Below are 277511 nucleotides of genomic sequence, written 5' to 3'. Positions count from 1 at the left end.
AGTGCAATGTAGACGCGCGCGGCTTTCTCGGAACATTTCCATCGCACAGGTATTGGCATTTGTGTTCGGGACGACACAGGAACTTTTGTGTTAGCTAAGGTGCATCAATTTAATCATATTTATCCAGTAGAAATCGGTAAAGTTTTGGGATTATATCATGCCCCCCAATGGATAACAGACATGCAATTCGATCATGTTGATTTTGAGATTGATTCCAAGATCACGAGAGATGCTTTTCATTCCCGCACGATGGATGTTACAGAGTTTGGAATATCATTGGTGCGTGCCGAGAATTGTTTTCTTCTTTCACAAACTCAAGGGTTGAGTTTATTAGGCGACAAGCGATTGCGGCGGTTCATGCGTTAGCAAGGGAAGCCACTTCTTTAGCTAGTCCTAACATTTATTACGTTATCCCACATTGTATTGAAATTATTATCATTAATGAAATGCTATAAACACATTTTCTTAAAAAAGAAAAACTAACTATAACTGCATAATTAACTAATACTCCCTCCGTCCCAAATTGTATGTCACTTAAAAAAAAATATTTGTCCCAAATTGTATGTCACTTTAGAATACTAATGAAACATTAATGTTATTTTTCCTATTATATCCTTAACTATTTATTGCTCTTTCTTTTTTCAATTCTTTCATTTATCTTTCCCATATCATTTATTAAGGATAATTTTGTAAAACAACTCATAATATCTCTTTCCCACACAATATTAATTACATTTCTTAATATGTGTGAAATGCCCAAAACATCATACAATTTGGGACGGAGGGAGTAAGCTATGGGCTATGGCTAACTACTTATCAGAATCTTCATGGCTTATCACAACAACTTGGGAAATATAGACAGCATTGGTGTTTGAGAAGAAAATAATGGATATATATTAGTTTTTTTTTTTTTTTTTTTAGGAAATTAGATTGTTGAAATGAAAACGTTTATGTGTAGACTGCTTGTGGGTTTTGGTTAAAAGCATTTGAGAATGTTGGTGGTTTCTGTTGTGAAAGTGACTCAAAATTGAGGCTTGAGAATTTGCTAAAATTGTAGCACGATTTTGGACCAGTTTTTGGACTTTTGATTCAGAAAAAATCGTAGCACGATCTTGCGCTGAAGGATAAAAATAAAATGTATTTTTCAGCGTGAGATTTGTTTTAAATTTTGAGGGTTTGATTTCTCTATAAATACAGACCTTGTATCAGATGTAAACCTTGAGAGAGAGGATAAAAACAAGGGTTTAGAAGCCAACACAAAAATAGGGTTTGTAGAGTTTGCTCTTGGCAACAAACACTAGGTTTGGGTTTGATTCACCTTCGGAAACACTATTAGGATTTAGTCTCTTGGTCACGAAAATAGATTGAGACTAGGGCTAGGTTTGATTCACCTTCGGAAACACTATTAGGATTTAGTCTCTTGGTCACGAGAAGAGATTGAGACTTTGTGTAGAATTAATTAAGTTTGAAGACTAATTCTTGTAACCTTTTGATTATATCTTTGTAAAGTTACTCATCGAACTGCTCTCTCCCCCAGACTAGGTCGAACTGGGTAAACAAATTTCGTGTGTCCTCTCTCTTTTTCTCCCGTTGTTTTCTACTTTTGTTTGTGTTTATAACTATCACCCATGTTGTTTTGATTGCTTGATTATTTTGCTCCACACATCAAGTATTTTATTGACGTGATGATGGTACATTTTTTTTAGGGATTGGTTAATTGATCGTACAATGTTTACACGATCTAATATTACACCAATTGCCCAAGCTGTCATGCTTCTAATTGTCATGTTTTTCTTTGTTTGAAGGATTGTTGTTTCGAGACTTTGTAGTCAAACCATGTCCATCTTTGGTTCAAGTTATGATGGGGATAACCGAAAAAAACCTAGATTGTAATTCTTCTAGTTGCTTTTTTATACCCTTAAACTGCTGCAATGATGTCTTACTATAGAACAAAGGAGTCATTCGAAATGAGGTGGTAATTTTCATTAAGATCATGGCGGTAAAAAAAGATTGGTTATAGGTTTCTTTGCAAAATGTCTCTATTGTATGTTGTATTTGTGTATGTTCTTTTTTGATGCTATTAAGACTGTGTAATGTGTTCTTGTCAAATCCTAAGCCATTAGTATAGAGTTTTGATTGTTGTAGAGTATGGATTGTATCCTACGCCATGCTTGTAGCCATTATATATGTAGCACTTATTCTATGCATAAGACTTTGTAATTTGTTCTTGTCCAATCCCTTTTTTTTTTTAAGAGTCTTGTATTGATGGGTAGAGTTTTTTACTATAATGTTGAGTTTGGACTATTGTTAATAAACTTCCAAATTATTGGAAGGAAAAAAAACAGATTTCTTACAATTATTAATTTGCCTTTACCCATTAACCCTAGGCATTCGAATAATTAAGAGCTTAACTTTCAATCTTAAGCACAATAACACTTAAAAACAACACTTAAGAAATATTCTTACAAACTTTCAATCTTAATTTTTTTTTAAGTGTTTAGAAATCAATCGAGCTTAACTTTTTTTACCACTCTTTGAGTCATAAGTAAAAACACAAATCAAATTTATTTGTGAACTCTGATTGTAGAAGTCCTTAAGAAGAGGTAAGAAATCTTTGACTTGTGTGTCTAAGTAACTGTAATCTTGTGTAATTATAGTGGAAAAATCTCTCAAATTCGAGGGATCCGAACGTAATCCCAGTTTGTGGAGTGAACCAAAATAAATATTTGTGTCATTTTCTTCTCTTTTTCCCTGTTTATCTTTTGCACACTCTTGATAAGTTTTTAACTTAAAAAGATTTCCAGAAAGCAAACACAATTCAACTCACTCTTCTTGTGTTTTTCTCACTTTCAGAGGTTACAGTACATGTAGATCAAAATTTCAAGTCAAGGGATGCAAATGATTAAAATTATAAAGATCAGAAGTAAGATTAGAAAGACTTCAGAAGGAGAAATTTAGAAAACACAAAAAGGAATGATGACAGAAACATGGTCAAAAGTGCACAAGAAGATCATACTTAAAGATGAAAAGTTCAGAAGAAAATCACAAGGAATAACAACTAGTTTCAAGAGTTACTTGGTCATTAAGGCAAAACACTAAATGACAAAAAAGGGATAGCTTCTAGCTTGTTCACCAAGACAAAGCTCTATTAAGTCACACCATCATTCAAATGAGAAGAACATATCTCTCACACTATAGAACTCTCAATTCAACAATAGAATCAGATCCAAAAAAGATCAGAAGCAGAAAATCAAGATTACTTGAAAAATATCAGAATCATCTTCAAACTTGAGATTCATTCTCAAACATTAGATAGAAATTATAAATTTAGATAAGTGTACACTATATCTTTCACAAATCTTTAAGTGTATTTGAAAAGTTTAGATTCACCTTAGTGTGATCTGATTCAACTTAGAGAGAAAGAGAGAAATGTGATTGTGGGATCAAAATTATTATTGTTAGATCAAGATCACAAACAATTGTTTAGTCAATTGCAAAAGCATCACTAATCTGTTTTAAGGTCTAAAAGGTGGATTGTGTGGTTGTTAAAGTCTGAAGAGGTTGTCCAAAACTTGTAAGATCAAATAAACCGAGAAAAGAAGAGAGAAGAGTGTAGTATTTGAGAGGGTATCTCAAGCACAATTATTGGATAGTCTCACAATTGTGTGGAATGGACTAACTCTAATAGGGTGAACCATAATAACATCATTGTGTCATCTTCTCTACCTTTTATCTCATTTATTTGATAGTTCAGAATCAAGTATATTAATCTAATCTCTTCAAGTATCAAATTCATTTTAATACTTACTACATATTATAATATCCGAATCTCTTCTCAAAATTTGAGACGCAGCCAAAATTTCAAAAGGCCAAAATTCAAACCCCTTTCCCGTGACTATTAATTTTACTTCAAAGACTTGTTTTCTCTTGTTTGATGCATTTCAGTCCCTTTAGGAAGATGATGGTACGCTCATCATGTTAAAGGATGTGGATATCCAAAAATTAAAGAATAATAATAATGATAATAATCAATTTTCATAATCTACGCATTGAAATGAAATCAAACAGAATAGTTACAATCTTACAAACAAGTTGATTTTAAGGATAAATCAACAAATTAATGACAATAGAGGTGTTTTATCGAACAACAAACAAAAGGATGCAAATAGATGGCACAAACATATATACATAGTGAAGCCCTAATACAAAACTTGATAAAGATCTTTCTTCTCCAACTCATTATACACAGCATTCCAACCGGCCTGTGTTGGGTGCAACTGATCCCAAAAGAAAGTTGATTCAGGATTTTCACAAACCAAATATTTCTTAACCTTATTTAAATTTTTATAATCTACACTTCCACACTTATACTCACTGCTTACTCCGACGCAACATGGTTTCAAACGTTCCTTAATGTTATGGCTAGAAGGGTGATTCAACACTGACTTGAAACTATCGAAAATGTCTAGAATTGTGAATGTGGTGTGATCATTGGTTTCTTGATTTAACTTTGTAACAGATTGGTTCAATAGGTTATTGTGGAGAGCTACGAGGTCGTTAAATGTACTATTGCAACTTTGGAATGAGGTTTCAGCAGTTGCTTGAGGAAGACAACCAAGGGGTTGTAAAGCACCCACAACAATTCTCTCAAATCCTAAGCTTTGAAGATGAATCAAATTGGTGGTTGTTTGTTCAATCACTGATTCAATGAAAGATGGGAAAGATGGGAAACCCTGCGTTTATTCAATGAAATTATTTTGTTAACATTCATTTATAAATATATAAAAAATGAGTGCAATTTTTTATTTTTAGAAACCCTTCTAAATTATGGATTTATGTTTTTTGGTATTTTTCTATTATCATATTACGTGGATTCATTTTGTCCTTGTTAGCTTAGCTCAGTTGATAAGAACAATGCATAATACATGCAAGGTTCGGAGTTCGAACCCTAGGCCACCACCAAAAAATACTTGGATTCGTTTTATTTTTCGTTTTGGTTTTCATCTTCAGATCTACAATTTTGAAAATGCAATTTTTTTTTTAAATTTTCAAAAATACATTTTTCCTAACTTGTATTTTATCTTCTATCTTCCATCTATCATAATTGTTACATAGTAGTGCTTTATCTTTATAACTTTGAAATATTGTGTTAATGTTATGCAATAATAATTGAAAAATTATTTGTTCCCCTCGTCCTTTTTATAAGATTATTTTACAAAAATAACGGATGTATAAATATATTTATTCCTAATTTTTAATAAATTTGTTGGAGTAATAAACTTGTCATAAATATATGTGACTATTACCAAATAGTCCTTTGTATATAGATATATTTATTTGTTAACTTTTAATATTCCATGATACATTGATAATATTAATAAGGGCTTCACTTGAAAAAAAAAGTGATAAATGCATCTAAAAATTTGTAAATAGTCTTATATCTAGAGACAATTTTTATTTTTATTTTTAAAAAATACAACTTTTTTTTTTGTTTTTGTATATGGTCTTACAATTAAAGACGGTAGGAATATATTTTAATTATCATTATCATCGTAATTTTTTAATTATTGAGTCTCATATTATACATCCAAGAAATATAAAAAATAAATATGATGATTAAATTAAATAATTTACCAGGAAAGCTCCTCCTGTTTTCAAATAATAATTGTAGTCATTTCCAGCAACAGAGACATAAGCTATAGATTTGGTGATATCTGAGGGAGTGTATACATTTTCTTGAATGAGTTTGATTAAGGAATTGATTTGTGTTGTCACATTTGGTCCTGTAGAAGATATTTCAAATACACCTGTACCACCATAGGCAAAGTTCATCCCATACTTCAAATCATGCTTAGGCACTGTATTAGTATTCCATAAATTGTGAGTGATTGGTGATTTCAATCCCAAATACTTGGCTGCACAATATAAAAGAGGAAGCATATATAAGTAAAAGAGAAAGCAAACACTAATAAAGGAAGACTAAAATATGCATTTAATAAATAGTAAGGAACACTAATAAAGCAAACACTAATAATGTGGTGATTTCAATGTTTTTTTTTAAAATAAAAATATATCTATTTCATTTACCATTGGAAAACAAAATTTATTTTCTATGTTTTATGATATCAATAAGGGAAATGTTAACAAGTGTCTTCGAAACACTTTGAGCGTAAATCGTAAGTTTTTTATAAAATTTCGTGTATATTTAAATTGCATTGAAAATTGTAATAGTTTAGTTTTTTAAAGAATAATTTTTAAATTTGAAATGTTTAAAACGTGCTCCGAGGATACTCGAACATTGGACCTTGCATATTTTTTTTTTTTAGAGGGAAGGGTGAATTCACATACCAAGGAAGTCGGTTAAAACTCTACCGTCGGAGAATCTCCCAACTGGTTTTCCGGGAAAGGTTATACCATAAGGTACTTTCCATGAATCAAATATGGTTTTTATGGAGTTGCCGGTATCAACATACGAATCTCCAAAAACAAACAATTTTTTTGAAGGATGATTGAGATGGCGAGTGGCCTCAACTTGCATCTCCATTTGTCCTATAACAATAAACCATAAGATGTACATTTAATTAGTTTATAAACTAATTAGAAAGTTGAATATATATATTGATTATTAATATTTATCGACAAAACAAGTGAATATTTCACACTATTAACATGGCTTCCTAAAATGTTTATGAAAAATTTTATGATCATAAATTCATAAACGTGTTTCCATAAAAAAATGAACAAATTCATAGTAATATATACCTGAGAGAAGTACAAGTAATAGGGAAAGACATGAGAGGATGAAAAGGTGCTTTTGTGAGTCCATGATGATGACTAGCAATGGGAATGATGAAGGTTTTGAGATTTTTGTTGGGAAGTTAGAAAGGAGAGAGTAAAATATAATTGAATGCACAATGGAAATAGATATGGATATTGAGAAAACTATATGAAAACATGATGAATTAATTTAGGGTTTTATAGTGAAAGGAGGAAGACGTGGCAAACAGTTGGAATGTGAGAATTATGTTACAAAAAGGATTTGAATGGTTGAATTTGTGAATAATTAAGATTTGATTTTGTCATTGGGCTGCTTAGTGAAAACACGGTGGGAGGCTGAAGACTTGAGTAAAATACACTAAAGTTGGAATGGCCAAGTCTATTTTATACCACTTGTGAGTATGATTAGGATTACAAATAAAATGTCCATAAGATAAAATTAACATATAAAATATTGTTTTGATAATTTGAATAATAAGAGAATATTTTATACCACTCATGTTTTGCTTAAGTGTTTCAGAGAGCAAATCATAAGAAGCAAATTCAAAATAGTAGATTGTCTGGTAGAGTGGTAGTTACTACTATATAGAAGTAACACATACGTTTTTGACTACTAATATATGTTAATAATATATATTTTGTGAACACTATATTATCAAAATCATTGTGTACTTGTTTCTCCATGTCTATCATCTACCCTATTACATATTCACTTAACTCAAGAACACTAACTATATGATTAAGGTATTTTTCATCAAAGAAAGGAAAGGGTCGATAAAGTTTTAATTTGTCAAAAACAATAAAACATATTCTTTAAGCTAGTGATGCTTTCGGCTACTGGACTTTGACCATCTAGGGTACAACATTCAACTTCTTCACCTAGCAGCACGAAGCTCGTATTGCTCTCCCACAACCCCGTTTTCACGGTTTAGGCATCTCCAGTTTCGGTCACTTTCTTGCTCATTGATAAGGTAGTTTTCTATCTATTTTTATGCCTTTATTTTATTAGAAACTCTAGTATTCTTGATGTCATTTTAGTGCTATTTTACTACCTTTAGTTTTATTTTGACTTCTAGATGAACACCAGGCCACGAAAATAAGGGGAGAAGAACCATTTTCTAGTCGCAAACTCATAGTTCTCATTAGTTTTATCTTAATTAGTTTATGTTCTTGCAACTTCAACTTTCAATAAAATCCAGTCTTTTATTCATTTTCTTCTGTTTTTATTTTATTTTGTTGCATCTACTATGAATGTGATTGAGTATTCTTTTGACTTGGGATTATGGGAGAAATGCAATGATAGATTTCCTATAATCTCATTTCTTTCTATTTATTATGAGTTTTTAATGTTTTAATTTTTATTTTTTTTAGGCTTTCGCACCGGTTTCCGACCCACCAATGGTGGACGACTAATCCGGCTCATGCGTAGAGGCATGCGCACTGACCAAGTGTTGTTCCCGCTGGGAATCGAACCCGATATTCCTCGGATACGTCCTTGAAAGGAGCTCCTTGCCACTGGAGCCCTAGCAACTTGGTTTAATGTTTTAATTTTAATCCAATCTTATTGTTCTTATTTCTTGCAAATATAAAAGCCATATATTTGCATGATATGAGACGTCAAATGAAGATCTTAAAGGTGAAATGAATCTACACACTAAATAACCATGTTAATCTGATCAAAAGATTGAAATTCAACTGTTGAAGTTTTAAATCTAAACCAATGCAATCAAAGCTCATCAAATAATTGGTTCACTGTATTTCACACTTGGAAATTCCGAAATCCTTTTTAGGGAGCGGTTAAGAACTAAATTGTATTTGCATGAGACTATATAGAATTGTGAAAGCTGAACAAAAAAATAACAAAAGGGTCTTGCACATACTTGTATGCAAATGATCAGAAAATATTTCAGAATTTAAATAAAAAAAGGGATATGCATTGTCGGTGTAAACTAGTTTTACACCGACAACCAATGACAATCAAGTATTTTTAAAACACATATTTAAAAGTGAAATATAGTTTTAGATTGACAATACACCTCTATTAAACTCATTTAAATAACTTTAAAGTGAACATGACAGAAGGATGTAAAGGGTTCAATACCATGCCACCAAAATTGAAATTCAATTTAAATCTAATCAATTCATCGAAGCTACTCAAATAGATAAATCATTATAATTCAGGCTTAGGGATTCAGAAACCCTTTTCAAGGACTGTATGGAAATTCCTTCTAATCAGTTGTACTCTTCACCAAAAGCCTCACCACAGGACGACAAAGGTATTTGTCTATACATCAAGATCTTCATTTTCTTCATGCAAATTCAATTTTGCACACCTATATAAAATAGGCTAAAATATGATTTTAGTCCATGCAAATATGCCTCGTTTTGGTTTTAGTCTCTGTAATTTTTTTTTGTTGTTTTTGGTCCCTGCAAATATGTCTCGTTTTGGTTTTCGTCCCTGACCCCACTTTTGTGATGATTTGCACACATGTCACATAATGACTGAGCCTATTTATTAGAAAAATAGCCCCTGCAAAATCTTTTGATTTTTAAAAAGGTCCCTGCAAAATATTTTAGTTTTGAAAATAGTCCCTGAGACTATTTTCAAAAACAAAATATTTTGCAAGGATCAAAAACAACAATTTTTTTTTACAGGGACTAAAACCAAAACGAGGCATATTTGCAGGGACCAAAATCATATTTTAGCCTATAAAATAACACCAATATTACATAACAAAGTCTAAGTTAACATACCTAAAATTGTAATAAGCAAGGGTCAGAATACCAATCAATACGAAAACAGACGTACTCTTCTTTGGAAGCCGGCTCTTCACCAAACTCTTCACCATCAGATAAGGAGGAAGATATATTTATCAAGTCACCATAAGATGATGAAAAGCATGAACTTTCAAGTCTCAAAAAATCTGTTGAGAGTTGAGACAGAGAAAGAACTTCCTTTTCTTCCCGCAATTTGAAATCACAACTCCGTTGAACATGACTTTCCGAAGGATTGAACGAAGCATCGATGTTGTAAATCTTAGTCCATGATTCTCCAGTGCCATATTCATTCATAACCCACATTGAAACATCAGATAAAAGGGTTGAAACATTTCTCCAGGACGGTGTTCCAAGTGTGTTCATCCCAAGGATCACACGCTCAAAAACCCATTGATTAGCACGTTTAGAAAAACATGTTATATAGTTGGTAATTTAAAAAAGAAAATCAAACCCTCCCCTCCCCTCCCTTCCCCTCCTAAACCCTCAATCCAAACACACCCTTGGTCTTTTTTAGCTTGATATTGTCATCATTTTCAACCAGTTTGCTTCCAACAACTATTTTAGCATTCAACAAAATTAGTATCATATCAACAACAAAAAATAATAATCGATTTCCACATTGCATCCTTTGAAAGGAAATGACATGTAATAATACAAAGAAGCCGAGTTTAAGGATAACTTAACAAATTCATGAATAGAATGGTGCTTTATTAGACAACAAACAAAATGATGCAAATAAATGACACAAAGATACATAGCTCTAGTACAAAATATTGTGAAGACCTTTCTTCTCCAACTCATTATATACAGCATTCCATCCAGCTTGTGTTGGGTGCAATCCATCCCAAAAGAAACTTGATTCTGGATTTTCACAAACCAAATATTTCTTAACATTATTCTCGTCTACACTTCCACAATTATACTGACTGCTTACTCCCGCGCAACATGGCTTCAAATGATCCTTGATATTATGGCTTGCAGGGTGGTTCAACACCGACGCAAAACTGTCAAAAATGTCTAGAATTGTAAAGGTGGTGTGATCCTTGGTTTCTTGGTTCAATTTGGCCACGGATTGGTTCAATAGGTTGTTATGGAGAGCTACGAGGTCGTTAAATGTACTATTGCAACGTTGGAACGAGGATTCAGCAGTGGTTTGAGGAAGACATCCAAGTGGTTGTAAAGCACCTACAACAATTCTCTTAAACCCTAAGCTTTGGAGATGAATCAAATCGGTGGTTGTTTGTTTAACCACTGAAGCAATGAAAGATGGAAAACCCTGCGTATATTAAATGAAATTATTTGTTAAAATTCATGTCGAGGTATGAAATTGACTAATAGAGATATGAAGTTTTCATCGCTGCTCATATCATAATGAACAAATTTACCGGAAGAGAGCCATTTGTGGCCAAGTAATGATTGTAGTCATTTCCAGCAACTGAGACATAAGCAATAGCTTTGCTGAGATCTGAAGGAGTATAGACATTTTCTTGAATGAGTTGGTTGAAGGAATCGATTTGGGCTGTCATATTTGGTCCTGAAGTAAATGTATCAAATACACCTGTGCCACCATATGCAAAGTTCATCCCATACTTCAAATAATGTTTAGACACAATGTTCCTGAATTTGTGAGGGATTGGTGATCTCAATCTCAAATACTTGGCTGCACCATATAAATGTAACGTTATTATTGGTTAAGTGTAAATATAAGAGGAAACAGTTTGATAATAACATGTGTTGCATCTTTGTACAAGTAAATAAATGAGTCTCGTTAACGAGTGTTTCTGTGGCACTCTTTAAGCTATTTAAAATAAGCAATTATTCTTAAAAAAAATCAAACATTTCGATTTCCAAGACATTGATTACATGCATTTTCATAATATACTTACTAATTATGATCCTTAAAGAGAGCTCCGAAGACACTCGTTAACATTTTCCAATAAATAAAAAATTTGATTTGCATACGCTAGTTTGATTTCGTTAAAGTCAAATGTTACAATGACATAGGTACAAATATAATCTAAAAGTAAAAATCAACTTACAAGAAAGGGAAGTTTAATAAGTCAAATGTTACAATGACATATATATACTTATTTTTCTATGACAAAAGAGCGTATATAATAGATTAATAAGGGAAGTTTATTAAAAAAAAAAATTAATAAGGGTAGTAGTTAGCGTAAATACGACAAACAATGGTTGATAATTGAATTAATTAATTTGTTTGCTAATCTCATGATGTCAATAAAAAATGACACATAGCTTTCAAACTACTTCATAATTAATATTCTATTCACTCCAATCCCTCAAAACTCTCAATCACATTTTTTTTTTTTTTTTTTTTGGTTTTTTCTAACAACTCTTGAAGTTAAGATAAACGTTAAGAGCATGTGGTTAAGCATATAGGCCAAAGTGAGGAATTCACGAAGAATTTAATTCAGGAATGAAACTACTAATTAAAAAGATAGTAGTCATAAGGAAAGACAAATTAAAAAACTATTCCATGTGATCAGATTCAAAACTAGGTGTCGTTCTTATCATGTGATGTGATTTTCTGTTTTTGAATTCCAAATTTGTACACAAAATACTTTTTTCCCTCCAAGAAAAACAAAGCAATAACGATCCCGTGAAGATAACAGTTTTTTTTTTTTTTTTTAGAATGGACGATAACTCATTGGAAGAGAAAGTGCATTGTAAAATGTAAGGGTTGAAGTTCGAACCCTGAACACCCAATTTATTCACTTTAAAAAATAAATTTTAACCACTAAACTAGTGTTTTTTATTATAACAAAAAGTAGCTTTCAATTAACTAATACAATTTTATTATTTCACCTAAGGCACCAAAAATCTTAGGACCGGCCCTGTATGTGTGTATAAGCATTTTCTCTCACTTACTTCCAATTAAGAAAGCTTTGTATTAATCTTTAATTTCTCTAATAAAGATAATAATTAAGCATAACTTACTTATATGAAGAAGAAAAAAAAACTTCCATAGAAGATGCTCTTAGTCAACACAAGCACCTCACAATGAGGCAGCATTTTACAGGTGAAAAAAACAACCAAATATAAAATATATTATGGATAAAAGCACAAGAAAGATAAAGTGGCAAGCCAACGAAGAAATAAACCCCACATCTCAAAAATTATAATAAATAGAGAAATATAATACGGTAATAGAGCTAAAGCATCTGAATTAATTCGAAACGCATAATTTTTCATGTGAAAGCTAGAAAAGTATATAAACAAAATAATTTAATTAAAAAGCATGTACTTTGCAATGTTTCATTTGATTATTATGATAATAGCATTAGAGAGAGATGGGTGAAATAGGTTACGTACCAATGAAGTCAGTTAAAACTCTACCGTCCGAGAATCTTCCTGCAGGTTTTCCGGGAAAGGTTATGCCATAAGGTTCTTTCCATGAACCAGGTTTACTTTTTTGGCTGTTGCCGGTATCAACATACGAGTCTCCGAAAACGAACAATTCTTTTGTTGGATATTTTAGGTGACGACTGGCCTCAGCTTGCAGTCCTAACAATCAACAAATGTAAGTTTTTGATTAACCAATATTAATTAAGGAAAATCAATGAGATCAAGAAGTTAAAATAAAACGGGAACGTATATATTGATTATAAGTTGATTAAAATTGTTGCATGCGGTAGTAGATATCCGATTCAAAAGCTCTAAATTCTAACTTCATTATAAAATTAACTCTAGAAACAAAAATCATTCTCAAACATGTCAAAATCAATTTTAAACCTTCAGGATGATAAATTCATGATCATACATACCTGAGAGAAGTACAAGTACTAGCGAAAGCCATAGAAGGATGAATAGTTGCTTGTGTGAATCCATAATGAACTGCTATATATGAAAATAACCAAGGTGCCAAGGCCCAAGAGTTCTGAAGGGAAGAGAAGAAAATGTAGTTGAACGAAAAATGGAAATAATATCTATAACTTGAGAGAAGAAAATATGTAGGATTATGAGGTTTTATATAGTGAAAGAAGAGAAACGTGGCCAAGACTTGGAATGTGAAAATTGTGCACAAAAAAAGATTGAGTTGTTGAATACGTGAATAATGTTTGATTTTGTCATTGGGCTGCTTAGTGAAAAACACGGTGGCAGAATGAAGACTTTAGTAAAATAAACAAAAGTTGGTATGGCCAGGTCTATTTTATTTTTTAGACCAATTTGGGAGTAAATGATTAAGGATTAACAATAAAACTTTCATTGTTAATCACGTGTTAAAGTACTCTTTTCAATCTCCTTAAAGAAATACTTTTTAATTTTTAGAATCAATATGATCTTATGGAGCGTGTTTTGATTTATAAATGTTCCAGTAAATATTCAAGGTCGTTTTCAACTTATGCAAACGATTGACTTTATCAAAATTAGTGATCATTCCTGGCTTTTCAAAATGTTAATCAAATTAGCTTCTACATTATTCTCTATTTAAAACAGTAATGATATATCAAGTGAAAAGCATTATGTGTCTTCCTCCTATTAAAACAACTGTCAATTTTTCAACTTTCGGATTTGGTGGAAAAAACAGCAGATAATGTGTTAAGTTTGAATTCAGAAAAAGTACCTTAAAAAAGGAAAAGTAAAACTCAGATTGCACCGAAGATTCTACCGGATTGAGTCACGACTACATCGCTTTCTTTAAGACGAATCACGACACTATCTAAAATTGTGCAAGGTAGACTAACAATTGTGCGCCTCCAGGATAAAACAGCACAACAGTTCACCTGTTCAATTAAATATTGCACTGTAAATAATATACGTTCGAGAAATAACACCCTCGAATATGGTTTAATCGGTCAAAACAAGTCTAAGGAGGGAGAAGAAAAGAAAATCACAGGAAGCATCAACTGTGTTTTTTGGTGTGAAGAATGCATTGTGTGAGCTCTTTATTTATAGAGAAAGTTCTCTACAAAAATATTTCAATTGAGTACCAAAATATGTTATATTGAAGAAAATAATATATTTTTCAGTACAGAAATATATTATTGACTACTAAAATATATTTTCAGATCATGCTCTAAAATATATTATATTGCCTACTAAAATATTTTAGATTGTGTTCCAAAATATTCTAGTCAAACTTGGAAATTAAGAAAGCACTTTCTAATAATGATTATATTAATTATTTAATTTATCATTTTCAAACAATAAAATATATATATCAATATATATATTTTTCTAATGCTTACTTCGTTAAGTGAATCACATCATCGTTAAATTTCGTATGTTTTTATCTCTTTAAATAGAAGAAAGGGTCATGAACTTTGTTAAGCAACAGAGTTAGCCTTGTTATGTGGACAAAGGTTAATGACCCATTTTATACTTTTAGTGGAGGTTATATATAGTCATTGCACTTACATGTCAACCTTTCTTACCATCTTTGAAACAAAAGAGAAACTTCTCCATCTATTTCCTCGATTCTTCTCTTCAACCTTTGATTTTCTTATATGTCAACCTTTAAATTATTAAATGGTTGAAAAAAGTTCCATAAACTCGTTGATGATCGATGCACTTGTTGATTAGTGAAGGTGGTTTGTACATAGGGAAGGATAGGTAGGTGGACAAGGGGAATAAAGTAATTTTTGTCAATATGAATTAAATTTTGATAGATTAATATATATATATATTACCCTCGCACATTGACAATCTAGTGTTAAGATATGGTGTGGCTATAGTGAAAAAATCGGTCACTAAATCACTTAGAGACTGAATTAGCGAGCAGTTCAAATCAGTTGGAAAACTTTTAGAATATGGAGAATTAATGACCAAATGTGTTGGATTATAAAGACCAAATTGGTCACTAATTCGGTATTTGTTCACTTTTTTTTTTTTTATAAAAATAGATAAATAAATTTAAAAAATAATAATTTTTATGGATGAATATACAAACAAACATTAACCATAACAATTTACTTTGTTATTAATATCAAATCATATTTTAGTATAACCAAATGATCGATTGAGTTCAAGTCTTCACTATAAAATAAAATTATAGAGTTCAAGTGGTTAATAAACTTCGTTAAAGAAAAAATTATTCGGAAGACTTGACTTACCTTCCAACTTTGTTAAAACTTGCTTACAAAGTTACATATAATTAATTAAGGGTGATTTAGTGGTAAGAGTTTGGACCTGCATTTCCAAGGGAGGAGTTTAAAAACAATTGTAAAATTATAATTAGTTTTACTATAAAATAATTTATTTTTAATTAGGGGTGGTTCACCTACAAAGTTGGGAAGACTTTTTTATTGGTGTAAACTTAAAAAATTAGAATTCCGAATGCTCCTTAATAGTATTCATATTTATATGCCAAAGATGCATGAGGTACACACGAGTTACTCTGGTCAAACCACGCATTCATAAGATACAAGAAAGCAACAGATGAATTATGAATATCACTTGCAATTTGCATAAATATCTATAAATTTTTGGACTAACATGTATATTAAGATCACCTTCTTACAAGAAAAATGTTATCAGGATCAGCTCTCAAAAGAACGTATATCAGGTTCAATCAAAGAAATTAAATTAATACGCTCTTTCTCAAAAAATAACTTACTTTATTTAACTATGTGTATTGGTACACCAAAAAAAAAAAACTATGTGTATTATTTACATGACATATTTTGATCATATTTTGCTAATAAGCAAATAAAGATGTTAAAGGTTAAAATTGTGCATTGACATATGTAAAATCAACTAGGTCAATTATTTTGGAAGAGAGTGGTAGAAAATTGCAATTCGGAATATGGCCACGGGTTGGGTGATTAAGTTCTTTTCTTTTTTAATTAACAAAGTTGATATGAGCAAAAAGGTGGTGCACAACACTGATGTATATGCTAATGCATGATCATGAAAATGAAGACTAAATTCCGCCACTTAAATGCCACAAAGCAATATGATATTAACCCGCCGCCACTAAGGCAAACACAGTAAAACAAAATACCCGCCACTTAGAAAAATATATGCAAATATTAACATTAACACACCATCATGCACATGAACCAAAAGTCAATATTTTCATAATACTCATCTCTTCATGTTTTTCATTTCTTTCTTTATTAAGAATCTAACATTTCTTTCCCAACATCACAAAGATATATAAAACATAATCACATAAAATATATCATTCTACATCACATTTTCATACACAAATATCATATAATACAAAATTAAGAATAACCACTTTTAGAAAAGATTAAATTTTACTCTCAAATACATTTTAACTATTTTTCTTCTTAAAAGACAAGAATTGCTACCACTATTTAATACCACAGCCCTAGCACTTATTATGGACGTTTGGGAAAAAGCCCTTACCTTATGGTGCTTTTCCGTTGAAAGACGTCCCTAAGATTGATTCTAAACCAAAAGCACGAGCACGTCCTAAGATTGATTCTGACCAAATGCACGAGCAAGTCTTTGAAGTGCTACGCGAATAAAGAAATACAATTGGAGAGGTTGATAATAGCACTTCCAGACAAGGCCAAATCTTCAAAGGAGAAAAGGACTTAATACTAGAATATGAACAAGAGAATGGAAAAAGGGACGACAATATGACTTACCTTAAGATTTTGTACACATGCAAAGTTGTTGAATGATCAAGAGTTAAGTGATGATGAGAAAGTGGTGTGACGGTTTCTTTGTGAAGGTTAGAAAATTATTGTCTCTTGACCTTACGATGAAATGGCTTGAGCAGTAAGTAAAAAGGGTTTTATTGTACTCAAATGAATTCATCAAGAGGCCACTAAATATGGGAGTAGTAGTATCACCGTGAAAGATAAAGAGATAGAGAGATCATGCACTTGATTTGGGTCAAAAGGAAACAAGAATTACTTTCCACGTATAAGAAAGGAGAGGAAAATCATTTAGGCACGTGGATCCTCATAGATAGGTATTAGTGGAATGATTCAAAGAAGCAACTAAGTGAAGGTCAATAGCAATAAAAATGAATGGAGAAATAATAGGAACTGATTTTAGTTTCCTTTGAATCCTATTCAACGTAATCCACATCTCACTACCAAAAAAATGTTTACCGTAGAAGGAAGAGTAATATTTTGATACTTAAAAGAGACAATAATGGGCAGTGTGTAGAGGAGGATGTGTCGCAGTTGCATGGTATGGTAAATGATCACCATTGTTATGAGTGGTTGATAGCGCAGAAAAACCAGAAACGGAAGCTTGTTTAGAAGCACTGTTCAGAAGTTAGTTCAGAAGCAGTTTTTAATTCTAAGGTTTATGTGAATTAGAGAGAGAAGAAAGTTATGATGAAATTGTAATTGATCTTTATTGATTCTGCATACAAAATATACAAAGGAAGTAGCTTATATACAATATCTAGCTAGGTTGCTTGAAGCACAAGCAATGTAACAAACTCTAGATCTTATCTACTAACCTCTAACAAACTTGTAACAAACTAAAACAGAATGTGATTAACCACTGATTGTGATTATCACTAAACTAAACTTGAATTAAAACAAACTAACATCCTCCCTTAATTCAAGTTTCCACTTCCTTCATTCCAATCAAGCTTCTGAGCTTGATGAATCTGTCAACCTTCAATGCCTTAGTGAATATGTCTGCAAGCTGCAGCTCAGTAGAACAATGAACAATCTGTAGTGCTCCCTTGTTCACTTAGAAAATGAAACTTTGCTTCTATATGCTTGCTTCTTCCATGCAGAACTGGATTTCTTGCTAAGCTTATAGCAGATTTGTTGTCTATGAGCAATTCTATGGGTCTGCTAACCTCTATCTCCATCTCCTTGAGTATATTTTCAAGCCATATTGCCTGACATGCTGCCATACACCCTGCAATATACTCAGATTCACAAGTTGACAATGCTACAACTGGTTGCTTCTTAGCACACCATGAAATTGGAGCATTCATAAACTTGAATAGGTACCCTGAAGTGCTCTTTCTATCTTGTTTGTCTCCACACCAATCAGCATCAGAATATGCTATCAGCTCAATAGAATTTTCATTTAAGCTCTTAGGAAATAAAATGTCATACTGCAGTGTTCCTTTGATGTATCTCATCACTCTTTTGGCTGCTAGCAGGTGAGATCTCTTGGTTCACTCATGAATCTACTGATTATGCCAACTGCATATGCAATATCAGGTCTACTATTGCATAGATACCTCAGTGAACCAACTATTTGCTTGAACAATGTAGGATTCACAGGTTCTTCATCTTCATTCATCACCAGTTTTACATTTGTCTCAGCTGGTGATGATGATGGATTGCAGCTCATCATATTGAACCTCTTCAATATGTCAGATGCATACTTCTTTTGGTGCATCACCAATCCCTCTGCAACTTCAGTAAATTCCATGCCTAGAAAGTATGTCAATTTTCCCAAATCTGACATTTCAAACTCACTCATCATCTGTGATTTGAATGCTTCTATCTCATTCATATCACTACCAGTCACTATCAAATCATCAACATAAAGACAGATGAGTAGTTGATTACCTTCACTTTCTTTCTTCACATATACACCATACTCAGACTTGCATTTAACAAATTCTTGCTGCACAAGAAAGTTGTCAATTCTCTTGTTCCAAGCTCTTGGTGCCTGTTTCAATCCATAGAGAGCTTTGTGTAATCTATACACCATATCCTCTTTCCCTTTGATTTTGAAACCTGGTGGCTGTGTCACATACACTTCTTCATCTAAAGGACCATTTAGAAAAGCAGATTTTACATCCAAATGATGCATTGGCCAGTTTCTTCCACAAGCTATAGCAACTATCAATCTCACAGTTTCCAATCTAGCAACTGGAGCATATACTTCAAAGTAATCCATACCAGCCTTCTGCATGAATCCCCTAGCCACTAATCTTGCTTTGTGCTTGGCTACTTCACCATTTGGCTTCAGTTTCAATTTGAACACCCACTTCACATCTATTGGTTTCTTACTAGCAGACAGTTCAGTCAAATTCCATGTGTTGTTTCTGTTGATTGAGTTCAACTCCTCAATCATAGCATTCTTCCACACATCTTCATTCAATGCTACTTCATAGTTGATTGGTTCTGCATCTGCTAATAGTGCAAAATGAACAAATTCCCCTTCTTCATTAACTATATTATCTGGAATGACTTCATGTCCAGCTAATCTAGTTGAAGTAAATCTTTGTCTCACTGAAGTTCTAGTGACTTGATTCTCTTCAACATGCTCTTCAGGTTGAACTTCAGTATCAAGTTTAACATCATCTTCAATTATTGTGGGAATTGTGTGACTGGAACTCTTCTCTTTCTTAGTCCAATCCCATGCTTCATTTTCACATATCTTTACATCTCCACTAATCACTATAGAGTGATTTAGAGGATGATACAATCTGTATGCACCTGTTTCATGATAGCCAACCAGTATCATAGGCTCACTCTTGTCCCCCAACTTTCTTCTCTTTGCATCAGGGATATGCATATAGCACAATGAACCAAAAACTCTCAAGTGTTTTGCTGACTGCTTGCATCCTAACCAAATTTCTTCAGGAATTTGATTAAGTTTCTTAGTGGGGCATCTATTTAAGATGTATGCTGCAGTTCTTACTGCTTCTTCCCAAAATGTATTAGGCATCTTCATCATCTTTAGCATGCTTCTGGTCATGTCAAGCAGGCTTCTATTCCTTCTTTCAGCCAAACCATTGTGTTGTGGAGTATAAGGAGCAGTGACTTCATGTACAATACCATTGTCTTCACAAAACTTCTCAAACATCTTTGAGGTATACTCACCACCACCATCAGTTCTTAAAATCTTAATGGATTTACCACTTTGTTTTCAACTAAGATTTTAAACTTCTGGAACACATCAAATGCTTCACTTTTGGCCTTAATCAAATATAACCAGAGTTTTCTGCTAAACTCATCAACAAAACTGATGAAATATTTGTTTCCTCCTAATGAAGAAACCTCTAAAGGACCACACACATCTGAATATACAACATTAAGCAGCTCCTTTGATCTACTTGCTGAACTTGAACTGAATGCACTTCTAGGTTGCTTTCCCAACAAGCAAGTATCACAGACTGTGTTAGGTATCTCAATTTTAGGCACTCCCAGAATCATTTCTTTATCAACCAATTGATTAAGACCTCTAAAATTGAGATGACCAAATCTATAGTGCCATAACCAACTATCTTCATCTTTTACCATAGCAGATAAACAGTTCAATTCTACAGCTTTCATATTGGTCTGAAAAGTTCTATTCTTTGCAAGAGGAGTTTTCAAAACTAACCTTTGATGATTATCAAACAACTTAAAGGTGTTGTCCTTCATAGTAACTGAGTATCCTTTCTGAATGAACTGACCTACACTCAGCAAATTGCACTGCATTCCGGGAACATAGAGAACTTCTTCAATTATTGCCACTTTCCCATTCTTTCCTTCAATAGCAATATTCCCCATTCCTTCTGCAATTAAGACTCTATGATCTGCAAGTTTCACCTTTGTATTTCTTCCAGGATCCACTTCTCTTAACCATGTCTTGTTTCCTGTCATGTGATTAGAACAACCAGTATCTAAGAACCAACTTTCTGAATTGCAGCTCTCATTACTAGTTGTTGTAACCATCATGAATAATGATTCAGAATCTGAATCATCTTGTGCAATTTTGGCTTCCTCTTCATCATTTTTTGATTGCTTTCCTTTACCAGACCAACATTCAGAGGCATAGTGTCCAAATTTCTCACATTTGAAACACTGAATCTTCTTCTTATCAACTTTCTTCTTTTGATTAGAATTTCCTTCCTTTGATGATTCACCTTTATCAGATCCATTGTTCTTGCCTTTAGACCAGTTTCCTCCCTTAGAGTTTTTCTTCCCTTTCTTGAAGTTCTTCCTATCATAATCATCCTTTTTGATAGTTTGAACTTGCAGGGCTTGTTGAATTGATCTTTCATTGCTTCTTTCTGAAACCATCAATTCATGAGCTTCTAATGAACTCTGCAGCTCCTCAATCTTCAATGTCTTAACATCTTTTGATTCCTGAATTGCCACCACAATGAAATCAAACCTTGAAGATAGGGTCCTCATAATCTTTTAAACTATCTGTTGATCAGTGATAGCTTCACTACAAGCCTTCATCTGATTCACAAGATTGATGAGTTTAGAGATGTACTCAGAAATCTTCTGATCATCTTCCATTTGCATCAGCTCAAATTTCCTTCTCAGAGATTGGAGCTTAATCAACTTCACTTTATCATCACCTTCATGATACTTTGAAAGAATGTCCCATGCTTCCTTTGAACTCAGTGATTTTGAGATTCTTTCAAAGTTTCCTTCATCAAGACTTTGTTGAATCAAGAACAGAGCCTTGCAATCTTTCTTCTTCAATTCCTTGTGTGTGTTCCTTTGCACTTCAGTGGCATTCGCAGCTAATTCACCTACACCATTCTGCACAATTTCAAGCAAATCTTGTGCTCCAAACAGATTCTTCATCACTACACTCCATCTTTCCCAATTGCGTGCTTCAAGAATTGGAATATGTGTGTTGAAACTGCTGTTACCATTCATGGTGTTTCCTTCAGCGTTTCTTTCTACAAATTGCGTGATTGAAGATCTTGATTACCCCTTAGAACAAAACCAAAGGCTCTTGATGCCAATTTGATAGCGCAGAAAAACCAGAAGCGGAAGCTTGTTCAGAAGCACTGTTCAGAAGCTAGTTCAGAAGCAGATTTTGATTCTAAGGTTTATGTGAATTAGAGAGAGAATTGAGAGAGAAGAAAGTTATGATGAAATTGTAATTGATCTTTATTGATTCTGCATACAAAATATACAAAGGAAGTAGCTTATATACAATATCTAGCTAGGTTGCTTGAAGCACAAGCAATGTAACAAACTCTAGATCTTATCTACTAACCTCTAACAAACTTGTAACAAACTAAAACAGAATGTGATTAACCACTGATTGTGATTATCACTAAACTAAACTTGAATTAAAACAAACTAACATCCTCCCTTAATTCAAGTTTCCACTTCCTTCATTCCAATCAAGCTTCTGAGCTTGATGAATCTGTCAACCTTCAATGCCTTAGTGAATATGTCTGCAAGCTGCAGCTCAGTAGAACAATGAACAATCTGTAGTGCTCCCTTGTTCACTTAGAAAATGAAACTTTGCTTCTATATGCTTGCTTCTTCCATGCAGAACTGGATTTCTTGCTAAGCTTATAGCAGATTTGTTGTCTATGAGCAATTCTATGGGTCTGCTAACCTCTATCTCCATCTCCTTGAGTATATTTTCAAGCCATATTGCCTGACATGCTGCCATACACCCTGCAATATACTCAGATTCACAAGTTGACAATGCTACAACTGGTTGCTTCTTAGCACACCATGAAATTGGAGCATTCATAAACTTGAATAGGTACCCTGAAGTGCTCTTTCTATCTTGTTTGTCTCCACACCAATCAGCATCAGAATATGCTATCAGCTCAATAGAATTTTCATTTAAGCTCTTAGGAAATAAAATGTCATACTGCAGTGTTCCTTTGATGTATCTCATCACTCTTTTGGCTGCTAGCAGGTGAGATCTCTTGGTTCACTCATGAATCTACTGATTATGCCAACTGCATATGCAATATCAGGTCTACTATTGCATAGATACCTCAGTGAACCAACTATTTGCTTGAACAATGTAGGATTCACAGGTTCTTCATCTTCATTCATCACCAGTTTTACATTTGTCTCAGCTGGTGATGATGATGGATTGCAGCTCATCATATTGAACCTCTTCAATATGTCAGATGCATACTTCTTTTGGTGCATCACCAATCCCTCTGCAACTTCAGTAAATTCCATGCCTAGAAAGTATGTCAATTTTCCCAAATCTGACATTTCAAACTCACTCATCATCTGTGATTTGAATGCTTCTATCTCATTCATATCACTACCAGTCACTATCAAATCATCAACATAAAGACAGATGAGTAGTTGATTACCTTCACTTTCTTTCTTCACATATACACCATACTCAGACTTGCATTTAACAAATTCTTGCTGCACAAGAAAGTTGTCAATTCTCTTGTTCCAAGCTCTTGGTGCCTGTTTCAATCCATAGAGAGCTTTGTGTAATCTATACACCATATCCTCTTTCCCTTTGATTTTGAAACCTGGTGGCTGTGTCACATACACTTCTTCATCTAAAGGACCATTTAGAAAAGCAGATTTTACATCCAAATGATGCATTGGCCAGTTTCTTCCACAAGCTATAGCAACTATCAATCTCACAGTTTCCAATCTAGCAACTGGAGCATATACTTCAAAGTAATCCATACCAGCCTTCTGCATGAATCCCCTAGCCACTAATCTTGCTTTGTGCTTGGCTACTTCACCATTTGGCTTCAGTTTCAATTTGAACACCCACTTCACATCTATTGGTTTCTTACTAGCAGACAGTTCAGTCAAATTCCATGTGTTGTTTCTGTTGATTGAGTTCAACTCCTCAATCATAGCATTCTTCCACACATCTTCATTCAATGCTACTTCATAGTTGATTGGTTCTGCATCTGCTAATAGTGCAAAATGAACAAATTCCCCTTCTTCATTAACTATATTATCTGGAATGACTTCATGTCCAGCTAATCTAGTTGAAGTAAATCTTTGTCTCACTGAAGTTCTAGTGACTTGATTCTCTTCAACATGCTCTTCAGGTTGAACTTCAGTATCAAGTTTAACATCATCTTCAATTATTGTGGGAATTGTGTGACTGGAACTCTTCTCTTTCTTAGTCCAATCCCATGCTTCATTTTCACATATCTTTACATCTCCACTAATCACTATAGAGTGATTTAGAGGATGATACAATCTGTATGCACCTGTTTCATGATAGCCAACCAGTATCATAGGCTCACTCTTGTCCCCCAACTTTCTTCTCTTTGCATCAGGGATATGCATATAGCACAATGAACCAAAAACTCTCAAGTGTTTTGCTGACTGCTTGCATCCTAACCAAATTTCTTCAGGAATTTGATTAAGTTTCTTAGTGGGGCATCTATTTAAGATGTATGCTGCAGTTCTTACTGCTTCTTCCCAAAATGTATTAGGCATCTTCATCATCTTTAGCATGCTTCTGGTCATGTCAAGCAGGCTTCTATTCCTTCTTTCAGCCAAACCATTGTGTTGTGGAGTATAAGGAGCAGTGACTTCATGTACAATACCATTGTCTTCACAAAACTTCTCAAACATCTTTGAGGTATACTCACCACCACCATCAGTTCTTAAAATCTTAATGGATTTACCACTTTGTTTTCAACTAAGATTTTAAACTTCTGGAACACATCAAATGCTTCACTTTTGGCCTTAATCAAATATAACCAGAGTTTTCTGCTAAACTCATCAACAAAACTGATGAAATATTTGTTTCCTCCTAATGAAGAAACCTCTAAAGGACCACACACATCTGAATATACAACATTAAGCAGCTCCTTTGATCTACTTGCTGAACTTGAACTGAATGCACTTCTAGGTTGCTTTCCCAACAAGCAAGTATCACAGACTGTGTTAGGTATCTCAATTTTAGGCACTCCCAGAATCATTTCTTTATCAACCAATTGATTAAGACCTCTAAAATTGAGATGACCAAATCTATAGTGCCATAACCAACTATCTTCATCTTTTACCATAGCAGATAAACAGTTCAATTCTACAGCTTTCATATTGGTCTGAAAAGTTCTATTCTTTGCAAGAGGAGTTTTCAAAACTAACCTTTGATGATTATCAAACAACTTAAAGGTGTTGTCCTTCATAGTAACTGAGTATCCTTTCTGAATGAACTGACCTACACTCAGCAAATTGCACTGCATTCCGGGAACATAGAGAACTTCTTCAATTATTGCCACTTTCCCATTCTTTCCTTCAATAGCAATATTCCCCATTCCTTCTGCAATTAAGACTCTATGATCTGCAAGTTTCACCTTTGTATTTCTTCCAGGATCCACTTCTCTTAACCATGTCTTGTTTCCTGTCATGTGATTAGAACAACCAGTATCTAAGAACCAACTTTCTGAATTGCAGCTCTCATTACTAGTTGTTGTAACCATCATGAATAATGATTCAGAATCTGAATCATCTTGTGCAATTTTGGCTTCCTCTTCATCATTTTTTGATTGCTTTCCTTTACCAGACCAACATTCAGAGGCATAGTGTCCAAATTTCTCACATTTGAAACACTGAATCTTCTTCTTATCAACTTTCTTCTTTTGATTAGAATTTCCTTCCTTTGATGATTCACCTTTATCAGATCCATTGTTCTTGCCTTTAGACCAGTTTCCTCCCTTAGAGTTTTTCTTCCCTTTCTTGAAGTTCTTCCTATCATAATCATCCTTTTTGATAGTTTGAACTTGCAGGGCTTGTTGAATTGATCTTTCATTGCTTCTTTCTGAAACCATCAATTCATGAGCTTCTAATGAACTCTGCAGCTCCTCAATCTTCAATGTCTTAACATCTTTTGATTCCTGAATTGCCACCACAATGAAATCAAACCTTGAAGATAGGGTCCTCATAATCTTTTAAACTATCTGTTGATCAGTGATAGCTTCACTACAAGCCTTCATCTGATTCACAAGATTGATGAGTTTAGAGATGTACTCAGAAATCTTCTGATCATCTTCCATTTGCATCAGCTCAAATTTCCTTCTCAGAGATTGGAGCTTAATCAACTTCACTTTATCATCACCTTCATGATACTTTGAAAGAATGTCCCATGCTTCCTTTGAACTCAGTGATTTTGAGATTCTTTCAAAGTTTCCTTCATCAAGACTTTGTTGAATCAAGAACAGAGCCTTGCAATCTTTCTTCTTCAATTCCTTGTGTGTGTTCCTTTGCACTTCAGTGGCATTCGCAGCTAATTCACCTACACCATTCTGCACAATTTCAAGCAAATCTTGTGCTCCAAACAGATTCTTCATCACTACACTCCATCTTTCCCAATTGCGTGCTTCAAGAATTGGAATATGTGTGTTGAAACTGCTGTTACCATTCATGGTGTTTCCTTCAGCGTTTCTTTCTACAAATTGCGTGATTGAAGATCTTGATTACCCCTTAGAACAAAACCAAAGGCTCTTGATGCCAATTTGATAGCGCAGAAAAACCAGAAGCGGAAGCTTGTTCAGAAGCACTGTTCAGAAGCTAGTTCAGAAGCAGATTTTGATTCTAAGGTTTATGTGAATTAGAGAGAGAATTGAGAGAGAAGAAAGTTATGATGAAATTGTAATTGATCTTTATTGATTCTGCATACAAAATATACAAAGGAAGTAGCTTATATACAATATCTAGCTAGGTTGCTTGAAGCACAAGCAATGTAACAAACTCTAGATCTTATCTACTAACCTCTAACAAACTTGTAACAAACTAAAACAGAATGTGATTAACCACTGATTGTGATTATCACTAAACTAAACTTGAATTAAAACAAACTAACATCCTCCCTTAATTCAAGTTTCCACTTCCTTCATTCCAATCAAGCTTCTGAGCTTGATGAATCTGTCAACCTTCAATGCCTTAGTGAATATGTCTGCAAGCTGCAGCTCAGTAGAACAATGAACAATCTGTAGTGCTCCCTTGTTCACTTAGAAAATGAAACTTTGCTTCTATATGCTTGCTTCTTCCATGCAGAACTGGATTTCTTGCTAAGCTTATAGCAGATTTGTTGTCTATGAGCAATTCTATGGGTCTGCTAACCTCTATCTCCATCTCCTTGAGTATATTTTCAAGCCATATTGCCTGACATGCTGCCATACACCCTGCAATATACTCAGATTCACAAGTTGACAATGCTACAACTGGTTGCTTCTTAGCACACCATGAAATTGGAGCATTCATAAACTTGAATAGGTACCCTGAAGTGCTCTTTCTATCTTGTTTGTCTCCACACCAATCAGCATCAGAATATGCTATCAGCTCAATAGAATTTTCATTTAAGCTCTTAGGAAATAAAATGTCATACTGCAGTGTTCCTTTGATGTATCTCATCACTCTTTTGGCTGCTAGCAGGTGAGATCTCTTGGTTCACTCATGAATCTACTGATTATGCCAACTGCATATGCAATATCAGGTCTACTATTGCATAGATACCTCAGTGAACCAACTATTTGCTTGAACAATGTAGGATTCACAGGTTCTTCATCTTCATTCATCACCAGTTTTACATTTGTCTCAGCTGGTGATGATGATGGATTGCAGCTCATCATATTGAACCTCTTCAATATGTCAGATGCATACTTCTTTTGGTGCATCACCAATCCCTCTGCAACTTCAGTAAATTCCATGCCTAGAAAGTATGTCAATTTTCCCAAATCTGACATTTCAAACTCACTCATCATCTGTGATTTGAATGCTTCTATCTCATTCATATCACTACCAGTCACTATCAAATCATCAACATAAAGACAGATGAGTAGTTGATTACCTTCACTTTCTTTCTTCACATATACACCATACTCAGACTTGCATTTAACAAATTCTTGCTGCACAAGAAAGTTGTCAATTCTCTTGTTCCAAGCTCTTGGTGCCTGTTTCAATCCATAGAGAGCTTTGTGTAATCTATACACCATATCCTCTTTCCCTTTGATTTTGAAACCTGGTGGCTGTGTCACATACACTTCTTCATCTAAAGGACCATTTAGAAAAGCAGATTTTACATCCAAATGATGCATTGGCCAGTTTCTTCCACAAGCTATAGCAACTATCAATCTCACAGTTTCCAATCTAGCAACTGGAGCATATACTTCAAAGTAATCCATACCAGCCTTCTGCATGAATCCCCTAGCCACTAATCTTGCTTTGTGCTTGGCTACTTCACCATTTGGCTTCAGTTTCAATTTGAACACCCACTTCACATCTATTGGTTTGTTACTAGCAGACAGTTCAGTCAAATTCCATGTGTTGTTTCTGTTGATTGAGTTCAACTCCTCAATCATAGCATTCTTCCACACATCTTCATTCAATGCTACTTCATAGTTGATTGGTTCTGCATCTGCTAATAGTGCAAAATGAACAAATTCCCCTTCTTCATTAACTATATTATCTGGAATGACTTCATGTCCAGCTAATCTAGTTGAAGTAAATCTTTGTCTCACTGAAGTTCTAGTGACTTGATTCTCTTCAACATGCTCTTCAGGTTGAACTTCAGTATCAAGTTTAACATCATCTTCAATTATTGTGGGAATTGTGTGACTGGAACTCTTCTCTTTCTTAGTCCAATCCCATGCTTCATTTTCACATATCTTTACATCTCCACTAATCACTATAGAGTGATTTAGAGGATGATACAATCTGTATGCACCTGTTTCATGATAGCCAACCAGTATCATAGGCTCACTCTTGTCCCCCAACTTTCTTCTCTTTGCATCAGGGATATGCATATAGCACAATGAACCAAAAACTCTCAAGTGTTTTGCTGACTGCTTGCATCCTAACCAAATTTCTTCAGGAATTTGATTAAGTTTCTTAGTGGGGCATCTATTTAAGATGTATGCTGCAGTTCTTACTGCTTCTTCCCAAAATGTATTAGGCATCTTCATCATCTTTAGCATGCTTCTGGTCATGTCAAGCAGGCTTCTATTCCTTCTTTCAGCCAAACCATTGTGTTGTGGAGTATAAGGAGCAGTGACTTCATGTACAATACCATTGTCTTCACAAAACTTCTCAAACATCTTTGAGGTATACTCACCACCACCATCAGTTCTTAAAATCTTAATGGATTTACCACTTTGTTTTCAACTAAGATTTTAAACTTCTGGAACACATCAAATGCTTCACTTTTGGCCTTAATCAAATATAACCAGAGTTTTCTGCTAAACTCATCAACAAAACTGATGAAATATTTGTTTCCTCCTAATGAAGAAACCTCTAAAGGACCACACACATCTGAATATACAACATTAAGCAGCTCCTTTGATCTACTTGCTGAACTTGAACTGAATGCACTTCTAGGTTGCTTTCCCAACAAGCAAGTATCACAGACTGTGTTAGGTATCTCAATTTTAGGCACTCCCAGAATCATTTCTTTATCAACCAATTGATTAAGACCTCTAAAATTGAGATGACCAAATCTATAGTGCCATAACCAACTATCTTCATCTTTTACCATAGCAGATAAACAGTTCAATTCTACAGCTTTCATATTGGTCTGAAAAGTTCTATTCTTTGCAAGAGGAGTTTTCAAAACTAACCTTTGATGATTATCAAACAACTTAAAGGTGTTGTCCTTCATAGTAACTGAGTATCCTTTCTGAATGAACTGACCTACACTCAGCAAATTGCACTGCATTCCGGGAACATAGAGAACTTCTTCAATTATTGCCACTTTCCCATTCTTTCCTTCAATAGCAATATTCCCCATTCCTTCTGCAATTAAGACTCTATGATCTGCAAGTTTCACCTTTGTATTTCTTCCAGGATCCACTTCTCTTAACCATGTCTTGTTTCCTGTCATGTGATTAGAACAACCAGTATCTAAGAACCAACTTTCTGAATTGCAGCTCTCATTACTAGTTGTTGTAACCATCATGAATAATGATTCAGAATCTGAATCATCTTGTGCAATTTTGGCTTCCTCTTCATCATTTTTTGATTGCTTTCCTTTACCAGACCAACATTCAGAGGCATAGTGTCCAAATTTCTCACATTTGAAACACTGAATCTTCTTCTTATCAACTTTCTTCTTTTGATTAGAATTTCCTTCCTTTGATGATTCACCTTTATCAGATCCATTGTTCTTGCCTTTAGACCAGTTTCCTCCCTTAGAGTTTTTCTTCCCTTTCTTGAAGTTCTTCCTATCATAATCATCCTTTTTGATAGTTTGAACTTGCAGGGCTTGTTGAATTGATCTTTCATTGCTTCTTTCTGAAACCATCAATTCATGAGCTTCTAATGAACTCTGCAGCTCCTCAATCTTCAATGTCTTAACATCTTTTGATTCCTGAATTGCCACCACAATGAAATCAAACCTTGAAGATAGGGTCCTCATAATCTTTTAAACTATCTGTTGATCAGTGATAGCTTCACTACAAGCCTTCATCTGATTCACAAGATTGATGAGTTTAGAGATGTACTCAGAAATCTTCTGATCATCTTCCATTTGCATCAGCTCAAATTTCCTTCTCAGAGATTGGAGCTTAATCAACTTCACTTTATCATCACCTTCATGATACTTTGAAAGAATGTCCCATGCTTCCTTTGAACTCAGTGATTTTGAGATTCTTTCAAAGTTTCCTTCATCAAGACTTTGTTGAATCAAGAACAGAGCCTTGCAATCTTTCTTCTTCAATTCCTTGTGTGTGTTCCTTTGCACTTCAGTGGCATTCGCAGCTAATTCACCTACACCATTCTGCACAATTTCAAGCAAATCTTGTGCTCCAAACAGATTCTTCATCACTACACTCCATCTTTCCCAATTGCGTGCTTCAAGAATTGGAATATGTGTGTTGAAACTGCTGTTACCATTCATGGTGTTTCCTTCAGCGTTTCTTTCTACAAATTGCGTGATTGAAGATCTTGATTACCCCTTAGAACAAAACCAAAGGCTCTTGATGCCAATTTGATAGCGCAGAAAAACCAGAAGCGGAAGCTTGTTCAGAAGCACTGTTCAGAAGCTAGTTCAGAAGCAGATTTTGATTCTAAGGTTTATGTGAATTAGAGAGAGAATTGAGAGAGAAGAAAGTTATGATGAAATTGTAATTGATCTTTATTGATTCTGCATACAAAATATACAAAGGAAGTAGCTTATATACAATATCTAGCTAGGTTGCTTGAAGCACAAGCAATGTAACAAACTCTAGATCTTATCTACTAACCTCTAACAAACTTGTAACAAACTAAAACAGAATGTGATTAACCACTGATTGTGATTATCACTAAACTAAACTTGAATTAAAACAAACTAACATCCTCCCTTAATTCAAGTTTCCACTTCCTTCATTCCAATCAAGCTTCTGAGCTTGATGAATCTGTCAACCTTCAATGCCTTAGTGAATATGTCTGCAAGCTGCAGCTCAGTAGAACAATGAACAATCTGTAGTGCTCCCTTGTTCACTTAGAAAATGAAACTTTGCTTCTATATGCTTGCTTCTTCCATGCAGAACTGGATTTCTTGCTAAGCTTATAGCAGATTTGTTGTCTATGAGCAATTCTATGGGTCTGCTAACCTCTATCTCCATCTCCTTGAGTATATTTTCAAGCCATATTGCCTGACATGCTGCCATACACCCTGCAATATACTCAGATTCACAAGTTGACAATGCTACAACTGGTTGCTTCTTAGCACACCATGAAATTGGAGCATTCATAAACTTGAATAGGTACCCTGAAGTGCTCTTTCTATCTTGTTTGTCTCCACACCAATCAGCATCAGAATATGCTATCAGCTCAATAGAATTTTCATTTAAGCTCTTAGGAAATAAAATGTCATACTGCAGTGTTCCTTTGATGTATCTCATCACTCTTTTGGCTGCTAGCAGGTGAGATCTCTTGGTTCACTCATGAATCTACTGATTATGCCAACTGCATATGCAATATCAGGTCTACTATTGCATAGATACCTCAGTGAACCAACTATTTGCTTGAACAATGTAGGATTCACAGGTTCTTCATCTTCATTCATCACCAGTTTTACATTTGTCTCAGCTGGTGATGATGATGGATTGCAGCTCATCATATTGAACCTCTTCAATATGTCAGATGCATACTTCTTTTGGTGCATCACCAATCCCTCTGCAACTTCAGTAAATTCCATGCCTAGAAAGTATGTCAATTTTCCCAAATCTGACATTTCAAACTCACTCATCATCTGTGATTTGAATGCTTCTATCTCATTCATATCACTACCAGTCACTATCAAATCATCAACATAAAGACAGATGAGTAGTTGATTACCTTCACTTTCTTTCTTCACATATACACCATACTCAGACTTGCATTTAACAAATTCTTGCTGCACAAGAAAGTTGTCAATTCTCTTGTTCCAAGCTCTTGGTGCCTGTTTCAATCCATAGAGAGCTTTGTGTAATCTATACACCATATCCTCTTTCCCTTTGATTTTGAAACCTGGTGGCTGTGTCACATACACTTCTTCATCTAAAGGACCATTTAGAAAAGCAGATTTTACATCCAAATGATGCATTGGCCAGTTTCTTCCACAAGCTATAGCAACTATCAATCTCACAGTTTCCAATCTAGCAACTGGAGCATATACTTCAAAGTAATCCATACCAGCCTTCTGCATGAATCCCCTAGCCACTAATCTTGCTTTGTGCTTGGCTACTTCACCATTTGGCTTCAGTTTCAATTTGAACACCCACTTCACATCTATTGGTTTCTTACTAGCAGACAGTTCAGTCAAATTCCATGTGTTGTTTCTGTTGATTGAGTTCAACTCCTCAATCATAGCATTCTTCCACACATCTTCATTCAATGCTACTTCATAGTTGATTGGTTCTGCATCTGCTAATAGTGCAAAATGAACAAATTCCCCTTCTTCATTAACTATATTATCTGGAATGACTTCATGTCCAGCTAATCTAGTTGAAGTAAATCTTTGTCTCACTGAAGTTCTAGTGACTTGATTCTCTTCAACATGCTCTTCAGGTTGAACTTCAGTATCAAGTTTAACATCATCTTCAATTATTGTGGGAATTGTGTGACTGGAACTCTTCTCTTTCTTAGTCCAATCCCATGCTTCATTTTCACATATCTTTACATCTCCACTAATCACTATAGAGTGATTTAGAGGATGATACAATCTGTATGCACCTGTTTCATGATAGCCAACCAGTATCATAGGCTCACTCTTGTCCCCCAACTTTCTTCTCTTTGCATCAGGGATATGCATATAGCACAATGAACCAAAAACTCTCAAGTGTTTTGCTGACTGCTTGCATCCTAACCAAATTTCTTCAGGAATTTGATTAAGTTTCTTAGTGGGGCATCTATTTAAGATGTATGCTGCAGTTCTTACTGCTTCTTCCCAAAATGTATTAGGCATCTTCATCATCTTTAGCATGCTTCTGGTCATGTCAAGCAGGCTTCTATTCCTTCTTTCAGCCAAACCATTGTGTTGTGGAGTATAAGGAGCAGTGACTTCATGTACAATACCATTGTCTTCACAAAACTTCTCAAACATCTTTGAGGTATACTCACCACCACCATCAGTTCTTAAAATCTTAATGGATTTACCACTTTGTTTTCAACTAAGATTTTAAACTTCTGGAACACATCAAATGCTTCACTTTTGGCCTTAATCAAATATAACCAGAGTTTTCTGCTAAACTCATCAACAAAACTGATGAAATATTTGTTTCCTCCTAATGAAGAAACCTCTAAAGGACCACACACATCTGAATATACAACATTAAGCAGCTCCTTTGATCTACTTGCTGAACTTGAACTGAATGCACTTCTAGGTTGCTTTCCCAACAAGCAAGTATCACAGACTGTGTTAGGTATCTCAATTTTAGGCACTCCCAGAATCATTTCTTTATCAACCAATTGATTAAGACCTCTAAAATTGAGATGACCAAATCTATAGTGCCATAACCAACTATCTTCATCTTTTACCATAGCAGATAAACAGTTCAATTCTACAGCTTTCATATTGGTCTGAAAAGTTCTATTCTTTGCAAGAGGAGTTTTCAAAACTAACCTTTGATGATTATCAAACAACTTAAAGGTGTTGTCCTTCATAGTAACTGAGTATCCTTTCTGAATGAACTGACCTACACTCAGCAAATTGCACTGCATTCCGGGAACATAGAGAACTTCTTCAATTATTGCCACTTTCCCATTCTTTCCTTCAATAGCAATATTCCCCATTCCTTCTGCAATTAAGACTCTATGATCTGCAAGTTTCACCTTTGTATTTCTTCCAGGATCCACTTCTCTTAACCATGTCTTGTTTCCTGTCATGTGATTAGAACAACCAGTATCTAAGAACCAACTTTCTGAATTGCAGCTCTCATTACTAGTTGTTGTAACCATCATGAATAATGATTCAGAATCTGAATCATCTTGTGCAATTTTGGCTTCCTCTTCATCATTTTTTGATTGCTTTCCTTTACCAGACCAACATTCAGAGGCATAGTGTCCAAATTTCTCACATTTGAAACACTGAATCTTCTTCTTATCAACTTTCTTCTTTTGATTAGAATTTCCTTCCTTTGATGATTCACCTTTATCAGATCCATTGTTCTTGCCTTTAGACCAGTTTCCTCCCTTAGAGTTTTTCTTCCCTTTCTTGAAGTTCTTCCTATCATAATCATCCTTTTTGATAGTTTGAACTTGCAGGGCTTGTTGAATTGATCTTTCATTGCTTCTTTCTGAAACCATCAATTCATGAGCTTCTAATGAACTCTGCAGCTCCTCAATCTTCAATGTCTTAACATCTTTTGATTCCTGAATTGCCACCACAATGAAATCAAACCTTGAAGATAGGGTCCTCATAATCTTTTAAACTATCTGTTGATCAGTGATAGCTTCACTACAAGCCTTCATCTGATTCACAAGATTGATGAGTTTAGAGATGTACTCAGAAATCTTCTGATCATCTTCCATTTGCATCAGCTCAAATTTCCTTCTCAGAGATTGGAGCTTAATCAACTTCACTTTATCATCACCTTCATGATACTTTGAAAGAATGTCCCATGCTTCCTTTGAACTCAGTGATTTTGAGATTCTTTCAAAGTTTCCTTCATCAAGACTTTGTTGAATCAAGAACAGAGCCTTGCAATCTTTCTTCTTCAATTCCTTGTGTGTGTTCCTTTGCACTTCAGTGGCATTCGCAGCTAATTCACCTACACCATTCTGCACAATTTCAAGCAAATCTTGTGCTCCAAACAGATTCTTCATCACTACACTCCATCTTTCCCAATTGCGTGCTTCAAGAATTGGAATATGTGTGTTGAAACTGCTGTTACCATTCATGGTGTTTCCTTCAGCGTTTCTTTCTACAAATTGCGTGATTGAAGATCTTGATTACCCCTTAGAACAAAACCAAAGGCTCTTGATGCCAATTTGATAGCGCAGAAAAACCAGAAGCGGAAGCTTGTTCAGAAGCACTGTTCAGAAGCTAGTTCAGAAGCAGATTTTGATTCTAAGGTTTATGTGAATTAGAGAGAGAAGAAAGTTATGATGAAATTGTAATTGATCTTTATTGATTCTGCATACAAAATATACAAAGGAAGTAGCTTATATACAATATCTAGCTAGGTTGCTTGAAGCACAAGCAATGTAACAAACTCTAGATCTTATCTACTAACCTCTAACAAACTTGTAACAAACTAAAACAGAATGTGATTAACCACTGATTGTGATTATCACTAAACTAAACTTGAATTAAAACAAACTAACATCCTCCCTTAATTCAAGTTTCCACTTCCTTCATTCCAATCAAGCTTCTGAGCTTGATGAATCTGTCAACCTTCAATGCCTTAGTGAATATGTCTGCAAGCTGCAGCTCAGTAGAACAATGAACAATCTGTAGTGCTCCCTTGTTCACTTAGAAAATGAAACTTTGCTTCTATATGCTTGCTTCTTCCATGCAGAACTGGATTTCTTGCTAAGCTTATAGCAGATTTGTTGTCTATGAGCAATTCTATGGGTCTGCTAACCTCTATCTCCATCTCCTTGAGTATATTTTCAAGCCATATTGCCTGACATGCTGCCATACACCCTGCAATATACTCAGATTCACAAGTTGACAATGCTACAACTGGTTGCTTCTTAGCACACCATGAAATTGGAGCATTCATAAACTTGAATAGGTACCCTGAAGTGCTCTTTCTATCTTGTTTGTCTCCACACCAATCAGCATCAGAATATGCTATCAGCTCAATAGAATTTTCATTTAAGCTCTTAGGAAATAAAATGTCATACTGCAGTGTTCCTTTGATGTATCTCATCACTCTTTTGGCTGCTAGCAGGTGAGATCTCTTGGTTCACTCATGAATCTACTGATTATGCCAACTGCATATGCAATATCAGGTCTACTATTGCATAGATACCTCAGTGAACCAACTATTTGCTTGAACAATGTAGGATTCACAGGTTCTTCATCTTCATTCATCACCAGTTTTACATTTGTCTCAGCTGGTGATGATGATGGATTGCAGCTCATCATATTGAACCTCTTCAATATGTCAGATGCATACTTCTTTTGGTGCATCACCAATCCCTCTGCAACTTCAGTAAATTCCATGCCTAGAAAGTATGTCAATTTTCCCAAATCTGACATTTCAAACTCACTCATCATCTGTGATTTGAATGCTTCTATCTCATTCATATCACTACCAGTCACTATCAAATCATCAACATAAAGACAGATGAGTAGTTGATTACCTTCACTTTCTTTCTTCACATATACACCATACTCAGACTTGCATTTAACAAATTCTTGCTGCACAAGAAAGTTGTCAATTCTCTTGTTCCAAGCTCTTGGTGCCTGTTTCAATCCATAGAGAGCTTTGTGTAATCTATACACCATATCCTCTTTCCCTTTGATTTTGAAACCTGGTGGCTGTGTCACATACACTTCTTCATCTAAAGGACCATTTAGAAAAGCAGATTTTACATCCAAATGATGCATTGGCCAGTTTCTTCCACAAGCTATAGCAACTATCAATCTCACAGTTTCCAATCTAGCAACTGGAGCATATACTTCAAAGTAATCCATACCAGCCTTCTGCATGAATCCCCTAGCCACTAATCTTGCTTTGTGCTTGGCTACTTCACCATTTGGCTTCAGTTTCAATTTGAACACCCACTTCACATCTATTGGTTTCTTACTAGCAGACAGTTCAGTCAAATTCCATGTGTTGTTTCTGTTGATTGAGTTCAACTCCTCAATCATAGCATTCTTCCACACATCTTCATTCAATGCTACTTCATAGTTGATTGGTTCTGCATCTGCTAATAGTGCAAAATGAACAAATTCCCCTTCTTCATTAACTATATTATCTGGAATGACTTCATGTCCAGCTAATCTAGTTGAAGTAAATCTTTGTCTCACTGAAGTTCTAGTGACTTGATTCTCTTCAACATGCTCTTCAGGTTGAACTTCAGTATCAAGTTTAACATCATCTTCAATTATTGTGGGAATTGTGTGACTGGAACTCTTCTCTTTCTTAGTCCAATCCCATGCTTCATTTTCACATATCTTTACATCTCCACTAATCACTATAGAGTGATTTAGAGGATGATACAATCTGTATGCACCTGTTTCATGATAGCCAACCAGTATCATAGGCTCACTCTTGTCCCCCAACTTTCTTCTCTTTGCATCAGGGATATGCATATAGCACAATGAACCAAAAACTCTCAAGTGTTTTGCTGACTGCTTGCATCCTAACCAAATTTCTTCAGGAATTTGATTAAGTTTCTTAGTGGGGCATCTATTTAAGATGTATGCTGCAGTTCTTACTGCTTCTTCCCAAAATGTATTAGGCATCTTCATCATCTTTAGCATGCTTCTGGTCATGTCAAGCAGGCTTCTATTCCTTCTTTCAGCCAAACCATTGTGTTGTGGAGTATAAGGAGCAGTGACTTCATGTACAATACCATTGTCTTCACAAAACTTCTCAAACATCTTTGAGGTATACTCACCACCACCATCAGTTCTTAAAATCTTAATGGATTTACCACTTTGTTTTCAACTAAGATTTTAAACTTCTGGAACACATCAAATGCTTCACTTTTGGCCTTAATCAAATATAACCAGAGTTTTCTGCTAAACTCATCAACAAAACTGATGAAATATTTGTTTCCTCCTAATGAAGAAACCTCTAAAGGACCACACACATCTGAATATACAACATTAAGCAGCTCCTTTGATCTACTTGCTGAACTTGAACTGAATGCACTTCTAGGTTGCTTTCCCAACAAGCAAGTATCACAGACTGTGTTAGGTATCTCAATTTTAGGCACTCCCAGAATCATTTCTTTATCAACCAATTGATTAAGACCTCTAAAATTGAGATGACCAAATCTATAGTGCCATAACCAACTATCTTCATCTTTTACCATAGCAGATAAACAGTTCAATTCTACAGCTTTCATATTGGTCTGAAAAGTTCTATTCTTTGCAAGAGGAGTTTTCAAAACTAACCTTTGATGATTATCAAACAACTTAAAGGTGTTGTCCTTCATAGTAACTGAGTATCCTTTCTGAATGAACTGACCTACACTCAGCAAATTGCACTGCATTCCGGGAACATAGAGAACTTCTTCAATTATTGCCACTTTCCCATTCTTTCCTTCAATAGCAATATTCCCCATTCCTTCTGCAATTAAGACTCTATGATCTGCAAGTTTCACCTTTGTATTTCTTCCAGGATCCACTTCTCTTAACCATGTCTTGTTTCCTGTCATGTGATTAGAACAACCAGTATCTAAGAACCAACTTTCTGAATTGCAGCTCTCATTACTAGTTGTTGTAACCATCATGAATAATGATTCAGAATCTGAATCATCTTGTGCAATTTTGGCTTCCTCTTCATCATTTTTTGATTGCTTTCCTTTACCAGACCAACATTCAGAGGCATAGTGTCCAAATTTCTCACATTTGAAACACTGAATCTTCTTCTTATCAACTTTCTTCTTTTGATTAGAATTTCCTTCCTTTGATGATTCACCTTTATCAGATCCATTGTTCTTGCCTTTAGACCAGTTTCCTCCCTTAGAGTTTTTCTTCCCTTTCTTGAAGTTCTTCCTATCATAATCATCCTTTTTGATAGTTTGAACTTGCAGGGCTTGTTGAATTGATCTTTCATTGCTTCTTTCTGAAACCATCAATTCATGAGCTTCTAATGAACTCTGCAGCTCCTCAATCTTCAATGTCTTAACATCTTTTGATTCCTGAATTGCCACCACAATGAAATCAAACCTTGAAGATAGGGTCCTCATAATCTTTTAAACTATCTGTTGATCAGTGATAGCTTCACTACAAGCCTTCATCTGATTCACAAGATTGATGAGTTTAGAGATGTACTCAGAAATCTTCTGATCATCTTCCATTTGCATCAGCTCAAATTTCCTTCTCAGAGATTGGAGCTTAATCAACTTCACTTTATCATCACCTTCATGATACTTTGAAAGAATGTCCCATGCTTCCTTTGAACTCAGTGATTTTGAGATTCTTTCAAAGTTTCCTTCATCAAGACTTTGTTGAATCAAGAACAGAGCCTTGCAATCTTTCTTCTTCAATTCCTTGTGTGTGTTCCTTTGCACTTCAGTGGCATTCGCAGCTAATTCACCTACACCATTCTGCACAATTTCAAGCAAATCTTGTGCTCCAAACAGATTCTTCATCACTACACTCCATCTTTCCCAATTGCGTGCTTCAAGAATTGGAATATGTGTGTTGAAACTGCTGTTACCATTCATGGTGTTTCCTTCAGCGTTTCTTTCTACAAATTGCGTGATTGAAGATCTTGATTACCCCTTAGAACAAAACCAAAGGCTCTTGATGCCAATTTGATGGCGCAGAAAAACCAGAAGCGGAAGCTTGTTCAGAAGCACTGTTCAGAAGCTAGTTCAGAAGCAGATTTTGATTCTAAGGTTTATGTGAATTAGAGAGAGAATTGAGAGAGAAGAAAGTTATGATGAAATTGTAATTGATCTTTATTGATTCTGCATACAAAATATACAAAGGAAGTAGCTTATATACAATATCTAGCTAGGTTGCTTGAAGCACAAGCAATGTAACAAACTCTAGATCTTATCTACTAACCTCTAACAAACTTGTAACAAACTAAAACAGAATGTGATTAACCACTGATTGTGATTATCACTAAACTAAACTTGAATTAAAACAAACTAACAGTGGTCTCTCAACTGAGACTATTTATGCTACTTTTCCAAAAAAAATATTGGGGTGCTAGAGCATGTGCGATTTTGTTTGAAGGGTTTGTAGTAATCCTAGTTCTACACCTCAATTTATGAGGTGTACCATAGAAGTCCCCTACAAAACTGAAAAAATAGACAATTATTATATATATGTTTTAAACATTTTCACTCACCATTTCAATTTGTTTGGTCATTACTCATTAGACAACAAAAAAAGGAGAAAGTATTACAATAACTATATTTTGAATGAGTCATAATATATGTATATGTGTAATTGCTAGTCCTCGAGAGTAGTAGAAATAGATTAAAAAAATTAATAATTTTGAATTAAATACATCAATTAAATTTCCGTAGTCCATTTTTATTTATAAGTAATAACTAGATGTAAATATTTATTTTAGATTTAAGTTGGTATGTGTTGTCTTAAAAGCTTAGAGTATATTCATCTTAGAGTTATTTGATTCTCTCATACACCAATTTTGATTAACTTTGACAAAAAAAAAAAAAAACTATTAACCACTGCCATCTTTTTCACTAATCAAAGAGTGCAATGAAGGTCAACGAGACAAGACCCGTAAGCAAACACATCATATCCAATATCCAATCTTCTTTGTGCCCTCTCTTTCTTCTTCTCCTCCGCCAACATCACCACCACACTACACAACGCCACCTCCTTCGCCGTCACTGTTTCTCGCAAACAGCAACTTCATCTCCCCACTCCGCTGCACCACCTCCACAGCCTTGCCACTCGACACGTTCATCACCCGTTGACTCACCGATCGATCAAAATCCAGCTCAGCCTCAACTCCTCCCCAAGGTTTTCATCACCACCAACCGGATATTTGATCACCCTTGTTATCTAGTGGTGATACATGAACCACACTATGAATCATTTTTCTTATTTTAGACATGGAAAGACAAATTGAAGAGAATTACGGTAACAAATAAATATCATTATAATAAAGTAAAATCAAGCACAAGAAACTTATCGAATTTGGTTGTTGACACAGCTCCATCAAAATCGTCACAAATCAATAATTCGGGTGGCAAAATACTCTTAAGCCTAGTGCATCGCAAGCCTCAGTCAATAATCGATAAGTTTATTTTATCTGTTTTTATATTATTATTACTTTATAATAATTCTATGTCATAATTTTTCCTACATCTAGTAGGTCAACAAGAAACGGGGAGCACCGGAACCAGCCGGTCACGGTTCCAGTTTCAACTACTTTCGAAAACACTAGACCCTTACAATGGAAAATATCAACGGCTGAGATTAAACTTAGGGTTTGATCAGGATTTCTTAAAGTTATATCCCTTTGATGATGAGAGGAGAAAGTCTGCAAAGAAAGAGCGGGAGCCATTAGGGAAGGTTGAGATTACTTGTTGAACACGTTCAGTGTTGGTGGATGGCTAGATGGAGTGGCACATGTTGGCCCATAGATGTTCATTGGAACAGAGAGAGAGTTGAGTTGGGAGCAGGTGCTTGCGGCGGAAGCGAGAGCGGCCCCGTCAAGGCGTGTGAGTATGTGAGCTTGGATTATGTCGTCGTGGACGGCGGAGAATGTCGTTGTTTCAGCCTCCTCTGATTCACCGGTAATGCAAATCATGATAGCGTATATAGTATAGCTATATTTTTGCATAAGTATAATATGGTGTTTCATTGTAAGATGAACTCTATCTTATTTTTTTCTTGTTATTGAAGGAACATGACTTTGCAATATGAGTTTCATAATTTAAGCTATGATACCAATTGAATAAAATTTATTTCATTTCATCAACTACAACCAAAAAAAAATAAGTAAAAAGAATGAGATAAACAAAGTGATGTAATAGATGTATTAATTATGTTGTTGATGTTATAGGAAGTTTGATAGAGAAAAAATAAGGTGTTGAAAAATATATAAAATTTAGGGGTCTTCAAGTGTAAGAGTTGAAGGAACAAAAACATTACCCGTCATAATAGAGTTCGTTGCTTTGAGAGTTCATAACTTTTTAGTAAAAAATACATGAGTTGCATAAGTATAAAATAATGTTGTAGATAAGGTTTGATAATATTGTATGAAACTTAAAATGGGTTACTTATAAAATGAACATAAGAGAGGGTCTAAGCTTACTTTTTCTTCACTCTACAATTTATAGCAGCTAATTGAAGGCCATGTCCCCCTTGCATCATGGTTGACGCACGACCTTGACCTGCTACCAAAATGTGTTGATCATTCGAGCAAGCTTTTATATATAAATCATGTTATCATTGTATTTTATGTAAGGCTTTTTTTGGATGAACATTTGATTTCATATAATGGTTTATTTTTTTACCAATATTTTGAATAATGGTGGCCAAGGTAACGGATAACTTAAGGGAAGTAAATGGTTTCCCTGCGGGGCCGGCCTAAAATTTTTTAAAAATAAGTGGGACCTAAAGCATGGTTGAATGTATGGGGCCTTTTTTTATTAGAATATGAAACCTCTTTACTTGTAAAATTTAATGAAAAATAATTTTTTTTTTGGGGGGCCTAAAGCGAGGGCTTTGGTGGCCTTACCCTTAGGCCGACTCTGTCCCTTCAACTCAACACCTCAAGGAAATTTTTTAATCGGGACTTATTACTCATCTAGTAATAAATCTATATTCTACTGTGACTTTCTTAAAGTGAGATGATTATGTGGCACCCACATCACTTAAAGTGAGATGCCACGTGCGACTTTCTATTTTTTTTAAGGGGCCAAAATTGCAAGATTGTGATATTTAGTGGTCAAACTGCAATTAAGCATAATAAATAAAGTGATATGGGTGCCACGCATGCATTGACTTAGTCAAAATTTGGCTACGAGGCCAAAAATGTAAAATGGGGTAAACTTAGGGGCCGATTTGTTATTGTTTTTTACAGGGCAAATTCTATCGTACACCCAACATATTTGAGTGTACCGGTACACCAAACTCTTAAATTTATAATTAAATGAGTTGTTTTTTGAATAAAAATATTTTTTTATCATTTATAATTAGAGTTTTTCTATTCACACCTATATATTTTTGGTTACACCCAGTTTCTTTAAAAAAAATTGATAACACCAAAATTGTCCTTTTATATAAATTTTCTTAAAATCTTGATTTCATTCATTGTCACTTTAAAATTCCACTTTCTTTCACCCACCAACGATCAAACAATCCTGATGTTCAATTAATCTCTATGGAAGATTAAAGAGTGAATCAAAACATCTTTCATTCATACTCGATTGCATATAAATAAGTGAATTTTTTCTTCTTTTTCAATAACGCTGGTTTCAATTTTCTTCTTCTTGTTCAACTGCACTGTACGACGGTTTCAGTTTTACATTGTTGAGGTTAACTTAAATTCAGTTTAAGTAGGTTCATGTAAACTTAGTTTACATAATCTACTTAAACTTAGTTTACATAACTTACTTAAACTGAGTTTAAGTATGTACACTTAAACTCAGTTTACATGACCTACTGAAACTAAATTTACATGACCTACTGAAACTAAATTTACATGACCTACTTAAACTGAAGATGGATTTTAGGGTGTAACCAAGAAAAAAGGAAGATGCTTTTTGAAAATTAAATTTTATGGAAGGATAATTTTGTCATTTTAAGGTGCAACCAAGATTAAACAGGGTGTAATTAGAAAAACTCTTATAATTATAATGATTAAATCTTATACACCAAAAGTGTCAACAAAATAAAATTGATTTTTATTTTTTTATTTTTATCACTCATAATAGAGAAATTTAATTATTTTATACGATAATATGTAAAAAATCTACTATGATTTTTATAAATAATGAATTATGTGTTTTTCTTATGAAATAATATTATCTAAAATATAAATATCGATAAATAACTATATATGTGGTACACCTTAATTCAATTCATGAGTGTACCGTTGGAAGTCCATGGCAGTCAAAATGCCAAAACTGCAATGAAAATGCTATTCACACGAAATTCATACAAAGAAGAAATTCTACCTTTATGTAGTATAGTGATGATAGTGATATTCACATCTATGCACTTTCCCGCTTTGCATATTCCCTCCTCCCACTTTGACAGTGCTGTGTAACGCGGGTGAGTGAGTTGGATTCTGTCTTCTTCGCAGGTAACTTCTCTACTCTTCATCTTCTTCGTTGCTCTCTGCGTTCGATTTCGCTTTGCGTATTAATCATCATTTTTCGCATTTTGTTTATATGTTATTATGCTGTTTGCTAGTAGCATCGTAATTTAGGCCAAATTGCAAAAGGTAGAGAAATTCATTTCCTACATTGTGACCTAATTTGATTGTTATGCTGCGCCATTTTCCTGCATGTTGGTTAATCATGTCCTATGAAGCACCAACACAGACGCGGAGACGACATTGACAGTGATTATTTGAGAAAATGACATAATTGAATGAAATCACATGTATATGTGCCGTGGCAAACACTGACACTTGTCAGACGTCGGATACGCCTTCAATCATAAGTGTCATGCTACAGCAAATTCATGTTTATAACATCATGTTCATGATGTTATTTGTTATGCTACTAGCCTACTAATACATGATATGGTAGTGCCTACCAACGCGACATCGACACATGTTAATGTTGCATTCATGTCTTTCCATGTCAATATGTCATTGTTGTGTTCGGCGTCTGTGTCAGTGCTTCATAGAGTAGTCATGTGTTCGGCGTCTGTGTTTGTGTCAGTGCTTCATAGAGTAGTGATGCGCTGGCTTAATTTAAGGAAAATAGATTAACTGATTGTTATGCTGCGGCATTTTTCTGCGTGAAAATGAATCATTTCTATAACACTGTTCATAATGCTATCTTTTATGCTACTAATGCATGATATGGTAGCTCATAAACACGACATCGGCACATGTTATATTCATGTATTTCCATTTTCTTAAATTATTATTGGTGTCTATGTGTTGTTGTCGTGTTTGGTGTCCAGAGCTGTGTAAGTGCTTAATAGAGTAGTGATGAATTGGCTTAATTTGCTTGTTCTGTGTCAATTTGGTAGAACACGTAGTGCTTCTTGTGGAATGTGAATAAATACGAGTACAAGGAGGTGTTTTCCTTGGGTGATATTGAAGAAACTGAGGTGATTTGATATTCAACATCAACTCACTAATGGAGTGCAACAAGGATGAGGCTGTAAGGGCTAAACAACTGGCGGAAACTAAAATGCAAAGGGGTGAATTCGTAGATGCACTGAAGTTTGCTAAAAAGGCCAAAAATCTGTATGCTGGTGTGGAAAACATTGCTCAGGTCCTTGCAGTTTGTGAGGTTCACATTGCTGCACTGAAGAAACTCTCTATGTTTGAAATGGACTATTATGAAATTCTTCAGACACATAGATTCTCCGAGGAAGCAATCATAAAGACGCAGTACAGAAAGCTCGCACTGCTACTTCATCCTGATAAAAATAAATTTTCTGGTGCTGAAGCTGCTTTCAAGTTGATTGGAGAAGCCAATAGGGTTTTGAGTGACCAAGCACAACGATCTTTATATGACAAAAAGGTCAAAGTTCATGTGAGATCTGCAGCAAATCAAGTTCCAAATACAACAAAATACTGGAAAAAAGTTTTTTCAAACTTCCCTTCTTGGAATCCCCATCTCAAAGCTGCAAAACAGACATTCTGGACAGTTTGCCAACATTGTAATAGCAGGTTCCAGTACTACACAAATATTATGATTACTGCCTGTCAAAAATGTATTAGTCAACTTGCTGCCCCATCATTTGTACGGTTTCGTGCCCGGAAAAATGCTCCCATGCAGGCTCCACCAAAAGCGGCCTCCAAAAGTAATGGTGGAAAACCCCTTGGTGGTAGATATGCAGATGCTTTTGTGCAGTCATATCCTTCATGTATGAAAACCTCTGCCGCTGGGGTTGGTAAGCAACTTAATGATGAAAAGAGTAAGTATGGCTATGTTCCCCTGTCCAAACCAATGGAGTCACAGGCCTCAAAAAGTGTTGGAAATAAGAGAGTGAGAGAACCTGAACCAGATTCAAAAGACAGATTCAACACTGGAATTGATGATGAAAAGAAAGATGTCAATGTTCGAGAAAGTTATGTTGATCCTTCAAGATTGAATGTTAGGTCGTCTTCCAGACAAAAGCAGCACGTTTCGTATGTGGAAACCAATGAAGATGACAATTATGATATTCATCCCAAAAAGCCACGACGAGATGAATCATTGAACATTGATGAAGTTGAGAAAAAGAACGTGTCTGAAGAAACATTTTTAAGGAATACAAGCAAAGATGGGCACTCTCATGTTCAAGGTGGTAAGGAATTGGAGTCAGATCTTGATCCTAGAATGTTAAATGAGGAAAACTGTTCTCCACCGAATTCAAATATCCCGTCTAGTCCAGAGATCATTCATTGTCCTGATCCAGATTTCAATAATTTTGAGAAGGACAAGGCAGATGATTGTTTTGCTGTTAATCAATTATGGGCAATTTATGATAACACTGATGATGTTATGCCAAGACTTTATGCTCTTGTCAAGAAAGTGACCTTCCCTTTCAAGTTGCAGATTACTTGGTTGGAAGCTTACCCAGATGAGGATGGCGAGGTTGATTGGTATAATGCAGATTTGCCTATTGCTTGTGGTAAATTCAAAATTGCTAACTCTCAGAAAACTACAGATCGTGATATTTTCTCTCATCAGATTCAGTATATCAAAGGAAATAACAGAGGCTCTTACCTAGTGTTTCCCAAGAAGGGAGAAACTTGGGCAATTTTCAGAAATTGGGATATCAAGTGGAGTTCTAATCCAGAATATTATCGGAAGCGTGAATTTGCTTTTGTTGAAATCCTATCAGATTTTGCTGAAAATTTTGGCATTGAAATAGCTTACTTAGGAAAGGTGAAAGGATTTACTAGCCTCTTTGAGAAAACTCAAAATAATGGAGAGAACATGTTTTGTATTCCACTGAATGAGCTATATAGGTTCTCACATCAAATCCCTTCATATAAGATGAGTGGTGATGAGAGGGAAGGTGTTCCGAGAGATTGTTTTGAACTTGACCCCGCTGCCCTGCCAACTTACATATTTGAAGCTGAAAAGGACTCATCAATCTTTGGAAGATCAAGGGAAGACGTGTCAATGGCATGTTAGAGCTTATGAGGGGTAAGAACACCAGTATTCTAAAAACTGGAGGAAAACAGAATTCCTCAAATTGTTTTCTTACTCATGTATATCTTTTCTTCGTACACAACCTGTGTAATCTAGAGTATATCCTAGTCTTGTGTTTTTTTTTACTAACTCCTAATTTGTATTGTGGCTTGGTGTTCCTTAATTGTGCTCATGTGCGATAATTTCTCGATTTGCCATCGTATGGAGGTTGCCTCCGTACCCAAGTTTATTTTCCCTGCTGCTACCATGATACTGTTACTATCATAAATCGTAATGACATTTGCATTGCAAGGTTAGTGAATGTGGGTAGAGAATAGTAAATGATTATTGGGCAAACTACCATTTTAGTCCCTAAAAGTGCAACGCGTCATCAATTTAGTCTATGACTCAAACAAAATCACAAATTAATCCTCCATTTTGCACTCAGTTAGTCATTTTAGTCTTTGACGTTAAAGTGGGACGTTAAGTCATTAAAATTGGTGGCGTGTCAGGTATGAAGGTCAACTAGCTTGTTGATGTGTCCTTAGGGACCAAAATGAAAGAAAATAAAATTCTTCTTCATTTCCCAACAGGTACCTTCCTCAACTCTCTCACTCTTTGCTCTGTTGTTTTTATATATCATCATAATGTTTTGCTAAGTTCCTTCCATTTTGAATCTCTGTTATGCTATGTCCTTTGATTCTCCACTACTTATATTGTTGAGTAACATGTCATCTATCTTTTTCTGATACTTTGTAATGATTAGAGCAAATGCTGAAAGGAAATAAAGTAAAGCCTAAAGTAAACTATAAAGGTCGGCTTAAAAATTTCAATGAAATTCAAAATAAACAATTTTCAAAAATGAAGTACTATAAAATTTTCATAAAAGATTACATAAATGTTTTTTTTAGCCAAACATGAACATTTTACACAAATATTCAAATTAGCCTGGATTGGTTACATACAGAGAACCTTCAATTTTAAAAACACATAGTCCTGATTAAATTGAAAGCTGAAACATATTTATGAACTAACAGAGAAAGGGTTAATTTTGATAACAAGGCCAGGGAAAACATCATCAGGATCATGAATATGTGGATTCTCTTCAACAATATAAGGATCACCACACTTTTCACTTATTGTTTGAAGTGTCTCTCCCTCGCCAACAACGTATATCTCATCACACACTTTGTTTTTGTTCACATGAGTATTACTAAAATCATTCTCTTGAAGCATATTCTGTATCTGAACATTCAACTCATCATCACTTGTGTTTGATTCGCAGAAGCTCAAAACCAACATCAATGCCACAAACAAAGCACAGTTCCATGAAATCTTCTCTGCCATTGCTGTTGATGAACATCCACAAGCCATTTCTGAATTGTATAAATCTCTTGCTCAATATGACAATGTTATATGTTTTTGTTTTTTGCTAGTACGATGTGATATGTTTGGTTTTAGAGGAATGAATTATAGTATATATAGATAAAATGAGAAAGGGGTTTATGTGGCTAGTTGTTGGAGTGGTTATAGTTCAATGTAGATGTTGAAATGGCTCATTCAGTAAAGTTGGTAACTGTCTAGTGAACAAAGATAATACACATGAAAATGGGAAAAAGTTGGTTTAACTACTTTGTTAATGAGAATGGTTTTTTGGGTTTGACTCACTTTTTTTGGTATTAGACTTTTCCTTAAAGTGTCCTTTAAGTTTTCTTCTACTATTTTTCAAGATAGGGGTTTCAAAGTGTTAGTAAATTAAGAAATCTGACATATTTGGAAAATGGAAATTAATGCATTCATAAGTAGTGGATAATTTTGAGTCAAAAAAGGAAAATTAGTGGATAGTTTGACTGTATTGATTAAAAGTTTTGAATAAGTAGCTCCGAAATTATTTTTTTCCAAATTTAAAAACGCAACTTAAGAGCCCTCGAGCATAGCTAAAATACCTTAAAAGGGGAATTAGGCCCCAACCAAAAAAAAAAAAAAAAAAAGGAAGGTTGTTTTAATTGGATTTTAGAGTGTATTGAAAATTAAGAAATCTCATATTGATGGAAAAAGAGCCAATTTGTTTAAAAGTGGTGGATATTTGAGTTTATTGATTCGAAATTTTGGATAATAAAGTATAATTTTTTCTGGTATCAATGAACTACAATTTTATTGGTACGATCATCGAATCATGCGTCTTGAAAACATGATTTGTTTTTTAAACTAATTCAGCCTAATTAACATCGAAAATAATCGATCCTGAAATCTTGAGTGAACCATAATCTAAAGTCCCGCCTTCACAACATGATTAATGTTTAGTTGAGTCTACCGAATTTGTTGATAATGGATGGCTGATCACAAATTATAATCAATCCAACAAAACTTACTTAAATAACACCAACAATTGTCACCCATAACATAAGAGTACATGGTCTTGACTTGAAAAACTGAGAAGTCCTAAACCTAATAGCAGTCAATATAATAGCTGAGGGAAAGGAAACTTTTTTTTTTTAAATTAGAAAAAGTATAGATGTTTCTAAAATTGGGAATAAGTGTGATTGACATAACATATGATCACTTCAATAAAAAGAAAATAGTAATATATTGTTTTTTTGAAAGGAGAAAATAGTAATATATGATCTCTAGTATATTATTCCTTCAATTTCTTTAAAATTTCAGTTATATACTTAAATATGCTCTTCAAAATTCTTCCATCCAAATATACCAGAAGTAGCTAAAATTACTTTTAGGATAAATTTATGATCTTTTGGTTTTTGTTCATTTTACATATTGCATTCTTAATCTTATGTTGTCATAAATTTTTAAGTAGTGGATGGTTGGTACGTTCTGCTATCACTTTCATAATTTCAGCTTAAAATTTGTTTGTTTTATAAAACAATCACTCTCAATACGGTTATCTCATAGAAGGTATTGATTTATTAAATAAATACTAATAGAGGATCCTATGCATAGTAAAATTAATCTTAAAAATAAGAAAAGCTGATGATTTAATGTGCAAATATAACCGTGACAATCTTACATAAATATCTACCAGATATAAAAATGAAGGGAAAACGGGAAGAAAAAAAAAACATGATTTAAATGAAGTATTCAGTAAATAATTACAAATAAATATGAGGGGTTAAATCATTTTCTAACAAGTCAAGACTCCAACAAACAATGAGGGTGTTACCATTGGAAAGGCCAGGCATAATGTAGCTAACGGTGGACATTGTGATTTAAAGATAAGATTATTATGTATGTACTGCTATTGCTTTCAAAGCAAGTTTTAAAAACTTGTGAAAGGTCTATTATTACTCCTAATTCTAATTATGATTAGGGATGTTTATGTAATCTCAAGACACAAATAAGGAAATTCTGGTGTCTTTTCATTTAAGATCACTTTGATGATAAGAATATTACATCCAAGGTATATGTCTCTAAAAATATACTCCCTTCATCTTAAAATGTAAGCAAAATTAATCAACTTATGTTGATCTGTTTTTGCTTGCATTTTGCGACAGAGAGAGTAACTCAGTTGTATGAGTTGAGACGTTGAAATAATTTTAAAGAGATATTCGTACTCCTAATTACATTGAATGTTGTAGAACTCTATATACTTTGTGTCTTTGTGCAAGGAATAGGATGAAAGTCATATTGATCCAATTTTGTGGTACCCATCACTCCAACTCCAATATCGTAATTTTTTTAGAAGAAAACTCCTACATCGTAAATGTTTAGTTAAGTATTTCATAACATCGGTTAGCTCCAATAATATCCCATATCAAACCTTACATAGATTGAGTTAAACTAACATGTTTGAAAGTTTAGCTAGAAACGGTCTATGACAATGGCTTTGATTTCACATAATAGGACTGGATAGCTGACATACCATAAAAAAAAGTATAAACAGAAAAATATGGAGAGAAATACTTTTTCTTAAAGCATGGAGAGAAAACTATAGTAGCAAGGAATTTATTGTTGTCTTTATTTTCCCTTTTGGCGTGTTGATGTCAATGACCAGAAACAGAAAAGGGATCTTCATTGTTGGTGGCATAGTTTTATCTTGTATGGTTTTTCTTGTTATCATCTAAACTTTACAGTCATCTTCGGTCACATTTTCAGATCTAATGAAAAAAAAAAAATTGATTAAAGAAATATTCTTCTAAATATTTTGTATTATATCAAGATGTAAGGTACATACTCAACACATCAAAATGCCTTCATGAAAAATTCTAATGAGATATGTACAAATAAATACCCTACAAAGTTTGTCAACACCTCGCCCAATGTGTAAACAAACACAGTGAAAGATCCTTTCGAAAAAAACAAGGCCACAAATTGCAAAGAGCCTGCTGATGATGTTGAAACTCAATGCTTAATTTACAGTAAAAGTATTTGTGAGTATATTTCAGGACTGTTTGCATCTAAATTAGTTTGCTCGATCAATGACTTTCATACAATTATGAATCCCAAAGAATTGAAATCATTGAGGCCAGAGCTTTTCCTTTGTCCCCTTCATTTGAATGTTGTTTCGCCCTTATCTGTCTGTCTTCTGCAGTGCTTCAAAATTTAGACTATTTCTCATGTTCTGCTACATGGAACGCTCAGAAGCAGCCTGAAGAAAAAAAAACCAGTTTGTCCTAAAAATAACACAGGCACAAAATCACCAACAATGCACATAAGAACAAATAGATAAAAACTTTAAAAGAAAATGCTGAGAAGTTGAATAACGTAAGTATTGAACTCCTAGTCATATGTCCTAACAATGCTCCGACATGGAACAGAACAGATTAGTCAAACAAGTCTGATAAGAAATATTAGGTTTCATCTGGGGTATGACTGCAAGAATTGGCATTAACAAAATAGTAAAAGAACAAGTCTACACAGTTACAACATTACAAAGTATGGGTCTTGGGCATCGAATGAGTACTATGTGGGAGGTTCTAAGATTCAATCTCCACAACTAACAAATTTTTCTTCCCCTACAAATTGCCTATAAAAAAAGGCTACAATTACAACATTATGAAAACATGACATACAACAACAACAGCAACCAAGTCTTATCCCACTAAGTGGGGTCGGCTACATGGATCAAATTACGCCATAGCAGTTGGACCCAACTCATTAACCTCTAAATCTTTCATAATAGTTTCTCTTATAGTTTTCCTAGGTTTTCCTCTACCTCTGGTAATCTGACTATCCTCCATATGTAAACATCACATGCAGATATAAATGTTGCCAGGAACATGTTTAGCTTTCTACTTAGAATTTCGACATAATTGAACTTCTACCACGTCGCTCGGGAATCAGGATCAAAAGAATTAAGACAACAGTCCATGCCAGTTTATGTGCCAGGTAAAAATGTGAAATCCTATAGTGCATTTCAAGGTTTGCAATTCATGTCACCAAACAAATAATGGATGTAGATATCATTGATGTTTACAATTCAATTGCAAACAAGACTACCTTTGCCAAAGCAATTCCTCCATTGCTGTATAAAAGCGCAAAAACAGCCATACATCTTATGGATTTTTAAGGTTGGGAGAGCCAAGGACATTGAAAGGTATCTTTGCCTGACTACCCTTTGCACTGCCAGAAGCCTGACCAGCAGAGCCCTTAGGATGTGCAGCCTCAGTTGCTATCATTGATTTCTTTATCTGCCAAAAATATAACCAAACCAAGATAAACAAATAATCACCACGTCAAATAAGAAAAATAAAACACATGCATACCAAACAATGTTTTAAATATTAACACAGACGTTTTAAATAATCACCATGTCAGTATTAGCAAGGGTAGCACACAATGTTTGCCGGTATGTGCTATGCTGGCAAGCCTAAAAGATATACTAAAACTAAATAAGACAAATAAAGGATACAGAAACTTACAGCCGCTAGGCGCTCTTTGTGAATATCAGTTGAAAGCTGCAAAACCATCACAAAGTACAAATGAAGAATATGAAATTCAAAACAAAATAAACCATTTAATTAAAATTCAACCATAAAGGTGCAACAAAGGTTGATAATTCTTACCGGTTTTCTGTAGTTTTTAATCTCATCACCACCAAATCCAGGAAGCGTAATATTCCAATTTTTCTCTAAAAAGATAAAATATAAAAATCTGTGAAATGGGCTGACAATGAAATCAGAACACAGACGGTTTTCTCAGCAACTAACCAAGATGTAAAAGTACGTCCTTGGCTTCCAAAGTTGTTGACTTCCGATGCTTGGCTAGTGAGCAACCTGACCTAATTATCTATTTAAAAGATAGATAAAAGAAAAGTCATTGTTGAAAACAATCTAATGTGAGTATACGAAGAAAAAAGAAAACAAAAAGGATCGGAGGATTATTTTCTGAAAAGAGGTCAATAATGATTGTGAGGTCATACGTTTCTATAAAAACTAAATATTACAAAAGAAAGTAGTTTATTGGAAAAAGGAAATCATAAAATAATTAAACAAACCAATACCAATTAACAAAAACCAATATGTTTAGCGATAGGGTCTTTACCATACTAATACTCTTTAGAATTGTTAAAACAAGCAAGGGAAATGCTAATGAGTGCCCTAGGGGCATTCTTTAAGGACTTTAGATAGTAAGTTTTTATAGAAACTTGTGCATTCTTCTATGCATCGGAAATTGAAATATTAAGCTTTTTCAATGAATAGTTTCATAATTGGGAATACTTAAAGAGTGCCCTTAGGCTTAGGGCACTCGTTAGCAAAACCCAAATTATATATTTATTCTGAGAATAAATGTGTCAATTTACAAGCTGGGGGGGGTCAATATCTTCTTCTCAACTATTAGATTCATTTTAAAAGATACAACATACAAAAACACATTACACATTGTTTTGCAGGGTGGTGCTTTAAAACAAAAACAAGTACAAAGCACTATGTTTAAATAATTATCTAGTAATAGTAACTAGTTTCAAAATAACAAAACAACAGAAAATTTCAACAAATTTTGAAAATTTCCAAAAAAAATGTAATCCCATCAGTCCATATAACACAATACAACGAAATGGAAAAACTCACAGACTCCAGAAAATTTTCTGCAATATCGCCAAGAATGTCTGCAACTTCAGGATCTAACTTCTCCAATGGATCAACCTAATAATAATAAAATATAAATGTCAACACAGGACGAAAACAAACCTATTTCATGAAATTAGAACTGCGTCAAGCTTGCAAATCGTAGTAAAATTATCAAATCTTGAATTTCTTATGACATGTTTCATTCAATAATAATTCACAAGCCAGAGACGAATTGTAACTCGTCCATGATGTTTAAAAGAAAGTAGGTCTGTCTTATACTATTTTTTCATAATGAAGTGTTTTAGGAATCATCATCCAGATTCCAGAAACAGTGGGGAAAGGCAATTGTAAGCACTGAAGCAGTTCTAGAGCAAGGCACTACAGTGAAGAATGTATGCTCATTTGGCATGCATTCAGTAAACACAAGTTTTCAGCAATGCATTTGAATAAGGAAATAAGTAAATATAACTACTCTCAATTAAAGAATTCTGATAGTTTGAACTGATATACTCAGTGAATCCTCCACACACAATTTGAATGAGTGCATATATAAACCTCAGTCAGTAACTCAGTATGCCTTCTGCAATTGGACACCTTCAACATCAATTTTATCCAAACTAGTCCTTAAACTGCAACCAATGTCACAATATTTTTATTTTTTTTAACTTCGATTTACTCCCTAACAAAGAACAACTCAGAACCCTTAGTATCTTCTTTTTTTCATCTTAACCCTGGGCGCTAATAATCCGGAGTTCGGCCGAGAGGTAAGTAAAGTATGACCAATGATTGTTCCAACCAGAATTCGAATTTGAATTCTCCTGAGCGATTCATCCTTAACTGGAGCTCATTAAGCACTTGAGTCTAATCACTTCTTATTTATAAGAGCAATTTTTTTATTTTTAAACTTAAATACAATAAGACAACCTTACAAAATTGTATTTTTCCTTCTCGAATTTAATAAATTAAATAATATACAATTTTAAAAAACAAAAGCCCAAAATTTTAAAATCATAACTATAATCAACGATTAAGATTTGTTCATTGTTAAGAACTTGATCTTACATGGACATAAGGACATTATAACAACTGCTGGAGTTTAAGGACTAATTAGGACGAAGTTGTAAGTGTCTATTTGCAGAAATACTACATTGTAGCTAGAAAAGGATAAAACCTACGTATGAATACGTTAATCCAGTAATCCATACCATTTAGTTAATTTTAGCTAGAAAATGTCAGTCAAATTTTGTCAAGTTGTAAACAGTGTTGTCGAATGGTTGCGCCATGGCAGAAATCGGTGGCGGAATTTCAACAGGGCACCATAGAATGGAAGTGGCATGGAAGATTTTGCATGGAGGCCGTCGCAAGGAATACGATCATGGTGGCGAATGGGTTTACGGTTTTTTTTTAGGAAACGCATGACCCAATTCAGGATCAAATGGGTTTAATTCTAGTAAACCCCATTAAATAGGTATTTTACCACTACCCACTTCTTTATACGCGACATCACTTTCTACTCTGTTCTCATTCTCTTCTTTAAACGTGTGTGCAACTGTGACCACCACTACCCAACTGCGACCACCACCACTACCCTACTGCGACCACCACGAAACTCTCTGATCTCTCTTCTCTGTGAGGCACAACCGCTCTCTCTTCATTCTTCTCCGCTTTCTATTTTTCTTATTGGTAAGTATTATTTTTCTTCTTTTATCTTATATTAATTTCTTTATTTGCTTTAATCTCTTCATTTTCAGTTCTATTTTGTTTAATTATTTATTCTCTTTGTTTAAACTTTTTTTTCTATTATTTAAATTCTTTATCTTCACTTTTCTTATGTTTAATTCTTTAAATTCTTCTTTTTCTACATTTTTTTCTTCTTATGTTTAATTCTTCATTTTTTTTGTCTAAACATCATTCCCTATTTTTTAAATTATCTTAAATATGTTTTTAATTGTTTGTGTTATAGACACCCAATTTTAAATTGTTATCTTAAATTAACTTAATTTAATTTTTAGTTGTTTTTAGATTGGTGCTTTACTTATTTCTGCTATTTTTGTGTGAATATAATAGGTTTCTCAGTTTGCCCGCCATGCTTCTGTCATTTGCCGTTACGCCATTCGCTATATGTTTATGGGGGATTTTTGGGTCACTACCGTAGACCGCCATTGACAACGCTGTCAATCAATTAAAAGTACCAAAAAAAATATTTTTATTTTAAGCGTGATCAAAGAGTAAGAGGTGTTGAAAGAAGCTGTCACAAGACGCTTTATTACCAAAAGATTCAAATTCAAACCGCTAACAAGAAACAAAAGCCCTATTCACCCAAAGCATGTACAAGGCTATAGCATAATAACATTAGGTTGTCACATTCATTTTATTATACTTTATCAGCTTATTGTGGATAAAAACTACCATAAATAAATAAATAAAAAAGTATAGTTGTGAGAAACATTTAACCCAGCTGAGAAACCCATGCAAATAAAAATCCATGACATTGTTTGTGAGAAACATATGACTCAGTCGTGTTTTTGACAAAGAAAATATAGAACCTTCATGAACCTTAAATAACCAGCTAAAACAACAGTTACACCCTTCCATAGATCTATTTATAGATTAATGCAAATTACGAGGCCGAGCCTAAAAGGTCCCAATACAGCCTCTACGACAAAGCCCAGAGCAAAAAAAAGCTAAATATAAGATTCTTAGTAACTTCAAGTGCTCATAAGCCATCATCCAATTACTTACATGTCTAATGGGGGACTTAAGGCATCACAACTTCATAAATAGACCTTGCGAGTAACATGATAATTCTTTTGAATTTTATCGGGTCAGTCTAATATGTGTTCGGATATCTAATAAATAGTGAAATGGAATAAAATGAGATGGAATAGAACAGAATGGAGCAAAATGAAATAAAATTATGATTCAATTAATTGGATATTCATACGATGGGGTGGAGAAAAAAGCTGGTTAAACCCTAAACCACTTAATTGGAAGGGAGCAGTGGGTTATTGAATGCAACTAGAAGGAATGCATTTTTTCAAGTTCAATTTCATTTTAACCTATTTTAAAACAATCCAGACAATGGACCTATTATGATAGCGTTTCATCTCACTCCATTAAACCCCATTCTATTAATCCAAACTTACAATTGGAACTGATCAAAATGATTGATGCAAGCCTTCATCTGTATTTTAAATTAAATCACTGACAACGTGGATAAAATTAGGAAGTTCCAACAGGAGACCTCTAGCATGCCTACTTGGACTATACAATGTCAAAATCTAGAGAATTCCACCTATGTTTTATTTAACAAAACGTGCTGGTAATAATTAGAATATGAACAATGAACCTAGAAAAACCTAATACAGAGCACAAATTGTGTAGCACACCTGATGGACTAGCTCATGGATGCTTCTTTTGCTGAGAACACTCTTGCCCGATTCTTCTATATCTGCATTTGGTAAAGTATTTGGTAATCTACTTTGACTCCCTGGTTGAACTGCACCGGACTGTCCAGCCACAAGTGATGAAGGTTTCTGATTTCCTGGCCCCTGTAGCCTTGTAACCTGCGCCTGGTGAGGCACATGAGGAGCCCTTGAAGACGGAACTTGTTGCCCAAAATGCTCCTGGGTTTGATTAGAAGGCAAAGGTTGCTGCTGCTGTGAAGCTGTTGGCATGGATTGCTGCTGCTGGGAAATATGTGTCCTTTGCTGCAAGGATTGTGGGTTTATTTGCTGCCTATAAGCTGGGGATGGCAAAGGAGGCTTCCCTGGCGGCCCAGACGACAACCATGGCTGATTAATTGACTGCATACCTTGTGATGCACTTGAAGATGGAGCGGAAGGTGGTCCCGCAGATGACGGTCTCATTAGTCCATGACCTTGGAAACTCTGAAGAAAATATAAACAAACTAGGAAATCACAAATAATAACAGTGTAACACAAAAAAAGTATGAAAAACCTCTTAATCACATAACAGTTGAAAATGCTCAATATATTCAGTTTCAGTCCCTGTTTGGATGAACAATTTAAGCGCCTATAACATAAACGCTTATCATAATTCCCTAGCCATGTATTCCAGGAATGTCATTTTTAAACTTGAAACAAACACCCCTAGGTGTTTTGCATAAGCTATTTCTATAACAAAAAGTAAAATAAAGTCAAATTGTTTTCATAAGCTATCCTGGAAAGTTTATGGACATCTCATAAGCTGTTTCCGTAGGTCCTTCCAAACAGTCTCACGAAGTAAATAACCTCAAATAAGTCAATCCTAACAGACCCTTACACACATAAAAACAGAACTCCACAAACAAAAAACACACAACCATACTCATAAGTAAAATTCAGCTTCAAATTCACAACAGAACATTACAGAGTGAACCAAAATACACTAACCTGTGAACCAGCAGGTTGATTATTTTGAGCAGACGGTGGCGGTGGTCTGAGAGACGATTGAACCGGTCTCTGTTGATGCGGAGGCATTCCACCTGGCCGCATTTGTGAATTTGAACCGAAAGATCCTAAAGTCCCCATTCCTTGCATTGGCGCTCTCACCTAAACATTACAAACAACAACTAGTAAAAAAAAGGTATAAACAGTACCATTCATTCAGAAACATTCAACATCAACATACTCATAAACAAAAACCTCAAGTTTAATTAGTATCTATACACAGACGATGTAAATTTATTTTACACATATATCCAATGATGTGTGGCAACAATACATTGTACAACGACAGTGCATACTAATTAAATTCCAATCACAATGCAAAACTATACCTGAGAGGTGTTAGAATTTGTGGTAGAATCAGAACGACCCATTCCACCAAAATGCTGACTAAAAGAAGAAGAAAACGGAGGCGAAGGGCTCTGGTGGTGGGCAGGTACACCGATTGCCATACCGCCTCTCGGCGCGGAAGCCGAGGAAATCGACGAAGCGGGATTGGACGGAAAAGATGAAGCCTGTGAAGGATTAGCGGAAGGTGGGATTGATGAGAAGTGAGAGTAATGTGACTGTGTCGGAGGAGGATTTCGGCTGAATGAAGACGGAGGAGGACGTGATTGGGGAGGAAGTGGAGTTGGGGGTTTAGGATTTGGAGTTTGGATTAGGTTAGGGTTAGGGTTAGGGATTGGGGAAGGATGTGATGGTGCTGAGATGGGAGGGGTTGAGGAGGTGGGTGGAGGGAGAGAGGGTGGTGGTTGGTGTTGTGGTTGAGATTGTGAGGGTTCGGTGGTGGTTCTAGCGGTGGTTCCGGTGGCCGGAGGTTGCGATTCCATGGAGGAGTTGTAGTTGCACTGGTTCCGAGAATTTTGGTCGAAAATTTGAAAGTTTAGTGGTATTTATGTGCGAGTGTAATTTTTTACGATTTTGAATTCTCTTATTTTCACAATTTTTTTACGATTTTGAATTTTCTTATTTTTATAAGAAGACACTCACAACGGAGGGTCGGTTGGTTTGGACATGCATAACATATGTAAGGTTTGGGTTCAAACTCCGACCACTACCAAAAAAATGACACTCATGACGAAATCCAACAAATAAGTCATAAATATAACAATAAGTTTTTATTTTAAAAAAATTGGGAAATGAAACTGTGTGACGTAGTTACAGCTATCAGTCATCCGATCAAAATAAACGTCTGAGATTGTTTTATCGTGTGAACCTAAGTTTGAAATTTGTATCGTACGATCACAAATCAACGGCCAAGATCTATTACAGCGTGAAACAATAGGAAAATTCTGCAGCAGGGAAACATGGTCCTGCTTCTCTCCTCCTACACCATAGTTTTCCATTCAGATTGTTTCACTACAGCTACTCGTCGTCGTCACCAATGCCTGACCCACCTCTTGTCAGTTGTCGTTGCCACCGTTGCCCGACACATCTCTTGTCGGTCGTCGTCATATTCTCCATCGTGCTTATCTCAACCAACATCAGGTATTTTTCTCTAAACAATTACATAAACAACACTCGCTTTACACTAAAGATTGAAATCAAAAATCTCAAATTATTTTATGAATTTGTCACCTTTATCATGTTACTAGGTTTCCCACTTCATATAAATTTCCAAACTTTTACAATTTTTGAGGCACTTTGTATCTTGAATTGGGTCATAGCATTGGAAAATAGATTTTATACAAGGTTTGTGGTTGATTGTATCTACGACTTCAAAGGCTCGTAGCTCTTAATTTTTTGCTGTTCAATTTTGTTTTGGATGGTGTTTGTTTGTTTCTTGTCTCAGATTTGTTGTATTGGTTGGGGGATGGGGTATTTTACCAAGATCATTCAGCTATGTATTGGGTGGTTGTTTTATGTGGAAGGGTGTTGTTATGAGGATTTTTCCTGCGTACTGGTTCATGTTGTTTAGGTCGGTTTGAATTTATTTGCTTTGTTTTAGTGCTCTTTGTCCATGGAGTTATTTTAGGCATTGGGAAAGGGATATCTTGGTTAGAGGTTGTTTTCTTGTGTCTTTTTCCCCTAACCCTTTAGGGTTTATCCTCAGTCTCATTTTCATTTCACCACACGCTATTCTCTTTCTCTCACAGTTCAACGCAATCTGTGAACTTAGTCAACCTACACGCTTGTAGAAGCATTCGTGTTATCGTCGCTTGCGACCCAAGAACAGGAAAAATCACTCTAATTTGTGCCTCATTCCCAAAGAACTTTGGATGGGATGTCGCTCGCGTATTGCAAATACTAAACATGAATGTGACAGTAAAGCAAGACCCTTTACGTCGTGGGGACACTAGCGACAACCATGTGATCGTCAACATTAAAGTTCTTAATCAACTACGGAAAACTAACACGGTTGTGCTCGCTTATGCATGTGATCGACCCATGACAGTTGAAAGTTTAAGTGCATTTTGGCTCCCTTGTCTTTGCCAGAACTTAGAGTTAGTTGTTTAGGTTATTGTGGTTGGTTGTAAGTTTGGCGTGCGAGATGAAAATCAACTTATGAACTTAGAACAATTGATGCAACCAATTATGCAACAATTCATTGAGATTAAAACTTGCATTGAATGTTCAGCATTTAGGAGGACCATGGTCTCGAAAGTTTTCAACAATGCATAAAATGTCATTATATAGGCTTGAATTGTTTGTGGTTTGTTATTAAGACGAACCAATAATCCTCAAACATTTTTTTTTATAATATGAATTTTAATCAAGAAACTATTCGACTTCTAAACTTGAACTTTTCAGCTAATTACCATTAAAAACAAAATCAATACTTACATATAACTTTATGTGGACGATAATCTTTTTTACTACTCCATAGAACTGTACACTTGCCGATTCGTATCAAGGAATAACACAAAGACCTCCACAAGTAGATTTTACAATAAAAGGTAGAATTTAAAACATCGTCAGTAGGAAGAAATGTTTTTAATCTCTTAAATTTAGCATATATGTATTATTTCAAAACAAGTTGTGCAAAAGAAGCCTAAAATATCAAGTTTAGATGTGCCGCCTATCAAATAATTTTCTTTAACCTTATATTTTTCTAGTAATTCAAATGATCATTGACATACCACGCATCATTGACAAATTTAACTATTTTTTATTATAGATGCTATTTTCAAACCAAATGTTATTACCTCAATACATAAAATTATTATCTTACCACAATAGTCAAGATTAATTTTATAAACCTTGTAAAGTTTAAATAAAGATAAAATAAAACGCCCCCAATAATGTTCTAGACGGTGTCTTGAAGTGGTTAAATTTAGAATTCAAAATGTCAAAGTGTAAAGATCAATTGTGGGATATAATTTGCTTAAGTAACTAACATACCTTTCCAAAATCAAGAAAATCAAACAAATAATTGGATAAATAACGTGAGAAATCTGACTCATTAAACACGACCTCTACATGTAGCTTACATAGATTATTTTAAATTATATCATGTAAACACAATAGTTTGTTAAAGAAGAACGATTAATTATGAAATGATGCTCAAAATCTTGGTAAAATTATTGCTGTTATGACATTTTATCATATCATATAACAATAATGTTTACATTGTATTGTTGTTATATGATGTTTCAATGTATAATTACGTCTATGCATAGTTGATATTAATATAATCCAATTTTGTAAAATTCATTATCAAAACAAGTTTATAAATAATCAAAACAAATAGTTAAATAAAAGATATTTTCTGAAAACAATACAAGTTCTTGGCATAATTTTTTCATCAAAAAATTACACAAAGCAATTTTGTTTCTAATCGTGATTGGTTGTTTATAAAATAACACAAAGACCTCTACAAGATGAATTTACAGCCATAAGGTAGATTTCAAATTTTATTGTTGTATGTCATTTTTATTGTTTCTACTATTATTATTTTCATTTAGAAATACTATTATTATTGTTGTATGACATTTTTGTTTAGTTAAAAGTAAACATATCATATAACCACAGTGTTTACATAATAAATTCTACAAAACAATTTTTTGTCTAATTGTGATTGGTTGTTTATAAAATAACACAAAGATTTCTACAAGATGAATTTACATCCATAAGGTATATTTCAAATCTTATTGTTGTATGACATTTTTATTGTTTCTACTATTATTATTTTTCATTTAGAAATATTGTTATTATTGTTGTATGACGTTTTTATATAGTTAAAAATAAATATATCATATAACCACAATGTTTATATCAATAAAGGGTAGTCATATAACCACAATGTTTACATCAATAAATTCCACAAAACATATCATATATCCTTGTGTTAATTTTTAGAGGTTGGATTTTTGTAAGACACTCTTTGCAGAGAATAATGAATAAGAGCGTTATGATATCTACGATTTATGTTCAAGTCGTGTCAAGTTTAGTTTCCATTGTGTTGGGGATCATTTTTGAAGATAACAATGTTTTGGTCACATTCATTTTCATTTCGGCGGATATTATTTGTGGTTGTATAGTCACTTTTATTACCAAATCATGTCTTTAAAGGCCTCAAAGAAGTTGCTTATTCAAGAACTGAAGGAAGAAGAAGAGATTTATGGTTCTATTTGAAGTTGAATGTCTTTAAAAGATTTTATGTTATTTTGGTTGTCTATCTGGTTTTTATTCATGTACTGTAATTTATATTAACAAGAATCACCAAATATAGCTTTAAGTGGGTTGTTGGTCTTACACATGAGATAATAACTATTATCTTCTACATGGTTATGTTCTATATGTTTATTTGAATGTTCTAGGCGATGTCTTGAAGTGGTTAGATTTAGAATTCAAAATTACAATGACTTCCATAAGAAAAAGTTACAACCATATGATAAAATTCAAAATTTCATGATGAAATGATGAAAATGTGTGTCAAGAAAAGATTCAAGAGAAGTAAGACAATAAAGTATTGAGGATGAGAAACCACAAAAATCTTCACATTCACAAACAAAAGATTCTTGAAAGAGAAAAAGAAAAAAGAGGTAGATTTTAGAAAGAAAATGGGCTTAATTGGACTTTTGGTCCTCTAACTAATTTGTTGTTTTCATTTTGGTCCCATAATTCGTAAAATCAACATTTTGGTCCCTCAACTTTTACTCCGTTAGTCAATTTGGTCCTCAACTTTTACTCCGTTAATTTTTTAATGTCTAAATTTTTTATTTGATTTTAACCATTTGATTGTATGTCCAATGTATTTTACCGTGAACTGTCAACATCTAATTTTTTTTTCCACTTTTCATCATTTCTTCTTCCTTGAATCTTCATTAACCTTTTCTAGAATTTAAAAAAAAAAAAAAAAAATCCAGAAACTAATTAAATCCATGAAAATACATAAACATCAACCATCATCAACAATAACAACATCATCGTCACAATCGATTTCTGTCAATAAAAACTAAGAAAAAAAACCGTTTATACATCAATTGTTTAGATTTGATTTCAACAGATAGAATCCATCGAAACTCAAAGAAGAAAGCAATGACATGCAATTCTTTTCAACTTCATCTACCAAATTAATAAAAGTGAAAGACAAAAATGTACTGCAAAACATATTGTACTGCAAAACAGGTTGAAGTGAAATAATAATAACAGTGGAGTGGGGAAGAGATTTGCGTATCCATTAAAATGGATTATTCAAATCCATTTCAAATAAAAAAAGCAATCCAAATTCAAATCCATTTCATAAAACCAATCCAGAAATAAAAAACACCACACAACAAAGAAAAAAGGACCGGCGAGGTGGAGTCATTTTCCGGCGCGGTGGTCGCCGGAGAAAATTCATCCGATCATTGTTTTTCTTTGTGGGTTTTGTAGAAAATATGAAGGAGAGTATGTTTATGGTGGTGGTTTGTCACGAAACAATTTGTGAGGGTTTGTACACTAAAAAAATGTCTCCGATCCAAAATTAAATTTTAGGATGAGATAGAGAACAAAGAGATGACGAATATTATGAATTTTGTTTGAGAAAAGATGGCCGGAAACACAATGGTAGGTGGCCGAAAAGTTTGGCCGGAAAAGAGGAGAGGGAGTGTATGGTTTTGTAAAGAGAAAGAAAGAAAAGTAAACGAAAGAAGAGTCATGAAGGGAGTAAATTTTGTAAAGAGAAGAAGAAATTATGAGGTTTTTTTCCTTCTGGATTTTTTATTATCAATGTTGGTGAAAATGATATGAACATGATGAAAAAGATTGAAGAAGATGAAGAAAGGGAGACATAATTAGGTTTTGTTGATTCACCGTACGATAAAATACACTTACGTAATCTAATGGTCATCCTTTTAAAAATATAATCAAACGGTTTAAATTAAAATAATTAATAGAGTCTATGGTGGATCACTTTAAAGGTGATCCACCATAAACATTTGGGGTTAAAGTTAACAGCCAGGGACCTTTTTGACTAACGGAGCAAACGTTGAGGGACCAATATGTTGATTTTACGAATTATGGGACCAAAATGAAAACGACAAATTAGTTAGGGGACCAAAAGTCCAATTAAGCCAAGAAAATGATATATGATAGGTAGAAGAGACAGTGAGAGAGGTGGTAAAATATTGTTTTATATAGGAGCATTGTTCCCTCTTTATCGTATTGTTTTTACTCATTTGTTGGATGAAATTTTCAGGACATTCAAAACAAGTTTAAAAATAATTAAAACAAATACTTAAATAGATCATAATTTCCAAAATAATATAAATTCTTGCCCTAACTACATTCAATAATAAATTTTAAAAAACAATTTTGTTCGTAATCAGAATTGGTGGTTTAGGAGATAAAACAAAGACTTCCACAGGAGAATCTTACTACCATAAGGTAGAATTCAAATACTCTTGAGAAGCAATAAATGGTTTTAATCTCTCCAACTTAGCTTTTGCACAATCAAGTGTTTAAAAAGATATTGTATAATAGAATCTTAAGATGTCAAGTTTAGATGTTTCATGCACCAAAGAATTTTCTTTAACCTTATATTTTATCAGCTAATTCATATGATTTTTGGCATACCACCCATAATTGACAAACTTAACTTTTTTTGTTATTGGTGATAATTTCAAATCAAATGTTACTAGCTCAACCCACAAGCTTATTATATTGCCATAAGAGTCAATATTAATTTTATTAATCCTTGTACAATTCAAATAAAATACAAATAAGGTAGAATTCAAAACTTCATAAGCATCATAAATGTTTTATATCAGAGCCAATTTAGCTTGTGTAAAACCAAGTGTTCCAGAAGAAGTTGTACTATAAGAGCCGATTTAGTGAGAAATGACCAATTTATCTTGTGGAGAGGTGAAATAGGAAAGAGCGATAAAAACATATTGACTCATACACATTTTCTTTTCTTCTCAAACATGGGAAGAAAGCATCCAAGAGAAGTGATATATATATATGACATATCAAGTGGGAGGCTCAATTGTCAGTTGTTGGATTAAAATCAACAGATGGTAGTAAATTAGTGATTAATGCACTCACACCCAATCTGTTCAATATCCTTCTGCTGAAAAAAGTGTTACGTTGTATCTCACCATTAGAAACAAAAATCCCATTTGGCTTACGATTCTTAATAGATTTTCAGTGAATTAATTTTAGTTTACATGGCTTACGATCGGAAAAAAAAATCCCATTTGGCTTTTCAATTTTATCACTATAATTGGCTTCCACTAAAAAATCAATTCAATTCATTTCATGCCCCTTTGTTGATAATCACTTTCCATTGTTGTTTTTATGAATTTTAATTTGATTGTTTGTGGCTTTGGAGGAGATTGACGAAAAGTATGCATGATAAATTGGGATGGTAGAACTTTCCTTATGTTAGTATGAGAGCAGTGGTTAAGAGGGTAGATGAAAGGAACACTAGAACGAGGAAGATGATCGAGGGCGTCAATTTTTCTATTTCTTTTTAAAACAAAATCAATTAACAAAATTGAACAAAGAAACTTCGACGACGTATACCTCGCATGAACGACGGTATCCATTTCAGCTGTTAAAATATGAGGCGACGACCACAAAAAACAAAGTGACATGATATTGTTATTATGCAGTTGGAAACAAAAAGGAAGGTTTATGTCACCAATTGTGAGAAATCGACAGCCTTGCCCAGAAAATCAAGTGAAGATGGAGAAATATTTGTTTGTTTTTTAAAGTAGAAAAGGAAAAGTCAGAGAGAAGTGGAGAGGATGAATGTTAAGTTGTAGTCATTAAAAATAATCTTCACATTAAAGATTAATCTAAGGGTTGTGATTTAACCCTCTCATCTCTCATAATAAAAGTGGTCTCACTCGATATGTCCTATATATATATATATATATGGTTTTGCAAGAAGACACCTTTCATGAAGGTGTCTTTTAGCAAAGTTATAACTAAAAAGTGAAAATCACACCTTGAGGTGTGGATTGTTAAAAGACATCTTCATGGGTGGCTTCTAGCAAAACCCATACATATATATATGGGTTCGCTAACTTAGATCAACCTAAAATCATGAAAGTTTAATGGGGTGGGGAGGTGTATTGAATTAGGTTTTTAAAAGACATTTTTTTTAAAAAAAAATCTTGTGCATTTTATAAGACTTTGCAAGATTTTAATTACTTTTAAGATTTTAAAAGACTATCAAAACTTATAATTTGGATTTCAAATGATTTATATCATGAGATTTTAAAAGATTTGGAATGACTTTATGGATTTATAAGATTTCAAATGATTATATGAAATTTAAGGAATTATCGAAGATAAATGATTATGTTACGGACTAAGTTTAAGCCCATGCCGCCGACCTAACACGCAATGATCTAATAACGAATAATCCTCATTTGCATAAGGACTACTGATAACTTTCGATGCCGCACTAAAGCAAGTCTCCATCGATCAAGATCGTTTATGTGATCTCCAACGAACCCGCGCATTTATCCCTGAGTTTGACGGAGACAACTACAAACGATCATGCCTATATAAAGGTGGCTACGCGCGAAAAACAGGGACATGTTGCACATTTTTCACCCATTACACCGACTCTTCTATCAAGATATCTATAATCTCACTATAACCTCGTTATAATTTCATTGGTGAACTACCTCTATTGTGAACTATAATAGCTCTGTCACATTAAAAACCTGGTATACTTTTTGTTGATTGGATATACCTCGATCGAGTATACACCAGATCATTGACGCCAGAAGGAGGGGAATCACTTCATTGATTCCTTTGGCTCTCCACAAATTCATCATCGTAACCGTTTTTCTATTGTTTTTTCGATGATCGGAACTCATTTTTGTCCTGGGAGCATCGTCGCAGGTGTAACCAGCTCCATCGTGAGACTTAATTTTGCAATCCAGGATTTCCAAGATTAAGCCGATCTTGTCCTTTATTCGGCGAAACCACGAAGCACATATCTTTCAACATTCGATAGGTTTACTCAGCTTGCCAAATTCGGACGAGTTCTCATGAACATTGTCAACCTACTCTAGGAACATAACGTGTGTCTTGCTCGAGTAAAATAAAATCAAGATAAATTTTTATAGTAATCGCAACTGAAATCAACTCATTTTAGTTTGATTTTAATGCTAAAAGCCCTCCAAACCACAAGAGAAAAAACAAGTGTTGCCTGTTCAAAAAAAGAAAAAACAAGTGTTTTAGTTTGGTTTGATTTGGTTGATTTTTTAACAAGAAAGTATGCAACTAAAAATACTACCATTATTTATGTGTTTTGCTCCCCCAAGGGAACAAATAAGTATAACAACCTATAACAAACCAACCTTGGTTCATATGAGTTCTTTGATTCACTTATGTTTAGAGACTCAGTAGCAAACCTTACCAACCTCTATATCAATTTTGAGCATATTGTATGTATATGGCCTCCAAATCCTTAATTTAAATATAACTTTATGATCATACCATAGTTACCCTTGCATGAAGTATAACAAATAACTATTCAACCAACTGTAAGCAAAATTAAATAACAAATAACATAGTAACATTACAGTACCAAAAGTATAAATACATGGTATTACATTACCGTACTAAATGTATAAATAGTCTAAAAGATTCCATTTCATAGAGATTGAGAGGTTGAATATTAGGTTAGAGAGTGAGAGATTGAGTTAAATGGGTTGGCTGACTAAGTATTAGGCTGATTTCAGTTTGAGTTAGGCTCCGATTAGGTGAGTCTCTTATGATGTGGTTTGGTTTGGTTTGATTCAGTTGATGAAGTAAACACTGGAATTGAACCGTGCGATTGAGTAAAAAATAGTCTGAACTCATCTGAACCAAATACAATTTTTTTTGTGGTTTGAGTTGATTCAGTTATGCGTTTTTCTATTAGGTTGATTCAATTTTAAGTGCCCTTACATTCTTTTGGTACACATCTAATCAGTTATTTTTTATTAACGTTATTACATATTTTTTTTAGAGAAACGCTATGTTGTCATTAAATTTATAATTAATTTATATAAAATATCAATAATAAAAAATGATTGTTAATATTTGTGGAGTTTCTCCGCTTCTTTCTTTTTATCCATCTTTACATCATTCCTGATGGTAATTCTTCCCTTCTAAGATTCCTTTTTATATCCCTTCCATTTCCCGTTTCTCTTCTCATCACATATGTACATTTTCATCTCCCTTATAATATCTTTACTTTAATTCAAATTTTCTTTTTATAAACTTTGTTACACCAACTAATTTTGGTTATTTAATTAAGACCATAATTTGTTAATTTAACTCATCTCAAAAAACGATACAGTTTTCACAATCTGTATTTTCTATTTTCCCTCTAAATTTTCTCGGAATTAACCAACTCATTTTCTATATCACTTTTCCTTTTAAATTCTTACAGATTTAGAGAATTCTCTGATTCTCATAAATTCATGTTTCCTTAAAATAAAAAGTGAAAGAAAATCAGCATATCTAGATTCATCCATGGCAGAAGAACAACCATGCCAAGCACCTGAAGGCCACCGTCTCTGCACAAACAACTGTGGCTTCCTCGGTAATCCAGCCACCATGAATCTCTGTTCAAAATGTTACGGGGATGCTTCCACCAAATCCACCATAGAAAACACTCTCTCATCATCTTCATCCGTCACCGCATCCCCCGCTTCACCGTCACATTCCACATCGGAGCCGATCGTTCAATTCATCAATCCAATGGTTACGTCAAGTGTTGTAATTACCAATTCTGTTTCTTTTTTGGTTCAATCGAACCGGTGCTTTACCTGTAGAAAGCGCGTGGGGCTGACCGGGTTTAAGTGTAGATGTGGGTCCACGTTTTGTGGGTCCCACAGGTACCCGGAGAGACATGGTTGTGGATTTGATTTTAAGATGGTGGGGAGAAAGGAAATAGCTCAAGCAAATCCTTTGATTAAAGCGGAAAAGTTGAGGAGGATTTGATTCAATCTTAATCGTTCGTTTATGGTATGAGATGTGGGGGCCTTTGTTTGTATTAGCTGATCTTGACCGTCCACATGGACGACCATTTGAGAAAGAGATCACATGCAATGTATGTTTTTTTTCCTTCTAATTATTTTAATATTAAGATAAAGACATGTTTGTCTTTGTCCAGAATTGTTGTATAAGTTATATTTACGTGGCTTTGAGTTTGTATGAGGAAAAAAATGGATTGAAAATTTTAAGTCTCATGCCTTTTAGTGATTGAGGAGTGGTTGAAATTGAAGTGGATTATGAAATTATTTAAGTTGCTTGATATATATATATAAAAGGAGTAAACCTTCAATTGAGTCCTTAAAAGTCACACTCGCTATCACACCGGTCCTTTCATCGATTTGATGGATCAAAAACTCCTCAATTGTTTGATTCGTTTGTCATAATAGTCCAAACGATTAACCAAATGTCAAGTGTGAAGATATGTCCATTATTTTTACCATGTTGGATGTTTATGTGTGACTTCCATGTTAGAGAGGGACCATAATGAATGTAATATCCCTTCCACCTTCATTAAAAAATTAACAAGCTCATATCTTCATATTCCTCCATACCCTCCCCCCTCAAAACATTCAAGAGACAAAAATAATGATCTATGTGATACCTTGAGTTGAACCTGAAAATTTGATCTACGCATTATCTGTTTCACCGTTCTTGAGACTGATCCCAATTGAATCCAAATCATGAACTTGACTCACAACAACACTTTCAAGATCACAAAACACTTATACAGGTTCCTTCCACAATCAGGAAGTAGTCCTACCCCCTTGCACTTCCAAGGAGAGTTCACTAAATCAATATCTGATTACAAATGTTCAAGCACAAAAGCAAGAGACTTCCAAATACTCAAGCACAAAAGCAAGAGATTTCTTATGCTCAAGCACAAACGCAAGAGACTTCATATGCTCAAGCACAAAAGCAAGAGACTTCTAGACAAACAAAATTACACAGAAAAATGTTTGAGGTTGAACACTTGATATACAATCAGAGGTGTTCACGATACAAATCTGATACAGACGACTCTAAAATTTCTAAAATACAAAAGTTGTTAAGAAATTCTAAGTGAACTTTGATGTGCAACAATTTCAGTAGAGTTTTTGCACTTGTAAATTGTTGGTGAGTCTCTTTTACAATCTTTAAGTCTTCACTCCTTTATTTTGAGGTGTGAGAGATACGTTGAGGATTGTCAGCACATCAAAAGAGTCGTTGTTGAAGCTTGATTATCACCAATGATATGTTGCTTGATTTGGTTAATGTCATAGAAGGGAACAATTTCAAATTCATTCCTTGTTTGGACAATTCACCAGCGTAGACACAACTATATCAATACTATTGCAGACATGAAGAGTGGAGTAACGGAGTAGTGGTTGTACAATTGTACTATGTCCTTTTCATGCACTCTTCAATGGATAAGCATCCAATGACTTCTAATTCATCTGAAATAGTCGTTGCTCCAGGCTTCTATTCCTTCTACAGTGATGTGTCTTCAAAATAACAAAATTTAACTAACTGTAGCTTCTAGTCTTCAGACTCTGATGAACTTCAGCTTCTGATGATCTTCAGACGCTTGATGACGTCAGCTTCTTATGGTCTCCAGACTCTGGCAGTCTTCATACCCTCTCTTGCAACATAAGCTTCCTTTAGTAACTCATTTGCTCTCTTTTGTTCTTTCAGAACCAATACTTGAAATTAAGGACTTATAAATTTTTGTCTATGGTCCTGCATACTTGAACAAATACTAGTAATTTTTTGAACAAATATTAGTAATTTCAATTGACTTTTTAATACCTTATTATCATCAAAATTTAAGATGGTAAAGTTAAACACATTTTGTTCCAGCAGTAACATCATAAAACATTTAAAAGACTTATGCGAGAGTCATCTTTACTCTTTATATTAAACTTGATAAATACTCATGAAACATTTGAAAAGTCGACGATACAATATAAAATCCTAAGTCTAGACTCTACTTGTGATCTGGCTTCACCTAAATGATTGACAAGTAGTTATAACCCTCAACCATTCAATGTGTATTGACATCTGAAAAAAATAATAATGTGGGATTAGATATACTTTCTCATTTCCCAAAAAGGGGTAGAACATAAAACACCATCAACGGAAAATCATCGCTTAAAACTCATATTAAGAAATCTTCTTATTATAAAACCATACATTCATAACTGTGTCATTTAGGCTTTATGACGAACTGTCCTTACTTTAGATTCATAAGCTAATAATAAGTAATGCACCTGATAGCTTCATGATATCACATATACATAAATATACACATAGTTCATAATATTTCAACAAGTTCCTCTGGACACTGCCTTAGAAAGAGAGATCCCTCTATTATTCGAGGTCTCCCTAAATTCTTCACATTTATCATGGTGTTTTCGTTATATTCACTACATTGTAACTAAAAAAATTAAATCCATTATATAGTGGCTTAATTATGCAGCTAGTAGCCATCATACTTTTATATATCATGACTATTGATAATACTAACGTACATGACACACACACAAATAGATACATGCATGCATGCATACATACATACATACATACATTCATGCTAACACCAATCCTATACATTTCATACTACGAGCAGCAAAGGTCGGGCTATGGGCTTCAAAGCCAACTGTATATCTGCCCCTTTGTATCAGGAAAATTGTTCTTCTAACTTTAGAATTGCATTAACACCCCAAAATTACCTAATTGAACTCAACGGCAGTTAACTATTGCTCACCCCAAACGACGGTTAATTGCCGCAGCGTTTTGGTTTATTCCAGAATAGCAACAGCCGTTAACTGATTCTTTCAAAACACTACTTCAATCAAAATTCTCCCTCCATACTCAAGCTAATCAAATTTCTTCAACTTCAAGCAAATCAAGTTCAACTTTAACCTCAACTACAAGTAAGTGTTCATGATCTTTTGCATAGAGTCGTTTTGTTTTAAATGTTAGATTTTTTTGTTTAAAGTTGTCATGTGTTAGTTTTTAGGGTTTATGAAATTGTCAGTTTGGCAGTTAATGATCAAATGCTTACATGTTTGAACTGTGACTGTTAATAAGAGTAAGATTAAGTGCAATGTGGTAGTTTAGAAATTGAAATAACAAAATAAACTCAATGTATATTTTGCATTCTAAATGTTTTGATGAAATGCCTCCATAAGATGTTCATTGAATTTTTTTTATTTTTTTTTATTGTTTTTTGTTGTGTAGATATTTCTGACAACCTAAACCCACATAGGTGTCAACTTAGCATCGTCGAATCGCAATCACTCTCTCCATGCGGGCGCTATTATTCAAGCAACATTTCTTTTTAACCTAAACCCACATAGGTAATTAGCTCTCGTTTGCTTTAAAATGGTAGTTAATTTCCGTTCAACTACTTTTTAAGTTGATTAAATTATTTTTTAAATCGGTGTAATTAGTTATAAAGTTTGTCAAACAATAATTAATTATTGTAGGAGGTATTTCGAATAGTTTGATGTGCATGTGTCATAAGTGTCTAAAGAACAATTAAATAACTATGTTTGCTATATTTGAACAAATCTTGTATGGTTACAAGATCAAACACATAGTGTTTGGATACACAAAGAAACTCTTATCCCTAAAATGTCAAATCAAATTTTTATCTATTTTATTTTATTATTATAAAAAGTTTTTTTTTTTTTTTAAGGAAGAAAAAGTCATTTAAATATATGTGCTTAAACATTGTATATTTGGTACGATATACAAGACTTACTCATTTGATAAAGTGAGGTTCACTCTGATTAAAGGAAAAACCCACACTTTTGATTGGATAATGGAAAAACAAGGGTTTCTTTGTGCGAAATGAATAAATAAATCGAAAAAGAAGGCTCTCTTTTTCTTCATAAACAGTGTCGCAAAGCATAAGAGAGAAAGATATTTTGGAATTGCAACATATGCTTAAAATATAGAGTTCATTAAAGAAACTCATACACTAAAGAATAAAAAGTGGTGACCCTAAATATCAAACGTTCTTACAATGTTTTACCATATGAGTTGCGTTGCGTGACTCTAACTTTTTAATTCTTGTAACTTTTTTAATTCTTCTAATGATGTTTGATTTATTTTACCCAACAATTAAATAATGGTGACAACTAGGGTACCCATGGAAGAATGGTGGGTAATTTATCCCAACCAATACACATTAGCCACATAAACAAATTTTTAAGTGGTATCCATGAACTATCTTGACCCCACCAACAAATTGTTCATTTTCATTGGTTGGTGGGTAAATTACCCACCATTCTTCAAAGGTAATCTAGAAAAAACCTTAAATATAAAATTTAATTTGCATTCAACATGTAAAACTTTATTGCACATGTAGTTGGAAAAAGTTTTACAATGTGAGTGAGTAGAAGAAATTAATCTCTTCAATATGAATAAATCAACTACAAACTAATAAATGAAGCTTCTATATCTTTTCTATATCTTAGAGCTCTTCATGAGAAATTTGTTGCCCTATGCTCTCCCAACATTCTTTTGTGTTGCTCAAACTCTTGATCCATATATCTTCAGCTACAAATGCTTCACTATCATTGTTACGATGCCATGACCAATTTGCATGTGTTTCGTTCACTATTCTCAACCTTCCATGACCAAAGCTTGCCTCTCTATACAATGAGAGTGGACTTGGAGGCTTCTTAAACCTATACAATCCAACAATTAACATGGACATGTGCATAAATATAAATATACAAATATAAGAAGAAAAAAAATTAAAAATATATGTAGGTTAACAATATTAGCTTAGATAGTAAAATAAACTTTTTGTCACTCACTTTAATGCAAGTCCTTCACGGTTTCCTCCATCACCAATTGTCACGTACAACGGACCACATGGATCAGCCTTATTGTCATAGATTCTAGTCTGCAAGGGATCAAAGTAATTAGAAAGATTTTAAAAAATATAATAAGAAAAATAAGGAAAAGTTGCAATTGTGACAAAAATTAGAGACAAACACCGAAACATGTATCTATAAATTTAGCGCCTCTAATATTTAGGGACGAAATTAGAGATAGATTTCATATTTTTGTGTTTCTAAATTTTCTCCGATGTCTCAATTTTTTTGGTAAAGAATCGTGGCATGATGAATATTAATATGACATACAAAGCGTTCGTATGCATGGACATGCCCTGAAAAAACCAAGTCAACACGAGCCTCATAAAGCAATTCTTCCATGGCCTGTCTCATTTCTTCACCTTCACCTTCATGTGCCTCATTAGTATTATACCAAGGTGCATGTACCAAGGCAATCACCCAAGGTGTTCTCTTCCTATCAATCTTAGCTAGGTCAGATTGAAGCCATTTATATTGTTCGGACTGTGCATCAAAATCAGTGTAAGAACCCAACATGATGATATGAGTGCTTGCAACTTCAAATGAGTAGTAGAGGTTTGAGGTAGAGCCACTCTCATTGTAGGGCATGAGCCAACGAGCATTGTAGGATCTGAAGGCATGTGGTTGGATAATAGGGATACTCTCAATCTCATGGTTGCCTTCGGTAACCATCCACGGCCTCTGGCTTGCGTAGGGTTCCACCAAACGACCGAATGAGTCCCAAAGTGGTTGATGGGTATCGGCATAAGATAGATCTCCGGGTAACAAAAATACGTCGTAGTCTTTGCTATCAATGTGTTTTAAGGTTGATTTTGTCCATTCCGTTTGTCCCAAGTCTCCTACATATAAGTAAGTAATTTATACAAGATTGTTTTGGTTAAAATCGTGATGCAAAATTAAATTAACAACTCACCCACAATCACAAATTCAATAGGCAACTTGAGTGGAGGTGTCTTGAAAGAAAACTCAGGACCTGATCCTCCACATCTGTAGAAGTAAGTAGTGCTTGGATTTAGAGGCCCAATTACCACATGATGGATCTTGCCTGATTTGTACAAGAAATAACGGTACGAGGTGTTTTCACCAATTGCTTTTTTGCTATATTCACCTCCTTTTATTCCATACTCTACCAAAGATTCTGAGTCTTTTTCTTCAGTTATCCATGATACTCTCATATGATCTTTCCCTACCAACGAAATGTGCACCTTTTAAACAAACAATGTTAATATGTTAGTAGTAATTGGTAGTTTGCTTTTAAACGTGTATTCGATTTGACGTGAGAAATCAGTCTAATCATTAACTCTCACACCCGACTACCAAACCAACCTTATTTCCTCTCACAATATTTACAAATTTGATGCAAGAGGATATAAGGAGTGGAATGTATAACGATTTTAAGTGTGTATTCGGTTTGAGGTGAGAAATCACTCAACTCTTAAGTCTCTCACCCGGCTACCAAACCAACCTTATATCCTCGCACGATGTAACTATTTAAAATTACATATTTTAAAAACGTTATAACAAAGTGTCATTATGAATTATACAAATATAAAATGAACCTGTTGAGGGTCAGAATCTGAGCGTTCATGATGAGTGAAGATGAATTTCCCAGAAGGTTGACGAGAAAAAGCATTTGCTTGTGATTGTAGGGACTGAGGGAACAACAAGAAGCATAGGATGTAAAGGAAGAGAGGAATCAACATTGGTTTTGGTTTGAACTTGTTAATGTTTATTGCTTCAATTCGTAACTGTAAGACTTTATGAATACGAATGACATTAAGCTATATATAAAGGTGTTTAATTTGGACAGAAATGATTAAATAAAATAATGCATTTCAATTTCAAAGAGTATTCCTAATTACAAATAATTAATTTTTTTTGGGAATAACTTCACGGAAAGTCTCACCATCCTTCCTTCTTCTTGGATTGCTTCCCCGTCTCTCTAGGACACGCACATTTTATGATGCTAACTTATGTTTATATATATTTATTTTTAGAGTAATGATACATAGACACCCTTTATTCCCATACACCCTTGTGCATCTCATGCATTAGGAAGAGAGAAGAGAGAAAAGAAAAAGTGTACTTGTGCAGGATCCACGTGACTATGTGTCAGATTTTTCTGTGGATGTCAAATGATGTATTGCCACATAAGGGTGTCTATGTATCATTATTCTTATTTTTATCATCATATAGTACATGCTTTGTATTAATTAACTAGTTCAAGTCTCTTAATTTTGTACATTAATTTATTTGTTAAGAAACAAATTAAAATGCACATTTATTTAGTATGGACTAGCATAGACGTTATGTAAACAAAAGACTTTAGAATTTCGAAGTTAATACTATATATTTGTGAGCACGTTATATTAGAATATCTTTGGAATATACTTGTAGAAGAAATTACAGAATAAAAGAAGGCCAGTGTTGAGACAACAAGTGTCATTTTTAATTAAAATATATGTATTTATATTGTTTATATATAATTGTAAAGTCCAACTATGTAGGTTGGATCTCATCAACAACAAAAGAAAAATTGTGGAAGTTGATAATTTAGTCTTAGGTAGAGAGATCCATGTGGATAATGCTGTTATCATAATGGTTAAGGTAATGGAAAGATATATGTACCAAAAATTAGGTACAATTACTAGCAAGGTTCCTACAAAAATAAAGTCAAATGTAATGAGGGATTGCTTCTCAAGATATTTTTTGATGTGCATGTTTAGTTGTCATGGGAGACACACAAAAATGATATTTATTTTTATTTTTGAGGGAATATAAATTGATATATTGATGAGTTAACATTAAATTATATAAAAAAAAAAAATGCGACACATTCTCGTGCACCCTTCAGCTTTAGACTAAAATACCTCACCACATGCGGTTCCACCATCCGACGACCCTGGACACTCGCCCGTACTTAATCGATACTTTCTTTATATATGGCCCAACCCAATAGCCAATTAACCAACTTAAAAAAAAAAATTAGGCAAATTCTGAAATTTCTCACACGCGCACAGCAGAAACACGTTCTTCTCCAACTCTCTGCCTCTCTCTCTCGTCTCAACTCTCTGTCTCTTCTCTTCTTCAATCTCTCTTATTATTTTGTTGCTAATCTCTCAGTTCTCACTCACTCTAAAGGAAAGTCAATTGATTCTCCAATTTCTCATTCCTTCTTTATTTTAGGGTTTTAGAATTGGGAATTGTGTTAATTGAAAAATTGGATGTGTAAATTATGCAATTTCTCCCCTCTTCCTTCCTTGTGTATATTATCATTTACATATAATTCTATTTTGCACATCTTTTTGTTATTTTGTACCTGCCTGCGTGAGGTGGAATTTCATGTGTTAATAGAACTTGTTATATTATATGAGATTACATGTGAAATTGTGAATCATCATAATATGTGTGATTATTGGTATCAACTATCAAGCCTGAACCTATTCTTTCCAACTATATTTAATGAAGTCGTTTCAATTTCTTCTACTGTCAGTTAAATTGCGCAACAAAATCAACGATGTGTTGTTCAATGATTTGATGATATGTTACATCGAGCAGGAGATATTCAAGTCACGTGATGATGTTAATATTATTCGAACATTCATCGCAAACAGGTCTCGGAAAGGGCAATTACCTACTAATTTTATTTAGCACACTATTGGCATGTTATATTTCATATCTCTTATTTCAAATTGTACTTTTGTTGACAAAAAGACGAACCTTTTTTATTTCGATTTATGACTATTTATATATCATGTCACATGTAAATTTGCGGTTAAAAATTTGCCCATGCACTATAAAATTCATGGCTCCGCCAGTGCTTCACCGTTCGAATTATATAACCCGAAAAAAAAAATTAATTAAGATATATAATTTAAAATATGTTTATATACAAGCAACAATCAAAATCTCATCCCAAGTAAAATAAATGGAAAAGAATCTAGTCACATCATTCAATTATTTTCTCTTTTAATTTTTTTTTCTATTTATGTATGTGTGCCTAATCATTTTTTATTTGTGTTTGTGTTCAAGCAAATATTTCTCTTGACGAAATGATCATTGTCTTTTTTATGTGTGGGATGTTGAACCTATGATTTATCTTATAAGGATATCAATTTTTAAAATTTTCCTTTTTCCATTCTATAAACTTCCCGCATGCCCTCCTCTAAAAGCTTAAAAAACATCTATATTTTTTAATTATATAATCTGGACCGTGTTTTTTTGTTCGGATTATATAATTCAGATGATACAAAATTAGTATTTCGAAAGAGCATGAAAAGCCTAAAGGGTGGGAAAAAAAATCTCCATTTTCTAATAGTTTTCGGGAGTCCTATTTTTTTTCCTTGTTTGATACCTCCTCGACTATGTTGAAGTGATTTTTTAAGCCCTTTATTTTAGAGCCCGTTTGTTATAGCTCTTTTAAGGAAAAAAAATCACTTATTTTAAAAATATAATCACTTTTAAGAGTTTTGCATCCGTTTGTTACAACTTTTAGCAAAAATCAGAATTTAAAAAAAATCTAAAAACAACTTCAATTGAGAAGCTATTAGGACCAGCTTCTCAAAAAATAGATTTTTTTAGAGGAGAGGAAAAATATGGTTTAAAAGATTGAACTAATTTTGTAATAAAAAAATCTCTTTTATATAGTTGTATTGAAACAAACTAAATTATTTGTTTACAAAAAATAATTTTTAGTACAGTAAACAAATTCAAAATAAATTATAATTTTACAAAAAATCTCTAAATTATTTTATGTCAAAATTGCTTTTATTTTAATCCGTAATAAAACAATTATGTTCTAAAAAGACCGTAACATTTCATTTCAAACGTGGTTTTATCTCTTTAAAAATAAAAAAAATTCAAACGTGGTTTTAATTTCTCCTTTTCGATTGTCCTTACTCCATTTTTTGTTGATAAATGTGCTTACTCTATTAATATGTTTTTTATTTGTTACTTCACTTTAATTTATACTTGTTTATGCTTATATTTATATAATTGTAAACCTACTTTTATACCTGATCATGTTCATAGCAATCTAACAGCTAAACTTGCTCTTCAAATTACTCTCCTTTCCGAGCCAAAAGAAGACAAATTACTCTTCTAATGTGCTTATCCTGTAATAGTTGCTCAGAAAACATTTTCCACCTTTTTTTTTTAATGTTCTTTTTTGTACTTCTTTTTCTTTTAATGAATTGTCTTAATACTCTTTTGCATCTTTTAAGAAAAAATAAAATTGTAAACCTACTTTTTAGTTTTATTTTTAAATTTTTCAGTTTGGTATTTATCAATTTTAAAAGCTATAGACAATGATAAAAATAAAAAGATCAAACTTAAATTAAAATAAGGGTTAATACCTCTTTTAGTCCCAGTAATATTAGCGAAATTCGGTTTTGGTCCCTGTAAAAAAAAACATTTAGATTCTGTCCCTATCATTTGAGATTCTTCTACAATTGATCCCTCACTTGAACTTGTCAGCAGAATCTGCTGACGTGTCATGCTGACTGGGAAATTATTTTTGTTTTCATTTTTTTTTAATTAAAAACACTTGCCACTTGGATAATTACTTTTCATTTTAATTTTTATTTCAAAATTCAATGAAAAGTTAATTATTTAATCCAATTAAAGTTCCATTTTTTTCTCATCCTTCTTCTTCTTCTCCCCATCGACATTCTTGTTCTTCATACTCCTTCTTCAACTAGATTCTTCAAAAACAAACTCGATTTTCCTTTCCTTCACCATTTCAATCGATTTCGTTTTTAAAGAAAAACTCGTTATCCAATTATTGTTTCTATATTTGTTAGGGTTAGCTTCAGATTCAAATGGGTGGGAGTGAGATCTCGAGCGTTGGCAACTCAAATGGAGGTAATCTTCCACTTCCAATTTGTGGGTGTGATGCTGTTATGAAGTTGTGGTTATCAAACACTGATGAGAACCCTAAGAGAAAATTCTGGAAATGTCGGTATTCGAACACGAATGTGCAAAGTTGCGAACTTTTCATATGGGATGATGAATTGGACAAGTTTTTTGCCAGAAACGGCTATCCCCAGAAGAAGATTGAGAATGGTTCCCAGAAGAAGATTGAAAGTGACTGCAATGGGTGTGAGATGACGACAGAGTTTTTGAAGAAATTTGGGAAGGATTTTGGGAAAGAATGCGGACAAGAAATAGGCCAAGTGCTTGAGTCCAAGAAGGTAATGAAGTTGAAGAAGAAATATGAGGCTGAGAAGATGAAGAACAACTGGTTGTTCATGGCATTGTTAATGTCCTGGGTTTTCTTTGCAGTTGCTTTCAAACTAGCTTAATATCTATATGTTGGTTCTAGTGTTTTGTTGTTCAGAAGTTGTATTTTGGTTCAATTGTTGGAACAAATTTGATGTCTAAGTAATGTCTACTGAATTATGTATCACTGATTATATATGAATGAGAGGAGTGTCATTGAATTGATTATGTATCACTTATTTTGGTTCAATTGTTCAATTATGAATGAACTGGTTATATATGAATTTTTGGTTCAATTGTTGGAATGAATTTGATGTCTACGCATAATAAAGCACATTATGTGCATATGTCTCATTACAAATTAAAGCACATCAAGTGCACGTAATGTAGCATAAAACAGAAATTAAAATGCAAGCATCTAGTTCCAAAACACAGTGCACATCAAGTGTATATGACAGACCAAAAAACAACTACATAATAGCACATCTAGTGCATAAGTCAGACCATAAAAGTACATCAAAAAGCAAATCACAGTCATCACAACTACTGTGTAGATCTTGTAGATATTTCTCCCCAAGACTTCATCAAGTTAAGGCAGCCACCAAGTCTGGCAACAACAGGTACTTTAGCAGGAACAGCAGCAACACTCTCTTGGGTCATAACACCAGCTACTTCCTCATTATCAATTGTCATAGGTTGATCAACAGAACATCCAGGTCCATCAATATTCTTAAGCCTCTTCACTGTCTTCAATCTCTGACTACATCTTTTCTTCAAGGGAGGAGATTTCACTCTTGTAGCAGGGTTTGGCTTTGGGTTAGGAACTGACATACCCTTTGACACATTTGGAACTGACATAGCAGCAGGCTTTGGCTTTGGAACTGACATAGCCTTTGGCTGCTTGGGATGCTTGGTTTGCTTTGCCTTTGGTTGTTTTGCCTTCTTTGACACACTGCTTGGTTGATACACATTGCTTGGCTGGGATACACTGCTTGACTGAGAAGCATTAGTTTTTTGGGACACAACATTGTTGACAACAACATCTAGTTGATCAGCATTGTTGGTAATTGCTTGATCAAAAAATGCATCATCATCAAATGTAGCATATGTAGCACCAATAACATTTTCTTTTGCAGCACCATTTTCATCTGCTTCAGAAACATCATCTTCAGTTGCAATAGCATTTTTAGCAGGTTTTCTCTAAACAAATCATGGACACAATTCATGAATACATAGTTAGTCAAATCAGAACATGTATAAGGTCAAGTTAAGTGAAATTGTAAAAATATGCATATACCTTTCTTTTCAGTGCAGCTGGGTTCTGATTTTCTTTACATCTCCTATCATTATGCCCAAATTTGTCACAAGTAGTGCATCTATAAGCTACTCCTGGCCTCCTAAATCTTCCACCACCTTCACCAAGTTCCCTGAACCTTAGTTTTTTAGGTCTACCCGGACCTTTTTTAAACACAGGAGGGAGCATGTCTTCAACTTCCACATGTGTTGGTAATATGTAGCCTTGGCAGCACCCATCATCAAGTCTCTAATCAATGTTCCTCCTCCAAACTTCTTCTTAAAATTAGCATACAAATGCCTTAAGCACAACCTATGGTCAATGGTTTGAGCTTTTTCTTCAAGAACTTGAATGAGTCCCTGTAATACACAAAGCATATGTAACAGATCTACTATTTTCAAGCATAGATCTATAATCAAAGTTATAATTTCTAATACCTTTTGTTGGTCTGAGATAAAGACATATCTTTTGTCTTGTCCTACATCCTCTAGCAGCAACTGAAGAAACCAACTCCAAGAATCCTTTGTTTCTGTCTCAACAACACCAAAAGCTAAAGGAAAGTATTGATCATTTGGATCTCTCCCTACAGCCACCAACAATTGACCTCCATATTTTGTCTTCAGGTGACACCCATCAACACCAATAAATAGTCTACATGCATTAGTGAATCCCTGTTTACACCCATCAAAGCAGAAGTAGAAACGATTAAACCTTGGCTGCAGTGTAGGGGCTGGCCTCTCCATGTTAATTTTGCAATTGTTTCCTGCACAAACTCTTTTCAGCTCTGCAGCATACCTCCACAACATAGAGTATTGTCTTGATGCATCACCTTCAACCACTGCTTTTGCAATTTGCTTTGCCTTCCATGCTCTGCCTTTAGTTATCTCCATTGCATGCTCTCTCCTCATATCTTTCATAATGGTAGGGATGTTTATCTTCTTATCAGATTGTAGTTTTTTAATGACATCTTTGGCTACCCACTTGGACGAGGCATACTTGTTAATAGTAACTCTTGCACACGTTTGACTTTTGTTGTATGTTTTAAGTTGGTAAGTGTGTCTGTCACTCACTTTACTACATAAAGCCAAATAGTCACATTTTTGCCTACACACTACCCTCACCCTTATAGAATCATTTTTAACAAACTTTATGTGGTGCCCATTTAATACATTCCATGACACAATGGCATCCTTAAAATCATCCAAAGAGTTAAACTCCATACCCAACCTGAACTCATAACTCTTGCCCAACTGCTCCTTCCTATATTTCACATACTTTGGACCCTTTTCATCATCTGAAGCATCAAGGTCAGAGCTGCCCAATTCATCAGACACATACTCATCTTCTGGATCAAGCACACTAGTACAACCACGTGCCATAGAAACTGGAACTTTCACTTTCAACTTCCCTTTCAACTTATCAGCACCACCTTTCTTGCTTGGAGACTTGTTAGCACCAACTTTCAGCTTCCCTTTCAACTTATCAGCACCACCTTTCTTGCCTGGAGACTTGTTAGCAACAGTCTTCAACCTAAAAGATTGGCCTCCTATGTCCACCCTATTGCTTCCATTTGCAGGTTGCTCAACTTCAAAAACACCAAAACCATCATCCAACCCCAATGCCCTTTCCTCTTCACTATCATCCAACCTTACCCCTCTAGCTTCATCCTCACTGCTATTATCCTCACCATCATCTTCATATCCCATCAGTTCAATGCACTTAGGTTCAGATACATACTCACAGTTACTTAACACGTTGTGCTCAACATACATATGTCCATCCATTCATGTGTTCATTGCTTGTATCCCAACAGCTTTAATATCACTATCAAGTAAGACATGCTTGAAACCTTCATCAAATCCATCTATCTTCCTCCACAACCTAAAGGTCGATTTATCATACTTCCATTCCTTCACCAAATCCACAGCTTCAAAATACGACCATGTGTCTGAGTCTTGCCCAATAATCACAGTTTCCATCCCACCCCTATAAAACACTGTGTCTTCTTTTACAAACTCACCACCATGATGAAAAACAACATTGAATAGTCCCATACCTGTAACGATGCATACATATACGTATATTAATGTTTGTTCAAAAACCAAAAAAAAAAAAAAACCAAAACAAGAATAAAAGCGTGGGAAGAAACGTACCTTCAATCGTCACCGTTCGTTTTCCCTTTCGAAGTGATTCTTGACCGTCAATTTAAGGATGGAAACGAATCTTGACCGTTGATTTCGAAACCAAGATCGAAAGTCTGAAACTTGATTTTCTTTCTTCAATCGAGTTCCAACCGTTGCCGCGCTTTCTTCTTTGATTCACGTTTCTGGGTTTTGCACTTTTTCGGAAGAACGGGAGAAAATGAGAAGAAGATGGAATTTGAAGGGACTAAAACTGAATCTAGGGTTTTGACATCCATTTTATAATTTCAAACTTTAATAAATAAAAATTAAAATGAAAAGTAATTATCCAAGTGGCAAGTGTTTTTAATTAAAAAAAATGAAAACAAAAATAATTTCCCAATCAACATGACACGTCAGCAGATTCTGCTGACAAGTTCAAGTGAGGGAACAATTGTGGAAGAATCTCAAATGATAGGGACAGAATCTAAATATTTTTTTTTACAGAGACAAAAACCGAATTTCGCTAATATTACAGGGACTAAAAGAGATATTAACGGTTAAAATAAAAGTGAAATTTGTAGAAAGAATGGATTATTTTTTTTCCATGCCAATGTTTGAAACTAAGCCCTGTCATTAACACCACCAATAATTTTATTTTATTTTGTTAAAATCGTTAAGCCCAAATATTAATATGTAAGTAGAATTTCTTTTATCACCCACTGTCTTTCTCGTGCACCCTCTGATTTGTATGTTTTATCCCTATTGGGAGGGATTTTATAATCCAAAGAGCATTGATGTTTCTCGAATTATAAAATCTGAGTTGTATTTAACCAGTTTTGTGCATATTCAAGTCGGTTTTTTAAAATGATATAATTTAAAATTGACAGCAAAATTTATTAATTCAACACAATTTATTAGTTGAACAAGATTTCGTAATACATTAACATCATCATCAAATAAAGATACATACATACATCAACGAAATTCTATAATATTATTACTACGGATAACTACTACAAACTTATTTGACGACAAAAAAATAGATGAGAATGGTAACAACTCTAGATCTGAACTGATAAAAAATTCTAGAATACAAGATGCTGGAGCGGACTCAAGGATTAAAGTATTTGGTTCAAAATTTATACTAAATACATCAACTTATGTTAACATATTTTTGCTTACATTTTGGAATGGAGAAAATATATATGAAAAATTTGATGTTCGAAGTTCAACCTCTACACATATTCTTGATAGCTATCAATTAAGTTACACGCACATAACAACATAACAAGTAAATGCTATTTTTACTTTCTTCAATCAATGCTTAAATTTTCATTATTTAATTCTTAATTTTACTAATTACTAATTATAACTCCTCATTTTTTTTAATATAGAAGCCAAATATGGTAGAACATGTGAACACAATAGGTCGAAGAAGTGTTTTTTCCTGCCTGTGGTCCCCCCACAAAGTCCCCCCCCCAACCTAAAAAAAACTATCAAAACCCCTATAAGCTCACGTGTAGGGTTCAATGCACTTACGGACCGTAATAATGTAAAAAATTCATCATTAGCACTGCAGGGATTGGTATTATGCGAAATCATTTTAATGACCTCAGAAAAAGAAGTAGTAATTGAAGGATAGACTTTGAAGACTTGCAATATTGATGAAGTCTTGCCATTTGCCTTTTGTCTCTTGCTAAAATGCCTACCTTCCCATCTTTCTTCCACTACTCATGATCATCGTTAATTAATATACTACAAACTAATCATACCCACATTTTTTTTATGTAAATACACAATTTTTTTTTAAAGAGTTTAAAATTAGAGAAATGTTAACTTATATCCTTAGCGCATAAGTTAATAAGGAAAATGTTGAAAGTTTTTCTTAGAACTTATACATTTAATGTCTTAAAAGTTATAAAAATTACACTTTTAATATAAAATTTATTTTTAATTTCCATTTTAAACTCCTTTACTTATGTCTTAAGAGCACAAGTTAACATGACCAATAAAACTATCATAACAAAAAGAAACAAATTGATATCTTTCATATGCACATATGCAAAACTATCTCCTTTGAGTCAAAAAGATAAAAAATATTATATAAACAAACATGTTTCAATCTTTTTCATCAACTAATAAAAAATGTCCCTTCAAAAAAAAACTAATAAAAAATGTCATTAGTTCATTTAAAAAAGTTTAATGTTGCTCAAGTGCTTACTCTATTTGGGTTCAATTACTTTAAATCGTTCATTTTGAAGGTGATATGGCCTTGAAAAAAATAATTAGATATTTTGTGACGTTTAATGTGGGTCAAATATTCTAATTTTGGTTTAGAAGTCTTAGTTCAATTGGACGTCATGTCCCAGATTCGAACCTGAAACCTCACAGTTGTGTGTGAGTTTAATTTCAATGTATTATCACTTCATCTAAGAAAAAAAATATTCTAATTTTCATAAGTTAATAAAAAAATCATTTATACTCTTTATAAATCATAAATTATTGTATTATTAAAAATATTACATAAAGATCCATGTTAGCATTTTTCTATTAAGATATCGAAATTTAGAATTTGGGTGGCTTAGTAGTATTGGCTTGGGATCTGAGAGTATGCTCCTTTCAGGTTCAATTCTCTTTGGTGTCAATTTGGATGGACTAATTTAGTTTCTTAAAAAATCTAAATTTAGATTTTGAAATATTTATTGAATTAATAATTTTTTTTAAGAAATTGGACACGCGACTTTTAGAACAATATTCTACTTTTAACATGGCAACATCCACAACGAGGTCGTCTGAAATGTAATGTTGATGCTTCATTTTCGAATCAGTTGAATAGAACAGGTATTGCAATATGTATCCGCGATGATGAAGGTACCTTTATGTTGGCTCAAACTATCCCGCTTTCTCTTGTGTATTCTATTGTCGTGGGAGAAACCTTGGGTTTATTCTACGCCTTACAATGGCTACGTGACATACAATTTGACAACGTCGATGTCGTCTTGGATTCAAAGATTACAATAGACGCCTTCCACCATCGTCAGGTTGATGTTATAGAATTTGGACAAGTAATTTCAGCATGTCGGAGTCTTTTCAACACACACTTCTCAAACTCTAAGGTCGAGTTCAACACACGACAAACAAATGAGGTAGTTCACACCTTTTCTTGGGTTGCCGCATTAACCACTAGTTCCGCTGTTTATTATCTTATACCTTATTGTATAAACTCTCTTATTATTAATGAAATGCTATAAGCATACTAATTTTCTTTAAAAAAAAAAATATTATGCTACTAATATTCAATCGTGCAAATATTTTTACACTAGCTATCTACTTTTGTTTTTTGTTTGTTTGTTTTTTTATCTCTAAAAAAAAAAATCTACTTTTTGTTTTTTGAAAAAGCTAACTGTTTACCATAATTAGACTTTGATGCTAATTATAGCAATTTTAATTTATCTATCTCATTCTCATCTTCCATGAAGTCTCATTCTCATGTTCCATAAAGTATAGTTTTATTCAATCCAAATTGAATTGTTTGCATGTTGAGTGAAATGGATCATCTCCTTCAATTGGAATAAGAGATAAAGAGACAATAATATTGAAGAGAGAAGAAGAATTTCATGCGAGATAGATAGAGGGTAGAGAATGGAGATGATTCAAATCCCATGTTTACTGTCTATAGGACTACTTTAATAAAGAGGATACTCTTCTAATATACTAAAATATATAACACGTGTGTTGTGTTAGATTATCATGTTTGGATATTTTGATTAGAAACATTTGAATTGTCTGGTCTCAAGAGAAATTATGAAGAGAAAATCGATAAGAGTGATAGGAGAAATAGAGAAGAAAAAAATATAATAAGTTTTTGAATTGACAAATAAGTTCCTTTGTAAAATTATATCTAATAAAAAATATACTTCAATTTACTAAGAACTAACGTTTTCTGATTAAAAAAAAATGTTTCCTACATAGAAGAAAAAGTATACTTCAATTATCATTTATTTTGTCAAATTTAATTACTTTTTGGTAAGTTCATTATATTATTATTATTTTGGCTTAAAAGTATGGATGTATATAAGTTGGGTCAACTCAAAAAACTTGGTCAAACTCACCCAAAAAACACAAGAAAATGGGTTGGGTCGAGTAATTGGACGTGTATGATTTTTAAGATAAAAAAATCAATAAAAATAAATAAGTTTCGGGTAAAACAAGATTCAAAAAATCCACTTACCCAATAATGTCAATATTTTTTATCTTTATTTTCATAGGATAAAAGAAAAATACTAACAGTTATGATCATAAACCAAGTTATATTTTCAATACATACACATTGTACCTTATATAATGAAAATCAAAACATGCTAGAGTTACAATCAAGATGTTGCACTTTTTGATTATTTTAATACTAATGCAATTTTATATCATTCAATTTTAGTTTGTAGCAAATATTTTATGATGGGATTTATTATTTGATATTATAATTTATTATTCTATGATGCATAAAGTTAGAGTAAAAATAAGTTAACCCATTTTTTTAAGAAAATTAAAAAGTAGAGTAATATTTAAGAAAAATTATGAGCACTTATCATTTAGTCATTTAATATCAAAAAATAGAAAAATAAGTTGGATAATCTATTATCCAATCAAACCCAACCCAAAAATTAACGGGTTTGCCCAAACCCATCCAATGATATAACATGTGATTATTTTACCTCACCCAAACCAGAGTACCTTATATGGTTTGAGTTTTGGGTTGGGCCAAACCCAACCCAAACCGACCCACGTACTTTCGATCCCCCTATTTTCAAAATAAAATCAAATAAGTGGTCCATTATATTATTATTTAGACCATTTTTATGATGCATTTACTATTATATAAATATAAATGATAGCAAATAAATATTGTTGGATTCGTCTCAACGAATATTTTTAAAATATCATTTTTAATATTTTTTTCTTCTAATATATGATTAAAGATATTAAAAATTAAAATCGTGCATTGACATGATTGAAGACTAAGACATGCTAATTTTGTTTTCAGCTATCGTAACGCGAGATTTTCTCCTTTTGTTTGTCTAGGTATTGGTTAACTTACCTTTTGTTTTCTTGCCGGTAGCTTTTTTGGTGGATATTGGTGTTTAAACTCTAGTGTTCTTCTCTGATACGCCTTGTGCTAGAGAGAAAGCTCGTTTTGGCATTAATCTATTTCAATTTAGCTTGTTCGAAAAGAAAAATAGTTCTTATTATTTTTATATTAGATTTTATACGTTAGATTAGTTATAAATTTATTAACCTTTTTCACTAATTTAGACTTATTAATCTACATTTATTTATTTTTGTCCGCATATTTAAATGAATTATTATAAACATAAATTAAAATATACTATCATATAACTAGTCATATTGTCTAAAATGTCATGTTAAATACCACAACAAGTAGTCTCCGTGAGTATAATTTAGTTGCTAGAAACAATACATTTCATATGCAGGGGTCATGATTCGAACATTAGACACACAATTATTCACCTTAAAAGATAAATTCTAACCACATCCACAAGTCCTAGCTCAACTGGAAAAATGCCGAAATTGTTAGGCCGGATACCATGATCGGGGTTCGAATCCCGGTACCTCCACTTGTGTGTGTAAATTTATAATGTCTTTGTCATCTCGTCTATCTACAAAAAAAAAAAAAAAAAAAGACAAATTCTAACCACTAAACTACTTAACAAAAAAGTATCACAATGAGGTTTAATCTCATTGATATATTTGCTCCGAGTGTATTTAATCATAAATCAACTTATTAAAAAAATCCATATAAAATAAATCTTTAAATATACTCTTTTTTGAAAGAGATCTTTAAATATACTAGTAAGTCACATCAAACCTCCAAAAAGGCAAAACTAATGTCTAAAAGTAAACTTATGACATGGTTAGTGTAAGATTTAGACCTTAATTTTTTTTTTTAAAAGGTTAAAATGGAATGTATTACCAAATCAAAAGAGTCCTTCCTAACATAAGATGTACTAGGGAGGGTACATCAATGTCAAACAATATTTACAGAAGGAACATGTACAATGTAAAGAAACAAGGAAAGAAAAAACATTTAGCCAATGCCCAACATGGTAAATGGACTAAGCCACCACCCATGATAATTGAAGGGAAGAGAAGCAAACTTCGCCTTCAACCACGTAAAAGCAAGAGACTTGATCATGTCTACCACTTGAAGAACTGAGCATTCCTTGACGTTAAACAATCTGTTATTTCTTTCCTTCCAAATTTCTCAAACCGTTGCAAACCAAATAACCTGAAGAATTGAGTGGCGCACCTTTGCGATGCCACCACTATAACTGAATTTGATCAAAATGGTTCGACACATAACACGGGACAGCTGCCGAAATGTCAAGGCATCTATAAATTAAATGTTAGGCGGACCCAAAAGTATTACAATGTAAGAATAAATGATTTGATGATTCCATCGAATCACACCCAGCCACACATCCTTGAATCCTGATCAATAACCCCACAACGAAGCAGATTGTCTTTTGTGGGAAATTTTGTCACAGAATAACCGCCAAGCAAAGAGCACAACCTTCAAAGGAACATCCTTATGCCACAAGGATGAAGCAGTCACGGGAGAATCTAAAGGAGGTTGAAAAGAGAGGAATTTATAAGCGCTTCGGACAACCTAACTGACACATCTTAAACACTGACTCCCCCTAAAGAGCGATACATCATATAACCTATTGAATCTGACAGACAACTCCTCCCCTCCAATCCAAGCATCCGACCAAAAAAGAGTACCCTTCCCATTACCAACCAACCGGCTAACATTGCCGCTAAACCACTCGTCATCACACAACAAATGAATATCACGCCACCATAATGAGGCATCACGGCCGCCCCCCATCAACCGCCCGTCCACCATACCGTACCTCGCCGACAACACCTTAAACCACAAACTCTCATAATTAGACCTTAAATTTTTAGCAGATTAAGCTTAGATTTTTCAAAGCATACGTGATACTTAGTAGTTATAAATTATAATCCTAAACCGCATTCTTAGTTATACGAATACAATCTTACACATTTTATAGGAGATTGAATAAAAAGTTCAGTCACTAAAACTATAAGCATTAGTCAAATTTGTCGATTGGCATTAACGAATTAGTAATTTTTTCTCTTGAATTATATAAATTTATAATCACTCAATGAAAATGTCCCTCCTTCAAGTTCAATTGTTATACAACATCGCATGAGGTGTAACATTTCATATTGATGTCACGTTACTACCACATCTCTAGGAATGAAACTGTATTATACTATTATGCTAAAGAGTTACTTTTTTCCCCCTTAAAGCAAGAGTAACTCATATATTTTACCCAACATGAGTAAAAAACATATTTTACCTAACAAAATTATAATAACAAAATCATTTTGTCCAATCACCTAAAAAAAATCATTTTGTCTAAGAAGACATGATATTGACATGGTGTGGAGTGCACATAAACTATCACATCTTCATTGAACGTGTCACAATATTTTATCTAAAGATTAAAATTAACATATACATTATTTCGATGAACATATACAATATTTCTATTTATTTATTTTCTTAACTAATGTCCCGAAACAATTGTCAATATTTTCCTTTTAAAAATGAAACTTATAGTTTGTAAAAGTTCAAGATTATTATAAATTTTACGGATGAAAGATTTTGGTGATGCTAAAAATTTTGAGACATGATGATTACAATTTGAGGAACAAATCTGAATATTCACTATTTTGGAGAATTTGAAGTTGATAAAATGTGGGTCATGGCCTTTGAATCTTTATCTTGCTAATAGTATCACACGCTCACCCATGAATGATGAGGATGAAATTTCAAAGGATTTCACGTGTGTTGGTTCATGATGCTCCACAAATGAGTTGCTACTTTGTTTCTCACTAGCTTATGCAATCATCTCTTGCTCTTTTTTCTCTTTTAATTTCCTTTTGGTAAAAATAAAGAGGGGTCATTACCACTCTGCATAATTGTAATTATAGACAAGGTATATGATGATGGGTATTCATGAGTGCCAGTTATTTTTCTGGCCATGCAAATATAAAAAAATAAAAAATAAAAAGTATATTTTTGAGATCATGTGTGAAATATTTACCATTTTTTTTCTTCTTTTGCACCAGTTTCCAACCCACTAAAGGTGGACGATTAATCCGACTCATGCGTAAAGGCATGTGCACTGACCAAGCGTTGTCTTCCTGAGAATCGAATCCGGTATTCCCCGGGTACGTCTTTGGAAGGAGCTCCTTACTACTTGAATCCAAACAACTTGGTTAATTTTTACTGACTTTGAAATAACTAATCTATGTATAGGAATTTGATTGTTTACCATTAGTAGAGTTTCTTTACTAAACCGTATTTTTTCATCAATATTATTATATTTTATTTAAGAGATCTAAGTTCAGTTCGAGATATAGTTGGTAATTAAGACACATTACCACTGTCATACGCATTTATGAAAGAAAATATAAAAGAAATTAACTCCCTACTTTAAATCATGAAGTCCCAAATCTTCAATAAATTATTAAATGGGGGGTGACTCAAAATTTGCAGGGGAAAAGTAAAATGGTTATTAGGGGAAGAGAAGGGAGCCATTATTGTTGGGCCTTTGCCATCATTGTTTGTTTCTGACGAGATTTATAACACCCTTTTATTAGATTCATTCAAACATTTACTCCATTTTACTGCCAAACAATCTTTTGTGCTTATTGATTTGGTTGGGGAGTTACCTTTTACCTTTCTATACACTCACCGTGTCAAAATAATTGTCTCTTTAATATATAATTTGTCTTAAAATAATTGTCACTTTAGAATATCAATACAATATTTGTTTTTTTTTTTCTTCTATTATACCCTTATTTACTGGTTTTCATCCAACTTAATTATTCTACTAACCACGATTAATAAAGGTATTTTAGTAAATGATAATCATTTTGCTATTGAAATCAATACAATTAATCATTTCTTTAAAAGTCGCACACAAATGCCGGCCTGGTCTGTTTTGGCCTGGCCTGTTTAGTAGATAGGCCTAAGCTTAGGCTTTTTAGAAAGCCTGTTTAGTTAAATATGCCAAGCTTAGGCTTCAAAAAAAGATTGTTAAGCCTAATAGGCCGGCCTATTAATACTTATTTATTAAAAAATATTTTTTTATATTAAAATAATTGCATATATTAAAAATATAAACATCTTTTTCTCTATCTATTAGTCCCTTAATAGGTTTGTTGTTATAGGCTTTTATGTAGACTGTAATCTAGTTGAAATTTACTTGTAGTGAAATAGGCTTTTAAGTAGGCTTTATGACATGTTTAACCTATTTAGTAGGCCAAATGAACTATTTGATGGCCTTAATGTGAAGTAGGCCTGTAAGTAGGCTTTCAGACCAGTCCAGGCTTTTAAATAGGTCAGACCAGACCTAGAAAAACGGCCTATGATAGGCCATAGGCCAGGCTCAGGCTTGTGATTTATTTCATAGGTCAGACTCAGGCCTATCAAAGCCTGATCTGGCCTGGCCTATTCCCACCCCTACACACAAATATTAAACGACTATTATTTTGAGACGAATGGAGTATACTTCTTTGACTGTGCCATTATTATTTTACTTCATTATGATTTGTTTTGAAGAAGAAAAAAATCACAATATACCCCTTTCAATAATAATAATAATAATTAGTATTATTATCTGAATTTGAATGTCATATATGGTTTGTTGACCAAGCACATGTTATGACATGGACATCTTTGAACATTTGATGGGATAGGAACTCATGATACTACAACTTTGGTTGATCATAGCTATGTTCCGTAAAAAAGAAAAATTAATGTGGTGACTTATTTGCAGAAAGTCACATGAACCGAATAGTATACTCAAAAACATTTTACCAAACCTCTAATTTCATCGCATTGGCCTAACTAATCAATGCAGAACACTTTGAAAAAAAAAACGGAAATACTGCATAGCATAAGGAAGTGGCTAGCTAGCCACTACTGCTTTTTGTTCAATTGTGTGTTTAGGGGATACAACAGTAGTAGCTATTAGAACTCACTCGGATAATCAAGATTGGAAATAAATATAACAGTAACCAGTAGTAGCTATTATCATAAATGCATGAGTGGTTAGTACTAACTTCAACTTAAATGTAAGTGGCTTGTTCTACATCGGATATGAATAAACTGAATATTAGATATATAAGAGAGATATTTTATAAAACTAATGTCTTGGTCGTATCATAGTTTTCTTTAGGTTTGGCGGGGCATGGTATCCTAATGTTGGATCCTTGTATAGAAAGTCTTACTACTAGTAGTATAGGCAAGAGGCTTGTTCCATTGGTAATAACAGCCGTGTAAGCTTAGGATGTGGGAGACTCAAAAGTGGTGATTGAAAATTTAATAGGAAATAAAAGTCGAAGAAAAATAAAAAAAAATTAAACGAAAATTTGATATATTTATAATGACAAAAAACATATTTAACCCTACCCATAAAACGGGGTTCTTCCTTGATTTTTTTTTTAATTTAAGTACAATTCCTCTTTCATCTCTTAATCTTGGTAAGTTTTTTATTTTTGTTCTAGAGACAGAAAGAGTAGATCATAATTAAATACTCCCTCCGTCTTATAATTATTGTCTCTTTAACATTTTTTTTCTCAAAATAATTGCCACTTTATAATACCAATGTATCATTTATTAATTCTTTCCACTATTATATTCTTCTTTATTGACTTTCATCCAACTTAACTACTCTATTAACTACAATTAACAGTCTTCGTGAGCTTAACTCAGTTGATAAGGGTAATGCATAATATATGCAAGATCCGGGGTTCGAACCCTGGACTCCACCAAAAAACTACAGTTAATTAATAAGAGTATTTTAGTAAATGCTAATATTAAAATCAACATAATTAATCATTTCATAAATGATCGTGCATAAACCTTAAACGATTAATATCGTGAGAAAAGAATATAACTGTAGACCAAATAGTAATTTCAGAAATTGGCAGCCAGTCGATTGAATCCCCATAATTAGCAAATATACATTGATGCAAGAAAAGTTCTAATTGCTCAAAAAAAAGAAAAAAAGTTCTAATTAGTCGATTGAAACGGAGGAGCCCCAATGGGGGGGACACCCCCATGAAATTAACCTGTTGAAAATTTTACTCGCAAGAAAAATGAGTACTTTTGATTAAGAAAACTACTAGTAGTACTATTTTATCATAATAATAATAATGTAAAACAAAATTGTTCAAAAACAATAATGTAAAACAAAAATGCCATGGATATGCATTTCAAAATACGCATAATTAATTTATAAAAAAAAACACAAATCAAATGACACCGTAATTTTTTTTTTTAAGGAAAATGACAACGTAATTAACATTTAAATTTTGAGTTTAAAAAATATCATTTCTCTTAATCTGAGATGAGTCATTTTGGATATACAATAAACGTGAGTGTAATTTTATTAACAAAAAGTGCACTGTCAGTTACTAAAACAAGGTTACTTCGTTATGGTGACAATGGATAACATGACACCCTCTTCATCCTTTTTTGCTCTTTTTGTGGAAACTCCTTTAGGTTTGTTAAAAAGTGCACTCCCATGCAAATAAAAACAAACAAAATGAACGGACATATATGCAAATCTTAACAATCATACAAACACCCACATTAAGATTGTCTAAATGAAATTGGACTCGAGAATAATGTTAGAAACACTCATTTTAACGCGCTTTTTATAACACTCACTCTTTTATCATGTGGATCCTACCACTTATGTAAAATTTATTCTTGAAGTTGTGTTAGCTATCTATTTCAATCAATAAAAAAATAAATGTTATAAAAATATATTAAAATGATTAGTGTTGCTAACATTACTCTTAAACTCGAATTATTTAAATAGTGTCTTGGATTTTGTTCGAGTGTTATCGATAAAAATATAGATTAGTTATTGGCAAAAATAATGGATATTTCACTAGTGTTGCTAACATTACTCTTAAAACTCAAATTATTTCACTAAATGTGGTGGGTCAGATTCTATAATATAGATTAGTTATCGACAAAAATAATGGATATTTCACTTGAGAAATATGGTCAAAGACACCATAAAGACAAAATGAGAGCAAAGGATTGCCGTGTAGTGGAGACAAGTCCAAAAACAAGTGGTAGTCTCATGAATCATGATCCTCAATCTCATGTCTCAATGCACAAAAAATGCCATTTTTCTCAATTTAAGGAAAAGAATAACATTACGGCAATGAGAATGATTACTGCCAACGGTTCCCAACACATGAAAATTACAAAGAAACTGTAAGTGAAAAATTATGGAGACCTAAAAATAGAAGAACCGAAGCATAAATAAAACAAAAGAGTAATTGATTATAGTTGGGAGAAGGTAAGGAAGGGTAGTTTTGGACCCAATCCAAATCATCATTGCATATCTTGGGACGGCTTAGCTCATCATCATTTTACAAAACCCTAACTGAAAGCCCCCATTATTGTTCCTCTCATCTTCAACATGTCAATTTTAATTTCCACTTTGCCCTCCTTCACACAAGTAGTGTAAACTAACCACATGAAAAATTGTAAATATATCTCCAATAAGAAATCATGTTGTTTGAGGAAATTACTTTTGATAGTAAATGGCAGTAACATGTGCCTTATGACATATGTTAAGAAATGTGGTTGCTTTTTTTTGGACGAACAAAGGTGATCATCTAACATATGCCCTTATGATATATGCTAAGAATTCTAAATATAACAAATATTTATTAAAAAAACTTAATTTTTAACTTATTTAAAACCAAATTGACACAATTTTCAATATATAATTTCCCTCATGTTTAATGAACCATCCATCCATATGCAAAGTAAGTATTGGGTAATGTAGTATTAAAATAGAGTTGTGTTATATATTACGAAATTATCGATGTATGAGTTACATAGACACCCGTAATCCTTTTTAAAAAAAATGGAAAATGTTTAAACTTCACTTTGGACGAATACACACATATGAGTTTCACATTAAAAAGTTACATGATCTACTAAATTGTATATACGTCAATACGTGTGAACAATCTTCATTTTATTAATCAGTTTTGCAAAGTTGTGTTAGACACATCCACAAATTTTAAGATGGGGTTATAGACTATCCAAAGATTAGAATATATGTTATAAGATTTATGTTATCAGGGGTCACTCAAATTACGCTTCAGATGTTCAGTCACAGGCGTTAGAAAAGTGTGTGTTAAGTGTCTTCCATTAAAAGTGATATATCCTGACCAAGTGTATATAAGTGGGGACAATTCTGACCACCTCACAATTTGATTTGTGTATAATTGAGTTTGATTCTACCACAAATTTTAAAATAAACCATGCATGAAGTAAACAGACCATTTTCTCGTGAGTATTCGTGAATGATCCTTTCGTAACATTGAGCATTTTCCAACAATACAAGAGTCATACCAGATGGGTTGAAGCGGTTGCTAACAAAATTCGACCAGACTAACTAACTATAGACGATAATGTGGTAAAATAAAAAAACAACTAATAAAAAGGTAATAATAAAAATAAAACTGTTCATTTCGTTATTTTGGTAAAAAATTATTTTCATAACATTCAAAAAATTTGGTAAAATAATTAAGTTTATGTTTGGTTTCTTTTTTAAGTAGTCAAAATTGATTCTAAATATGTATAATTGATCTTAAGTAAAATGAATTTTGTCTTCGAGGTTGCTTCTACTTGAAGTTTTTTAATTTAGAATTGATTTTTACTCTAAAATTTACTGCTCAACTAAATTTCACACACACACACAATATAAATGAACATAAATGATTTTACTTTCAACTCATTTTTAAACCGAATCGATTTTACAGAATCAATTCATTCAAAACCAATTTATATAAATGCATAATCAGATATAAGCTAAATTGCATTGCTAACAATCATCTAGTAGGTAGCATTATACAAATTTTCTATTGACTAGTGTTGTATTTAAACTGTGTTGCTCTTCCTTAGTACACCTTGTGTTGAGAGGAGCGTCTTTTGTGGTTTAATATAGGCTTAAATATGATAATTGTCCTGTAATTTGAGTCAGTTTTGATTTTCGTCCCTGTAAAAAAAAAACTTTGAAATACATCCTTGTAAAAAAAAAAATTTGTTTGAAACTAGAAATTGAAGTTTTTGATTCTATAACTTTTTAAAAAAAATGTTAACTAGTAGTGTCTCTGAGGTACTCCCTCCGTCTCACAATTATTGTCTCTTAGCATTTTTTATTTTTCTCAAAATAATTGTCATTTTACAATTTCAAAGCAACATTTATTTTATTTTTTTTCATTAATATACCCTTATTTATTGAATTTCATCAAACACAATTAATCATTTTTTTAATAATCATGCAAAAACTTTAAACGACTACTATTGTGAGACGTAGGGAGATAAAGAGAGTAAAAAGTTTTTGAAACTTGTGTAGTCAAACTCTTAAAAGTATAAAAGATACTTATTTCAATGCAAAATTTACTTTTATCTAACTTTTTTCACTTAAATTTTTTGTGGAACTAAATTTTATTCTCTCCGTTTCAAAATGAGTGTTGCTTTAACCAATTGCACACAGATTAAGGAATGGGATTAAGTAGTCAAATGTCATTGCAATTTTACTAAAATAACCTTATTTTATAAGAACAAGACAAACTTAAAGTTGCATTGAAAATTGTGTGAGAGAAAAAAGTTAGAGTATTTATTAAGGGTAAAGTTGGAAGAAAAAAATTTAAGTTGTATTGGAAATGTAAAGTGACATTCATTTTGAAACAATTTTTTTTCTTCTAAAGTGACACTCATTTTAAAACGAATGTAGTACATAAGTATTGAAATATAAATGCTTCTACTTTCATCTCACACTTTTTACGTAATCAATTTTACGGAATCAATTCATGCAACTTTTATTCTTTTAACCGCAAAACTAAAGGTACACTCAACTGAATTGTTAACGATCATCTAGAAGGTACATTGTCTAAATTTTAAAACAAAATAATTTTAAATAAAAAAATTTAAACAAAATATATGTTCTCAATATGCTAACCATCCAATTTTCTAATAAAAAATATATATTTTAAGATTTACTAAAAAAAATATCTTTAGAATATTCATTACCATATTCCTCTAAAATAAAACCGAAATTACAAAATAGTATTAAAAAATAAATCAATACCAACAATACACTCTTCCTAGACAAATTCTACATTTTTAATTTAATTTTTTTGACTCATAGAAAGAATGAGATTAAAAATACAATTTTTTTTTTTAAAACAATACACTCTTTCTAGACAAATTCTACATTTTAAAATTCATTAACCATAATTTTATTTTTTGACTCATAGAAAGAATGTGATTAAAAATACAATTTTTAAAAAAAATGGTCAAAAAAAAAAAAAAAAAAATTCATAGGAAAGAATCATGATTCACATGACGCCACAACAATAATAATCATAAGAAAAATCTTTTAGGCTACTAACCGGCCGCCTTCCATGCTTACAAATGCATGATTGTTGTGTCAGGTTTTGAGGCACGTCCCCCTACCCTTCCCCTCTTTTAATCCCTTCTGTCCCTTAACCTTTTTCCATCTATCTATAAATTAACACCTTCTCTCCCTCACTTCCTCATTCACTCACAATTTCTCTTCTCTTCTATTATCACATTCTTCTTCTCCCAAAAGGTGATCATCTTTTTCTTAAAGTTCTTTAGGATTATTAGGATCCCCCACCCCTCTCTCTCTCTCACTAATCCTCTCTTATCTTCATACTCTCCTTTCATAAACCAATGTAGCCAACATTGTATTGTTTGTTTAGAACAATTTCATTCTAGATATCTCAATGTTGAGGCTACATATCATAACCATCTTCTTCCTTTTTTGTGAACCATGACCATTTTTCTTAATATTTATTTTAAAGATGGTTTCTTTGTCTTTCTCTAGCTATAAACTTCTATTCTTTATTAGACCAAGATTTTCATGTTCATTTTTTTTTTTTTATTCTATTTAACTTTTGAGAACTTTTGTGCCACTTTTGTCTCTATTGGTGATATTTTAATTTTTGTTACATAAAAAATGTGTTTATGCATAAAGACATAAAAACACACATAGGATCTTAGTACAAAACTTGTCTCTTTTTACGTAGGAGTTTTTTTTTACCCTTTTCTTCTCTCTTGGGATACCAAAAAGAAACCTTTTTTTCTTCTGCTTTCAAGTGAGTGCAGTGCAGGTTTCTCACCTATTAATCACCTTCATTAGTTTTATTTTTCTTTCAGTCTAGTTGTATGGTCTATTTATTTGACATTGTGGTCCATAAACTCAATTGTTTCTGACCTCCACCCACCATGCTTTTTTCTCTTGTTATTGGCTTCTTTGTTTATGTGTCATAATTATATCTACCAAAGTAAATCATAAAGCAACAATTTTTTCAAGAAAAATTATTAAGCTTGTTCTATTATTTGTTTTTTTTAATGTTCATTGTCACAAGACACAAATTATTGTTTGAAAAAATATCTTTTTCCAGTCAAAAAATGATATTAATGACTATTTTACGATTGTTTGACCGGTCAAACTCTTACGACATATTTTTACAATATAATATAATATATATGATCCTATTTGTCATGTTTTGATACAAATATTCTTTTTTGGTTTCAGGGTAACTTCAGAAAGTTCTGAATTTTTGTTGCCAGTGATGGAAAAATTGAACTCAAAGCTGTACTTGGAGAACTGTTACATTATGCAAGAGAATGAGAAACTTAGGAAGAAAGCAAAGCTTCTGAATGAGGAGAATCAGGTTCTGCTATCTCAGCTGAAACAGAAGCTTTCAAAGGGTGGTAGCAGCACTCAGAATGGCAATGGTCCAAGCACTGCTCTTAACCTTGGTCCAAGCAATCCAAGTTCCAACAATTAAGAAGCTTCTATGCCCCACTAGATAATAATAATGTGCAAAATTTTCTCTTCCTTTTTGGTGTAAAACAATGTTGGAAGTAGTAGTAGTTGCATTTTCTATTCTATCTAGGACAATGGTATAGTAATTGTTCTCTACTAAGAGAACTTTTACTATTATTTTCATGTTTAATTATTATTTCTTTTATTGGGGGGGTTTATATATGAATTTCTGGAATATAAGGTTGTGTATGATCATATGATGTATTCAGTCTTATCTGCTAGAAAGGAATATAATTTTATTTTATGTTTAGCTCTCTTTGCCAAACTCTATTTCTCACTCTATTTCTCACTCTTTGCGATCAACATTGCATGTATTAATAAATTGAATTTCGTCATCCGCAGATCAATCTCAACCATTAATTTAAAATCTGGTGATTCAAATTTCGTATTCAGTCGATCATTGATGTAAATCGGACAATCATGATCAATAAGTGGGCATTTAAAATTATATAGTAATAAGATATTATGAATTTACTAAGTTGTCACACATGAATGTGATGAGTTATAATAATGTAAACTAAATTTTCCATGTGATGATTACCATAACATGTATGAACCTGTTCCATGAAGCAGAGCAAAATGATATTCATGATTCATTGTGTCATGTTACAAGATTTGTTTCATTATTCATAAAAAAAATGTTTCATTCTTTTCAGTTGAGTTGACAAACAAATAGCTCAATATCCCAAAAGATAAAAACATGAAGTTCATGAAAAATAAAAGGGTTACAAAAAAGTGATATTTTTTGATACCATATATACACATTTTTGATGTAAAATTGAAAATGAATACGAAGGATGACGAAAATGGCTTATCATTCAGATTCTGTTTGAGGAGAGGATCTAATCAGAAATGAAAGTCAATGAGGATTCATTTGAAAAACAAAGGGTGGTTTTTGAATAAACAGTGGTAACCTATCAAATTCTAGGACATGACGTTGTCAACATATGTTTGACTGTCTGAGTTGGAAAGGGATGTAAATCTATGTTATGCAATTTAAGTCTTCTTTAAAACTTTGGTCATTCAATTTTGTTACAAGTCTCTTTTGTGTGTCATGCCATTTAAAGGTATGTAAGCCCCAAATTAGCACCTAAGTCACAAAATTTTAAGAACTAGTTTTCATCTAACTATATTAGGTAGCTGTTTTTTTAGTGGTGAAAAAGGAAGAACGCACTTTAAAGTAAAGCTTTAATGTTTAGTTTCACAAAAATAACGTCAGAAGGATATTGGAACACGAGAAATTGAAGGGTAATGTAGTTTTAAACACACCTTAAAAGTATTTTTACTCGATAAATTTAAGAGATTCTTAATATTGAAATTAGGGGCGATAAAATGGATGAATTGGATGGTAAGTGATGGATCAAAACAATTTATTAATCTATTAATATTTCATTAAAAATTCTAAAAATATAATCAATCCATCCTTAAACATAAAATCATCTGATTCATTATCATATTTTCAAGGGACGAATACCCGTCCAATTTATTTATAAAGTATATTAAAAATTATAGTTTTTTAATGGATACATTTTTTTATTTAAATTACACTTTCAATGGAAGAAAACAAAATAATATATCATTTTTTTTAATTTAAAAAAAAGACTAACTTGTTAAATTAGAATATATTTAAATAATTGATTATTTAATAAACAATTAAATACTCAATAAAACTATTGATGAGGAGATGGCGGTCAACTTTAACGATGGTCAACACCGGAGCACAATAAAGTATATTAAAAATTATAGTTTTATAATTGATAAATATGTTTTTGATTAATTACATTTTCAATGGATGAATACAATTTCTTTTTAAAAAAAAAAAAGAAAACAGAAAATATCTATAAAAAATAACAGAAAACCATTAAGAAAGAAAGCAAAAAAAAAAAAAACGTATCAGTTTTATTTTAAAAAAAATAATAATAATTTTGTTAAATTGGACCGACTATATTTAAATAATTTAATATTTAATACAAAAATTTAAAAACAGTTAAATATCTAATAAAATTATTGATGAGGAGGTGGCGGTCAACCTGAACGATGGTCATCACAGGAGCACGGTGCTCGCCAACTACAAACCTATGGGGATCATAACCGCAAATGGAAGAGCTTTGACCATCTCAAGGTGAAGCTCTAGTGGTCCACAATAGAGCCCTGATGTTGACTGGCGGGTCTTCGACATTAACCACTACCATCAATAGTTTTTTTTTTTTTCGTTTTCTTTTCAATTTTTAATATATTTTTAAAAATATTAAATTATAAACTAATTTATATATATATTTTATAAAATCAAAAGCATAATAGAAAAATATGCTATCTTGATATATGATGGTTGGGTTAATTAAGTAAATGATCCTTATAATACGACTTTTGAGACCACATCAACCACATTTAAGCATGATTTCCACAATATTAAGAATCATAATACGGCTGCAACCGTTATTTGAAACCCTTTGTGTGACTATTATGTGTGTGTATAAGCTTAACAAGTGTTAGTTGGACATAAAATTTTCGACACTGTATCTCGATGATAGGGTTAAATTCACTCTGATTTGTAAGGCCGGAGGAAAATCTCCTGAGAATTGAAGAGAAGGGAAATAGATTTAATTTCATTGATGATTCTAAAAGAGGGAGTACAATATCTTATATAGTTAATATTATTCTATGTTCTTCCTAACAAGCTAGTGAGTCATCAATCTTCTAGCACTAATGAATCACCACTTAATAGCAACATAGTCACTCCACTTTTAATGATAATTTATGTGGTTCTCCCTAACTCATTGGACTCGATCTTTGACCCTAATTCATTGCAGCCCATATCCTTGTTCATATCACTCGACGTTGTATATTTGTTCCATGTGAAGATCACTCCCAGGGAGAGAGAGAACAAACAACAGAAGAGCAAAAAAAATTCAAAAAATTAGAAACGGTAAAAATATGGTGCATGTGCTCAGATCATAGTAAAAAACATCTCTAAATTTAAAAGGATTATGACACTTGAATCTCGAGAATGTATGTCTTTTATAAATACTTTTGAGTTCTAATGTCTTTTCTACCTTGCACTGTGACACCATCCTCTAATCTCAAAATTTCATTATAATTTTTTTTATTTAAATTTGACACCTTATTTTTAAAAGAGAACAAATGTGTATATATAAAAAATCGTGTTCTAACTCATATTGTGAAGTTACTTAAAAAAATAAAAACTCATATTGTGAACTTTGTTGCATCTCTATATTCAAAATACAATGAGAATATGTCTAATCAAAATTCAAGGAAAATCATAATTTTCTTCGTGTGACCCCTGCATCTCACTCACTGAAGCTGACCTCTTAAGGTCACCAAACCATGTCACAAGCTCAGAATCTCAATCTTGATATAAAATTATGGACCATGGTATCATGACTAAGATTCCCTTTGAAGACCCAAAAGTCAGCATAAAATCTATATATATATATATACTCCCTCCGGTCTCAAATGTAGGGGAAAAAAAAAAAGTACACCAATTAAGAAAATGAATTGATTACATTGAAGTCATGTTAAAAAATGTACAACTTTTCCAATTTTGCCCTTGTCATGTTTTAGTAATAATTAATGATGGAGTGGGTTTAAGTAATAATTACTGTGCACGTGTATGAAAAGAAAGTGACTTTTGAACTCATGGAGATAGGGTAACATGAAACAGTATGGGAGCATGCAGCTTTAAATTATGAGAATGTGATTTTTAACAAGGGTAAAATTGGAATAGTAGCATTTATTAGGTTGCTTTTACTATACTTTTTCTTACATTTGAGATCACAATTTTATTTTATTTTTCCTATATTTGAGACCGGAGGGAATATATATTTAATAAACAAGACAAATAATGATGAAAAACATATATATAAATTAACATATAGTAGTGTACGTAGAGTTGAAGTATAACAGAACCATATGGCCAAATCAAGAGGTGCCCCGGAGGAGGACCAACATGTACCTCTTTGATTCAACTTACTTTGTATTAAATGTTTTGTTGAAATTATACTCTATGTTACAGAGTATCTGCAGCCTCAAGATTCTGCCATCATAACCATATCTAAAACTATATCACATACTATATGGAGTTAAGTTACAACGTGTTTGATAAATAAAATTAGAAAATAAAGCATAATAATAAAATAAAAAAGACTAAAATTATACTTTGTCTTTTCTACATAGATTTATTATTATATTTTCGTGATAAAAAATTAGCTCATTTAGAAGTGAAGTTTACTACTTAAGAAGTTCAAGAAAGCAAAAAGTTGAAATTTTGGGTTCTTGGGGTGGGGTGAAGGAAAAGAAGCATGCAAATCAAACTACCATATGATTCAAAGTTTGCTTAGAAGGTCAAATGGCACTTATGGGATCCACCAACACTGACACCATACAATTGTTGCAAAGGTTCATTTTTCCCAATATTTATCACTAAGGTAGAGAAAATGTCAGGTACTGACTCCAGAAATTTAGCTAAATTTTGTGGCTGGGTAAGATAAAATTTGGACAGTTCTTATAATAGTGGGTCCCACTTAAGTGCTAGAGTATGAAGTGTTGGTAAGGATGTCAAATGGTACTTCTCCACTCCTCGTCTCATCGCCTAAAATGCCCCACCACAAAGCGTCCCAGTTTCCGATGGATCTCCGTCTGTATCTATTCGAATAAAAGAAAGTGTGTTAACATATATAGGATTTTTGTTAAAGTGCGTTAGACATTAAATATGAACATCTCTCTCGTTTAAAATTTGAATCTTGATTCATCGCGATAAGGTGGTGGATATGATCTTCATCTTTGTCCCCGAACTATTTTGAAAATGACTTTCTCCCTTGTCTCCATCTCTGCAGAAGAAATTCTTCGTCCACGAACCCTGAATGGGACACTATCTCTGTGGGCATATTCAAATGGCATCCTTAAATATGAGTAAGGAATCTTACATTAGATGAAATAACAAGACGACGTGGTGTCCAACACCTACATGTTGCTCTCAACTCAATGTAAAATATAGGCTTAAATGTGAAAATAGTTCCTGCAAATATCTGACATTTTGGTTTTAATCCCTGAAAAAATATTTTTTTGATTTTAGTCCCTGCAAATATAGAAAATTTGGTTTTGATCCTTGGTATTTTGTTTTAGTCATTGTAAAATTGATTCATATTGGATTTGGTCCTTGTAATATGTAGAATATTTAATTTTAGTCCCTCAAAATGAGGACTAAAATGAATATTATAGGGACCAATTTCAATATGAAATGATTTTACAAGGATTAAAACTAAATACCAAGGACCAAAATCAAATATTCTATATTTGCAGGGACTAAATCCAAAAAAATATTTTTACAGGGACTAAAACCAAAATGTCAGATATTTGCAGGGACCATTTCCATATTTAAGCCTAAAATATATCTTGGCGAGTTTTAGCATGGGGTAATTGTGAAATTGCCCCATCTTAGATCAATTTTGTTTTATTTGTTGTTACATGTACACCCTGCATTTTATTATTCTGTGTCAAATCTATAGGGAAAAAATTATTATTCCAAGAAAATAATGCAGTTTAGCAAGTCACGCAAATTCTTTGAAGTGTCTATGAAAATAATGCAGTTTAGCAGTTTGTTGTATGTATTAAATTTAGAATTCTGGAAATATTATTCCCCAGAAACATTATTCTCCTGTTTGGTAAATAATTTTATTTTCCATGAGGAAAAAAAGTGGGAAAGTCATTGCAAATCATATTCCCAAAAATAACACCTAAAACAAACCTAAGGATTCCCAATGCCACATTCTCGGGAATAAAGTGAGAAAAATCGATTATTAGGAGATTTACAAATGCAGAGCCTAAATCAATATAAAAATCAATAAACACTGCACAATCATATCTTGCTTTGTGAAGTCGTTTTGAAAAGAACAAAAAACATCAAGACGAACATTCTTGTTAGTTGCCATTTTTTGCAATTAGAAACTACGCCATAACTTAAAAGCCTACAAACAAATTTTAACTCGGAAAATTTACCCAAAGCATAAAATGAGTAAATATTTTTGTAAATGGTACTTTGACAAAGGTAGCATAGCTTACATAATGAAAACTAACATTTACATCAAGGACATTCATATTCTTTCTCTCCATGAGCAGTATCCTTGCCAACAACTGCAATTATCAATTCTATCATTATACAAATCTGGGGCTGTCATTGGGAAAAGAAGCCACAGGAAGCCAAGTAATCCCATTATGGATGCTATACTTACAATCCCTGAAATAACACAAACAAACGTTAGAGAAATATAGGAAGACTTGGCAGAAATAAGCACTACAATTCAATCTTCATGCTAGAGAAATCCATGGCTAAACTTTAAAATAAACATGATTTCACTCAGAACCGTAAAATGATTTTATCTTTGATTCACGATTTGTGTACAATTACTATTAACCATGTGATGGGACTCCACACTCAGAACCGTAAACTGTCTTGGTTACTCTAATGATGAGACACTTTCTTATTTACATACAGCTTATCTGATCCCTCAAAAACTTCAGTACCACAAAGTAACAGCATTTTAAGATGGTTAAAACTTATCACTAATAATTTATCACAGATACATACATGTGAATCCCTTGCTAGTTGCTACATTCTACTTTGTCTATTCTTTTCTTCATATTTTTTCTAAACAATTTACAATTCAAAGAGTTATGGAGAACTATAAAAGTAAGCTACTTCTAAAAATTTCAAAACCTAAACCTCTTTTCAAAATTCCAACTGAAAACTAAATCTATTCCGATAAACGGAAGCACATTATTTGGCCAGAGTGAGTTGACAATAATTCAAGAAATAAAGATACAAGAAATCAAAAGCAAATACTTGAAACGAAAAACAAACAAGAAAGTAGTTTGGGCTCCAATTATAAGCAGAACATATTATTTATACACAGATTAAGAATAGTGGTTAACCTCGTTTAGTTTTCTTCATATAACCAAAACTTAATTGTATTTCCTAAACCACCCTTTCTTTTCATTTAATATTGCATGGGAACTTGTTTCTTTGAAAGATATTTTGAGAGTTATATCATTAAAGATGGTGATGTTAGTTAGATTTTGCTAATATTTTGGTCCTTCAACTAAGACTGCGATTTTGCTTAATTTGAGTCAAGAGTATGGGGTAATAACAATAGAAGAAAGGAAATATAATATACACATACATACCACTTCTCTGTGAATACAATACAGGCAGGCCCATAAAATTACAATATACATGAGCAACTAATGGAGCAGCAAGATTCCCTGCAAAGAACAAGCAGAAAACAAATATAAGGGAAAGAAAAAGGAAAAGCATGCGCCCAGACTCAGAAAGGACTATGTTGACTTAACAGTAGAAATGAGCTACTATCAAAGAATATCTTTTAGAACTTATCCAACTTGAAAGCTGTATAGCCATATAAGTTCATAAGAATAATAGGACTACATGAAGATTGAAGATGAAAAGTATGCAGCCATGATATTATATTTATCTCTTACTTATCATTTCAACCTGCAACGGAGATAAACTATGCAGAGACCGGTTCAATTACATGTACCCACCAAATAACAAATTGATAATGTAGTATTCTTTTACTTGAGAGGGTCACTTCAATTCAAAGGAGAGAATGAAAGATATATCCACTAATGTGTAAATTGAATAATAACCTTTGCATTTATATAACTAGCAGTTTATAATTACAGAAAAGATGTTATGCCTTTTATATTTGACTACATTAACTTTTCTGTCTAAGTGTGAAGTGCAGGATTAAGGTAACTGTTAACTTCTATTATGTCATTAAATTATATATGCTATCATTATATAATTTATTATTTTAAATGCAATGTTATAATGTACCTAATTTTGTGTTTCAGAAGCACATTCTCATAATTGAATACTAGTCGGACCAGACATATATCATAGCCATAACCTATAACATAACCATAGGTCAACATCACATACCAGTTCGAATGAAAAGAAAAGAAGCATATGACCCAAAGACAACGGTGTAGCCAAGCTGGAGTCCTGTAGACATGATTCATTTGGCTGTGTAAGATTACTATCCAACAATACTAAGTTTAGATTTATGAAATGTTCCAAAATCTCTCAAATTCTCAATAATATAGCATGCAACCATGCCATGAAGACTTTCATAAAACAAAACCCCGGAACTTGATGAACAATGTATTAATGTGAACATTGAGAATACCTATAACCATAGCAGCCTTCATTATTCTGTAGTTCTGTTTGGTGTATATCTCCATGAAATGATTTAAATGAGCTGCAAACCAATCATGTGTTAAAATTTCTAGTTAAGACTCACGCAAATTGCATTTGTAAATGACAATAATATTAGCAAAGGTAAATTATGTTCTGCACTCTACAATCAAATGGAAGTTTATAAAAAATAGTGATTTTAGTTTGCTATCAAAATTTTATCTTCCATATGTGCTGTGCATAATATGCAATAATTTCATTGAAGTGTCAGGAACTACCAAACTGTTACTATGCTTACAGCCTTACATCTTAAGACAACTGTTGAATTTGGTGTGTATATGCAGGTTACTTTGATGATATCATTCCTTTTTGTGAGGGTAATCCTTAATCTTAAATTTTTATTGGTGTGCCAAGGTTGATTATAATATAAATGCAGCCAGACATTTTTTAGTATATATTAATATTGCCTCTCTTTTTATATCTCCATAGTAGCACATATATTAATAAATGCAATAAAAGATCCTATTTTTTAAATCATTTTCTAACTGCTTGTTCCTGTTATAACTTCTTCACTTTTAGACTTTTAAATAGTGCACTAATTTACTGTGAACATAAGGGTATAATTGAGAAAATTTTATCTTAGACTTAGTTCTAAATATATCGATAAATAGGAACAGACTTGTTTTCTTTCCATAGACAGATGAAAAGGAATCAAAGGTATACATTTAAAATAAAAAAATCAGACAGTTATTTACTGGCCACTAAGTGCTTAAAATACACATACACCCATACCAATTAGGTGGATTCTAGGGTGAGGGTTCAATTAAGTCCCTCACCGGTGGACCATGAAGAAAATACCGTTTGATTGAATCAATGGTTGAGATTTATTGAAAATAATATTGAGAACATCTAGACATTTTAACATACAATCTTGTCCCTCAAAAAAAAAAAAAAACATACAATCTTGTCCCTATTATATTTCTTCAACTCCCTTGAAATATGTAAATCTAGAAGATGCTTGCAGAAAACATCTACATCCATTTGAAAATGAAAAACCAGATATGGGAAAGTGACAGAAACCCAATTTCTTGGTGTTGATAACTATTGTGTCAAAAGAGAAACCCCTAAAATTTGAAACTTTAATACTTCATGTTCATGGTGAAAAACACAACAAGAATAATGTTCGGTTATGGACTTTTAACACACAAACAAATCAATTGAAACTTTGGTTCAAATGAAGGTGATAAAAAATGGGCATTGAACTTGTACCAAAAAAAAAAAAAAATAACGGCCTTTGAACTTTAAAATTGTTTGGAGGAACATTGCAAAATCATTCTTCTTTTTTTTGTTCTTAGCAAACATATATAAGCAAAGAGAACTAATTAAAGTTGGAAGTTTACAATTCTTCAATTTTCCAGCAAAATCATGTACGCAATTGAAAAGGAGGTAGATGAAGAAGACATAAGGGCATGGTTGTGTGTGAACATGTGTTGATGGTCTCATTTTTTATTTTAATAAATCTAGACCATTAATTAGATCGAAGGGTATTTTTGTCATGGTTCACCGGTGAGGGACTTAATTGATCCCTCACCCTAGAATCCACCTACAATTAAAGGTACCAAATGAATCTTTACACACTACACCTGCACATAATGAGGATCCACTTCCAGCAGGAGTAAATTTTGTCATAATTACTTCGTTTAATAATATTTCGTACATTTTAAATTGAACTGTCAAATTAAAAGTTTTAATTGAGAAGATCAAGTCTACAAATTTTCATGAAAATTTAAAACTATTTGATGCTTACTTCATCAAATAGCTTCAATTTCAATGTAACATATACTATACTTTCTAAAATATAAGTAAAAAATATCTCCTATATAGTAACATATTTTGTAAAGAATTAATAAACAAAATATGACAAGAGTTTCTCTTGGAGTACGTGGATCGAAACACAGATAAATTAACTTATATCATATAAGTTAATTTATTGATTTTACAAGTTAGAAGAACAGTTATTGACACGTTATCACTAAAAATAGTACGAGAAATGGCACAAAGAACTTGAGCTCTAATAATAATTTACACCACTATTCAAATCCCTAACTGTATACTGCAAATTACAATGGGTTTTGATGGCTTCTCTTGAAAAAATTTGAACTATTAATGCTAAAGCCCGTGAGATTCTCATGTATAAACAAGAAAAGAAAATGATACTCTCTAACCTTAGAAAACAGATACAATTTCTAGAACTTACATAAGCTGAAGAAAACGGGGCAAAGAATCATAGCACTGTATGGTTTAAACCCTGCACAGAGAAGTATAGGAAGCATGCACGCCCTAAACACCAATTCCTCAGTAAGGGGTGCCTGTTGTTCAGTATATCATAACAAAAGATTACCATGTTGCATATGAGATGAGATGTGAAAATGAACCCATAAAACACACAACACCTAAATTGCATGTGCACTCATAAGTCAGCAAATAGTATTTACTTTTATAATACAACTCTCATTATAAGCAGCATACAAAATTAAAGTAAAAGCTTAGTGGCATGCAGTTGGCGAAATGTTCACAAAAGCACAATAGCGATAATGGTACTAACCACAACATAGTTTCGCCAAGTCAAAACATTTGATGAAATTTCAGAAAACCAGTCAATAAATCTCGTCACAGCACATTTAAGGGAATCGATGGAAATCTCGCCACCAAAAAATGAATGTTGCCTCCAAAAATCAAACAACAGAAGAGACTTGAGGAACAAAGAGCCAGCATACATTAGAGAGGTCAAAGCAAGAGGAATGAACACAGCCTGCCACTGTTTCATACAGAAAACAGTATTTCAGCAAGGAAATTTAGGAACGAGTGACCTTGTTTTCCCAATCTGCATACCACAGAAAGAGCATAATTTTGACACCACCAGTCCACAGAAGACAAAACAAAACACACTTCTACTCTATCACTGTGAATGTGATAGTGATACTCATACTCACCATGTGATCCACTCGGATGCCATAAACGCCCAAAATGTATGGCAAGTCCCTAGTTTGCACCTGTAACCACAAAGTAAATTATCATGATTAATGATACGACTGATGATTTACAACATATACATGTCATAAGAGTAAATTAAATCAAAGGAAAAATGCAAATTAATTCCTAAAGTTTCACCAGTGTTGTCAAAATGGCGGCTATAATGTAGCAGAATTTTAGCAAACCACTATTATGGTACACGATTTAGTACAAAATATTGCCAAATAGCGGCTATAGCACTATTGCAGCATAGCATAGATATAGAAGAATTTTAACAAACCGTTATTTAATGTAAATTGTAATCCGAAATTGAGATAACACTAGGTTTCATTCTTATAAGATCATGTCTTGACACCTAAAAAAATACATTTCTCCCTAACATATCAAAGTTGTAGTAAGCTAATTCTTTTCCATTTAAAAGTAAATAACTAGTTTCAAATAAACTATCGAAAAATTATTTTGATAAAAATTATATCAATTGGTTAGGCCCTATGAAGCAAGGACACAGATACCGACACCGCTAATAATTTGAGAAAATAACATAATTCAGTGTAATATATGTGTCAGTGTGTCGGTGTCGGACACAACACGTGTCCGACTCCGGGACGGACACACCTAATGAGAGGAGTGTCCGTCCTTCATACTTATGCCAACCCATGGGGGTTTAAACTCTAACTACAGATAATAAAGACATTCACAATACTACTTTAAACTGCATAATATACAAACATTTGAGCATAAAATTAAAAACAGTAATTAATTAATAAATTTAAATAAGCTAATTGATTACTAAAAAAGCTACAATAGAACAAGTGATTAACGGGTTGAAATGTAAAGAAATGAAAAAAGAGAGGGAGCATACATACGGGAAGGATGAGAGGAGTGAGGAAGAGAGAGATAGTGGTTGAAACGACAGCGCAAAGGAAGCGTCGGATCATGAAATTGGTGAAAGAAGAAGGAGGTGGGAGACGGAGGAGGAAGGTGGGAGCGTATAAGGTAACGACGTAGAGCAACGCCATAGCAATGCAAGCGAGGACTGAAATTGGTTTGGAAACGGCGTCGTTTTGGAGGTCCATGGTGAAAGCTTGTTGGAAACCTAGAGAAGGAGAAATGGACATAAGTTTGACTTCTTTGGTACGATTGGTACTTTCGAACGTCGAGAACTGATTTGGGTTTGGTCAAAGTGAAGTGGCGCTAGAGGAATTCACGGGTGTCTGAGTTCGAATCCCGTCCACGGTATAAAATATGTTTTTTTTTTAATTTTTTTTTATTTTTATTTATTTTTTAATTTCATCATTTATGCATATATATATATATATATATATTTTTTTTAATTTAAAAAAAAAATATGCATTTTGTTAAATAAGTCAAAATGATGAAATTTATTAAAATTATAATGAATCTTAATCAGCACAAGCACAAGGAGTTTTAGACGAGGAGTCTTAAAATAGCAATATACAAAGGATAAATGAGGAGTCCCAAATAAAAAACTCATACACTCGTGCATCAAAGACAATAAAAAAACATCACAGTCAAAGACAAACTTCCTCAACAAAATAAACAAAAGTTGTACCAAAATCTTCAAACATCATCACAACTTTATGATGCTCGCACACAACCCCCGAACAGCAATGTAAAAACCTACAAAACAACCTTTGAAAAACTATCGAGAATAAAACCTCAAACAACACCATTAGCTCTCGTAAACACCTTCAAAAAACATAACCACCACCAAAAACCACCATTAGCCGCCACAAGCACCACCAAAAAAACTAGCACCACCACCACCACCAAAACTGTCATTAACCACCATAAAAACCACCATTAACCCTCACAAAAAACAACACCAGACACCATGCGCATCACCACTAAAAACCACCACGAGCACCACCACAAAAGACTCAAAATCAGCACCATCATGAAAACCACCATGAAGCACCACAAACCAACGCAACCAAAGATCCATCGAACCCATAACAGGTCATAAGTGAACCCAGATCTGATCCATCACCATCTATGTTTCGAGTAAACATAACCTCCATCCACCACCGAGAGAGAAAACGAATTTGATATCATCCACCACCTATGCATTATCCCTTTACTAAGTGAGTTAAGCTCTAGGGGATCAAAATTGAGTATTTTTGGTTTTATTTTTTATTTATTTTTTAATGAATTTTGGATTGATTTTTCAAAACTGAACTGATCGGCATACATATACTTTAATACTTAATATTTTTTTATATTAATATGATATATTACATTAATTTATTATTCTTTGGCTTTTTAATTGTTTTAAAAATGCTTATTAGTATTTTATTTTACTATTTCTAATGTTTCAAAGATAATTGATCATTGTTATTCCATAATATTAGTATTTAATAAACTATATGTTATATTTTGCATCCATCCTATTAAATTGGATCGGTTTTAAAATTAGTCATTCAAAACCGATCCAAACGAAAACATATTAAATTGGTTCGGATTGGATTTATATTTTTAAATCAGTCATTCAAAACCAAACAAAGCATCATATAATTTTATCTTTGAAATGGATGAGTTTTTGCCTCAAAACTGATCTAAAACGAACCGCAAATATTCCTAGACTGCCAAGGTGTGACGAAAAATAAAATCCTCACATGCTTGTATACAAAAGAGTTACTTAATATTTTTTTTCTTGTGTACCATTTGGTTGGTTGAGTTAATTGTATGGGCGGTTGAGTTGGTTAACAAGAATAACACACACAAATATGTGACACAAGTGTTCTTCATTGTTGATATGTCAAATTGTCAATTGATTTTCGAAACTTCTGTTCGAGATTAATTTCGTTATTGTCTGAGAGCAGCTTAGATGCCAAATCCATAAATATAGTACAAATTTGTAGAACATGAAGATGCACTAAGTAAATGAATCCAATTAAGTTGAAGTAAAATATCAAAATCAAAATATAACACAAATGAAAGGAAGATAAGTGAGAAAAGTGAAGTTTCTCTTATGCCTAACTCATACATCAAAACACTATCATTATTTATGTCTTTGAAGAATTACTTTGAAGCTGGACTTTGCCTATTTCCTCATCATCAACTTTCATCTCCATTTTCCTCTCCTTGCAATCATTGAAATAAATAACACAAGACACCCATTTTAGTATATTCACCACAGTAAGAATCCCAACTATCCCAATTAATAGAAAAATTCCACTGCCTCCTTTGTAGCATCCAAAGTAGATACATATTAACCTTAAAAAAACTCCATAAACAAAGAAAACAAGCATCAAAACAAGTCCTCTCTTCTGATTACCACTGCTGTAGAAATATGACACTCTTAAAGCCCTAATGCCATATATACCATCCAACACTGATGTCGCAATACTCATATTCCAAATAGCACTCCATTCCAAATACACCATTAACAATTTTCCAATAGCTACACAAGAAATCGTTGCGAAAAATATATAGCACCCAAAAGCACTATACAGACCATAACAAGTACCGATCACTGTCCACGGGCATGCAATAAGGAGACCAAATGATAATGCAAGCATATACAAAGAAGTAGTAAATGTTCTTTTCATGATTGATATGTCATTGGAGTTTTGAAACATGTGTTTGATACTCATGAGACTCGTGTCGTTGTGATTCTCTTCTGAACTCAATTTTGAGGCCAAACCAATAGTTATTACAGCAGAAAAGAATTCAAGAACATGAAGAGGGACAGTGTAAATGAATCCAAGTTGAATCAAAAGAGGTAAATAATCATTTACAAAACTTGGCTCACCAATGTATGATAATGTGTCATTTCCAAACATATAAATTTTTTCAAACAGAGGTAAAGATGAGATGATTTGTGGAGATAGAAGTAGGGTTTGTTGGAACAATGTTTCAAAGTAAATCATGAGGAAAAAATAAGGAAGAGAAGTGAGAAAAGTGAAGATTATGAAGTTGATATTTTTGAAATAGATGGTTACAGTTTTTTTGAGGATATCCAACACATCCATATTCTTATTCTGGTTAACTAGTTTGGTTTCACTCTCCATTGTGGTATTTGGAACTGATTGATTTTCAACACTAACACTAATTGAATCTGAGAATCTGAATGCAGAATCTGAGGAACTTATATATCTTGATTCTACCTTCGACGAAATACACCATTTGGGTTGTCTTTGACTTTACTCTAGTCTGTATTTGACTGTCTATATTATTCTTTTGGCTTAAATATGTATTTGATCCCTGCAAATAGGGGTCGCTTAAAAATTGTCTTATGAGTAGAAGAGGAAGGAAGAAGAGGATGTGTGAAGAAAAAGAAGTCCAGGGGTATTTTGGTCTTTTCTCATTTGTCTTATGAGTCCAACGGTATTTTTGTCCATTCACGTGCATATGAATCAATTAGCAGTGCCACCTCATCACATTAGTGACCTGGCGGTGATTTGTTTGCAGGATTAGTGAATGCAAGGACCAATTTTTAAACGACCCCTATTTGCAGGAAGCCTATTCTTTTTTTGGGGGAACTTTTGTTTATCATATGACATAATGACATGAAATAATTGTTTTTAGTTAAAGTAGCTTTTTTAATACTTTCACGCTGCTTTTGTTTTGATGCCATTGAAAAAGCGCTGGTAACTCGTCAGCCTCCACCATTGACTGTGAAAATTTTATTTCTAAAGTGTGTGTTATTTATAACGTATACGCTCTATGGTTCAACCGGTAATTTTGTAAGTCATTTTTTTTAGTTGGTTTAACAGATAATTTTGCATAACACCTCAAATTTAATCAACTAACTTATGTGCTATCAGTTATTTTCAGAAAATCCACTATCTTCTATGTTATTCATGAATAATACTTAGTTGAGTGACATTGTAATTGGTGACATTGGTCAACCACAATGTTACAAGTATATAAAAGAACGAAATAACCTTGTGAAGAAAAAAAAAGAAAATCACTTATAACATTGTGGTTGGTCAATATCATCAATATCATCAATCCAATGTCACCCAAGTGTTACCGTGTTATTCATCATCTACTATTTTTCATCAAACAATATAAAATAATGCTCTTTTTGATCATTATATAAGCAAAACAGATGAATAAGATATGGATCACTATTATAAGAAAAAATTAACTACTTTTTAATTAGTTGCTTATAAAAGTTAACTACTTTTTAATTAGTTTAAGCTAGTATTACTAATATATCCTACATTTAATTAAAAAGCATTTAATTAGTGTATGCTAATATTACTAATACACTAGTTAATGTTTTGGAGGTGATCAATTGCATAGTTGCAAATGTTTTGGAGGTTGTCCAGTACACAAAGCGTTTATCGTGGTCTTGGTTTATATTTGGGAAGGAGCATATTAAAAATTTTGTTTTTTTATATTGGTGGTTGAACTCATTGTATGTCTTCAAAGTATGTAATTTCTTGACTTATTATGTAATGGGTTTGGAGTACCCATTGTTCTCCTTTTTATAAAATCTTGCTTGTAAAAAAAAACTAATACTCTTTTTCATTAAATATTAACGATGATATTTTAGTAAATTTAGCTTATGCTTTACATAAAATCTAAAAAATTAATTTCATTTAACTTGCTTTCTTAATCACATTGAAATTAGTTTTTTCTTTTGTTGAAGTACTAGTTAATATCCACGGGTATGTTGCTAGGTGCTCTTGGTTTGCAGGACGGATTTACTAGTAGTGCAAGAAAAACCATTTAATACATTACTCCATCCCTCTTTACTACAGCCGTCAATTGGGTCAGCCCGGCCTAGCTCGCCTCAGTTCGGTGGGCCAACTTATATAAATAGGTCAGAAGGTGTCGGCCCATTTGATTCATGAGCTATTAAAATTGAGCTCAGTCCAATTAGTAGTGGACTATATGTCCAAATGGGCCACTCCGACCCGTATCTCAAAATGTATTATTTTAATTTTTTTTATAAAAGAAAAAGATGCAATGAACAATACAACAACATATCACCTTTTTTTTAATAGAAATATATCACATAAATTATTCATCAAATAAATCAATGTGTTCGTAAATTTAGTTAAATGATATATAAAACATCTATTAAATCAACATTCATAAGAGAAAAATAACACCAAAACATCAATGTAAAAGTAGAGAGTATTTATCACAACTCACAAAATGCAACCTTGAAGACGATAAACTCACAAAGTGCAACCTTAAAGACGATAAAATTCAGTCTTACCTAATAAAATAATTAAATAAAAAATCCACTTGGGTTGGTCTAGTGGTATTGGCTTGAGATCTGGGAGTGTGCTCCTGCTTGAGGTCTGAGAGTGTGCTCCTCCTTGAGGTCTCAGGTTCAATTCTCTCCAGTGCTACGTAGGCTAATTTAACTTCTTAAAAAAAAAAAAATATTTATCATGTATGATTTTATCATGAGTATCATGTATGATTTAACTTCTTTAAAAAATGAGTATCTTTATAAAATAATTGATTTCCTTGCCTTAGACAACGATCTACCTCTCCAAAATTGATTTTGTTTCAAACCCCATAATGCCTTAGACAACTATCTACCTCCCCATGAATTGATTTTGTTCCAAACCCTTTGATGAAATTGAATAAGGATCTCTTACTCTTGCATTCTTACGTGGGATATCGAAAATAGTTACATAATTTCATCTCTCATGTTCTTGCTAAAAAAAACTCAAACTTCTGAAAATTAACATATTGTCCAAATGTTAGCTTCATATGTAGCACTAATATTCTCCATTACACTTGCTTTTCTGGATATGGGCTTGATAAACAAACAACAACCATTCCTTCAAAAAAAAAAACAAACAACAACCATCTGCAAATAAAAAGGTTAGTAACGGTTAGAGCTCCTTTGTATATACATATATCATATATGTTGGGTTTTAAGTGTAAGTAATTATGTCCCACATCGATTAGGAATTGAGGAAATGTTATATATAAGAGAGGGGACCCATATACCAATTACCTTAAGGTTTTGGGTGGAGATGTGGTGTCCAAGTCTCTTAGTGGTCCATAACGTTTAGCCCATTGCCGCTTTCCGGACTCCCCAACAACAAACCCTAAGGCGATGGGTTTATGGGTACCCTAAGACGATGGTTTTATGGGCCTCCTCTCTTAAATATCCAACGTTTCCTCCATTTTTAGTTGATGTGAAATATTATCACTAACACTTGAGTTCCAACATGTTTCCCCCATGTACTAGAGATTCAGGACTAGTGATATATTAGTCTTAATAGATATAGTATAAATAGCTTGTAACCACCCATTAGTGGGACAATTCACTCATTTGTAATATCACTCTTTACTATCAATACAATTGTTTCATAACTTTTCTCTCCTTCATCCATGGATGCCATGTGGGATATTATCACCAACACTTGATTTCCAACATGTTTACCCCATGTACTAGAGATATAGGATTAGTGATATATTAGTCTTAATAGATATAGTATAAATAGCTTTGTAACCACCCCATTAGTGGAACAATTCACTCATTTGTAATATCACATTTTACTATGAATACAATAGTTTAATACCTTTTCTCTCCTTCATCCATGGATGCCATGTTTCATAACATAGTATCAGAGCTTGTCGAATTTAAGGACAACCTACCGATTCACACACCAAGCCCAAAAAATATTGGGTGTGAGGGGAGTGTATCTTCCACCACCATCTTTTAACATAGTAAGTATTGAATTTCTTACACTACTAAAATCTTTCCATCTAACACATCACCAAAATTATAGGTTAGTTTGTCATTTATATTTTATTTTCACCAAAATACTATTTGGTTTAATTTCTCAAACACACTTCATCGATGCAAATTAGCTTAACCATGCACCGTACTATAAGAATCAGTACTCAACATACCTCTTGTATATGCTCCCAAAGCGATAACATTTTGGTTTGGGCATTTTCTCATATAATCGAACTTTTTAAAATTTGGTTGAGCCTAACACCTCTTGTACATGCTCCCAAAACAATAACATTTGACTATTACTTTTCTCACTCTTTTACCTTCTCATGCGTCTTATTATTATTTTATTTTTTTTTACAATAATACCAATGAGGTTTCATATTATATAATCTGAAATATGCTTATATGGAAGCAGCAATCAAAATCTCTCTCATTTCAACAGTTGCGAATTTCGCTTTTAAAAAGAACAAAAAATACAAAGTAAAAATTGATAAAACATGTCAAATAAAATATAAAAATACCACCAATAAATTCTAAAAATAAAATAAAACTAATGCAATTTTTTTCGGATTTTTCTAAGAAAACTAAACGATGAAATTTTAGATTTTGAGGGACAGAGTCCCATAAGAAGTCCCTTCTATGGGATACTTCATCCTTGATTTTTTGATAAAGTTTTGGAGTAATCTGATTAAGTGGCTCGGAAATCGGATTATCGATTGGCAACAACTAACAATGAACTGAAATAGAAGGATGAGAGCTATGAAGATTAATATGATCCTTAAATTGGCTATCCATGTTACAAGCAAGATTAGAACTTGTGTTGATACAGTTCGGGTTATATAATCCGCACTATTTTCCCCTAAATAAGGGTTTTAAGGGGTGTTTGAATTCTTAAATCTGAAAAAAGCAAGCAACACACCTTATATTTGGGGTGTTCGGATTATAAATTCAAATTGGTGAAAAACTCATTTTTCCACCCCAAAACAAGGAGAAACCCCAATTCAGATTATAGAATCCGAAAATTCCATGAGCATTTTTCGTAAAAATTAAATAAAAATAGGGTGTGTGAGAAATGGGTAGGGTGGGAAAAGTAATAATCATAACATTTTGGTTTGGGCATTTTCTCATGTAATCGAACTTCTTAAAACTTGGTTGAGCCTAACACAACTCCACAAAATCAGTTTGTGACATTGAGATTGTCTTTTGTCTGATGTGGGAACCCTTTAACACACCATTTCACGACCAACGCTATTAAGCTTGGTTCGTGGACATAAATGGTGGGTGACTTGATAGCGAAATCCTGATAACAAGTGGCTCAATGGATCATGGAGAGACTCTGATGCTATCTTAAATTTTGGTTGGACCTAACACAACCCTAAAAATCCGACTTATGAGGTGAGGATTGCCTTCACTTATAAACACATGTTCAAGCCATATTTTGTCTGATGTGGGACTATGTAACAACCTAATTCTAATAACTAAAGGAGAAGAACTTATTAGAATTATTTATACCAAGTCAAAAAAAAAAAAGGGTGGAGTTTTGGACTTTTGGCATTAAGTTAAAGCTACTCTTTAGGTGGTTTTTCCTTTTTTTGGATTGAGTGCAATGTGTTAGTAGAATTGAATTTGTAGTTTAAGAATGATGTGTATTGTGATATGTATGAGAAAATTACGTTTGCATGCAAAATCTCATGATAAGTCAAGTAGTTCTATAATTAGATTATTTCAAGACTCTATTAAATTGAATGATTAACCTATATTTTGTATCGTTAAATACTTCCTTTGATTGAATTGGAAATGAATTTTAATTGTTGAGACCGTTATTAATTATTTTGGATGAGTTTTTGAATTCAAGCCTAACAAAGGAAAATCTACCTCAAGAAACCTTGAGTATTTATAGTGATTCTCCTTCTAATCTAAGAGTATATCCACTTCCTTCACACCTTGTCAAGGAATTCCATTATATAAGATTTTGTGAAACTTTGTGTTGATTCAAAATTGTGGTGAAGAGTTTAAAGAGCGACACTCTTAGTTGTGTGGTTGATTGGAGACTTGTCGATGAATTTTGGAAGCTTCTAGAGTTGGATTGGGAAGTCAAAGTTTTCTATCGATACTGCTAGCCCAACTGTTGTGTCGATGCTCTTGCAAACATGAGATGTGATAGTGACAATCTTTAAAAGATATTTGAGATGTGTCCAGCTCAGCTTGGCCATTTATTTTTGTCGATGCATCTCAAGTTTATACTCCATCTTTAATTGCGTGATAGTTGCTCTTTTTTTTTTTGGGTTAATAGCCTCTTTGTATAAAATATAAATAAAATGATTATCAACTTGGGTGCCTACAATAAATTTGTAAAAAAATATTTAATTTTGGATTTTCTGTCTTTTAAAAATAATTATTGATAACACACAATATACACTGTCTAAGTGACTTAATTTTCATTTGTTTTAGGGTCATTTATCGTATTTTGCATGGTATCTACTGCTATTTTGACGAGTTTCAGGAACCTAGAGTGTAAAAAGTAAAAATGAAGAAAAAGGTTGAAAAAAAGAAGGCATCACGGGCGTGACCAGCCCACAATTTTTCAACATGATAAAAAGCTTTTTAAAACCTTTATTTTAACTTGTTTTAAGGGTCATGCTAACCGGTGTCCCCGGAGTACCAGTTAAGCATACCATAAAAGGGAATTATTACCATTTGATTTTATTATAAATTAATTACATAATTTCAATGCATTAACTACTATATAATTTCATTTTTTATCTCCTTAACCAGTGCTTCGGGGGCCGGTTAGCATTACCCTTGTTTTAAATAGCTTGACCAAACTATCTAAGTTGTACTCACTTTTTTAGCTACAAAAGAAATAATTATAGTTTCAAAACCCTAGTTTCTCTACATTTTCCATTCAACCATATAAACTCATTGATTTCAATTGCCATTCCCACACTGTTCATTCGATTTCAATTAAATTTCATTGCCACTTATCTATTTAATTCTATTGCTGCTATACGTATCTATTTTATTCCATTAATTCCATTGTTGCTACACATATTCTATCTAATTCCAATTGAGTTCCACTGATCCCCAGTTCCGGTTTCCATTATTCCTTTTCATTCATATGATTATTGCTTCTGCCATTTATTTAGTTTGCTCCGTGTGATGATTCGTGGAACCACTGTGCTTGCTGCCGTGGCTTTTCCTCTTAGAATTGAACTTCCATGGTTCAAGAACATTAACACTGCCGCACTATTTTGCTGGCTTGTGCCGTAGCTGATTTTTTTTCTTCCTGATTAAAGTTGCCATCTAATCCAGGTTCGGTTCCTTTACTATTTATTTGCTTTTTTTTTTTTTAACATGAATTCAACATAAGTAAACTTAGTGCATCATTTAATCATGGTTGAGTAGTTTTAATTGAGTTCAAAACGAGAGGACTGTTGTACCAAAGAAACTCATATAAATTGCATGCCCGTTTAATTACAACGAGAACGAAATTGTTGTTGTGAAAAATCTGTTTATGATTTAAAGTTTACGCGTCGAAAGATCGGAAACAATATTGAACTTAGACAATTCAGGTAATTAATTAAATAAAGTAGCATAAGCATTTTTCTCTAATTAAGTAAGAACTTATTGAACACTACGAAAGTAGGGAGTTACGCGCTAGAATCTAATAACGGTTTGCGTTTGCGAAAGTAAAACGATATCTCTAATTTAATATTTTTCTACAAATAAATTTTGTTCTCGTCATACAAAAATAGTGCAATCTAGGTGAGTGACTTAGGTTGACGGAAACCATCATTTTGGCTAATCGTTATTATCGAATTAAAATATTTTAATTTTACACGCGAAACAAAAATTGTTTTGAATTAGCCTTAGATAAACAAAGAAACGACTCATAGCGTTACTTGTAATTGGTCTATGTAGATTCGACAACCTTTTATACTAAAACATATATAGTCGTACACTTGCATGGTACCAAGATTTAGGCGCCGTTGCCGGGACCAATTGTTGAAATATCATGATTCCGTTGTTACGCCGTCCAGACTATGAAACTTTTTATTTTTATTTTTAATTGCATGCAAAGAACCGGAAGTGCCAGTAATCTTACTAGGTACATAGATAAAATTGAGCTATGCTTCCAAGCTAGACGCTAATTGCAGTTTGAAATGGGTGACAATAATGATAACCGGCCCGTTAAGGACTTCATTGTTCCCTCTGATGAGGACCCATACGAGCATTGTTCGTCCTGCGATTGCAGCGAACAATTTTGAACTTAAACCCTTTCTGCTGCAAATAGTACAGCGAACCAATTCTCCGAACATCCGATGGAGAACCCAGACTTATACCTTTCTGTCTTCGTGCAGTTCGCTGATATGCTTAAGAGCGATGGTGTCAATCCCGAAGACATTTGCTTGCGTTTATTCCCATTCTCCCAAAGGGACAGAGCTAGAGCGTGGTTGTAATCCCTATCGTCTAATTCTACTACGACATGGAATGAACTCAAGAAAGCCTTCATCCCTAAATACTTCCCATTGAGCGAAACAGCACAACTTAGGAACCAAAGTACCTACTTTAGTCATTTGAACGGTGAATCTTTTTTTGAAGTGTGGGAGATATATAAAGAGTTAAAGAGAGCTTTCCCACACCACATATTAGAAAAGTGGCTGATAATTCACATATTCTACAACAGTCTACCTTATAACACGAGAATGACCATTGATGTCGTTGCATGAGGAGCTCTCATGAATAAGTCATTCAATTATATCAATGGCCTAATTGAGGACATGGCTCAAAACCATTACCAATGGGGGAGTGAACGCACTCCAGTTGAGAAAACACAACCAAAGGGAGGGATGTACGAAGTCAATGACTTTGATCACATGAACACTTTATCAACTCATTGGTATGGATATTTTGGTTCAAGAAATCTTTATTTTGCTGGGACTAAGCCATGATAAAGTTTTTCATCATCAATTCAAGGTTTGAATTTTTATGGACTGTAGGAGCAACTGGGGCTTCTTTTGGACCTTGAAAACTAGGGGGAGGATTGGGCGCAAAGGTATGATTGTTATTTTTATAGGAAAATTAGGATGATTTCTCAATCTCGGATTGTAAGTGTTAAAGTATAGGTTACCTTGCATGTAGTTCACTTGGTTAGAACCAGCTAGGAGTTGACACTCGACTGCAATGTGTTCAAGGACTCCACAAATTTTTCAATTAGGAGTCGTTGCAACCACAATAGGTGGTTAAGCGATGCTTAAGTTGTCCAACCTTTGGTATCGGGAATCGACTCTAGCGTTCTTGTGATCAAAGCCACTGACTTCCTACATCCCTCCCTTTGGTTGTGTTTTCTCAACTGGAGTGCGTTCACTCCCCCACTAGTAATGGATTTGAGCCATGTCCTTAATTAGGCTATAAACATCATGACTAATACCTCAAATTCCAAAAGCTCCATTAATGCTGATGACGTGTCCCTTGCATGATGTGTTGTCTTGTACACGTGTCAACAAAGCAGCCACATGTACAAGGACTAAATTGATGGAAATGGTAAAAATTCGAAACTTAACTTTTCAATATAATTTTTCCTGTGTTTCCAATTATACCCCTCTAAAATATGGATCGATTTGAGACTTACTGACATAATTTGAGGACTAATTTGATGGATTTTGTTATAATTTAAGGGTTGATATGATTGATTTTATTTGCAGATAATGAGTACAAGGAAATATGGCATGAGAGGACCGGTGATTTTCAAATGACATGCATAAACAAACACCACTGAAGGGTCCTGCTCCACAAAATCCAACTGCTCCTGGAGTTATTAGAGTTTCAAATCCAAAATCCGCTTCTACTCAAAGCCAATACATGGAGTTTATCCAACTCCAAGATTTCCAAAGCATTGATACTTGTTTAAATTATGCTTTTGGACTAGTTTAATTAATGTTTTTTGGACTTGTTTAGTTTATGCTTTTTTGGATATGTAATCACTTAAGAACATCAAATGATTTGATGACTTGATGGCTATGTAATGTTATTTTTTTGGCTATGTGGTGACTTATGAACATCAAATATATGACTTATGATGATATGCAAATGTGTGTCTTTTTATAATCAAAGTGTCTGTCTTTTACTTTTTACTTTGTTCAGCAAATGTATGCACCAAGGATCACAGTGATATATGTTGTGAAAATTCAAGGACCTATTTGATGGTCTTTTCACTAATTTGAGGATCGAAATGATGGATATGCATATAATTCAAGGACCAATGTGATTGAATTTTTTTGACATAAAGGTTTGATTCATTCATTGACAACCTCTTTTCAGTACAACATTACAACATTACATGGACTTGGCACAATACAATAACATTTTAAACAACTCAGTCAAACAAAATACTCCTATCAATATCTTAATCAACCTAAGCTCACTTCCTACACAATCAACTTTATCCATCAACCTTGCCCTCCAAACCTCTTCTCCGCCCCTAGCATTTGGCTTCTCCATCAACCTTGCATTTCTTCCATGACCAACACCATTGTTTTTAAAATAGCCTAATTCTTCAGCTTCATCAACCCACACAAAAAATTTACAATTTTCACAATTATCCTATACAATCAAAAGACAAAATCAGTATAATTTAAACAAAACATTCATACATCAAATAACCATTGTTAAACAAACCTTATGCAGAGGGCAAGCATAGAAAGGTCTTCCTGGGTTATTGACAGTGTTTGTTGTTCTTACAACACAAATTCTAGGACACCAACATTGAAGCTCTCTCACATCATCATTGTACATAGAGCTCGAAGATGAATATCGGTTGTTGTAGTTATTTTTGCCCATTCGCACACCACCCATCAATTATGAACACCGAATCTACAAGGCAGACCACTTGATTTATGAATTTCGAATTTAATAAAAAAAATTAGGGTTCTAAGTTTTTTGAATTGGGGAAGAAATTTGATATCAATTCATGGAAGAAATTTTAGGGATTTTGAACTCTATGTAAGGAGTTATAACATTAGGGTTCCAAATTTATATATTTGGGAAAGAAATAGCCCTTAATGAGGAAGAGGAGAAAGAGACGTTACTCGCAAAGAAGGGAAAGAGCTGTTGCCAATTTTCTGAAAATCCATCAATTTGGTCGTTGAAAATTTTGTGTAAATCCATCAATTTGGTCCTTGGAAATTTTGTATAAATCAATCAGTTTGGTCCCTGCTTGCGTGGCATCTGACGTGGTAAGCTTTGTCAGAGGTTAACGTTACACGTCACCTCCGTTAACAGACCAACTTAATGGAGGGACTAATTTGATTGACATTTTGTAAATTCAGGGACTAATTTGATATTTCGCAAAATTCAGGGACGAAATTGACCGATTTTTCAAAATTCAAGGACGAATTTGAGGTATTAGTCAAACATCATTGAATGACTTATTCATGAGAGCTCCTCCTGCAATGACATCAATGGTCTTTTTTGAGTTATAAAGTAGAATGTTTGAATTATGAGCCACTTTTCTAATTCGTGGTGTGGGCAAGCTCTCGTTAATTTTTTATATCTCTCTCATGCTTCAAAAAGAGATTCACTGTCCATCTGCCTGAAGCAGATAATTTTTTGAATTATCAGCCACTTTTCTAATCCGTGGTGTGGGCAATCTCTCATTCATTTTTTATATCTCTCTCATGCTTCAAAAAGAGATTCACTGTCCATCTACCTGAAGCAGATAATTTGGTTACTAAATGTGTCGTTTTGCTCATAGGGAAATATCTAGAGACGAACGCTTTCTTGAGTTAAGTCAATGTCCTAATGGAATTAGACGGTAGGGATTGGAGCCACGTCCTGGCTTTGTCCTTAAGGAAGAATGAGAATAAACGCAGTGAATGGCTTCGGGATTGACACCATCACTCTTAAGCGTATCAGTGAGCTGCACGAAGACAGAAAGGTGCAAGTTTAGGTCCTCCGTCAGGTTTTCAGATAATCGGCTATGTAGTACTATTTCAACAAAGAGGGTTTAAGTTCGAATTGTTCCTTGCAATTGCAGGACAGACAATGCTCGTATGGGGCTCGTCACTAGAGGGCACCGCGAAGTCCTTAAGGGGGCGATTATCATTATTGTCACCCATTTCAAAATGCAATCGGCGTCTAGCTTGGAAGTAGCGTTGACTTAGTCTACGTACCTAGTAAGATTACCAGCATTTCGGGTTCTTCGTATGCAATTAAAAATAAAAATAAAAAGTGTCTTACTCTAATCAGCGTAGCAACGAAATCACGATATTGCAAAAATTGGTCCTCGGCAACGGCGCCGAAAACTTGGTACGCCGCAAATGTATGACTATATCAGTTTTAGTATAAAAGGTTGTCGAATCCACAAAGACCAATTACAAGTACCGCTATATGTCGTTTCTTTGTTTATCTAAGGCTAGTTCAAAACAAATTTTGTTTCACGCGTAAAATTAAAATAACTATTTTAATTCGATTATAACAACGAGATGCCAAAACGATGGTTTACGTCAACCTAAGTCACTCACATAAATTGCACTATTTGTTTAAGACGAGAACAAAATTTATTTGTAGAAAAATATTAAATTAGAGATATCATTTTGCTTTCACAAACCGTTATCAGATTCTAGCGCCTAACCAGGGCCGTTCCTAGCGTTTTAAGGGCCTTAGGCATAGTTTGAAAAAATGGACCCTTACATAATATATCATAAACTTTTTTAGTTTTTTGTTATGATTTTAGTAACACTTAATTTTTTTTCTTCGCTTTTCACTATAAGATAAAAGGTTTTCTAGGCAACATCTTCAAATAAATCAAATACTCCATAGAAACCAAAACTAAACAACATACCATAGGATTAGAGAACAATTGCTTCTGCGAAATAAACTAAAATTTTAGCACTTAAATAATAGACACTGAATTTTTTACATCTAATGATAGTAAAACCAAAAAAAATAAAGGTATATATATCAACACGTCATTAATTAAATTTTAGACATTTGGATACAAAATTCTCCAATGTTAAACTCATAAAAACAATAATACTTGATAAAAAAAAAATCACTGTTAGAATTTTTAGAGTAATCTAAGATACAATAACTCATTTGTAATTGTATACTACAAATAAATCACTCTTCTTTTTATATGCTACAAGTACCAAGTTTATATTACTATATTGATATAATTAATTTATTTTGGATACTTTAAAAGCAAGATTAAGATTAATTTTGTAGTAGGTCCATTTTCTACTAAAATATTATTTGTTTTGTTATGAAGATTCTCCCAATTTTTTGGATAATAAATATCACATATATTTTTAATATTAGTAAGATACATTATTAGGAACAAAGGGCCCCAAAAAATATAAAAATGTTATTGGCACATTAGAAACAAAGGGCCAATTTTTTTTGGGAGGGTGAATATAGAAATACTTGTTTTATATGGTGTATATATAACAAATTGCATCAAAAAGGCCAAAATAATAACAGATTGCAGCCCAACTTTTTGTTAATGTTTCGGGCCTGTTGGTATATTTTACTATATAAAGCCCCAAAATACCAATTCTTACTATATACACCCCTACTAATAAAAACTTTTTTAAGGCCCCCTACCGACATGGGCCCTAGGCCGTCGCACTCGCGGCCTATGCCTAGGGCCGGCCCTGCGCCTAACTCCCTATTTTTGTAGTGCTTAATTACACGTCTAAAATTCCTTTTTAAAATTCAATAAGTTCTTAATTATTTAGAAAAAAGTGCTTTCGCTACTTTATTTAATTAATAACCCAAATTTCCTAAGTCCAACACCATTTCCGCTTTTTCGAAACGTAAACAATATTTCTACGTTCCTACTTTCTCAGTGAAGCTTTAAATTAAAAACCTTATTTTATAGAACGACAAAATTTTATTCCCGTTATAATTAAACAGGTGTGCAATTTATTATTTTTCTTCATTTTTGTTTTTTACACCGGTGGTTTCTGAAACACATCAAAATACTAGCAGATACCATGCAAAAGTCCCCCGTAAACTTAGCTCAATTGATGACAATTTTATATGCAAGGTTCGGGGTTCGAATCACCAAAAGATATCATGCGAAACATGACAAATGACTTAAAAACAAATGAAAATTAAGTTACTTAGACAGTGTATTTTGCATGTTATCAATTATTTATAAAGTCAATTTAAATACCGTTCCATTTTCATCTTATAAATCATTTCATTAACAAAATTTATTTTGACAAAAACTGACATACAAATATAACCAAAACATCAAATAAAAAATAGCATATATTTTTTTATAATAATTTAACTGATGGCATGATGTCAACATTTTTCTATTTTTGTTGGGTAGGTAGCTCTAAGTTTGACTTCATCTTATGATTTTGGTGGAAGTGAAACAAATGTGTGTTACTCATAAAAATATTAACAACACAAGCATTGAATTAAGGTGGAACAGCTTAGGAGGAGTTGCTGCTCTAAAATTCCCACTATATATCCTCTTTGACCGACCGATGCACATTTGTTGGGGAGCGTTCTACTTGCCACCACCCACCATAACATCAAATTCCCACTATATAAATCTACATGTGCATGTACATTATAATATCTATTTACATTCTATGTGACAACGTTAATTCACATATTATACCACAAAACAAAACAAACCATGACTTCTGAGGAACAAAGAGGAGTTTCCCAAGATTTTGGAATGGAAGAGGATGATGATGATCTATTTGAAATTGATCTAGAGGCAGTGAATTGCATTCCACCACTACCTTATAATTATTGGGAAAGTAATTATTTCATTTCTACAGGAGAAGCTCTTCTTGCAAATTGTTTGCTACCAATATCCCATATTTCTAGTGCTGTTCCAGCTTGTAATAATGCAGTGTCTTTTGGAGAGAACACAAATGTTTTCGTTATTACAGAACCTAAACCATTGGGGGAATATCTTAGGTTACCTTTCTTGGGAGATTTTGGATTTATAGGTGAGAAAATGAAAGCAAAATTTCATTTCCAGTTTCAAGCTTAGTGATGAATTGTATTATGTTACGTTGTTGTATGATTTATGCAGTATGTCAAAATTAATATGACATTCGGTAACTTTAGCAACTAGAGTGATACCATATACCAATGCCATAGAACTTCTTGATTTGTTTGGAAAAATAGGTTGGTTATATGATACGCAAGTGAGATAAGTCTTGCATCATGCATAAATTAGTTTTTATTATTTGTTCAATAAATTTCGCTGTTTGATTAAATGAGATATGATGAAATTTATTGATTCAATGATAAAAAGTGCACGGTGGAAGATTATTTTACTCGTGTACATTATACAATAATAAAATATTATATTAATATATTCTATGCATAGTTTTTTTTTTTTTTAATGCGATGAGCTTAATTCATTTCTTAATGATAAGAGTATTAATACAAGTGTGTACATCAGTGAAAATATGAAGATCAGTTAGAGATGTGACCATCTTAGCCAACGTGTGGGCAACCTCAGTTGCTTGTCTTCTAGTAAATTCAACACAATAATTTGTAAAAATCGAACCATCAATTCTACGACAATCCTGATTCCTGAAAAATAACACCAAAATCCGAGTTCTCTTCTCCTCTAGTAAGAAATTTGGATACCACATTCAGAGAATCAAGTTCAAAATCTACATTGGTAAGATATAAATCTCGAACCCATTGGATAGAAGTCAATAAAGGTGAGAAGCAATCCATTTTAGAAAGCATAAAGCTTTCGTTTCATCTCTTATGCATATATACCTATTCTAACTATGTTTTGAGTAGTGGAGAAGGATACATATATGTTGCATTTGTACTTACCAATTGGGGTTTTTTCTTAGCCTCCTTCAGTAATACTTGAACCTTTCTTGCTTAATGGCTGCTTTCAGACTTGAACGTTTGATCAGTCATGCAACAGTCTGGTAGCTCGGTCCCATTTCACCTGAGCAAGTTCAATGATGTTGCACCAAACTTTAATGTTTCGTTTTTACCAAATGCTCCACATCAGAATCATGAAAGTTGCGGGTTGTAAGCCATTAGAAGCCTGTATGATAGATGCTATAATATTTGGGAGGTTTGTATGTTGCTGTTGATGAAGTTGGATGATATCCCAACACTCAAAAGACTTCAAACTTGTTCTGCATTGTCGCACCATAAGAAAAGATGAAGATTATCTTCAATCTCGCCCGCACATAGAACACAATTGTTTGTATAAGATACTCATTTTTTGATTTAGATGAAATCGAGTGGGGATGCAATTTCTGCACAAACGCCACACAATTTTATTAACTTCGGGTGGTATTTTTTTCTCGCCAAATGAATTGCCAACTCCCGGAGTTTGGATGTTCGAGCTACCAGCACCCATACAAATACAGGAATGATATGTGTTTTTAACAAAGAAATTTCCATCCTTTTCGAGCATCCGTATCAACTTGTCCTCTGTGGCTTTAGTTGCTTAAGATTATACTCGCTTTAAGTAGGAAGATGTAGAGTGGATCCATCTGCAATCCATTTAGTTCCCTGTACCAATATGCATGTGCCTACGCTCCACCTATGACCATCACATACAATGAATTTATTACTCCTTATACTTCGCCATACATCACAGTAGTTTCCAATCTGTTTGGCAATATGGCATTACTGAAAGTGGATATGCACTTAAATCCGAAACCACATTCATTCTTGTGTGTATCTAAACTATCCCAAGATCTATTTGACCTCACATCTATTTGACCTCACCAAAATAAATTCATCATTTTTGTCAATTTTGACACAAAGATTAGTTGGTAGTAATAATATGCTCAACACATTGGACGAGATCGAATGCAGGACATATTTAATTAAGATTTCTCTACCTACTTGAGAAAGACATCGATTACTTCATGAGTTATCTTTTTTCAAATTCTATCTTAGATGAATTTGAAGGTGTTTTTTTTCTCGACTTACCAGTAATAGGAGACCCAGATATTTTCCACTACCTAAAACTTGTCTCACCCCAAGAATGTAAGAATTAGAATCTTTCACCGGTGATGTGATATTCCTACTATGCTATATTTTTAACTTTTGAAAATTGATTGACTGGCCTGACATGTCTTCTTAAGTTTTAAAAATATTTTGCATCACTCAAGCTTCACCCTATGTTGCTTTAAAAAAATTAAAAGTAGTAATCTACAAATAGAAGATGAGAGATAATTAGATCATTAGTACATATTTAGACTCCGTGAATTTCTCCTTTCTAATCAGGGCTGATAAACCTTCATCATAAAGAAACCCATAAGAAAGGGTCCCCTTGTTGAAGACCTCTTGCAAGTATGACAGGGTCCACTACACTTCTATTAACAATGACGGAGTAATCCATAATTCAAACACACAACATAATCGAAATCCAACCTATCATAGGATTTACTAATATAAAGTCTATGAGCTACATTACCTTGATTAACTTTCACCTTAGGTTTCACACGATGAACAATTTCAATGGTTGTCATTGCATTATCGAGAATAGAGTAACTTGACACAAAAGCTGATTGATTTTTGTATATACACTTATCAAGTACACTTTCAACATGTTGGCTAATACTTTAACCACAACTTTATAGAGCACATTACATAAAGCTATAGATGAATAAACCTCTCCTATAGGGATTAGATCAATGTTTGTTGAGTTTGTAATTAGGCTAGGAGGAAAGATAACAGAGACCTTCAAAGTGCAACCCGCAGTAAATATATGATGACCACAATTTTTCTAATTTTTTGTTAAATAAAAATCAGGGTTATAGCCATAACGTCCTCGTCATTATCAACTTTCATAGAGAAGATGGTTTCCTTGAATTCTTCAAATAGGAAAGCGGCAAATAGAAACTCATTATCCATACTAGTGAATAGTGTTAGATGGATTAATGGTATTAAGAATCGCCTCACTGGTGCTATTCTGCTTCTAAAAAAGTTCTAAAAAATAATCACAAGCCATGGAAGTCATTCCGTCCCGCGTTCTACATATTGTGCCATCTTCATCTCTAAGGCTAGTTATTCGGTTAGCCTTCTTTCTAGTTGTAGCTGCAACATGAAAGAATTTGTTGTTTAATCTCCATCCTTATACCATAATGCTTTTGCTCGTTGTCGCCAGAAAATCTCGTTTTTCTTAAGTAGAGTTAAGAGTCTTTTATTCAAATTATTGAATTGGTGGATGTTAGAATCATCAACCGCCGCTTGTGTTGTTTTTAATTTTTATGGCAGTCATTAGTTTACTTACAGGGGTTTTGAAAATTTTGGTTTCTCCAATTGATCATATCAGAAGCACACATGCCAAGCTGATCAACAATATTAACTCCATTTGAGATATGCCAACATTGACTCAAAATCCTCAAAGCCTGGTTCTGCCAACAAAGCATTTTCAAACTTGAACCGCCGCGTTGAACTCATAGAAGTACTGATGGGATCACACATAATCCAAAATAGGAAATGATATGAAGAAGTAGTTGTCAAGCATTCTAGATGTGCATTAGGAAATGTTTGACACAAATCACCATTGGTGCGTGCTCTATCCAGTTTTACCTCCACTGTGTGCTCTGTGCCAATAAAATGGAACCAAGTAAATTAATAGCCTTCCATGCGCAAATCGAACAGCCTGGAATTTGATACTGCTTGTCTAAACCTATTGATCACTCGACTTGGACAATTAACACATCTTTTCTTTTCTCCTACGACTGAAAAAGTTGTCCAATAAAATCCCAAGAATCTCGCCTACGGTTTCCTTCTAGATACCCATAAAAAAACCTATTAGTCTCCATTTTCCACTAGCTCAACATGGTTAAGTGAGTAGTTTAAAATTGTACAATAAAAACTTTTGTGCTAAAATGAAGCAATTCCACCTTCCCTCCCATCACGATCAACAACAAAGCAAAAATCAAAACCTTAAACATAATGAAATCACTTGCGTAGAGGTGTACTATATTTACAATGAGCTGAAGCATAGAGTATTAGAACTCTTCTAACTAACTAGAAACTAACTAAAGCTAGGTAACTTGTGTAGCAAGTTACTACAATAACTACTCCTTATTCTCTTGTGCCTGAGAAGTGACTGGAAGGAGTTTGATCATGCCAACTTGAAGTTTGCCCTCTACAAGATGACAATCAATCTCTAGATGTTTTGTGCGTTCATGGAAAAATGGGTTTGCAGAAATGTGTAAAGTGCTTTGATTGTCACAATATAACACAAGCAACTTAGAGGTTTGAAGCTGCAAATCCTGAAGCAAATAGAGTAACCACTGGAGTTCACATGTAGCAGCTGCAAGTGCCCTATATTCTGCTTCTGAGGATGACCTAGAGACAGTCAATTGCTTCTTAGTGCGCCATGAAATCAATGATTTGCCAAGGAAGAAGCACTAGTCAGAGATGGATCTTCTTGAATCTAAGCAGCCAGCCCAGTCAGCATCAAAGAACCCCAAAATCTGAAGAGCTGAATCTCTAGGAAAAAATAAACCTTTTCCTAGAGATGTTTTAAGATATTTGAGCACTCTCATAGCAGCAGAATGATGAACTTGGGTAGGCTTAGTGAGGAACTGGCTCAATTGCTGAGTAACAAAAGTAATATCAGGTCTTGTTGTGTTAAGATACAACAGCCTACCAACAAGCATTCTGTAAGGAGAGACATCTGTGTATGGTTGACTGGAATCATGATGAAGTTTTATAGAAGGGTCAGAAGGAGTGGAAACAGATTTAGAGTGAGTGAGACCTGAATTAGCAAGAAGATCTAGACTGACAAAGTGAGATACTTTGTTTAGAGTGAGCAACTTCCAAACCCAGAAAGTACTTGAGTTGTCCTAAATCTTTAATTTTGAAAGAAGTATGCAGGATGAATTTGATGTTGTTAAACTCAGATAATGAATTGCCTGCTAAAATAATATCATCTACATAAACCAAAAGGATAGTGAATGCAGTAGCTGATGATTTGGTAAAGAGTGAATGATCTGAGTTAGCATGCTTGTAACCTTGAGCCAGTAACAAAGAGGTGAGCCTTTCATACCATTTTCTAGAGGCTTGCTTCAATCCATAGAGGGATTTTACCAATTTACAAACTTGATTAGGTTTAGATGTAGTGATACCAGGTGGTAACTGCATGTAGAAATTTTCTTGCAATTCACCATGCAGAAAAGCATTGTTAACATCAAGTTGGTGTATGAATCAATGATGAATTGATGCTAAAGCAATAACAAGTCTCACTGTAGTAAGCATAGCAACAGGTGAGTATGTGTCAAAGTAATTTAACCTTATATCTGGTTGTAACCCTTTGCAAATAAGCGTGCTTTAAACCATTTTATGGATCCATCAACATGATGTTTAATCTTATATACCCATATGCAGCCAATATGTTTGACATTTGGAGGTAGATCAACAATTTTCTAAGTTCCAGTTTGTACAATAGCAGTAAGTTCAGTCTCCATGGCCTTATTCCAACAATCAAATTTACTAGCATGAGCATATGATTTAGGCTCAGTATGTGTTTGAAGGGACAAAACAAAATGGAGATCAAATCAAAAAGACAAACCCCTTATAACCTGACTTGTATATCAAGAAAACACATTTTCTGGCTCTAGAATCCAGTTTTGATCTATGAGCCTGAAGAGTAGAAGCATAACAAAGATAACCAAAATCTTTAAAAGTGTAAGTCTAATAACTTACACTTTTAGTGAATACGGTTAGTGAGTAAATCTAATCCTTTGGATCAATGTATATTATTTGATGTAAGTCTAATGTCTTACACTTTATGACAACTTTCTCTTACATACTCACATTATCTTCTTATTATCTCTTTTATTTTTTTCCCTCTCTATTGTTTTGGACCAATGATAAGTGATAAAATAAAAGTTGTCATCAATGGTTGTACATATACTCTAGTGTAATTACATGTTTTTTTTAGTACAATGTTGACACAAACTTTTAAGAAAATAATATTTTAAATGATGAAAGTGGGTGTAAATTAGTGACGTGAGTGTAAACAATTTGATAAAAATTATAAAAATAAGTGTAAATAATCAGATGGGTATAGATTACTAACTTATACCTTGATGATTCTAGGTGAATGTTGCTTGCTAATATACACCTTAGTATTTGCAGCTTGCTAATATATATATAGAGTTTTGCTAGAAGACACATTTTACGAAGGTGTCTTTTAGCAAGTTATTCTATGAGCATTTGTTAAAAAACATCAACTAATATTTATAAATGTGTCTTTTAACAAAGTTATAATTAAAAAGTGAGAGTCACAGCTTGAGGTGTCGGTTGCTAAAAGACACCTTTATAGGTGGCTTCTAACAAAATCCATATATATATATATATAGGGATAAGATCAATTGACACCAAGGTGTCAAATTTTATTTGACACCAAATCTTATCCCTCCATTTTGATTTAATCAAACGATCAAAATTAGTCAATAGTGTTCACATGATTTCCTTCCTTATTTTTTTGAAGGGTGATTTCCTTCCTTAATTGTAATTATGTTTTTTATTTTTGTACTTAATTTTTCCTTTATTGTTGAAGATATATTGAATAGTCGGGGACCACGTCCTCTCTTTGTAACTAATGGGATATCCCTCTCACCATAGCTCGATAAGTTCTCAAAAACATTCATCAAGTGTTGTCCTTCAATTCACAAAAGTTGAAATCAATTGATCAAACTATTTCTTTTTGAGGCAATTCATTCGAACATCTATATTACCGGTAATAAAAAGGTCAAACAATTATATATCTATGTGTTTTATATCATGCTAGCGTTGAGCAGCAACAAATAAATGTTAATTGGAGTAATGAAATAAGAATGAAGCTTATGCATGGAGCCATAATAATAAGAGATATAGAATCCTTAAAGAGAAAGAGATATTGGAAAGAGTTTTTAGAAAGTAATTAACTAAGAGAAGAAAGAATAGATTGTTTCTAAAATTAAAAGGTGGCTCATTTAATCAAATATGTGAGCACTTATAAAATTGATTAGAGCCGTTGGATTAAAACTATATTAATGGATAAGATTTGGTGTCAAATTTTATTTGACACCTTAGTGTCATTTGATCCTATCCCATATATATATATATATTATACTTTCTAAAAAACTACTATACTTAATAATATTAAAAAAAAACTAACACAAAGATAAATACGTTGCTAGGAATGGATACAAACATTAAAAACTAAAATCAAATGAGGAAATCATTAAATTAGTCTCCATCTTTGCAAGTCTTTCTCAATTTTTTTTAGGAAAGTTTCTCTCAAATTAATATCTAACTCCATTAGTATTTTAAATTAATCTCTATTTTTGTTAAAAGTTTTTCAATTATGTATTTATGATTTGGTCATATGATGAGTGATCTAATTAAGAAACTTCTGATAAAAACAAAAACTAAATTGAAATATTTTATTATTAGAATCGTAGACTAATTTTAGAGTAATTTAAGAAGACATTACACACAGATGAGAATACTCATTCTCTTTTGAAAAACCCTCTTTTACAATACAATATAGTATAACCAGTTAAACTAAGTCCGTGCGAATATTAGACTTTGAGAAATTTTGTTTCGAGGTAAATGACGAAAGAAAAAAATAAGAACAAAAAACAGATAAGAATGAACGATGTGTTTATATCTAATTTTGGATGGTACTCAACAAGTTGCTTGCTTGTGTATCAGCATCCCTGCTCTGAACCCAAAAAGCTGCGTTATTATCCCATCCACTAGGAGCAAAATAATGTGTGGTTGTAATACTTTTTTAAAAGATTCTACCTCTTATGAGGAAAACAGAAGATATCGAATGATCCAAAAAAAAAAAAAATTATAATTTGAAGTTTTTGAGAGAAATGAATTTAATTTTTAAAATATAAAATTGATATTTTGAGAGAATTAAACCCAATTTTTGAAATATAAACTAGATTAGGTTTTTTTTGGCTTGAACTTGTTCGATTGTCCAACCTTAACATATTTTTATAATAATAAACTAGACCATAGCATGGGGTCATTTTAAGAAGTTATATATTAAGTGTAAAAATAAAACAACTTAGTTCGCTTAAATGTAAAAATTGTCGTAAATCAGATCATAATGTCAATTACTATAGACTTTGTTATTGTTCCATAATTCTAGTACGTAGTTCCTGTTACTTTAACATAACATATCATTTTAAAGGGAAACTGAAGTTCGTTGACATGCAAATAGTTTCAATAAGTAAGAAAATGAATGGTACACAAAAAAGTCCTATACATTACGGAAAACTTCTTTGTAGACCACATTTGATGCAACATCAGTATTATCGTCGTCCTCATCATTAATCAATATCTTTTAACCACCCCTCGAAGTAACCCGTGATATTGCGACGTACGAAAAAATTAGATGCTTCCAAAACTCTAAGAAACTAAAACTTAAAATTCAAACTGGAAAGGTCTTGCACAATTTATCTAAACATTGACTAATTGTAAATAACATCAAGGTAAATGGTATCATGTGACCCAACCATCGGAGGACCCCCTCTGATCTTCACACCTTCACGGACCCTGCGAGCTTCCACAAACCTATTCCAACACCCTCCTATCTTGAAGTGTTCATAAGGAATAGTTGCAAAAGTTAGCTCACACACCCATATGTTACCGTAAGCGTCAATAATATTCACAGTTGTTAAGAGTGTATCAAGCATCTGCGGAATATTGCCGACGTAAAGTAGAATCTGCAAAATTAGAAATCCATGTAACTTGTATCAACTAAACGGAAAAGGAACAAAAAAAGTTAAGGTGGACACGAAAAGTGTATCATACTCAGTTAATTTTTTTTCGAAATCAAGAACCATGTCACTGATATTGTGACGATAAGCGAGAAGAGATGTTATTGAGGGGAGATAGTCATCAAAAATTGCTTGCAAATTCATCTTGTCAAGAAGGAAATGTATAGGGGGATCAAAAGCCGGGTAAGGGATACTCTTGTGAAACCTATCAGTCAACCGTATATCAAACTGTCCGTCACCCATAAAAACCAAGATAATCCAGGTACCAAGACCGATTCCGTAAAATTCACGAATCGCTTTACTATAACATTTTATTAGTACAACGCTATGGTTTTTTTTTTATATAGTATAATCATCACTGTGACAAACGAAATTTGAAATTGACAAAGAAATATTTCTGTAATTCAAGTATGTGAATTTTACCATGAGGGCAGTAACGGAAGACTTGCTGATGTGTTGTAAATTAAAGTGTACATATATATTAATATAAGAGCATATTAGTCACATTACAAAACTTAAAATACATTTCTGAAAATTCTTTTAGATGAATATATATTAATACAAGATCAAGAAAAAGTGTGTTTTGGTTGATTTTGTTCTAAAATTCAAGCTTGCTCAATTATCACAGCAAAGATGCCTCTAGTGTTTCTAGATTCTATATGACAAAATACTTTAACCAATGGAATAGCACCAAGGCAAATTATAAGGAGTGCACAATTATATTAGGTCGATGAATATATCCAAAAATGACTATACATACATACACACAGTTAAAGTGTACATATATATTAAAATAAGAGCATATTAGTCACATTACAAAACTTAAAATACATTTCTGAAAATTCTTTTAGATGAATATATATTAATACAACATCAAGAAAAAGTATGTTTTGGTTGATTTTGTTCTAAAATTCAAGCTTGCTCAATTATCACACCAAAGATGCCTCTAGTGTTTCTAGATTCTATATGACAAAATACTTTAACCAATGGAATAGCACCAAGGCAAATTATAAGGAGTGCACAATTATATTAGGTCGATGAATATATCCAAAAATGACTATACATACATACACACAGTTAAAGTGTACATATATATTAATATAAGAGCATATTAGTCACATTACAAAACTTAAAATACATTTCTGAAAATTCTTTTAGATGAATATATATTAATACAACATCAAGAAAAAGTATGTTTTGGTTGATTTTGTTCTAAAATTCAAGCTTGCTCAATTATCACACCAAAGATGCCTCTAGTGTTTCTAGATTCTATATGACAAAATACTTTAACCAATGGAATAGCACCAAGGCAAATTATAAGGAGTGCACAATTATATTAGGTCGATGAATATATCCAAAAATGACTATACATACATACACACAGTTAAAGTGTACATATATATTAATATAAGAGCATATTAGTCACATTACAAAACTTAAAATACATTTCTGAAAATTCTTTTAGATGAATATATATTAATACAACATCAAGAAAAAGTATGTTTTGGTTGATTTTGTTCTAAAATTCAAGCTTGCTCAATTATCACACCAAAGATGCCTCTAGTGTTTCTAGATTTTATATGACAAAATACTTTAACCAATGGAATAGCATCAAGGCATATTATAAGGAGTGGACAGTTATATTAGGTCAATGAATATATCCAAAAATTACTATACATACACACAGTTTCATTAAAAGTGACAAATAACTAATAGTATAAACCAGAAGTTCTAATGACTATAATTCAAAAGCATGATTTATAGTTTAAACCAGTGTGGAATAGGTGCAAAAGGAATGATTACCAGTGAGGCAGTGGTATGTCAGCAAAGTCTCAATGTTTCTAGAAGTCATGTTGAATAAGAAATTTCGGTTTAAGAGAAAGGTATTGGTTTTGAAAAGGGATTTCGGTTTAAGAGAAAGGATTAAATTAGGGTGTAGGATTATGAGATATTGGTTTTGATAAGTGTTAAACGCAGAAGTTGTTTACGATCAAGGAGAAAGAGTAGGAAGAAGTTGTTTAAGATCAAGGAGAAAGAGTAGGAAGTTGATAAGGGTTAAACCAGAAAATAAGTACAATTTATTATGAGATTAATAAGAATAATATATTAGGGTAAATCAGTTGAGGAAGTGAGGAAAAAAATATGGCAACATAAAATATGGTTAGGTTTTAAAGGAGGGAAAAGTGGCTACAATTTTAGGTTAAAATATTGAGTAATGATAACTATGACACAAAATATTTGACACAAATACGACACCATGGGTAGTTTGGATATTTCCACCATTAAGCAGGGGCAGTTTTGTCAAATCCCCACAGACCCATCTTCTTCCTACTCCCATCTTCCCTGCATTCTCTCTGTTCCTCACGACAACACCATTCTCCTAACCACGGCCGTCCTGACCACCGCAGCCTGCATCCTCACAATGATTGTCGGCCTTCATCAGTGGTAACCAACACCGTCCTCACCATCAAGCCGTTCAAATTTGAACGCGGCGACGACGAATCTTCTTCTCTCTCTCGTCGCCGGAGTTCCGTTCAGATCACCACTACATCGGACATCATATCTGTTTTGTTGAAGATGGTGACGACTGTGTTCGCCGTTGATTGTGAGAAACCTCGAGGGAGAGAGAGAACAGTGAGAACTCGAGGGACAAAACAAACACATATAGCACATGAGAGAGGTGGAGGTTGCGGCGGCGTTCAAAGGAAGATTACCAGAGAGCAAGCTAAAAGAGACACTCGGGATGCAAGAAAGAAAAATGCAGCAGGGGCTGTTAAAGAAAAAAAAATGCAGTTCAAAAAAAAGATGCAGCAAGGAGAGAGAAAGAGGGTTGCGGACAAGAGAAGAGGGAAGAGAATTGAAAAAATAATAATAAAATACATGGTATAAGTGAACAGTTGTATATGGTGTTGTATTTGTGGCTAAAGTTTTGTGTTTGTTTATCATTTCTGTAAAATATTAGGTATAATTAGGGCGACAATGCTTTGTTTAAGAATAAGAGATGTTAATATTTTCTTCCTTGTTAAACTTCAAACCTTGAACCTAGGGTGCAAATGGATTAGGCCGTGTCGAACTTTGTAAGACCTAAGCTTGACCCACTTTAAAAATCATAGGTTGGAGTCTAGCTATTGTCTATTATAAGCTCATTTTTAAGACATTATTGACCTTTTTAAAGGTTTGGTGAAAGCTATTTAAAAGTTCAATTTACACTAATGTCTAACAACACTTTTATGCCTACTATTAAATATGTCAAATCTTATGAAAGTTTAATCATACAAATAGGCTTACTTCTACATAACGAAATCATATGAAGGCGTCCGTTATAAAGAAAACTTCAACAATAACAATAATTAAACAGATATTATTTATAAACAGGTTTGTATTACGGGTCAAATAAACTTTTTTATTCTTAGTCTAATATATTTAATTAAATAAACTTTATAAAATGTTTGAGCCTAGCATTGTTTTTTAATTGAGTCGGAGCAAGTTAAGTCTTAAATACAACATGTTTTAAGTCCCTGCCAGACGGCCTGAACTAGTTTCTACCAATACTTTTAAGGAGAAAACTTATGTATAATTCCTTAGGTGCTTTTCGTATGGTTCTGAACTAAATTCACCATAATTTCTTCAAATCCATAATTTTCTCAAAGTTTGTTATATCCAAAAAAATATGTATTTTTAGTTGAGAACCATACGAAAAGCACCTAAGTTTTCTCCTGCTTTTAATTCCTAAATTTTGTTAATATCCTAATTTAATCAAGTGAGTTATCCATATGTCGTACAACCCTAATATGCGTTACATCAAGACAAAATCATATGCAATTTGATTTCATTTATAAACGTGGTATTTATAAAATGGTATTTGTACAACTATTTTTGACAACTTTTGTAACAATTTTATTTCTCATACTTATATTATGTTTTTATTTTCCTTCTCTATTGTTTTGATTTTTGTGTCAATACTTCTTTTTCTTTATAAAATTATAGTTATCCCAAATATTATTATCAATTAAATAGTTGTTCAAATAACACAACTCTTAAAAAATATAAACATAGATAATCTTATCTTTCTTGTCAAAATAAAAATAAAAATCTTATCTTAATTCCATCTGGGGTGCCATAAATATTTTGAGTTGTGTTATTTGAACATCTATTTAGATTATAACTTTTGTGATAATCAAAATTTTGCAAAGAAAATGATGTATTGACATAAAATCAAAGCAATAGAGAGAAAATAAAAATATACTATAAATATGAGAGACAAAGTTATTACGAAAGTTGTCAATCATCGTTCAAATTTCATTTCTCAAACTTTTTTTATTCGAGTATCCATAAACTATAAAGAGCACGTTACGCTGATACCCTGTTCTTTATATATCCATCCATAGTCGTCGGTAACTGAAAATAACACTGTATGGACTTTCACATCTGTCCCCCTCCTCTCCCGTTAATTGTCGTTTCCTGATATTACATATTAGGGTGTAAGTAACTATGGGTTCATAATCCCTCAAAAAAACTATGGGTCCATAATTTTTCATTATCTACAGACCTACACGTGTGATATATAAGTATTGTCCCATCAAATATTGAGATAATTTTTTCGGAATAACTTTTAGTAATGTTCTTAACATGTTTCGAAAAAATTGTTCTAAAACTTAAGAGTCTAAGCATAATTAAAAAAATTAAATTTAGTAGAGATTAAAATTGAGTGCATAAGTTTTTTATATAAACTAAAAAAATATTAATAATAAATAAGGACTAAACTTAGAAAGTCTCAGTTTTATAAGGGCAGGTTGAGTTTAGGGTTTAGGTTTTTTTTTACAGGGACTAAAACCAAAACGAGACATATTTGCAAGGACCAAAACCATATTTTAGTCTTTTTTTTATTTAAGTGTGGGGTGGGTATCAGACTTAATTTTTTGTTTGATACATGTAGCATTTGGAGGCCCGACCTGGTTGAGCATCTTGCACTCCCCCAAAACCGGATCTGCCAATAATTAATGAGTTTTGCAAGTTAGCGTTATCTTTACTATCCAGTATATTTGATATGTAATTATTAATTACATTATACAATTCCTTTCTTTCTATTCTTTATAAATCCAACCAAAATTCTAATGTTTTCAACAAAAAAAGATTCTAGTAATCTTAAGTCCGATGGAAAGTGTTATTGTTTTTTTTTTTTTAAGAAACAAAAATGGAATATATTACTATGAATACTGTAATTGTTGAAGCACAAGACATGCCAAAACAATCACAAAAAGATTACAACTCTGTCAAAATTACATCAAAGATAGTCAATGCCCATACATAGAAGCGGGCTCGACCACCAACTATGTGTACAAAAAATAAAGACTATGTTGCTGACTTTCAACCACCACAAGTTATTTGATTTTACTTGGAAAGTGTTATTGTTCTTTTGCAAGAGACACTATAAATACGTAGCTAGCTATAGTTCATACTCATGTTCCATCACTTACTCGTATTCACTAGTAGTTATTTTTCTCTTCTTCCTTTATTATTCATTCATAGATATTGCTTAAAATGGGAAGTATCACTTCAGATCCACTAATTCTTGGGAGAGTGATAGGAGATGTTATTGACTATTTTACCCCAACCACAAAAATGACTGTGACTTACAACAACAAAGAAATCTTCAATGGATATGAACCCTTTCCTTCTTCAGTTACCACCAAGCCAAGGATTGAGATTGGAGGAGTGGACATGAGGTCCCTCTTTACACTGGTATTATATTATATTGGAAAAAAAAATTCATTTTTTTTCAAGGGATAACTTTCTTTTTTTTTTTTTTTTTTTTTATCTCATACAAATTACATAATTATATAATGTATTTTTGGACAGTATAATTTATTTAAAATTGTATTTTTTAGATGGCATGATTTTTTGTCTTTTCTTTTTGGGGTGTGGAAAGGTTTATTTTTCAATAAAAAATAAGTTGTCTCTTATTTTCCTGCAGATCATGATAGATCCAGATGTTCCTGGCCCAAGTGATCCTTATATGAAAGAACACTTACACTGGTATTTAATTTTTATATTTTTGGAGTATTTAATTAATATTTAGTTGTGTGATGTTAATATAAAAAAAAATCTAGATGCGTAAATAAGTTATTTAATTAATATATAACATTAAATAAGTTATTTTGCTTGATTAAGGTTGATTAATTAAATACCAGTGTAAGTGTTATTTAATTAATATATAACTGGTAAAAATGTGAAAATTAGACTATATTATGTGATCTGGTTTAAATCTGACTATTTCACTCATGATTGTGAAGAAAAAAAATATGAGAGATATAAAGGCTGATTATCACTTTCGTAACATTTATTCCATAAAAATCCCTTTCGTACGAATCATATCCCTCGTTGTCAATTGTCATATATGTCTATTGTCTATAAATCGACCGATCTGGTCATAAATCAATATATATCAACGAATACTTTTGTCATTAAAAAAACAAATAATTCTTTATTATTTTATTGTGTAACACTTTTATAGTTCACTAAAAAAACTTGCTCAAATTTTTTTAACTAGAAAACAATTTGATTGTCCTGTATAACAATACTTTTATTTTAAACTTATTTGGGTTGATATGGTGATATTGACTCGAAATCTTGAAGTGTGTTCATCTCTAAAACTTTATATTTGATTCTTTCGGATGTTAATTTTAGTAGATTAGTTTAACTTCTTGAAAAAAATCAACTCCTATTTTCTCTTGGCAACATCTAGTGTTTGAGGTCGAGCGTTTAATATATTCCGTTGTTTCAAAAAAGTTAATCATTTTTAAAACCAATGAGCTAAATTCATGGATTTAGAAATAAAGGAATTAAAATCTTAAATGTAACAAAATGGAGAGTCAAATTTCATTTAAGCCAAACATTTTTCTGAAAACTTGATGTTGTAATATATGGTAGGGTTTGACTATATTATGTGTGTTTATTATATATGTTTATAGGTGATATTTACTTCATTTGGCAAAGAGTAGAAGGGTTTCACTATAATTAACCTTTTGGTGCTATGGGCTCTGTTTGGTAAAAATAGCGGATAGCTGATAAGCTAGCTGATAGCTTTTAGCTGATAAGCTAGCTGATAGCTTTTAGCTGATAAGCTAACTGAAGTGTTTGGTAAAAATAACGGTTCAACTAGCTGATAAATGTAAAATGACATAAAGGGTATTCTTAATTCATAATAAAAATTATATCATTAATTTAAGTATTTGTAATTTTGTAAACTAATTTTTCTTTAAAAAAAATACTTTAAATTTATTAATTTAATATATCCTATGTATTATAAATTAAATTAAATTTTATTCACTAAAATTTTATCTTATATTTATTATCATTTAAGTGTTTCCACTTTATAAAAAAAAATAACATTTACCTCAAAAAAAAAAAAATGTAGCACTAATAGAGTAATACTAATAACAGAGAATAAAGAAAATAACACTTACCTCAAAAAAAAAAAAGTAACACTAATAGAATAATAGTATTTTGTTTCGTAAAAAAAACGAAGGTATATATTTTTTCAAAAAAAAAAAAAGGTCAGCTGATATATATACAAAAATTGGAATAAAGGGATAGTAGTCTTTATTACGTAGCTTATTATAAAAATTATAATGGATAAAAATACAATTTAAATGAAATAATAAGGGTAAAATTGGAAGAAAAAGTGAGAAGTTATAAGCTATAAGCTCAAACGCTACTTGGAATAGCTTCTGAAAAATAGCTTATAAGCTCGTGAAATAAGCTATAAGCTCATGGTGAAAAAGTGTTACCAAACAGAGCTTTTTTTATCAAACGAGCTTATAAGCTATAAGCTAAAAGCTAAAAGCTCTTTTTTGGGTTAACCAAACAGGCCCATGATCTATAAATTTGAATTTATTAACTCTTCATTTAATCATTATTATAAGAAAAACAAATTTAATATCATTGTAGTCTGTGTATGTAATCTATAACATAGATGAAAGAGAGTAAAGATTATACTTTTATCAATAATAATAGAGTATCTTAGGTCCCCGTAAGCATAACTCAGTTGGTATGAATAATGCATTAATAATTGAGTAATATCTTTTAAAATATGAAAGAGAGAGGTAAGTAGTACTTCAACACTTACAAAAAAAAGTTAACTTACAAGAACTATAGGTCCAGCTATTTAACATAAAATACATACTATCTACGAAACAATTAGGAGAAATATTATTTGAACAGTTATTTTTTGAGACAGCTCGTTAAACTTGCAAAATATACAAAACAATGTAAGGATTGATAGAAAAATCAAAGTAATTAAGATAGAAAATAAGAATGCAATATAAATATGCGAGAGAAATTTAAAGTTGTCACAATTTGTTCAAATATAATTTATCATATTCTATTTTGGTCTAATTTCTTTTCACCTCATCAACATGTTTACAAGACATTTGATGTGAAAAAGAAAACTTTTGTAGATCTTTGTCTATCCGAAAAAGACACATTTTCTAATTTGTCGATGATAATATCAAAGACAATACCTTGAATATGGTGTAATAATACTAATGAATCAGATTATGAAGGTACATATTGTAGTTAACAATATATCCAATTTTGGTTGATAAAAATGTCCTTTTACAGGATGGTGACAGACATTCCAGGGACCACAGATTCCACATTTGGTAGGTTTATAGATTACATTGATTTACTGATATGAATAATCAAATAAAACTGCACTTTGAATTAATCATGTACTTGTTGAAAGAAAGAAAAAACACTGACCCCTATAGTTGTATTTTGGGACACTGATACTACTAAACAGGCAAAGAATTGACAAGCTATGAAAAACCAAAGCCTAATATAGGAATCCACAGATATGTGTTTGTCCTATTCAAGCAAGAAAAGGGGAAGAAGCACTCAATTGTTGCTCCTTTTTCAAGGGATCACTTTAACACACGTGCCTTTTCTGCTCAAAATGACCTTGGTGTCCCTGTTGCTGCTGCATATTTCAATGCAAGAAGGGCAACGGCTCCTAGAAGGCGTGCTAGCTAGGGCTTTATGGCCATCAATCAGAAGCCACTTTATGATCATCATTTTGTGGCTATGCTACTAGCTTTAAATAACAGCTTTAGATTGCTGAAAATAATTTTAGTTGAATTAAGGAAAATAATTTGTACGTTATTGACATTTAGATCATCTAACTTATGTTGATGTTGATGCTAGCTTATTAATGTTAGTTTGTTTTTAACTAATTGTAACTTTTGGTGTGCGTTTTGATATGATGTAATGCTGGTTATTTTATATAACGAGACCTGTCATCTCAATTATGTTGATATCACTAATCTTTGTGTGGACAAAGGATCGTGTTAAGTGTGTGATATAGAAGAACAAAATGAATTTCTTAAGGGTTTTGAGATGACTAGAGTAATTGGTGTGTTAAAAAATTTCACATCTTGTTAGGAAACTCCATCTTCGAAATTACGTCTTTCGCTCACTCAGTTCTAAAGTTGCCAACAAAAATAAATAAGTCACAACACTTCACTTAAACATTTAGATTAATAAATCACTTGAGGTACACAATGGAAGCTTTTTTGAAATAGGGATTGGGAAAACACTTTTGAAATATCACACACTCTACTAGGGTTTCCCCTACCATGAGCACCGTTTTAAAAAACTTCGTCAGAATCGTTAAGCATCATTTCATCAATTTACCTACTTTTTGTTTGGTGGCTATTTCATCAATTTGCCTACTTTTTTCTTTCTTGCATTGGGCAGGGTAACCCTGCAACTCTATTCAATTCTATTTTACTTTCACTCTTTGAAATAAGTTTTACTAATTGTTAAGTTAACAACAATCCATGTGGAGAACGATAAACTTACTACTTTATTGCTTGTTATGATTTTGCGTAATTGTCAATTTTGTCCATTAGTTACTCCTGGTTCTTTAGAATTTTCATGTACAAAGGGTGTATTTTGAACAATGATATCTACATCTGCAGGATCTTCAACTAGCTCAATAGTTCCTGAACCAATGATCTTACCTCTTTGGTTGCCTCTAAAGCCCACAATATTGGACGAAAATTGGTCAAATAACATAAGCCCTTAAGTGTTGATGATAACAAATCATATTTGAGAACAATTAAGATACTCTAATGTGTGGTTAAGTGTGTACAAAATTCTATGGAGATAGTGTTATGCCTCTGGACCAAGTCAACTATCTTGACTCTGGTCAACGCTCAAGACCTTGAAGTAAAGCTCTATGTCATAGATATAGACAAGTCTATGTATTAGGATCAAGGTCAAGCTATGTGGAAGTCATAACACCTTGGTTCAAGCCTCTGGACTGAGATCCTATGTACAAGTGTTTGACTTAAAGACATGTTATTGATACATGCAACGCCTCTTTGTTAAGAAGAAACTTTGTTTTGACTTATGCAATTGAGTAAAATTCATTAAGAGCATCATTGATCAAAATGAATGCTTGATATGTTGACTGTGTTTAATCAATAATCTCACAACATTCAATCAGGCCTTCAAAAACAAAGAACTCTTCAACAATGGTCATCAAGTTTTGCCTCTATATAAAGCACCAAGCGTTGTGTGAAGAAGGTTACGACGCTTGAACATGTACATGTATATACAAAGTCTAACTTATTTGTATACCATTGTACTTGAAATTCTTATATGTTCATAGTATATACCTTGTATAGAAAATCAAAAGAGATGCACACTTATAATGTGTTATACTTAATTTGTTTACTACTCCTAAAGTTTGTGTAAATACATATGTTGTAATCACTCTTTGTAAATCTCTAAATTGATATTAGGAAACCCTCTAGGTTTGAAGCAAGAAAATTCAAGACTAGGTTGTCTTAGTATTGTTGTAATTAGAATTTGACTTTAGTGGAAAAATCCCTCATTTCTCCACACTAAATGTACAATATTATAGAAATGAGGGTATTATCTAAAAAAAATCCCTCATTTCTCCACATTAATTTTGAAACAATTTTTTTTTGTTAAAACGACACTCATTTTAAAACAGATGGAGTAGTATTTTCCATATCAGACAGATATATCAATAATTTAATTAAGCTTTTCTTATAATAAAGATCGGTGTGATGGTTTTTTGAAGAGGTTTTGGTGTAAGTAGTGAGCGATAGATGTTTGAATTTTTTTTTTTTTTGTGGTCATTGCCTCATTGGTAATGGAGTTTGGGATTTCGGCTCAAATATATATGGTGTATGCGGTTGCGGAGGTTTAGTTTTGATTTTAGTGTTGACTTTGTTGGTTAGCTTTTGTTAGTGTCTTTATTGATATTTATGTTCTACAATGCGTATGAGTTTTCTTTTGGATGCTCTGCTTGTATACGACGCTTATTGTTTTCTTGGTTTCTTCTTTACCGATTTTTGTCCGTATTATGCAAGAATTTGGTTATTAACAAAATTTTGTTGGAAAAAAAAAAAAAAAGGAGCGAAGGGAGTAAAACCTACTTTTTCCAATATAAAGTTCTTGGAAGTACGTATGAGCCCAAATATAAATAGCTTCTAGGGCGCAAGTAGATTTTTTAACAACCAAAGTTAATTGTTAATATTGGTTATTCTGTTAGTATCTTCGATCATGATACTGTAGTTATCTTCATATCTTTGGTGTGCATGCCTTGGAATATCTTTAATATTATTTATTCATAAAGACATCTCTAATACTATTTGAAAGATCAAATCCTAACTAAACCCTAAATAAAGCTGCACGGTTTAATACTTTTTTCAAACAACTAATATTTTTTAAAATATGAGAGTGACAAAAAAGATAACTTACAAAAACTCTAGCCCAGCTACTTAACCTAAAAGACTATCTAAAAACCAATTATAATAACAAAAAACAATAATAAGAATTAAATAGTCAATACACAATTCTTAATTCTTAATAATGACAAAGATGCATATTTTCATTTGAAGTTTGGTTTCTTTTCACCGTCATCGCATGTTTACATGACATTTTGACGTATTTTTTTTTTTTTTAAAAATAGTTTACGGAACATGGATTTTTGTTGTGATTTTGCAAATCGTGACACTAAACTCACACAAATAGTCTATTTTTATTTTTATTTTGACAAAAATAAACGATATTCATTCATTCAAATTGATAAAGTACATCGCCACAATGAAAATTCACTAAAAACAAAAAGAATTAACATGTGAATAAACTCACAACATCCATGTTAATAGCATAAAACAACAAAGTATTAAAGCCTACACATATGACTATATTTAAGTCTCCATAATACGTATGTCTTCGGATCTGCATCGTTGACGACTTCAAAGTCATTGATTTGATTTGTACTGGATCGAAGCTGATCTGACAACCTGAATCGAACAAATACCTGAACGAAACAAGAAAGATAAACAACGTCGCACAAAGACGACGAACAAAACAATGTCGCACTAAGACGATGAAATCAAAAAATAGATGTGAAAATCACTTATTTCAATAAAGGGAAATAGAATTAAAGGGGTGATTTTGGGTCAAAATTAAATTGACCCTATTCACCCCTCTTTGGTGGATGAAGGAGAAGAAACTAAGATTTTAGTGACGACTCACAAGAGAGAAGGAGAAGAGATGTCCTATATATATATATATATATATATATATATATATATATATATATATATATATATATATATATATATATAGTCTTGTCATACCCCAATTTTTGACCTAAGATTATATAATGGGGGTACATAATTGTGTGAACGAAGTAAGCACTAGCAAAATATTGTTTGGAAATGATAAATTAAATATTTGATTTAATCATTGTTAAAAAGTGCTTTTCTCTGTCTCCATGTTTTGCTAAAATATTTTAGAACGCAATCTAAAATATTTTGGAACACAATCCGAAATATTTTGATAGGCAATCTAATATATTTTACTGCTTGATCTGAAATATATATTTTGATACTCAATAATATATATTTATGTACTGAATAACATATTTATGTACTGGATAATATATTTTTGTACTCAATATGATATATTTTTGTACTCAATATGATATATTTTGGTAGGCAATCTAATATATTTTAGTGTTTGATCTGAAATATATATTTTGATACTCGATAATATATATTTATGTACTGAATAATATATTTCTGTACTCAATATGATATATTTTGGTACTCAATTGAGATATTTTTGTACTAGATGAATTACTTGTTCCCAAAGTTTATCACCTATTAGCTGTGAAGTTTCTCTATAAATAGAGAGCTCACACAATGCATTCTGTACACCGAAATTCACAGTTGATGCTTCCTGTGCTTTTCCTCTCTTCTCCCTTCTTAGACTTGTCTTGACGAGTCTTTATTCTTTTTCTACTCCTTTCTGTCCCTTTCGATTTCAAGGTATTTATTTTTTTATTTTGCTCTTATGTTATAAAAAATGCAAAAAAAATTAGATTATGTTAAGAGATTTTATGGTGATTCAACCTCACTACAAAATTCTCATGCTTTAGCTTTAGGTTTCATTTATCATTCAAAATAACAAAAATCACAAAAAAAATATTTTTTTTACAATAAACCTTGATCTTATATCAAGTGACCGTCTTTTTATTTTATTTTTTTAATTCTATTTCAAGTCCATTTTCTTTTAAATTAAAAAATACAAACAGATTCTTATTTGCCACTTGACTTTTCATTTTAAAACCTTTTTCAAAACTAATAAAAAACACAAAACCAATCAAACGTCAATTTCTACCCCGAACTACGAGGTTTTGATCCCTCACGGGTACGTAGGCAGAGGACCATATCCTTCCAAATCAATAAAAATGTAGATAATTAGGTCTCACTTTCTTTTTCTTTTAATCATCACTTTCATTCCATTTCTTTTAAGCAAGCAAGTTTATAGCACATTAATCAAATAAAACCAAGAGGTTCCCGTAGAGTACTACGGACATAAAGGGTGCTAACACCTTCCTTTTATGTAACTAACCCCCGAACCCTAAATCTTTTCAATGGGGTAGTTTGAACTTTTTTCCCCTTTTTCTTAAAAAATTAAATGTTCAGTCGTGAAATAAATTAGTGAGTCAAAAGCTAATCAAATAGCCTTGATCTCCAAAAAATGACGCGACAAGTCTATTTATTTTTAACGAGTTAGATTATACTTATTATTTCCGATAATATATTTTTTGTTACAATATTTTCTATAGTATATCTTTATTTTTTTTTTACAATCCGATAAAATATCATTGTCTATAGTATATCTTTTATTTTTTTATTTTTACAATCCGATAATATATCATTGTTTATCTGAAAAACACACGTTTTCTTATTAGTCAATAATAATTTCCAAGACAATACCTTGAATATGGTGTAATATGCATTACGTAATACTAATGAATCAGATTTTGAAGGTAGATATTGTAATTAACAATATATCCAATTTTGGTTGATAAATTAAAAAGTCATTTTGCAGGATGGTGACAGACATTCCAGGGACAACAGATTCCACATTTGGTAGGTTTCATAGATTTGTTAATATACTAAAATAAATTTGCACATTGAATTTGAACGCATTGATCATTCATGTATGTAACCAGTACTTGTTGAAAGAAAGAAAATACACTGAGCCCTATAGTAATATTTTGTCCTATTCAAGCAAGAAAAGGGTAAGAAGCACTATTGTTAATGCCTATTTCAATGCAAGAAGGGCAACGGCTCCTAGAAGGCGTGCTATCTAGAGCTATATGGCCATCAATCAGAAGCCACTACATGATCATCATTTCGAGGCTATATGCTAGCTTGAAATAACAGCTTTAGCTTGCTGAAGTTAATTTTAGTTTAGTGAATTTCATTGAATTAAGAAAAAAGATTGTTAGTTAATGACATTTAGAGCATGTAACTTATGTTGATGCTAGCTTATTAATGTTCGTTTTGAATTGATGTAATGCTGTTTTTTTAATTTATAAACTTTCCAAGCTTCCATGACATGAACAAGATTAGTCATCTCAATCTACTCAACTATATATGTTGGTATAGCTAAGCTTTGTATTGGTGAAGGATCGTGTTAAGTGTGCGTGCGATAGAACAAAATGGAATTTCTTAAGGGTTAAGATGTCTAGACACCAAAACACTTCGTGATACGTATTGAAGGTTTTCTATGGTATTCTCATACGTCCTCGGTCTATATATATGCATAGAGTCCAAAGGAATACATCCTCGGAATTACGTCTTGCTCACCAAGTTCTCTAAGTCACACATGTCATTTTCTATAGTCTCGGATCCTATGACACATGGTATAGAAAAACTCCCCGGATCCTTAAGTTTAGGTGGCAATTTGTTTTGGATAGTTGCACTACATTCTTTCGTAGGGTTCATCGTCTCATCCTCCTCAATTTTTCTTTTGTTAGGAAGAATTTCTTTTAAATTTTTTGCATAGGAGGGCATTTGAGACAGATCTTCGGTAAAATGAACATTAATGTAGGGCTTGTTTAATATTTCAACACATTTCCTAAATTGCTCATCTAACTTAGACTTGGCAAACCTTTGCGAGAAAGAAATTTTTGGCTTATAAGGGGGTGGTGTAATCGGCTTTTCACTTTCTACCTTGGTTTCATCACCTTGTGGCTCATTACTCTCTTTCACACCTCACTTGTTTTGGGTTTCCCTACAGGGTCCTCTAGTTGCCTACCATTTCTAAGTGTAACAACATTCAAATTATCAAGGGCAGAAACTTCATACATACATGCCTCTTTTTTAGAGGGTGAAATAACAACAACAATGATGGCTCTCTCACTTGTCCACTGATAGTGGTTTTAGGTCATGTCCTCGATCAAAGCATATGCTCCTGTGTAAATTTTATTCATCAAAGCTCCACCTGCAGCTGCATCAACATTCATTTTTTATTATCTTTCAATTATAAAATCACTTAACTCCCCGGCAGCTGCACCAAAAACTTGATGGAGTAAATCTGCAAGTGCACGGTTTACCGATGTAGTAATAAAAGATTATCGTTCCAACAGGGAGTTATGAGTTCAATTAAATTTTAACAATGATTAGAAGAGAGTTTAAGCTGAAAAGTTTGGATTTTGTTTTAAGAAAATAACAATAATAATAAAAGCGCATTGAGGTTATTGATTCATCTTGGTGACAAATCCTTCAGAAACCAAACCCTAAACCTAGAACCTTATGTTGGACCTATTTTATAAAGACAAGTTTCTCTTTGGCTTTTCACATCTCCTCTCGGTCTCAGTGAATGTATTTCGTTAGCAACCACATCTATTCTCATGGTTGATTGCTATTGAAGCCCTTTAAGAACGACACTTTATTGTCTCAAGGTTTGCTAGACTATTCTCATGTTTCGCAATCCTTGTCTAATTTCACTTGTTCCAATATCTTCATCTTTCGATCCTTCGCTTGATATTTGTGATTATGAATTAAAAACCATTAAACTTCGCCTTTCGGTCCATCGATTAATACTTGTTAATTCATTATAAAAACGGTGAGATAGATTAGAAAATAGATTTACATAAAATTAGGGTTCGAGGTTTGGTTTGATAGGGATTAGGTCATTAGACTCATCCAACAATCCCAAGACAAAGAAGTCTACTCACTCATGTTAATTGTAGACATAGAGAAGAAGAAGAAGAACATAAAATAAAATAAATGAGAGCTTTTATTCAAAGATAACAATTGTCACTATTAATTTCCAAGAACAAAAGATGATTCAATATGTTTGCTAGTTGCTCTATTTATAGTCTATAACTACTTAAGTCCGAAGAAATACATTAATAGAATGTTCTGTTGAGGCAAAATCCCTAATTAATTTTAAAGATAATAAACTTTAATGATTAAGGATTAAATGGACTTTGATTAATTCCTTGGTATTTAACTTGTGCTCTTGACTGTTTTTACTAAGACATGAACAAGGTTTGAATCATACCAAGATGCATGAAATCAAAGGACATTGAATCCATGAACTAATTCTGAAGTTCAGAAAGTTAGTTCAGAAAGTTGATCAGAACGTTCTGATGATAGTCTAGAAGGTTGTTCATAAGCAACCCAGATTCATCAAGAACGTGAAGAACATGCAAGTACACTTGACATGAATAAAAGGTCCAGAAAAGTACATCTGCATGGATCTATCAACAAATAAAGGCATGGACAAGGAACTATGTCAAAAGGATCTTTAATGTTCATCCAAGACTATGAACATTAAAGTACTAGGAATATTCCAATGAGAATATTATCCTAGATGACGCATTCACTGCACTTCAGTTATGTCTTACTATTAGGTTTGATTACATTAAAAGTTAAGTCTTACAAATCAACCTAAAGTAAGAACAAATGGAACATTCTGAAATCAGAATGTTCACTTCTGCACATGTTTCCAGCCATGAACAGTGTAGTTGGTGGAAAGATGGAAAAGCTAGCAAAAGGAGATCTTGCATCAGAGATAACGTGTACTCTGAACAAAATCAAGCAAATCTCCTTGAAGCATGGGCCTGAAGATTGCAGATCCACTATCCTCTCTCTCCTACACCAAATCCAAGACAGATTTGAATCAACTTTATCCTACTTTTTCAAGCAACTTTTGATGCATATGGAGAAGTAACTCTTGAAGGATAAAACTTGAACAAATCTCATGTCACGTATTGGATGGACCCAGAAACTCATCATACATTCATCATTGATGAACCCAGATGAAGAACATCAACATTCTGATGAAGAACACAACAACATTCTGATGTTCATCCTGGGAACACAACAAAATTCTGATGTTCAGAATGTTCACCCAGATTTTCAAGTAAAAGCTTGTGGGGCCCAGGACACGTGGCATAACACCATTGGTCACCTTACAATGGCTATATGAGCCCAAAGACTCTATAAATAGAGATCAAAGGCTCAGCATTACTTGCACCATTGCAAAGCATACAAGAAAACAACTTGATTTTGTTTGAAGCTCTTGCAAATTGAAATTGATCAATCTCTAAGGCTTTTGTTTCCTTAGTGCAAATCAATACTCTTTGTTATCTCGTGCAAAGATAACTTTCTTCTTCCTCCTCCTCTGTTTGATTCTCAAACATTCAAAACTCCACAAAAATTGCAAAGCATACAAGAAAACAACTTGATTGTTTGAAGCTCTTGCAAATTGAAATTGATCAATCTCTAAGGCTCTTGTTTCCTTAGTGCACATCAATACTCTTTGTTATCTCTTTAAAGATAACACTTCCTTCCTTTCTTCTCTTGTCTGATTTCAATCATTCAAGCTTCAAACATCTTGTAAAGTCTCATCTAGCTTTAGGGGTACTAAAGTGTTAGTTTGAGCTAAAGGTGCAAAAGTCTAAGTGGGTAACTTAGCAAGAAGAAAAGAAAGTCTCATCTAGCTTTAGGGGTACTAAAGTGTTAGTTTGAGCAGAAGGAGCAAAAATTTAAGTGGGTAACTTAGCAAGAAGAAAAACAGATTTCATCTAGCTTTAGGGGTACTAAAATGTTAGTTTGAGCTGAGTTTGTAAAAGTCTAAGTGGTTAACTTAGCAACAGGGTGCAAGCCTGCTGAGGCTTAGAGAATACAGTTGTTGTAATTGTTCAGGTGAACAAGGATTGTAAGGTGCAGGATTTGAGAGGTTATCTCAAGCATCATAGTGGAAACTCTCACAAGATTGTGAGGAGTGGACTAACCCACATTGGGGGAACCACTATAAATTCGCTGTTTAATTTTTAAAGGGTCACAATTCAAACCCCCCTTCCTTGTGACTATTTTATCTACTTCATGTTCTACAAGAAACCATGGACTTTAGGTCAGAAATAAACTAAACAGGAAGCTTGTCCGAGAAGCAAAAACAACAAAAGGAGGTCCTGGGGGTTGCGCACGGCTGTGCCACTGGAGGAACGGGCCGTGCCAACCTCTCTGGTGGTTGATTTTCTTTGATATGTTGGAGGCACTCTGTCACCAAGGCATGGGCTGTGTCTAATGTTTTTGCACAAGGTTTTCATATTTTTGGCCCGAATCACCTCCAAATCTTCTTTCTTTTGCTCCAAGACTCAATCTTTCATATATTTGTTCCTGAAATTAAATAACTTGCAATTGAAGTAAAATAGTTCTAGAAAGGAAATAAAAACACTTAAAATCTAAATAAAACATACTCAAATAATCTATTAAAAACACTAATTAATGACTCATCAGGGAGTGACGAATGTTCGAGCCGCAATTTATGACCATTTGTCTACTTTTGTCAAATTATTATGGCTAAAATATGGTTTTAGTCCCTGCAAATATGTCTCGTTTTGGTTTTAGTCCTTGTAAAAAAAAAATTTGTAAATTTTGTTTTTGGTCCTTGCAAAATTTTTTGTTTTTGAAAATAGTCCCTGGAGGGACTATGACTATTTTCAAAAACAAAAAATTTTGCAGGACCTTTTTAAAAAACAAAATATTTTGCAGGGACCAAAAACTACAAAATGGGTTCAGTCATCATGTGCCACGTATGCAAATCATCACAAAAATGGGGTCAGGGACTATTTTCAAAAACAAAAAATTTTGCAAGGACCAAAAACAATTTTTTTTTTACAAGGACTAAAACCAAAACGAAGCATATTTGCAGGGACTAAAACCATATTTTAGCCAATTATTATTACTATCTTAGATTTGATGTATATTTGTTTCTATCCTTCATATTTCTTTTTCTCTCGTTTTTTTTTTTCTGAACAAAAGAGGGCAAAGCCCAAGAAATAAAAAAACTACAAAAATACAATAACACTTCTAGCAATTTAAGCCCAAGATATGTCGTTAAAAAGAAGATTCTAGAGCCTTTAAGAGGAACCTTCGGAATGCTTACATCATACAGAGAAGCTTCAATTTTTCAACTGTTCTTTTTTGGATTAATAGTCTTTTACCCTCCTGTAATATAAGTTATTTCCGATTTTCCCCTCTGTAAAATAGTTTTTTTGAATTTCATCCTTATAATTTGAAGATTTTTTGATTTTGGACCTTCATGGAAAATTTTACCCCCTGTAATTTGAGCAAATTTAGGTTTACCCCCTTGTAATTTGAGAAAATTTCGGTTTAACCCCATGTTAATTTGAGCAAATTTCGGTTTACCCCCTGCCATATCTTCGATTTTGTACAGTCAAAATTCATGAAGGTCCAAAACCAAAAATCTTCAAATTACAAGGACAAAATCCAAAAAATTTATTTTACAGGGGGTAAAACCGAAAATGACCTATATTACAAGGGGGTAAAACACTATTAACCCTTCTTTTTTAGACATCAACCATCTAGGTCCAAAAAAGACCACCATAAATCACGATGTCCATTGAATTCTTGTAAGAACCATCATAATTTAGACTTATCTAATTCCCATGAGGATGCTACCGACTGATGTAAATGGTCTCCTGTTGTCTTGGCCTTCTCGTCAAAAGAGTATACTCTTAGTGTTCAACTACCTTAACCATCCCAAGAATCATATGGGATAACTCGTTTAGACGTTAAAATATCTCTTTAAAAATAGATTTGTTTCTCCATATTCAAAAATGTCAATACGTGACCATGAAGATAGATTGTCAACACAAAAAAAAAAAAAAAAAATTTAAGGAAGATTGTCAACACAAAATTATACATACAAAACTAAAAGATAAAATTGAAATAAAACATGGTTACATAAAAAGTTACTACCCTATTTATATATCTTATTATATAGAAAATTCAGGTAAAGAAGGACAATTATAAAATTTACATAAAATGTCAAATTAAAAGAAAAAGCACATGTAAAAGGTTTCGTCAAATTAAAAGAAAAAGCACATGTAAAAGCACATGTAAAATGATAAATAAATTAGAGTGTAATAGGAGACTGACATGTATGTCTTTCAGTTTTTTAAAGAGTAAATATGCAATTACTCTCTTAAAATTGCAAGTTTCGTCGATTAATCCTTGATATTAACAAAACTTCAATTACCTCCCTGAAATTGCACAACGTTAATCAATTTACCCCCTCCGTCAAATTCTACTATTAATCAACATGACGTTTTGCAATTATCCTCTGAAGTTTTACACTTATATGCAAAATACCCCCGAACTTAAAAATTTATATATATTTTTCTTATCCTTGACTCAAGATATTAAAAGCAAACAATTAATAATTAATTTTACGACACAACATTATCCCTTCTTCGCCTTTCTCAAATTAAAGCATCTCCATCACTTCTTCAACTACAAGTAAGTAAGTTTCAACCATTTTTGTAACTTCTTGCATATCTCCATCACTTCTGCACCTATTAAGGCATATGTCTGGATGTGACCACTAACCTGGACTAAATTCTTGTAATGAATTTACCAAAATATAATTTATCACAAATGCTTTTCTTGAAGCCTGGGAACTTAAGTTTGAAAGAATTGAAGTGATATGGTTTAATGTATGTGTCCTCTATTATGCAGTTTTAAAATGCAAGTTACTTGAATCCTTAATACAAAACAACAGAAAAAAGGTTTCTGAAGCTTCAGCTTATTAATCAGAGATCAGATTTCTCATTTGCATTGTTTTCTGGTGGCCTCTCAAATGTAAGACCATCATTAGTTTGAACTAGTTAGTTACTTGTGTTATGCATTACTTATTACTTTGAACTTATATAAGCAAGTCATGACTCATGAATTCAATTGTTCTCTATAAACTTACAACAAATTACTCTTTTTTTTTGGATAAACCGGGAGAGTGGACATGCATTAAGAGAAAACATCGATATTCCAACTAGGTTGACACTCCGAGAAACTCCATCTTATGGAGAACAAATTACTCTTATACTACATCCCGAACTGAAAAAGAAAGTTAGGGGGATTTATCGCAACATTAATAGTTAGCTAAGTGTTCATTGTTTGGATGCATCTTGCACATAAGTGCAAAACTTCAAGAGGACAATTGCAAAATGTCATGTTGGCTAACAGAAGAATTTGACAGAGGGGATAAATTGATTAACATTGTGCAATTTCAGAGGAATAATTAAAGTTTTGGTTAATGTCAAGGGGTAATAGACGAAACTTACAATTTCGAAGATAATTGTCTATTTACTCGTTTTTTAAATGAAGACCATTGTCAACCTCCATAAAACTTACTATTTGAGTTTTGGATAAAATTATATAATTTACTACCGTTAATTTTTATCAAAATTATATTATAATTAGTTTATGTTTGATTCAAATAAAATAAAGAAAGACAATGAAAAATCAATTAACAGTAATAAATCTCGATTTATTTTGTATAAATCTCTCAAAAAAAAAAAATTATTAAGATTTATCTTGCGTGCAGAGAAGAGATATTCAATTGAATATAAAAAACAAAGAAAAAGACAGATCGAGCTGATCTGGTAAACGTCTGTCTATGTATGAGTACAACGTTCCTCTCCCCTATTTGTCGATCTGTCTCTGTTTTCATTCTTCTCTTCTCTTCTCTTACAACAATGGCCACTGGAGTTAGCAGAAAAATTTCAGCAGCATCAGCTCGTTCTCACACCAGAAGGGCCAACAAGTCCTCTTCGTTTCAGTTTCCTTCAGGTGGGTCTTTGCTTTTTCACTCTCTTTTCTCTTTTCTTCATCAAAGTTTTCATTTTTACCATTCAAAGTTTAATGGGTCGTGAGTTGTGATGAAGATGATTTTGTTTTGACTTTTGATATATATAATGAACTCATAGCTAGACTGAATATATTGATTCAACATAGATGAAGTTTATATACATGCGGGAATCTAACTGTACTAGTTCAGTTAGTTATGAATTCTAACTGAATTTAACTAACTAATTAGCTAACTGTGTAATACCCCCACAAGTTGAAGATTGATACTTGTTTATCAATCGATGCTTGTAAATGAGATGGAACAAATTCCGAGGAAGATGTGCTTTTGTGAAGATCGGATATTTGGTTTGCAAGACACAGTCAGCAGCTTCGTGTTATCACTATATTAGATTAAAACAGACAGCTTTGCACAAGAAATATGTAAGTCAGTACGCGAGTAATGCAATTCACAAGTGGCTGAAGCTATTGCATGGTATTCAGATTTATAGCTTGAGCGAGCAATAATTGATTGCTTTGTAGCTTGAGTTGGAACAACCAGTTAAGTCGGATTTACTATTACTGTGTAGATCTAGAGAAGAATTCCCACTGAAGAAAATTCCCTGAACCAGTATACCTTTCAAGTAGTGATGCGAGCTTTGAGCAGCCTTGAAATGACACACACTAACCTTGGATAGAAATTGGTAGAGTAGCTGAACGGGAAATGTGATATCAAGCTTAGTGGTCGTTAAGTGAATGCGATATCAATGTCATTGAAAAGGGCCCCATCATCGTGGTGCAAATGAAAACTAGGTATCATAGCAGTTGAAACCAGTTTGCTGCCAAGGACGCCCAAGACAGAAAGCAAGTGAGGCAGTGTTGTATTTGGCAAAGGAAAATGCCTTTAGGTGAGTGAGCAACGTCAAGGCCTAGAAAGAATTTTAAGATACCAAGATATTTTATGCCAAAGTTGTTGTCAAGGATACTCTTGATCCGGGAGAGCTTGGAAAGATGATCCTCAACCTGGACAATGTCAGCCACATAAATGAGGAGGGTTGTATAGGAGTAAGTTGTGATGTTGGTGAGCATCGAGTGGTCAGAATGAGCTTGATTGAATGCTAAGCTCAAATGTAAGGTGGACAAGCGTTTATACCATTCTCTACTCGCATTTATTAGACTATACGATGATTTAAGCAACTTGCAATCCCTGCGAAGGGAAGAGTTCATGAAACTTGGGGCATGGTCATGTAAACATCCTCCTTTAACTCACAATGAAGGAAAGCATTTTTCATGTTTCATTGTTGAATGTGCCGCCCTTTAATGATCGCAAAGGCAATGAGCATCCTCATAGTAGCCATTTTAGGAACCTGAGAAAAGGTGTTAAAGAAATGAATCCCTTCGGTTTCTGTCTTCCTTTTAACTCTGTACACCCATTTACGGACGATAGAAGTGACGCCAACAAGTTTATCCAGAATAGACAAATTACAGTTAGTTTCCAAGGCTTTTAATTCTTTGCTCTTAGCCTCGACCCAACTTGGGTACTTCCTGGCTTCTAAGTAGTTAGAGGATTCAGGGATAGCACCGAGGGAAAGGGCATAATCCTTGTGGCTAGAGGAAAGATTGAGACAAGAGAGGTATTCATGAATGGAATGAGTGCAATTAGAGGCGGAGGAGGAATTACAAATGTAATCCTGAAGGTGAGGTGGTGGTTTATGGGTTCTATGCGAGTGTCTAATTGTATTTGGAAATCGAAGGCCAGGAAGATTGGATAGGATCAAGTAGTGGAGTGGGAGAAGAGCTGGGAACAGGTTCAGGTGGCTGGAAAGAAGGGCGGGAGAAGAATTGATGTTGGATGAGAGTTCCCAACATTGGCTTTGGGTGATGGGGAAGGATCTTTTGCATGGGAAAATCTTCTCATGGAAGGTAACATTTCTAGAGACTAGAAACTAACACGTAACAGAAACAAGACTCTGATAACTATAGAACATCTTTCAACACTAAATCTTCATTCAAATTGTTTTAGTCTTGAATCAGTCCCTGTTGGCCTTAGTATGAAATTTATAGCTAGTTTTACCTGTGTTCAGCATAATGTGATTATTAAGTTGTATTTTGATATTTACTTATGGACTACTAACCATAATTTATGTTTTAAATTCTATCTTTATCTGCCTTTTAATTTGGCATTACAAACTCTCAGGAATTCTTAGAACAACACTAGCAGTGTTGTTAATTGGGGTTCTAGCATGGGCTTATCAAGTTTTGCAAGCTCCTGCTCCCAAAATATGTGGCTCTCCTGATGGACCACCTATAACAGCACCAAGAATCAAACTAAGAGATGGAAGGCATTTGGCATACAAGGAGCACGGTGTTCCTAAAGACACGGCAAAGTATAAAATCATCTATGTCCATGGTTTCAGCAGTTGCAGACATGACGCTGTGGTTGCCAAGACCCTATCACCCGTAATTTTCTATATTACAAATTTTTCTGTCTGATATACGTGCATTCTCATATTTCTTCATGATATATAATAATATATTTAATGTGAGCTTTTGTGCAGGATTTTGTCAAGGAATTAGGGGTCTACATTGTATCCTTTGATAGACCTGGTTATGGAGAAAGTGATCCCGATCCAAATCGTACGTTAAAGAGCATTGCCTTAGATATAGAAGAGCTTGCTGATCAATTGGAATTGGGGTCCAAATTCTATGTCATTGGTACTTCCCTGGGTGGGCAAATTGTTTGGAACTGCCTTAAGCACATACCTCACAGGTATGATTTAGAGTTTGTTTAAATTGACTTACTAGAGTTTATTTACTGCTGGCATAAAAACTTATGAGACTGTGGAGAGTTTATTGAAACAACTTATGACATGTGCATAAGTTGTTTTCAACATATTTTTCGTAAGCTCTCCAAGATAGCTTATATCAAAAGTTCAAAACAATTTGACTTTTTATTTTATTTTTATATGATACCTTATTTAGTTTATTTGTAGTTTTCTTCTATTGACACAAACTTTTTCAATACTGACAGGCTGGTAGGTGCAGCGCTCTTAGCCCCAGTCGTCAACTTCTGGTGGCCTGATCTTCCTGCAAACTTAACGGCCGAAGCCTATTCCCAATGGAAATTACATGACCAATGGGCGCTTCGTGTTGCTCACTACACGCCATGGCTAACATACTGGTGGAACACTCAAAGATGGTTCCCAATTATTAGTGTGATTTCTGGTAGTCCAGATATCCTTTCGAAACAAGACAAAGAGCTTGTAACTAAGTTCATGGATAATAAAGAGAATTATGTGGTAAGTATCAAGCTTTTAGATGATCGCAAAATTGAATTTGTTTTTCTAGAAGCAAAGTGATTTAGCTGATAGTTTTGATTGGTTGAATTGTTAAATTGATTTTGAATTTTGGCCGTGATTGTATATGTGAATATCAGGACTCACATTAGCTGCACAAATTCAGTTATATTCTATTGGAGTTTGGCCGTGATACATGTGTTTATTTTTAACTGTTTAAAGCTGCCTGCAATGAACAACTTTTACTGCTTAGGACCTGTTTGGATTGACTTATTTGAGTTTTTCTATTGACATAACATAAGCACTTGTGAGACTGTTTACGGAAACAGCTTATGACATGTCCATAAGCTGTTTTCAGATTATTTCCATAAGCTCTCCAGGATAATTTATGAATACAGATTATGACTATGAAAATAATTTGACTTTATTTTACCTTTTCTTATAGAAATAGTTTATACATAAGTACTTAATAAGCGTTTATGCTATAAGCGCTCAATTAAGTTGTTTGTCCTTATTATTCTTGATTTCCTAGGTTCAAGAGTTTTATTTGTAATCATGCTTTATGCTCTGTATTGTTGTCTTTCGGAATTGTATACTCTGTATTGTTGCTTTATGCTCTGTATTGTTGTCTCTCATGATATATAATAATGTCTTGTTTCAATTGGAATATTTCTCGTCTCAATTCTCATTGTAAATTTATAAATTTTTATGTGGTTTCAGGAGCAGGTACGACAACAAGGTGAATATGAAAGCCTCCACCGTGACATAAATATTGGATTTGGAAAATGGGAATATACTCCTTTGGATCTTCAAAATCCATTTCCAAACAATGAAGGTTCTGTTCATCTTTGGCAAGGAGATGAAGATATTATGGTTCCTGTCACACTACAACGATACATCGCACAAAACCTTCCGTGGGTTCACTACCATGAACTTTCAGGTTCTGGCCACCTTTTCCCTCATGCCGATGGTGTGAGTGAGACTATCATTAAGTTACTTTTAGGTGTGAAGTAGGCTTCTGTATTGATCACCGGCTATCCAGCCAGCTTGGGCATTTATTATCTCCGTTTCGGAGAATTCAAACTGAAGATCACACACAACACATATGATAAACTTTGAGCAACTTGAATGTAGGATGAATCTAGTTATTTCTTGATAGTTAAATATGTATGTTGTTCTTTTGTTTTAAAATTTACAGAAGTTGGGATGTTGTTTTTGAGATGTATATAGTCATCGTCAGCAATTAGATATTATCCTCGCCTTTTCCCGTGAGGATGCTTCAAGCTGATGTAAATGGTCTCCTGCTGCCTCGGCCTTCCCGTCAAAAGAGTATGCTCATAGTGCTCGATCTCCTTGACCATCCTAAGAATTACATTGGACGACTCATTGCTCGTAGTTGCAATTTGTTTCTCCATATCCAAAGCTGCAAATGCGCCACCAAGAAGACAAATTGCCAACTTAAAGAGCAAAATTATACATACAATTATTTAACTAAAAGTTAAAGTTGAAATAAACATGGTTACATAAAAAGTTACTACCTTATTTATATAGAAAATTCAGCTATTTTATTGATAAAAAAGGAAAATAATAAAAATTAAATAAAATATCAAATTAAAGGAAAAACACACAAAGGTTGGTCAATGATAAATAAACTAGGGTGTAATAGGACACTGACACGTATGTCTTGGTGTGTTATTTTTTTTTTTTAATGAAGATCATTGTCAACCTCCATAAAACTTAGATTGAAGTTTCGGATGAAACAATATATTTATTGCTGTTATTTTTTACTTTTACTATTGTATCAAAATTTAATTATAATTAGTTTATGTTTGATTCAAATAAAATAAAGAAACAATTGTCAATATTCATGAAAAATAAAATAAAGAACTGTCAATTGGAAGAAAAAAAAACCTAATATCATTTAGATGAGATGATAAAACATCTTTTTCCGCTTAATCGGTAATCCTACAAAATTGAAGACCCAAGATATTCATATAATAATAATAATAACAAAAATTGAAGAAAAAAACAAAGAAGAAGATCGATCGGCTCTTCTGTCTCTGTTTTAATTCTCACATAAATAAATAAGAGCCCGCTTTTTTTTTTTATAGTTTTTTAAAAAAAGAATCACTTTTTTAATCAAAATAATCACTTTTAAGAGTATTGTATGCATTTATTACAATTTAAAAAAGAAATCTAAAAAGAACTTCAAATGAGAAGCTATTAAAAACATTTTCTCAAAGAAAAAAAAAATTTAAAAGAGAGAGAAAATTAAATGTCAAAAGATTGAACTACTTTTTGACAAAAATTTCTTTTATATAAATATATTCAAACAAACTAAATTATTTATTTAAAAAATAATATTTTTTACCACGATCAAAATTATTCGATGTCAAAATCTTAATAAATGGGTCTAAATCTTTCAACATTTTTGTTTTTTTTCGAAGAAAATCTTTTAACTGTAGTTTCATTTTTTTCTGTTATTCTTCTCCTCTCTCACAACAATGGCCACCGGAGTTAACAGAAAAATTTCTGCAGCATCAGCTCGTTCTCACACCAGAAGGGCCAAAAAATCTACTTCTTTTCAGCTTCCTTCAGGTGGGTCTTGGCTCTTTCACTCTCTTTTCTCTTTTCTTCATCAAAGTTTTTATTTTTACCATTCAAAGTTTAATGGGTCGTGTTGTTCTTCAGCTTTATAATTCAGGTTACAAGAAAATTAGAATGAATATAGAATGATGAAGATGGTTTTGTTTTGATATATATATTGATTCAATTCAACATAATGAAGTTTATATACATGCTGGAATCTAACTGTACTAGTTCAGTTAGTTAGGAATTTAACTAACTAATTAGCTAACTGTGTAATACCCCCACAAGTTGAAGATTGATAAATGTTTATCAATCGAAGCTTGTAAATGAGATGGAACAAATGCCGAGGAAGAAGTGTTTTGGTGAAGATCGGATATTTGGTTTGCAAGAGACAAAATTAGCAGCTTCGTGAATTCAATGGATAGTTTCATAATTCATATTCTAGCCGCACGGAAATCAATCTCAAGATGCTTGGTTTTGCAGTATTGTGGAAGGCGCTTTTGTTATCACTATATAAGATTAAGAGGGACAACTTTACACAAGAAATATGTAAGTCAGTAAGCGAGTAACTGACTGAAGCTATTGCACGGTATTGAGATTTAGAGCTTGAGCGAGCAATAATAGACTGCTTTGTAGAATGATATGTAATCAAGGAATCCCCTAGGAAAGAGGTAGCAATATTTTTAGTGTGGTGTGAGTCGGAACAACCTACCCAATTGGAATTACTATAACCGTGAAGATCTAGAGAAGAATTCCCACCGAAGAAAATCCCCTGAACCAGTAAACCTTTCTAGTAGTGATGTGCTCTTTCAGCAGCCTTGAAATGACAGACACTAGCCTTGGATAGAAATTGGGAGAATAACTGAACAGAAAGTGTGTGTGATATCAGGCCCAGTGGTCGTTAAGTAAATGCGATATCAATGTCATTGAAAAGGGTCCCATCATCGTAGTGCAAATGAAAACTAGGTTCCGTAGCAGTTGAAACCAGTTTGCTGCCAAGTACGCCTAAGACAGAAAGCAAATTGAGACAGTGTTATATTTGGCAAAGGGAAATGCCTTTAGGTGAGTGAGTAGCGTCAAGGCCCAGAAATTTTTTTCAGATACCAAAATATTTTATGCCAAAGTTGTTGTCAATGATACTCTTGATCTGGGAGAGCTCGGAAAGATGATCCTCAACCTGGACAATGTTGTCCACATAAAGGAGGAGGGTTCTATAGTTTTGATGTTGGTGAGCATCGAGTGGTCATAATGAGCTTTATTGAATGCTAAGCTCAAATGTAAGGTGGACAAGCGTTTATACCATTCTCTACTCGCTTGTATTAGACTATACAATGATTTAAGCAACTTGCAAACCCTATGAGGGGAAGAGTTCATCAAACTTGGGGCATACCATCCTCCTTTAACTCACAATCAAGGAAAGCATTTTCCATGTTTCATTGTTTAATGTGCCGCCCTTTAATGATAGCAAAGGCAATGAGCATCCTCACAGTAGCCATTTCAGCAACCTGAGAAAAGGTATTAAAGAAATCAATCCCTTCAGTTTCTGTCTTCCTTTTGACTTTATACACCCATTTACAGCCGATACAATTGACACCAACAAGTTTGTCCAGAATAGACAAATTACAATTAGTTTCCAAGGCTTTTAACTCTTTGTTCTTAGCCTCAACCCAACATGGGTGCTTCCTAGCTTCAAAGTAGTTAGAGGATTCAGGGATAGCATCGAGGGAAAGGGCATAATCCTTGTGGCTAGAGGAAAGATTGAGACAAGAGAGGTATTCATTAATGGAATGAGTGCAATTAGAGGTGGAGGAGGAATTACAAATGTAATCCTGAAGGTGAGGTGGTGGTTTATGGGTTCCATGCGAGTGTCTATTTGTATTCGGAAATCGATGGCTAGGAAGATGGATAGGATAAAGTAGTGGAGTGGGAGAAGATCTGGGAAGAGGTTCAGGTGGTTGGAAAGAAGTGTGGGGGAAGAATTGATGTTGGATGATAGTTCCAACATTGGCTCTGGGTGAAGGAGAAGGATCTTTTGAATGGGAAAATCTTCTCATGGAAGGTAAAACAGGTAATAGAAACAATACTCTGATAACTATAGGACATCTTTCAACACTAAATCTTCATTCAAAATATCCAACAATTGTTTTTAGTCATGAATCAGTCTCTGTTGGCCTTAATATGTGGTTTATAGCTAGTTTTACCTGTGTTCAGCATAATGTAATTATTAAGTTGTATTTTGATATTTACTTATGGACCACTAACCACAATTTATGTTTTAAATTGTATGTATCTTCCTTTTAATTTGGAATTACAAACTCAGGAATTCTTAGAACAACATTAGCAGTGTTGTTTATTGGGGTTCTAGCATGGGCTTATCAAGTTACGCAAGCTCCTCCTCCCAAAGTATGCGGCTCTCCTGATGGACCACCTATAACAGCACCAAGAATCAAACTAAGAGATGGAAGGCATTTGGCATACAAAGAGCATGGTGTTTCTAAAGATGTTGCAAAGTATAAAATCATCTTTGTCCATGGTATCAGCACTTGCAGGCATGACGCTGTGGTTGCCAACACCCTATCACCCGTAATTTTCTATATTATAATTTTCTTCTGTCTGATATACGTGCATTCTCATATTTCTTCATGGTATGTAATAATATATTTAATGTGAGCTTGCCCAGGATGTTGTTAAGGAATTAGGGGTCTACATTGTATCCTTTGATAGACCTGGTTATGGAGAAAGTGATCCCGATCCAAATCGTACGTTAAAGAGCATTGCCTTAGATATAGAAGAGCTTGCGGATCAATTGGGATTGGGGTCCAAATTCTATGTCATTGGTTTTTCCATGGGTGGACAAATTGTTTGGAACTGCCTTAAGCACATACCTCACAGGTACGATTTAGTGTTTGTTTGAATCGACTTACTAGAGTTTATCTACTGGCATAAACACTTGTGACACTGTTAGGTCTACTGGCATAAACACTTGTGAGACTGTTAGGGAGAGTTTAAGGAAACAACTTATGACATGTGCATGAGTTGTTTTCAGCATTTTCCATAAACTCTCCAAGATAGCTTATATCAAAACAATTTTACTTTTTTTTTTCTTTCTTCTAGAAATAGTTTATACATAAGCACTTATATTATAAGCGTGTAGTTAATTTGGTTATCCAAACATACCTTATTTGTAGTTTTCTTCTATTGACACTAACTTTTTCAATACTGACAGGCTGGCAGGTGCAGCGCTCTTAGCTCCAGTCGTCAACTACTGGTGGCCTGATCTTCCTGCAAACTTAACGGCCGAAGCCTATTCCCAAATGAAATTGCATGACCAATGGGCGCTTCGTGTTGCTCACTACACGCCATGGTTAACCTACTGGTGGAACACTCAAAGATGGTTCCCAAATTTTAGTGTGATTACTGGTGGTCCAGACATCCTTTCGAAACAAGACAAAGAGCTTGTAACTAAGTTGATGAAAAATAGAGAGAATTATGTGGTAAGTATCAAGCTTCTAGATGATCGCAAATTTGGAGTTGTTTTTCTAGAAGCAATACATAAAGTGATTTAGCTGATAGTTTTTATTGGTTGAATTGTTAAAAATTGATTTTGCTCTAATATCATCCAAACTAGACAACCACTCCATCCCCAACACCGTATCCACACCTCCTAACTCAAAGACAATTAAATCTTGTTTAATTTCCAGTCCTTGAACCAGCAACTCTAATTGAGTGCACACTCCTTCTGAACGAATTTTTCTTTCATCTCCCACTTCTGCTGTGTATGGTAGAGTACTCTCCACCTGCAATTCCTCTTCTTTAACCAGCAAGGAAGATATGAAGTTGTGTGATGCCCCACAACCTATCGGGACCGCAACTTGTTTATCACCCACCATTCCCCACATTTTGATAGATTTCATAGAAGTAAGGCCAGATATACGCAAAGATAATTGCAAAGCTTTCATCTCTGTTTCTTGTTCATGCTCTTCGGACTTCTCCTCCTGCACATCATTTTCTCCTTCTTCCTCCAGCAATGGTTCAGCCCATATGCCTAGGCCTCCTATATTTTTAATTAATTAGAGGTTTAACAATTTTATTTAGAAAGCCTAAACAACTTATTTAGAAAGTTATAAGAGCAATGCTGCTTTCACTTGGTTAGCTTGGCATAACGAGTGAATCAATTCATAGTGTGCCTTGTATTTATCAATCTTCCCTCCGCATCCATACCTGAAGTTTATTGACTCAGTCCTTTTGGTAATTGATGTTGCAGTTATCAGACAAATGCAAAACAACTTTTGGCTTCTACAAATATAAGCACTTTTCTAAGAATGAAACCTTTTGAGTTTTCTCCACTAATAATAAAATTAGATTTATGAGAATCTGATGATCTGAGAAGTGGTTGATCAATTGTACCTTCAAATTTCAGATTAGCCTCAATTTAATTGAGCTTAATATTCTGCAGTGTTTTTTTCGTCGACTAAATGCTTTCTTTCATGATATCTAATAATATGTCTTGTTTCGATTGGAGTGTTTCTTGTTACAATTCTCATTGTAAATTCATAACTTTTTATGTGGCTTCAGAAGCAGATAAGACAACAAGGTGAATATGAAAGCCTCCACCGTGATTTAAATATTGGATTTGGAAGATGGGAATATACACCTTTGGATCTTCAAAATCCATTTCCAAACAATGAAGGTTCTGTTCATCTTTGGCATGGAGATGAAGATATTATGGTTCCTGTCACACTACAACGATACATCGCGCAAAACCTTCCGTGGATTCACTACCATGAACTTCCAGGTTCTGGCCACCTCTTCCCTAATGCTGATGGTGTGAGTGAGACTATCATCAAGTCACTTTTAGGTGTGAAGTAGGCTTTTGTATCGGTCACCGGCTATCTGGTGTTAGCGTCGGCATTTATCATCTTTGTTTGAGAGCAATGTGGGCTGTAGGATGATTAAATATACACAATGTTCTTTTGTTTTAAAATTTAACAGAAGCTGGGATGTTGTTTTTGAGATGTATTTGGTGATAGTCATCATCAGCAATTAGATATTATCCACCTAGATGAACATGCACTTTGTGAAACAGATGAAAGCTGATAACTTTTACGAAATGAATGCATTTGATGGAGTATTGTTAGTCTATGTTGGGTTTAATTGCACTCTTTTTAGTTATTTTCTTTCTAGGGTGAGGGGCGTGGAGTTTGATCCTTGGTTCATTTGTTTAGAGAAAATTCAATTGGGAGAGGAGAACCTATCTTATATGTCCAACATGTTCCTCGATAGAGATTAGTCACAGTTGAATCTTTACTTGATCAACAGGTGCCTTGCTGTTAGTCTTAGAAATCGTGGTTGGGCCTAACACAACCCCACAAAACTGGTTTTTGAGGTGAGGATTGCCCCCACTTATAAACACGTTGTCAGGTCATGTCCTGTCCGATGTGGGACTCTTAACACACCCCGTCACGACCAGCACTATTGGACTTGGTTCGTGGATATAAATGGTGGGTGGTCCGATAGCGGAAATCTGATAGCAGGTGGCCCAATGGATCTTGGAGAGGCTCTGATATCATCTTAGAAATCGCGGTTGGGCCTAACACAACCCCACAAAACCGGTTTTTGAGGTGAGGATTGCCCTCACTTATAAGCACATTGTCAGGCCATGTCCTGTCCGATGTGGGACTCTTAACAGTTAGGTTGGATATGTAGATTTGGGTTTTCTCCACACAGAAAATGTTCCCAACTTGCCAAGAAAACTGATAAAAAAATCCAGTCAAAGAAAACAAACAAAGGGTAGTTTCTCATAAATGTATGGATATTTTATTTTACGGCTTAATAATCATGTTGTGTAGCAGTGCTGCATATGATGTCTTTTGCTTGCTTTCTTAATTGGCAAGGTCTTATGATTGTTATCATACCTTGCAGAAGGAAAGCCTATTACACTTATGACTTTTTTTTTTTTTAAAGTTGTTTGTACTTCTATTAACAACAAATGTTAATATAATTAGTATTATATTTGGTGTGGGAATTGAACCTCCATTTCTTAATTCTCATGTTCTAATCGCCAATTCAACCTTATATATTCTTTTAGACGAATGCTAACATGTGTCTTTAAGGAAACATGTTAATGAACTCGATATAGAAATATATGTCTTAATAGCCGTGCATTCATCTTTTTAAAAGTCAAAATATTATGTTTTTCAATGCAAAATTGTTACTTTTTGGTTCCTTAACATGTGTCATTAGGGCAGATTTTAGCAACACCTATTGTTGCTTCAGAGTCTCAGCAAGGAAATGTCATCATATCTGCACATCATTCTTCACTTAAAGTACTGTAATATTACAACAAGTCAATAACACATGCATAGACACAAAAAAAATTGGAGAAGGGTTGAAAACTCCCAAAACAAAGAAAGAAGTAAAAGAGAAACTAAAACCCAACATATGAAACAATAAAATAGACACGGCATCACACACACGGCATTGACAAGTTTAAACTAGTAACATATACTGACACGTGTCGGACATTAAATACATCTTTGATTTGAAGTGTTGATGCTACATAGAATAAGACTCGAACTCTGAAACTGAAATGTAACAATGGATAATATGACTTCCATTAACTACTAATCTACCTTTCTTGTTTAGGATCTAATTTTCTTTTCATGGTTCCAATCTGTTTAGAACTCAATCCAAAAGCTTTTTGCAAAAGCTCCTCATCAATCCCTGAACCAAACACAGCAGAAGGTATCTTTTGCAATCCAGGATTCTGGCTATTAAAACTACCAAACAAAGTAACAACTTCATCACCAACATTCATCATAAAATGAACAAGTCCTCTAGGAAACACCATAACCTCACCTTGTTCAAGTATTCTAGCAAAAACCTTGTTGTTAGAATCAACAAAACCTGAATACACTTTTCCTTGAATCACATGAATTAGTTCAGTGGCTCTTGGATGAAAATGTGGTGGATTGATTCCTCCAATTTCAATATCTGTTCTTGCAAATGACATTCCTAGTGTGTTGAGACCTGGAAAATTTGTAGGGTTTGCAGGCATTACTGCTAAACCTGTTTCTGAGAAGTTTCCTGATGTTTTCATGTTGGAGAAGATAAAGTCATTGGTGATGACTTCTGAGGAGTTTTTGCATGGGAGAATGGTGTGAAAGGTATGATGTGTTTTGATCATGGATGCTAATATTGGGTTTGGTATGCAGAAGTCTTGGACTGGATCAGGGTCTGAGGCTAATGTGATGATGGCTAAGTTGAGGGAGAAAATAGAGAGCAAAAGCCAAAGGTTCTTTTGTGTGGACATTTTTTTGTTGAATAATTAGATTGAGCTTGAGGTTGCTTATATAGAAATAAAATACATAAAGTATGTACAAATTCTAGTTTGTCATAAAAAAAATATAAAAAAAAAAGTAGAACAAGTGTAATCAATCTACTAGTAGTCTACTTACATGACGTGTCGGTTCAGTGATAAGAGTATTTGTGTGATGGATCCCCACCTTTTATAAATTTTTATACAAGTTGAAAATGGGTTGCACCACGCTCTTGGAATGATTACATGGTATATGTAATACACAAAGGCTTTATTGCAGGAACAATTAGGCACATATTCTGTAATTAATGCTTCAAAACTATAATCTATCAAATAAGGGTCCTACTAATTGCCAACTTTTGTAACAAGTACATGGTTTGCTACATTATAATAATATTTTAGAAGTCATACGTTAAATTAATCAACAGTAATTGAATCATAAGCTAGTCCACGCTATGTATGAAACGGTGCTGACATTGATTATGATTAAAATGATTAATTAGAATCTGTGTTTTGATTTAACAGGGAATTACACCCTGCGTGCACCAGCACCACTACTAGCACTAAGGTGTATTCATGTTGGTTCATTGGCAAACCATTCATTTTGTTTCATTTTATATAAGCATGGCATGTATTTATGTATTTTATTTATGGTGCTGCATGTTCTCATTGCTTTGCTTGTTTGTGAAGGAAATCTAGCTAATGAGTAGGCTAAATCAGAATGATGAATTTTAATCCACGCATTGCTGATGTGGTTGTAAATGTCAGCACTCAACAGTATCGGTGTTGCTCGTGGTCCTGTTGGAATGAATAGTGGAATTCACTCTCCTAAGTTGCTTTCTTATAAATCACAAATATGTGTCAGCAACATACTTTCTGACATACATTTCATAATATTTTTTCTATTGATTAATATTCGCATGAGTTATGCAAAATTTGTATAGGATCCACATACTATAATGAAACTCATGAATTTTCAACGAATAAAAAAGAGTGTTGAGATATGTGTATTAAATAGTCTCTTTCTAATATTAATCAAATAACATATATGACTCTATCAACTTTTGTTTGGGCCGAGGTAAATCATATTGTAGTCCGGGAAGAGAGTAAAGTTTCATCGATAATTATTTCATCTAAAATTAGAAATTTGGTACTCGTGAATGATTTAGCCTATGTTCGATAACACGGTGGGTCTCTGCTGCCGTGTCTAATGCCCTTTTCATCATAAAATTGTGTGAAAATGGTAATGGTAGCTTCTCATTGACCATGGGTGATGGGTTGTTGCATGCTTGATTTGATCTGACGATAAGAGACTATACATACACAAAGTTTTTCTTTTTGGTAGAATGACAAAAGAAAAAACCCCAAGAATAGGGTTTAGTCTAGGGCACCAAGCCTCAACAATGACTTTAACTCCGATGGGGGAGCCTGCCAAAAAGTCACACCTAATCTTGAAGAGCGCCCGAGCTTGGCCAAGAAATATGCACAATGGTTGCCCTCTCGAAGCATATGTTGGAAAGAAATGTTAGGAATATGCTCATTTAACCCAAAAATCTTTACCAACAAAGAAGCGTATACATGCATTTGAGAGTGATCTGGATCTTGAAGAAGATGGAGGACTTCTAAAGAATCTGTTTCGTAAATAACTCGTTGAATAGAGTTGTTGATTACTGTTAAGAGTCCCACATCAGATATGAGATGGTCTGACAATGTGTTTATAAGTGGGGGCAATTCTCACCTTGTAAGCCGGTTTTGTGGGGTTGTGTTAGGTCCAACCACCCTTTCTAAAATGATATCAGAGCCTCTTCGATATCCATCGGACCACCTGCTATCAGGTTTCCGCTATCGGACCCCCCACCATTTATGTCCACGAACTAAGCTCAATTGTGCTGGTCGTGAGGGGTTGAGCTAAGAGTCCCACATCAGATAAGAAATCTGACAATGTGTTTATAAGTGGGGGCAATCATCACCTCACAAGCCGGTTTTGTGGGTTAGGCCCAACCACCATTTCTAAGAATTACCAACATCAAACCATGGTAAACCCCAAATAGCTCAGCAAATAAAGCTCTTCCTATTACGACTTGTGCCACCCCAAATAAAGCTCTTTGTGACTTTATCAATCTTATCACAAGCATTTGTAGGTAAATAATGCACCTGCATAGTATATATAGGCATTGTCGTAGTAACTAACTTGGCTAGGCAAACCCGCCCCGCTTTATTAAGGAGATTACCTTTTCAAGTTGAGAGTCTTCTATGCATCTTCTCTAAAATATAATCATATGTATCTTTGGTAGGTCGACCTTGTATCGAAGGAAAACCCAACTAGTGCCCAAATTGGCCACAAAACGGATAGAGAAGATTTCTTTAATACTTCGTCTAACACGCTCATGCACTCTCTTAGAACACGTAGCCTTAGGCTTTATGATATTTACTTTCATAATAGAAGCAATACAAAACTCATTTAAGGTGTCCATCACCACTTTAGTTTGATCTGGAGTGGCCTCACAAAAGAGAATAATATCATCAGTAAAAAGAAGATGAGATAAGCCCGGACCTTTATGAGATAAATGTACCGGGCGCCAAATCCCTTGAATAAATAAAAGATGCCCACAAAGTAAATAAATAAAAGATGTGCAAGTATATATTTTAAATTAAGGAAGATAGGAAATTTATTTAATCACAGACTTGCAGTCTAGGTAAAAATTTGAAGTGATAATAATTTCTTGTTTTCAAGTGAGAATTCTTTGACAAGTGGTTTGAAATAGCTTTTAAGTTGAGCACCAACTACAAATCCAAGGCTTTCTTTCTTTAATGGTAGGGGAAATTAAACACTTGCCAACAAGGGTAGCTTCAAACAAGAGAGACTTAAAGGATAAAAGTATCCTTTCCACAAATATCAATACCTAAAGCATAATGCACCAATCATAATTCACACTTTCAGGAATGTTCAACTAATGAGAAAATTGTCATGTCATGTTTGACTCGAGTATCTGATAAATGTTAGACATATTTAAAGTGTTTGTACAGAAAAAACATAGGAGCAATGTTGTCAGGTATGGATTGCAGTAAATAAAAATCTGTTCAAATTCTTCTATACGCTACAATATTATAGTGCCGCTATAACTGCTATTTCACATCACAATAGTGATTTGTTCAAATTGCGCTAAGTTGTAGACTAAATACATCATTTGTTGAATGAACTTAAAAAGTTAATTTTTGCTTATAATAGTGGCCAGATGGAGTACATTGTACTCTGTAGTACCTATAGAATGCAATTTACTTTGGCAAACAACAACAAAATGATGCAAAACCTTTTCACATTAAAAGACCAAGAATAGAAGTACCAAATCCCTAAAAGATGGCGTGATACAGGTGAAAAGTAAACATCCATTACACTGTAAAATTGTAGTCTTCTACTATAAATACAAGCAACATGATGAATGTCATGCAAATGTGTTTGACCATCATTCATCAATGTCCTTCTAGATATCCAGATTGGTCAAATAAACACAACTCTAGATGCATTGCTAACTACTTAAAGCTGAAATTTAGATGCACTCCTAATTAGTAAAATGCTGAAAAAAATATTAGAAAACATATATGTTCAAGCATATGTAAACGTTAAGTAGTTACCAGATCTGAGATTCGAGAATTAGTATAGTATAAGAGTAAAAAGAAAAGGAAAAACCATGAATTGATATTGCAACCTGCTCATCTCCCCATAAATTTATAGAACATGAATTAAAAGAAAGGGAATGTGATGGCCAAATCTCCAATTCCACGCTTTAGATCTAATGGAAGAACTAAAGTTGTCAAATTCTCTCTTTACACAAAAATCTGTCACTTTTCTTGTGATTCACAATTGAGAAAATGGACAACAATGAACAACGTAAACACGTTTGATCTAAAAAATGAAGGCTTTGACAAGAATGAATGAGTATTACAGGACTCACTATTCATATTCAAACTCTATCTTTATATCCATATATTCTCTTCCAAGTTGAATAATAAATTCAGTAAATTTTGCCTGGCATAGCATCAAGCACATATGCATAACAGCTGCCCGAAGCTCTAAGTCGAAATGACTCTCAACACGCTGCTCAGTAACGGTCTTAGCCCACTCCTTTAGAATGACATCCCTCAAACTGCCGTGCAAGTAAATTTCCAAGCCATCGTTCAAGAAGGGGCACAATACGACGAAAACAGAATAACCAAACCCTCCACCTTGGTGCACAAAACCCACAACCTGGTCCCTTCCCGACAGGACCAGTGTTAAAACGGTAGTAAATCAAGTGCTTCAAGTCTTTACACATCCTAATTTGCCGCATAAGCCTATACTTGTAACGATACATACCGGTCAGTTGACCAACATGAGAGAAAGCATATTGGAGGCCATCTGCCAGCTGGAAAGCATCAACATTACCCAAACGGAACTGAACATTGGCATCCACCACAAGTTTTGTCAAACGAAGGATCTCACGGCAAAGATGAAAAGCATTACCAAATCGTGATTTCTTATGCTCTTTTATAGTCAAGGTTTTGACAGGCTTTAAATTGAAATTATAATCAAGGTGAAGGTAGTTCAAATTTTTCCGGTGAATTAACAGATTCAACATATTGTACCCCTGCCGACAGACTTGAAGACCTGCTTCAAAACAATAAAGTTCTGTCGTCTGGAAAAACTTTGTTGCTTCAAGTGATCTGAATAAGTGTTTCTTTTTTTGAGCCTTAGGAGGTCTGTGATGCAGCTCATTCAACACAAAACACTTGAGCAATTTTTGATAACTTACTCGGACTTTAACTGGATATGATGGAGGACTGTCGGGCAATTACAAAGAACTGGTTAATTGTTAGTCTACCACTGTATTAGAGACAAAAAAAACAATAATGTAGGCATGATTAAGAAATAAAAGACAATCTGTAAAGCGTATAGAGGAGGGAGGATAAACTTACCGATGCTCCTTGCACGCCTCATGCGGCCAGGTCTCATGTTAAAAGGACGAGGAGCAAAAAGCAAGGAAATTCCAGCATCAATTTATGATTAAATCATTGAAGAGGGATATCCACCTAAAACTTACATTTCCAACACCCTAATCATCAAATAATCATGTGTATGACTTTAAAAGTGATAATATGTGAAAATTTTCTAATAACTAATATAATTGATGATTGATAGTGTAAAAACTCTTGACAATGAGTGTATCTATCTCATAACAAGGGGAATGAGAATCAATTTGAGGCAATAGGAGGAAGAATAAAGCATGTATAACCAACAGAACAGAACATGGTATAGTTTGGAATTTACAATCAAGTCCATAATACACATTTACAAACCAACAAATAAAAAATATACAATAACAGACCAAATCAAATCAAGGAACAAACAATAAACAAGTGGAATGGAAACAAACATAGAGCATAATTCAGGCTTTTCCTTCAACCCTTGCATGAGTGAGTCCAACACATGCATCAACAAAATCCTCATCAATAAAATCGGTGGAAAAGACCTGAATCCTATCCGCATATCCCTTAGCAAAGCACTGAGCAATAAAGAGCCTAGCATATCCATGAATGCGTCTCGTTACAGGTTTCACACACAAAACAGGGTTATCCGCCACTGGAGTAACCGTATTCTCCACCCTATAAAAATATTTCCTGGACGCAACCGGTGGTTGCTCACTCAAATGCTTTAAATTCCCATCAAACTTGGTTGATGGAAGATCTGTATTAATCCAGTTATCCTTCAAAAACCCTGCACTCCACAGAGAACTCCCTGCTTTAGGCTGTGGCGATTTACTCGGCTTCCAAACGCATATAACCCTCTTAGGTAACAACTCCGAAATGGTTTTTCCAAAAACATGATCATCTTGATGAATCAAAAACTCACCTAATTGTTCTTCCAGATACTTATCAAATTCAGGTGGATCATCATGACCAAATTCTGTTCTAACCTCAAGAATTATAATCTCAGACTGTGTTTCCGACAAAAACTTTTTGACATCTTCAATAACAACATCCATGCTGTAAGTAACAAGAATTCCGTGACACACACGTCGGTCTTCTTGGACACGAATGTCAATAACACGTGTGCCTAAAGCGAGCTGTCGATAGATAGACAAAGATTGGCATTGAGCAAAAGGTCGAGTGATGAGTGGGAAACCAATCTTGTTGGTAGCAGAATCATGTGTTCCTGGCCATACAATTTGATTGATATGAACTTTCTCTGGGTTGAGACCATTCATCCAGTTTTTTCTATCTGATGGATGATATTCAGAACCAGGGTAGTCTTCTCCTGAGGTTTTAAGTTCGGTTAGAGTTTTCTTTTCGGTGTGGATTGTCTTTCTTCTTTCAACTTGTTTTGATACATGAGAGCCCATCTTCACTGTTTCTTCTTCTTCTTCTTTCTTTTTTTGCCTTTTCTTGTTATAGTTGTTGTAGCTGGACTTTGCTGTTCAACATAAATAATAATTCGTTACTTTATATTAAATATTTCGTTATAAATTATGGCAATCAAACATTTTTTTGGATTATATTGAAGATTGGGAGGTGAAGGACCCTCTATTACTCAGATATCCTTTACAATGTGGAGATGGTAGTTGGATGATTAGTCATTATTGGTGGTGAGTCACAATTGATGCACACCCTTTATTGGTCCACTTGTATGTGCCGTCCAAACTTGTCTCTCATTCATCTTTGTTTTGGTTTGTTTATTTCGCTTTCTTCTACTAATTGTCATCATGTTCAAAATGGACTTATGCCAATTTTCTTTTATTCTATAGCATATGGTTTAGGTGGAATTATTTAATATGTTAGTTCAATGACAGCTTAGAATATATTGAGAGCGCATTGTTGTGTTTACCTTTTGAGTGATGTATTCTTTTATGATTTGAGATTCAACACTTACAGAGTGTCCATACTTAGAGCCCCTTTGCATCACGAGTCCGGCTACCTCCAGCTTGCGATTCTGCTTTAGGGATGTACGTCATGTGGCAAAATAATTTTCAATGGTTCAGATTTAAAAAGGCAAAAACAATCTTTGTTTCGATCAACCACCATTGCAAAATTTGTCGGAGATTCTCGCTCGGCCACATTTTCTCTCTTGTATGCAATATGAATTTATTAGGTCATCTAATTACAATCTGAATTTGAAACGACGGATGATTGTAATAATCTATTAAAATTAATCAAACAAAATATAATTTATATGTATAGAACCCAACTCACAATGAGAACGAAATGGACGAAAACAGAGGCGAGACGAAAACAGCGGCGAGACGAAAATGTGAGTCCAAAACAACGGCGAGCAGAAAAGAATATTGAACATAACACCATGGATTTGCAGAAAACGACAGTAAGATGAAAATGACGGCGAGCAAAGATGAGTATGAAAGCAACTTAACGTTTCTAACGACAGCGGAGGTTTGGGTTATGTGACAAAATAGAGGGGGTGTCTGTGTCATTTTTCCTATTTTAAATTAAAGAATATAAGAAATTTGTTTAATCAGACTTGCAGTCTAGGTCAAAATTTGAAGTAATAATAATTTCTTGTTTTCAAGTGAGAATTCTTTGACAAGTGGGATGAAACACTGGCCTGTATTGGTTTGAAATAGCTTTTAAGTTGAGCACCAACTACAATCCAGAAAAGGAGAAATTAATCTTATCTTGACCTGAACAGCTCAGAAACATGAATGATAAATTCCCACAAGAAATGGGTAGTTATCCAATGCTTTCTTTGGTGGTAGGGGAATTTAAACACTTGCTAGCAAGGGTAGCTTCAAATAAGAGAGACTTAAAGATAAAAGTATCCTTTCCACAAATATCAATACCTAAAGCATAATGCACCCTTCATAATTCACACTTTCAGGAAAGTTCAACTATTCTGCAAAACCATGAGTCAGCCCCCTCCCCCAAAAAATGTCATGTCATGTTTGACTTGAGTATCTGATGAATGTTAAAGACATATTTGAAGTGTTTGTACAGAAAAAACATAGGAACAATGTTGTCAGGTATGGATTGTAGTAAATAACAATCTGTTCAAATCCTTTTATACGCTACAATATTATAGTGCCGCTATAACTGCTATTTCACATCACAATAGTGATTTGTTCAAATTACGCTAAGTTGTAGGCTTGCAGCACCGTTATAGCTCCTATTTGACAACATTGCATATGGAGGTAACATTTCAAATTAATCATATGCACTGTACTCTGTAGTACCTATAGAATGCAATTTATTTTGGCAGACAACAACAAAATGATGCAAAACCTTTTCACATTATATAAAAAAGACCAAGAATAGAACTACCAAATCCCTAAAAGTGGGTGTGATACAGGTGAAAAGTAAATATCCATTATACTGTAAAATTGTAGTCTTCTACTATAACATGCAAGCAACATGATGAATGTGATACAGATGTGTTTGACCATCATTCATCAATGTCCCTCTAGATATCTAGATTGGTCAAATAAACACAACCTTCTCATGTTCAAAGGCTAATTACAAACTGAAATTTAGATGCATTCCTAATTAGTTAAAAGGCTGAAAGAAAAAAAATAGAAAACATACATGTTCAAGCATGTAAAATTTACTAGATCCAGAGTCAAAAGAAGTAGTTACTAGATCTGAGATTAAAGAATTAGTATAGTAAAAGAGTAAAAGGAAAAGGAAAAACCATGAATTGATATTGCAACCTGCTCATCTCCCCAGAAATTAATAGAACATGAATTAAAAGAAAGGGAATGTGATGACCAAATAGCCAATTCCAGGCTTTAGATCTAATGGAAGAACTAAAGTTTTCAAATTCTGTCTTACACAAAAAATCTGTCCCTTTACAATTACTTAACTATTGTGATTCACAATTGAGAAAATGGACAACAATGAACAACACAAAACACGTTTGATATAAAAAATGAAGGCTTTGACAAGAATGAATGAGTATTACAGGACTCACTATTCATATTCAAACTCTATCTTTATATCCATATATTCTCTTCCAAGTTGAATAATGAATTCAGTAAATTTTGCCAAAATTTGGCACTCTTCATGTGTTTTGACCTCTGAAACAAAACCATGAATGACCAATTTTTTCAGGTTGGGACATCTTTCCAAAAGCCCATCTACCCATTCCACAAAAAGATCATTGATTGAAGTCCATCCAAGTTCTAGCACCGCCACGTTCCTCATCAGAGAAAAACCTTGCAAGCCGTAATTAAGTACACCATCTCTCAAATCATAGCTTAAGCACAAGTGCATCAATTGAGGAAAACAAACAGAAATCGTTTCCATGTCTACAACTTCGTCATCATCTTCAAAAACAACCTCCCACAGCCGAAGTCTACGTAACTTAGATGCTTTTGAAATCATATGATAAAACTTTGGCCACATAATTGTGAAGTTGCTTATGTCAACATACTCAAGGTTATCAGCATTCTCACCAATATCAAGATGAATGACACTCACATCATCAACCTTCAACACTTTCAAACCTTCCTTCCCAATAAATTCAAAAACCTCAAAGGTACAATCTTTAAGATGCAAACACTCAAGTAAGTCCGCCTCCAATACAAACTTATCCAAACCAAACGACTCAACAGAGAATTCCTTCAAAGAACTGCTACTAAGCTCCATGGAAGCCTGTGAATCCGACATAGCAATTTCCGGACTAACCAAAGCCAACGTTTCAAGCCTCGGACACACACTAAGCAAAAGACTCAAATCCAACGCCGAGATACTAACAAAACTCAAGGAAAGCGACTTCAAACAAGGAAACTTTAGATAACTCGGCTCCACACGCGTGATAAAATTCTGACCCAACACCAACACTTCCAACTTCTGCCTAGCACATTTCTCAATAATATTAAACATCGGCGGCGTGTTCACATAAAAATGCAACCGGCGCAAATCCTCCCTCGTATACATAAACCAAGCAATCACCGATGCAGCCGAGAATTCATGAACATCATCCATTTTAATCGTTAAACACCGCAATGCCTTGGTTTGAAAAATTGTTTGAGTGATAATTATTTCCAACGTACTGGATGATAATTCGCGATAAACAGGCCAATCAAAAGTGATGAATTCAAGAGTATGGAGATGATAACGCCATGCTTGTCTCCATTTCTTGCAAGTTAAGGATGCAATCACAACATCGCGGGCCGACCCGAGAAGGGATAGTATATTACCAATCACTTCAACAGGAAGATTATCCATAACCCAGAATCAGAAACTCTTAATCAACTACACCAATGTTCAGAAACTGTGGATTATGCAAAGATTAACAAGAATTATTAAACTCAATATGAAAATTAATTAAGTTGAAATGTCAAAAAATGAAACTTTATGAGTGAAATTCAAAAGGGTAATACAAATTCACATTAACAGTAAAAATCAGTATCCAAGGAAATAAAAAAAAATAAAAATGTTGAATCGAGAAATTGGAAAAATTGGGAGTTACGATAATGAAGTAATGAAGGTGGAAAGATTATAGGGAAGAAATAGAGAAAAATGGGAATGAAGAAAGTGACTAACCAGGGGAATGAAGCGATCGTGAAATTGATGTGGAATCTGGAAATTGATCAAACGAATTGCGAAAGAGGGGGTTGGGAGGGTGAGGTTCGTTTGTGATTATGCGTTTGATTATACGAATATTTTAAAGAAAATGCCAATGGAAAAGAATATTTGTCACCCATTTTGTTAAGAGTTTTTCTACTTGCACCCTAGTTAATCATGGTTGCACCCCAAAATGATAAGATTATCCTTTCATAAAATTTGATTTTCAAAAAGCATATTCCTTCTTTTTTGGTTACACCCTAAAACTCTTCTTTCAAAACCATAATTCTCCAATCGATCGATTGTGTTCTGCGAAGATTTTCAAAACCATACTTTCTCACGTCCATTCATGATTTCAAAGAAAATTCGAAGCAAATCAGGTTAGCAAGTGTTGTTCTTCAATCGATTGTGTTTTTCTTGTTATGGGTTCTCAGTTCTGATTTTGTGTTTTCCTTGTTCTGCGATTCACAGTTCTGCGATTTTGTAAAATCAGTTTAAGTAGGTTCATGTAAACTCAGTTTAAGTAGGTTCATGTAAACTCAGTTTAAGTAGGTTAATGTAAACTTAGTTTACATGAACCTACTTAAACTGAATTTAAGTTAACCTTGCCAATGTAAATTAAAACCGTAATCGTACAGTGCATCATTGCAGTTGAAGGAAAAAAATTGAAACTAGCAAATAGAAGAAGAAATTCACTTACTTATATCCAATTGAGTATGGATGAAAAATATTTTGATTCACTCTTTAATTTTCATGGAGATTGATATTGAACATCAAATTGTTTGATCGATCGCTTTGTGGGGTGAAAGAGGGTGAAACTCACTGACAATGAATAAAATTAGGGTTTTAAGAAAATTTATATAAAAAGGCAATTTTGGTGTTATAAAAAAAATTAAGAAAATTTGGGTGTAACCAGAAAAACATGGGGTGTAAATAGAAAAACTCTTTTGTTAATTCATAATTCACAATTTTTGTGTAGGTTTAATACCCTATTATAAAAATAAAATCCATAAGTAATCTTTTATATTTTATATCTTTATTCGGACAAATTCGTCCTTCGGTTATACTAATCAAGGATTCAATTGTCCTCACTCCTCAACATATAATATTATGGACTATTCTGAATTTTAATTTTATCAGTCACTAAATTCATCCGTATAAAAATTTGCAAACCACTAAGATGGATATTAGCTCATGTCTTTTTTCTTGTTCTCTTTTGGAATTCTTATTGTATAAGGGAAAAATTATTGACATCATCAATTTTAAATAACAATTAAACATTGAATAAATAGTCAATTTTGTCCCTAAACTATTTATATTTTCAATCAACCATATTCCTCATACTATTGAAACATGAATTCAGGTTGTGACGACCTTTTCCACAACTTTGATGGGAAATGGTTAAAAGGATCCATGAGAAAGATTGGAGCATGTGACGTCGTTCATGTTGAATTGTGCAGCATGTTGGTTTTGATATGACTTGGCAAAAGCATAGTCTGCAGCTTCATTTTATGATATTTGTATCAAAATCAGTATCAAAATGGGTCTCGACTCACTGCAAACGGGTTAGATTGGTCAACAAAGATCCAACAACGCAGACCATGCTTACCACACTCCAATTTGTCAAGTTTGAAAAAGAGTGGAAGAAAGGACTCAGACCATAAAAGAGAAGGAGATGGGAGAACACTCATTCATCTTAGGAGAGTTTATATTTCTTTATTGAACTAAAACCTTTTAATGCAAGGAATTCATAAAATGTATGGAAAAAATATCCACTCTCTTTCCCTCCTAATACAAAATAAAAAGAGTTAAGACATTGAAACTGTAATTCTTGTTGCCTGTGGTTAAAATAAGATAATATAATCAAACCAAATCAATAAAGAACCAAACCAACACCAATAATTGTACATGACTTGATATCCATTCAATTACGAAAGAATGCTGCACTTATAAGATATGTAATTTTATTCACCCAAATCATTTCACAAAATTAATTGTGCCATCAGGCATTGTCATCATGGCTCTCAGGATCCCACATAGCCAGATTGTTGATAGTTAGATGGATAAACATATTTCCTGCCAACAATTAATTGGTCATCTTGAAGATTGCTATTTAGTGTTACACATCACCCACCAAGAGCTAGTACAAGTAATATCATATATTAGAATTCAATTACATAACTGATTACAAAGATCCAACATGTGGTAGCAGAAAGATACTGTCCCATCTGAACATGTCCTTCCATTTTCCACATTTCATGAAAAGCAATAATATGGCTATCATCATCAAGTGAAAGTGCAATCATAGTTGGCAATAAATAAACAAGTAAATATAAGAAAAATTGTTCAGCAGTCAGCACCTGATCCACTGATTGTTAAATTAAGGGTAAATTATTTATTGATTTTCTCAACCTACAAATTATACAGTATCCACAATAGTTTTTTACATGAATGAAGTAAGAATCATCTGAACAAATGATATGCTAGTACATATTGTTGTCTTAAGCCATCAGCTTCAGAGAACTCTGTATACTAAAACGATACAAGTGTAAGCATGCCAAAGCTTTTTTATTTTCCTCTGTACTCGCAAGCAAAATTACAGAAATCCAATTGTGGTATTTGCATGTTCACAATGGCAATCGTAAAAGAAAGACTTCATAAGTGTTGATCAACACCTAGTTGAATAATAATTTCAACCATTTCCTTGCTTAGAGGCTCCGGTACTTGGTTTTGTCATGAAAGATTCACCACAACCACATTGGCCTTTGGAGTTTGGATTAATGAAAACGAACTCAGATCTGCCAGGAGAAGAGGAGAAATAGTATTTTAAACACAAGCACCCAAAAGAAAAAACATGAGCAAGTAGCAGGATCATGCACATGTAACCACACACTAATATTCATGCCACATGTTCATCAACACCTTCCACTTTTACAACAGAGGTCTAAAGCTTTATGTACAAGGGCTATGCTAAAATAGAGGCAGAGCAGCATCAGAAGTATCCGATCAAGAGCAGTAGATTCAAATAGAGGCTATAGCTGTGCTATTTAGTACAAAGTATTGTCAAATAGATGCTAAAATAGTGTAGAGGACTCCGTGGTATGCTATTTAGTACAAAGTATTGTCAAATAGCAGCTATAGCCGCGCTATAGCATTGTAGCATATTAAGAGTTTAGCAACCTGCTGTTTTCCGCAATTGACAACGTTGATCCAAAGATCAAGCAGTAACTAATGTGAATTAGTGTCTTTTGAGTTAGTGCTCTTGGGCATAGAATTTCATTTAGTGAAGTAGTATTTTACCCACGTAGAATTGGGATTGCAACAAAATCACTGACTACTCCTAACTAAGACCAAGCATAGCATAGCAGAATACTGAAGCCACATGTCGTGAGTATTTCATCAAAAGCTTCCCTTTAAGTAATGCATATTCCTAATTGGTGATGGCGCTAGGGTGAGGGTGATGTAGGATTCGGTTTGGATGCAATCATCTCTCAACCAAATGAGGTTTATGACATACTAGTGAGATATCTAATGATCCCGTGTGAGAGGAGCTGGGATGTTGATAAGATTCAATCTTTGTTCCCTTCTCATGTTTTCCAGCATATTTTATCGGACCCACTTTTTCCTACTATTGAAGTGGATAATTTAATCTGGACAGGGAGAGGAATGGTATTTATTTGGTTTGATCCGGGTGTAATTATATGATGAAGTTTATGGAGTCGACAAGTTCCATGTTGAGGGAGATTGGGATAGCATGTGGTGTGCGAGACACCAAAGGTTCGTAATCTAGCTTGAAGGACTTGTCACGGATGTCAACCAACTCGCTCAAATCTGACTGCACGTCATGTTCAATGCCCTGTAGCATGTGAATGTTGTGCACGTTGCATTTCACGCGGTTCGTGCTGTTACTGTGCACAGCTGTGACATTCAGGAACCACCTCTGCAAGGTTGCGTGAAATGCAACATAATCACTCATTAAACTTTACTAGCTACGGTTGTTGCATCAGAGCAGCGGAGGGTGAGTTTGTTTCGGCCATGTCAGGCTGGACAAACCAGGTTCTAGACGCCGGTTGCATCAGTGATAGCTATACAAGTGGTGTGTCTCGTAGTTTTGAATATTAGAAATATGCTAAGAAATTAAGTATGTTTAATTAACATTCTAAGTTCCACTCAACATCAAAATATGAATATTTTCCAACTTAAAAACTATCTAAGCAGAAGGATTAGCAACTTGGATGATTGTTTTGTCTACCTTGATAAGATAATAAAATTCATAAGCAATAAATATGATTGAATAAAAAAGCCAAAACAAAATTCAACAAAGAAATTTCAGGAAAAATTACCTTAGTTTATCATCAACGAAATCCATTTTGGTTCCAACAACATGCATAAGAGCCTTAGGATCAATCAATATCTTAACACCTTTATCTTCAACCAATTCATCAAACTTCTCTTTTTTATCTATCAAAACACCACCAACAAATCTTAAAATCAAAACAATTTCTCAAAATAATATAATAATTAAACAATATTGAAAGAGGGTGCAAATAGCATACCTGCGTAATTTAGCGTGTAAGATAAACCATTACAACCGCGAGCTTTGACGCCGAGCTTTAAGAACGGTCTTTGCCGTTGCTGAAGCAAGAAGTGTATTCTAGAGGCGGCGGCGTCGGTTAACTCAACGGCTTGCCGTCGCACCGCCGTGGTTAGCTTCTCCGCCGCCATCGCCATCGCCTTGGAACCCATTGCTTGTTAATTACGAAATGGCCGAGAATGAATGGTGTCTGTATATTTATACCTGTAAGGATAATTTAGTCATTTAAACATATAAGGGTATGTTCGTCATTTTGGGTCTGCGTGGCTTCCATACTCCAATCCAACGAATTCGGAAGAAGGTGGACATTGTGTGTATGGCAGCGGTCAAAACAATAAATGGTTTCTATTTAAAAAAAGAACCAATGGAACGGTGCTTAAAACTTCAAAAGTTTGAAAATTTCTTAACAAAATTGATGAGGTTGTGGTGGTTGTCTACTTTATCGGACTAAGAGGAACTAATCTGTATTGGTTTGTGAACCACGATGGTGACGGAGTCGGGAAAGGGTGAATCACTAAGTCCGATCTCGGTTGGAAACTACCGCCGTGGTTGCGGATGTTTTTGATCACAAGTGAGAGTGGCTTGGTATTTGACTGAGCAATGTTATTTGAACGATCTTTTTTTGCGACAATCAAATTATACAAAGAAATTTAAGTAGTGGCACAAAAATTGTCAAAAAATGATTGTTCAAATATCATTTCTCTTTTTTGAACGCATAGGCAGTGGCGGAGCCAGGAAATTTATGGAGCCTGGGCGAAAAATTAATCGTAAATTCACATGTGATATAATATATAAACAGTCATAAATCGATTTTTTTTTTTTTTTTTACCTAAAAAAAATCAAAATAAATGAAGTTTATCATTTTATCAACAAAAGTACAATTTAAAATAGGGTTATTAATTTAAATTAACCACGTAATATACGTGAAGTCTGAAAATTGACCCTGTAATTAAATAATATGTATTCTGACCATGTAATTCGAGATTTTTATTATTTATAACCTGTAATATACGCGAAGTCCAAAAAAGCAACTGAGAGATTGAATTTTTTCATGATTTTCCAGCGACGAGTTAAGAACGTTAAAATATGGCTTTAACAAAAAAATTATAAATTTTCGACAAACGACAAATTAATTATGAATTTTTAAAGTGTCAAAAGCTCAAAAAACAAAACAACAGAAATCTCGATCTATAAATCAAATTTTGAGCTCATTATTTGCAAAGACATCTATAAAAATACATAAAAGGGATTTGTAAAGTTTCATAGCATTTCGAAATCGTTTAAATTTATTTTGATTTTTCAACTGAAACGTGCAAAATTGAAATTTTGTTCCGCGTAAGCGTATACTCACAAGTCAAATTTAGTTCCCTAATTTTGTAGGCATGACTAGAACATGATAAGAAACATTCACAATGAAATTTTGTAAATTTTAAACGAGATACAAATTAATTATAAATTGTTTAAGAAATTCATAATTATGAGGGAATAAAAATTCATAATTAATTTATCCCTGGTCGAAGAAATTTAATTTTATGTAAAGCTATATTTTAACGTGCTAAACATGTAAGAAAAAAATAGTGAAAAAATTCAACATTTAGGTCACATGTTTAGACTACACGTATATTATAGGGTGATCAAAATTAAATAAGAAAAAATTCAAGTTACAATGTTAGAGTATATATTTTGTATTTTATTGGGTCATTTTTCAAACATAAAGTATATTAAAGAGTCAATTTGAACAATTAACCCGTTAAAATAAGAGAGATGAAACTGTCAATAGTGTGCCAAATAAAATTCCAAGACCTATTTACGTGTGACAATTTTCAAATTGCCCAAATTTTTCTTTTTATAAATGTGTTAATGAGCTTTTTGGTTGAGTCTAATGTGCAAAAATTATCGATCGAGCCCGGGCGACCGCCCGGGGTCGCTACACGGTGGAACCGCCCATGCGCATAGGTGTTTTTCTCTCTCTCTCTCTCTCTTGTTTTCGGATTGTCTTTTTAATTAATTTTCTCTTTTGGTGCTAGATTGTCTCTCATCCGTTAGATTAGAATAGAGAGATGGCAGGATGTAAATAGGCAGGAGGGGATCCATATCCAAGAACGCTCAAGGAATCACTTAAAAGAAAATAATTGAAGTCTTTCGGTGGGGAGTCTCAAATCTTGAACTGGTCATCGTTGACGGGCACCCAATTTAGCAAAAAAAAAACAAAATAATATGCATTAACATTCTCTTCTCTGATAGAGTGACATAATTGTACCTCCCAATTCATTCTCAATAACTCTTGAACATATGCAATGACAGAGGCATTGTAGTGGTACTTGTTAACCGACTTAGTAACAATATCAAAAAATAGTTTTCAAGTCTAAATAACAACAAATTTGATTGCAACCCATATTCTTACCAAGAAACAATGTCAAAAGTTTCACATAAGTATTATTGACAATACTCGAAAAGCCATTTAACCCAATTACCCAACTACCATCACCTCTTTTAATTAAACCACTTGCTCCAACTCTTTTAAATTTTGTTGAGTCGAGAGAAAGGAGTTATCCGTTAGATGGAGCTACCACTAAGGGAAAGTTCACTCTTAGAAGGAAAGAGCTATCAACGAGATGAATCTAGTTCTCGATCCACCCATTTTGATTATTTTAACTAAATTGAGTTTTCTATACTTTCTTTAAAGGGTTCTACTATGATTTTCATCGATACTTTCTTTAAAGGTTTGTAATCGTATTTTTACCTTTTTATAATATTGGATTTTCTTATGAAATATTCTTATTTAATTAGAAATATTTACAATTGTGTGAATTTTCATGCGTACAACCGATTGTGGATTAATTAAATTTTACGGTTACTCGCTTTGTAAATTGAAATTATATCTGAGAAAAATAACCATGAGTGTCCTTGTGTGTTTTCCTTCTAATTGGTAGTTGTTGTCTTTCCACTAAGTCTTTGTGACTTACCCCTTCATTTTACATTTTTTTTCTTCAGATTTACAATCACCTGAGTGTATGTTTCTAGAAGATTACTGATTCAGCAGAGTCAAGCTTTTGGTAGGTCTTTACTCCTTGATGAACGACTCTTTTGTATTATATATTGAGTCGTTGGTTTATCTGCAGCTATTTGAGTCTAAAAATGCTTTTATTTTGGGATGTACAAACTTTAGATACGTAGTGCGAAATGCTAATTTATAGAAATTGTCACGTTATGCGAAATGCTAATATTTTTTTTTGGAAAAGGAAAACAAAATGGCATTTAAGCAGAAACATAAGTTAAAAACTAACGGCATATATGTATGCATGCTTTGTGGTTTAATTGATGAAAGGAAAATATCAAAATATTAAGTTAAAAATAAGTTGTCTTCATTATTCACAATTGACAAAAGAAATGAATTCAAATGTGAATTAGAAGGTTTTCAAATAGATTTTAAAAAGACAATGCATCGAAGTGGTGTGCATGAAGATGTTTTGAAAATGTTTATTATGCACGTTTGGTGAGATAAAATATGAGCTAAAATATGGTTTTAATCCCTGCAAATATGCCTCATTTTGTAGGGATTTTTTTTAAAAATAAATTTTTTTTGTAGGGACCAAAAACAACAAAATTGGTTCAGTTATAATGTGGCAAATCATCACAAAAGTGGGGTCAGGGACTATTTTCAAAAACAAAAAATTTTGCAGGGACAAAAAACAAATTTTTTTTTTACAGTGACTAAAACCAAAACGAGGCATATTTGCGGAGAGTAAAACTATATTTTAGCCTAAAATATGAGACGGACCATATGAAAACCCACCCAGTTTAATTGAGAGAATATCTTAGTAATGGTAATTGGCAGTGGCACAAGTCAAAACGAAAGACAAGAGATGGTTTTTACTTAATTGTAACGGACATCGGCAAAGAGAAAATATAGTTTGTAATGGAAGAATTTGCTATTGCAGTGTAAAATAAGGAATATAAAGCACCGGGGATTCTAACATGTGACAACTCAGATTTTATTTGACGTAACAATCAAAGCGTTGATGTGACGAAAAATTAATTTGCGGGTTTGATTTAATAAATAAAATAGATAGATTTCTGGTCATGGTATTTAATCAACCACATAGCAGGCATCATCAGTTGCGAGTTCATGTTTTTCTCATTAATGATCTTGGAGCAAATTCCTTCAAGATCAAATCAATGCATTAATGTTTGCTGGGTTGGGAATAAGAAGAACCGCATGATGATATTAAAGTCTAAAGAGATGTGAATATTCGAGGAAATACATAAAATGTGATTCGTACTTTCAAATACAACGAGGGAATCAATGAGTGAAACATATAAAATTCTAAACAAGTGTCTGATGCACGACATTAATTTCATATCGAATTATTACAGATGTCTATGTGTCAATGTCATGTTATGTATGATAGGTTTTATGTGGAATCGCAATTTATATCAAATACTTGTAAAGATCCTAGAGGTCAAAATATATAAAATAAGAAGCTAACTAAATAGAGGCCAAAGAAAAATCTTAAATTGCAAAGATATTCTACACATTCAATATTTTTCAATCAAATAAGAGTGTATATCACTTCATCCAACATATTTGGGAACCAGGTTTACACTGCGGCTGTACCCTTAATTTGACTGTGATATCACTAGTCATTGTTCGGATTATATTGTTGGAGGTTTCAAGTGATTTCAACTGGAATATCATGAAAAAACAAGTCCTCACCAAGGACAGGGATGGATAGCACGAAAGAAAATATGTCGGATTGCAGAAGGATCGTGTGCAATGTTAGTTCATAGCCAATGTAGCAACGCCGCAGTACAACTGAGCTGCAAAACATATCATTGATTTGAACCACAAATCTATCTTTCAAACAAGCCACAAATTCTGTGGTTTGAGCCACCTCTAGACATCTAGAATGACAATGCAAATAGCCAGACAACTATAGATGGTTTTCTGACAATGTACATTCAAAGAACAAATGACCAACTTGTGTAACAAAGCATAAGGATCGTACTTGTAACAACATTCGTCTAGGATTCACCGCAATTAATATGTTTTGTGAAAGTAGCCAACTTCTACAACACCTTTTAGAAGTTCTGGACTGAAGGGATGGATTCCCAAACTTTCATACTTATGTAATAGTTAAACAAAAGTTCAAGTTGATAGCTATGGATTTTCCTTTCTGCAAGTCACAGCTCACAAGCATTCAAATAGATGTGATAAGTAACACAATATACAGTTACGCTGCAACAAAGAAGATTGATATTGATTACTCAACAGAATGATTCTACATAACAAGCCAAAACTAAGCATTTAGCTCACGGTAAACCTTGTGTGTGCTTATAAGCTAGTGGAATTTTTATCAAAATTACGAATCATGTTTCAATTGAAATCACGCTAAATATCATTCATAAAAGTTAAAAATGCTTGTACTACTTAAATTATACATACGTTTACAGGTCAGACTGAAACTGTAATGATACTAGAAATTGTAAAGAAAATAAGTATTGTTTTATTGATATATGCTTTGGATAGATCAACTTCTGCTACAACAACAGAAATTGTATAGAAAAAAAGAAAGGAAAATAGAAGACAAATTTCAGAAAGACGAGAACTGAGTCCAAATACTCCACCTCCACTCTATTCTTCTTCATCTTCTTATAACCTCTTACGCATGAAGCATGAGTCCGTTATGCATGACCGGAAACTTGCCCTCCTCTCCGTGATTCTCGGGGGTTGTTTAACCGAATTGTTGTCTAATTCTATTTTTATTTTCATTCCACGTGGACAACATGTTATCCGGATTTCATTACAGAAACCATATGACATTAGTTAGGAGAGATACATGATTTAGTACATTAAGTTATGAGAGATAGATGTGATAACTAAACACTATATACACTTATACAAAAACCAAGCATTTACCTCAATTATGTATAAGATAGTGGAAATTTTGCAAAAACTTCTCATCATTTCAGGTCTCACTATTACATCAGGTCTCATCATTTCAAAAACTTCTCTAGCTAGAAATAATGAATTTGTAATTGGCTGCGTGCAGAAATTAACAAATGTGTGTAATGTAGTTAATGATAATAATGAAAGTGTGAACAGGCACCACAAACCTAAAATCTTGAGATTTTGGAGTAAGCTTCATTATGATTAACTTAACAGCGCATGCACACACATGTAACAGCAGAAAACACAGGATATACCACGAGAGGTTTCAATTTCGACATATAACAATGGCGAGTCAAAGACACTTTTGCAAGATCAATATTTACCATTCATGGTTGGACCATGTTCATGTGTGTACACCACATAGCAATGCATCCTATATCTACAATAATCGAAAAACAAAATGTCAGAAATAATGCGAAAAGCCTACAAAATTTTGACAATACTTATTGAAACAAATGAGACAACAACATGCACCTGGAATCTAGCCTTGGTGTTCCTTTTCTTTTGTTTCATTAAGCACCAAGTTCCACATGCGTGACAATAATGTTATACGTCTTCGTTGCGGTAACAAAGCCATTTTTTGTTGCATTGACAATAAAGCTAAATGATGCCGCTGCAAAATTTCTGTCTCTGGAATTCCTACATCCACAAATCTATCCTTTTTTAGTGGAGGGAGAAATTGTGATAATGAAGTATTGAGATATTCATCTAATTTTCTCTTTCCATAAGGATTAGTGAATACGACATCCTCCTCCATGCTTCTTTTCTCCTTGAACATATGGATTCCAATTTGTGTAATGCATGATAATTTCATATTTGAATCCTGAGAACATTTCAAATCCAAACAACTCCCAAACTTAAGCTCTACATGGATCCATTCATTTTTTAAAAGTGCTTCCTCCAGTTTAGACATGAGTTTCCTGTACGTCCTGTAGCGCTTAATCAGTTCTTCCAATTCCAGATCAAACAGATATGTATGATCCGTTTGTATCTTAGGACAACGAGAAACAAACCAGACATCGTCAGAAAGAGTGTATTTATAGCCATTGACGAACAAGTTGACTATTATTGTAATATTATCCCTCACATGAACAGAAAATGATTCAGGAAAAGAGAAGAGAAAAATAGAACTTATAGAAGGGATTTTTTTACAAAACCAGAAAGAAATTGTCTGCCCCCCGGATTGGTGCTCGAACCAATCTGGAATCCTCTTAATTCTAGTTGGCAAACAAATATCAGTGCATCCAGCTTCGTGTAGTTGCTGAAAGTTTAGAATAGGATATATTACACGATCGCTTATGAAATACTATATAGAATACTAGTGCAAGAAAAAATAACAAACCTGACTCAATAACATCCTTATACATGAGGAAGTCAATGACTTGCATTGTATTGCAGAAAACTTTTTTAGATTTGGTGGAATCCCTTTAATTTCCTCAAGGTTTTTGCAGCCATCCAATTCAAGGATTCTAATAAGGTGACATTCATTAAGGCACTCAGGAAGAATTTTAAAATCATTACCCGGTAAGTATAGATACTTCACATTAGCACACAACCTGAGAATTATTGGAACACATTCATCTGAGAGGCTGTTGTTTCCAAGATTAAGATATTCCACATTTGAAAACAGTGTGGAATTCAATTTATCATTAAGTTTTGGCAAGACTAGACGACAATCCTTAGCGGTAATCTTTGACAACTTTGGCATCATAAAAATGAAACTTGAAAATCTGAGCTTTCCACATCCACTTAGATATAAGTGAGCAAGTTCACTGAAATTTTGAAATGAAAATGGCAATTCTCCTATGGAGGTTCCATACAACCAAATGTCTTTTATATTTGTCAACCTACCAACTAATTCTGGAAAACTCTTGAGACTCTTACAAATAGAGAGTTCCAATTTCTTAAGAGAGGTCAACTGTAAGGGTGGAAAACTCTCGAGCTTGATGCAACCCTTTGCATTTAAGGTTTCAAGTTTATTTAGGAACCCAATTGAATTGTGAATTGTAATTAAATTGTTACAATTTTCAAATGAGAACTTTTCTAAATTTTGAAGACCTGAGACATCGGGTAGATCAGTTAAATATTGACAATCGTTAAAGCTCAAAACTTTCATATACTCGAACTTCTGCATAGACAAAAGGAAAAAGTAAATAAAAATCAAACATCATAATCTCATAGTTAATTTATAAATATACCAAATTGGAAAATGTGCTTATTTCACTCGCCTTGTTCAAAAAAATAGACGAGAGAGACTTCGAAGGACATCTATTCCATTTCAATAATCTCAAACTACTTGGGAGGTATCTTGCAGCTTTAGAAAAATGACCATTTTCAATGATAAGTGCTTTGAGACCTTTCATTTTTTGAAATGCCTTTCCATTCCAATCTATTGTTTCTTCGGTTGACAGGGAACTCAAACGTATGATTTCGATTTTCCTAGTTCCCTTTTTACACAAAAATCACGAATCAATCATAATACATATGCAACTTCTGCGCGCGCACACACTCACATATATATATATATATATATATATATATAGAAATTTACGTGTAATCAAGAGTAAAAGAATTAGTATGAGGTGATCATATATAAGTCCAAAATAACAAAAATCATGATTAATGATTAAAGAAAAGATTGGTCAAAGTTATCAGTTTTACTCACTGTATTTTCTTTTAAAACATGAACTATATCTTCATGAAACCACAACCTACTGCGTTTTCCAGGTTCTTTGGGTGATTCTTGTCGGACAATTTCTTTACCCATATCCTCTATCAAGTCATGTAATGCCACAAAACCATAAAAATTAATCTTCATGAGAGCTTTATCAACCAACACTCCAACATGACTTTTTATGCAATGGTCATAACGAGCATGAAGTATCTTTTGGACTTCTGTCAATTTACACCCTTTGAAGCAACAAGCAATATCCAAAAATACACTTTGTTGTTCTTCGTCCAAAGCATCATAGCTTACTCTAAGTATGTTTTGGATATCTTCATGTGGAATCCTTTCATACTTCTGTAATGTAGATTCCCATTCTGTTGTACACTTTCCAAACAAGCTGGAACCCACTACTTCTAAAGCTAACGGAAGGCCAGAAGCATATTTAACTGCACTGTTTAAAATATAATCATAACTTGAGTCATTGTGGTTACTTTTAAAAGCCATCCACCTAAACAATTCAAGAGCTTCATCCTTATTTAAGAAATCGACTTCATATATTCTTTTAATCCCATGACATGATAGCAAATGTTTGTCTCGGGTGGTAATGATGACTCTACTCCCAGGACCAAGCCAACTAGGCTCTCCAACCAAAACCTGCAACTGCTTTAGCTTGTCAACGTCATCGAGAATCAACAAAATTTTCTTTTGATGTAGCCTTTCTTTTATGATTGGAATTCCTTTACTAACATGTCCTAACTTAATCTCCAATCCGATTGATTTGGAGAGGAGCTGCTCTTGGAGATATTCTAAGCCATATTTAACTGAATTTTCTCGCACATTGTGAAGGAAGCACAATCCTTCAAATTGATCCGCAATCAAATTATAAACTGCTCGAGTAAGTGTTGTTTTACCTAATCCTCCACTTCCATATATCCCAATCAGACCGACTCCATTATCACAGTCAACATCTAGAAGTGACTTTACTTGCAGCAGTCGAGACTCGAGCCCAACGGGGTGATCGGCAACATGTAAAAGAACACGGTTGATCTTGTTTGAAATCACTGTAACTATCTTCTTAATAAACTCATATTCGTATTCTTCTTTCCTGCGCCCAACCAGATAAGTTTGAATTATGACTTATGAGTGTGTTTGTTTACTATCATAAAACTTTATAACAATCATGAATTATGACTTATGAGTTTGAATTATTCTTCTTAAACTTTTATATTTTTAAATGATTTTTAACATACATGTTAAGAACATTATAACAATCTCTTTTATAAAAAATTAGATTTTTTTAACATGTAATGAATTAAATATAATTTTTTTAAAACGCCAAAAATTCAAGATAAAACTAACGAAAATTTGGATCTAAAAATAAAATTGAGTTAATTTATTGTGGCGGAACCTTTTATAATGTTTTAAACAAGTATGTAAAAAATTATTAAAAAATTTAAAATTTTAAGCATAATTAAACAAATTTTAATTTAACAGAGACTAAAAACACTAACGGAAAATTTTGTAGGGACTAAAAAGTGTGATTTATTTTTATAGGGGCTAAAAACAAAACTGCAGATATTTATAGGGACCAAAAACTTAATTAACCCTTTTAAAAAATGTATGTCACTAAATAATTACTAAAACTTAATATTTTTAAAAATCTTCTACATAAGAAAGAGAATAATTATAATATATTGATAATAATATTTTAACACATTATTTTTACATTTTTAACTAAATGAATCATCAAGGACTGACATTGAGGTAACTAAATGAATCATCAAGGACTGACATCGAGGTAATACAGTTTATACACGGGACAATAAATATAGTTTGTTTGTATTTTTTAAATAAAAATGAGAATAATTATACTAATTTAAATTTATTATAAAGATTCTACATTTTTATAATGAAGTAAGAGGTAAAACATGAAAGTGAAACTTAGACATTCCAACATAATTACGCTAGTCAAACGCCTACCACCACTACAAAATTAGATAAATTAAAGTTTTTTTTATTATTTTTGTGATGAAAATAGAACAGCTATGATTTTCCCCAATTATAATTATTGCACACTTTATTATTTACACATTGCTTTTTCTCAAAATGATGACTATGTGTAGTTGAAACATACAATTCATATACGGGACAATTATAATATACTGCTTCAAACTGGGCTAAAATCCAATCCGGCTTTGGTCGGATCCGACCCGAGTGATCCACTAATTGTGTGTAAATGACTCAAATCAGAGGGCTATCATATCATTGTGTGATTGTGTTGTCTATTGATGAGGTTAATTAGGGGGCCATATCGATGTGTATGCTGAAGTGTTGGTCTGACATTCCTTGTTATAAGCAGTTTGTGCGTGAGTAGTGGAAGTATTTTCAGGTGGATGGTAGGGGTGGGTATGTCGTTAAGGAGAAGTTCAAATTGATCAGAATGACTCTTATATTGTGGCATAGTAATCATGTTCAAGATTTACCGGACATAATTTCTGATGAGTCAATAATTACTTATTTTAATATAATATTTAAGTCCATTTTATTTATATTTGAGTTTATTTTATTTAAATTTATTTCCTTTTTAGAACTCTTTTACTACAATTGCATATTATTATATTTCAGGAACAAATATTCTAAAGATTGAGTCTTAGAGCAAAAGAAAGGAGAATTTGAGCTGATTCGTGCCAAAAATATAAAAGATCTTATACAAAAACATCCGGTGCAAGGATTGAGGACAAAAATATGAATATCTCATACAAAAATATTCTGTGCAAAGAATTTGAAGATCTTGTACAAATATATTTATGAGGCGGCCCCACTTTAATTCTTTTGTTGCTTTTGCTTAGATTTTAAGCTACTCTATTTTAGTTTTCTTGTGGAACATTCTAGTGATGTAATTGCTTAGATTCTAAGTCGAATGTAAACTATAAATAGAGTAGCTAGCCATCACAAATATTCATCTTTTGTTCTCTGAAATAATAAGTGACAATTGTTTTTTGAATAAAAGTTCACCTTTATTTTATGTTCTTCTTCTTTTTCTTCTCTTTCATGTCTACAATGAATGTTAGTGAGTAGACTTCTCTTGTCTTGAGATTGTTGGATAAGTCTAAATGACATAATCTTAATCAAACCAAGTTTTAAACCTTAATCTTATGTAACCCTAATTTCTAATCTAAATTCACCGTTTTAACATGAATTAACTATTATCAAACTGTGGAAACGAAAGTGGGGGGTTTGATAATTGTTAATCCATCATCTCAAATATCAATTCATAAAACGAAAGTGGAGCTTTGATATTCGAACAGGTGAATTTAGACAAAGATTGTAAAGGCAGCGAAATAGTCTTTACAATCTTTGAGACATATAGTTTCGAACTTCAAGGATTCTAATTGTGATCAAGTCAGCGAAATAGGCTTGGTTGCAACCTAGAACCAAAATCTAATAGTAATCAAGTCAGCGAAATAGGCTTGGTTACTAGAGGAACAAAAGAGAAACTGTCTTTAGAAGTTAGGTCTAACATAAGGTTATAAGTTTAATAGTTTGGTTTGTGAAGGACTTGTCAATTAGATGAACCAATAATCCCAAGACTCTTTTTATTTTATTATTGTTATTTTCTTTTAATTAAACAAAAATGCAACTTTCTACCTTTTAAACTTTCAATCTAATCATTGTTAAAAGTTAATTGAATTCATAACTCCCTGTCGGAACGATACTTTTATTACTACTTCGGTAAGATCGTGCATTTTGCGGTTTTATCCCATCAATTTCTTCAATCAAGGATAACATAGCTTTATTAGATTGTGAAGGTGAAAATGAGTTGGTTTCAAAAGGAGACATTGAGGAGTCATTAAGACTGACATGTGACATGCATTTTTTATCTTGTGTTCATACTAGTATCTTTTGCCAACAGTCTCGGTTATGATGGCTCAAAGAAGGAGATGTGAATTCTAAGTTTTTCCATGGTATCATGTCAAGTCGCCGGAGGGGCAATACTCTTTCTTCCATCACAGTTGAAGGCAATCAGATGTAGGGAGTGTCTAATGTGCGTAGTGTCATTTTTGATCATTTGCGACCCATTTTAAGGCGTGTAATGTTGTTAGATCTGTTGTGGATGATTTTCATTTTCGTACTTTGACGTATATGGGGGAATCTGATAACACCGTTCAGTTTAGAGGAAGTTAAAGTCGCGGTTTGGGATTGCGAAAACTTCAAAAGTCCTGGTTCAGTTGGAATCAATTTTAGTTTTATCAAAGATTTTTGGCCTGAGATTAAAGATGAGTTATGCGTTTTACATATGAGTTTCATCGTAATGGAAAATTGACGGAAGGTATTAATTTCACTTTCATTTACTTGATACCTAAGATTGATAGTCCTCAATGCTTGAATGATTTTAGACCAATATCTCTTGTGGGGAGTTTGTATAAGATTTTGGCTAAATTTCTCGCAAATAGATTGCAGTTGGTGATTGGAAGTGCGATCTCTAATACAAAGTCAACTTTTGTGAAAAATAGGAAAATTCTCGATGGGATTCTGATAGTGAACGAGGCGATGGATGAGGCTCATAAAATGAAGGTGTTATTGATGTTTAAGGCCGATTGTGAAAATGCCTACGATTTTGTGGATTTGGTGTATTTAGATGATGTCATGAGAAAGATGAAGTTCCCGAGTCTTTGGAGGAAATGGATTAATGAGTGTATCAGTACGACTACGACACCAATTTTGGTGAATTAAAGCCCCATAGAGGAATTCCCGTTTGAGAGAGGGTTAAGACAGGGCGACCCTCTTTCCCCTTTTCTTTTCTTGTTAGCAGTTAAAGAACTTCATGTGATGATGAAATCATTGGTAGATTAAAACATGTTCACTGGATATCACATTGGTAACCTTGATTCAGTGACTATTTGTCATTTGCAATTTGCTGATAATACCTTGTTATTTGAGAGTAAAAGATGGATGAATGTTAGAATCTTCTGTGCTATTTTGTATTTGTTTGAGGCAATGTCTGGGTTGAAGGTGAATTTCCATAAGAGCTTGTTGGTTTGTGTTAATGTAAATGATTCTTGGTTAACCGAGGCGGCTTCGGTGTTGAATTGCAAAATTGAGAAGTTACCTTTTGTTTATCTGGGCCTGCCTATTGGGGGTAATATGAGGCGTGTGTTGTTCTATGAACTTGTGCTTAATCGTAACTGTTTGGGTGGAGTAGCAGAAATTTATTGTTAGGTGACCGATTAATTATTCTCAAGTCTATCTTGTCTTATCTCCTTGTATATGCTATTTTTTTTTTTTCCTTCAAAGCCCTTTCAAGTATCATTTCCTCTATTGGTTCTATTTTATGTAGTTTCTTTTAGGGGTGGGTGTGAGGATTATGGGAAAATCTCCTAGGTTAACTGGGATTCTGTTTTCATGAGAAAGGAGGAGGGATGTTTGGGGGGTAAGGCGTTTAAAGGAGTTTAATGTTGCTCTGTTAGGTAAATGGTGTTGGAGGATGTTGGTGGGTTGTGGTATGATGTGGAGGGTGGGCGCGTGACGGAGGGGGCAAAGGAGGGTCAAGTTGGTCGAAGGAGATGATGTAGATTCGTGGCGGGGGGGGGGGGGGGGGGGGGGGGGGGGGGGTGGTGGTGGTGGTGGTTGGTTTGAAGAGAATGTGACCCATAACGTAGGTAATGGGGCATATACTTTATTTTGGACGGACACATGAATGTGGTATATTTTGTTGTGTGATAGATTTAGACGATTGTTTGATGTGTCAGAGGATAAGTGTGTGTCGGTAGCAGCCATGAGTGTTATATGTTGGGAGATGGAGGTGAGGTTCGGAGGTGGTGACGTTGTTTGTTGGCGTGGGAGGAGTTGGTTGGGGAGTGCTCGATTTTTCTTTCTAATGTGCATTTACAAGTTGATACTAACGATAAGTGGGTGTGGCAGTTGGACCGGGACGAGGTTTACTTTGTCCATAGTGCTTACCTTTATCTCAATAGCTCGCAAGCGCAACATCCTTCTGTAGTTTCAGATTTGATTTGACATAAGGATCTTCCTTTGAATGTTTCAGTTTTTGCTTGACGTTTTATTCGTAATACTAATAGGTTAGCTCTTTTGGAATCCAGTTCGTGATTGGTTGGGTTTCTCATCGGTTGACCCCTGTTCTATTATGGAACACTGTGTTCAGTATTCTCATTTGACAAGTGGCTCTAAAGTGCTACACTCTTTTATTTACTTAATTTGATTTATATCTGTTTGGGTCATTTGGAATGAAATAAATGATATGATTTTTAACAATAAGGAAAAAACTATGTCTGAACTGCATAAGGTTAAAAATATTTCTCTTGTGTGGCTGAAGACAAAGATCGCTACATCATGTAGGCTATTATGGCTGGTGGCAGTGCCCTTTTGATTGTTTGCGTGCCGGTTAATTTTATCTTGTATTGTGTCCTTTTATATTGATTTTTAAAGCTTCTTTTTTGCATACTTTGTGCCAAGAAGAATGTTAGAATGTTTGTTGGTTTTCAATTTAATTCCATTTTGACCTTTTTTTAAAAAAAACTTTTATAAAAAAAATACAAATATTCAATTAAAATAAATTATCGGGATAGGAAAAAAAAATGAACAATGAGCAAAGGTGTTCGTGCTACTGCTAACTGTAAAACCCTTTGTAGTTTTCCTATCAAAGGCTTCCCACAACTTCTCAGGTTTCTCTTTCTGTAACCAATTACGCTTTCTTCATTATCTGCAATGTTGTTTACTCTTTTTTTCTTCACTATAATTTTCTGAAACTACTCTTCATATCAATTCAAAGCAATTTACTGAATTACCAACTATTTGGTATTTCACCAATTTCATTTTTTGTGTATAACCCGTTTGTTATTAGCGACTTAATGATAGTTTAATGTTAATGGGCACCTTTTATTTTTGCTTAAATGAACAGGTTTTGGAAGAAAATTTTCTGGGCACATGGAAAGTTTGAATCTTTTGAGTATCTAAATTTTCTCCATAAATTGACTTACATATCCCAATTTTGAAGTTCAAAATGGTGACTTGTGTGTCAACAAATTTTGCACATTCCAATGCTATAAATTCAGCAGGGGTGTTTAATGTTGTTAGAGGAAGAGAATTTCCTAGGAGAGTTAATTTCATGAAAATTTTTGATAGAAAAATTGGATTTTTAGGTAGTGAGAGAAAGTTAAGCTTAGTTCAAGTTAAGTGTTCAAGTAATTCCAATAATGGTAGTTCATATCATAGCCATGACCCTTTTTTACATCTGCATCCTGAGGTTTCGATGCTTAGAGGTGAGGTGAGTAGCACCGTGAATATTCCGAGAAAGGGTAGTTCTAGTTTGGGTGAGGATTTATCCGAGAGCTTAGGGGATATATCTAGTGAGAGTAATTACAATCAAGCGAAGATTAAAGTTATTGGTGTGGGAGGTGGTGGATCTAACGCAGTGAATCGTATGATAGAGAGTTCGATGCATGGCGTTGAGTTTTGGATTGTTAATACTGATGTACAAGCTATGAGGATGTCGCCTGTGTTTCCTGAGAACCGGCTGCAAATTGGTCTTGAGCTTACGCGAGGTCTTGGAGCTGGCGGTAACCCAGAGACTGGAATGAATGCTGCGAAAGAAAGTAGAGAATCAATTGAAGAGGCAGTTTATGGAGCTGATATGGTCTTTGTTACAGTATGTTCAACTACTTTTCTTTAATTATAATTTCTGCACATTGAATTATATTTTACATTAAGAGTTTTCTTAGTATTTATCGGTCTAAATGTTACACCATTCTACATGATTTACAAATATTAGTATATGTGTTAAGGATCAACTCCCCCAAACATTGACTTAATTTATATCTTAGATGTCCTCTCTCACTAGAGCTCTTTGAGCTAGAAGCCTGGCCCAATGATGTCAGATTGTAGCTACAACACTACAATGTAACAGAAATTTTAACAAACGGCTATTGATCCATAATATGCAATTTAGCACAGTGATCCGTAATATGCAATTTAGTACAAAGTGTCAAATAGAGGCTATAGCCTATAGCCCTGTAACCTTACTGCATAGCAAAATTTGAACTGCGATCTGCCTTCGATAACACTGACAGCCTCGATTGAACTACTGATAACTGCTATTGAACACTTATGAGTGTTTTATGCTCTGTTCGGTAATACCTCGTTATACAGTAGGGACAAGGTAGTCAAATGCAAAAAGAAATTCGTAATAAATGTTTGTTATTATGATCATAAGTTAATCTTAGTGCACTCTGATATCGAATACAAATTTGGTCATTTGTGGTGTTTCTTTTAATAGTGTAGGAGGAAATTTATCAAATAATATAAAGTCATTTACTATTCGGCTTTTTGATAATTAGTTTCCTTTTAAGACAAGGGATCAACAGTTCTAGATATTTATAATATCTTTAAGAATGTAAGACCCTGTTTTACTTCAAAAAATATTTTCAGTTTTCATTTTTTAAAATATATGTTCATTTTAAATTGTTAACAAGTAGATGAAAGACTTGTGTAGGGAACAATTGTGATAGAGAAAAGGTGGAAGGAAAGCTAGAAAGAATGCATTTTTAGAAACAATGAAACAATGTTTTGCCATTTTGAATGTTTTTGAAAATGCTAGATCTATTTTAAAAAATTATAAAAGAAAATGGTGAGGTGAGTATTGAATCTACATTATCTTGTGTTTATTAATAAGAGTGAAAATGAAAACAAGAAAAATGAGAAGTAAATGGACCCTAATTTTTTCAAAATTTGGAACAGACGTGCTTGCGGTTCTTTTAAATTGTTCTTTGTTTGTACATTTTCCTAAACTTGAAACTTAAAATGAACTTTTGCAGGCCGGAATGGGTGGTGGAACCGGCACAGGAGGTGCTCCGATCATTGCTGGTGTTGCAAAGTCAATGGGTATACTGACTGTTGGTATTGTCACCACCCCTTTTTCATTTGAAGGACGAAAGAGATCCATTCAAGCACAAGAAGGAATTACAGCTTTAAGAGATAATGTCGATACTCTAATAGTTATTCCAAACGACAAGCTATTAACTGCAGTTTCTCAATCTACCCCTGTAACGGAAGCATTCAATCTTGCTGATGATATTCTTCGACAGGGCGTTCGTGGCATATCTGATATTATTACAGTATGAAATTGCTAATGATCTTTGCATTCCTGTTGTTCATGCATTATCTTTCTGTAATAAGTAAAATCAATAATGCTCATTGATTATACTTACTGAGTGCAGATCCCAGGGATGGTAAATGTAGATTTTGCTGATGTTCGAGCTATAATGGCAAATGCTGGTTCTTCACTGATGGGGATAGGGACTGCAACTGGTATGTATGGAAACTGAAAATGATTCAATGCTATTTAGATTTCAATTTTTACCAATTCTACACTGCTTATTTTTTTCATTATTCTAATATTGAAGTGCAATTTAAGTCTCCTTTCTGCAACTGTTGGTTCAGGATTATGAGCGCTTTTTAATTTTTGAACTTCATATATTATTGAAATTTATCTTATGACATTTTTTGTGTGTTCAAGGGAAAACAAGGGCAAGAGATGCTGCATTAAATGCTATTCAGTCTCCTTTACTAGATATTGGTATTGAAAGGGCTACTGGAATTGTATGGAACATAACTGGTGGGAGTGATCTAACCTTGTATGAGGTGAGGGTGATCTTGTGCTTTAATCTTTGCCAAGTATATATTTCAGCTGTGCCAATGATGTTATTTTAATTTTTTATTTTATTTCTTTTTCTATCTCTTTGTTGTTGTTATTTTGGCTTCCTTTCCCCCTCTGCTCCTATAAAATTATGGGTCTTGTTAACCAGTGCCCCCGGGGCACTAGTTAAGGAACTAAAAGTAGAAAGAAAAGTCAAATTTTACATTGAAAATAACACTTTTTTAACTTTCAAAAAGTAGAATACACAATTTCCAAGACAAAAATTATTTATCTTATTTATTTTGCTAATTTTGCCAAATTGATAAAGGACTCTTAATGTAATTTTGCCAATTTTGCAAATAATACTTGTGCATTGCACGGGTAACTTATAGTCATGGTTCCATCGGAATAATGTCTTGCATATTTTATATTGCAATTAGTATGAACTTTCTGTGGATATGATATCAATTTGAGAGATCAATTATAATGAATTCCTATTGAAACGAATAAATTTCCAAATTCCTTATTGAAACGAATAAATTTCCAAATTCCTTATTGAAACGAATAAATTTCCATAGATTTACTTTTCTATTAATCATTTTGTGAACTTTGACTTTTAATGGAGCTAATACTTGTTTGAGGCGTTGCGATTCATGATCTGCTGTCTGATAGGACACCTAGGCATATCTAGAAGGAAGTGGGACCCAGGGGAGAGAATCAGAGTTAGTTATAGGGACGCATGGGTATCTTTCCTTGTGATTATGTCAGAAAATGTTATTATAAGGGGGGTAGTGGTGAGTAGGGAAATCATGGCGAAATATTGTTGGAAGAAGTTGGTTAGGAGCATGAAATATTGTAGAAGTGTTCACACTAGGGTTTATCCCTTTCAACTTTTCTGTTTCCACCATTGTAGAGCCCTCAAGTGCATCAGTATTCATTAAATTCATTATCTTGATTTTACGGGTTTTATCAGTCTATGAAATTCATCATGCTCTTGCAGGCTTGCTATGAATGATGCCCCTTTTGTATGCTATGGTTTTTAATATAATCATTTACAGGTAAATGCTGCTGCAGAAGTTATCTACGATCTCGTGGACCCTAGTGCTAATTTGATTTTTGGAGCAGTAATAGATCCTTCACTCACTGGTCAAGTAAGTTAAACTGTAATCTTTAACATCTTTTTTTGACTGGATGTAATCGTTGACATTAATCATAAGAAGTCATGCACTTAACATAATTTTTTTACTGGATGTAATCTTTGACATTAATCATAAGAAATCATGCACCCATGCATTATATGCCACTTCCACCATTTATGAATTGTGCAACTTACCACATTTCAGTATATCCCTAGGAGAAGCAGATACACAGCAATCATTCCTAGTTATATAAGTGTTTAGCAAAGAAATTCAGAAATTCAGAAATGATTTGAAATGGTTTACTTTAAATTGTAGTGTATAAACTTGGTTAATGAGCTAAGGGACATCGAAAGAGATATAAGTAGAAGGTCCAAGATTCGATCCCTGATTACTAGCATAACTACTAACTGTAATATTTGTGTACAGAAAAAAGCCAACAATCAATTTGCAGTCCCAAAATCTTCTAGGAGAATCCTCTCATTGTGTTGAGTTAATATTGTTAAGTATGAGTAGTAGCTTTTAAGAAATCATTAAAAAAAATTACCACGTCCTCAAAGGAATAGAGACTGTCGTTTTATCACGTTATGGATCACAAAACCCAAGTAATATTCAGAGAAAAGGACCAAAGGGAAAAAATAAATACTTGATCAAGTTCAAATCTTGTACTGTGAACTTCTCCGGTTATATTTTGTTTAGCTGGTATTTGGGATTGAATACTTTTCAAACTTCATTTGAATGTATAATCAGTATGAATGTTAAATATTTACATTGTCGGTGTGAATGAATTAAATCCATATGGAATATGATCAACATGGTGAGCCATGTCATTTGATTTCATATAGGTAAGCATAACATTAATTGCAACCGGATTCAAGCGTCAAGAGGAAGATGAAGAGAAGCCACTACAGGTATAATTCAAGTCTCCCTCTCTATCCCTCTCCATCCATGTCATGCAGACTCATAATTCTGGTTCATGTTCTAAACACAGACTAGTCAGCTCACTCAGGGAGATACAACTATCAATTTCAATCGGCGACCTTCCTCGTTCTCTGATGATGGTAGTTTGTTTGAGATCCCCGATTTCTTAAAGAAGAAAGGACGCTCACGCTATCCAAGGGTTTAATACTCTTCTTCCCAATGCTCTGTGCATTTCTTCGCCAATGCATCATTTTTTACTTAGGGGTTATAAATAACATTGGTCAAGGTGTTACTACTTCAATGTCTTTCTCCTTTTTAGCTTTTATTCAAGAGTTGTTCATACAGTTTCAGTTTGTTCATGTAGACTCTTGCAGAATTGCAGCTTTTATGCTTTCCTTGTTGACATATTTGAATAAGTCAATTACCTTGTATTCTTGTATAGGTAATATTTCTTAATGCTTAGAGCTTGTTATAATTCTTTAGCTTGTTTCATGAACATTTTCCTTTCTATGGAAAAAAATAAAATAAAATTTGCGCATCAAGATAATTGTAATCTGTTATAAGAAGTAACATTCATTGAATAATAATAACTGATATGAAATCATTTGAAACATATAATCTGTCAAGTGTTAACCAATTATAGGCCTTTATTTTTCTTTCAGGATACCAATTAAGCTTTTACATTTTACCATCTCCTTATCCTCCTCATCCTCATATTATTCTTTAGAATAAACTCTTCATTTCAATATAGATTTAGTTCAAGCTTTACTTTATTCAACACCTTTAGTCAAACTTGAAACTTTTTTTCCAAATCAATTGAATTAAACTTAATAAATAATATATTTTTCCTTAAGTTAACTACTATTCAATTAAATAAAACATTCTTTCAAAAAAATAATTAAATAAAAGATTAACTCTCTTCAACTTAACTCAAAGCAGGCTTGCCCGAGTGGTCTAAGGGGGTAGACTTAAGACCTACTGCACTGAGTGCGCGTGGGTTCAAACCCCACAGCTTGCAAAATATTTTTTTTATTTTTAAAACTAAGTAATGAATTTTTTTTGAGGTAAAACTAAGTAATGAACTATAAATTTAAATTTTACTTTTTTGCCTTGTAACCAAAAAAACTTTACTTTGTTGATTTTTTTTTCTGGATATAATACTTTGTTGAATATTAGTCAATATTTTTTCCAATAAAAACATATATGACAGATATTATTAATCTTTAAAATGTATTAAAATATACAAATTTTATGTAACTTTATTCTAATCGATATCAAACTTCACTTAGTTTTTTAGGAGTACAATTCACTTAGTTATTTTTTAATAATATATAAATTTGACATTTTCAAAATTTAAAATAACTTATGTATTTCAAAAACATTTAATAGTTTTTATATTATATTAAAGCCGTGTACTTTCAAATATGTATTCTTTTATTTTGCCTCCTATAAATATATGTTTTCTTCTTTCTTCAAAAAAAAAAAAAATGTTTTCCTCTGAAAATTATTTTAACCTTCATACAACAAAGATTATTTTCTTCCAAAAGAAAAGATTATTTCTCATTGCGATCAGTGCACAATGTTTTTAGTGCATGTGAATATTTCTAACCATTTGGAAAGAAATTTATATTTATACTTAGTCCATCATTGCAAATTTAGAGATGTAATTAAGGGTTAAGTCCAAATTGCTTTGCTTCATCATGGTGATAGTTTTGGCTGAAGTTTTAAAATTAATATCATTAGCCAGACACTATCCCACCGTTTCTTTCAATGGAACATTGATTTGAAATACCTAACTACATCTCACATCATTCAATCACAAGAGTGAAAAAGAAAAAGAAAAAGTTAGATACAAGTTTAAAGTGTTTCTGACTAATGCATCTCATAACAAAGAAATATACCTTATATATAGACATTCTCTACTTGTCTTGCATTTTAAGAATCAGTCTCGTGGCAAATAATACTTGTCAAGCCAAAAAGTAAAGAAGTGAATGAACCATTTTATTTGTCTTGTACTTCAAGAAACAATCCCTCTTCTTTTATAATTCTAAGTAATATGAAACTTTTTCAAACATGTATATTATCAACCAACACCAACATTATTGGTGTGTAATGCTTTTTATTTTTAGAATTTTACTACTTCATTTACAGTTTTGTCATACATTTCTCAATAAAATAAAAGACATAAACTACTATATAATAATTAATGTATACCCTACCAAAAAATCAAATTCTCAATGCTAATTGATTGAAATAGAAGCCAAGAATACATGATATATAGAAGACCAACGTCAACCTCACAATCCTCCAAAATATCCATCCAAGGTATCGATCATCCCTCACCACTCTCTTTCAATATATATCATTTTCCAATAGAAAATTCCTTATTTTTGCAAGTTGAGAACCAACATCCAAATTCCAAACCACACATTATAAAAGTCCCACATGAAACAAGACACGTACGTTTGTCACATACCATACAAAAGAACCCCTCGTAGTCTTGTCTTGTGGGGTGACGTGTGAACTAATTTCCCACTCATTTCATTCTCCTCATGCCTTTAATTTTCTTCCCCATACACTGTCACACAAAACCAAGACTCAAAAATAATATTCATAGCACACAGAAATTAAAATATCAACACTATATACATTCTTCAATATGGTCCTGTTTTGCATGAAAGAGAACAACACAAACACAAACACAAATACTACTACAATGACTCACCAATCATCTACTAAATCTCATGACCTAATTGATCTTGAAATGAAGAAACCTCATCAACTCAAAGAAGAAGAAGAAGAAGATGACACAAAGATTGAAATAGCATATTTGAAGAAGATGGTTTTGCCTATTGTTGAGGAAGAAGAAAGTGGAAGAGAGAGGTTGAAGAGACATAGAGTTGAAATGGGTGGAAGAGTATGGATTCCAGATATGTGGGGACAAGAAGAGTACTTGAAGGATTGGATAGATTGCACAACATTTGATCCTCCTTTAATTTCTAATAGCAAAATTGTGACTGCTAGAACTGCTTTGGTTCAAGAAGCTACTAGGATTCAGATTCCACTATAGGTGTTGTGCTTTTGTTTTTCTATTATTTTTTGTTTAGTTATCTTATGACCATGTTAATGTTATATTATATATATTGTTTGATTGTGGATGGTTTATGCATCCCAATCTTTGTATAATCGATCTTTTATTTTATTTTATTTTGTTTTGTTTTAATTTGATATATTATCCTCCGTATGAGTTTTGATTATAGAAAAGAAGACATTGATTCATCACACAAATATTTATAATATTATTATGCGTGTATGTTTGATTAGAAAATAGTTAAAATTAAATAGCACACTCAAAAAACTGCAATTAAGTTTCCTTCTTTAACGGAAACAAGTATTAGGTGAAACCTAGGTTGCTATTGACGAATTGCAGGTGATTTATCCACAATTACTATGTGATTTGTCCACTACTTTTTTTAAGACAAATTTTTTCGTAAAATGATTAAATTTAAGTTTTAAATTGTTGTCGAACTTGAAAATTAGTTGAAGATTCGGCTAATAACTCTCAACAATTTCAATTTACTTCGAGCTATTACGCCAATGAAGGGACTACTGGGTTGTGAGTTTCTTAACCCCTCCAAAGAGTGTTAGGAATTATTGTGATTTTTAGAGTTAATGAACTAAGAAAAACATAGATTAATGAATGCAGATAGATAAAGGTATAATACAAGAAAATTGATAGTTTGATTGATAGAGTATTTCTTAAAAGAAATTTACAAAGGAAAATGCTACATCCAGTGAAGGATATGATATTCTCGCGAACTATTCACGACTAATTGTATTTGGTTGATTATCACCACTACTTAGGTGATTTCCACCAATTCCAAGATTTAGTCAAAACAACTTGATATGCAGTTTCCTTTTAACTCAAAAAATACACGCTCGACAATTTTCCAGACAAACAATTCGCTATATATAGCATCACTGATTTACAAATGATATTATTGGTTATGAACATTTTGAGAGCATATAATGATAATCTTATTGGTTATGAACATTGTCTGCAAAGAGTTTGGTTAAACTTGCGCGTAATGCGTATAGTTTGTGATCATTGTTGTGTGCACGTGGTGCCCTATATTTGGAATTGTTCCACATGCTTCACGGTCTTTTCTGGTACCTTGTTCATGCAGCATTCTCTCTTCGATCAAGATTCCAAGATTATAGTTGTCTTTACGACCTTAAGCTAAAAATATGAAATACGAGTCGTTGAGGTCAAATTGTTAGTTTCATGTGTCTTCGACCAATTCTTACACCCCCACGACCTTTTTCACACTTTTTAAACCTGAGAAATATTTGACTAACTCGTATTTGAATGTTCCTAATTCAATTGATTCTTCATTCAATTAACTCGATTTCAGTTCAAACTTAATTCATCTGTAGACCATTTTGACTATCAACTTACATTACATTTTAAGCGATAACATAAATGTATTGACTAGAAAGAGAATGTAATCTCCTCTTGCAAAAAGCCTGGATGTTATTTTTGTATAACCTTTTCAGCAACAAAAAAATATAAATATTTTCACAACCTGAAAAGACATAAGATATTTTTCTTTTGACAATTTGAAGAGACATAAAACGAATACTTGTAATTTGATTAACATATACTCTTTCGATCTCATTATAAGTTTCAAGGCCAAGTCTCTTATGCACAAGAAAGATAAAATTTGTACCATGCATAAGGTTATTTTCATCATTAGATAAATAAAGTTTACTATTAAATTAAATGAAATATGAAAAGTATTATTGTTCTAATGCTGGAAAAATAAACTTGTGCATGGTGAAAAATCAATTTACTCTTGTAGGTTAGACAAAGTCGTGTTTCAATTGTAATATTTCTATCTCAAATCGACCGTCTCTTTAGAAAATTTATGAAGCGTTAATTGTTTTTCCCCTACTTCAGTATCTTAATTCATTTAAGTAGTCCACTGACTATAATTAATAAAAGTGTTTTAGTAATTGAAACTCGTTTTATCATCAAAATCAATACGATTAATCATTTGTTAAGAACTGCACATAACTAAAATAATACATTTGTAATGAAACATATGGTGTTATGGATTTAAGAATTATTATGGATTCTTGGTTGTTAGAATGGAAAGAATTAGGAGAAGAGGGATCCACTAACAATGAAAATGAATGGGAAGATCGAAGGAGTATCCCCAACCTACACCTTGGTATTGACCGCGAGTCCCCAATATTCCAGAACAAAATGGTATACGATGAGACATGACTGACTTAGTTGAAGTGAGCTCTTGTCTAATAGTAGACAAGAAGGTATGTGCTCCGATATAAGGGGCTGATTCACTTGAAGAGAATCTTTTCCATGACCAGACTCTATCATATCCTGCCCTATGAGGCTTCACTGGGCAGCTTAGGTGGAAGGCAAAGAGGAGCTCAAGCAAGAAATTTATCTAGTCAAAGGGATCTGGTGTTGCTCTTGAGTTCACTAGTGAACTACTTTTTTGCCCAAAGATAAAAGAGATTATATACAAGGTGAAATATCTTTTTGGTCTCTATAAATATTTTAACTTTTAGTTTTAGTCTCTTTAAAAAATTTCAATTTTTAGTACCGCAAATGTTTTCATCACAACTTTGTACTCTGTTTTTTTAAATCAACTCATATGTATCATTCAAAATTTTGTATTTTGATTTTGCAGTTATGTTTAGATTATCATAAGCATATCTCCCGAACAATATTATAATTTTTCAACAAAACATAAATTTAATATGAAATTTTATTTTTTTGGCGCTTAAAACATCATAATAATATGTTTTGTTAAAAATTCTATTTTTTTGAGAAAGATTCTTATAATATTCTGAACATTCTTGCAAAAATTTATTCAAAAATATGTAGGGTACAAATGACATGACTTAAAAGAAGGGACCAAAAGTATAGACGATTTTTTTTTTGGGAACCAAAAGTCCTAGAATATTTTTGACATATATATATATATATATATATATATATATATATATATATATATATATATATATATATGAGTCAGGATCCGTTGACACCAAATCTAAACCCTCTATTTTATTTAATCAAAGGCTATTAAGAGTTCTCCAAATGAGCTCCGTGTGTAGCTATTTTATCAAACACTTTGGATTTTTTTTAACAAATTTACTAAAACTCCATTAGAAAGCTTTGTTTTCTTTCCACTAGATCCAGTCGTGAATAAATTAAAGGTGTGGGAATTCGTTCTCAATGTTCAATCTTTACTCCCTTTGTTAATTACTTATATTGATAGTAAATCCTAACAAAAAATGTATGCAAAGTTTAATTTATGAAATCGAAACAAAAATGATATTAAAGGTGTGGGAATTGAGTTTATGAATAAATTAGAAATATTAGATAGTGAATCATGAACCATGGTTGGTATTTCAGTTTATTTACACAGTATCAATGTAACAAATATTAGATAGTGGATCATGAATCATGATTGTTGTTAATTTCTTCCATTGAGTTTATCAATAAATTAAAAGTGTGGGAATTGAGTTTATGAATTAATTAGAAACAATAGATAGTGAATCATGGTTGTTGTTGATTTTTGATACTAAAATCGAAAGATGGCGTAATCATAGACATGTCAATTGCACATATTCAGGGCATAAAAATGGCAGAGAAAGCAATAGAGAATTGGGACGGTAATCACATGAGAGTGGCCACATGGAATTTTTAAATGAACAAATAAAAGCCTTTAGATCAAAAGAAATCAACGGTTCATACCTGGTGTCAACAAATCCGTTGACATCTGGTGTCAACGGATCCTGACTATATATATATATGAATGTATGTATGTATATGTATGTATGTATGTATGGATGAGTTAAACATGTTTTTTGTCTTTATAAATATCTCAAATTTTGGTTTATTAGTCTCTCTAAAACTCTTAAGCAAGTTTTGGTCCCCCAAATGTTTTCTGTCATGACTTTTGATTCATACTTATTACGGGTGTGTTTGGTTTGCAAAACAGCAAGTACTGGACAGAACAGTACAACACAAGGCAGAACAGCACAGGACAAATTTTTTATGGCATTGAATAATTTTTTGTTTTATACGATTTTTGAGGGACAAAATGCTATTTTGGTATTTTAGACAACTTTTACGTGGGACAAAAAGTTGTGCTGTGATTTGGTGAGGGACAAAAATATGAGTTTTTGTCCTGTCCTTTGCCTCCAGTTTGTCCTGTACCTGAAACAGTTTTACAAATCAAACACTGGACAACTAGAGTTGTTATGTCATGTCCTTCATTTTTTAGCAAATCATACGCACCCGTAAACTCATGTGTATCATTTGAAATTTTGAATTATTTTCTGCATCCATGTTTAGTACATTAGAGAAACCTCACTTACAAAAGTTTATTTATTTTTTTAACAAGGGATGAATTAAATGTAAATTTTTAAGTTTTTAGCACTTAAAAAATTCATATTGAATTTATATTTCGTTAAGAAATTCTAATTTTTTTTTTGGAAGAAGTTGTTAAAAAAGTCATTCAAAAATATAGAGGGCACACGAGTTGATTAAAAAATAAAGACCGAAAATCGTGACGAAAAACATTTGAAGGACCAAAACTTGCTGAAATTTTTTATAGTGATTAAAATCAAAATTGAAGATATTTGTAAGGACAAACAACTTATTTAACAATAATCCTTAAACCCTAAACCCCAAATATAAGTAGGAGAGGCCTGAACCATTTATACAAAAGAATGTCGAGTGTAAGGCAAACCTAACCAATCCCTAGCTAACAAAGCATCTAAAAGGATGGGAGCACAAGCAATTAATTCCACTAGCACCGGTGACACAATTGTACCAACGATTTCTTAGGCTCCAAGGAACGTGACTAGAATGCTTGAAAGCATTGACCAGAAGCCGAGGGTCTGTTTCTATCCATAAGTTGCTCCAATAAGAGCTATAGTTTTTTCAACTACAAACATTAAAGTGCAAAGCTCAGTAGTGTAAGAAACTACATTTCTAATATGTTGAACAAAACCTCCCAAAAAGTTGGAGTTGCAATCCCTAAAGATGATGACAATAGCAGCTGAAGGAGGGGAACCAAAAGTTGATCCATCAATGTTCGTTTTGATCCACCCAACCTATGGGGGAAACCCATATAACTTCTATTTCTGTGAGACACCTCATAGGTTTGCTATGGACTTTAAAAAAATTTGGACAGTGTGAAGTCTTTCATGGAATCATATCCATGGCCATTTAGCTAGAGAACTACTTAATTTCAAAACTGTGCAGCACACACAGGTTTGAAACTTTTTATTCAATATCAATTGGATACGACCTATATGCAGCTTTGGTTCAACACTCCTTATTTAGGGTTTTCCTCCTTTCCTCTTCTTTATGATTCTCAAGTGCAACAACAATAATGTTTCTGACTTTCTATTTATAATAGGGAATTGAGCTGATCCCCCTATTATTACTACTATTATTTTCTCTTCCCCTCTTATCACAATTTTACTTCCCCGCTCCTCCCATTTATTTTATTACTTCTATTCTCACCTCCTATCACTATTATTTATTATTTTATTTTTCTCTTCATTATTCTAATTCACATAAAATATTAATAACCACTAAACTTCATTTCTCTCAACAACGACATATTAAATTTTCAAAGTAAAATGTATTGTCATCGCCATGATAATTAAGACGCTATTCACTTAATTCTATAAAATACAATAAATAAATGACTATTACTTTTCCCACCCTATGACCTTTTCGCACACCCTATGCAAATTACGAAAATGCCTTTCGAATTATAAAATCCGGACAACTACAAAGTATAAAAGGAACTTCACCCCCATTTTTACAGTTTCACTTTCACCATTCACTCTCTCTCTCTCTCTCTCTCTCTCTCTCTCTCTCTCTCTCTACATTATCCCAAAATCCGAACACCACAAATCTTGTCCAAATTTGGAGTTTTGTTGCTCAAAAGCACTGCATTTCAACCCTTGTCAAACATCATGTAAGGTATGTTCGATTTCTGGACTAGATTGTTAATTTTCGGAGTTCAAAATCCGGACAAACCCATAACGTTTTTTTTGCTTCTGTTTTGTGATGTTTGATTACCCTAATTTGAATGTTACAGAAGGTTCAACATCTAATACTCGGCACGTAAGGGAGGCAGGGCATGCTTCCCGTAAGAGAGCGCGTAGGCAACAATTGGAGGATGAAGGTGGTGTTCCTCCGAGGCGTCGGGGTGCTAGAGGACGCCGTGCTGATGTCGAGCATCAGCCGGAGCAGCAAGAGTATATGGACTTGCAGCAAGAGCATCCTGTTGTGGGCTTGCGGCACATGGAGGAGCAGGAGCTTGAGGAGGAGTTGCATGCTATGGACGAGAAAATGGAAGATGCTGAGCCACGGCAGAGGCGAAAGAAGAAGGAGAAGGTGGTGGACCCTGAGCCACAAGATGACTATCCTGGTGGCCCACACGAGACTGGCCTGCTTTGGAAGTACCATGTGCACGTGGCCAGGAAGGCGGGTGATGGCAAGGTATTTATTAATGATAAACTCACTTAATTAATATTAATCTGTGTGAAAATGATGTTGATATTTATGAAACTGTGTGTTTATGTAATGTTAAATTTGTTTGTGGCCTACACTACATAAACTATCTCGATGCGCTGGATTTTACGAGGGTTGTCATGACCCCATATGGAGAGCACCGTCAGGCACATCAGTTTGAGCGGGTCTGCCTTTACTCTGGATGGCTGAGATTCGGAGAGCGCATGGTGAAATATCTGCCGAAGAGGGTGTTTCGTCAATTTGGGTGGGTTCAGACCATACCAAGACATCCGGTTGAGAGTGCAGTTGTTGATGTTAATTTGGCAGAGATCACAAACCGCTTTCGCCGTGCACTTGATTATGCGTTGACACCTCAGCAGTTGGGAGAGCCTGCAGTTCATGGTGTGGAGGCAGAAGATGGATATATCGAATGGTTTTATCGACATTCCCATCCACGCATGATTCTTCATGACATGCCGTTACCGGTGTCGAGGCCACCGGAGCGTGAGATCCTTGATGCGCGAGCTGCTCAGGAGGATGGAGACATTGCGTACCTACAACTTAGCGGAAGGATGAGCCGCATCAGAGACCACATCTATGCGTGATGAGAATTGGTTTCGTGCCGAAAGGGGCTAAGGAATGGCAGCATTTGGATGATGCTTTGAAAGAGGTGCATGATGGGAAAGTTTATCGTCGCCGGGGAGCTACTGAGGGTGGAAGGGGTGGTGGCAGAGGTGCTGGGGGTGTAGTTATTAGGGATTGATTGTATTTTATTTACTTTTAATGTTTGAACATCTTGGATAATTTTTGGTGATGAAACATTTGAATAATTTTTAATGTTATGTAATCTTGAATAATTTTTAATTACGTTTGATTAATGTCATGTTTGCAAAATTATATTTTGTTGATGATTATAACTTCGATTTACTGTTAGAACATGTCAGCGGCATGATATGTCTGTTTGGAAGCAAGCAAAATGCGCCAAAACAGAGGCTCAGCAAAAACAGATGGCTCCTGCCTCTGTACTGATGCATTCCAGATTATAAATTCCGGACAGATTTATGATATTCCAGATTATATAATCTGGAACCATCATTCACCACTCCCTTTTGTTGACTTTCAACGGGGTGATTTACATCTTTCAGATTTTATAATCCGGATCCATCTATTCATAACTTACATCTTCATCCATCAGCATGATGAAGTGCCAAAAACCACAAAACATTATGGATTATATATTCCAGAATGGTTCCGGATTATATAATCCGAACTAGGGGTATTTTGAGAAAAAAATAGGGCGTGCGAGGAAAGACATAAAGTGAGAAAAGTAATAGTCTAAATAAATTTGGAGTGTTACAACTGGACCGAGCAAATCCTCCAAGGCCCATTTTCAATAGGCCCACTCAAACAGGCCCAAATTCGCATTTGGATCAACTACTCCTTCCATACCCCCTCTCTGCGAGGGAGTTGTCCAAAGCACCATGGGAAACCCATTCAAACCGATCCCGCACCTCTCACTATATAAGGGGACTTTATACACCTTAAAACCCCCCTCTTATGCTCTTACTAACTTGAGCGTATGCAATTCCGCAGCTTACAAATGCCTAAAACAATCGCACCGGATGTCATTCATCTAATATGTACAAGTGGAATCCATTTATGTATTTGTGGATGCTTTGATATCTCAAAGCTAACCAACAAATAAACGTGGGGAAACTCAAGCATAGAATATACTTTGACCAATCGTTCAAAATTCATCAATGAAATAAAAACCCACCCATCGAAACAAGATATTTAGGTTTGAGTGCTTGTGAGTGTGCCAAGTCAGTTGAGCAATACCAGTAGCCAATAGATCAACTACTTTGCCTTCCCTCTTTCCAATACCGTTACTGACTAACCGTCCAAACAAATTGGCATCAAAACCATTTCCCCAAACAATAACCTTAAAAATACACACTCATAACTCTCACACACTATTCACTTCACCTCCCAACAACAAAACAAACTGTTCCTTTTCCAAGGTAATGGCCATGGCTGGAACAGGAACTCTGAGTTTTTCTCAATTCTCAGTTCATAGGCCCGTTTCATTTCCCAGAACAAAACTAATACCCAGAAACAGAATTTGCATTAGAGCCATGTCAGAAACAGAAACATCTTCTTCCACTTCAACTTCATCATCACCATCAGTGTCAATTACTCCTCCTCCAAATTTCAAACCCCCTGAACCTAAACGATTTGCAATAAGATCTGATAAGACTTTTGAGATTCTTGGAGCTTCCCTTCCCTTGCTCTTTCGCTTTGCTACTGGAGTTTTCGTTTCTGGGTAAGTGCAACCTCTCTTTAAGTATTATTAGTTTGTGCATAGAAATTAGAATAGAATAGGCTAGTTTCAGAAGCACTTAAAAAGATATTTATGGTTTATGATAGAACATTATGGCTTAATTTGATCCATGTAGCCGAGCTCACTTAGTGGGATAAGACTACATTGTTGTTGTTGTAGAAAGTGGAAAATCATAATTAAGAAATCTGTTTTGAATTGGAGTTTTCCTTACTGTTGATTGACGAAAGATTCTGCGCAATTATTGATTCATATGAAAAGGACTCAATCTAAATTTTATTACATATAAAAGAAGTGTCCAACAACCAATGTAACATGATTTATATGCAGAGTTTTTTAATTTATTGAGGTTGTTCTCCTGGCCAAAATTTAAATTCTGCTTTTTGTTGTGATTTTGCAGGTATTCATTCTCAGTTGTTTCTAAGGATGAAATTCCACTAAATGAATATGCTTTTCGAATTTCCGGTAGTGCCTCCATTCTTTTATTTTAATGCTCATTACTCATTGTTGCATACCAGGTTTTATATTTAACAACTAATTAGTTGTTAGAAATATTAGTACTTCGCGAGGGTATTCGAACCCACAATCTCTATCTCTCCGGTTCCTATGTTCTTCCCCTAAACCACCTTATCACTTCTTATGCATTGCATACTAGGTTAGTTGTCACAAGAGTGATTTAGACAGTGGAAGCTAAGAAGATTATTTACCAAATTAACAATGATTACATATTATCTAATCTTTTTTTTTTCCTTCCTTTGGGTAGATTTTCAATTAACTTTTCTACAAAATTTTCTGTTTTCCATGCATGAAAAGGTTCCAAAGAAAGACTTTTTGGCTGTCTTATTGAAATTAAAACATTTATCTGATGCTAAAAGTCACACATGTCTGTGAGATTAAAGTCCTTGTAAAGTTCCAAACTGAAAATTACTAGGATTCACCATTTTAATCACTTTGTGCTTTGAAAATGCTTAATGATTAATATTTGGCTGCTTAGTGTATCTGCACATTAAAGAAATAATATGTATAATTGTATTTCTGCAGTTTTAGTATGGCAGATTTATATGTTCTGTTATATACAATTTGGACTTTTTAAAAATACATATCTCATTTGCAATATATTTATGCTCAACATGTCTATTTTCTCCCTTTCCTCTCTATTTTTATATTAATTCTTGTTCTTTTTTCCTTGTTAACATTAGTAATGTGGTTTCAGGCATTACAGTAAAAGAAACATCAAAGGTAGGCGCTCGACCAGCGAAGCCCATTGAGATATATGAATTTGAAAGGTATTTCATACTTCCCTCTCAATATTTTTCTTTTGTAATTTTACATTAACAATATGGCTTTTTATATGCCACAACCATTATGAAGTTTAAGGAATATACTTATTTGATATTTTGTTTTCTTATTTAATAATGTTCTTCGTGGATCGGGTGCAGCTGTCCATTTTGTAGAAAGGTATGGTCTATTGTTTTGTAGGATTGATGTTAACTCTTTTTGAAGAAATTTCTCAGCAGATCATTTTTGTATTGTATTTAACTAGATGACATTCTTTTTGTTGTGGCTTAATATTTTGACTGTACAGGTTAGAGAAATAGTTGCTGTTTTGGACCTTGATATTCTTTTCTATCCTTGCCCGAGAAACGGCCCAAATTTTCGTTCGAAGGTTGCTCAGATGGGTGGTAAAACACAGTTCCCTTACATGGTAAGATTGTCTCCTCAAAACAAAATTGGTAGTTTCTTGTATTGATTTTTTGGGCATCCTGAAATAGATGGGATAACCAGTCACTAAGCTAAACTTCTTCAATGAAATTAATGCAAAATCTATCCAGTAGTTGTTCATGAATCCATCTTGCATCTTTGCTTATCACACCTTGTGATGGTTATTAAATATTTGGTGTCTCTGATTAAGTAAATAACAATTTTCTTGTTTTAGGTTGACCCAAATACTGGCGTTGCGATGTATGAGTCAGACGAAATAATTAAGTATTTGGTTGGAACATATGGTTAGTTTCTTCAGATATATCTTTTTTATTGGATTATTTTGTTTTGTAGTCTTTCTCATCACAATAACATGTGTCAGATTTTAGTCTAACTCAACCCTACAAAATCGGTTCATAAGATCAGGATTGCTCAAGTTTTATAAGCTCTATTTAGGTCTTATCTTCTAGGCGATGTCATACACGAGCTTTTGTCCAATAAATTACGTGTCTGAGAGAAGAGATTAGCTTCCATACTTTTCAGAAATGTGTATTTTACTACATACGAAGAGGAATCATTTTGTAACATAAGCAGCATGTAGCATATATATGTTTAAGCACCATAACATTGTGAGAAAAATACTTCATTTTGTACAGCATTAGTAATCCTTATAGGTTCTGGAAATTACTAGTATTGCAGTCTTCACCAAAAATAATCCTATTGCGAGTGTTTTGATATTCATTATCTGTTCTGTAGGTGATGGAAACATTCCTCTTACTTTATCACTTGGATTTTTAACGGTTAGAACCTGACACCACTATCATTAGTTTTTATCACCAGAAAGGTGAACTGTGTATCATTGATCTTAACTGTCAAACTATATTTTTTCGCAGTCATTGACTTGCGGTCTTGCTATGCTTGGTCGTATTACAAAGGTAATATCTGATTTATTTCCCTTTGCTGTGTAATGGAAGGGATTACTTATACATTAATTTCAATATTAAGTACTCAATGAGATTTAACTTACAAAGAATACTAATAAGTATTCATTGTTTTTGAAATTTCAGGGAACATCATATACTCCATCAAAGTTACCACCAAAGCCACTTAAATTATGGGCATATGAGGTTGGTCCACAACATGCAAACCATGCATCCTAATCCTTACTGAACAAATTCAACCATTACTAGATTATAAGTTGTAGATTGGCATTCATGACAATGAATCATTTATCTAGTGCTACAAATTCTTTATGTTACATACTTGAAAACATGGTTAACTGATAAGTAATCAGAGAATTGAGAGAGAACTAAAATTTATATTTGATTGAATGTGTAAAGTGATTGCAAAGTGGTTATATCAAGCCTTTTTATATGCAAACAAACTAGTATCAAAATATTACTAGTAACTAACTAACTAACTGTATCACTGATATGATTTATTCAGGGATCTCCTTTCTGCAAAATTGTACGCGAAGTACTTGTGGAATTGGAGCTGCCACATTTGCTTGTCAAGTAAGTTTCTTAATTTTTTACTAGCCATATGATTTTTCCCTGCATTGATATGAATTTCTTAGTTTAATCTTATCGGTGATATAACGCATATCTCATCAACTTTTGTTTTTTCATGTTACTTTAATATTTTCATTGTAGTTGTGCTAGGGGTAGCCCAAAACGAAATATTCTATATCAGAAAACTGGAAATTTCCAGGTATTTTATCGATTCCAATTTCTGCAAACATACACATTCTTTACAAGCTTCATGACATGGTATTTGTTAATAGATGATGTTAATTCTGATGGTTAATTATGGTTCACAGGTACCTTTCTTGGAAGATCCAAACACTGGAGTAGAAATGTTTGAGAGTGCAGAAATTATAGAGTACATTAGAGCAACTTACACTCTTTAGTGATGCATTTACATGTTAATATCACTTTCATCAAACAAAAATAAACTTGCAATCTTCAGTAAGTGATTTTTGTGAGGCTTATGAGGGTCTTTAACTCAGTCTCATGTTATGTCTGGCTCTCTCTTGAGACCTACATTTCCTCTTGTAAAATTTAGATTGATTCTTAACAGAGGTAAATCAACTTGTTACTACAGAAGAAAAATATCAATTAGAGGATTCAAGTGCCTCAATAATAAAGTTATACAATGGTCTTAAAAGTTAAAACTGTGGGTTACAAGTGTATATATTTCAGTCTTCATTGTTTGTTGTCCTACAAGGCCATCAACTATAACTTGTGTACAATTTATTTATGAGTAAAATTATCATGTTAATCTTGCATAAATTAATTGATTAGTTTCTATATATTTGAATTTAATATTTATGTACTTTGTTGTCTTTCCTTTTACCTTATTATTTTAAGTCACAACGATTGATCTAGTCGTGAGCAACTTGAATAGTATGTATGAGGTTTTAGGTTCAAACCCCAATATGTACAGAAAGAAAAATCTTATTTTAAGAGTATTGTTCGGATTGTTAGTATGATCAATAAGAATTGATCTATGTAGGCGTGATATCAGAGTATTCTACTCGTATACTTTTTCAATCACTTAGATCAGAATCTGTTACAAATGTTGCATGCAGCGATAGTAGAAACCGTTAGATTTAGAGAGAAAACATCTCTCATGATCTTTCCGTTTCTACTATCACTGCACAATATAGCAGTTTTGGCAATTTTAATTTGTCACATAGCTTATGTCAAACAGTGAAAATTCTTTGCTTCAACCGTTAAATTAATTTTTCACAGTATAGTAAACGTGAATTAGGGGTACTTCCCTTTTCAGTTGCAATAATTTTTAAGGACTTAATTTACAAGGCAGAAAGATGTTAGGGAGGTAGAGACGATGAGATTCCAATTTCTGACACTAAGCATGTTTTAGGATGACAATTCTACCTGGGGGAGGTTCATTTATACCTTGGGCCCCAAAGAATTTATAATTAGCTTATAAATAATAAACAAACATAATAGGACAAATTGTAAACTGACACATGTTCTCAATAATAAATAAGTGTGACTTCTCAAATATATTCTTACATTATACCCAACAAGGAATATGTCCTTACCCCCTCCTTAAGTAAGCAAAAGATAAATAGACTACATCTTTACTTGTATTTTATTTTAGAGGTAAGACATATTATAGCTTGTTTGGTTATACATTTTAATTGGTAATACTGCGTCTCAATGTCAATTTTGATGTAATTTTAAGAAGTTTTATATCCTAGTTTTCATTGAAATGTACGTCTGTGTTCACTTTAACGTGTGAACAAACATACATTTAATTAGATTGAGATATTCCTTTTCCTTTGCCATGTTGACTATTATTAAAAAGAAACAAACAAGATTTCATGAGAATACAATTCAAACGATAAAAGACTGCATTTATACTTAATATGTTGAACGTGGATTCGAATCCGCAATTTTCCATTTCTTTATACAAAGTGTGTGTGAGTTTTATCGCTAGTCTCTTTTGAAACAAATAAAAAACCCATCAAGTAAAGCATTAGATTCTAAGTTTTGATTTCATGGAAAACTATGAATGAATGACATATGTGAACTAAATTGGTTCAAAAGGTAGGATAGATTTTAGTAGCTTGATGGGAGCACACCATGTGTGGCAGTGGCATGTCTATGAGACTTTTCTTTGGGAATATGGAACTGTGGGGCTCTTAAGATGAGTAGTGGAATCTTAGTTTTGACCCTAACTTTTTGTGACATCAAATTTAAGAGATGTATACCCTAAACCATAATTGACTTGAGCTAACTTACCACTTACTAAGTCAACAAATACTAACAGCAACAGTTAGACACTAACTGTAAAACTATGAGAAGTCTTGAAAGATCACATTTATCACTTTAATTATTTTATCAATCATCAGTGATAAATATCAATTATTACTATCGGTCATCAACTATAAACAATAAACTATCAATTGTCTTATAAAATATCCGTTATTTTTATCAAATACAATATTAACAAATTAGCCTTTTCTATACATATATATATATATATATATATATATAACAAAATTGGTTTATGGTCGTTACTTTCAAAGAACTACTCCCATTTATAAATGGAAAATGAGAGACCAAATCATATGATACATATAATTTCAAGTAACAAAATAATTAAAAAGGATATAGATCTGTCTCTTAGCCTGTTATAGTGCTTTGTACGCGTGCCAAATTTCAATCTGTGTCACCAATAGTGCTTACTTTTACATCCATTTTAATCACCACTCATATTGAGGAAAAACACCGACATGTAGCGTATGTTTGGTTCGTAAAAAATAATGCACAAGGAACAAAATTTTATGGATCAAAACCACTCAAATCAAAAAATCTTCCATGTTTATTTCAGCAGAAGAAATAAGATAAAGTTATGTGGGCCAGACACTAACCTGGGGCAGAAAGGATGAGAAAACGCATGATATTCTTATATTTAACATTTTCAATGTTTTATGATATTTTAATTCTGTTATACGTAGTTATTTTTTGGAAATGTCTTCTTAATACAGATTTCAACATCGAAACATGTTGTTTTTTACTCATGTCAACGGGTTCATGAGTTATCGTCGATGTTATTGATTCAATTTGTAACGAAGATTGCAACAAGAAAGCATATCAAATAACGCTGCACAAAAATGACAAATAAAATAAAGTTGCACTCAGAGAGAATCAACGGAGTTTGAACCTGAAATGTGAAATCTCTTGATCTAATATTTGTTTTATATACTACCAGCGGAGTAACTTGATCTAATCTTTGATTATACTAAATGCATTAGAAGACAGAAAACCAAAACCAAGCACATCTATGTGCAAAAGAAGTTTTTTTTTTGCGTACATGGTGTAGAGATTCTACAAGAGTGTGATGACAACATTAAAATTGTAAACTTAGTCCAAAAAAGAAATTGTAATTGACATTGTATCTATTATTTGCTGGCATCTGTGTATTGTAAGCTATTACTTTGTGATTTCTTGTGCAATATTGTTCACAAAGTACTTTGTAATTTCTTTATCAAAATCTGTCAGATGACATGAAACATTCTTTTCAACTTTTGCCATTTCATTTCATATAATCATACTATGGTTTTAACCCTCCAATTCCTCAAAAGAAAGAGTCTTAATTAATATGATATTTCGATTGAAAATAAATAAAGTCTAGTTATTATTGTCTAAGTAAATGAAAATGGTACGTTAACTAAATTTCATTTATTAATAATTTTAGTTTAATCATTTGGTTATGTCCTTTGACTCTTATCACCATGCAACATAATCTCATTTTTATTATTTTAAAATATAATTAAGTCCTTTATATATATAATTTGGACGTGAGATAGAGTCACGGCGGGGAAAATTGATAAACATTTTTTTTTTCTTAAAAAAGATAAAATTGATGAAATTTTTTAATAGTAAATCAAACTGAAACAAGTTCTACTTTTCCAATTAATTAGTTAATGAGATTAATTTCACATGATACAATCAAATGAATGACATCATGATGACCAACATTATATTATCCGAGTGGGAAAAACATATCCATCAAAATTGGTCGGATTCTTTCAACAAAGTCGCGTTGAACCTTGTTGATGGAAAAAAAAATATGATTGGAAAAACATATCCATCAATATTGATCGGTAGTCAAGTTTCCGACAGAAATTAGTCATCGATAAAATTAGAAAATACTTGCAATTCACACTAATAACATGATTATAAAATAAAAAATCACATTATGATGCCACTTTGCTAGGTTGATTATTAAAACAATTCTACAAATAATAGAAATAAAATTTAAAATCCAAAACTCTTCAATCATAAGTCCCAATAGAATCTGCTAAATGCTCCTTGCCAGCATACTTTTCCCATATAGAAAAGGACAGCATTGTCTCTCCACTGATCTTGTAAGTAACCTCAACAAATTCATCCACCATCCAAAGTTGAGCATATCCTCAAAATGTCCAAATTGACCATAATATTGATAATATATATTGAAGAAGAACACAATACCACACAACCATCACTATATATGTTCTACAAAGCTGAGGAAATAAGACATAGGTTCTTAGATCAAAGCAATCATAGGTAGATAATAGCTATTCAAAATGGCCTTGCAGATTTACTTCTCAATCCTTTTTATTGCAACTTTGGCTCTATGCACTTCAGCAAATTATAGTAAGATTTCATTTTGCATTTATCATAATTAAATTATATGTTATGATATGATGATTACTTGTTATGACTAGGTTTTTGTTTGTTTTTTTATGCTAGATTCGGTTAATTTTAGTTATATTGGACCAAATGGTCCTGAGAAGTGGGGAACTCTGAGTCCATCTTTCGCGGCATGTTCAAATGGGAAAGCACAAAGTCCAGTGGATCTTGTAATGACAGATATTGTCATGAACCAGGAATTGAAATCCTTAGACAGAAACTACCTTCCCACAAATGCTACACTTGTTAACAACCAATTCAACATTGGGGTATGTATGTTCATCAACTATACAAATCTCTTAAAAAGTGGAAAAATTGTGGTTACCCCATCATAACTATATACTACTGACACTTCAAATCGAATATGTGTTTGATGTTAGACACGAGTCGATGCCAATCATTTCTACTTTTCAAATTATTATTATTAGTCGGTGTCTAGGTATCAGTGTTGGGTCCAACGTCTGTTACAAACAAATTACACAATTATAAGGTAAGGTTGTTAAGGAAAATTGTGATATCAACTGATATGGTTGAGTTTGTTAAAATATAGGTACATTTTGAAGGTAAAGTGGGAGATATTAACATAAATGGAATGAATTATTCATTGAGACAACTTCACTGGCATGCACCTGCAGAGCACAGGGCTCATGGTCGTTTGTAAGTCCCCTTTCTTCTATATTTGTTCCCTCTCTCTTCTTCTCTCCCAATACATTCTTTCTCCGTTATCCACGTTTGAACTCGAGACCTCTAATTCCTTTAATCTTTAACTCAAATTAATTGATCTATCCAAACCCCCTGATTACTTCGGTTTGGTTAAAAATTTGCTTATTATGGAATAGAACGTTTGGCCCGTGGCATATCAGAAAGAAGGGGCAATCATTTTTATATTTAATTCTGCAGTATTTTTATTTAAAAAATGTCAGATTCTATAGTTGCATACATAATCATGCTTAATTCTTTTTTGAAGAAGCAAAATGATACTTATAATTTTTTATTACTTTACTATTAAAAAAGGTCAAGAAATTGTTTTATATTTATATTAGAAATCTAGGGATATTGAATTTTTAAAAAAATTACTAGGTAATTCAACAGAATATTTAAAGGATAGGAGGTAATTATTTTCAATATAACTTAATAGATCCTTTCAAACCATTTTTAAGTCATTAAGCTTGATAATGACAACTTGAGGTAGATAATGTGACACATGTAGAACATAAAGAAACACTATTTTTCTTTAGTTCCAGATTTTTGTAAAGGAATAAATTCTTTTTTTATCTTTTATTACCATATCGTACATTCTATATTTAATTTAATATATTAGTACAAGAAATAGGATTCCATGCATTCTGATTTATCCTGGCCTACACCTCTAATAAAAATCTATTTAACCCTTACAAATTACAATGTCAGTTACTAATCTTTGTACAAAATATTCCAAATACAGACATGAGGCAGAGCTCCACCTAGTTCACCTCACAGAAGATAACAATAACATAGCAGTTATTGCAGCCCTCTACAATTTGGGTGATCCTGATCCTCTAATCTCCAAGGTAGAGTTATTTAAGTCACATTCACAATTATGTTCATATTCGGTATCACGGTAGATTTGTCGAAATCATGATCGTGATTCTGTCAAATTTACCACAAATTCAAACAAGTATTACATGACTCAAGACTCTAAAGTAGTAGAATTTATTATTTGGAATATTAATAGTACAAACATTTGGTTCTTGAATGCAGATTGAAGACAAGTTCTATGAGCTAGCCAATGAGAACCGTGTGGGAAATAAAGATGCCAAAATTGCCCTTGGCACCTTTGATGTAGAGGAAATAAATAAAAGGATCCATAGATATTATAGATATATTGGCTCTCTCACTACCCCTCCATGCAAAGAAGGTGTCATTTGGAACATCATTGGCAAGGTATTAAGTTTTAATTAATTGGTTATGCGATGATATAAATTGATTATGACCGAATTGATTTTATAGATTTTACTAAAAGTGAAGTAAATGTAAAGTAATTTATGTTTGAACAGACTAATCATTTGTATTATTTTTTGCTTTTGGAAAAATTAATTTCTTACTTAATGAGCATGCAGGTGAGGACACTCTCAAAGGAACAACTAAAACTTCTAAAGGCACCATTGGGTCCGGAGTTTCAGCACAACGCAAGGCCACTTCAGCCATTGAATGGTCGCAAATTTGAAATGTACAACTACCACAAATAGAGACCGGGGATTCAAACACCATGAATTAAATGTAGTTTTTAACAAATTTTATGATGATGCTAGGTACTGGTTTTTTTGCACCTGATGTTAGTATCCTCCTCTAAACTGGAAAAATAATGAGGCATCAGAAAAACTGAGAGTTCTCTATTCTAAGGATGTTCTACTAGGACACTTTTCTAGGATTTTGGACAACCACTTTGTTTTTTTTTTTTTTTTTTTCGTGATAATCAAATCACTCAATTTATGGTCTTTACCAAAATGAATTTATGTAAATCTTCATTCCTCATATGATATATAATAAAATAGTATACTATTCTCTAGCCAAAAAAATAGTATACTATTAAATGTAGCATTTGGAAAATTTATTAGCTCTTTCTTTTTTCTCTTTTGTTTTGTTTGCATTTCTTAGCAATGTAACAGAAAAAAATGTAGCATTTGGAAAAATTTATTTGTATCGTATTATTTGTCATTTTAAAATATTAATTTCACTTTTTTACTAATATCCTCTTATTTGTTGTTATCAACTTAGGTGATGAACTTTTGGCAAATCAAACGTGTCATCAAATAATAATATGATAAATTCTATGGTACACTCAATAATTTAAGTGTATTGATACACCAAATCCTTAAATTAATAGTTAAATGAGTTATTTTTTGAAGGAAAAAATTATTTTCTATCAACTATGATTATAATAACTAAATCTTATTCATCAAAATCGTCAACGCAATAAAATTTAATTTTTCTAAATTCTTTATTACTCATTATAGAGAATTTTGATTATTTTTTACAATAAATGTAAAAAAAATTAGTATGATTTTTATAAAAAATGAAATGATGTTTTTTCTTATAAAATGATATTTTCTAAAATATATATGTCAAGAAACACCTATTTTCTTCATAAAAAATTATAGTTAATTTATAAAAATCGTAAATGAGAATATCGGTACACCGTAATTTAGAGGTGTACCGTAGAAGTTCCGATTAGGGGAGCATGAGGCAACAACTCTAGTGTGAATTTTCTTAGCAAGGGTCTCTATTTATTGTGCATCATTACTCATGCGCAGGGGAGCATGAGGCAACAACTCTAGTGTGAATTTTGCAGTTTTCGTTCTTTTCTGAGCGTTCTTCAGTCTTGAAATTCCTTGAAACTTGAGATGAATTTTCCTCAACTTGTATTGTCTTCAAAAACCTTCTAAAAATCATTGATCTTCATTCTTCATATCCTTGATCATTCACGTGATGTCTTGTTTTGTCGATTTGCACGATATCTCACTAAAAAGACTCAAAACACCCATGGAGTTGCATGATTTAGGATAAAAGTGAATTACAACAACTCGAATGAAAACAATACAAAATGGTCCTCAAACCATTGATAAATTCTCTAAATGACCTCTTATTTGCGTTCAAATGCAAAGAAAATAACTAAAAACATCGCCTAAAATATCATATGATGCTCCATCATCACACATGCCCTATGTGTATGGACATACGCACGCAATAGATACCCCTTTTCAACAACTTCTATTTTCATATCTTCAGTGTGCGCGTCTGATGACATGTCATCTTACGTTAGTTTTAGAACAATTATCTATGATTTCGGGATATTTGTAATGTTTTCTATATTGGAATATGTAATTCTATTCTTCCCGAAACATAGCAATTATAGGGTGTTTTTGATGTAGTTCACGAAGAAATCATGCAAATTGGCAAAGCAAGAACATCCGAAGATTAGTGAAGACCTTGGGAATATCAAGAATGAAGATTCAAGAGGTCTCATAAGAATTTACAGAGGGAGAAATTCTGTTCACAGGTCCCAAGACATCTTATATGGAAACAAAGACCCAAAAGGGCGGAAAAACGGAGAATTAGGGCCCGGAGCAATGATGTTTGTCAATTATTTGGTGAAAACTTTTGTGACAATTTTATTTTTCTCATTTTTTATTGGTCACAAATAATAGAGAGAGAAAAAAAGAAAGAGAAAGAGTAACACATAATATGAGTATGAGAGATAGAGATATCCAAAAATTATCACAAAATAATTGTACAAATATCATTTCTCTAAAATGAGTCCGTAGGAGGCAAGATATCTATTTAAAACAGTACAACGAACTATGATATCATGTACAATTGGAATAGATTTATTACCCATTTATCTGATGAGGAACGCTATATAGTACGGAAAATCTACAATACGGGAGTGACACGATGCACGCGGACGGTGTTGTTATATTTTTAAAACAAATAAAAGTTAGAAATGTTTTACAATCTAAAATATATCCTACGGCTTATATAACGTCTGTTGTTTTTCGTTGCTGCAATTTCCGTACCAAAAAGCTTTTCCCTTATATGATTTTTGAGGCCAATTATTAGAGGTTTTGGAGCTATTTCTACAAACAAACAAAAATTGTCTTTTGGTTCATCTGATTTGAGCTATCGAGTTGAGCCTATCGAGTCGAACTGAGTTATTTGCGACCTTGAATCGAATCGAGTTCGAGCTGAAAATAAAGTTTGTGATGAACTCGAGTTGAGTTTCAAATTGATCTAATTTTTATCGAGTCGAGCCGAACTGAATGGTTTCTCTAAATACACTATGTATTTTCAAGAGTCTTACTACTTCAAGCATACACTTTCTTAAGTAACAGTATAAAAAGATCGAACCCACATCCACAGGGATTGGGGCGCTATAGCTTCCTATAACTTTCCAATGATAAACTTGTTTGTGAGAAAATAAAATAAATCATTTGATTTCACAACAATACAAATAAATATTAAAAACAATAACATGAAAGCAAGTAAAAACACTTAGAATTTCTCAAAGATGAAAGTATGGTTTAAACAATGATTTTGTTATGACAGAGCTTTGCTACGATATATATATAGCTTGATATAACTTCCTGGCAACCAAGTGGCCTTATGGGTCTTTCAACACAACCATCAAGTTAAGCATGAGACGATACACCGTTCGGGGTACACTCACAGTACTTAATATTAAACATTATAATGTTAGGTCATCAGTACCTCTCAATCAAATAAGAGGCTCAGATGTGGCCTATGACAAGAAATCTAGAAAGATCTTTGTGCATCTCTAGGTTTTTCAAAGTTCTTGTTTAAATTCAAGCAGTCTTTCTTGTTCTCATCTCCATGCTAAATGTTTCATTCCCATCTCCTTTCAGTCTTGGGGAATTTGGCAATAAACATAAAAATGATCAAGTTTTGCTTTTAAAGATTAGCGTTACATTAGTTTGTTTAAAAGAAGTGTGAAGTTGTAGCTCTCGAATCTAATGCAAATAATATCATAATCCCATCATTTCTAAACCACTAAAGGGTTTTAGCTCATGATGAGCTTACCCATGAAAACATAAAATAAAGAAGAAATAAATGAAGACATGAAAAGCTAAATGAATAGATAAATAAGAGTTAGGAAAAAAAGAGAGTTAGAAACCGATTACACTCCACAAATGAAAGAGGTGAGCTTAAACATCACCAAAGTAATTATAACTCTAATTCACTAAGAACTAGCACTCATGCTCATCTATGAGGAAGATGAGATGGAGGGAGAACTCTATTAGTTTCTAACTGGAAATTGGCCTCTCAATTCTATCTAGCAAAATTTGAACCTTTGACACTAACATGTGGTTGTACTTCAAAATACAAGTCCAACCACTACAAGTGATACCCTTTGGTAATTTCTCGTATGAGGTGTCCTTGTCTTATCTTTTTGGAATCAACATATTCTTTTATTCCTCATATATAATGATTGGTGTCAACTTATATAACTTAGCCCTTAAGCAATGGTAGACAAGGGCCCCAAGATATCATACAATTGTATGACCGTACTAGGAGATCCACAACAATATATCTCCATACATGCTCCAAGCGCTACATTTTCATACATCCAAGTTGCGAAAGAGTTCACCACAACCAGCTAAACCCAAATGATTTTTGTAGGCTCCATCACAATTAATCTTGATTCACCCCTCTCGAAGTCTTTTCCATCCAATGAAAATAGTGTCACATTGGTGAATATTGAAAGGATATTGGGTGTATTTGTCTATGCCTTCAACCATCTTAAGAATCGTAAAAGTTGGGTCAACTGCGTGCTGAAAGTCATCCTCAAAAATAGTTTTGTTCCTCCCCCATCAACATCTACAAACACACCACCATAAAAATTGCTCTCCACTTCCTAGTATTAATACCATGCAGCTGATGTTTGTTATTCTTAAAGATTGAATCCCTGCAATTAAAAGAATTTTTTTTTAGATATTTCATTCGTAAGGACTAACCTTATCCATGTTTGGGTTTCTATAGGGAAGTCCTGCAAAACACGAATAATGGTTTCATTGTCTCTGTCACAGCTAGAGCACATGGGGGAAGCTCCAACACCCCATTTGTTTCTACGATAATTAGTGAGTAGCTACTCATGAGCCGGAATCCACATGAATGTCTGAATTCTATGTGAACCTTTCCAACTCAATAAGGCTTCCAATCTCCCTCAATGGGCTGAGCTCTAGCATTCATAGAATCACATGAACTTTGAGTTGTGAATTTCTTAGTGTTGGTTCCTCCCTAGCCAATCTTGTCATGTCCATTTTTGTCCTTAGGTGCAAGGATGGAGAAAACCTGAAAAGCAAAGGCATGAGGTAAGTTAGAAGTAAGGAAATTATAAGGCGGTTACCACATCCCTCACAGTGAGAGTCGTGTTGATGCTAGTTTGGTTAGTGATGGAAATAAGAGAAGTTCCACTAAAAATCCATTAGTCCAACCAAAAATCGATATTGTTACTGTCAACTGCCACCAAATATTTTGTTGAAATTGATCCCATTAAGGCTAGATTGGATATTGGTGTTTCGGGTTAGACTTTGGATCACACTTTTGTATGTGAAAGTTTTATATCGTATTTGAAACTCCATCTGCGAATAAAGAAATACATATGAATATTTGTTGCAAGACCTCTAAACATTCCTAAAAGAATCTATCCTACGTGCATATAATTCGTCTCTCAACAAAGGCACGTAGGTAGCAACAAGTGGTCTAAATCTAATGTTGGCATATTTAAATGTATGACGCGTCCTTCTCAAAATAAACTATAAAGTTGGGATTGAAATTTGTATAAGGGATGAGACGTGCAATTTTGTGTTGGCTAAAACTGAATAGTTTGAACCAATTTGTGAGGTACATGTTGGTGAAGTACTAGGATTTTTAACTGCTTTTCAATGGTTGATGACTTGAGTTTAGGACCTATGAACTTTGAGCTTGATGCTAAAAAGTGAGTGGATAGTTTCTTGTCCTCTAAACATGATATCACAGAGTTTAGGATGATTATTAAAAAAATGGAAGGCTCTTTTTACACACTATTATGTAAACTCCAGTGTTGTATTTGTACGGAGTCAAATAAATCATACTATCTTCAAATTATGTACATCCCAATTGACTTTGTTTGCACGACTTTGATTGTTTTGATTTCTTGTCTTTGTGTAGTGTTTTTGATTTTTCGTCTTAGTACGGTATTTATTTGATTCAGGTTGAAAAATTAGCTTTGAGCAAGTGCAGATTCCATTAATGACTTTTGCGTCGTCAACATTGCAGATCCGGAGACATGAGTTTTCCGGTGACTTGAATATAGTCATGTATAATCTACCGTTTTATGCTATTAACATGGATGATGTGAGTTTGTTCGCAGATCATCTTTTTTATTTTTAGTTTCTTTAAATTTGTATTGTATCGATCTACTCTATCGATTTGAATGAATTAATATCTTTTATTTCGTAAAAAAACAAAAAACAAAGTAAATAAAGGAAGTACCAATGTACCATCATGGCTAAAGACGAAAAAGGAAATAAGTAATTTCTAATAATAACTCATAATAACTTCTGATTAAAAACGGTTCATTCATTATCTTTTTGTGTTAAATAAACAGTTCAGTCATCCTATTATTGTGAAACTGTTTAGATTTTTGTTTGTTTAAATAAGTTTTTCATGTTTTAATTTTAATCCTTAAAAATAAAATGGAATGTTTTTGTCCTCCCAAAAATTTTCCTTTCGTTTTTAGTCCCAAATGGTCAATTCCGAAAATGTCCAAGCTTTGAAAATCTATTATATCCAACCTCTATGTGTTCCAAGAAATTTCAATGACATAACCTAATTATGTTTATTAGGGACCATAAGCCAAAAAAATTAGGAGGATCCCATTTTATATATTTTAAGGATTAAAATTAAAATTCACTATATTTTTATGAACGAAAAAATTTATTTAAACATTTTTGTTATATTTTGCTATCTTTTTTTAAATGAGGAACTAATTTGTACCTTTACAAATTCGTTTAATTCCACGTTGTCACTTAATTTAACCAACACATCATAGATTTAAGGGTTAATAGGTCTTTACCCCCTGTAATATAGGTCACTTTTGGTTTTGCCTCCTGTAAATTTTTTTTTTTATTCGGTCTCTGTAAAATTTTTTTGTTTTGGAAAACCCCCCTAGACCAGCTGACTGTGCATTTTTGCTGATGTGGCGCGCTGACTGTATAATTATTTTTATTTTTTATTTTTTTATGGGGTACATGTGGCATTTATGATTTTTTTTTTTAAAAAAAATCAAAAAAATCTTAAAATATTTAAAAAAACGAAAAAATATTATAAAAAATCTGGAAAATTTTTAAAATTCTAGTAAAATCAAGAAAATTTTAAAAAAAAATCTGGAAAAATAAAACAAATTAATATATATCGGAATTTTCAAAAACATTATTAAAAAAAATCTGAAATAAATTAAAATTAAAAAAAAATCAAAATTCTATAAAAAAAATTAATATATATCGAAATTCTATTCTTCATGATCTAATGTTATGTTCTTTTAATTATGAATATACTTTCCAATATTTTGATTTTCTGTATAAAAAATCAAAAAACAAACTTTTTAATTTCGAAAGAAAAATCTGAACTTTCATTTTTAATTCTATTCTTATTAAATTCATAAATTTTGAAATATTTTAAGTTGATGAATTTTTTATTTTTTTTATAAATTAAAACTTCCTAATTTCGAAAAAAAAATATGAATTTTTTTTTTAATTTTTTCCAGAATTTTTAAATTTTTCCTCTACTGAAAATAATATGCATATATGAATTTTTTGAAATATATTAATTTTTCCAGATTTTATTTTATTAAACTTTCCATATTTTTTTCATTTTACCAAATTTTTTAAATTATTCCAGAATTTTTTTTACTAAATTTTCTAGATTTTTTCATTATTTTTCATTTATCAGATTTTTATTAATTTTTCCATAATTATTTTCGTTTTCTTAATCATTTTTATTATTATTTTTATTTTTCTAGAATTTATTTCATTTTTTATAATATTTTTTCGTTTTTTTTTTTTAAGAAATTTTTTGAATTTTTTTAAAAAAAAATCATAAATGCCACGTGTACCCCATAAGAAATAAAAATAATTATACAGTCAGCGCGCCACGTCACCCGAAAAAGGTGACGGCGCATGCCACATCAGCAAAAATGCACAGTCAGCTGGTCTAGGGGGGTATTTCAAAACAAAAAAATTTTACAAGGACCGAATCAAAAAATTTTTTTTTACAGGGGGCAAAACCATAAGTGACCTATATTACAGGGGGTAAAGACCTATTAACCCTAGATTTAATGCAAAATTACACTTTTAGTCCCTTAACTTAATTTCAGGTAACAGTTTGAGGCCTTTATCTTTTTTTCATTTCAATTTGGTCCTTTTTGTCCATTTTCATATACATTTTCAAGCTTCAAATCTAATATTCTTATGCAAACATAGACGAGAATCATAGATTTGAAGACTGAAAGACCATAAGAAAATAAAATCATGAATTTTTTCGCTTAAAATTTCATATGAAAATGGACAAAAAGGACCAAATTGAAAGGAAAAAAAGATAAAGGACCAAACTGTTACCTGAAATTAAGTTAAGGGACTAAAAGTATAATTTTGCCTAAATTTAATATTAGAAACCTGTTCGGGGTCCAAATTGTCGCGGTTTAATTTTGTAAATGACTACGTAGATTCTTTTTATTTTTAAAGAACTAATTTGGCCCCTATATATTTTACTAGGGACCAAAATGGGTTATCACTCTAAAAACATATATGAAATTGTGAGCAGATATGGTAATATTTTTAAGGCTTAGTTAAATGTCCCATAAAAATATCTAGAATTTCGTTTTTAGTCCTACAAAAAAAAATCACAGTTTTTAGTTCATGTAACGTTTTCATTTAGCATTTTTAAAGACAAAAGATGACGACGGAAAATTTTAAAATGACTAAAAATGATGATAGAAAATTTTACAAGGATTAAACATGTTGACGAGAAATTTTGCGAAGACTAAAAAATGCGATTTTTTTGTAGGAACTAAAAACAAAACTTTAGATATGTTGACATACACTAAAATCCACCAATCCTCCAAATAATGAAATTGGTGATTTAGTTTTTGAATGTCAAACTTTGTTGCTTAGTAATTCTGACTATGTAGTGTCGTTTGTTAAGAGGCAAGCTAATAAAGTAGCTCTCAACATTGCTAGAGTTGTTTTTATCTCACCTTAACCCCCATGTTTTCCGTGATGTACCTACTACTTTGTACACTTGATTTTGAATGAAATGCAGTGAATTTCTCGTTGCTCAAAAAAAGATATTTATAAGGTTCGTTTACTTTTTTAGTAAATAGACGAAATGACAAATAACCATCTAAACTCACACACAAGTAGAATCTCAGTCACGGCGTTCAGACTAACAATTTTAACATTTTATCGATTGAGCTAAGATTTGTCGACTATAACCATTTACTCAATTAACTCTACTTTAAAAAAAAAAAAAAAACTTATTTTAGGAAACTAAATAAAACGTCATAAACCCTACAAAATTAATGTGCCAGATTTCTAAAAATAAACATAATGGTGATAGTGATAGTATTGCATATATATTCTATAAAAACTGAAGGAATCAAACATTGGCTCTTAGATTAAAGCAATCACAACAATGGCCTTGCAGATTTACATCTCAATCCTTTCCATAGCTGCTTTGGCTCTATGCACTTCAGCAAATCATGGTACGATTTCATTTTGCATTTTTCATAACTTAATATCAAAAAATTAATTCAGTGCTACATTTTTCTCATTCCTTCATTCTACAACTGAGTATTATTGTTTTTCTTAATCTGTGAAGACTAAATTACATGTTATGATATGCTGATAATTTTTTATGACTGAGGTTTTTTTTTTTCTAATTTTTATGCTAGATTCGGTTAATTTTAGTTATATTGGACCAAATGGTCCTCTGAAATGGGGAACACTAAAACAATCATTCGCAGCATGCTCAAATGGGAAAGCACAGAGTCCAGTGGATCTTGCAATGACAAATATTGTTGTGAACAATGTATTGAAATCCTTAGACAGAAACTACCTTCCTACAAATGCCACACTTGTTAACCACCAATACAGTATTGGGGTATGTATTTTCATCAACTAACAAATCAGTTAAAAATAAAAATTAACTTGAATTGAAAAGACTTTTCCTTCTAAAGAAAAATTGTGCTTATCTGATTAACTATGTAACACCGACACTTTATATAAAAACATGTTTGATGTCTAATGCGATATTTTTGTATTATTATTATTATTATTAGGTCAAATTTTTAGTTTTGGTTTTGTCAAAGGAAAATTCTGATATCAACTAACTAATATTGTTGAGTTTGGTATCTATAGGTGCATTTTGAAGGAAAAGTGGGCGATATTAATATAAATGGAATGAATTATTCATTGAAACAACTTCATTGGCATGCACCTGCAGAGCACAGGGCTCATGGTCGTTTGTAAGTTCCCTCTCTCTTCTGCTCTTCCAATACATTCCACCCAATCAAGGGTGATGCCTTTTACTCCATCTCTCTCTAAATAATGGTCGTTTAAGATTTGTGCACGATTATTAAGAAAATGATTAATTGTGTTGATTTCAATGGTAAAATTAATATCATTTATTAAAATATCCTTATTAATTGTAGTTAGTGAAGTAATTAAGTTAGATGAAGTTCAATAAATAAGGGTATAATAATGGAAAAATATAATAAATGTTACATTAGTATACTAAAGTGACAATTGTTTTGAGAAAAAGAAAAAAGGTTAAAGAGACAATTTTTATGAGACGGAGGAAGTATTTTGGACATAATAAAAACAAAACAACATTGATTAAACCCTCTCTATTTAAATTATAGTTTTCTTAATTACTTTGGTTTGATTATTACTATTATTACTCCATTTTTGACAGCTTTGTTTGATTTTTTTTTTGGTTACTAGCTTTGTTTTATATGAAACTTTGTTTGCTCATTAAAATTCACAATTATTTCTTATTTGAAATAATTGTGAATTTTAATGATCAAACAAAGTTTCATATAAAACTACAATTAAGACAATATATTGTCCCATTAAAAAAATTAAATTAGCCGTGTGCCACAACACATAATTTATATTGGAATTTTTTTTTCCAAAGAAGAATTATATTGGAAACATTTTTTTCTTTTGACAAAGTTATATTCGAAACATGCATACCGTAATTTTGTAGATGAAATGAAAAATACTTTAATGGTTTGGTGAAACATACACTATATGGTTATTATCATAAGCAAAAATTTATTTTTAAAATTATTGAATAATTAATGTATTTGATTTATATTACATACGAAATATATCAATTATTTAATAAATTATAAAGGTGTTTATTGCATATACTTAAATTGTACCAATTTCTCCCTACAACCATAATTGTAAAAGACAATGGAAATTGTTATTTTTGTAGTCATCAAATTCACCAAGGTATGTGTTTTTATACTCCTTAAATTACGACTGATTTTGTAAAATTATTTTTCTTTAATAATATAGGAAAGATAAATTAAGCATTAATGTCATATTTATATTCTAATGTGAATTATTTTTCTTTAATAATATAGGAAAGAGAAATTAAGTATTAATGTCATATTTATATTCTAATGTGAACATAGATGAAGTTAGAAAATGAGTACTTTATAATCTGACACAGATATTTTTTCAAAGTGAACATAGATGAAGTTAGAAACACGTTTTTTTAACTTTTTTAACACTCATTCACATAGATGAAGTTAGAAACACGTCTTTTTAACTTTTTTAACACTCATTCTTTATTGGGTGAAACTTATATATGTATCACACTTTCAAAAGAGATATAACATAAAGTGATGAAACCCGCATTAATTTCACATAATAAAAAGAGTGAATGTTAGTAAGAGTATTTGAAAGAGAGTGTTTTAGCACTCTTCATGTGACACATGATAAAACACAACCAGAGTAGTATTTATGGTTTGTTTTTTGTTCAAAAAAATAGTTAAAACATTCAAAACCAATACAATCATTAATGGTCAAACTTTTTAATATTTTTAAAAATATTCTTTGATAGAAAATCGTTATGGAATATAATGTTTGGCCCGTGGTATATCAGAAAGAGGGTAGAATCATTTTTATGATTAAATAAACAGGCATTTTTTTTTAAAAAGAAACAAGGCCATAGTACCTTTTGATTATTGTGGAACTCGTAATTTATATTTAAACAAGCATTTTTTTTTTTCATAAAAGAATGTTAGATTCTATTGTTACATCAGTAATCATGCTGATAATTTTCTATTAGTATTTTACTATATAAATATGAAATAGTGATATTGGAGCTTAGAAAAATGATACGGTAATTGAACTGAATATAGGGTTAATGATATTTTACCTCATAATATAGGTCATTTTCGATTCTCCGTCCTGTAATTTTTTTTATTTACCTTTCTGTAAAAAAAATTGTTTTTGAATACCCCTAACCCTAACATGTCATTCAAAAATGAAATTTCTGACAAAAAAAATAATAATTGGTTTTTGAATGACCTATTAGGGGGTAAAACACTATTAACCCAGAATATATATGAAGGATTTTCTTTTACTAACAATAAATAGTATTTAACCAAACTAGAATTTGACAACAAATCTAGAGATATCTTGTCAAAGAAAAAACAAATGTAGAGATATATTTAGCCTCTGAAAAAAAAAAAAATCAATTTCATCTTAAGAATTTTAAATTGAAGTCACATTGTATTTCAAAAATATATATATTAAGTGACATTAGAAATTTTACAATAAATTTTCTAACTTTTTTGGGAGGACTAATTTGTAACCCTAATCTTTGTACAAATTATTCTGAAATCCAGACATGACGCCGAGCTCCACTTAGTTCACTTCACAGAAGATAACAATAACATAGCAGTTGTGGCACAGCTCTATAGATTGGGTGTTCCTGATCCTCTAATCTCCAAGGTAGAGTTAAAATCACATTCACTATTATTATGTGACTCATATAATATAAAGTATATAGGGTTTATCATTTGGAATGTTAATAGCACATAAATAACATAAGTAGATAGTAGTATAGCTTCCAATTACATGTGGTTCTTGGATGCAGATTGAAGACAAGTTCTATAAGCTAGTCAATGAGAACCATGCAGGCAATAAAAATGCTAACATTGCTCTTGGCACCTTTGATGTAAATGAATTAAATAAAAAGATCTATAGATATTATAGATATGTTGGCTCTCTTACTACTCCTCCATGCAAAGAAGGTGTCATTTGGAACGTCATTGACAAGGTACTAATTGTATTTGGTTATGTTGTGATAGAAATTGAATTGATAGTATGAAATTAATTTTCACGAGGATTGGTTTTCGCAATCTAAAAAGGTTTAGCGGGATAACTTATTGTCTTGTCCGTTTGTCTTCCGTTCGTGTGTAATTTTTTACCTATCGAACATGCAGGTTCGGACACTCTCCAAGAAACAACTAGAACTTCTAAAGGCACCATTGGGGGTAGAGTTTCAGCACAACGCAAGGCCTCTTCAGCCATTGAATGGTCGCAAAATTGAGATGTACAACTACCACACATAGAGGCAGGAGTTCAAACACCATGAACTAAAATATCGTTAATAAACTTTAGGAAAGCAAAATATTCTCGTTTTGCCTTAGATGTTACTAGTATATTATCATCTAGTCTAGACTATGAAAGTATTGAAGGCTGAAGCATCAGAAAATGGAGAGTTCTCTATTTCCATTTCAAATTTATTAAATAACTGATGCATCTGTATTATAATTTAGTCGAGACCAATTATTTAATGAATCTAAAAATGCAAAAGTTGTTTATAAATGTGACCGGGAAAAGTATAATAAATCTAGTATATGTTGGTTCCTTAAACAATGTCCCAAAGAAATTTGTTAGCATTTTCCAACTTAAAATTATAATATTGTTTTTTGTGGAATTATAATTTTAAACCAATTATGAACACGTTTTCTTTAACACTTACTCTTTTATTAGATGAAATTCAATGTGAGTTTAATATTTTTAAAAATAGATATCACATAAAGTAGATGAGACTCACATATTTCAATCAATTAAATAGAAAATGTTAGAAAATGAGTGTTCCAAGCATTCTTTATAAACTTATACCCCCTCCCCTTCCATCTCATATTAATCCTTTTGTATCAAATGACCAAATCTTATTTTTTTATTTTTTAAATTAAAGAAAAAGGGTTTACAAAGATTGGGGGACAAAGACCAAAACTCAAAAGTTCATAAGTCTAGTTAGGCAATCTTGTAATTATCTCTAATGAAGTAGTTTTCTTTACACCTACATAAAAACACTAAAGGGGTAAATCGGAAAACATACACCTGCCTAAAATTATTAATGAGTAAGTTAGCAATTTACACCCACTTAATTATTTACACTCACTTTTATAAGTTTTATTAAATTACTTACACTCACTTTGCTAGTTATTTACACTCACTTTCATCATTCTAAATATTGTTTCCTTAAAAATTTATCTCATCTTGTACTAAAAAAACATATAATTACAATTTACAATAATTCCTTTAATTTGTCAAAAAAAAATCTTGTGCGTAAGATTTTCGGATTGTATAATACGAAATATCTCTCATCCTACAAAATACGAAGTTTGACCCATTTTCACCCATTATTGAAGAATTTCGGATTATATAATCCAAAAAAAAATTATAATTTTCGGATTATATAATCTGAAACAAGTTTTGGACAACAAGAGTAACTCATGGAACACATTTTTCAAATGGTTTTCAAGTCAGTGTTGGGATTGGAGTGTCGTATACTTTGGGTAGAGATTTGTAACTTTCTTGGAAAAGTCAAAAGAATGAAAAGAACACAACACAGGTATTCTAGCAAATCAACTATATAAGTTCTCACATCGAATCCCTTCATATAGGATGAGCATGGACGTAAAAGAATGAGGTGCATTCTCTTACGCCCCACTCATCCTATACAACATAAACTTGCAAACATCTAAACAATTAAGCAATATAAGTCATTTACGTATAACATTTTATCATTTCTTGCCAAAAAAATCAAAATTTAAAAAAACCCTAAAACTAAAAAAAAATCTAATTTAAGAGGAAAAATCTAACATAAACATAAAAAGGTTAATGGTGTTTGATTATGAAAATTTACTTGTTATTGGTGTGTTGTTTGATTTGAAGTTGAAGTAATTTTGGATTTGGGTGATTTGAGAGAGATTTTGGAGATAGATGAGAAATGAGAAAATGAGGTTATGTCTGACCTTTAAAAGGACACGCAGCGTGAGTTAACTTGCGCTGGCCTTCTGCGTGATTTAACTCACGCAGTATGAGTTAACCTCAGGCTCGTTTAACACATGCATGAGTTAACTCACACCATGGGCATTTTCGGAAGTTTGATTGGGAATGAGCAAAACTTGTTGGGAGAAGAGTATTTTTTTTAGTTGCCTGGTCACATCGAGTCAAGATCATCTCCATTTATCAATCTCTCAATTTTTTTTTCATTTGAAGAGATAAATACACAAAGTTTGAAAATAATTAATAGTAATATGACTCACTTAATGGTAGGATCCACTACATACTTTTTTATTTCCATCTTATTATCAATTTACTTTTAGCAAATAGAGAATTTTTTTTTTTTTGAAGAGGCCAAATAGAGAAGTTCTTAGCTGGGTCAGATCATGAATATTGAGGTTGTAGGCTCTGCACACTACTCGTCTATTACTTTGTGACAAATTAAGTGCAGTCTTGCTTTCATCAAATCTATTACTTCATGCCAGAATTATAATCTTGAATTAGACATTCATTTCGTTTGTGAAAAGGTAGTTGCCAAGTCTCTCAATGCTCAACAAACATGTCCACCTTGTTAACATCTAAAATTATTCTTGTTTCGTAATAAGCTCAAGGTTTTTGTCTTTTTATCGCCGGCTCCTTGACCTTGATCTTGAAAGGAGGCTAATAGAGTATTAACTAATAATTATTTATGTAATATGTTAGTTAGTGTCGCAATGTCGAGTGGATAAACAACCATTTTTGTCTTTAAATGTGTAAAACATTATCGTTATAATACACCGAAGTTACAAACACGTTCACAAGTGTTACATCTATTAATCATTTTGGTTTCTAAATATGTTTTTAGATAGTTAATAACTTAGTCCTCTACTGTGTTTTTCTGTTTTGGATTTTCTTTATTGGCCATCTATATATAAACAAAGCCAGTTTATCCGATACCTTATTTTGTTATATCTTGCACACATTATACTGAAAAATTAAAGCTTCAAACATGAACACAAATGGCATATATTGTTTTAACCGATTGAAAGGTGCAGCTGAAGCAGGTGATATAGATCTCCTCTACACAGTAATTCAAGATGATCCATACATTTTGGAGCGTATAGATTTAATACCATTTGTTGAAACTCCTTTACATACGGCTGCATCTATGGGTCATCTTCAATTTGCCACTGAAATTATGAATTTGAAACCTTCATATGCTTGGAAACTAAATCAGCAAGGATTCAGTCCCATCCATCTTGCTATGCAAAATGGCCAAAAGAGTTTCGTGTCTCAATTTGTGAACATCAATAAAGAACTTGTTAGAGTTCAAGGAAGAGAAGGCTTAACTGCTCTTCATTTTGCAAGTCAAATTGGAGAGGTTGACCTTTTAGCTAAATTCCTCCTTGTATGTCCTAATTCCATTAGAGATGTGACTGTGAGGTGTGAGACCGCATTGCATATTGCTATCAAGAATGAACAATATGAGGCCCTTCAAGTACTTGTTGGATGGCTCGAAACAAATAAACAAAGAGGCGCTGTAGAGCTGGAAAATGGAATATTAAACAAGAGGGACGATGCAGGCAACACCATTTTGCATGTTTCAGCACTAAGTATTGAGCCGCAGGTAATCTTACGTTGAATGCATTTATACACAAAGGGTAATCTAGTACAAGTCATACATATTCAGACAAATTTATTACTTCAACAACTTTTCTTGATACACGTGATTTTTGTTACATGTTCTTATAAAAAGGGATGGAGAGAGTATTTCTATTTTGCTTTTTTTTTTGTTTGTGGTGACCAGACATTGTATATATTATGCATTGATCATACCAACTGAGTTAAGCTCACGAGGACATTTCTTTTTTGCTTTGTTGTAATTAATTGTCGTATTTCTTGAAAACAAGAAAGACAACTTATAAATAAGATTTGTGGCATTGTTGCTAACTTGAATGATCTCTAACATTTATATTTTTTATTAACTACGTGGTAGCACAGAAACTTCTATTGTTGCTAAGTACTGGTATAAATTTCGAGGCAAAGAATTTGGAGAACAAAACAGCATTAGACATAGCAAGCACTCCAAAGATCAAGAGTATATTATTAAGGGCAGGAGCAAAATCTAGCATGGAAGTCGCTGATGCTCCCACACTTGCACATATGCTAAGGTCGAAGAAAACAACTATGTATAAATTGTTAATTCAGACAATTCGTATTAGAAGTGACATGACAGAGGAGCAACGCAACATTTGGTTAATAGTCGCAGCTCTTATTGCGACTACCATGTATGAATCAGCTCTGACTCCCCCTGGTGGAGTTTATCCGAGTAGTGCCGGTGACAATAGTTTGAACATCACTTCCTCCAATTCTACTATTTCTAGTACCCAAGGAAATGTTGGGAAATCTGTCTTGTCAGAAGCTATTTTCTGTCTGTTTTCAGTTTCAAATATGCTTTCCTTTTATACATCAATTACAACAATAATTATTATGACCTCAAGTGTGATGCAATGCATGGTTGTGTACATGCTAATGTATTGGTTTTCCCTTTGTTATATGATCTCTATGTTGAAGATATCCCCTGCATATGCCAGCGCCATTTTTGTTAAAATCCCTTTTGTTGTTCTTATAACTGGCCCATTTGTTTGTTTAACTTTTGTTGTCTACTCAAAACTTCAGCATGAGCGCAATGCAAAGAAACTTGATAGATCATAGTAAAAACGTTGATGCAAAAGGAGAAACACCAAAGAAGGTTGTGGATCAGAGAGATGGTACAATCACTAATGAGATCTGCAACTCAAAACACGACTGCTGGCCGAATTCTCACAACAACTAATATCTCAATATCAAGTGTATCAAATATTTGCAAAGTTTTCATTTTCATTGTCATTGTTTTCATTTGTTGTTCTTGTTCCATTTTAGCAAAATGTGAGTCTAAGTGTATCAAATATTTTAATATTATCTTGATTTTATTGAATGTATGTGTGATAATTGTATAATAGAAATTTTATGTTCAAACTTAAACCATAGACGGTTATCGAAAATAAGGTTTTGCAGAGGGTAGCTAATCATGGTGAGTATCGGTTAAGGTGCTACGTATCGGGTTGGAAGGGAAGAAATTTGCATAGATCGAGTGTGGGTCACGTGATCGCTTAAGTGAATAAATCACAACCACTGGATTATATTAAAATCAATGATTTAAGGTTTTTACTAGATTACCTTGAAGAATGGTGGGTAATTTACCCACCAACCAATGAAAATGAGCAATTTGTTGGTGGGGTCAAGATAGTTCATGAATACCACTTAAAAATGTGCTTATGTGGCTAATGTGTATTGGTTGGGATAAATTACCCACCATTCTTCCATGGGTACCCTAGTTGTCACCATGATTTAAATTAAGTGTAATATTTAGTGTAATTCTTTGGTGAAGTTGATCCCTCTCTCTCTCCAACTTAATAAGGTCTTTCAATCTCCCTCAATAGGCTAAGCTCTAGCATTCATAGTGTTGGTTCCTCTCTAGACGATCTTGTCATGTTCATATGTACTTAGGTGTAGGGATGGACAAAACCTGAAAAGCAAAGGTATGAGGTAAGTTAGAAATAAGGAAATTATAATTCCGATCTCTTGAGGAGGTAACCACATCCCTCACAGTGAGAGTCGTGTTGATGCTAGTTTGGTTGGTGATGGAGATAAGAGAATTTCCACTAAAAATCCAATTGTCCAGGCAAAAATTGATATTGTTACAGTTGCCCAACTGTCACACAGTATTCTATCGAAATTGATCTCAAATACATGCTAAAGCTTTCCATAGTGGAGAATTATAAGGTTGAGAATTTATGGTTACCCTATTGTCGTTGTTCCTTCCATACTTACCACAGAGAACCTTATGCCAAAGGTCATCTGGTTTTGTGATCAAATTCCAAAACATCTTCATTAGAAAAGCGTCATTCATATGGTGAGGTCTCTTAATGCCTAAGCCACCCTTAATTTTGGGAAGACAACAAATATCTCATCCGAACAGATGAGGTTTGCGTATTGGTCACTATCTCCCCATATATAAAGAGCTCCGTTATATTAAACTTATATAATCTATGAGTTCAATTATTATTAATCTTTTTTTTTTAATTCTTGTTAGAAATTGTATTGTGGTTTAATTTTCTATTCACTACAAGAAATATTGAATTTTCCTACAAAGATTTCCGACGAAATTTCCTAGAAAAAGGTTTCCTACGAATTAGCGACGAAATTTTCGTAGGAAAGCACATGTCAGTAAAAAAGGACCAGAAAAGTGGGGCGTGCCAGCTTGTGATTGGCTGCTTTTACCGAGGAATACTTTCCTAGGAAAGCAGCGGCCCCACATGCAGAAAAAGGGCGCGTGGGAGCATGTGATTGGCCTACGTTACCGACGAATATTTTCCTAGGAAAGCTGCGGCCCCACATGCAGAAAGCCGTTGGATATAGGGTGTGTGGCTGGTTGTGATTGGTGGAAATTACCTACGAAAATTTCGTCGGAAAACACGGGACCCGCATTCTAACTAGCCGTTTGTTATCGTTGCAGCATTATAAATATACAACTCTTCACTCTATTTTCTTCCTTACAATTTTCACTCTATTCTCACTCAAATTTTTTTAATATCACTCAAATTTTATTCTCCATAATATTATTATCATTGTTGAAGTTTCTAACAAAGGTAATTATTGATATTATAATTGATTTCAATTTTACAAGTGTTTGAATTTATAAATATTTAATATCGTTATATTTTAAAATAAGTTACATTTTTTTTTATAGTTATGTTGGTTCTGATCCATTTTGAGGTTGGTGTTGTTGTTCGTTGCCGTTGATTTTGCTGCCTCCGCTTAGTTCGTCGACTTATTATTTGAGGTTGGTACATTTCTAACTATTGCTACAATGGTATTAGTACTAAATATTAATTATTAGAAAAATAGTTACTAAAATTATTATATTGTAATTAATAAAAACGTTAGCGGGATTTTTCTATAAAAAAATGTTAGTTGGATTAACTTCTTTAAAAAAATATTTAGTGGGATTAAATTAAATTTCAACTTATTAGTGTTAGAGAGAGTATAATGAAAAAAGTGTTAGCTTGTAGAAAAACTTGTAGTTTAGTTAAAAATGTTTACTTTTAAAAATGTGTGTATTTATATATATTGTTAATTTAGTTATTAAAATATGTTGCATTATTTTTTGTAGTTTCCTTGTTTTCGATCCATTTTAAAGTTGGTGTTGCTGCTGGCTGGTTGTTGCTTTTTTTTTTTGGATCCACTTGTTCATTGGCTTGTTATTTGAGGTTAGTATCTTTTATTTATTTAAAATTTATTCAATGGATTAGTATTAAAAATATTAGATATTAGAAACATAGTTAGTAAAATTAAATTGTAGTAAATATGTTATTTAGATCAAATTTGTTTTACGTAAAATAAATGTAGCTAGTAAAAATGTTACTGTAGTTCTTTAAAAAAAAGTTAAGTTAGTAAAGAAATATGTATAATTAAGTTTGTTAGAAAAATAATGTAAAGTAGCAAAAAAATTATGAAGTTAATTAATATGACATATGTGGATTATTTTGTGGGAATCAATTCTGGCGTCCGCGCTTAACATTTATTTGTGGTTCGTAATTTGTATATGCACGGAATGTTTATTTCATACAAATTTTAGAAAATTTGATATAGATTAGAAAATGTTATATATTTTAGTCATAAAATATAAAATCTTATATAATTTTTATGCGATAGCATGTTTATTTTGTACAAATTTCTAAATATTTAGGTGATTAGAAAAAAATTGTTATTTATATTAAAAAAATATTTACGTATAAAAATATATGGTACTAATTTGAGTCAACTGTAGCGACGCGAAAAATGGATCAACATATTTTCCATCGTAGTTGGATGTACGATAGAAAATATCCGGGGAAAAGGAAACTTAAGGCGGCTTTTGTGGATGGAGTTCGTGATTTTGTTGCTTACGCCATGGCGCAAGATGCCTTTCAATTGGAGGGAGGGATAAGATGTCCGTGTAGGTTGATTCGGAGCCCAAAAAATGTTCTAAACCATTTAAAGGACCTTGGTTTTATGGAGAATTATTATTTGTGGATTTATCACGATGAACAAGAGCCTACAAATAATACCGAGTCTGATGTTAATATGCACGCTTCAAGCAGCGAGGCGCGTATGGAGTGTGAAAACTTTGGCGTGATGGAAGATATGGTCGGTGATGCACTTGGGGTGAACTTGTCTTACAACGAGGGTGGTGAAGAGGAAACAATCCCGAATGAGAAAGCGTTGAAGTTTTACAAGATGATGCAAGAAGTAAACAAGCCGTTGTTTGAAGGGTCGTCTGATTCTAAGTTATCAATGAGTGTGAGGCTTTTAGCTGCCGCGTCAGATTGGAGTGTAGCCGAAGAAGGCTCAGAGTGTTATACAGATATCATGAGGGACGCAACTCCTGTAAAGGACAATTTGCCCTTGAGTTTTTATGAGGCTCAAAAGTTGGTGGAGAAGTTGGGATTGGAAGTTAAAATTATTGATTGTTGCGTTAATGGGTGCATGTTGTTTTACGACAACGAATTTGGTAAAAATGATGGGGCATTGGTGGCGTGTAAATTTTGCAATGCACCGAGGTATGAAGTATGTGATGATGTCGGTTCTCAGAAGAAGAAACGAGTCTCAATCAAGTCAATGTTTTATCTGCCAATAATACCAAGATTGCAGAGATTGTTTGCATCAACTCACACGGCTGATAAAATGACATGGCATTATTACAATAAAGTTTGGTTTATGTTCACTACTGCGTCATCTAAATTAAATGTTTGTGGCACCTCACATTCTTAAGGTTCTGATCTATGAGTGAGTGTTATAACTAGTTTTGAACTAAGTTAAGTTTCTCCTGTTTATTTTAATATATAATCCTGCCATATGGATATGTGTGGTGTGTGTGGAAGTAATATAGTTTTTCTGTTTTTTATGAGGTAGATTAGAAGAAGATATGCATGATAATTTGGATCAGTATTATGTCATCCATTCATGAGATTATATCTGCCATTTGTTGGTTTTGATTCAGATTTGTTTTTGAGCATTAGAGTCTGTTATTTTCTTGGTGCTTAAAGAAATGTGCTAGAGTTGATGTATGAGCGATGAGCTAATTGTTGTGCATTTTATGAAGTGTCAAAGGAAATTTAAGAGATTGTAATTACTCTTCATTGTGAAGATTGAAGATTGTAATTAATCTTGATTACGATGAGCTAAGAGTTTGAATTAAATGTATTTTGATTTATCTAATTTTGAACTATGTTTATAGGAACTTGGATCAACTTGAGGTGTTATCAAAGAAATAGAAGAAGCTTAATCAAAGACTATAAGAGCCAAGGCGTCTTCACAATCCATTGCTGCAACTAGGTTATCTGATTCTGTTTTTCAATTTTAATTATTTATAGAAGTATTGTATGATTCTGTTTTTAGCTATCAATAACTTTTGGTGCTGAGTTTGGTGATGGAGTACCATTGAATTAGTTGATCATTTTGATTATTGAAATTCATTCTTTACTCACTAGCTTGATTTAATTCTCTTTATTTCATTTTGGCTATGTTTTGAAAATTAGGACAGAATTGTAGTATAAGCTTATAACACAATTTTTGGTTGAAGATTCTGACTTTTCTTTATCTCCAAGTTGAATTCCACTAAATTCTTGAGATAGATTGGTTGATGTTACTGTCAAATAAAATTCTCGAGGTAGTGTTTTCGCTGCTCCCTTTTCCACCATGATATAGCCGTGTCGGTGTCCTAGGTTTTTTTAGATTAGCCGTGTCTCGTGTCCGTGTCGTGTCCCGTGTCCGTGTCCGAGTCCGTGCTTCATAGGGTTTTCAGTGTAATTCTACAAAACCAATCCAAAAGTTCAGTTTTGTTCGTTAACAGACTTAAACTTCCTCTATTTAATTAAAATATCAAACGGTGTCCGAATTGAGTAAACGAACATTCCCTGGAAAGCTTAGAATGTCAAGAATATAAATATAATTTTACTTTTGGTGTTTAAATATCCAATTTGTACAGTTTTACTAATGAACGTGTACAGGTACATAAACATGTTAGCAGTTTTACCAATTTGCTGCAAAAGTCAGAATTTCAATCTATTCCTCTTTTTTCTTTTTTTCACTTACTCAATTGATCATACTTCTACATTTCTTAATCTATGACATTATTACCATAACATAATAGTATAAAAGTAACTTTATGCTGATTCAAATCTGTTAGTGTGCATTTAGGTTTCGTCATTAGGTGTCGCCGTCGTGGTTAGGTAAGAGCTATGAATTGTGGGTTGAGAGTTAACACGTGTTTACCTTTTTGAATACCCTGCATACTACCCATCCATCTTTCTGAATTACTGATATAGTGTAGTCGAATTGAATGTATCATTGCATTTTTTCTTGATGTTAAACCTGTGCGTATTTTAGAGCATTAATCAACTCTTTTTATTTCTGTTCCAGACTGTTTAGGCAAGCAGACAGGGATGTCTGGACGAGACAAGGATAAGGGTAAGGCTCATGTTGTAGATCATGGGAAGCCGAAGAAAAAGAAGAATGGAAGAATAGATGTTTCCTCAGACCCTACCAGACAGTGGGTTCGGCCGACGGGGATTACCTTCCGTAACATTGATGAACGGACTGGTACTCCTATTCCTACTGCTACTACTCCACCTCCTTACCCCACTCCATTCCCGACTATTCCTCCCGCACCATTCCCGCCTATTCTTCCCGCATCATTTCCAGCAGCTACTACTAGTCATGCTACTACTAGCCAGCCCCCCATATATTCTAGTCCTGGTTTTGCCATGCCTGGATTTACTCCGCCATCGACACACTCGCCAAATTACAACACCACCCGGTCTAATGTCCGACAAGGCTTTAACACATCCGTTCCATCACAATCATCAACGGAACTGATGCAAGATCTTATGCAAACTGGAAATTTCCTAGCCTTACTTGCTGATCAACGGCCTCCACAACAACAGCAACAACAACAACAAAACAACCAAAATGAAGAGGTACCGTCTGGGGCTGATCAAAGACGACGACAACGACGTCAAATCATTGAAAACTGGGAGTATGTGGATAACCTTGTTGTGGTTACACCAACACCTGAAACGTAAGTAATAAAAAATTAATTTGTTACCTATGTTTGACTTAATTCTTATTAGTTTTTTAAATGCATAATTTAATTAACAATTCAAATTTGTAGGTTAGAGCCATCCCACGGAGTATCAGAACATATTAGAATGGCGATCCAGACGTTTTACCCTAAAGATAGGCGTTGGGCCGTATATTCAGATCTTACTACCGATGACAGGAACGACCTTTTTAAATACTTTTCGGTAAACACATTTTATTGAATATTAAATAATTGTATTTACTTTATAATATGGTTAACATTACTGAATGTCTAATAATTTTTTTTATTGTAGGATTTTTGTAGATGGGAACCTCATCATCACACTCTTGTAGAGAGAAACTTTCATAGGGTAGCTGCAAGACGTTTATCAGATTTGTTATATGATGAACGGCAGGAATTGAAAAAACGTAAGGGCAATTATCGTACACAATGGATCGGAGAGAAAAGCTGGGAGTTATTGCTGAAGTATTGGAATGAAGATCCACATTTTAAGAATCGGTCCAAAGCTAACAAGGTGAATAGGGCATCTATTGTAGGAGGGCAGTTGCACACACAAGGTTCTGTCAGTACCGCTACCTATGCTAGAGATTTGGTAAAAAAATATATTTAGCTATTTATATTTCTATATATATGTATATATTCAATTTGCCAAATGTTCTAATTGGTTAATATTTGTGTGTACAATTAGCGAAATAGATTGGGTAGAGTTCCTTATCCGGAAGAGATCCATGATGTAACTCGTTTCAGTCAGAATCTTGGTCGGTATGTTGATGCTCGAGCTAGCAATACCCAGGTAAATTCTTAATAATTTTATGTTCTCTGCTGTGTTCAAAGGATGTGGGTCGTGTGTCGGTCATATGGTTTATAGCTTGATCTTTAGTGAATTGAATTGTACTAGCTGGATCTTTAGTTTATACATCAAAAGGTCTTCTACAGCTTCTGTTACATATATAGTATCATGCTAACGATGCCAAAGTACCTACCTGCTAAGAAGAGCCTAATAAGTATGTTAGTTATCAAAATATTATTGCATTTCATGCTGATATCAATGGTTTATGAAAAAAGGAAATGACTATTATTACGTGTACTAGCCGAAAGACGAACACGATATCAATGGCATGCTGTTTTGTTACTGACAGTGGTTAGGGAGTGAGTTTTTTAGGTGATCCATTTTCTGTATGTGGCTTTTCTGTTTTGGTGTTGATAGCTTGCTGCTGATGTGTATTTGTTTTTTTTTCTTTTCGGTTTTGACTTTATTATTGATTACTTTACTTTATAGGCAGCTTATCGCACGAATGCAGCGGAGTTTTTGAAGGAGAATCTTGAGATTCCATCGTATCCGGAAATTCCCTTCCCCATTAAACTTCAATTATGGGCGAAGGCTGCAAAAAAAGGAAGACCGGATGGAGGAAAAGAAAGGGGTAGAATGTACGGTCTTGGGCCATTTGCCGGCAATGTGGTACATGGAGATTTGTTCTATGTTCCTCCTCCACCAGAGTCCTCATCTCGTTCTACAGAGCTACCTCTTGAGATGCAAGCAATGATACAACGAATGAACCAGGAGTTGCAATCTCAAAAGGAGGCGTTGGCAAAGAAAGAAGAATCGGAGAATGAGTTAAGGAAATTGCTGGCCAAACAGGCAGAGGAAATGAGAAAACTCAAAAGGATGGTTACAAAAAGGATGGGTGGCATGAAGTGTAGGAAAACATCGGAATCATCGTCGCCATCGAGTCAATCATCACCGTCGGTTCAAGAAGACCGAACATATGACGACGACAATGATGATGATGATGATCATGATGATGAGGACGAGGACGAGGATGAGGACGAGGACGAGGACGAGGAGAGGGATGATGATCATAACGAGTAATTTATATTCTTTTCAATTGCTGTTTTTTGGTTAGGGATTTTGGGCACTTTTGGGGTGTTTTAGGTGGTTACTGTCAAAGAAAATTTAACTTGCATATATGAATTTTGTTTTATGTAATTATTTATCAAAATGACATGTTATCAAAAAATTTGGGTTATTTTCAAATTTTGGCGCACTTTTTTTATTTTTCGTTTTTTTTTTTTAAATTTGATTTTTTATGAAATTTTGGTGCCAAATATTTTGGCACCTCATTTGAATTATTTGGCGCCTTTTTCGAAATCAAAATTTGGATCAAATTTTTTTTTTTTTTAAATATAATTGTTTCCTAGGAAAGTTTCGTAGGAAAACGTGTGCAATTTTTAATTATTATTGTTTCCTACGAAATTTTCGTCGAAAAGCGTGTGTCAGATGTGGCAGACTGCACAATGCTTTCCTACCAAACTTTCCTCGGTAATTCCGTCGGAAAAAGTATTTCCTCGGAAATCTCGTAGGAATAGATCTAAAATTTCCTACAACTTGTTTCCTCGATAATTTCTCGGAAATCCGTGTTTTCCGAGAAATATTTCCCTAGGAAAATCCAATATTTCTTGTAGTGATTATAATATAATCACTAAAATTCTAGCCCCCTATCGATAACTTTATGGATTTGTCTCTCGTCTTATTACTTGGATGGAATTAATGTCAATCTATCTATATGACTATTAAAAATGCAATTCATAAGTCTTAGATCAACCGTAAAATACCAAAATTGTTAGATTGGATATTGGTGTTCTGTGTTAGACTTTGGATCACACTTTTGTATGTGTGAGTTTTATGTCGTATTGATGTAATTAATCCTTTATATATAAAAATGACATGTGTAACAAAAAAAAATAACAAGTGATCTACAAATAAAGAAATACATATGAATATTTGTTGCAAGACCTCTCAATACTCCTCAAAAAGTTAATCCTATGTGCAAGTTTATGACATATCACATATCAACAATTCTAAAAACAAAACCAACAAATAATATTTCTCTCGTGCTAAGACTATGCTGCAAGATTGAAAGGCAGACAGATTTGTAAGAAGTTAGACATGCATCTCATAAAGGCATGTAGGTAACAACAAGTGATCTAAATCTAATGTTGGTAAATTTAAATGTAACATTGACGCGTCCTTTTCAAAACAAATCATTAAAGTTGGGATGAAAATTTGTATAAGGGATGAGACGGGCACCAATATGTGAGGTACAAGTTGGTGAAGCAATTTTAACTGCTTATCAATGGGTTAATGACCCAAGTTTAGGACCTATAGACTTTGAGTTGGATGCTTAAAGGGGAGTGGATAGCTTCTCTTCCTCTAAACATGATATCACAAAGTTTAGAAATTAACCATGACAAACTCTAAGGGTCGGTTTAGTTGTAAAAAGTCATATCTTAAATTTAAGGTCTAATGTTCTTTTAGCTTAAGGTATTTTCTGTTTTGAAATGGGGCATCATTCTCTCACCGTAAATTTCTATAATATTTTATTGGCTTAAATGCAATTTTGATCCCCCTATTTTCTAATTTGTTAATTTTTGATACCCCATTTTCTAAAATGGGTTTTTTGATCCCACTATTTTGAAAGTCAACTAATATATTTGGTCCCCCTTCTCTTTAAAAGACATGGTGTGCTCATTAATGATGTGGAACTTACATGACATTGTCTACATGGTCCATTATTTGCCTAAATTGATTTTCCGATTTCCTTCTTCCTTCTTTGGCCTCACTTCTTCAATCAGCCTCACCATCCAATTTCTTCCTTCCCCGTCTGCTGCATGCCCTTTTTTGTTGTTTGTTCTGGTTGTTCTACTATTTGCATGTATCCTTCGTGTCAAGTTCAATAAGGACATGTTCTAAGCCTTTGTTAGTACACCAATGCAAGGAAGTAAAGATCCCGCAAGCTTCTCTTTCATGAACTTCCAAATAATAGGTATATTCCTAAATCCTAACATAATTGCATTAAAAGGATCCAAATGGTAGCATCATGTCTAACAAAATTAAAGAGACTACAGATGCAGTACACACGTCTGAAGGATGCTCTGGTTAGGATTTAGGAAATGGGGAACATGGCGGGAGCAAGCATATAGAAACCAGATTTCACTTTATCAGCAGAGAACAAGTCACAAAAGGTTTCACAAAAGCTTTGAAGATTGATAGGTTCACTTGCTTGAGGGACAAGTTAGGTCTCATAGAATGTTAGGATTATGGATTAAGAGGGGTATATTAGTTTGCGTGTTTTAATCCATAATCATGCTTAACAAACACTTAAGAAGAGTTTAGTTTGTTATTTTGGATAAACTTCATTTAGTTAGTTACAAGAGACTTACTCTATAAGTCTCTTGCTTGTAACACAATCATTAGTGTGAATAAAATTTTCAATTCAATATTCTATCTCTCTCTCTCTCTCCAACAAACTTCAACCTCCATAACCAACTTCATCTTCTCCATTGAAACCCTAATTCAGTTTTGCTTGCACTACAAGAAACCTTACGCTGCGCTAATAATAGATAGAGAGATTAAGCCTATTTAAAGGATATATCTCATGCTCAACCATGCAAAATCAGGAAATTCTGTTTGCATTTGATAACTTTGAAGATTCACAATGAGTTAAAAAGATAGAGTCTAAATAACAATGTTGTCTGTATAAATGAAAGCATATAAAGAAAAAAAAAATTAACAAGAATAAAACCATTTTGAAAACTCATTATAATATAATGAGTTCCTATACAGTAGGCTTACCTAGGCTTGGCATTAAGCACTAACCACTAACCATCATCGTATATAAAATTAACTAAAATTCTTTAATCATAAATGATTATATTGTATCTTTCTGGCAAATATATTACAACTACATAATATTTAGGAAATTTTTGTTAAATGGGAACTTAATAAAAAAGATTTAAGAAAATTAGCAGGTCTGAATGGAAGAGGAAGTGTTCTGGGCGACAGATGTGGCCGGACATCGGCTGCACCCTTGACTCCTCTGGCAGAGCTGGATTTGCTAGCTAGAGATCAGTTGGAGAGGGGTCATTTTTCGAACCATTCTTAAGCCTTTCGTAATCATCACGAGTCGGTCTTCATTGTTGGCCACAGCCCTTCAAAATGGGAAAGCATAGAGTCCAGTGGATCTTGTAATAACAGATGTTGTCATGAACCAGGATATGAAATCCTTAGACAGAAACTACCTTCCTACAAATGCCACACTTGTTAATCACCAATACAGTATTGGGGTATGTATTTTCATCAACTAACAAATCAGTTAAAAAATAAAAATTAACTTGAATTAAAAAGACTTTTCCTTCCAAAGAAAAATTATGGCTACCTGATTAACCATGTAACACCGACACTTCATATGAAAACGTGTTTGATGTTTGATACGATAATTGTTGTCTGATGTATATTACTATTATTATTATTGTTGTTGTTATTATTATTATTAGCAAGGTCTAAGTGTAAAGGTTTTGTCAAAGGAAAATTCTGATATTAACTAACTAATATGGTTGAGTTTGGTATTTATAGGTGCATTTTGAAGGAAAAGTGGGAGATATTAATATAAATGGAATGAATTATTCATTGAAACAACTTCATTGGCATGCACCTGCAGAGCACAGGGCTCATGGTCGTTTGTAAGTTCCCTCTCTCTTCTTCTCTTCCAATGCATTCCACCCAATCAAGGGTGATGCCTTTTATTTTGTACATAATAAAAACAAGTTAAAACAACATTGATGAAACCCTCTCTGATTTAAATTATAGTTTTCTTAATTACTTTGGTTTGATTATTAATATTAGGGTTAAATATGTTTTTGGTCCCTATAAATATGTCAACTTTTCGTTTTAGTCCCTTTAAAATTTTCCTTCAACTTTTAGTCCCTATAAAGTTTTCAATCTTCACTTTTGGTCCCTCTTTTAAAGTAAACTCATATGTAGAATTCATATTATTTAATAAAATTTTCCAGAAAAATTCAAAATATTATAAGAATCACTCCAAAAAAAATTCAGAATTTTTTAACAAAACATGAATTTAATATGAATTTTTATATTGTTTATGGTTAAAAATTCATATTTAATTTGTGTTTTGTTAAAAAAATCTAATTTTTTTTAGGAATTGTTTTTAGAATATTTGACACATTTCTGCACAATTTTATTAAAAAATACAAAAATTAAATTATAAATAGGGACCAAAAGTAGTGATTGAAAATTTTATAGGGACTAAAAGTTGAAGGAAAATTTTAGAGGGACTAAAACAAAAAGTTGACATATTTATAGGGACCAAAAACATATTTAACCCTTAATATTATTACTCCATTTTGACAGCTTTGTTTGATTATTATAAGAAATAATTGTGACTTTTAAGTGAGCAAACAAAGTTTCATATAAAACTACAATTTGTAACCAAAAAAAATAATATAAAACTACAATTAAGACAATATAAAACTACAATTAAGACAATAATTGCGACTTTTATTACCTTTTTAGTTCATCTTACAGTTCGGTTTTTGTTCAAAAAAATAGTTAAAACATTCAAAACCAATACAATCATTAATACTTGTAATTTTTTAATATTTTTAAAAATATTCTTTGATAGAAAATTGTCAAACATTAAATACATCTACTAATAAGTGGTTGGGAATGTTTTGATATTTCATTTAGATTTTAATGTGAACCCGTTTTTTTTGGTTACACAATGTGAACCCGTTTAAAATTGGGTTTTATTTTCAATTTTTTCTTTAAAAAATTAAAAACAAACATTTAAAAGTGATTTCAAGAGTCATAAAAAAGAAAGTTGGATGTATTTATTTTATTTTTAGAGATTCCTTAAAATAAATAAATTGTAGTAGAAATTACTTCTATACCAAAAGTTGTCTAATAACAAATTGAATAAAATAGAGCTGCTTACTATGGGATATAATGTTTGGCCCGTGGTATATCAGAAAGAGGGTGCAAGCATTTTTATGATTAAATAAACAAGCATTTTTTTTAAAACAGAAATAGGGACATATTACCTTTTGATTATTGTGAAACTCGTAATTTTATATTTAAACAAGCATATTTTTTATAAAAGAATGTTAGATTCTATTGTAGTTTAGAAAAATGATACGGTAATTCAACAGAATATATAAACTATTTTATTTTACTAAAGTTAAAAATAAATAGTATTTAACCAAACTAGAATTTGACAACAAATATAGAGATATATTTAGCCTCTGAAAAAAAAATATCAATTTCATCTTTATGAATCTTAAATTAAAGTCACATTATATTTTTTTAAAAAAATTAAAAATTAAGTCACATTAGTCACTTTACAATAAATTTTTAGGGACATTTGAGTGTGTTGTAGCAACTATATAGTTTTCTAACTTTTTTGGGAGGACTGATTTGGACTCTAATCTTTGTACAAATTATTCTGACATCCAGACATAACGCCGAGCTCCACTTAGTTCACTTCACAGAAGATAACAATAACATAGCAGTTGTGGCACAGCTCTATAGATTGGGTGTTCCTGATCCTCTAATCTCCAAGGTAGAGTTAAAATCACATTCACTATTATTATGTGACTCATATAATATAAAGTATATAGGGTTTATCATTTGGAATGTTAATAGCACATAAATAACATAAGTAGATAGTAGTATAGCTTCCAATTACATGTGGTTCTTGGATGCAGATTGAAGACAAGTTCTATAAGCTAGTCAATGAGAACCATGCAGGCAATAAAAATGCTAACATTGCTCTTGGCACCTTTGATGTAAATGAATTAAATAAAAAGATCTATAGATATTATAGATATGTTGGCTCTCTCACTACTCCTCCATGCAAAGAAGGTGTCATTTGGAATGTCATTGGCAAGGTACGTGTATTTAGTTATGTTGTGATAGAAATTGAATTGATCGGCCCTCTTTGTTCACCAAAAAAATAAAATTGAATTGATTATATGAAATTAATTTTTATGATGATTGATTTTACCATCTAAAAAGTTTAGCGTCGCAGCTTATTGTCTCATTTTATACATGTGTAATTTCTTACCTATTGAAAATGCAGGTTCGGACACTCTCCAAGAAACAACTTGAGCTTCTAAAGGTACCACTAGGTGTAGAGTTTCAGCACAATGCAAGGCCTCTTCAGCCATTGAATGGTTGCAAAATTGAGATGTACAACTACCACACATAGAGGCAAGGGGTTCAAATACCATGAACTAAAATATCGTTGATAAACTTTAGGAAAGCAAAATATTCTCGTTTTGCCCTAGATGTAGTAGTATATTATTCTCTAGACTATGAAAGTATTGAAGCACCAGAAATTTGAGAGTTCTCTATTGTAATAATGTTCTACGCGGACAGTTTTCTATGATTAAGGTCAAAGCACTCAGTAATTAGTCTTTATCAAAATGCTTTTAATGATACTACATATCCCTCGTACTCCCTCCATCTCAAAGTATAAACAAAAAAGACTCACTTTGATATATTTTAAATTGATTTGAGATAAAAATATAAAATTATCTTTCAAGTGAGATAGAGCTGAATTAAAATATAGATAATTCAAAATATAAAATATTCAGATGTTACATTAATCTATGCAACACATGAATCTAAATAAAATACTCTCTCCGGTCTTATTTATAAGAAACATTTTACTTTTTTGATTCATTGCATAAATAATGTATTTGGTCTATATTCTAGATAAGATACATCAATTACTCAATGAATCTAAAAAGTCAAATTTCACTTATAAATAAGACCGGAGGGAGTAAAATAAAATAATCATCTATAGTAAAATGATTACAATTATGTAAGACTATAGATGTTTATTTATTTTTAAATTTGGTATTCACCTCAATGATCAACAAATTTATGGGGTCAATTCCATCGTTCACTATTAGATATTTTAATCGAAGAAATGGCTAAACTTCAACACCTAACATATGGAAGAAATTAAACCTAAGACCTAAAAGGTAGCACATTCCTAACTCCTAAGTGAATAGCACACTCCTAACTTCTAACTCCTAAGTCTCAATGTCTCGGACCTACACCACTAAAACAACTCCATGAATGAAGTAAAACCAACTGTTGCTTCACTAGCTTAACTAGTGGCTCATTATTCAAATACAAAGATGATAATACAAGAATATTAAATCTTATCACCAAGATTAATGCATTACTAATTTAGAGATTTTGTTTTTTTTTTACAAATAATTGAGAGATATATACATACATACTTTTTTTTAGCGATAGTATACATGCTATCACTTGACATTATGGATGACAAGATTAACTCACACTATACTCATGGGTAACCATTTTTAAAAATCTTTATTATTTTAATTCTTTTCATTTTTATACTTCTATGATTTATGTGAGGGTACGTGATAAATTGATTATATTTAACTTTCTTAACCAAAACAATTGTAACTCGATTTAAACTAGAAGATGCTCATAGAAAAATATAGGTCAAATGTATTTAAAGGTCCTTTAAATTTTTCATTTTTCTCAAAGTCGTCCTTTAAGTTTCAAAAGTCTCAAAGAAATCCTTTTAGTTTTTGAATCGTTTCAAACAAGTCATATTGTAGATATCATAGTTGGTAATTGTTTCCTTGAACTCATTTTTGGTATCAAATCCGGCTCCTAACACCCACTTAAAATTAGTCATCTTTTTAGGCATGACAAATGGTGGATAATGATCTTTGTTGTTATCATCTAAATCATCACCATCATCCTCTAAAAGGACTTGTTTGAAACGATTCAAAAACTAAAATGACTTGTTTGAGACTTTTGAAATTTAAAGGACTTGTTTGTGACTTTTGAAACTTAAATGACGACTTTGAAAAAAATGAAAAACTTAAAGGAATTTAGATGAATTTGACCAAAAATATACAGCTGCTTACTCCTTACAGCAGAAAAAAAGCACACAAATCATATTTACAAAAACGCCGTCGTTTACTGCTAAAACAGATAAGTTCAAAAACCAAAAACAGCAAATTCAAACACGCTTCAAAGCAAGTAGTAACGAAAAACAGTTACAAACAGTTATTCTACGTGCCACGTCACCATCCTAACAACCTATTCAAAACTTCGAGCCCAACGAACACACGCTGAAATTGGACCCCACACGTGGCTGCCACCGAATTCACACGTGGTTTTCAATTTCACCTACTCCCCATGACTCGGACCGCCGCCCTGATGCAAACCGGTTCATCGAACCCAAACCGGCCGGTTCACTGTGAACCGTATCTTCAACCGTTCTACTCACCGTACTTCCTTCCCGCGTTTTTCTTCCATTGTTTCTCTTCTTCTTCGTTGAAGAATCTTCCACCGGAGGATTCGATTTCTGAACAGTTTTCTCTCTCCGGTGACTCCTGAAAATCGAGCAAACACTTTCGATGAAACCAGTTTTCTTCTTTCTTTGAGTACTACGTGAAGATTTCTGTCTTACAACGCCGGCGGCGGAGACGCCAGTAGCAGTGGAAGAAATCGATCTCTGACGAGTTCTCAACCTTCGATTATGTCCACGTTTCGATCTCACTCTACCTATACACGAAACCTTCGGCGAAGAAGGTTCAAAAACAGTAGAATCAGATTTTCCTCCGATCGACGCGCTTCGTTTCGGAAACAACCTAGTGTTTCCCGGTTTATGATGATTACGACGGCAACCTCTAGCTTCTGCGAACGAAGCTTTCTGAGATTTCGGTAAACCGATGATTGTTGTGGCTTTGGATTTCTTCAAATTCTTGGAGAATCGTTGAGAGTTTGAGGCGGAGTTAGGGTTTATAGAAATTGAGCTTGCTTTTGTTGATTCGTTTCGTTCGTAGACGGCGTTTCTGTCCCACCAGTCGTATTCAGCGTCGTTAGAGAGCCAGAATGATTCCGGCGGTGAGTCTTCCGCTTCATCCGTTGGTTCGCAAGCGACTTTGCTGTCGTTGGCGACGCCGGATAAGGCGGAAACTAGGGTTTCGAAATCTAGTTGTGGCATATTGTAGTTGCTGAAAATAGAAAGAGGGAAAGATAGTGTTTGAAGTTTGAATGTTTGGTAAGTGTTTATGCTATGGTAGTGGGTTTGGTGTAGTTGTCTTTATATGAAGGAAAGAATGAATGAAGATTCGATAAATTCCAAAGCTATCTTTATTCTTCTAGAGAAAGAGAAAAAAGTTTCTTTGTTATTTGCTCGTCAAAAGAAGACGAAAGCAATGTCAAAGCAAAAGAAGCAACATATAATAATACAGATGATTGATCAGGTGTGACGTGGGCCGTTGTTTTGTAATTTGCATGTATTTAAATCAGGTTCAAAGTTATGGGAAAGTATAGATAGACACACTTTTATTTATACACCCTTCCCACCACTTCTGATTTGGCAAATTTTTATTGGTCCAATAAAAGCAATAATAAAAACAAAACAAAAAAAAAAACAATAAGTTGAGTTTCTCTCTCCACGACTTACCTTCTCCCCCTCATCTCCTCTGTTCACCTTCACCATGTTCCTTAAATTTTTTGTTTCTGATAGAAACACAATTTAGATCTTAAATTATTGTGAAAAGATGCATCTCGGCACTCATTTTGCAGCATATACCCAACTTAACAAGGATAAATAAATATGAAACGATTAGTGGGATGAAAATTTGATACAATTTGACAAAATCAAATTGATATAATTTTAGGCACAATTTTTGTTCTGGACTTAAAAATTTAACTGTTAATTCCTCACCACCCTAGAAACTACAATGATGAACATGTTGCTGTTGAAAGTCTCCTAAGTTAGAGAGAGAAAATGCAGAGAAAAGAGGAGGAATACGCATCCGTGTATGTTGGGATTAAGGAAAGGAAATAACAAGGGCCGCTGGATAATTTGAATGACTGTAGGAAATAACAAGGTTTGATCATCGTCGCCGTAATCTTTGTTCCACCATCACAGGTCATCTTCCGTTCTCGGCGGCGACGGGATCTGTGTGTAGAGGTTGCGAGGGTGGATGACGTGGCGGCGATGAGGGATTGCCGGAGGTTGGTGTGACCAGAGAAAAGGGAGGACATCATATCTGAGTTGTTTGCGGTGGCTTAGAGATCGGAAGGAAGAGGGAGGTGGGTGGGGGTTGTGGCCGACGGTGGTGAGGAAAAGAGGGAGAAGAGATGGTGAAGGAAAGAGACGGAAGAGAGAGAGTGAAAGACAAAAATGCTGGTTTTTTTGTATGTGGGGACCACGTGACAAATGTCACAATTGTATGTGGTGGTATATGTGTGTATGCCACCTTAGGTTGTATCTGTATCACTGCTCCAAAGTTATTAATCCATTCTTAGAAACCACGATGAGAGAGACTTCTTAAATAATCATATATAATAAATGTAGAAAATTGCTTTTTTGACATATGAAACTTTCAATTGACATAAATAATTTACTAAAAAGTCTCCAACGGTAGTTAACAACTGTTGGAGGATGCGACGACAGTTAACTGCCGTTGGGAATCAGCGGTTGTTAATTGCCGTTGATTTTTCCTCCCAAAACCAGAAAACTTCTACCTCTCCTATTCACTCATCACCTTACCTCATCATTACCATACCTGAAAAAATTCAATTTCAAATATTTTTGTGTCAAAATCTTGCTTCCAAATCATTGTTGATCGATTGCTAGGACGTTTCTACACACAATATGCATAAAAAAAAAGGTATTACAACGTTAAAATCCATTACATTTGATTGATTTTTCTGGTTTTTTTTTGTACTATCACGAGCTGTAGCGGTAGTTAACTACCGATGGGTGAGAGCGGCTGTTAACTGCCGCTGCTAACTTATAAAATTTTCAAATGGTAGTGGCTACTGCCCAAATTATTTTTTTCCTTTTGTTTTTTTTTTTTGTTTGTTTATGTTATTATATGATATTAGATACATGTTTAGTTTACAAATTATATGTTGTTTATTTATAGATACGGTTGAGAATGCAGATGATGATACGGGTGATCGAAAACGTAGTGTTGTCGATTCCGTTAAGGTTGAAGATCCCATTAAGGTCGAAGCTTCCGTGAAGGTTGAAGCTTCCGTTAAAGTAGAGGTTTAAAGCGTCAATTCCGATGTGTGTAAACTTCGTGACAACGAAGTGGACACGGCTCATTTCTTTTCGACACGAGATACATAGAAAGATAAAGAGGAATTTCTCGGTTGGGTCCGTCGACAAGTAAATAGGGCTGGATTTACGGTTATCATTAGAAGATCTTGTGAAGGTAGAAATACTATGTTGGAGTTGGTTTGTGAACGGAGCGGCAAGCACAAATTACCGAGTACAAAAGTGAAGCATGAAGCAACGGGATCAAGAAAATGTGGGTGTTTGTTCAAGGTGCGTGGATATGTCGTGAGGGAAAAAAATGCTTGGAAATTGGCTATTCTTAATGGCGTTCACAACCATGATTTAAGTGATTTATGTGATTTGATGAGGTGTTGTGACTTATTTTATTGTTTAATAAAATACGATTTGAAAATAAAATAAATATTGAGTTGAGGGGTTGTTTTGAGATTTTAGAGAGTTTTGGGGGAAAAAGAGGAATAAGATAGAATAGATGGAGGAGATATAAATAAGAGAAGACCTAGTTTAGAAAAGTTAGTACGTACGTTCAGTTTTGGAGAAAAGAGAGAAAAAGCCAAGAGAAGAGAAGAAGACCTAGAAAGGCTGCGATTTCAATTTCTAAGGTAAGGGTGAGACTAGCATTCAATTCTATTAAGTTGTATAATTCTGATGGTTGTATTTAACAATTCTGATGGTTGTATTTAACAAGTGTAGGATTAATTTAGAGAAGTTGGAAATTAGGGTTAAAGTGAGAAATTGATGATTAATTGATGTAGAAACTGTTTACAGACCTTAGACAATCCATAGAATGATATCTTGAATTAATGTTAAGCTTAAAACCATGCCTTTAGGTTGATTTTCGTGAAAACTGCAATTCTTCCCGAGCCAACACTCATCGCTCGCCTCCCGAGTGATGATCCTCGCCATAGCGAGTGATGATCTTCATCGTTCGCCTCGCGAGCAAGTTTCATCCGCCTCGCGAGTTGCACCTTGCAGCTCGCCATAGCGAGCAGTTCACTCGCCATAGCGAGTGTGACCAGTGAGGAACCTGATTTGTGATTTCACTTGTTAAGTTGAACTTTAGATGATCCTGAGTGCCTGAACATGTATAATAATGATTAGGCAAGTTTTTAGATTGAGATTGAACCTGGGAAAGTTTAAAAATGGATTTTTGGGTGAAAAATGTCAAATTCTCAAGAGCACCCAGTTTCTGGTTCGCCAAGGTGAATGCCTTTTTCCTGAACTCGCCATAGCGAGTAGAGGCTCTCGCCTCGCGAGTTGCCCAGTTACAGAATACCTTGTTTAGGGTTTTGCGATCTTTGTCGCACGAGATGTTATGAGTTTATCCTTGGGGTAGGAATGGATGTTGTATATGATGTTAATGATAATCTGTGAAGTTGTTATAAGAGGATTTGATGTCATTAATAATGTGATATATTTGTATATGTATTACTTGAATTATATATGATCTTTGAGATGTTGTTGATTTGCATTGGTATTGTTATATCATGAATTATTTTATGTACTGCCTATGTTGCTGTTTGTTTATCAACTAAGCTGCATGAGTTGGTCTATGATGAAAGATGATGTTCCAAATTATTGGATTTATATAAGAGGTCGATGTTCTAAGATGTTAAGTTGTTGAGTCCATGCATACTCATTCATTGTTGGGGGCTTGATGCCCTGGAGCCTTTGCTCACCACGTTGGGGGCTTGATGCCCTGGAGCTTTAGCTCAACTAAGTTGAGGGCTTGATGCCCTGGAAGTATATTAATACTTAACACGTTGAGGGCTTGATGCCCTGGATTGGTACCACATGCATGATTAAGAGGTCTAAGTTGCATAGTCAAGTTGAAGTAACATTGTCGAGTCGAGTTGTTAAGTTGTGTTCTATACATGAGTTGTTAATGAAGTATGATATGATTATATTATTATTTATGATGAGATTATGATGTTGTTATGTTGTTAAATATAATTGATGAATTATATGCTTAATATTATTGTTTTGTGAAACCTCACCCCTTCTGCTTGGAAATGTTTCTCTTCGTATGAGTAACTTGCAGGTGATCGAGAATAAGTAGTTGTTGATTGCTGTCGTGAGTGGCTATCCCTCACTGTGTCTTTAGGTGCTCTGATACGTAACGGGATGAGAACTTTTGTGGCTATTTTCTATTCCTTACGTATTTGATTATGAATTTATATGATTAAGTTATTAATTGGATATTTATGAGATGTTTTGATGAGGCATTCGTGCCAAGACTATTTATGTTGTTGAATTAAATCCGCTGCGAAGTTTTGAATAATTATGTTGAGGGATAAATTGTTATTTATCTCATTTATGATTTTTAAGAAGTGTAGCACTCCGTTTATGTGTTGAATACTCTGATAATTGTTATGAAATTTTTATGTTGAGAAAACTGGGTGTTACATGACACGTGGCACCTGACTTAAGGGATGTGGGTGCCACGTCAGCGAAGACTAAGTCAAAAGTGGTCTTGGGGGCCAAAACTGCCAAAAGATCCAATACATAGGGGGCTGTTTTGTATTTTAATTAGTTAGGGGGCCAAAATCACAACTTTCGAAAAGATAGGGGCCAAAAGTGCAATTAAGCCATTAAACTAATATGTTATTTTATTAAAGTTTTCATTGAGTTTCTATGAGTATTGCTCTAGGTGATATATATTTAATTAATGTTTTTCTTATATTGCGGTTTGGTTTGTTTGGTTCGGTTGGTAAAATCAAAACTCCAAACCGAACCAAACCATGTGGTTTAGTAAAAAAAATTATCCATATACATCCAAATCAAATGCAGTTTTTTGCAGTCTCGATTTAGATTGGTTCGATTTAGGAAACTATCAATTATTGTTAATAATACATATAATACCCTTTAATATCAATTTTTATTTTATTTTTACATATCAATTTATATAAACTTTATTACATATTAATAATACATTTTTATGTCATTTTACATTTATCAGCTAGTTGAACTGTTAATTTTATCAAACACTTTAATTAACTTATAAGCTATCAGTCATCAGTCATCAGCTATAAGCTATTAGTCATCAGCTATAAGCTAGCTAGCTTATCAACTATCCGCTGTTTTTATCAAACAGAGCCTTAGAAAAACGAAGTATTGTGAACTTAGGTTGGAATGATAAGTATTCATATCTAGAGATTATCTTTTTAAATTTCAAATACACCACCGGAAAAAAAAAAATATGAATAATACTACTTTGACATTTGTGTAGTTAACCTTTTGAATGTGTAAAAATATTTATTTTCAATACAAATTACTTTTTTTTCGTTTTATTAATTGTATAGTTAACCTTTTGAATGTAAAAATATTTCTTTTCAATATAAATTATATTTTTTTTTTTCCTTTTATTAATAAATGTTTAGAGTCATTAGTTAACATGGTCCTTTTCTAAGTTATATAGACTAGTATCCCTTCAAAAGAAAAATTATGGGCTAGTATCCACTAGTTAGCCGTGACTATTCTTTCTTGGAACCTATGACCCCTTTTTTATGATGCTATATTTGTTTTCTTGTTTTTTGTGGTATATATTCTGAACCAGTCTCTAAGTTTTTTTCTCACATTTATCCCTTTCAAAAGTGAATTGAAGTAAAGAAATTCTCCACAATCTCTCACTCCCCCAACACGTTACGTCGTTACCAATGATTATGTGTTTCCACTCCATCAAAGCAATGAAGCATAGCACACAACATTATTGGTGGATATCTCTAATAATATGTTTGTGAACTAAAATAGTGTAGTAGTTTAGATGTCTTAACTCAATTAATAAAAACTGTCGAAATTGCTGGATCGGAACCTGTGATTGTGGTTTGAATACTGACACCTCCATTTGTGTGTGTGAGTCACAATAAATTATTGTAATTTCGTCTATCTATAAACAAAAAAAAAAAAAAATTACATATGACTCATAAGTACTTACAAGTGGCCTAACAAGTGTTTGACCCTAACGTTTGTTGTAAGGGACTGAGGTGTCGCCCCCGAAATGCAATTTAGAGGTATTGATGTAATCCGAATTGTAGTATTTATATATGAGTTGTAACATTGTAAACTTTAATCCTTTTCACTATCAATAAGACTACACTACAATTGCTCTCTAGCTTGAGACATCACTTTTAAAAATAAAATAAAAAAGAGTTTGAGACATTACTTGGCCAAACTTTGTAACCAAATATTCAGTTTCATTGTTTATGTTTTATCGTTTCGTTTATCTTTTGTATTGAGTTGATGTTCTAAAAAGGTTAAAATATGGTTTTAGTCCCTGTAAATATGTCTCATTTTGGTTTTAGTTCCTGGTAAAAAAAAAATTTGTTTTTGGCCCCTGCAGGGACCTTTTTTAAAAACAAAAAATTTTGCAGGGACCAAAAACTACAAAATTGATTCAGTTATAATGTGCCACGTATGCAAATCATCACAAAAGTGGGGTCAGGGACTATTTTCAAAAACAAAAAATTTTGCAGGGACCAAAAATAAATTTTTTTTTTACCAGGGACTAAAACCAAAACGAGGCATATTTGCAGGGACTAAAACCATATTTTAGCCTTCTAAAAATAATACTTTCTCCGTCCCAAATTGTATGTCACTTTAGGAAAAAAAATTGTCCCAAATTATATGTCGTTTTACAATATCAATGCAACATTAATGTTACTTTTCATATTATAACCTTAACTATTTATTACTATATCTTTTTTCAATTCTTTCATTTATATTTTCCATATTATTTATTAAAGACAATTTTGTAAAACAACTCATAATATCTTTTTTCCACACAATATTAATTGCATTTCTTAATATGTGTGAAATGTCCAAAACGTCATATAATTTGGGACGGAGGGAGTATATATTTATATTTATTTGTCTTTGTCTTTGCCTCTTTGGGCTAACCTTGGTCTTATTTATCTTCTATTGTTGCATATTGGAACAATCTTCTGACCTTTGAATCCATGCCTCTTTTTTCAATCGTCTTTTGATGATCAAATAAGCAGCATCGATTATTACAACGCATAATCTTGAATAGAGATTATATTTACAACTAATCATGTTATTGGATAGTTTTTATTTTTTATGACTGGTTGGATAGTTGTTTTTTTTTTTTTTTTTAATAACTAGCATATGTAATGTACTCTTCCAACTACTTAGCTGGATCTAGAAGATTCACTAATCTCCGTTGGAAATTTAAAAGGTATCAAAGATAAGCTGGTCACTGTCCCACACTCCCAATATTATTTCTTCAGTTAGAATTCTTTTGTAATTGAACAATTTTAATACTACACATCTACATCAAAATAGAACTTTTGATATATGCATAATTTGCATTTCTAATTGTATATCAAGATTCCCAGTGAAATCAAAACGTTAATTGTGAGGCACAGAAGATATCGAAAAATCAATTGGTGTTTTGGGAAGAAAAAAAAGCTAGCTAAGAGGTCAAATTAAAGATGTGCAATATTTTGAAAGAGATGCTTAATTTCATCAGTGACCACAATTGTTAGTATTTTAATAGTTTTCTTAACGATCACTATTTTATTGGATAAAATCATTGTATATTCTACCAGTTTATGTCATTTTATTTTTTAAAATGTAGATCCGCATTAATTTAAACTAATAAGTGAGTGAATGTTAAACAAAATGTTGTTAGCACTACTCATCCTACAAAATATTTTATACAGTGACTTCAACGGAATCAACTATTTTAATAATATGAAAACAAATAGAGTTTCTCTTACTCCGTTCCAGATTATAAGTTGCTATGAAAAAATTTGTCTTAAATTATAAGTCGTTTTACAATATCAATGAAGCATTAATGTTATTTTTCATATTACACCTTTAACTATTTATTACTATCTCTTCTTTCAATTCTTTAATTTATATTTCCCATAATATCATTGCAGGAGCTCCAAACAGTGCACAAAACATGTCAAACAAGATTGAAACCTAATATCACCCACTTACAAGACCCCCATACTAAGATTCAACCCCAACTCCTCAACTTGCGTGTGTTGAGTTTTCGATTACTATTGTCATTTGTCTATCTACAAAAAAAAAAAAAAAAGTGAAGAGGGAGGAAAAGGATGAATCTGACATTTTACATGAGTTATCTTCATATTAAAATGTCACGCTTACTTTTTTTTTTTTTTTTTGGAATGTGTTAAAAAGGTTAACATTCAAAAAAGGGAAATGCTAACCATTGCCCTTGGAGCATTGGATAAGAAATAAAAATAGAAATTTTATGCTGAAAAATGATAAAAAAAAAGTGGTCAAATCAACTTGTAAAAAGTTTATAAATTGTTGTTTCCAATGTAAAACTACTAATTTTGGTTACCTTAACCATTGCCATGAGGGAAATAGTTAGCAAGACCCTTCAAAAAATGGGTAAACTTAAAGTACAACATGCTAAAGAGTCTCACATCTGATAGGACTTGACCATACAATATGTTTATATAAGTGGGAGTCAATCATCATCTTAATTACAAGTTAGTTTTGTAGGATTGTGTTAGGCCCAACTATAATTTTTAAAATAGTATCATAATCAAATTCAAAATTCATTTAATTACCTGCTATCTGATTTCATCTATCAAACCATCAAATACTTATTAGTTGTTGTACAAACATAATTATGCAGGTTTAAACTAACTTATCAAACCATTCACTCACTTATTAGTTTAAACTAACTTGTAATTAACATGATGATTGACTCCCACTTATATAAACATATTGTATGGTCAAGTCCTATCAGATGTGAGATTCTCAATCAACTTCAGATCATTTTTTGCAATTTATTAATTATGCAGGTTGTTCGAGA

The 277511-nt window shown here is 33.1% G+C and overlaps 26 protein-coding genes, 3 long non-coding RNA genes, 3 other non-coding genes and 1 pseudogene across 40 annotated transcripts; 19 read left to right on the top strand and 14 right to left on the bottom strand.

The window, feature by feature from the left end:
• Nucleotides 1–4016: 4016 nt before the first annotated feature.
• Nucleotides 4017–6933, bottom strand: LOC25483852 (GDSL esterase/lipase At5g03610). Its single transcript, XM_013612566.3, has 4 exons — nucleotides 6763–6933; nucleotides 6349–6549; nucleotides 5635–5915; nucleotides 4017–4733 (listed from the first exon to the last, which is right to left on the bottom strand). The coding sequence occupies exons 1-4, from the start codon at nucleotides 6824–6826 to the stop codon at nucleotides 4200–4202; spliced, it is 1080 nt and encodes a 359-aa protein (XP_013468020.1). The 5' UTR covers nucleotides 6827–6933; the 3' UTR covers nucleotides 4017–4199.
• A 3207-nt stretch (nucleotides 6934–10140) lies between these two features.
• Nucleotides 10141–13551, bottom strand: LOC25483851 (GDSL esterase/lipase At5g03610). Its single transcript, XM_013612565.3, has 4 exons — nucleotides 13341–13551; nucleotides 12889–13080; nucleotides 10941–11215; nucleotides 10141–10831 (listed from the first exon to the last, which is right to left on the bottom strand). Exons 1-4 carry the CDS (start codon nucleotides 13402–13404, stop codon nucleotides 10316–10318), a joined length of 1047 nt encoding a protein of 348 aa, XP_013468019.1. The 5' UTR covers nucleotides 13405–13551; the 3' UTR covers nucleotides 10141–10315.
• Nucleotides 13552–40792: 27241 nt separating this feature from the next.
• On the top strand, nucleotides 40793–42121 carry LOC112422893 (uncharacterized). Its single transcript, XR_005642856.1, has 2 exons — nucleotides 40793–41337; nucleotides 41411–42121. It is a non-coding gene; the product is annotated as an uncharacterized lncRNA (long non-coding RNA).
• A 2174-nt stretch (nucleotides 42122–44295) lies between these two features.
• Nucleotides 44296–48976, top strand: LOC25483848 (uncharacterized). 5 transcript variants are annotated; one of them, XM_024782493.2, is made up of 5 exons: nucleotides 44296–44512; nucleotides 45415–47531; nucleotides 48029–48109; nucleotides 48579–48686; nucleotides 48802–48976. In XM_024782493.2, exon 2 carries the CDS (start codon nucleotides 45525–45527, stop codon nucleotides 47517–47519), a length of 1995 nt encoding a protein of 664 aa, XP_024638261.1. In that variant the 5' UTR covers nucleotides 44296–44512; nucleotides 45415–45524; the 3' UTR covers nucleotides 47520–47531; nucleotides 48029–48109; nucleotides 48579–48686; nucleotides 48802–48976. The 5 variants fall into 5 exon arrangements, with proteins under 5 accessions (XP_024638261.1, XP_013468016.1, XP_024638257.1 ...); XM_013612562.3 differs by lacking the exon at nucleotides 48579–48686; XM_024782489.2 differs by having other exon boundaries at nucleotides 45415–48109.
• LOC25483847 (uncharacterized) lies at nucleotides 48384–48926 on the bottom strand. The gene has a single exon (XM_013612561.2). The coding sequence runs from the start codon at nucleotides 48888–48890 to the stop codon at nucleotides 48540–48542; it is 351 nt and encodes a 116-aa protein (XP_013468015.1). The 5' UTR covers nucleotides 48891–48926; the 3' UTR covers nucleotides 48384–48539.
• Nucleotides 48977–51661: 2685 nt separating the features above from the next.
• On the bottom strand, nucleotides 51662–59889 carry LOC25483846 (transcription initiation factor TFIID subunit 12). Its single transcript, XM_013612560.3, has 9 exons — nucleotides 59322–59889; nucleotides 58936–59094; nucleotides 57931–58431; nucleotides 54542–54616; nucleotides 53681–53759; nucleotides 53537–53601; nucleotides 53393–53428; nucleotides 52971–53161; nucleotides 51662–52119 (listed from the first exon to the last, which is right to left on the bottom strand). Exons 1-8 carry the CDS (start codon nucleotides 59817–59819, stop codon nucleotides 53027–53029), a joined length of 1548 nt encoding a protein of 515 aa, XP_013468014.1. The 5' UTR covers nucleotides 59820–59889; the 3' UTR covers nucleotides 51662–52119; nucleotides 52971–53026.
• A 9700-nt stretch (nucleotides 59890–69589) lies between these two features.
• Nucleotides 69590–70610, top strand: LOC25483844 (zinc finger A20 and AN1 domain-containing stress-associated protein 6). Its single transcript, XM_013612557.3, has one exon. It carries the CDS (start codon nucleotides 69898–69900, stop codon nucleotides 70366–70368), a length of 471 nt encoding a protein of 156 aa, XP_013468011.1. The 5' UTR covers nucleotides 69590–69897; the 3' UTR covers nucleotides 70369–70610.
• Nucleotides 70611–74722: 4112 nt separating this feature from the next.
• Nucleotides 74723–77226, bottom strand: LOC25483843 (purple acid phosphatase 22). Of its 2 annotated transcripts, XM_013612556.3 has the most exons (5): nucleotides 76850–77222; nucleotides 76204–76495; nucleotides 75561–76129; nucleotides 75231–75319; nucleotides 74723–75098 (listed from the first exon to the last, which is right to left on the bottom strand). In XM_013612556.3, exons 1-5 carry the CDS (start codon nucleotides 76991–76993, stop codon nucleotides 74882–74884), a joined length of 1311 nt encoding a protein of 436 aa, XP_013468010.1. In that variant the 5' UTR covers nucleotides 76994–77222; the 3' UTR covers nucleotides 74723–74881. The 2 variants fall into 2 exon arrangements, 1 of the variants encoding a protein (XP_013468010.1); XR_005642854.1 differs by lacking the exon at nucleotides 74723–75098 and having other exon boundaries at nucleotides 75441–76129; nucleotides 76850–77226.
• Nucleotides 77227–100597: 23371 nt separating this feature from the next.
• LOC25483842 (protein LITTLE ZIPPER 3) lies at nucleotides 100598–102197 on the top strand. 3 transcript variants are annotated; one of them, XM_013612555.3, is made up of 2 exons: nucleotides 100598–100681; nucleotides 101654–102197. In XM_013612555.3, exon 2 carries the CDS (start codon nucleotides 101691–101693, stop codon nucleotides 101907–101909), a length of 219 nt encoding a protein of 72 aa, XP_013468009.1. In that variant the 5' UTR covers nucleotides 100598–100681; nucleotides 101654–101690; the 3' UTR covers nucleotides 101910–102197. The 3 variants fall into 3 exon arrangements, with proteins under 3 accessions (XP_013468009.1, XP_024631227.1, XP_024631228.1); XM_024775459.2 differs by lacking the exon at nucleotides 100598–100681 and adding an exon at nucleotides 101144–101225; XM_024775460.2 differs by lacking the exon at nucleotides 100598–100681 and adding an exon at nucleotides 101164–101210.
• Nucleotides 102198–107796: 5599 nt separating this feature from the next.
• Nucleotides 107797–114411, bottom strand: LOC25483841 (CAAX prenyl protease 2). The gene is made up of 8 exons (XM_013612554.3): nucleotides 114077–114411; nucleotides 113171–113230; nucleotides 112783–112995; nucleotides 112435–112546; nucleotides 110170–110241; nucleotides 109923–109985; nucleotides 109148–109225; nucleotides 107797–108200 (listed from the first exon to the last, which is right to left on the bottom strand). The coding sequence occupies exons 1-8, from the start codon at nucleotides 114326–114328 to the stop codon at nucleotides 108058–108060; spliced, it is 993 nt and encodes a 330-aa protein (XP_013468008.2). The 5' UTR covers nucleotides 114329–114411; the 3' UTR covers nucleotides 107797–108057.
• Nucleotides 114412–128410: 13999 nt separating this feature from the next.
• On the top strand, nucleotides 128411–128512 carry LOC112418767 (small nucleolar RNA R71). The gene has a single exon (XR_003008856.1). It is a non-coding gene; the product is annotated as a small nucleolar RNA R71 (small nucleolar RNA).
• Nucleotides 128513–128527: 15 nt separating this feature from the next.
• Nucleotides 128528–128634, top strand: LOC112418764 (small nucleolar RNA R71). The gene has a single exon (XR_003008854.1). It is a non-coding gene; the product is annotated as a small nucleolar RNA R71 (small nucleolar RNA).
• A 17484-nt stretch (nucleotides 128635–146118) lies between these two features.
• Nucleotides 146119–149935, top strand: LOC25483837 (CEN-like protein 4). Its single transcript, XM_013612549.3, has 4 exons — nucleotides 146119–146402; nucleotides 146635–146696; nucleotides 149283–149323; nucleotides 149464–149935. Exons 1-4 carry the CDS (start codon nucleotides 146202–146204, stop codon nucleotides 149691–149693), a joined length of 534 nt encoding a protein of 177 aa, XP_013468003.1. The 5' UTR covers nucleotides 146119–146201; the 3' UTR covers nucleotides 149694–149935.
• A 13029-nt stretch (nucleotides 149936–162964) lies between these two features.
• Nucleotides 162965–167746, top strand: LOC25483835 (uncharacterized). Its single transcript, XM_013612547.3, has 5 exons — nucleotides 162965–163168; nucleotides 165360–165622; nucleotides 165721–165932; nucleotides 166194–166461; nucleotides 167179–167746. The coding sequence occupies exons 1-5, from the start codon at nucleotides 163000–163002 to the stop codon at nucleotides 167470–167472; spliced, it is 1206 nt and encodes a 401-aa protein (XP_013468001.2). The 5' UTR covers nucleotides 162965–162999; the 3' UTR covers nucleotides 167473–167746.
• Nucleotides 167747–168891: 1145 nt separating this feature from the next.
• LOC25483834 (uncharacterized) lies at nucleotides 168892–174189 on the top strand. Of its 2 annotated transcripts, none has more exons than XM_039827229.1 (5): nucleotides 168892–169056; nucleotides 171368–171630; nucleotides 171728–171939; nucleotides 172274–172541; nucleotides 173629–174189. In XM_039827229.1, exons 1-5 carry the CDS (start codon nucleotides 168963–168965, stop codon nucleotides 173914–173916), a joined length of 1125 nt encoding a protein of 374 aa, XP_039683163.1. In that variant the 5' UTR covers nucleotides 168892–168962; the 3' UTR covers nucleotides 173917–174189. The 2 variants fall into 2 exon arrangements, with proteins under 2 accessions (XP_039683163.1, XP_013468000.1); XM_013612546.3 differs by having other exon boundaries at nucleotides 168893–169056; nucleotides 173623–174189.
• Nucleotides 174190–175341: 1152 nt separating this feature from the next.
• LOC25483833 (germin-like protein subfamily 3 member 2) lies at nucleotides 175342–176408 on the bottom strand. Its single transcript, XM_013612545.3, has one exon. The coding sequence runs from the start codon at nucleotides 176357–176359 to the stop codon at nucleotides 175676–175678; it is 684 nt and encodes a 227-aa protein (XP_013467999.1). The 5' UTR covers nucleotides 176360–176408; the 3' UTR covers nucleotides 175342–175675.
• A 3626-nt stretch (nucleotides 176409–180034) lies between these two features.
• On the bottom strand, nucleotides 180035–181194 carry LOC25483831 (pre-mRNA-processing-splicing factor 8A-like; annotated as a pseudogene).
• Nucleotides 181195–181598: 404 nt separating this feature from the next.
• Nucleotides 181599–182968, bottom strand: LOC25483830 (PI-PLC X-box domain-containing protein DDB_G0293730). Its single transcript, XM_013612542.3, has one exon. It carries the CDS (start codon nucleotides 182740–182742, stop codon nucleotides 181789–181791), a length of 954 nt encoding a protein of 317 aa, XP_013467996.1. The 5' UTR covers nucleotides 182743–182968; the 3' UTR covers nucleotides 181599–181788.
• A 2056-nt stretch (nucleotides 182969–185024) lies between these two features.
• LOC25483825 (F-box/LRR-repeat protein At1g67190) lies at nucleotides 185025–187049 on the bottom strand. Its single transcript, XM_013612537.3, has 2 exons — nucleotides 186893–187049; nucleotides 185025–186620 (listed from the first exon to the last, which is right to left on the bottom strand). Exon 2 carries the CDS (start codon nucleotides 186572–186574, stop codon nucleotides 185315–185317), a length of 1260 nt encoding a protein of 419 aa, XP_013467991.1. The 5' UTR covers nucleotides 186575–186620; nucleotides 186893–187049; the 3' UTR covers nucleotides 185025–185314.
• Nucleotides 187050–189221: 2172 nt separating this feature from the next.
• LOC25483828 (iron-sulfur assembly protein IscA-like 1, mitochondrial) lies at nucleotides 189222–191839 on the bottom strand. The gene is made up of 3 exons (XM_013612540.3): nucleotides 191470–191839; nucleotides 191257–191374; nucleotides 189222–189711 (listed from the first exon to the last, which is right to left on the bottom strand). Exons 1-3 carry the CDS (start codon nucleotides 191657–191659, stop codon nucleotides 189606–189608), a joined length of 414 nt encoding a protein of 137 aa, XP_013467994.1. The 5' UTR covers nucleotides 191660–191839; the 3' UTR covers nucleotides 189222–189605.
• Nucleotides 191840–197941: 6102 nt separating this feature from the next.
• On the bottom strand, nucleotides 197942–201909 carry LOC25483824 (TMV resistance protein N). Its single transcript, XM_024775006.1, has 5 exons — nucleotides 201887–201909; nucleotides 200144–201233; nucleotides 199689–199907; nucleotides 198803–199588; nucleotides 197942–198721 (listed from the first exon to the last, which is right to left on the bottom strand). The coding sequence occupies exons 1-5, from the start codon at nucleotides 201907–201909 to the stop codon at nucleotides 197942–197944; spliced, it is 2898 nt and encodes a 965-aa protein (XP_024630774.1).
• A 4775-nt stretch (nucleotides 201910–206684) lies between these two features.
• LOC25483823 (cell division protein FtsZ homolog 2-2, chloroplastic) lies at nucleotides 206685–212314 on the top strand. Its single transcript, XM_013612535.3, has 8 exons — nucleotides 206685–206811; nucleotides 207048–207794; nucleotides 208960–209259; nucleotides 209362–209452; nucleotides 209661–209785; nucleotides 210839–210931; nucleotides 211762–211827; nucleotides 211908–212314. The coding sequence occupies exons 2-8, from the start codon at nucleotides 207150–207152 to the stop codon at nucleotides 212040–212042; spliced, it is 1455 nt and encodes a 484-aa protein (XP_013467989.1). The 5' UTR covers nucleotides 206685–206811; nucleotides 207048–207149; the 3' UTR covers nucleotides 212043–212314.
• Nucleotides 212315–212772: 458 nt separating this feature from the next.
• Nucleotides 212773–212855, top strand: TRNAL-UAA (transfer RNA leucine (anticodon UAA)). Its single transcript has one exon. It is a non-coding gene; the product is annotated as a tRNA-Leu (tRNA).
• A 1499-nt stretch (nucleotides 212856–214354) lies between these two features.
• On the top strand, nucleotides 214355–215023 carry LOC25483821 (protein BIC1). Its single transcript, XM_013612534.3, has one exon. The coding sequence runs from the start codon at nucleotides 214497–214499 to the stop codon at nucleotides 214905–214907; it is 411 nt and encodes a 136-aa protein (XP_013467988.2). The 5' UTR covers nucleotides 214355–214496; the 3' UTR covers nucleotides 214908–215023.
• An 8189-nt stretch (nucleotides 215024–223212) lies between these two features.
• LOC25483820 (uncharacterized) lies at nucleotides 223213–227684 on the top strand. Its single transcript, XM_013612533.3, has 12 exons — nucleotides 223213–223734; nucleotides 224150–224214; nucleotides 224963–225035; nucleotides 225189–225207; nucleotides 225335–225454; nucleotides 225686–225755; nucleotides 226207–226250; nucleotides 226344–226385; nucleotides 226518–226577; nucleotides 226897–226964; nucleotides 227103–227160; nucleotides 227270–227684. The coding sequence occupies exons 1-12, from the start codon at nucleotides 223436–223438 to the stop codon at nucleotides 227357–227359; spliced, it is 1008 nt and encodes a 335-aa protein (XP_013467987.2). The 5' UTR covers nucleotides 223213–223435; the 3' UTR covers nucleotides 227360–227684.
• A 3602-nt stretch (nucleotides 227685–231286) lies between these two features.
• On the top strand, nucleotides 231287–234251 carry LOC25483819 (alpha carbonic anhydrase 1, chloroplastic). The gene is made up of 6 exons (XM_013612531.3): nucleotides 231287–231626; nucleotides 231723–231931; nucleotides 232213–232319; nucleotides 233107–233212; nucleotides 233403–233585; nucleotides 233762–234251. The coding sequence occupies exons 1-6, from the start codon at nucleotides 231557–231559 to the stop codon at nucleotides 233888–233890; spliced, it is 804 nt and encodes a 267-aa protein (XP_013467985.1). The 5' UTR covers nucleotides 231287–231556; the 3' UTR covers nucleotides 233891–234251.
• An 8579-nt stretch (nucleotides 234252–242830) lies between these two features.
• Nucleotides 242831–247108, top strand: LOC25483818 (alpha carbonic anhydrase 1, chloroplastic). The gene is made up of 6 exons (XM_013612529.3): nucleotides 242831–242961; nucleotides 243151–243359; nucleotides 243617–243723; nucleotides 246124–246229; nucleotides 246375–246557; nucleotides 246724–247108. Exons 1-6 carry the CDS (start codon nucleotides 242892–242894, stop codon nucleotides 246850–246852), a joined length of 804 nt encoding a protein of 267 aa, XP_013467983.1. The 5' UTR covers nucleotides 242831–242891; the 3' UTR covers nucleotides 246853–247108.
• Nucleotides 247109–249470: 2362 nt separating this feature from the next.
• On the top strand, nucleotides 249471–251534 carry LOC25483817 (ankyrin repeat-containing protein BDA1). Its single transcript, XM_024783765.2, has 2 exons — nucleotides 249471–250184; nucleotides 250559–251534. Exons 1-2 carry the CDS (start codon nucleotides 249567–249569, stop codon nucleotides 251270–251272), a joined length of 1332 nt encoding a protein of 443 aa, XP_024639533.1. The 5' UTR covers nucleotides 249471–249566; the 3' UTR covers nucleotides 251273–251534.
• A 4302-nt stretch (nucleotides 251535–255836) lies between these two features.
• On the top strand, nucleotides 255837–259614 carry LOC112419921 (uncharacterized). The gene is made up of 6 exons (XM_039830761.1): nucleotides 255837–255976; nucleotides 257063–257720; nucleotides 257814–257946; nucleotides 258037–258336; nucleotides 258433–258537; nucleotides 259024–259614. Exons 2-6 carry the CDS (start codon nucleotides 257086–257088, stop codon nucleotides 259612–259614), a joined length of 1764 nt encoding a protein of 587 aa, XP_039686695.1. The 5' UTR covers nucleotides 255837–255976; nucleotides 257063–257085.
• Nucleotides 259615–261298: 1684 nt separating this feature from the next.
• Nucleotides 261299–262027, top strand: LOC112422649 (uncharacterized). The gene is made up of 2 exons (XR_003013154.2): nucleotides 261299–261568; nucleotides 261651–262027. It is a non-coding gene; the product is annotated as an uncharacterized lncRNA (long non-coding RNA).
• Nucleotides 262028–262296: 269 nt separating this feature from the next.
• On the bottom strand, nucleotides 262297–263419 carry LOC112422648 (uncharacterized). Its single transcript, XR_003013150.2, has 2 exons — nucleotides 262961–263419; nucleotides 262297–262827 (listed from the first exon to the last, which is right to left on the bottom strand). It is a non-coding gene; the product is annotated as an uncharacterized lncRNA (long non-coding RNA).
• Nucleotides 263420–264536: 1117 nt separating this feature from the next.
• Nucleotides 264537–266025, top strand: LOC25483816 (alpha carbonic anhydrase 1, chloroplastic). The gene is given in 4 exon segments (XM_039830752.1): nucleotides 264537–264560; nucleotides 264977–265159; nucleotides 265305–265487; nucleotides 265679–266025. Coding segments are annotated over 4 exon segments (543 nt in total). The 3' UTR covers nucleotides 265832–266025.
• A 1441-nt stretch (nucleotides 266026–267466) lies between these two features.
• LOC25483815 (uncharacterized) lies at nucleotides 267467–268902 on the bottom strand. The gene has a single exon (XM_013612526.3). The coding sequence runs from the start codon at nucleotides 268601–268603 to the stop codon at nucleotides 267761–267763; it is 843 nt and encodes a 280-aa protein (XP_013467980.1). The 5' UTR covers nucleotides 268604–268902; the 3' UTR covers nucleotides 267467–267760.
• Between the last annotated feature and the right edge of the window lie 8609 nt (nucleotides 268903–277511).

This window comes from Medicago truncatula, chromosome 1, assembly GCF_003473485.1.
Source record: "Medicago truncatula cultivar Jemalong A17 chromosome 1, MtrunA17r5.0-ANR, whole genome shotgun sequence".
NCBI classification, from domain to species: domain Eukaryota; kingdom Viridiplantae; phylum Streptophyta; class Magnoliopsida; order Fabales; family Fabaceae; genus Medicago; species Medicago truncatula.
This window is presented reverse-complemented; position numbering and strand designations above follow the sequence as displayed.

Coding starts and splice junctions, on each gene's coding strand:
- LOC25483852 (XM_013612566.3), bottom strand. CDS start 6,826: ATGGACTCACAAAAGCACCTTTTCATCCTCTCATGTCTTTCCCTATTA. Junction 6,550..6,762: donor ATTACTTGTACTTCTCTCAG/GTATATATTACT, acceptor TTATTGTTATAG/GACAAATGGAGATGCAAGTT. Junction 5,916..6,348: donor AGTTTTAACCGACTTCCTTG/GTATGTGAATTC, acceptor TATATTGTGCAG/CCAAGTATTTGGGATTGAAA.
- LOC25483851 (XM_013612565.3), bottom strand. CDS start 13,404: ATGGATTCACACAAGCAACTATTCATCCTTCTATGGCTTTCGCTAGTA. Junction 13,081..13,340: donor AGTACTTGTACTTCTCTCAG/GTATGTATGATC, acceptor GTTGATTGTTAG/GACTGCAAGCTGAGGCCAGT. Junction 10,832..10,940: donor CCACAAATGGCTCTCTTCCG/GTAAATTTGTTC, acceptor TAATATACGCAG/GGTTTTCCATCTTTCATTGC.
- LOC25483848 (XM_013612562.3), top strand. CDS start 45,525: ATGGAGTGCAACAAGGATGAGGCTGTAAGGGCTAAACAACTGGCGGAA.
- LOC25483847 (XM_013612561.2), bottom strand. CDS start 48,890: ATGGCTTGTGGATGTTCATCAACAGCAATGGCAGAGAAGATTTCATGG.
- LOC25483846 (XM_013612560.3), bottom strand. CDS start 59,819: ATGGAATCGCAACCTCCGGCCACCGGAACCACCGCTAGAACCACCACC. Junction 58,432..58,935: donor ATCAACCTGCTGGTTCACAG/GTTAGTGTATTT, acceptor TATTTTCTTCAG/AGTTTCCAAGGTCATGGACT. Junction 53,602..53,680: donor GGACGTACTTTTACATCTTG/GTTAGTTGCTGA, acceptor TTATCTTTTTAG/AGAAAAATTGGAATATTACG.
- LOC25483844 (XM_013612557.3), top strand. CDS start 69,898: ATGGCAGAAGAACAACCATGCCAAGCACCTGAAGGCCACCGTCTCTGC.
- LOC25483843 (XM_013612556.3), bottom strand. CDS start 76,993: ATGTTGATTCCTCTCTTCCTTTACATCCTATGCTTCTTGTTGTTCCCT. Junction 76,130..76,203: donor TATTGAATTTGTGATTGTGG/GTGAGTTGTTAA, acceptor ACTTATATGTAG/GAGACTTGGGACAAACGGAA. Junction 75,099..75,230: donor CGTGAAGGACTTGCATTAAA/GTGAGTGACAAA, acceptor TGGATTGTATAG/GTTTAAGAAGCCTCCAAGTC.
- LOC25483842 (XM_013612555.3), top strand. CDS start 101,691: ATGGAAAAATTGAACTCAAAGCTGTACTTGGAGAACTGTTACATTATG.
- LOC25483841 (XM_013612554.3), bottom strand. CDS start 114,328: ATGTCCATTTCTCCTTCTCTAGGTTTCCAACAAGCTTTCACCATGGAC. Junction 113,231..114,076: donor TCACTCCTCTCATCCTTCCC/GTATGTATGCTC, acceptor TTGTGGTTACAG/GTGCAAACTAGGGACTTGCC. Junction 112,547..112,782: donor CTTGGCGAAACTATGTTGTG/GTTAGTACCATT, acceptor ACTGAACAACAG/GCACCCCTTACTGAGGAATT.
- LOC25483837 (XM_013612549.3), top strand. CDS start 146,202: ATGGGAAGTATCACTTCAGATCCACTAATTCTTGGGAGAGTGATAGGA. Junction 146,403..146,634: donor TGAGGTCCCTCTTTACACTG/GTATTATATTAT, acceptor ATTTTCCTGCAG/ATCATGATAGATCCAGATGT. Junction 149,324..149,463: donor GACCACAGATTCCACATTTG/GTAGGTTTATAG, acceptor ACTACTAAACAG/GCAAAGAATTGACAAGCTAT.
- LOC25483835 (XM_013612547.3), top strand. CDS start 163,000: ATGAGTACAACGTTCCTCTCCCCTATTTGTCGATCTGTCTCTGTTTTC. Junction 165,623..165,720: donor TTGCCAAGACCCTATCACCC/GTAATTTTCTAT, acceptor GCTTTTGTGCAG/GATTTTGTCAAGGAATTAGG. Junction 165,933..166,193: donor CTTAAGCACATACCTCACAG/GTATGATTTAGA, acceptor CAATACTGACAG/GCTGGTAGGTGCAGCGCTCT.
- LOC25483834 (XM_013612546.3), top strand. CDS start 168,963: ATGGCCACCGGAGTTAACAGAAAAATTTCTGCAGCATCAGCTCGTTCT. Junction 171,631..171,727: donor TTGCCAACACCCTATCACCC/GTAATTTTCTAT, acceptor GAGCTTGCCCAG/GATGTTGTTAAGGAATTAGG. Junction 171,940..172,273: donor CTTAAGCACATACCTCACAG/GTACGATTTAGT, acceptor CAATACTGACAG/GCTGGCAGGTGCAGCGCTCT.
- LOC25483833 (XM_013612545.3), bottom strand. CDS start 176,359: ATGTCCACACAAAAGAACCTTTGGCTTTTGCTCTCTATTTTCTCCCTC.
- LOC25483830 (XM_013612542.3), bottom strand. CDS start 182,742: ATGGGCTCTCATGTATCAAAACAAGTTGAAAGAAGAAAGACAATCCAC.
- LOC25483825 (XM_013612537.3), bottom strand. CDS start 186,574: ATGGATAATCTTCCTGTTGAAGTGATTGGTAATATACTATCCCTTCTC.
- LOC25483828 (XM_013612540.3), bottom strand. CDS start 191,659: ATGGGTTCCAAGGCGATGGCGATGGCGGCGGAGAAGCTAACCACGGCG. Junction 191,375..191,469: donor TTACACGCTAAATTACGCAG/GTATGCTATTTG, acceptor GTGTTTTGATAG/ATAAAAAAGAGAAGTTTGAT. Junction 189,712..191,256: donor TTCGTTGATGATAAACTAAG/GTAATTTTTCCT, acceptor TTCTCCTGGCAG/ATCTGAGTTCGTTTTCATTA.
- LOC25483824 (XM_024775006.1), bottom strand. CDS start 201,909: ATGATTCATTTAGTTACCTCAAT. Junction 201,234..201,886: donor ATTCATTTAGTTACCTCAAT/GTCAGTCCTTGA, acceptor GGTTGGGCGCAG/GAAAGAAGAATACGAATATG. Junction 198,722..198,802: donor TAAGGATGTTATTGAGTCAG/GTTTGTTATTTT, acceptor CTAAACTTTCAG/CAACTACACGAAGCTGGATG.
- LOC25483823 (XM_013612535.3), top strand. CDS start 207,150: ATGGTGACTTGTGTGTCAACAAATTTTGCACATTCCAATGCTATAAAT. Junction 209,260..209,361: donor GCATATCTGATATTATTACA/GTATGAAATTGC, acceptor TACTGAGTGCAG/ATCCCAGGGATGGTAAATGT. Junction 210,932..211,761: donor ATCCTTCACTCACTGGTCAA/GTAAGTTAAACT, acceptor GATTTCATATAG/GTAAGCATAACATTAATTGC.
- LOC25483821 (XM_013612534.3), top strand. CDS start 214,497: ATGGTCCTGTTTTGCATGAAAGAGAACAACACAAACACAAACACAAAT.
- LOC25483820 (XM_013612533.3), top strand. CDS start 223,436: ATGGCCATGGCTGGAACAGGAACTCTGAGTTTTTCTCAATTCTCAGTT. Junction 226,386..226,517: donor TGCTTGGTCGTATTACAAAG/GTAATATCTGAT, acceptor TTGAAATTTCAG/GGAACATCATATACTCCATC. Junction 226,965..227,102: donor CTGCCACATTTGCTTGTCAA/GTAAGTTTCTTA, acceptor TTTTCATTGTAG/TTGTGCTAGGGGTAGCCCAA.
- LOC25483819 (XM_013612531.3), top strand. CDS start 231,557: ATGGCCTTGCAGATTTACTTCTCAATCCTTTTTATTGCAACTTTGGCT. Junction 232,320..233,106: donor CACAGGGCTCATGGTCGTTT/GTAAGTCCCCTT, acceptor TTCCAAATACAG/ACATGAGGCAGAGCTCCACC. Junction 233,586..233,761: donor TTTGGAACATCATTGGCAAG/GTATTAAGTTTT, acceptor ATGAGCATGCAG/GTGAGGACACTCTCAAAGGA.
- LOC25483818 (XM_013612529.3), top strand. CDS start 242,892: ATGGCCTTGCAGATTTACATCTCAATCCTTTCCATAGCTGCTTTGGCT. Junction 242,962..243,150: donor ATGCACTTCAGCAAATCATG/GTACGATTTCAT, acceptor TTTTTATGCTAG/ATTCGGTTAATTTTAGTTAT. Junction 246,230..246,374: donor CTGATCCTCTAATCTCCAAG/GTAGAGTTAAAA, acceptor TCTTGGATGCAG/ATTGAAGACAAGTTCTATAA.
- LOC25483817 (XM_024783765.2), top strand. CDS start 249,567: ATGAACACAAATGGCATATATTGTTTTAACCGATTGAAAGGTGCAGCT. Junction 250,185..250,558: donor CACTAAGTATTGAGCCGCAG/GTAATCTTACGT, acceptor GTGGTAGCACAG/AAACTTCTATTGTTGCTAAG.
- LOC112419921 (XM_039830761.1), top strand. CDS start 257,086: ATGTCTGGACGAGACAAGGATAAGGGTAAGGCTCATGTTGTAGATCAT. Junction 257,947..258,036: donor ACCTTTTTAAATACTTTTCG/GTAAACACATTT, acceptor TTTTTATTGTAG/GATTTTTGTAGATGGGAACC. Junction 258,538..259,023: donor CTCGAGCTAGCAATACCCAG/GTAAATTCTTAA, acceptor TTTACTTTATAG/GCAGCTTATCGCACGAATGC.
- LOC25483815 (XM_013612526.3), bottom strand. CDS start 268,603: ATGCCACAACTAGATTTCGAAACCCTAGTTTCCGCCTTATCCGGCGTC.